This window comes from Lepisosteus platostomus, chromosome 4 (genome assembly GCF_059453375.1).
Source record: "Lepisosteus platostomus isolate fLepPlt1 chromosome 4, fLepPlt1.hap1, whole genome shotgun sequence".
Taxonomy (NCBI): domain Eukaryota; kingdom Metazoa; phylum Chordata; class Actinopteri; order Semionotiformes; family Lepisosteidae; genus Lepisosteus; species Lepisosteus platostomus.
Genome location: NC_142614.1, coordinates 2,909,949 through 3,198,306, shown reverse-complemented (window position 1 = coordinate 3,198,306; position 288,358 = coordinate 2,909,949). Strand labels below are relative to the sequence as shown.

At 44.0% G+C, this 288,358-nt stretch overlaps 1 protein-coding gene and 6 long non-coding RNA genes across 10 annotated transcripts; 5 read left to right on the top strand and 2 right to left on the bottom strand.

Annotated features, from left to right (window-relative positions):
• Window positions 1-41,878: 41,878 nt before the first annotated feature.
• LOC148672146 (uncharacterized) lies at window positions 41,879-53,511 on the bottom strand. Of its 2 annotated transcripts, none has more exons than XR_015935679.1 (3): window positions 53,284-53,511; window positions 52,550-52,737; window positions 41,879-43,538 (listed from the first exon to the last, which is right to left on the bottom strand). It is a non-coding gene; the product is annotated as an uncharacterized LOC148672146 (long non-coding RNA). The 2 variants fall into 2 exon arrangements; XR_015935680.1 differs by having other exon boundaries at window positions 52,550-52,619.
• Window positions 52,874-71,519, top strand: LOC148672145 (uncharacterized). The gene is made up of 2 exons (XR_015935678.1): window positions 52,874-53,132; window positions 70,794-71,519. It is a non-coding gene; the product is annotated as an uncharacterized LOC148672145 (long non-coding RNA).
• A 37,044-nt stretch (window positions 71,520-108,563) lies between these two features.
• Window positions 108,564-118,719, top strand: LOC148672144 (uncharacterized). The gene is made up of 2 exons (XR_015935677.1): window positions 108,564-109,051; window positions 112,541-118,719. It is a non-coding gene; the product is annotated as an uncharacterized LOC148672144 (long non-coding RNA).
• Window positions 118,720-125,454: 6,735 nt separating this feature from the next.
• On the bottom strand, window positions 125,455-201,641 carry LOC148672142 (leucine-rich repeat and fibronectin type III domain-containing protein 1-like protein). Of its 3 annotated transcripts, none has more exons than XR_015935674.1 (7): window positions 200,147-201,641; window positions 169,693-169,895; window positions 151,617-153,014; window positions 132,878-133,551; window positions 130,917-131,029; window positions 129,857-130,184; window positions 125,455-125,766 (listed from the first exon to the last, which is right to left on the bottom strand). XR_015935674.1 is itself a non-coding variant. In XM_088627596.1 (6 exons), the coding sequence occupies exons 3-5, from the start codon at window positions 152,993-152,995 to the stop codon at window positions 130,962-130,964; spliced, it is 2,121 nt and encodes a 706-aa protein (XP_088483722.1). In that variant the 5' UTR covers window positions 152,996-153,014; window positions 169,693-169,895; window positions 200,147-201,641; the 3' UTR covers window positions 125,455-125,766; window positions 130,917-130,961. The 3 variants fall into 3 exon arrangements, 1 of the variants encoding a protein (XP_088483722.1); XR_015935675.1 differs by lacking the exon at window positions 200,147-201,641 and adding an exon at window positions 199,502-200,044; XM_088627596.1 differs by lacking the exon at window positions 129,857-130,184.
• On the top strand, window positions 155,447-159,843 carry LOC148672143 (uncharacterized). Its single transcript, XR_015935676.1, has 3 exons — window positions 155,447-156,015; window positions 157,897-157,998; window positions 159,344-159,843. It is a non-coding gene; the product is annotated as an uncharacterized LOC148672143 (long non-coding RNA).
• Window positions 201,642-202,478: 837 nt separating the features above from the next.
• Window positions 202,479-239,014, top strand: LOC148672141 (uncharacterized). The gene is made up of 4 exons (XR_015935673.1): window positions 202,479-202,642; window positions 205,226-205,369; window positions 234,654-234,814; window positions 236,239-239,014. It is a non-coding gene; the product is annotated as an uncharacterized LOC148672141 (long non-coding RNA).
• A 9,682-nt stretch (window positions 239,015-248,696) lies between these two features.
• LOC148672140 (uncharacterized) lies at window positions 248,697-257,028 on the top strand. Its single transcript, XR_015935672.1, has 3 exons — window positions 248,697-254,298; window positions 254,458-254,532; window positions 256,424-257,028. It is a non-coding gene; the product is annotated as an uncharacterized LOC148672140 (long non-coding RNA).
• Window positions 257,029-288,358: the final 31,330 nt, after the last annotated feature.

Below are 288,358 nucleotides of genomic sequence, written 5' to 3'. Positions count from 1 at the left end.
CTGTGTATCTCCCTGCAGCTGGTCCAGCTTCTGAAGTTCTGATCTAGCTGTGGCCTTGGTTCAAGAACACTCCTTCAACATCACTGCCAAAGGGAGAGGATTGCTGATGTCTTGGGTCATTAGGCTGTCAAATTATGTAACCACTATGTTATATATCCTTGCTCTACATTACTTACAGTAAGTGGTCCGGGTGATGCCCAGAAAAGACAACATTCTGGCTTGAGCCTGTTTCTGAGTGAGGCTGGAACTGCCCAGGAGCTGAGGAGCAGGTGATGGAGTGTAGTCAGGGCAGGGCTGGAATTACGTGGCCTGGCTGTTCTTGACTTTCTGGCTGAAATACACTCTTGGGTCTTCTTGGACATCTTCGGGCATGCAGTGGCATGGCTCAGATATGCACCGATGAGCTCTCCCATCAGTTCTCCTCTGTCCTTGCAGCTAGTCAGATTACATAGTGTAATCTCCCCTGGAGTGCCAAGCCTTAAAACATTTGGCAAATCCAAGATGAGTGAGTGTATAATTCATATAGAAATAGCCCAGATACATGTCTCATGCTGTCTGGTTGCAGACTTTCATGAAAGGGCTCGTAACAGAAATTGGAGAGCTGTGTATCGTCAGGCAAGACCTGCTTGGTTGGCCACGGTGTGCACACAGACTGACACGCACACACCTATGCATGCATGTACCCCAGCTCTGGAGATACGATAATGGCTTATACAGCACTATCTTCAGATGTGCTCTGCAGGCATAAATCAAGCACAGCGAGAGGCGCTCATCGCCGGAATTTCAATTAGCGATAATTCCATCGCAATAGAACGAGCCAAATCAAAAATGGCAGACGTGGATGACGCTCTGCGTTTAGAAAGACGGGCCCCACAAATCAAAGAGACAGCTTTATGGTATTGCAGAACATCAGTAGCCCTTTAAAGGAAGTGAAAATTGATTCACTCCACGTGACGAATTGCATGATAATCTTCAGTGGGTTGTGGAGACCTTGGTATTAAAAATGATCCACTTAGCTGTTAGACTCCCTGTAGACTTCTCTCTTTCTGCTTGTGTTCCTCCTCAGCTGGGCTGAAGAATTTTTCCACTGACTAGAAACCCCAGAGAAGTGGTGCAGGCTTTTGTGCTTGGCTTGATTGCTTTAAAGTGACAGTTGACTCTTTTTGTTTCAGTATTTTTGGAATATTTACAGCCGTCACTGAAAAGCAATTGAAGACCAATGGACGAGAGAGACGGCATGTTTTAGTTTATACTGTACTCGAAGTAGGTTCCATTGCAAGTACTGTAGGTGACTGATTCAAAAAACTCTGATGCACTGCGGCAGTTTATATTGTGAGCATGTGCAGTTCTCTCTCCTCTTAACATCAGTACACCAATCTAATCTTTATGTTCATTTCAACCAAGCCAGACCTTTTTATGTTTTTCCATTTACACTTTTAATTAAATGCAATTAAATGTGAGTTTGGTTTTGGGGTGCCTAGCAGTAAAAAAAGATGTTCAGGAGCTTTTGATGTGCAGGGTTTACATCGTAAATGGAGACATCACAGGCAAAGCTGGGTACTTCCAGCCTGCAAGTCAACAAAAGGCCAGCTAAATCTGCAATTATGGTTTGTGGGATTCACACATAACAGGGACGGATGGAGACTAGATAAGTAAGCACACAGGAAAAGTAGGAGGACTCTGCCGATAATCTGGATTACTCCCAGTGTCTGCTGTTGCAGAAACCCTGGGCCCTGAGTCAGCAGCTGGGATCAGTGTGGTTGACAGACACAGCTGCAGTGTTGCCTGCATCCTGAGCAGGAGCTCACAAAGCTAGATTTTTCCCTTTATCTCTAACAAAAGAGCAACAGAAACAGAATTGCTGTGACAAAACCTTGTCGTTGAAATGTCAGCCTGTTTCACGGATTTCTTTCAGTCTGTTTATGCTTTCTCAGTGAGAACTTCTTTTTAATGCATATTTTACTTTCTTCCATGAAAGCATCCATGCTTTAATTTTTTTTTTGTAAGGTGTATTAAGAAGTTGTACCATAAACAATATGTAATTGTAAATCACTGATTGATTGATAGAGGTACTGTTCATTTCCAGTCATCATGACTAAACAAGTGAAAATGTTACTATACACATAATCACATCAATATGGTGTGGTAGTAATATGGCATGGCATTAAAATCGATATGCAATTGCACTGCTTTTTTTCGGTAGTATAGCCTTAATAGTAAACCAATGGTAATGGTTATCATAAGAAACAGTGCTGTGCAGATCAAGGTTACTTGTAAAGAGCGTGCTATCCTGAAAATTCAGAATGTTATTTATGAATTGATTTTATTTTGGCATAACCCAGGGAGTCTAACCTAGAATAATCACATTCCAGACCGCCTTGTTTGGAGCTCAGAGACAGGCCCAGCTGACAGTGTTCCTGATATCTTTCTGTCAGCAGACTGTGCCTTATTCTTCACACTGCTTTTGGATGCGCAGTATAAGCCCATCTTCAGCATTTGACTCTCCAAGCCAAACAGACCTCTCCCCATGACTATATATTGCAGTGGGGGAGGATGAGTGACATCTCCAAGCCTTGTTAAAGCTGAATGAGCTGCTGCAAGGAGGAGGCAGATACAGACTGTGTGTTTCTCAGCCTTTTTTCCATCAATTACGGGCTTTAGTGTTATCTTCATTCACGATGAAGAATACAACTTGCTTCTCTATGCTTATTAATAGCATGAAACATGGAAAGATCAAGAAATGTTTCATGAAGTTATGGGATATTAGTGTGATTATATCAGATTATAACATTCTGATTTAAGCAAGCAAACTCCCAAGAGATTTTTTAGAGCCTCCCAAGAGATTTTTTTAGATTTTAAAAAAAAGCTTGCATGTACTGTAGCAGAAGCATGAACTGTAAATGTATTATAGGGAAACACCAAGCTTTAAGCTATAAAAAAGACACTGCAGGAAAAAAATAAAAATGAAAGTCAGAATGTCAAAGAACATACCAAAATGGCAGGTCAATTAAAATTCAGATAATCAATCAAGGCATGCCATGTTCAAGTTGTTTCAATATACTTGTAGACCTCATATAGAATATTGAGTATGATTTTGGTCCACAAAAACAATATTGTTGCACTGAAGTAAGACTGGAGCCCTGGTGTAGTTTCTAAATGGTTGATCTGGACTCTGGAAGAAGTAAATCGAAATTATGGATCCTATTTCAAATTTTCTGTGGACTTTCTTCAGGTTCAAGATTGAAACACAAACCCGAGGACACTAGGGACTGATACCCTATCCTCTCTCAAGAAATCGCAGGACGAGGCCCTGGAATCAAAACCAGACAAGCTGAATATATCAAGCGGCCTCTCGTTTGCAAATATTACTGTATGTCCTCATGCTCTTGTGTGTGTGGATTTACAAAATATTTATTCTTTTTACAACACATTCTCTTATAACTCAGTCCCTTTGAAAAACAAGTACAGTTTACTTAAGTATCCTACGTTTTGTGCCAATATGTGTGGTTTCCTTTATGTCTTGAGCATCCTGCATTTTATGTCTTTTTGCTGCTCAGGGGATAAAATAAAAGGCAGGAGCTGAAAGTGTGGTTTTAGATTTGTTCTGAAACATGCAAATTTTGGGCTTGAAAAACCATATAATTCCAGGAGTGATGCAGTCTCGTAACAAAAGATGAAACACCAGCAGAGAATAGCTGTGATAAAGCGCTTTTGCTTGTGTTGGTGATGATGAGAATCTGCAAAAGACAGAGAACCTGGTGACTAGGGCCAGGGCGGCAATAAACCAAACTAAGACAGAGCAATTGAAACCTGGCGGCGATAAAGAGATTTCAGATGAATGAAATCGGCGGCCCTATACATATTCAGGCAGGGCCGAGGCGCAGAGGGGTTTGGGAAGTGGAAAGAGGAAGTGAATTGAGAAGCTTGCCCAGCCCGTTTTACTTTCCAGAGAGAAGGAAGGATGGAAACTGTCACTGTGAGCATACTGTAGCTGAGTGCAGCCTCCATGCCCAGGGCCCGGGGTTGGAGAGTTGTGTGACCTCCAATGAAAATACACCCATGTGAGGAGGAGGAGCCTAAAGCGCTCGTTGGCAGATTCTCCTGAGCACACGTTCGGCTCCTGTCTGGCTGCCGTACTGTTCGCTAGGAAGCATGCACACGGTCACAGCTCCAGGCCCACAGGCTGCTGCACGAGCTGTGCCACAGCCACCTCATACCTCAGAGAAAACACACACACCAGGGCTTGGCATCTCAGCTAAGGTGCCATCTGGCATTCAAATACTGGAGTCCCGTCTCCGGTAGGTGGATGCTGTCACAGGAGGATGCTTGTGTTTAATTAGGCGATCGTGGTCCAGGAGGGCCAGTGTTTCTGCAGGATTTCTTCTATTCTCTTAACAGCCCATTATTGACTAAATGGGACCAATTCAGCTACTTCTCACAGCTCTGCAGGTGCTTCTGATTTAAAGAGACCTAAAAATCCTGTAAGCACAACCTTACCTTCCAGGACCTGGATTGTCTACCCCTGAGATAACACAACAGAAAACGTCCAAGAATTAACACTGCCGACATTTCCTTTATAGCTATAAGTGTACAGAGGCTATAGCATATGCTTTCATTGGCCATCCACCTTTCTGGGGGTGTGAAATGTGCTGTGGAATGGCCAAAAGTTCGGAAAAAGAGTTTAACTTTCACCTTTTCAGAAACTCTGAAATGCACTGAAAAGCCTTGCCACTAGAGGGCCTGGGTAGCCTGTTTCAGAATTCCTGTAGGGGGTTTGCTGCCCTTGCACATGAATGCTTTTCCAACGTCTGTATCTGTAGCTCCCCTCTAAAACCAGCCAGGTCTAATAAATTATTAAGAGTGGCATACCTAAACTACCACTTCTCTTGTCCTGGTGCATGTTTCCTGGGAATATAAATATTTCAGGTATTTATTTTTTCTTCTTTCATCCCAGATTGTCTATAGTATTTGCTTCATAATCAGTTGGTGCTCACAGTTTGGTTGCCTCTGTATGCATGGTCTCATATGAAACAAATGATTTTGTTTGCATTTCGTCCTTCAATGTGCTTTTCTCTGCTGAAGCAGAATGGAGCCTCTGTCACACTGCCAGGAACACACACAAACTGGATCTGGAATTGTAAAATAATCTATAACTTTGAAACCTAAAAGAATTTTGTAATATGCAAAATGCCGTACACTGCAGAAAAGCACAATGCTGTGGTGATGCCTGTGTCTCCTCTAAAAGAGACTTGATTAAAGTTATAATAATAATAATAATAATAATAATAATAATAATAATAATCAAGCTGTTAGGGTTTCTACCCATACAGTACGTGCATGAAACCACATTAATACCTTCTATTTGGTTTGGCACAGCTATATAAATATAGTTTATTTTTGTATTTAGATTGTATAAAAATAAGAATTGCAGTATCCTTACAGTATACTTACAATAGTTATTCTGACTTCTGAATTCTGACTGATTTATCCAGAGTGATTTGCAAAGACACCTCCTGAGTCACTTAAACAGCACCATGGTTTTCTGTCTGATCCAGAGGTCAGAGCTCAAGGCGATCGCAGAACAGCCTGAAGTCTGATACTCCGCGGTCAGGTCAGGCACTTTATTGTTCGGCCTCCTAGATGATTTTAACAAGCACCTCATCACCCTTCGCACTGTGGGCAGAGATTAGGGTCCTCAACAAAGATAAATTCCTGACAAGAGTGTAATAACCTGTGTGTAAGTTCTGATTGTAGAAATCTGGAGGTCAGAAAGTCAGCTGAGATAAATTAATACATTTTCAGATTTATATGGGGCATGGCAGCCATAGTTCTAGTTTAGGATGTGTGTAACTACAAAACCACTAACCGCCTGTGTTTGGGCAGATAGATATTGTGTGAGTCCCTGAGTTCGGACCTCAGTCTCAGTGCCCTGCAGGACGGTGTTGGTGTGGATGTTGGGAACTGTGAAAAGGCTGGTATGGGACAGTAGCATGGTGGAGATGCCACTCAGCTGTTTTTCTTTTAGGGAAAACATAAAAACTCACACACACACACACACACACACACACACACACACACACACACACACACACACACACACTTATCTTGATAACAATGGGAAATAAAACATTACTGTTCATCTCTGACATCTACGGTACTTATTTCATGCTTGTGTCCTTAGAGCATCAGAAATGAGAAATGGCAAATGCAGTCAGTATTTTAACAGGAAAGGGCATCTTGACACAGATGACACAGAAGTCTGTACAAAACAAGAAAATACAGAGCCAGAGTTTACTTCCTCAGCTGATCATTTCCATTCTTGTAGCGTGGGCTTTTGTTGGGAGAGACAGGAGGGGTTTCAACTCCTTCTGAGTGTAAAACGGATGCAGGACTAAAGATCTTTTGGAACTAATGGCTTTCTGAGTGCCGCTGATGGTGAATGAGTCTGAAATTGGGCTCAGTGGGGGTTTCTGGTACAATGACATGGCTCTCCTGCTGTATGCGACCCTCTGTGACTGGTGCGCTTCATTTTGATCAGATGTATTGACTGAGATTCTGTCTGAGGCGTCAGTCTCTTACAATTGGTCACCTTGAAACCCGAAATGTAATGAGATGCCACAGAAAGACCCCCAAAGTAATGTGAAAAAAGGAAAAATCCATGCCCATTGATCTTTCGCCTGTTTCCTTTGTTATTGTGTAAGGCTGAATTCAAATGAGAGATCAATATGTAATACATGTAAGCTGTCACATTGGGTAAGAGTTTTAACTTCAGTTGCATTGGTTGTGCCACTGCATTAACCTCTGGAAGAGGCCGTTTCCCTGCTCTTCTGTCAATTACAACGTTGTGTGGTTGTTTCTTACCAGTGGGAGACTGTGGAGCCAGGCGAGATTTGATGATGAATGGGTTTGGATATAAATATAAATTCCAAGAGGGGCAAATTGAAACGCAACGAGATGAGTCTGATTTATCAAATAAAATGCAGTCATTCCAGCTGTGCCTGTAAAAGAATACCTCACTCATGATGAAAAGGGTACCAAAATGTAGATATATTTTTTTTGGGGTAGGGTACAGTATGTTTGTGGTCCTTAAAAACTCCAGTTCAGAAGGAAGTGCATGACAAATTGATCATTTGACCATGCTAATTCACAGTGTTTGAAGCTCGATAGTACAGTAATTCACAGCTTTTCTAATCACCATGAATGTGGAGCTATTGCCTTATTGCGTGTAAAGAGCATAAGGCTCTACTTATTCTACTTTAATTATTCAAAATATGTTGACTCTAGTAGAAGAAACATGCTGCTAATTAAGGCTGAGACCATAAAGGGTAGTTTTACTGTACGTGGGCATTCGGAAACAGAACTGTGAATTTCAGTTTCAGCGAGTTTTGATTCATAGGAGCTCGACTTGTTGCAGAGGAATCCCTGAGAGCTTCACACAGCACTTCTCCGTGCCAGAGTGCCAGGTTTTGTGTTGGGCACAGCGTCTCGAGAACTGGGCACGACTGGCACGTGTGCTTGAGAAGTTCTGGGAGCAGTGCTGAAGCTGTGCGATTGGATAATAGCCTCTTAAGCTAGAAGATAACAGTAGAGTACTAGTAAATGTCTCAAAAGTAACTGTGGAAAGGTCAGATTTAATTAACAGGACTTTAGTTTGCAGAATGGTTTTTTTAGAAAGTACTTCTCTGCTTCCCAATCTCATTTTGTTAATCCCTGGTATTAGTCTCTGTATTATCTGCTTTGTTGGTGTACAACCTTGAGGTCACATTTGTTTAGAAAGCTCCTTGAGGTCATGTTTGTTTCATATTGCGTTGGTTTGTATTTATAACCTGAGACAGACTCTGCACAGCGGTGTGACAATGAACCCTGATTATCATCAGCGGATCCAAAGCAAAGCGGCTGTGATCTGAATATACGATGGTTCATGGCGGCCCGCCAGCTTGGAGGCATTTCAACGCACGAGCTGAAGAACAGCGACTTTACGTTTGTATTGATTGTGCTGTCATGGAACGAAAAGGAACGGAAAGGCAACACCTGTCAAAAACGGCCTGGGTATTTTTATCCCTGCATAAAAATCCAAACCTGTCGTTTGCTTCTAAATCGTTTATCAAAAGCCTGTGTTGCCACCTCCCCCCCAAAAAAAAACATCGTAATTATCTAAATTGCCAATTCTCCTATTGAGTGGGAATTTTACCAGCAGTATTTAATTAAATTCCACACCTTGCTCTTTAATTAAATATGTGAATAATTTGCATGACTGAGAATGCTGAGAGATGTCTGAATGGCTGGGTGGTGGGGGGAGCTCAAATTGTATTTTGTTTTTAGGTTTTCTGGGAGTGCCGAAAAACTCATCATAGGTGTTAATCAATTAACCTTCCTCTGTAAACATCAGGAACACCATTGTTTACGAAACACAAATAAAAGAGGGTGTAGGAACATGCTGGCATCAAAACAAGACTTAAGAGGACAAGGAAACGATCAATACTGTATTGTCTGGCACATACAGTATGTAACGTCTTTGGTATTTAATTAATTCCATTCATATCTCAAAAGTAACACATTTATGATTCTGTTTTAGGACTTTTAATGTTGGTGATTTAAAATACACTTGTTTCCAGGTTTAATTACCCACACAGCTCCATGAGGCCTGCAGAGAAGCCCTGCATTAAATTGCATAGGAGCCCAATTTATCAAACAATATAACAAGTAATTGAGGAGGAGACAGTGAGGTACAGTACAAACCGGAAGTTCGAGCGGTGTTCCAGGAACTGCATTGTGCAGTGAGTGCCTGCGTGCAAGACATCAAAGCAAAAGGTCCACAACAAGAGGCCTTTTCAGTTCCTCCTGCACTAACATTAGTATTTAATTATTTCCATTAATGTCTCAAAAGTAACACACATGGTTCTGTTTTAGGTCATATAAAGTTGGTGATTTAAAATACAGGTTCAATTACCCATATAACATACAGTATAAGAGTATTCAGTGACAAAGTAATCAAAACTCCTGCTTAGTAATACCATTCCTCGTGCGTGGTTTGAGTCAATAGTGGTACAGTATATCAGGAACATACTGACATCTGTCCGTCAGCTGCTGATCTGTGGCTCAACTATTCCTTCACATGTTGAGACCGAAAGCTCTGTTGCCTGTCCTGCAGCAGCCTCTTCAACTTCAGCATCTCCACTGGCAGATACTTCCTGAGACGCCACCTTTTGCTTTTCCTGGCTTGGCCCCGCTTAAAAGAATGACGTTTCTTTCAGAGCAAACACCAGCCTTTAGCCACCCCCAATATCTTTCAGTCCCAGTTCCCCGTGTTTCCCAGATTTATCCATGCCAGAGCTCCCCTGAATCAGACATGTGACTCCTCATGTTTGCATTCCAGCAGATAAGGTTAGGAGAACGTGTTTTGATGGATGATGGGTTCTCAAATTTTGACCAGTAGTGCACCTTTATTTATTTAAGTAAAAAAAAACGTATGAAAGCGTTAATAATCTTTGTGCCTCAAAGATAAAAACAGAAGCAGTCCATCTTTGCACCAGGAGAAGCTATTGCCACAGAAAGTTAAGTCCAAATCGATGTCATGAAAAAGCAGAGAGTCCACGCAGGGAGCAGTAAGACATGATAAGCAAGCACCACTGGCTGTGCTGTGCATAGAGGGAAATCTAGAGCTCTAATACACCTGAACAGTAGCATACCATTCCCCAGGGGGGTTTTCAGCAAAGGGGCTTTTTATCAATTTCATTCTCACAGTACCCACGTTTCCAGCTGTTTAACACCAGTAAGATATTGTAGTCTTTGTATCTGTTGTGCAGTCCCCTGACTAGAATGAACCAAACTCCCTGTAGCTTCTCTGCTGTCTCCGGGACAAGGAAACAATTGGACTGAGGAAACAGCCATTGTACAGTGGGGAGCACTTCCTTTCATAGTGCAATGGTAGACGAGCATCTGAATCCGTTACAAACGCAGGGTGCTTGTGCCAGCAAGAAGTGAGTGAGTTTTTGGGCATTGTGTACCTCAGTGTGGTTGAACCCACGGAGACATTGCAGAATCTTGTCCTAGGCCTGGTTAGTATTTGGATGTGTGTTACATCCAAATTTGAAATCAGGATTGTGTTGGATGTGGTGCTAGGAATTCACAGCTAAAAAGTCAGCTGTACACTGTTGAGTGTAGAGCCTCCTAGGTTTCAAGGGGAACCTCTTTCAAGGTTTAGCAAACCCATATATTGAAAAATCTAATTAAGAACTTCATATCCCATCAGCCCTCAGGAGAGTAACAAGAAAACCAGATGAGACTGAGATCACATCACAGAGGGAGATGTAATTCAATCAGTCATCAGTGAGCTTTCAGTCTTTCAATTAATTGTGTTTCCCCATTCATCACCTTGTGGTGATTATATTTCTCCTCCTAAAAAATAGGGGTATTCAATAAAGTTAAAATGAATATATCAGTAAGCACTTTTATATGCAATTGTACATGACAATCTAGCCCTCGGTAAAAATGGGATTTGTCATGGCAATGCAGAACAAATGTTTCATTTTGTGCTATATGAGTCACGCCTGCTTGAGTCAAGTTATCTTGGTCATTGATAGTGACAATTCACGCTATCAGTAAAGTCATGTGCTGATTCTTAATTAGAGATTCCCATTTTTATTTTATTTTTATTTAATCAAATTTGATTGCTTTAATCAGCCTGTGTGTGTGTTTGTTGGAGTCGTAAAGGGCTCTCCCTCTCTCTGCAGTGTGTTTTTTCTCACTGGAGCGGAGCTGTTTTGTGCCATCCACAATCTGACTTCAATCCGATGTCATTATGAATCTGGCAGTTCTTATGACTGTGCTTTTGTCACTTTGGCCCTTCAGAGATGGTGTAATTCTTTTAATTATCGCATGTGGAATACTGTGTCTGCCTTGTCCCACAACCAGAGCCAGTCATAAGCCAGAAAGATGCAGCAAAGCCTCTCAGCTCACAAACAACCAATGGGATAGGGAGACCTGTTGCCTTCCTCCTGGGATCAAGCCCTGGGGGTCAGTTTAGAGTAACGTCTCTGGGAGCTGGGAGGACACCTGGTCGCTCAGTAAGTATCCCCACGAACAGGGATGTGCCAGTTCCACACAGGCCAGCACTGAAGCTCGGAATCAAACTCTGGATCATGGAGCTGTGCTAAGCAAAAAAAAAAACAGGTGGAACAAAAGTGTTCAAGTTATCCATGTAGCATACTGTATGTCTCTTGGTACAAAATGGTCACTTTCCTGCCCAGGAAATTCGATGTCTTGTAGATAGTTTCTCATCTGTACAAACTGTACAACAGATAGCCAACACAGAGATACAGTATTAATAGAATTTTTTTGGAGGCCATTGGCTTTACTTTTATATTGTAAACAGTGCCTTGTACAGGATTTAAATACCTGTGCTCATGATTGTGTCACTGTTAAAAGACAAAGATTTAAGGGTATTATGGACATGGTACTGGACAAATAAATTTATCAGTCATTTAAAACCTTTCTCTTTTGCAAGATACTGGGAGCCAGTACAGTCTCTGTGCTTTTTCCCAAGTGGTTTGTGCTATTACCCAGAATGAAGAGTTTCCATCTGCTGTGCTTTTTTTATGTAACTCCAAATTCTGTGAACTGCATCCAACCGTATTATCAAAACGTATAAGCATGTTAATCATTGCACTTCAAAAATTCCCTGGCTACCTATGTATGCTTGATTCCCAGTTCCAGTGTATCGAGACAGAGTCTGAAGCCTGATCTTTGGTCAAGTATTAAAGCCAGCAAAGAGGCAAAAAATTCCTTTCCAGCTCTATCTCATTAACATTATCTGGAACAGCATGCAATGCATTATTTATTTTGATGTTCATATTAAAGTTAAATTGTTAATTGTTAAATAGAAGAAGGCTAAGAGTTTGAATACCTTCTTGACTTGAAGGTGGCATATAAACATACTTGTTTTATGCTGTAGTAGAGAAGGACTAAGCTCGTGAGTGGGACTAATTTGTGAGAGGATCATCTCATGGTGTTGCATACTGTACAAGTTCTGGACGTAAGACTCATCTTGCACCGCACTGTAATGCACACCATACTGTTATATACAGCATACAGTGGTAGACCACTGTATTAAGAGTAATGATTCTTGAACCTGTCCATACATCTGATCAATTGAGTGCATTTAGTATAACAAATTCTACAGCAGGAATCTTTTGTACTTAAGATGGTTAAGGCACCCCCTTCCATATACAAGCTTTTGTTTGACCCTGGCGTGACGTTAACATACAGTACAATACGTGATGGATACGGTCTTGTTAAGATATGGCAGTTAATTACTAGAACAGGAAGACTCTACTCTGGGAGTGTTAGTGATAATTTTTTTTAAAAATCCAGCTTTCCAGTGAACTGCATTGTGATTTGAGTGCCTGCGTGCAAGACTTCAAAGCAAAAGGTCCACAACAAGAGGCATTTTCAGTTGAGTACAGTTCAGTTGTAGGAAAGCAGTAGAATGATGTCACGCATTGCAAAAAGTACTTCACTTATCCCATCCCCTTATTATTTTGTAATACATTCAGCAGAACGCAAAAGAAGACCTATCATCATGCATCTGGCCAAGAAATGTGACAAGACAATATCATGGTTTCCATTAAGAGTAAGACTTGGTAGAAGGATTTTTACCACACTGTTGTCTAAAATGCAAATGAGAGAAAAAAAAATTAAAAATGTAAACAGTTTCCGTCTTTTCTTTTGGATGTCCTCTGCCAGCTACTGTAGGTGGCCAGGGATTCCTGGGCTCTCCTAGCAGGGATCGTTATGCCTTAACAGCTAATTATCCTCCTGAACTGCCCAGGGAGTGCAGTCATGACCGCAGCACAGCGCCACAGAGGCTGACGCCACCTCTCGCTCTCTCCCCTCTCTCAGCTCCGAGCAACGGGCCCGTTCTGTGTGTGCACCGCGCCCGTTTGCACCTTACCTGGAGCTGCTTTTCTTACTTAAAGGCTTAAGTCGCAATCCTGCATTAATGCTTGGTATCTTTGCTGTTTCCCACATTGTAATCTTCGCTACAACCCAGAAACACATCTACATTAATCCGCCGTGAAACCAGTTTGCTCGCATAGGCTGTTTGTGCAGCTCTGTAAAACAATTAGTTTATTTTGGCTTCTAGTGAGCAAGTGTCTTGCAATCCTAGTAGTTATTTATAAATATAATGACTCATGAGGTGTAGGCTCTGCTGCTCTTAAGACAAGTGTTTAACAACCTCACGACTTCTTACTCTCATCCAGGCGAGAAAGGACATTTCTCCTCACTGCAGCACTGATAATGTGGACGACCAAGTAAATGTGAAAAATTGAATTCATTTTTTTGGTGTCTTTTTTCTTTATTTATTTTTTTCTTTTTTTTTTACAAAAACAACATAAAAGGCTTTTTCACATAAACACATTAACAGACCTAAGCATCTCAAAAAAGAAAAAAAAAACATCCTCCTCTCAGGACCTCTGGTCTTGCGATACCCTCCTCCCTCTGTGAGGCAGGACAGGTCACCCGCTCTCTGTGTTCAGAGTCTCTCATGCTGAATCATGCTGATTTCATGCCACTGTACTCTTTTTCTTAAAATTGAGAAAATGTTTTTTTTTCTTTCCACAGAGTGCCTAAGAAAAAATGAGATGTGTTGCAAAGACTAAAGAGCCAAGGGCTGTGTCCTTTTTCTAAAGTTAATGACATTAATGATGGGAACAGCAAACACTTCATTTTTTAGTGTGCCATTAGGCAGGTTTAAATATAAAGCAATGCATAAAGCAGTGCGTTCATCAGTTTTATTGTGGTGAGATTATTAGATAGCGACACTGGTGCTATGTCCCTGCAGAAAGGTATTTCATAAATGTCACCTTTAATTAGGCAACTTTTCAATTAAGGAGTGTAAACGACAGGTTTACTGGCTGCCAGAAGGCACTGGGTTGCAGTGTTTTCAATTTATGAGAAGCACAGAAAAAAGCAGATTTGAAACGTTGCCTAAAGCAGAAGGCCTGTCTGTTCCATCCCAGTAAAGATTTTCTCAGGTTTGTCTGTCCATCTATCCCCCCGAGAATCATTCATTCATCCATCTATTGTTTTAAGCGGATTTATCTTATGTGGCTTTATTATTGTACTCATTTTCTTTCTGCACCCAGTTCTCTTCGAATTATTTCCTCATGTGCTGCTGCCGTGCAATGTTTTTTGTTCACGTGTTGTGTATACAGTATCTTGTGATGACAGTCAAGAACCTCAAAACGCTATATTATGTGAATGTTTCAGTCATGCAGTTTGTGTTAAGTTCGTCACTCCTCTGTGGTCCCGTGTCAATGTTCTATTAGTTACAGCCTGCAGCACAGGCCTCTGTGTCACAATATATCTGATTAGCTTTGTGAGGAGTCCTGGGCTCTGGCTCATACTAATGGAATTTCATGCCTACTCCAAGAGGCAGCATTGGGGTCACAGGAGTCATCAGCTGGGGAAGCCCGGGGCCTCTGTCAGAGCTGTCTCATTGAGGGTGCTGTCCCCGTGTTGAGACATGCTATGGCACTGCTCCAAAGCACTGTAATACACACACACGTACACCTGCGCACACACACACATATGCTGCAGGAAAGCTGTGGGCTTCTGAGACCAAGCCAGAAGAAGGGTGATTTAAATTCAGCATGTGATGGGTGGCTCTGAAGTAAAAGAGAGAACAGCTTTATGGTGGGGGGCTTGTCATGATACAGCTGGCAGTTTGCAGTGCATTTGGGTGATTGTTAATCGAGACTTACAGAACCATGCGGAATCAATCCGTTTTTATTTGTTGTAGAGCCCTTCCCAGCACAGGTTTGGGACAAAGTGGAGAGAAACTCCCAAAACACTGTAAAGCTTAGCTTTGGGAATGCCATCACTACTTAGAGCAGAGGGGTTAGTTCTAAAAAGATTGCTCTGTTTATTGGCTTGGCTTGGAATCTGTTCTTTTTAGGAAGTGGAAAGATCCCTTCTTAGGAAGAGGGGTATGAAATCCACCTGGTCTTGAGCCAGGTTTTAGATCAAAGGAGAATATCAGTGGTGTTTTCAATGACGATCTCATTTGTTACAACTTCTTTGCCGGTCAAAAGCAGTGCAAACTGCTGGATCAGTATGAGATGATGGGGGCTTTGTTTTCTTTTTTGGACATATTTATGACTCATCATAGGGGGCAGCGTAGTGTAGTGGGTCCGCTTTGGGACTCCTGACTGGTGGGTTGGGGAATCCAGTGTGCGCACTGCTGTCCTTGAGGGAGGCACATTACCCCAGTCCACCCAGTAGGAATGGGGACCAGTTATTGGGATGATTCCTGAGATGGACTCTACCTCTGATCCAGGGCAGGAGTCCTCTGCCGTTTGTTCTCTTAACTCCATGGAAACCATAGTAAGTCCCACTGTACAGTAGCTTGAAGGTGGAAATTGCCTAACCCAAAGTTCAGATAGAGTACAGAAAGAGATGTGTCAGTGATATGTAGTATAATGAGAGATAATCTCTGAACTCCTCCGTGTTTACACTCTATTCAGTAGGCTCCGTTCAGTTGAGGCTGGACAAATTCCTTGTCTCTCTTTAAATCCGAACTCAAAACTCACCCTGTTTACCAGGGTCTACAGTATATATCTACAGTATATAAAGTTTTATAGTTTGTGCTTTTGTTAATATTTTTCATTTACTTTTTTATTGTAGTTTTAAGTGTCCTTGGGTTTTGGAAAGGCACTTATTATTATTAAATTATTATTATATTATTATTATGTACAGCAAAAACAATACAGCTGTACGTGCATTCAGTGCTACAGTTTGTTGCAGGCAATTACCACAGAATCTCATGATTGGTGGTTGTGTTCTCAGTTTCATTTAGCTAATTTGTTACAGCGCATTTATTATTTATGTTTCCTAAGTGCTTATTCTTTTTTTCTAATTTAATTTCTTCAGATGCGCTCCTGCCAAGTATAAAATGAATCAATATGTGAATAAGTTTAGGGAATGTTCAATTTATTAAAATGGGGTTTTAATCTTTGAAAATTACAGCATAAAATGAGCAATTTAAAAAGATGATTTTCACCTAATAATTTACTGCAGGTTAATAACTGTAAAAATATTCTGGGAGGCTTATGGAAATCCTTTTTTTCTTGTTTTGTAATTAACAGTTTATGATTATCGAGCATCCACACAGTTCTACTCAAGAGATCAGTTATTATATTTGAGCCTTATAAAATTCTGTGTTAATTCCAGGAAGGCCGTGGAAGAAAATCATTTGTACATACAGCATATAGAATTTTCCCACTCACCAAAAGCTATTCCCTAAGAAGTCATAAACAAAATACTGCGAATACTGTGACCATACGGCTCATTTCTGCTGGGGCGGTCCTATTATTCAAGATTGCACCCTTACACTGCGTCCACACAGAAACAGGTCAGCTGGAGACCACTGGATTTTCTTTCGTAAGAGCACTTAGCTTGCCTCATTGACTTCCTTTCCTAGCCGGAGTCTAAATAAAGCTGCCTTAAATAATTAAATAATCAGGGTCTTACTAATTCCTCGCCTCCCAGAGTTCATTAAAACAACAGTGTTCTCCAAAGTGTAACTACAAGTCATCTTGCTGCGTGCGTTTACCACAGAGGAGAATGTCCTTTCTTACTGAGAATTTCACAGGCAAGCAGGAAACCTGGGCCCAGGTTAACATATCATCACTTTATTGGCCATAAATGTTTTGCATTAGGAATTCGTCTTTTCACAGACCCCAGCTTGCTCTCCATGAGACACACAGACAGGGAGAGAAGCTGGGGGTCAGAGCGCAGGGTCAGCCATTTTACAACGGCACTGGAGCAGTTGGGGTTAAGGGCCTCGCTCAGGGGCCCAGTGGAGTAGGATTCCTTTGCCGGCTGCAGGATTTGAACGGGCAACCTTCCAGCCACAGGTGCAGATCCTGAGCCACAGAGCCACCACTCCGCCCTAAGCTGTACTAAGCAAAGGTCTCCTTATTTAATCATTTATATATTGATGAGCTGCACTGGCCTATAAGTAAAGCCCATCCTTTCATTCATCAAAATGTCTGATTTCCTTACGTTATCTGACAGTGACATACAGTAGCCCGAAAAAAAGGATGGTGCTTCTCTGACAAGCGCACAGTAACTGTATATTTATAGCTCGCAGGGAGTCCTCTGCCAGGATGAGCAACTGAGCCGGCAAGAACCCCTCCAGCAAGCGCCTTGAAGGTTGACTCGTACAGCAGATGAGGAGGTGTTGTGGGGAGCTATGGGATTCCAAGTCTGTGGTGAAAATGGTTACATATATTCAGATTTTTTCAGACCTGCATATATTATTCAAACCACTGTTTTAAATACTGCATTTTAACCCAATATGCCACCAAAGAGTCCCGCGCATTGATATCTCACTGGTTCTGCTCATCTCTTTGGAGCCAATTAGTGTCAGTTCAGTGCAGATCACAAGGAACACTCGAGGCAACAATTTAAAAATCTTTGATGAAAGCATTTAGAAAATGTATTAGGATTCCAATAAGAAAAGAAGTCAAATCATCCCTTAAATAACTACTTTACACTGATATTCTTGCTTTTGCCGCGTATCTCATTATGTGGTACAGTACCATGCATATATACGTTTTACTATTTACAGTATGTACTGAGCCTACTTTTATACATTTAAACATACAGTTCATAGGTTAAGAGCGAAGGCAAATTTTTATTCAAATTGCCCAGATGCTGTTTTAAAATAAAAAAGATATATATTTCCGGTGGCTCAGCCAGTAAAGGCGAAGGATCAGTCTTCCAGGTGTGGCGTTACGGGTTCAGGCCTGGGTCATGTCACTAACCTGCTGTGACCAGGACTCCCCAAGCGGGAAACACACAAGTGACCGAGCCCCACAGGGGGAAGACTGGGATTGAGCAGCCAGGGCTCCCTGCTGGGCGCTTGCAGGGTTGTGGGAACGTGCCTCATCCTGAATCGGAGCTATGATGCCTGTCAGGTGGGTCAGAGTCTGCCCACCCTGCCTTATTCACTCCTGTGTGTCTCAGGGCTTGTAGACCTGTGCCACGACTTCAAAAACACATGCCTGGTGAGTCTTAAAATATAGGGTGCCCTGATTTCATGCCCTGAATGTTCCTCCTGGTCTTAACTGAAGAGACATTAATTAACTCCAGTGCAGTCTGGAAAGCATTGAAATGAAATACGGCTCCTCAGTGCTTAATGGTCTAAAATGGTGCACTTAAATACACATCATCTTGAGAGCACAGTAGCTGGTCCGCAGATAATCTCACTTCATGACTAAGACAACTGAATTCCACACATGGAAGGGATGTTTCTTTTTTCCTTCGCCGCTTGTTCTCTGTCTTTTGGCAGTGTTGAGTAATGAGCACACCGTGAACCTCGTGCTCCGGGCCTGCGAGGAGCTCAGCTTGTACTGCGCAGGTGATGAATGTGTTTTCGGAGCGTGTCCTCACCGCGCCCAGAGAGACGTACCTTTCCGAAGAGCTGCGTGATGCATGACTCGGCCTTTGCTGACTTGAACCAAGAGGGAAAAAAGTATTTTGAGCAGTATTTCATGCCAGACTGCAGCAGATAAACTCCACTTCTGGAACGCGTGGCGGTGCAAGCGTGTGATACGCTGTACGATTCTTAACATCTTTCCACCTCATTTTACAATTACATTGTTTGCCAGATTTGACAGCCTTGACAGTGTTTGGTACACAGTGCTGCAGTAATCATAGAGTATATCTCAGACAGACAACACCTACCTGTATATAAGTTAGTGCCAAACAAAACATGTTACAAAATCCATTTCAAAGCCTCAAACATTGGCGCGCTTTATTTCAGATCACAATGTTTGCCTCTGACTTATTAAAAAGTAGATAAAAAACAGAATACATTCCAACCAGAAAAACACATTTAATTTATTTTACAGAAATTGAAGATTGCTCTATCTCTGATACACAGCTTGTGGACTTCAGGTCAACTGTATGGTTATTTTTGTGTTTTGGTTTCTGATTCTACATGAAATATTAGTTTTACTGTACATCTTGGACAGGCATTATTACCTCCTCATAGACTGGCAGGACCTGCTGTAGTTTGTGCAGGTTGTGAACTGAGTGAGAGGAGTGAGTCTGTGAGAGCAGTGGGCATTGTAGCAAAATGGAACAAGCCAGAAAAGGTGAAGAATATTGAGTTTAGATGTTGTAACTTGCTTTATAAGTGGCCTCTTAAACGTTTTCTGCATTCAGAATTGTTTTTGTCTGACTTTTCCTGTACAGCTGTTGCTATAAACACCTTGAGGCTTAAGCCTTATTAGAAAACCAATAATGAAAAGACACCTCTGGGTGAAGTGAGAGATCAGAGCGCAGAGGTGACAGCAGGTCAGATTTGAAACTCTCTTTTTAAGGGGGGGTGCATACCATTTTGCTACGAGACGCTCGATAGGCGATAACAAGAAATGACAGCCTTTCGTTTTGGAAACCCAGGTCTACTTGACAGTAATTTGAGCTTTCAGTTCCCTTGGGTGCAAAACCTCTGGGCCTTTTTCCTCCTGAGAGTTCAGTGTTTTAGTGTTTCTGTACTGCAGCTAGCTCTAATTTCTGTCTTGTGTGTGTACTTATACTGTACAAGTCCTGTGGCTTGTGCCTGTGTGGATGTGTGTGTAAATTTTTACGTGTCAGAAACAGTTGGTGACAACATGTAAGATAAAGTCCTCAAGGTGACCAGTTTTTGTAGCCCTATATCTCAGAGAGAATTAAATCAATATGTATTATCAGTGAGTAGTAAATCAATAGGCCATTCCAGGAGGCCATGAAATGTCTCTCCACATTAGTGGTAAAATCAGTTATTTTAACAGAAGTGTTTCATCAAAGGCAACTTTATTTCAGGCTAGAGAAGGAAAAAACTGCTTCTCTTCTGTAGTTGTCATGGTGTGTTTTTTAGATCTGAGGCTCCTTGTTTCCTTGATTTAATTTCACATGAAGATTTGAAGAAGTTTGAGAGTGTGCCTTTGCAATACTAAGAGGCATCAGTAAAACCTCACATTAAAAGTGTCAGCTGTGGCCATTTCCCAAAAGGGCACAGCATCAAGTCTCGTGACTTCTCTTCAGCTCTGGTGATAGATTGCGCATAATGTGAACTGAACAGCAAATGACAGAGCAAAGGGGAGAAAATTTAATTAACTAGCTCTTAGTTGAGTAGTGAAGATGAATACTTGACGAACAAAAAAGAGAATCTTAGTTTGAAGATCACAGACCCTAAAACATAAAAACATGTTCATTATCCCGGCATTGTGATGAATAGCTACCAGTTTTCCCCCTGTTAAAGATTAAAGATAAGGCTCTGGATCAGGTGTACTTGATGTTCCTGGGAACAAGGGATCGGAAGAATGTGTGCTGATGAAAAAGGGCTGTAATTAGTTTAAGTAAGTGCGCACTTGCTATGGTAAAGGTTTAACAATTCTGTTACTTAGATCTAGATCACTTTTTCACTCCTATTGCAGCACAAATCTTGCCAAAAAGGTATTGATCCTGCTGGTCTGTTCCATGCTCACAGCTGTGCTTTAAATACTTGCTTTGAAAATATTGAGTGCTGCTGCACTTCAATTCAGAAGTTAAAATTCTGTATCGATACTCTGTTATGTAACAACAACAAAACTGATAAACAGTTGCTTCTGAGGACTTTAGCTCATATTAAATATCATGAAAACATATCCCATAGGGCCACACAAAAGGAAACTTTTAAAAGCTACCTGTCTAGTTTTTTAAAAGTTTTTACATGCAACCGTTTTGCAAAGTTTTACACACAACCTTTAAAAAAGGTTTTAAAGATGAACATTTGAGTTTTTGCTGCAGTTAACTCTCCATTTGAAGTGCATTTTTTGTCTCAAGCTGATTCTGGGTTATGGGACTAAAAAGTTCACCTTCATTTCTCTCTGCAGAATGCAGAGGTGTGAGTACTGTAGGTGCTTGCAGAGAGGATTGAAGACTTCAGCTCTCTCTCCTTAAAGTATTAATCCAGGGCTGTTCAGGTAGGAAGGAAAGACACAGATGCATTCCTGGGTCTCATCTTCAACTCCGATATTTGATCTTTGGTGGTTTTGGAGAGTCTCCTGCACCTGGAGAATAAACAGAGAGCACTGCTGTGGCTGTGTATGCCACAGCTTTAAAAGATCTTGTTTCCTAATGAAAAAAGATAAGCTCAAAGGTACTGTAGGTGTTTGTGGGGGTCAGACCCTTCATCCCACTGCCACAAGGCGCGGCTCATACAACATGTCTACATGTCATGAGATGGCTTAGCAATAGAGGTCTGCAGAATCGCGAATAAGCCTCTGGTTGTGCTGCATCAATGCACAGGGATGGATTTATTTCTAGGCTTTTTTATATAAAGAGGTGGCCTGAGAAGAAAGTAGAGAAAGGACAGAAAGACTGAAGAAGGGGGTGTCCCTCGTATGAAATCACACCGGAAGAGCACGTTTTGAGTCTTTGTGTTGTAGAAACTTTCCAAGGATCTTGGGCCGTGCCGCTGAAGAGCTATCCTGTCTTCTCAAACTTCCCAAGGTCTGACAGGAACACACCAAGCGATCGCTACCCTCTGCGGTGTTGCAAGGCTATGAAAGTTTCCTTCTTTTCTGCCGACTCCTCAGCAGCTGTCAGCATCCCATCTCCAATTCATGGACCGCATTGTCTGTCTCCATTTGGAGTCCTCGCAGTGTGGGGATGTTCTGACTGACTTTCTATTGTCAGATTTTTTTCTCAAGGACGGCAGCAGCATTAAATACAACTCAATCGTTTTTCCTGTCACAGACATTTCTTTTTTCTCTCCTTCTCTGCCATTGTGATGTGTATTTATTTATATAGATGTGTACATACACCAGCACAAATGGTTTACTAGCAGATGTCCTTGCGGATTAAAAAGAAATACATGAATTGATCACAGTTGTTTTATGTTTTATATTTTTAGAATTATTACATTTCTTAAAAGCTTTCCCTTTTTTCTTTTTACATGCTGTAAATGAATAGTTACACAGTGCTTTACTGATAAAAGCCTTATATCCTGTGTTGCAGTTACTGTATGTGATTTGAATAGTAGCATTCACTTTCAGCTGAGTACCTATCCATTGTTTGGAGATGATGCTCAGTCTATTTCCATATGAAATCAATTAATTTCATCTCTGCTTTCTGCTTTATTGTGAATTTAGTTCAATCTAGCATGCTGCACAAATTGTGGATGCATTTTTACAAAATAACTTTGTAAATTGTTTCACATAGTGAACCACAGAAGTTCTGCAATCATGCTTTGAGCTTTTCATTTCAATGTATTCAGTAAATAACTCATTCTTTTATTTCAGTATTTAATAAAGCATGTCCAATTTCCCATTTAATCCACTCCTTTACATTGGATTTAGCAAGTCTGATCCAGTTGCTTGCCCTTTTCTGATTGATGGGTATCCTTTCGGTCTTTCTGGCCCGACCAGGTCCTCTTATTGTTTAACAAACCCAGTCACAGATATTTCTGAATCATCAAAGTCAAGGGATGAAATTGAATAGATTTCAGCCTAGGATTGTTAATGTAATGCCTAATCTTCATGTCGGTGGAACTGTGACACCAGGCAGCCTTTTCTTACTCATATGTGTCGTGGTAATGGTATATGTAATAGGTTTATTCCATGCTGATAAAAAGAAGAAAGAAAACACAATGTTTCGGCAGTGGAGCCTTCTTCAGGTGTCGAAGAAGGTAATGGTATATGCACACAGGCTGAAGGAACCACATCTTTTTATTCTTGAATAGAGGAGATCTCTCGGGGCCTTGATCCATACAGATTCACAAAAAGATAAAAACAGGTGAACAGAAAACATCAGGATCAGTGTAGAAACAAGTTCCTACTGTAGCTTAAATATAAATTAGAAAACTTGGGCATTTCAACACTCAAAGGGCTGCAGGTACAGTATGTGGAACAATCTAATCTACACAAACATGTTGTTTAATGTGATTCCTTGGAATTGTTCAAGACACAGCTGGAATAGACATTCCAAAGGGTCTCTGACTGTGTGTGTTTCAGTCTTGTTGCTGTTCTAACAGGGACCCCAGTTCCTGTCTGTCAGTCGGGTCTTTAGATCATAAACAATTTGTGAACCTGCCATACTGGTTTGTCAGCAGCTGAGCCCCCAAGCAGAAAGCTCCTGAGATGGCATTCAAGGACACTGGAGTAGAAGGAGTACCAGTAGTGTGCATTAGACCAGCCGTTTTCCTAATGGGGTTGCGTGAGGTAGTGTGAGGCCACCATCTTGGCTTAAATCTCAGGCCCAGTGGAGGCCTCCTGTTAATTAGAAGAAAAAACTACAAATTGAGCCACAGCTGGTCTGACTGAGTGATTAGCACTCGAGGAAGTGGAAATCCACGAGAGGGAAGGAAGCTGTCTGGATAGGGTCTGAGTGGAATTAGCCACTCCTCTGGGTTAATTAAGAGGCTCATAAGGACGGCTGTGAGGAAAAGGGATTCACACTGTGTCCAGGTTCTGTCTAGCCTCTCCTTCCTAATGGGAACAAGAGAGAGGGGAGCTCTCATCAGCTAACAGTTGGGCTGGTTTCCAGGCAGGTGGACTCCACAAGCTAGGGATCCTTGAGAAAATACAGCTTAGTCTGTATACTGAAGGGTATCACAGCTGCTGGACAGGTGGGCTTCATGGTGGCTTGCTTGCCACGCTTGATGGGGCTGAAGTGTGCTGCTGAGGAACGCAGGGAGACAGGGACAGGGAGAGGTGTACCCTCTCCCCGCAGCTGAGATGGGGTGAAAGGAGCTGGGGTGAGTCCTGAGTACTCCCTGGGTCTTACCATCAGCAGACAGAAGGGTGGTCTCTGCATATGAATTGAGAGAGAAAAGAGCTGACTGGCTGCTTCTGTGTCAGGAACACAAGTACTGGTAACAGAGAGAGTCTTTATTATCCCCGAGGGGGCAGTTTGTTTTACAGCAGCAGTGTTGGTGTACAGACAGAAAAAAAACACAACAGCAGCAGCAGCAATAACAATATACTGTACATACATATTTGCATAGAAAATCAAGTGTTAAAAATCAAGTGTCAAGTTAGAACATGGCTACAGCTATGAATGAGAACTTAGATCTATTGGTCGGTAACTGCATTCAGATGGGAGAATTGGAATTCAAGATGAGATGAGATTGGAATTAAAGAGAAATGTCCCTGGCCACACTTGATCAGCTGGGAAAGCTAGTGAGCAGAAGAGTTAGTGGTTGTTAGCAAGTATCTGGTGCTTGGAGATAATCTAATTGAAGTCTCAAGTGCCTGTCTGTGTTCATATGAATGGACGCTGCAGAGTCAATCAGGTTGAATACAGATCAAAGAAGACAGAGTGAAGAGTTGATGAGAGCATCTAGTGTCATGACATGTGCAGAGCTTAGTGATTGATGAAGACTATGTGAGAAGAGTTAGTGAGAAGATCTTCTTTGCGTGTAGTGCTGAAAATTGCTTGCATGTCTTCACGCTTGTAAATAGAGCAGCATTCCCCGGAATATTATTGTGGGGTTTAAATTTCTACCTAAAATGAGCAAAAAAGTCATTTTTAAGGAAAATATAAACCATGTCACTTGTCTTTTCTAATACTGCATTCCATTTCCCCCAAAATGAAGCCAGGTGTGCGGGTTGACAGAGGTGTATAATTTGAGCAGCTGACACACAATCAGATGCCAGGCAATTCTGGGTGATTTAATAACATCTGAGTTTCTGTTCTCCAGGAGACAGCAAGGAATATGCTCAGGAGCAGCAGATAACAGACTGTAAAGTATGGATGGTGCCAGTCAGTTAGCATTGGAAAAAACTGCACATCACTCTGTTTCTGATGAAGGGCACTTAAGGACATTGGAAATGTTCAGCCCCAATGGGGAATCTAGGCATTAACTACATTATTGTGCCTAATCCTTTGCTGAAGCTTTTCAACAGTGCTTGATTGCTTAACTGGAATTTATTTTCTGTATTTAGAGAGCTCAGCACTTATTGCAATGTTAATTTACGTACTTGCTTATATAATTTATGCTTCCATCGCTTCTGTACTGTAACCACCCCCTTAAATGTATATGATCATCTTGGAGCCCCACTTCTACCCATCCTCAAGTATTAATTATCGATTAGTTAATTGAGTGTTTGCAGGGGGTCTAACAGACTCAACTAGCTGACTGAGCAAGTGCATAGGCTTTTATCGAAAACTGCATTGACTTTAATTTGAAGTGATAATTACAGCCTTCACCAGGGGGAACCATCTGTGAGCTGTCATGGCTGTTGAGTTAATAAGAACTCTGCAAATTAATATTTGAAATTCTCTGTCTTTGTGAGATTTGAAACCTATCCCTTTACAATAACTTTGGAGCATGGCAGTCCTTATCTAGGTTTACACTGGACCTTCCTGAAGTCTCAGAAGCTGCAGTCCCTTAAGGCATAAGAATATACTGCCTCTAAGGGAAATTAACCTGTCTTAATAGTACATATGATTGTCTGGCAGGAAATTGCTTCTGACTATGCAGTAATTGCACCTCCCCCCCTGGCCTACTGCTTCCTTAGTCACTAAGAGGATATTACTCTGGTTTAATTTACCTTACAGAATGTTTTGTTGTTTAAAAGATTCTTTCAACTATTAGTTACAGAAATCGACAATATGGTTTGAAACATTCCAACCAGTTCACCTACAGTAGTTTATAGCTTGTATTTTGTGGGGATGTACAGTATATAAAGAACACAGTTCCCTCTTCTCACTCACATGGGTCTTTAGAACATTAGGGGTGGTATTCTGGTGATTTTGTGGTGCGAACTGCCCCATGGAGCAATGTCATTTGATACAGACCGAGATAGGGCCATGGGGAACACCTTCCAGCGGGCTCGACTGCAGATCTTAGGGGTACCTTGTGCACCCCCTGGCCACCCTGGCAAAGTTAGTGCCTCCTTGCGAACACTGACGAAACTCATTGCTTCCCAAACTACAGCCTTTCCAGTTTGCTCCACTGATGTACTTCAGTGCACCTAGAGTTCTGTATACAGTATATGCATACTGAATGTGATGAAGCCACCTGTTGTGATTCCATGAAAACTACAGAAATCGGTCAACAAAAATACAGAAAATACACATATTACTTTCCCATTGCACAGTGCCTTATTTAATAATGTTAAGAATGTTGAGTTTTTTTTAAGAGGAAGGTCTGTTCAGTGTTTTTCCCCGCAAGCAGGATTCTCTGCAAAATCCCACTGCAGCCTTTTAAACCGTCTTTTACAATCCATGCAGAGGAACAAGGCTATTTACAAGCCTGAGGTGGAAGATTGTACTGTTGAAATGTACTGCAGTGCCCTCACGTTGACTTTGGTGTTTGCCTTTCTGAAGAACAAGACAATACAACATAATTGAGCCAAAAAGTTGCATAATGCCAAGCTTATTGTGAAACTGCGGTTTACATAACTGTGGTACATGTATTTTCGCTCTCTTTCAAGCACATTAACAACTCAGCTAAGCGAGCTTACTGAAGGAGGCTGTTCTATTAAACTTTTGCCCAACTTAATAAATGAAATCATTGTGGGATTCTGTTTTTGTTTTACCATTTTCATTTCACATATTTGTTTACAAAGATGGTAAGAAATCCTCTTCTGCCAGTCTTAATAAATCACTTCTCTCTTTGTTTTAGGTGGGTTTTCGTGATGATCAGGGCCGAAGCTGGTGAAGTCATGAAGACAGTAAGGAGTGTTGCATTACATTACTCTCAGTAGCCGCTTGTCTACAGCCAGCAGTCCATCTGAGGGGACACACAGGCACAGACACGGACACTCACACCGGGGCCGGCTTGCAGAAGCTCACCTAGTGTAACCTAGTTAACCTAGTGTACCAGGAAGCACCTGTGGGAATCCCTGTGAAAGCAGGGAGAACATGCAAACTCCACACAGATGGATCCTGGAATTGACCCCAGTGCTGCAAGGCAGCAATATGATCCACTGTGCCACTGTGTCACCAAGTATTTAATAGAACTTTGTTGAAATATATATATATAACTTGCTTACCTGCTACAGTATAACTGTTATCCATTACTGTGCAGTTAAGAAAAGCTATTCTCATACAGAGCTCGGAAATAAAAAAACTTATCTTCAATAAAACCATTTTGGCACTGTTTTGTCACTGCTCTTTTAGAATGATGGGCACCAACGAATTGACTAATTTTGTTTTAAGAACTCTGCAGTTTTCATGGTGGTGTTTGAAGAGCCACAAACTGTGAAGATAGTGTTTTTAGGGTGGTACAGTATGTGAAGGTGTGTTGTATGGACGCTGTCTATTATTGGCTTGAGTGTATTTTTTATTGGTTGTATTGACTATTGGTTGTGTATTTGTATTGTGGGTTTTAATGGTATGAGCTCACCATACCAAATTCCATGCTACTAGTTGTTATGGGAATGGAGTATTGAGCTTGAACTTGAGCTATGTCCGGTGTCTCATCTGGAGATGTGTGTGTTTTATCCTGGCAGGGCATTCTTTATTATATGAATCGTTTTGCACTTGGTTGTGAGAGTAATGGCTAAATCAACGCAGAATGTATTGAGATTGGTTTCGCTTTGTGACACCTCTGACAAAGATCTCTCATTTTGACGGAATAGTAATCTGTAAATCTTAGAATAAACAAAAGCCATATGATGGTAAAAAGATGGATGTGGCGCAAGTGGGTGAGAGCAGATTGATTTTTTTCAGGATTACAGCACTCGGATGCGTGGGCATGAGTCATTCCCTTGGCACCAAATACATATTCCAATATAATCAGCTGTCAAATCCAAGGGGAGGAGGGTGAGATGGAATCTCTCATCTCTGCTTAAAGCACTGGGAGAGATTGAGAGTCGCCAGGCTGCAAAACGGGGAGTCTGAAAATTCTTGCTGCGTACTTGGGTTCCACATTCTGCAGGGCTGTGTTTTAAAGCACAGGTTTTTATGCATGCAAGATGTGGCACAGCTCATTCAGTTCTTTTTCACTCGGAAGACATTTAATGAGATGGTCACCTTAAAAAAGTTTTTGTTTTTAGATTAAAATCTTGCCTGTGCCAGTTATTGGCAGAGGTAGAGGAAATGCATGCAGTTTTCTTGTTCATGCCCAAAAGGCCACCCCATTGGCATATTTCTCATTTTGCTTTTGTTCATCAAAGGAAAGCTGCTTGCTTCAGCATACATTCACAAAAAAATGGGGGGTTTGCTGCATCTGCCGCACGCCTGTGAATATAACCATCATTTGGAGCAAGCAATTAAAAATAATCAATCACAAAATGAATGGCTGTTGACAAATAATTTGCTTTTTTTCTCTCTCTATGTGCACAGCTTGTAAAATATGGTAATGAAAGCCAATTGGTTGTAGAAGGCCTAATTGCAATTCTATTGGAATTGATTAATGATTTTTTTTTACAAAGCCCAAATAAATTACTACATGATGACAAACAGCTTTCTGAAGCAACCTGTTTCTTTCACGGTGCCGGGGGCAGCAGAAGCAAAGATACGTCTTCCCCGTTCATAGGAGTCCACAGAGGATCTGTATAAGGCAACACAGAATTGTGTTTACAAAGCAGGCTGGTCCTGTGATGTACTGGGTATTGGTTTAATATTTTAAAATGCAGACATGCTGCTGGGTATTTACGCTGGCTGTATGTTCTGCAGCAGTCATGTTGCACTAAACCTGGCTTGACACCTTTGGACTGAGCGAGGGGTTTTACCCTAATTGTCATTTTATTGACACCCTGGAGCTTGTGTGATGTTCAAAACACTGGGCTCTATCCATCTGAAGAAGCAGAGTCGGAGTGGTCCTTTGTCCTCTGAGAGCTTCCGTTTGTACTTCAAGGGTGAGACATACTGTCCAGTACGCGCAGTCTCAAGGCTCTGCTGCAGCAGGCAGCTCTGATGAAGACAAGTGTTGGAGTGCTCACAATGAATTCTGAGGAGGTGATTCCAGGGGCTCAAACCATAAAGCTTTTTCTATGCAGCATGGGACATGATAAAAATCTTAGATTACATAAAGCAAGCTTTTTTTGTACTGTTGTTCACTGGGCACCTTATCATCTCTGGCTTTTTTGTTTTGTTTTGTTTTTCTACACATCAGCGTTAGCTACCTCAGCTGTCAGCAGTGGCTTGTTCCCAGGCAAGTTGATGTTTTGACAGGTGACGTCAAGCCTGAGTGACACCCTACTCCCTTAACTTTTTTGGCTTTCTCTCCCTTCTTTTGGTGACAATCACTTAAAGATCACCAGTTCACACTGTCTTTGCTCAGATCTGTGCTTCCACACTACTGCTCCAAATAGGATTTCCCCTGAAAAGTGAAGATCTGAGTCCTCCTCTTTCAGGAGCTTCAGTGCCAAACAGTCTGGTTTGTTACATAAGTCTTCTTTCAAAAATGTTTTTATGCGCTAATTACATGTGGTTGAACAAAACTGATATATGACATTTTATCTTCTTTCACTTTCCAGTGGGACATTTGTTGCTACTCTAAACAGCCCAAAAAGTAAATGCCTTTGTGCTTCGTCTTTCTGCAGGCTGCCCTCCTGAGACAAAGGCCGGGTTTTTGAGGTGTTTAGCATGGAGAAAAGAGGGGCACGTCTGACTATGCCTCCATTGGCAGCACCTCTGGTGCTTATTAGGATTCTGAACATGAAGTGGTCTCATCTTAGCATCGTGTGGATCTCATCTCCTGTCGTTCTGGTCGTCTCGGGGCTGGTGTGGAGATGACTGGTCGGCTTGTAGCACTGATAAATCATTATGCCAAATGTGACCATGATTTGCATGGTTTGTAGACGAGTACATCAAAAGGTAATAGCTCTATTAGTGGAACTAATGAAGACGTAGAAAATCCCATATAAAGATTGTTCCACATCGCAGGTTTCATAGCAGAGTGTGTATATAGTAGAGCTGAATGTCTTTTTTTAGGTTGATGAAAAAGTGAAATAAGTCTCTTTCTTTAAAAAAGCCTTATTCGGTTACAGGCATCACAGGGAAATGGTATCCCAGAGTCTTATTTGATTCAAAGTTTACTGTGAAATTCCCATGAAATAGAATGAAGCCAGCCTATAGGAACCTGAGGAAATTCAGTGAAATTCCTTTTCTTTTCCTGTGGTGTGCTGTATCTAACCACATCACAGCCAAGGGGAGAATAGCTTTCTCATTTTATGCAGAACTACACTGTGATTAATTAGGTTTTCAATTCTGTTTTAATTAGGCTTTTGGTTTCATTTGCTGCTCTTCCTAAATTTACTGAGAGAGTTTGAAATTCTTGACTCAGCATAATATGAAAAAACATACATTTTTCATACATTGTAATAAAACAGCAACATTATAAATCTTAATTCCCCCTGAACATCACTTCTTCCAACCAAACACACTCATGAGCATGTGTTGTTTATTTTCTGTTCTCATAAATGTGTTACTGTATGTTTCCTTAATAGTTTGAAACATATGCATTTCTTTATATGAGACTGATGATATTAATGTTATTTTCTTAGTAACCTTGGCTGGACTTTATCTGTATGTTGAAAGTCCTAAAAAAGCCCTAAAACTGTAATGGGTTAATGCTCTTCATCTTGTCTGGCATCTGTACCGGATCCTACTGAAGGAACGCCCTGTATTTTCCATGCACTGTCTTCAAATCAGGCCCCCCGAGAGCTCAGATGAGGCCCGGGCCATTTCACATTGTGAGGCCCCCTCATTGTTTGGGAAGAGGGGTATAAAATATTTGAATGTAAAGAATGGCATGATGGAAAGATTAAGGCGGCTATTTTGAAACTCCTAAAGAATGGTAGATTCAGCACTGAAAGGGGGACGTTTTTTTAAAAGCAATGGACTTTAGTCCAGAATCACAGTAGGTGGTAAAAGTTCCACATTCGACTCAAGTCGAGAAACACAGCCAGAGGGTTGAAGTGGGGGACCACGCACCCTTGGCTGAGGTGAGGCTCCCCTGTGAGGTGAGGCCCTGCTGCCCCCCTCTCGTAGGGCCTGATTCAAATACAAACCCAACCAGGGAAGCAGTCAAAGTCACTGCATGGCTTGCTTTGCCATGTGTGCCCAGTTTGGGGTCTAAACCAGAGCTGTCTCTCCTCTTAGTCCCGCAGGGCTACAGTCCAGCAGGTTTCCCAAAGTCTCGTTAAAACATTATCAGCTTAAGGACTGCTCAACTGGATGCGTTTTGCCACTAATTAGCGGAATCGGCAGTTCAGAACTCCGTCAGATTGAAAAACTGCAGACACCCGCTGCAGGTGCTGAGCCTTGCTTGATAATGCACCTTTCATCCAGGTCTCTGCTCCTCTCCTGTCCTCCTCTTGAGCTGCAAGCCCATAGCACCGTGTGGGGAGGCCCCCGGCCCAGCACTGGCAGGTCTCATTAGAAATGCTGAGCCTGTCTCTGGTGCTGATTAGTGTGACTCTCGGTTTAAGAAGGTGCGCTGACCTGCACCCATGAAATATTCATAAGCTTTAGGAATACGACATCTGCCTGAGCATGGAGTCTAGGAGGAACGGGCCTTAAGAGGTGCCGTTCAAGCTGGGCAGGAAATTAATGCACCACTGGCGACGAGACCAGCACGTCACTGCAGAAGTGCTCCAGCAGTATCAAGTTTTATTTGAGATCCTGGTAATAGACAGGTAAAAGCTTTTCACTCTGGTTTTCTTCTCACTTGTTGCTAACAACAACAGCCTCTGGATTTCTTGATCAGACACTATCTCAAACAAGAACAGCCTGAGGCAGTGATCTTTTGTCTTTAGGAGCCACTGTAAAGTGTGTACGTACCTCACATACTCCACTGTGTTTGAGGGAATTCTGAATAATTCATGGATTTCAGTGCTGGCAAGGCACTATTCTCTTTGTCATGTCAACCTAGGGCCAGGCATTCCATGATTGGTTAATTAGACTGGTTCCCAAGCAATGCTACAGTAGCTTCACAAAAATGAAAAACAAGAAAGCTTTTGTAAAACAGACTAGGTATTTCTTTTTTTGTGTATAGTAAAAATGCTGAGCCTTCCATTTATTCACATTCTAGTGCAGTCTACCTTTTAACTTGTTGCTGCTTGAATACTAAATCTTCCACATATTAAAGGTTAATAGAATATTAACATTTTAAGGGATTCCACATTCTCATTATATTTTTTTTCCCTGCATGGTTCATCCTTTGGCAAAACATCTATCTTCCTCATTTCTGGGAAGAATAAAAACTGCTTTCAAATAGAGTCCAGAATACAGAAACAAGGATCATGAATTGAAAACTTTCATTTGAATAGTTTCTTAGTGCATGCTGACTAGTTTAGAAATAATATGTGTTCTGACCCCCTTTACTTGCTAATTTAACTAAAAACATTTGCAGATCTGCTTATTGTTAAGAAATAAGTGTCAAGTATAATTTTTGCCATTTGTCCGTGCCTGAGATACTGTATGTGATTTCTGCTGCACACTTTCAAGATATTTTATTTTGCAATGAAAACATGGCTGATGGATGATAACCTTGGAGACAGCAACTAGGGTACAGGGGTGAGAGGCTATTGACAAATCCCGAGCGATCAATTGCTGATACAGAATTCCTCATTTTGTTCCGCTCTGTTCCTGGCAGGCATGGACCAATTTGTTTTCAGCAAATTAAATAAGACGTGTATGATTTATTGCCCCACTTCACAAATCAATGGATATGATTCCCAATAAGTTGTTTGCTATCAATCATTTTCTAAAATGCTCTCTTTCTATAACAAATCTTGCAAAAACGGATTGAGAGCTGGGGAAGCCAGGCTCCTGATATTAAAAAGGAGAGATCTCTCTGCATTGACTTTGGTAGCCCCCTTCTTTGCACTCCATGGGATGAAACTGATGGATCAGACAGGTTTTGGCACCTCATTCCCCTCAATCAAGTTTCAGAAATATATCATTCACTGAGGGGAAAGCCTAAAGGGAATGATGGTGGATCTGGGCAGGTTTCCTTCAAATGCTGGTCTGATCACAAGGATGTCAGGAGAAGCTGCTTCTCATTTATTTACTGCTGTTTGAGACATTCGTGATCGCTGCTGTTTCCTTCTTTCATGGAGCTTGGCTGGTGTTTTTTACGAATTCCTGACAACTGTCGAACTGAGTTAAGACATCCGCCTCTTGGCCCCAGTGAAGTGTTATATACTGTAGATGTAGTGCTACTACAGGGTTTTTCGAAAGGCACGTTATGCTGTGGTTATTAAATGGTCACATTTGAAAGCCGCAGTAGAAATGTCAAGTGTCATCTGCAGGTAGTCATGAAATTCTGAAATCTGAGTCCTAAATCTGGCCCTTATTATAATATATAAAGAACGCTCCTGAAATCATAAGCCAGTAATGCTAGTTCTTAAATTGTGGTTTTGCATAAAGAACTTTAAGCAAAATATTTAGGCTGTACAGTAGGTAGATATTAATTGGAGTATAAGAGAGAAGTTTTGAGGGAAACAGTTGTTTGCAGTTGTATGTACTCTTTATCACTTGAGTTAATTTGTTCCCTATTGTTCCATCTGTATTGTTTTTCCCTAGATGGTTTAACCTTCTACCTTCATTCTTCACCGTATGAGACACTATGCAGATCAGTGCTGTCTGTGGGATCTCAGTATACAGGGATACAAGATCTGCCATTTTTCCCCTTTCTTGCTGCAACATCACTATATACAGTATAGTATGCACTATTTCCATAGGAACATTTTTTTAAAAAAGGTGGTTAAAAACTATAACTTTCAACAGGTAAACTGACAGAAAAGCTGAATGCATAGACTGATGGAAACGAATGGTTGTTCTTAAAATTAAGGATTGCTTCTTGGGTCCTCAGATTTTCAATTTTCTGAAAATGAATAATAGACCTAATGTTCACATTAAGGTGATTTTGGATATTGAATTTCATGAATGGTTTGCAAAGAATATAATAGTCAGAGAGCAAAAAAGAACATTTGGACCAGTAATTGTGTCTGAGTGATACAGTAGCTTGAAGAGTTAGGTTTTAGTTGCATTTCAGACAGCATTAGAAGTTACTTCTCCATAGCTGTGTAGTTAAAAACTAGTACTGGCTTCTATTTGTGTTATTTATGTGTAAAAAGAACATTGAACATCACTTTCATGAAACGGCTGCATTACTTTCATGAAACTAGCTAGATCAGCTAGTCTTCCTCTTGTTTGTATCCTTTTTCATCTTCTAGCTGGCAAAGCTGTTGAAGTCTAGTTAAATAACCAGATGCAAACAGCTAAGGAATGCTGAGCTTATGTATATACTGTGTATGCATTTCACAGAGTACAGTACAGTATAGAATATCATTTTTCAAATGGACTTTTGTCCTGTCTGGAATTTGTCCTGTCTCCTTCCTTACCGGTGCTGTTGTCTTTTGCATTTGCAGTAACCTCCTGGAGATTTTAGATCTTTTGTGACATTGAATCGCCAGTAGGTGCAGACTGCGTCATGTTTTTTGGTGCCGCGGTGTTGATGAAACACTCTGAAGGGTTTTTTTATTAGCCTGCATCTCACCCCGGTCATCCATCATGTCCTGTTGGCTTGACAGGCCTGTAATCGTGGTTCAAACAGTGAGCTTCCCGTCTGTTAAAGCAGTGCTGTACCTCCGCAGTGCTCCACTCTCAAGCAGCTTGAGAAGCAGTGCCTGCAAGGCCATTGCTGGTGGGGCCACAGGTTTCTGTTCCCTCTCTGCTGCCACTTCATAAAAATGATTGATCCTGTCAATACTGTGGAGTGGATTTCTTCTTTCTGGCATCCATCTTTTCTCTCCGGTCTTTGTGGAAATGGCTTCGATAGCTCTGGCTTTTCTGTGATAACGAACCCCCACTGCCTCCTCTTTTCACTTTATGCTAGAGAATGAAATTGATGTTTGAGAAGGGATGTTTCCTAGGCTGACAGCTGTAATGCTGAGTTTGAGACCTCGTCAGTCAATGAAAATATTTAGCGCTGATCGCAGCCTGCATTTATAGCACCGTCCAAAGCAAGAGAGAATAGGGGTGGAAAGAAGAGAGACAAAACAAATATTGTCCCCGTTTGTGAGTCATAATTTTAAAGAGGTGAAATTGCGGAAAATACACTCTGTGGATCAAAGGAGTTGTGCGTTCAAGTGTTAGCCAGCAGCCATATCACCCTGCAACTCACAACTGGCAACCCACTGAAGCTAAGCAGGTGTGAGCTTGGTCAGTACCTGGATGGGAGACCTCCTGGGAAAAACTAAGGTTGCTGCTGGAAGAGGTGTTAGTGGGGCCAGCAGGGGGCGCTCACCCTGCAGTCCATGTGGGTCCTAATTCCCCAGTATAGTGACGGGGACACTATACTGTAAACAGGTGCCGTCCTTCGGATGAGACGTAAAACCGAGGTCCTGACTCTGTGGTCATTAAAAATCCCAGGGTGTTTCTCGTAAAGAGTAGGGGTGTAACCCCGGCGTCCTGGCCAAATTTCCCCTTGGCCCTTATCAATCATGGCATCCTAATAATCCCCCTCTACGAATTGGCTTTATTACTCTTTATTGCTCTCCTTCCCACTGATAGCTGATGTGTAGGGAGCGTTCTGGCGCACTATGGCTGCCGTCGCATCATCCAGGTGGGGCTGCATATTGATGGTGGAGGGGAGTCCCCATTACCTGTAAAGCGCTTTGAGTGGAGTGTCCAGAAAAGCACTATATAAGTGTAAGCAATTATTATTATTATTAAGTGTTGTGTTTAATTGAATTCTTGTCTTAAACTGAGCAGTTACAGTAGTTATTTTCTGCTGCGGAGGTGCGGAAGAGCGCGCACCAGTGAGCTCAACTCCAGGCTGCTGGGAGCCAGTCTGACAGGCGCAGGCAGGTCTCCAGTTCGGATCAGATGGGCTCGGCTTTGCGCCGCGAGCTGCCTGAAGCACACGGAGGGAGATAGGAACCTGCAGGAGGCTGATAACTACGCCTCGCCAGGGACTTTCTTCACACAGTGCTCTCTGTGACGTCATTAGGACGCTTAGCCCCAAATCAAGCCAGAGAAGTGAACAAACACACAATACCTGCTCTATCTGCAAATTCTGATGAGGTGGTATTTCTTAGTGTTAGCCATGGTAAAAGGTGTAGTAGTGGTAATATCAGCAGAAGCTACCTTAACTGCAGTTACAGTAGTATTTATAGCAGTACCTTTAGTAACAATATTAGAGATAGCAGTTCCTGCAGTAACATTAGAGTATTGATAGCAGTACCTTCAGTGCCAGTATTAGCTTAACGATAGCTAATAGTAATAGTAGCTACAGAAATAGTACAGTACTTACAGCAATAATATCAGTAGGTACAGTATAGTAATTACAATTAATAAGCAATTGTTGTAGATGAAGTACTCCTGATAATAATCAGATGTATATACTGTATATATAGTAAGATTAACCAGGTGTGATTTACAGTATAAATTAACTTTTATTTATTTGTATGTGCTTGTTTGGTTATTATAGAAAGATAGAACTACTTCTGCTGAGGTATGATCTGCAAGTCCCCCCAGAGCTTGCTTGAGCTTTAAATGCCATGTCAAACGTTTTTAAAATTTGAATATGGCTTTCACAGGACAGATTGAAAACCTGGAGTATGAGGGTGTCACTGGGAGTTGCGGGTTTACAGAAACCCTTTTGGCAGGAAACTGAACTTCTGACCGCATAATGACAGGGGAAGTGAATGTAGTTAAAGATTCCTGTAGCAATTGAATATGATCAAGTGCATAAGAGATAGAACAAATATTAACTTGCAGTGAGAGAGCGCCCTGGTTATTACAAAATCAATGGCTCAGCAGCTGTAACCCAAGCAGACATCAATCTGCTTTGCATTTGTCTTAACGGGAATTCAGATAAAGTCATTTGCAAGTAAATTGCTAGGAGATTCATTAAAGTCCTTATCTGTAGCCTGGCCTGACAGCCTTAAGATTTAAGTAGCCACAGACAGGGGCGATGCTCTAGGAAGATGAAGGTGTGTGCAGAAGGGGGAGTGCAGATTCATTTATCTTAATTATATACATCAGCAAGAACTGGATTCACGAGGCCCAGAAGCAATTAAAGGCATTCAGACTGGTGTTCAGAGATTGTGTTTCCCTAGGTGTTGCGCTGCCTGTCTATGTACAGTACTTACTCACAAAGCCTGCAGCACAGCAGTTGTGTCATGGAAGCTTTACTGATGGAGATATTTTCTTCTGGATTTACATTACACTGCTATATGCAGTAAAAGAAGCAAACTTTTCTTTTAATAACATAGTTTCTCGGCCCTGCTGTGCACATGGTTTTTCTAGCGTTTTGGGTCTGACTCAATGCAACTAATGGCAGTGGCTGAAAAGATTTATTTGGAGTTCCTTTACAAGGGGGGCACGATTAATATAGTCAGAGCAAAAACAACATCTATATACTGAACACCAGGGTTCCTCAGTTCCAGGTCTGCTCCTCTAAGGCAGCAGTGTGGCAGGGTTTTTACTGTAATTCTCCATAAATTACCAGCCGGACCCCTTTAAACCTCCTGCACTGCTCTAAAGCCGCTGTTGATAAAGGGTGACCTGGCTGGACAGTTGCCCTTGAGGATTGAATTACAGGAGGGCTGCTGCAGTTCAGTGCAGGCCCTGACAATACTAAAACAAGCACCCTCTGAAATAATGGAACTGTTTGGGGTGCTCACAATGCTTCTGCTCCGCAGGTTAAAATAATTATCCTTCCACATGAGTGCCTGTGTGAAACCAAGCAGTCAGCTTCTGCCTTCTTTGTGTCTGCTCTCTTTTGTGGAAATGGTGGCATCTAGATTATTTGTCGGGGCTGCTGAAAAATAAATAAATGCATATTTACTGAGAGGCATATTTACTGTGTATGTCTGCCTGCTAGTTTAAAAATGTTGCTGGGCTTCTGTAAATGTTTTCCTGATGTGGGATTCTGTTATTCCTGTAGCTTTTCTTTATGCTCCAAATAGATGGTTTGCTGATACGGTACTTTGTGATTCCGAGAGCTCTCCATTGTGAAGTACAGAAAACGAGCAGACATCTCTCACAATCAGTCTCTCTGACAGACAGGGCTGTGCTGCAGTGCTGACTGAAAGGACGTTCCTTGTCTCCACCCCAGCTGTGTCTTTACACACCACCTCGACTTGTCTTGCTATGAAAGCGAACCTACACTTCATTCCTCCCACTTAAATCACTCCCCTTCAGAGCAGTGTCTTCTAGCGTACACCTACCTCAGTACTCCAACACAGCTCTCCTCACTCTCCTCTCTGAGGTTCTCAAAAACAGTATTGCCTTAGATGGACTCAGGGATAGCGCAGCTTCCAGCTGGCGAGAAGAGAACTCATTCACCTGCCACATGCCCTGTCAGCTCAAGGGAAACTGCATGTTCGCTCCGAAATAAACCCCAAGCAGGAACCTTTAATTCCACTGTTTCTGGGCTCCGGTTTGGAGCAAGAAATCTGGAGCACAGCTTGCTAACAAATTTGACTCGACTCATTTGAGAAAAGAATTAACCACGGCTACACTCTGGAGATATTACTGATAAACAGTAAAAACATGTCCTACATATCCTACACCCCCACCCACTCCCTTAGATTCCATTAGGAAAAACAAGCAGCGGAGAGAGGAGATGAAATCGAACACATTCTTAAAGTGTTTCTTTTTAACACAGCACTTTCTTTCAGGAAAATGAATGAATTAAAAGGGTGGTAGCACCTGTTTTTAAGTATGATTTGCTTTGGAATTGTTCTGTACTTTAAAATACACATAAGGCATTCTATACAATGCATCACGTGTCATGATAAAGCCTGATAGGTCACCCCGGATATCACCCACAGTTATATTGTATACTGTCATGAAATCTGTATACGCAGTGGTGAACATTGTTATTTCTATTGATGACACTCATTCATTTATACTTTTTCATGTCTCTCACTTCACTTTCATGAAAGTCATAATTTCAAAGTTAAAGAAAACCTTTTACTTCCTTTTAGCCTTTTAGAGCCTAAAACCTAACATATCCTAACATTTAGTTGTACATGTGCTCTATTGAGTGTCAAAGACGCTCGGTACTTCTTTACTCTCTCTACAAAGCACCTATGAAACAGGAGATTTCTAATGTGCTTTGGACCCCACTAAAACAGCGAATGCCAGCAGGGTTTAATCTATTCTTTGGTGGGTTCATCAGTCCTTGGGCTTGTCCCCTCTGCAGATGCCTCTGTTTGGGCCTTTGAGCATTGCGACAACCCCCAGCTCTCCCAGTCCACCCACGTACAGTACAGTTCTCCGCTTCGGCCTCTAGCCACGAGCTTGCTTTGTTTGGACAGAGAGATGCCTCATCGACTAACACCTCCAAATGTCTGCAAGTAACAGCTGCACTTCAAACAAAGACAGCAAGAATGATGGGAAATATTAAGGACCATGGGAAGTGAGGCATTCCCAGTCTTTATTTTCACAGTTTTTATAACTCTAATTTGCTGCTGGCAGATAACAGTGCTGGTTTTACTCAAAATGCACCAGAAAATGTGAAAGATGACTTCAAAGGGCCTTTCTAACCAAATATCCCAGTTGTTTGTTTTGGAGTTCAAAGGAATCTCAGCTGCTTTTTGAAGCAATCTGTCCAGAAGACTATAATTGTAAACGGGTTTGAGAGCCCTGCTATGCCCACCAAAGTAGGGGCAAGCCCCCACAAACACAGCTGTGGAAGCCCCCAAAAACACAGTGTGATTCCATTTTATCTCTCATCCAGTCAGACTTCAGTTGGTCCGTTTTTTCAATGAGGCAAATAACAGAAGCTTAATGCCGTTTGCTGGGTGTCTGAAGTGGTGTGAGAAAGATGTGCTCCCTGCCTTTAACACCGATGTAAATCCTCTTAGCTCCGGGCGTCTCCAGCATCCGAATGGCCAGTGTGTTTGTTAAAGTATTTGCAGAGTACTGCTCAATTGCTGTTAAAGTGTTAAAGTGCTGTTTAAGTGCTTGTTTACCTTTCTGCCTCTTTCTTACTTTAATCATCAATAGGATCGAGGATTATTACTATTGAAAATCTCATTACAGCTGGTAGCTTGGGTGACTCCCCCCGCCCCCTCCTTGTCTGGAAAAGAGCAGTTACACTTATCTCTAACCACCACCACCTCTGTTGGGATTAATTTTGTCTGAGAGATTTCTTTTTGTCCTTCAAAAAGATGCCCCCTGGCGCTGTTAATGGGACCTCATAACCACCCCAGCTGCTCCGCTCCCTTCCAAACAGCTGGAAGGGAAGGCCCCCTTGCCTCAGCCTCAGTCAGTAGCGATTGGGAGCCTCTCCAGCTCATTGGGTGTCTTTTTCACTTGGGCTGTGCACGACCCCGTCAGAGCGTCCCTCACAGCTGCTGCCGCCCAACAGGCCCAACATTCTCGGGTTTCGGTCTGCACTTCACACAGCCCGGCAGATTCTGTCCGACATCGCCTTGTTCCCCCGACTTCTGCGCCAAGTGCCTCCTCTGAGCTCGATTCCCGATTCCCTTCCTGTGAGAACAGGGGCTGAGCCAAGTTTGGTGCAGTTCACAACATTCACTGTTGTGGTTATCTTAGCACGCTTAGTTCCAAACCATCAACTGTTAAACACAAAATGGAGTACACTGAAGGCTGGGAAGTACAGTTTAATTTCATCCTAACTTATTATATTACATTAGACATCCCCATCTTAATGGTGATAAAGCCATTGTTTTTGCATCTGGGTAGCATTGCCAGGATGGGCCTTAATCTGTATGGGTGATTAGTAGAATAGATGGTTCATGGCTGTGTGTTTTTTCCAGGTTTGATTATGGTAATTGTCTACTTGCAGACATCTACAAGAGCATGTTAAAATATTTTCACAACTCGCCAGCTTGGATCTGTGATCCTGTGCAAATGATCACATCACTCCACTGACTTTCCAACAGATCTCAAGCTGATTCGAAAATCTTACTGCTGACATTCAAGGATCTGCATAGCACGGCTCCTCAGTCTCCAGCTGTCTCCAGCGTTATATCTAATCCCCTGTTAACTCCTCTCCATGTGACCTTGGCTCAGCTCATTCTGGTTTGTTGTGTGCTCCCTCAGGACATGTAAAGTCTGTGGGTGACTGGGCCTTTTGTAGATATTCCCCAGAGCTCTGGAGCACCTTGCCAGCAGAAGTCAGAGAGTCAGCCAGATGTGGTGCTTTTAAACCTAGTTTGAATACTTAATTTTTCTCTAATGTTTTTTTGTGATTGCTTTACCTACTGTATCAACACGTTTTCTTGTCTTTTAAAAGAGCTCTAAGGTGTATAAAATTCCCCTTTCTTATAATTAGATATCGGGAAATGAACAAAAGGAATCAAGGATTGGGAACATGTGGCTTGCTTGTCCCTAGTATTTGATTAATTTGGCTAACCCTGCCAACAGACTTCAGATGATTTGGCCTTCATGCTGAGTAATGCATCTTTTTAAGGGGTAGAATATTGAATCTGTCCAAAGAGGACTTCATCCTACTTTGTTTAGATAATTGAGTTTCTGCGGCAGTAAGTATTATGAATTTTCCTTAACCCGGGGTTAAGGATGGCCTGTGAGAATGCTTGCCTGAATTTCCCCTCCAGTACCAGCGCCTGAACATTTCACGGAGAAATGCAGGTGCACTGTTAAACCCAGCCTTCTGTCACTGCTTTTGATGTTTCCAAAGGATAAGCCTCATATGAAAAATTCAGCAGGAAAAAAGACTGTTCTGTTAATTATTCCACTGAGCCCTTTTCTGTGGAGCAGCACGATTCCTTGCCTTGCCTTTATTAAAGTGTGTGTGTGGGAGAGAGGATCTTTTCCTCAGTTCAGCAGTCTGAAGTCCATCCGGAGCAATGTGAAACAGGCATATACTGTACATAAACAGTCCTCCCTGGCTTTTTATTTTTAACTATTTTCAATATTTATAACAGTGAGTAGAACATAAAATGGCATTAAATCACAATTACGTGCAATGTGAACGGTGTATTATTATTTGAAGATACGAGCATACGTCAGCAAATCAAAACTTTGTTATATACAGTACATGTATTTTTAGGACGTTAGACTCCATTTAAGGGCATTTTTCACCTTGAAGCATGTGTACAATGAAGAAAACTTGAATGAACTGTAATTAACTGTAACAAAATGAAACCAGGAGGGCATTTTTAATTCAAGTGAGGTGAATGTTAAGGAAGATGGTTATTCCATGATCCATCTTGGGGTCTGATGTACTGTACAGCACAATGCTGCATTTCAGCCTTCAATCTGTATAGATTGCTTTCTGTGTGGAGGGGTTTGTAAGTGGAAGATTCAGTCAAATGTTTTTAGGAACCCATTTTCAGCTTCTCTCTGCCACCCCCCTTAAATTGACCAAACTGAGCAATGTTGTTGTTTTTTTCATATAATCAGAAGTGATGTAAATGGCAGAGATGTCAGGGCTTACTTACACGCAAAGGTTTCACTGTGAAACAGCAGACTGCGATTACAGGAATTGCTAGCTGTTGTTCTTGGTTATTCTTATTGTTTTGTCTTTACAAATAATGCATTATCATTATGCCAGATATTGTCAGCCTAACGACCCATTTCACACAAGGCCTGTAGTTACACTGAAAGAGAAGCCAATTAGCTAACTTAATTGCAAAATTCAACGCTAGGTTGCTCCAGCTACACAGGTTTAATTGACGATAGGTTTTTGAGTGCGGCTTTCTGCTAAATAAGAACTGACTCCAGGAGTAACGTGTGACTTCTGCTGCGGAATTCCTTTTCACTTAGTTTTTTAACCAGATATATGCACTTACTGTAGGTTGCAAACACCTTAAAGTAAACGTTATGCCCAGAGAAGGATCTTGAATTGGATAGGGAGCTGATTTACTCCCTAGTAAAGTTACTATCAGGATAACATACACAGCATTTTAACAGCCCCCAAGAAACAAGCCTCTGTCCCTCTCTGTGCACAGAACACAAGAACCATGAGACGATGACTACTTCTTGACTCAAAGAGAAATAACAATGATAATGATGGTAAAGATATAATTGTAGTAGTATAATTAATGTTTCGCCCTTGGAGTTGTATACCAGAAGGTGTTGTTTGTGAGGAAAGAGGTTGGTTACCATGCTGTGTGCAACATGCCATCATCTGTGAGCTCAACCAGTTTACTACCTGGAACAGAATCTAGGCCACTGATGTCAATTAATTAGGAAGAACAGTGCTTCTGACACACTGACCCCCTATAATGAATAACTGCTCCATGAACTTCCTAAAGACAATTAACAGTCAATAAGAGTAGTTTCATAGAGGGTATTTACAGTACAAGTGTCCAACTGAATGAAAGACGCTGACTTGTTGACAGTGATGATGAGTATTTTGAGTCCACCAAACTTTCCTTTTTTCATGAACTCTTTGATGAGGAATGCCTTCTCCTCCAGAATTAAATGAGACAAACTAACAGCACCCTGCTGAATTATCCTTTTGGCTGTGTGTGGTACAGGGAGGACAACAGTTACAGAGCTCCATATCGCTTCCTTCCATCTGGATTTTCCACATGATCCAGTGTTCACAGCTCTGTGCTCCCAGGTTCAGAGGAAGGCCAGAGATTGCATTACTATTAAAAGAAGAAAAGAGTTTTAGCATTGTTTGAAGATCAGGAGAAAAGGACACTGCTCAATTTCTCAGTTATTATTTTTCCTTTATTGGTGTTAAAAATACTGCTGGATTATTGCTCCTGGCCCTCAGATAGCCAGGCTGCTCCAATAACAGCCATGCTCCACAGCAGGGAATCTGACAAAGAATAAATCTGTGATACACCAGCTACTCTGAATTATTTAAATTCATTTTCAGAAGGTGCTGGGGCTGGGCAGTGGGGAGAGTTTATTTCATCTTCTACAAAAAGGAAAATCAGCTGGGCCACACTGGACCGCTGTAGGCAATTCTTGTTCACTGTAATGCTGTTGCTGGCTTTACTTTCTGCAGGTCTTAATTGGACTGAATTCCAAAGGAATTCACTTGTTGATTATGTAGAGTAGCTATAAAACCTGCAGGATTGGGGCTCGTGGGGATGAGAGTTGTACAACAGAGCTCTAGGTGCTTCATTAGCAGGAGCAACATCAACCTCTAGACTCATGGGACAGCACAGAGGAATAGTTACAAGACAGAGGTAAGTTCAAGCCCCCAGTGTGAATGCAGGTGTTATACTCCTGAGGAGTGATATTTCATTTTTTTATTACAATAACCCTCCTCTCTGCAAGAGCAGGGTCAATGCTGACCTCTGTGCCAAGCCCTCATCTAACCGGATCCCAACTCCGGCCCTGAGCACTTCTTCCAAACAACACCATTCCCATCAATCAACCAACCACCACACTCCACCTGTCACCACGCCTTCCTCCTCCACCACCTCGGCCGCTACTTCGGAGCCCCTACCTCGCCGTCTTTTCAAAGTATTCAAGCCTTTTCGGATAAGAATTTCTGAACCCGTCTTTGACCAGGTCTCTGGCCTAGCCCTTTCGGATTGGAAACTGATAGTCTTTTTCAAATACGAACTTCGGATCTCGCTCTGGACCAGGTCTCTCGCCTAGCCCTCTCTTGGATCGGGAACTACTGGATCTTTTATCCTTTGTCCCCTTACCTCTGAGGCTCCGCATAGGGTCCAACCTATGCACCCGGTTGGGCTATTCTTGACACTCTGTTGTGGGGGTGTCAAGATGAATCTGCGATTGGGCTAGCCACTGTGTGCCTGCAACCCACGCTGTGCTTCAGAAACCATGATGAGCTCCAGCCAGCCAGATGAGCTAATGCAGCTGGTCGCCGTGTTTGGATTGCATGTTCAGAAATCAGTTTCAGGTGTATTAATTTACTGTAGTTATTCCTTTAGCTACCAGGTAGGTCAACTGAGATCAAACTCTCATTTTACCATGATGACCTGGAAAGGCGTGTGCAGAGCAGGGCATGCCCTGGTGCACTGGAGAGAGGTATCTGGCTCAGCAGTAGAGCAGCAGGGCCCCACCCGAGGACTGAAGCCACGAGCCTTCAGCCCAGAGCTCGGAGACCTGCTCCAACACATGCTGCCGCCTTCTGCAGCAGTTCACCGACAGCACAAAGGCACCAGCAGTGGAGAACATACATCTAGATATTAATTGGCATTATTTCCTTACACTAAATGTGCACACACGCACCCAGAGAGCCGATAATTTCCGTCAATAGCGGCGTTGTTAGACAGCTGAGGGCTTGATTTACTAATGCTTGGAGAGCCAGGGTTACTCCCACACACAGGGGGGATTCCGCACAGAAGCAGCTTGAGCCATCGGGGGGATTTGCACCAGAATGAAAAATTAAAGGCGCAGGAGGTCTTTGCTTTGCAATCAAACAACTTCTTTGCCTCCCCTGTCCCTTCGCAGTGGGGGCTGCCGGAGAGCAAACCTGAATCTGAAATATCGTCACCTCTGGAAAACAAAATATTAAAACACAGAGAGAGGCTTTCCAGTCTGCTGAATGTAGGAGGATTGAAAAAAAATTAAACTGATCGCTCTGCTCATTCCAAGGGCCACAGCGGGGACCTGATTGCAGGTTGTTTTGCTACATTCAGATAAGTGTTCTCTTGCCTGCGTGATAGAAACTAATACTGATTGTAGAAAGGATTTACCTACTGCGTCTGTTTCACTCTGCCCAAAAATAAAATTAATGAGCATTGGAATGAAAGACCTACAGCCTGGATACTGCTGCAATCTGTTTTGCAATTTCAAATGTTGTCTTAGTAAAATAGACCAGTGTTGTCAGTTCGTGAGATCAATATTAGAATTTGGTGTTTAAAATGTCGACAGGCTGCAAATTGCTCATGGTTTTCTCCTATGGTTGTTTGTGCCAACAAGCAAACACCATGAAACTTAAAAGGCACAGGTTTTTGGCCATAGCTTGTTTTTGATTGTGTGTTGTACCGTATCTCTGTGTGTGGCATTTGCTGTGTGTTGCTGTACACAAAACAAAGTTATGTGTGATTGACTTAATGTACAATTACCTAGGATCCTCTTACAGTTTTACAGTGCAAATTACTACCCTTGGAGTGTCAGGCAAACAGAGTTAGAAATTTCTGAGACCTTTTCTGTGACAGCAGGCTCGAACCTTCTATATACAACTTACTCGACCTAAAAAAATAATAAAGTTATAATATCTTTGCATGAAAATTCCACTGCTTGCAGGCGTACCAGAAACTCCCTTAAGATCTAATTGCATTGTTGTTGTGGCTCGCATAAGAGAAATGAGGGAACGGCAGTTAATTTCACTTGTGCTTCGCATTCATCATTACCTTCATAAGGAAAAGCACAGTGCATTAATTCCTTCCAAAAAAACCTCTCCCTTCCTTGAATGCTTCCTTAATAGCTAGCTCTTTGCTTTAGCCTTGGTGCAGGGCTGTCTTCGCTTCTGAAGATAAATCTCGCACTGTGCTCTTCTCTCCCTGCTCCCCATGGCTCCTCAATGTGGGTCATATTAAACAGCCAGGGAGGGAGACTGCCGGAGACGAAACTGTGCAGTATGTTCGTTAGAGCCAAGCTAGAAATCTCGAATATGTTGGTGAGCCGTTGAAATTGAGCTGCTTCACATGTAGCATCTGCTTAATCAGTTGTCTCTGGCCTTGTCACTGTCACATCCTTGTACCTTGTGCGAGACAATCGCAGGTTACAATTTCAAGCAAACCAAAGCTTACCAAACCAAAAATACTGTTTTCTAATATGTTTTTTAAAATGAATTATTCTGATTCACATAGAGACTCCTTTTTTTTTTTACCTTTCCCCCTTTGACCTGTCAGAGGACGTGCTCTCAGAATGCCATTCGGTAGAGGCTAGAGACAGTATTTAACAAATGTGTCAGATTGAATTGCGGCGGCACAGTGGCGCAGTGGTTAGCATCGCTGAATCTCAGTGCTGGGGCCCTGGGATCAATTCCTGGGGTGCTATCTGCATGGAGTTTGTATGTTCTTCCCAAGTTCATGTGGGTTTCCTCCAGGTATTCCAGTTTCCTCCCACAGTCCAAAGACATGCTGGTGTGAATGTGTGTATATCTGTGTCTGTGGGTTTGCCAGCGTATATCCGGCCTTAAACCCATTGCTTGCCGGGATAGGCTCTGGTTCTCCTGCGACGCTGTTTTGGATAAAGAGGTTAGAAACTCAATTCTAAATCAAGTGGGTTTGAGAGAAAAATGAAAAGCAGTGTCTGCAAGCCTGCCTGCCTGCCGTGAAGAAATTGTGCAATTTAAAATGCTGTGGGGGCGTGGTACCTCTGCCCTCACACTTGAAGGGAGACGTCTGGGTTACTGTGTGCCGACCATGTGTCACTAAGACAGATACTGTACATTGTCTTTGCAGTTTAATTCTTTGGGGAGCTCTGCTGGCCTGCGGGACTCCTGTTTGGGTTTCTCCTGGAGTCTGGGGGATGCTACAGCCCGGCAGCTCCCTCATTGTCTGGCATCTCTCTGGATGTGCTCTCCTAGCATGGAGGTCTTTTGATCCCTGTTCCTCAGACCCTTTGCAATACCCTGGGAAATGAATGAACTGAACACGCTCTCTCCAGGGCTTGTGTAGGGAGGCTGATTTCACACCTACAGTACCTGTCTGTATTTTTGTTTTTTATGCAGTCGTTTTTTCAGGATTAAATCCCTAGATGTTTACAGTATGTGCTCTTGGATGCAGACAGTTTAAAACAAAAAACAGATTGCCTTAGTGGGCCACGGCGGGGTGCTCCGTTTTGGATTATCGGATCTAAAATACGAGAAGTGCCTCTGTGATGTAGCATCCTTTTCCACTGTAGGCAGTTTGGGTGACATGGTATCTTCAACATGTACTAAGCCCTCATTGCAAAAGTTGGCATTTCCTTTATTATTTATTGTGTTTATCATCAGCGACAGGATAATGTGAGGTCACCCAAGAAGGCTGAGCTACTGGAGCTGTCTCTAGTCTTTTAATAATTACAGATAAATCACACCTTCAAACGAGCAAAACCAATAAAGTTACTCTGCCCCAGAGCATGAATAAAGATGATGTATGGGTCACTGTGAACCTGTAGTTGGCTTGCAGAAAAGAAGCTCATATGTGTGTATAAATAAAAAGAAAGTGCTTTAGGAATGACAGACTGGGGAAGTAGACTTGGCAATATTGAGAAAGCACCTGAAGAGATAAGGAAAGGGGAAGTGAGCTGGTCTTTCATCCTCCTCTTTCCCACTATCCATTCCAGTGTGCTCATGCATACATTAAAATAAATATAAGAAATATCACATCCAGGTGGAATTCTCTTTCAGCCCTCGGAAGGTAGCCGACAGGGGTCTTCAGTGGAGAGACAGGGCAGACACGCTTTATGGTCTGAGTGGGTTTTTGACTTTTTCTTCCTTTTTTGTTCAATTGATTTTCAGCTTGTTTTAGAGCGTTGGTTGTGTGAGAGGTCATGCACGGGAAGTAGACGTGGAATAAGGCTGAGTGGGAACCTTCGAGAGGGGTGATTTCTAACAGGAGTCAAAAATGTTTATTTCATTTTTTAATGGAAGTGCATAGAGGGTTTTCACATGTTTCACTTTTTGCAGTTTTGTCTCAGTGGCTCATAGTTGTAAATATATATATATATTTCCCTATATGTACAGTAAAGATAGATAAGACTTTATTGATCCCGAAGGGAAATTGATGTGTTACAGCAGCCCAAGACAAGCAAAAAGAGACATCAGAATAGACTAAATTCTATTCCAACTATAGACATTGCTAATACCTTTTATTTAGTGTGCTGCTTGCTTCTACTACAGTACATCTGCTGTAGTCCCAGCCACCACACTGGCCACTGTAGAGATCTCTGGAACTTCTCCTTGTAGACGTGCCCTTGTCACAAGTCCGTCTACCAGTGTACTGAGCCCAATGAGCATTCTTCACTAAAAAGAAAAGGCTTATCGTGTTTGTTTGTCTTAAACCATCCCATAATCTTATTCTCAATTTGGTTTTGTCGTTATAAGCATTCTAAATAGCAGAGTGCCCCTGTTTCCATCAGATCTAGGACTTACTTTTTGTACAATCCTTTAAAATCCTTTATAATGCTTCACAGAGGCACCCCTGCGCTTTAGTCCTGTCACTGCACTGCGCCGATCGAGAGACGCAGTTTCTCGACGTTTTGGGGTGACTTTTACAGGAGAAGGGTGGGGAGCTGCTGCCCCAGAGCCTCCTTTGGGACCTGTGTCCCATCTAAGAGCAAGCAAGAAAATGCTGACGCACTGCAGTCCTGTGGCTTGGTGCTGAGGACTCATTTGTTTAGGTCTTGCTGTAATTTCTGCTGGATTACCTTAGACAAAAATGCATGGAATCAACCTAATTAGCTGGCTATTAAAAAATAAGGAAAAATAGTGTGTGCACTGCTTAATAACCTCACCCGATGGCACTAATTTTAAAAAATTGTACACTGATTATTTAATCAATTTGAGATTAAGCTTCTTTGACGAGGTTTAATAATCTTCACAGTGTGGATATTCACGTTTTTGCTGCAGCTGCTGGGCCACTGCCATAGGACTTTATATAAACAGACAACACCTGTCAGCAAAACACTCCATTCGCTGAGCATGAAATCTTATTAACTGCCTTACAAAAAAGACCGAGGGGGATAATAATAAGATCTTTTATTGGGGGGGAAAAAAATCAAAAGGAAAAGAAAAACGAAATATTCAGCCTGACAAGCGTCATCGAGCCAGCCAGGCTGTGGGGAAGTGCTTGGCTCGGACTGTCCTCAGCAGGTGCCCAGGGCGCAGTAGGCACGGTTCAGCGCCAGCAGGAGCTTTTCCACACGGCTGGAGCCGTGGTGTGCCTGTGTCCGCCCCTCGGAGATCCAGGAGCGGGCGTCTTTATCTTCTTCTCCGGAGGCCGGGGCTCAGCAGCAGGCAGCGTCTCAAAGCAGCTGGGCCCTTGGGGAAGGGCTGAGGGCACTGGGGTTGGGCTGCAGTTTTTGCAGACCTGGTCTGGTCTTCCCTGCTGTTACCAGAGGCCCAGTATGATCTGTTGGTGGGTATACTGTACTGTATGTCACCGCTTCTGTCATCTTTAGCCTTTGCCCACCTCATTGGGCCCTCACAGCATTCCTGCTATCATTTCTGACTTCCTGTCCCCCTCCAGTTTTATCTTGCTGGCTTGCTGGCGTCATCTGGCCTTCTTACAGGAAGGTCTTTTGCTAGGCCATCTTTTTCGCCTTTGAAGCTCCGTTCCAGTATTTCCTCGGCTCCGTAAGGACCTGCGCCTGTTTGGGCCCTCTTCCATTCGTTGCCCTCCGGTTTCTCCCAGTTATTTCCAAGCATGCATCTTCCCATTCCTCTCTGCGTCCGCTGTCGATTCTGTGTCAGTCTGCTCTCCAGGTGTTACAGTGAGCAGCACATGTACTGTATATTTACTTTACAGATAAAGAGTTTCTGGTGTCTCTGCAGGTTTCGACTGCTAAAATGTTTGTATATGTCAATGTTGAAGCATAAGATCTTACTGTACACACTTCGGGAAGACACATGATTTTTATTTACTTTTCAGGCAAACAGAAATATGTAAGATACAGATGAAATGACAAATTATTTAATGCAACTGCTGCTTCAGTTCCATCCTGTGGCCAGTGTATAGTGTTTAATTGACTTGCCTTTTTACTTAAAAAGATGCTGCAATGCTATTTTTGGAGTTGTAATGAATTGGCAGTGATGAGTGCATTTAAAATAATGAAACTACCTAGGACACAGTAACGTTTACAACCTCCAATTTACATAAAAAAAAGTTTCAACATATGCGCTGAGCCATTTTGCTGTCATTGTCAGCAATTCAGAACGAGGCAGCAAATTTTCTGATGATGCAAAAAGCAGCCCTATTACATTGTAAAATGCTTTAGACCAAGCACATTTTGCAACTATATTAATATATTATTAATAACTATATAAAATGATTAAAGCAACACATACAAGGCAACATGTTGTTTAGATACTTTTAAAGTATTGCAAAAAAGAGCAACCTGCCAACCAACTAAAACCCCTAATAATTAACGTTGTTAGGAGACCGTTTTTCTCATTTGCTCACAGTGACTAGTGAGCAGGAAGGGCTGTTTTCAAAGCGGATTCTCATCTGCCTGCGACAACCTGGTGAACATACTGTACAGTTCTTTTACAAAGTTTCACGATTGAACACGTAATTCGAAATTGGTAAAATTGTGAGATGCCGTCAATTAATTAGTTTGGTACGGAGATTTACTAACCGGTCTGAGAAATGGGGACAGCAGTTCCCCTATAAGGGGCACATTTAGGCCTCAGGCTTTATCTGTGCTTTCTACCCGCACTGTGCCCGCAGTGAATTGCACACCACCTTGATTTCCAAGGGCACGCTGGCGGGAGCTGCCTGCCACGTGCTCTGCCTGTCTTTCCTGTGAAAGTGCAGCTGCTGTGAGGCGGAGCTGTCCTGTTCGCCTTTCTGGCAACTTGATGGAGCAGCTCCCGCCCTGCACTGCTCTGCTGGCTGAGACGTGTCACGCGGAACAGTCCCTCGTCGCACTGTTGTGTCCTTTCAAGTGCGTGTATTTTGGACTATACAGTATTCGATCTAAAAATATTTATAGAAACATTTCCTTACAATCACTGCATCTTACGGCCTCTAATCCTCCAGAGTACATTGCCCAGAGGTATGGCCTCATACTGTATAACGAACAGTGTGTCTGCAAAGTCACAATGTCACCCACGGGGTAAGATGTATGGTTTTTTACTAAATAGACAGCTGTAGGTTCTTTAAACGAAAGAAGTTGATTCTGTCTTTTCATAGAAAGCATTTCCTTAGAGTCGGTCTGATACCCATCTTTTATCACACGTACTGTACAAAATCCAATTCCTCTTTTCTGCCGCGGGATTCCCCCCCCTCCTGTTTCAGTAGCGGGGCATCGGGGAGCCAGCCATTAAACTACAGGAACTGCAAAGGATCGCCTAGATGTACACCTCTTGAGAGCCACTCGAGATGTTGCTGATCTCTTCATGAAAAATGAATCTCATTGTTCACGACGAAAGGAGGAAGTCATTTGTGCAGCTCTGTCCGCGTTAAATCCATCAGCCCTGCATCGTACAGTATTTCACTCAGGCGGTGTCTGTCCTGCCCCGCTTAATCATTATGGACACCCTTAGTTTTTTTATGATTATCACGTTTTGTCATCACGTTTTATCTGGAGATAAATATTTTTAAGAGCCAGCAGAAGTCGCAATCTATATTGCGTGAATATTAATTAGCCATGGTAATTTCACTAGAACCGCTCTAAGGATACTTTTAATTCTGCTTTGCGTACATGAAGACAAAGCCGCCACAGACAGCTGATTCACCATTATGAGCGTGGTATAGATCAGTGGTTCCTAGCCCCGGCCCTGAGGGATCACTGTGTCTGCTGGGTTTCATTCCAGCTGACTTCTCAATCACTCACGATGCTAATTGCTGCCTTTAATTGATCTGCTTGCTTGTTTGGACTTCCAGTTGACTTGTTTCTCATTCTGTCCCGAGTTTCAATATCCCCTGCTGTCGCTGTTGTGTTTTAAGCACCTGCAGCATAAATAACTTTAAGCAGCTCAACTCATTTACACGCACGTTTCTGCCCGAACAGCTCTTACCAGGTGATGTATTCGTGATGAACAAGGTCTCGGTCACTCCCAGCTCCGAAGACCATCATCTGTTTTTCTTCTGCAGAGGAGCAGACGGTTACAGTTCGGGCAGCTCTGAGTCTCACAAATCGGAATGGGGTTGATAACTATGACTTTCCCATTCAGCGTTTTTGAGAGCTTAATGCAAACCTAGAAATCTGCACCAAATCAAACGATTTTAATCAGTTGGTGGGCTGGAGCCACAATTCTGGTATAGATTTACATATTTCCAGTGACTAATATGATTAAGGGTTAATGTTATCCTCATGAGAAAAAAAAGTGTATTCACAAACAAGCAGCACTTGCTACGAAGTATGAAAGCACAATTTGAAGTCTTTAGAAACTATTATAACACTATGACACAATTATTTAGTGTAATGAAACAGACATGGATAATTAATAGGCACGTATCCCATGAGCCATTGCAACTTCTGCGGCCGTTCCAATTGGTCCTAAAATATGACAGCAGCTCCCTTTTTACAACAGGGTGGACCCAGGAGAGCTCAGTTTTGCATCAGGTGCAATGACCTGTCTTCGGTAAACAGCATGAAAGGTACAGTAAGAAGCATCGTGTGTTAAACAGAACGGATTCGACACCTGTTACGAAATATCTTGTCCATAAGTGCTATACAGTACATGCATATTCAATGAGGTCAGGTTTTCTGGGGGATATACTGTACATCACGATGCTTTTAATTACTCACTTCTTCTTTCAAATCTTCATTACTGGTGTCCGTTGCGACAGCCCACACAGCAGCAGCACACACAAGACAGCATATTCTGCCGGCAGCAGCAACTATGCACGTGGATGTGCAGGTGGTCAGGGGGGTCTCGCTTTGCCTGAGCCCCCTCGCCCCCCGGGGGGAAAGGGCCGGTCTTTAACCCAGCCGCCTCCCTCCGTCACAAAGCGCCGGGCCCGGTCCTCCGCCGGATTGCCTGGCGTCTGAGACCCGCGATTACCAAAGCGTCCACTGGGGAAGGACAAACGGTGCAGGGAGGGATTGCGAGGTGAAAGGGGCAGCGCGAAGCAATTTCATTTTTATTAAAACTGCTTCTGCAGCTTGCGCTTGGTGTGCACAGGGCCTCTTCCATTTAGAAACACGTCAGCACAGCAAGGTTTTCGATTCGTTGTGAGGGTTTTATTTATTTTCCTGCCGTTTTGAAGCCCGGCTGCACCTGAAGTTTGCAGAAGGGGGGGGAGAATACGGCTGCTCTTGCGGTTAGCAGGACTGGTGGTTTGCTGTTTCACCTCTGAAAAAAGACTAGCCGTGCGGCTTGTGCAGAAATGTGAAATAGTTCTAAAGGTAGCGGCAAATACGTCTGGAAACAAACGGGACCAGAATTATCTGATGTTGTTTTGGACTGCTGGTCTCTTTCCCTCCTGAAACCCGCTGGTTTTTACGCGAACCGTCTGCTTTATGCATTTGTTTATCTCATTGTTGAACCTGAGACACTTCATCATGTTTTCAGAACAACAACAACGTCATTTACTAACGTACATGTAGTGTACTCTCACAAAACCGAGGACCTTTGGAACACTACTTTCCTGTACATGCAGTGTCTGGATAAATCCATGTTTGCAGCAGTAATGAAGAATTGTGGCCGAGCCCCTTTACTTGGAGCATGTCAGAAAAATTAAATAACTGTCAGCAGAAGAAACCTTCATTATTTAGCATTCTGCTCACCTCTCCTCTCCTGATTAAGACTCAGTATCTCTCCCATGTACACTATGTAGCACACAGTAGTGTGAAAAGGCATTTTATTAATGTTCTGCAGAATATTCTTAATTAAATGATTGAGGATCATGATGTTTCTGTCCTGCAGTGTCCATGGTTAAAAGCTGCCTGTTGTGTTTTTTAGTTATATCTAGCTAAGCACAGGTGATGTGTAGGTAGTGTTTTGTATGAATCAGTCCTTAGACTCTAAAACTGAATTATTTTGTCTGGCAATTTTTAGTTGTTGTTCAAGTCTGTGGAGTTTTACTATACACAGATAATGAGTTAATTTTATTTGATCTACTTAGGAGCAACTTGTGAACATGCACTCAGCTATTCATTGAGTTACCTTCTTATAGGTACAGTACCATGTATATAAGTTCTATCCTGTACATGCATGAACCTAACCAATAGCCTTTAAGGCAAATTTTTATTTTTCACAGATTTTGTGGAAATATTATTGGATGCATGTAAAGATGACTGACTCCATTTGATGATTTGGTAGCTGGTGAGCTTTTCAGGCCGCTTGACAAAAACAATTAGAAGGGTGTTGAATACTGTTTTGTTTAATATTAACCCTCAAGTGAGTTTAGCTAAATTAGAATGCAGACGGCCAGATAGAAACATGATTTTGTGGCTCCTCAGAAAAGTAATTTTGATCACTGTTATTCTGTACATAATGATTCAATGCCCCTTGACTTAAAGCAAGGCTGTTTATTTTACTTTATTTTTTGTTAGCCACCCTCACTAAATTCCACTCAATCTGTAAAATATTCTGCCGCTGAGACTGAATCACTCCCCCGCACTTGGCTGTACAGTTATGAACGGCGTGCAGCACCGAAGAAAACAGTCATGTTCCAAATGAATAGCAGGCCATGAATTCTAAGGAATATAAGGTCTCTGAATTACTTTATTCATTTGTGTAGTTTTCCAGGACGTGAATAGGCTCAGCCTACTCTTGTTGAAGCCCCTTCAAAAAGCCTTTGCCTTTCAGAAGCTCAGCTTCAGACTCAAGGTCAGCAGCATTTCAAATGGCTTTTAATAGACAGGGCTTTGCTGTATGTGTGTTGGTGAACACGTTTCATTTTTAGTTTTGATTTCCACCCTCCCTGCAGGAAGATAACACTGATTTAGAAGTTTGTGATTTTTCTGACAGGTGCCCATCCACCCAGCATGATCAAGCTCTGATGTCTCTGGTGGTTGTAAAGGTACCTTATTACAAGGTTAGGCCTGTGAAACTATAAATCACCCTTAGGATTTGAATACTGTTCACTACACCCCACATGGAAAAAAATATCATTGATTTATTTTTGCATGTATTGTTTGACAAAAGGGAGGCATGGTGGCACATTGATTAGCATTGCTGCCTCTCTATGATGGGACCCTGGGTTCAGTTCTAAATCTGGGGTGCTATCTACAGTACATGGAGTTTGTATGTTCTCACTGTGTTTGTGCTTTGTGGGTTTCCTCCAGGTGCTCCAGCCCCACAGTCCAAAGACACCCTGGTAGGTTCATTGGCTTCTGGGAAAAATTGGCCCTGTTTGAGCGTGTGTCTGTGAAGGACTGGAATCCCATTCCCACTAGTATATCCTGCCTTGCGCCTGTTGCTTGCTGCGACAGGCTCCGACTCCCCTGAAACTCTGTGCTGGGTAGAGCAGTTAGAAACGCAGTTACTGTAGGATGGATGTTTTAGAAAAATAAAGTATACAGATTATAGGTAATGAACAACATCCCACCAGATAACATACTGTCATATCTGATCAATGAGATTTGTGATTTTGTTGCTGTTAGAACAAAAGGTTTATTTGGATGTGCTGTGTATTTACAGGATATATACTGTATAATGATAAATTACTGCATTGAAATGTATCATATGGGAAGTACTATTAATTCAGTAAAATGTAAATGCAATGTTTACAATGAGTGTGAAGGTGGGTTCTCATAGGACAAAGAGGGGGGTCTTATATTTTGTTTATTATAGTGAGCATTTTTTGGAGGGACCGATGGTACAGTGATTAGCATTGCTGCCTGGCAGCGCTGGGACACTGGGATCACTTCCTGTCCTGGGTTGCTGTCTGCGTGGAGTTTGTATGCTCACCCCATGTCTGAGTGGGTTTCCCCTGGGTGCTCCAGTTTCCTCCCACAGTCCAAAGACATACTGGTAGGTTAATTGACTTCTGGGATGTAAGTGAGTATGTCCTGCAATGGACTGGCACCTCTTTCAAGGCTGATGACCTGGAGTTGGATGATAGTGTGCATTTGCCCAGAAGAAGATGGAAATCATAGACATCAGACCTGCTATTCACATGCTTTAACAAAACAGTTATCATAAAGTCCTGCTGCTTTTCATGAGTCTCCAAAGAAATAGAATCATGTTTTTTTCATGAAGTGCTTGATGAGTATATGAAGAAAAATAACTTCTGCCATGTTGTAGTGATTCCATATGTTTTGAATATACTTTTGTGTACCTGCTGATTTCAGAAGAGTCACGTATCACCCCTGGGGCTTTCACACCAGGATGTTATAAATCTTCCTTTCTGTGCTTGCTGTTGACAGGTCTGCTTGTGCATTATATAGGCATAGACCACATCAGGTCCCAGACATAATACAATGCATTGTGCTCTAAAGTATTATAATTTAGAAATATTTTGCCAGGAGCCATGGGGATAATCAAATCACCTCCTCTTCCAGTAGTTGACTAAACAGGTTTGTGGAAAAGGGTAATTGCATTCAAATGGTCTTCACAAACAACTCCAGTGAGGCCAGTGCACATTTGTAGACATTTCCACTTTATTATTCAGAGCTGAAGTCTCTTCTGCTTTTGCAGCCTTGTTTCTCTGCAACACGTTTTGCATTTGAGAGATTGGCTTTCCCTCGAACTTGAACTTGAACTTTATTGCCATATGTAACCGGTACTGGTACAATGGAATTCTTACTTACAAAAAGTCTCTCGATTGTAAAACAAGACAAAGTGCAAACAGTGCATCAAGACAATGTACAAACAAACAATATACAATGTGCAAGTAAACATGTAGACAGTTTGAATGTAAACAATACAGACGTGTAAACAATGACTGGAGATGTGCAATAGATAAGAAATCATTAAGAGGTAGATGGTGATGGTGTAGGTGTGGTCCGAGGGGGATGGCTCAATGTGTTCGCCAGTCTCACTGCTTGTGGATAGAAGCTATTGAAGAATCTAGTGGTAAGTGTCCGTATGCTCTTATATCTCTTGTCTGAGGGCAACCTCCTTTTGTTTGCTGAGAATACGGATGTGGGGCTGCTGCTGACTTATTGTTTCCGCTCCAGGGTGGGAGATACTCCATTTAGCCTGTATGATGTAACTCAGTGCCTTGTCCTAGAGACACTGACCGCCCCTATCTGATCTTCTGAGGTGAATCTGACAGCCCTCTGAAGTGTATGGAGAGCCAGCACAATGCACAACAAAAATACACAAATCAAATACAGTAACAATTAATAAGAGTTGAAGTAGGCAGCTGCGTCAACTTGTTCCTGTGCAACAATTAATAAAATATGCAGTTTGACGTCTTATGAAGCTGAGGCTGTTGGAAAAGGTTTCAGTGCCTATCTCCATACATACCTGCTGCAGTGGCAGGTCGATTTTCCAGTGATGTTAGAGTTCATCATTCTGGTTCACAATATACGGTTGAGTTCTTCAAACTGGGTCACAGAGTTAGGAGATGAACTATACCTGTTGGTCTTTCTCTAACATCTAGAGATCTGCAACTTGATGAAGATGTAGGCTTACAAAAACAACATTGTCTTTACTTTCTGCTTTGGAAAAATGTAACCCTCAATAGGAATGAAAAATATGCTGTATATTTGAAAAAAGAGCACATAGCCTGTGAATTATTTTTATGCTTGTGAATTCATGATCATGAATGGGGGGTGAAATGCTTACAGTAGCTCATTCTAGAATCTTTCTCTATTTGTCAGACAGAGCACGGTTGCTTGGAAACTGGTCAGCTGTCCGTTGTGATGTCATCTCTGCCATTCTTATGGTGGTGTGGTGGGGTCATGAACTCCGTTTTGTTTGGACAACTATTTGTTTTCACCTCAGATGTCTGCAAACAACCATTTCTTCTCCCAAGCAGTATTCGGAAAAGTTTTTTTTTTTTAACTGATGAGTCTTGCATGCTCTGTGCCACCCATACATTAATTCAGAAGTATCCTATAAAGGATTTTGATTAATGATGTCATTGCCCTAGAGTCCGATAGGCAACTTTTTAAGTGATTTTTTCTTTTTATGGTCTCGGATAGTTATCGTTCATGTGTCCCATTCATATTGTACTTCGCAGCCCTCTGTGTATAAAAGTCTAGAGCTTGCTGTCTGACAAATAACAGCTGACCTAGATTCCAGCCATATACAATACATCACAGCCCAATGGAAGCTGACTGAAGAGTCTGCCACCCAGAATTATAAAGGGACTTGCACAGAGGAAAAAGAACATGATCATCCAAGCATCAGTTTAGCCTGACATAAATAATTCATTGTAAGCTGTGCTGTACCTCAAAAACGCAAACAGCCAGCCAGTCAGTCATTTGTAGACGTATAAAGCTGTCTTTACTGGCCGTTTTTGTTTTTCTGCAGCTATTGAAGAGTCGGTCTGGGAGATGTAATAGAATAATCCCTCTTTTACGGTTTCAAGGCAAAGACTTGTGGAAGTCTGACGAAATTATCTGGACTCACAGCTGCACTGCTGAAGAGGTCAAATAAAAGATGAGCAATGAATCAAGGAGAGAGAGCTATATGCTGGTATTCTTTGCCCCAGTGCGTTCATTGTAGCAGAGACTTGTGACAGTTCATTGTGCTGTCTTGTGTCTGTCAGGCTGTTAAGCTCCTCTGGTACAGTATGTGGAGTATTTTTGAATCTATTTTCACACTTTGTCTCGCAGTCCACAAGAGAAGCCACATGTCTCTTCTCATTCCTCATTTCTGCTGATATCTTCTCACACAGAGCGGAGTGTACCGTTGCCTAACTTTCAGCACTGTTTTTCCCAGATGTGCAGACTTAACAGCTCCAGTAAGCCATTTGCTCCTCCTGTTTGGCTGACGGTAGACAATCTGTTCTTACAAATCATCTGATGCAAGTGGCCCAGGGTTTGACAGGAGATCTAGTGTCAAATCAGACCAGAATAAGTTTTGTCAACCTGCTTGTTTAGTGCTAAGGAAAGATAAGGCAGCTCAGTCATAACTTTCCAAAGATTCTCTAACATCAGATGGTAAAGTATGAAATACATGAACAGTTGGGGTTAGTGGCAGAACCAAAGTCTGCAACAGAGACTGAGATCACAGGAGACATGGGAAGACTACTGTACTGTACATATCCCCCGAAATGAGCTCATCAGGCCATCTGTTGAGATTCACACTGCTAACCACACCCCCCAGTAACTGCAGGAAAGCCTCACTCTTCATGAATGTCTTTCACATTTGGCAATGTGCTTAGAAACATCTTGCTTGAAAAATTCACACTTGCTTTTTTCCCCCAAAGAAACTTTTTACTTTTTAATTTGAAAGGAAAACGTGTTACTCCCATGAGGCTTAACGATATACAGTAGGCAATCTGGATGTGGACTTGGCTTTGTTAATCAGTTGCCTGTTATGAACAAGCTATGTCAGGGTTATCCTGTGTAAGGTAATAGCTTAAAAAAAGCCTTAATTAGTGTTGACTGAGCTCAGCATGAATAAAACATGAGGTGCTGGCGAGTTTGACTTATTCCTGGTGACACTGAGCAAGTCTCCAAACGATTTCTTCACATGCTTACCAAACCTGATTAATAATGCTGAAAGGCAGCAAAACACATCTACTCATTCTGCAAGTGGTGTGTAATTGATTCCTTTTTTTAAGAACCCGAATTGCATGTGTAAAAACATTTTTTGTGTGTTCTTATTGGTCAGTATATTTATGTATTCATTCTTTTATATAAAAGTTTGGGCAGCTATACCGTTAATGATATCCACCACATTTATAGATCATAGGTGAATAATAAGAATTCCTTACACTTATTGTTTATTACACTATTCTGTACAACTTCACTCAAAGGGCTTTACAGGTAATAAGAACTCACTTTCACCAATGTGCAGCCCCACCTGGATGATACAATGGCTACCAGAGAGCACACAGTACACTCACTGTACATCATCTATCAGGTGGGAGGAGAACAGAGTGATGAAGTCAGTTCATAATTGGGGATTATTAGGAGGCCATGATTGGTAAAAACCATGAAAGAAAGTCGGCCAGGACACCAGAGTAACACCCCTACTCTTTTCGAGAAACACCCTGGGATTTTTAATGACCACAGTGAGTCGGGACCTCGGTTTTACATCTCATCTGAAGGACGGTGCCACTTTACAGCAGAGTGTCCCTGTCACTCTACTGAGGCATTAGGACCCACATGGACCACAGGGTGAGCGCCCCCTGCTGGCCCCACTAATGCCACTTCCAGCAGCAACGTTAGTTTTTCCCAAAAGGTCTCCCATTCAGGCCCACACCTGCTGAGCTTCAGTGGGCTGTCAGTTGTGCCTTGCAGGGTGATATGGCTGTTGTCTTTATTGGGCATTAGTTAATTAATTGGCTTTAGGCCGCCTGTGTAGGAGGCTGCAGTGAGGACTGATACTGACATGTCAAACAAGGCAAACGGCAGCAGTGAAACTGTTTCAGACCAAAAAGATTACTTCATATGACTTTTAGGTTAAATTTAACTGAGAACGGTATTGTTCTTTTTCAATTGTATGCAATGAAATAGCAGGTGATGCATTACATTTTCTTGTTGCATTGACCTCAAAGTAAGGGAGTGACAGCTGAAGAGTTAAACTGCACTCCTAAAATCGAAGAAGCACAGGTGACTGCAGGTCACCTTGTAATGCTCTAGATTTTGTTTGCTTTTCGGACAGATCGTGTGAGCTGCATTAGAAATGTCTTTCATTCTACTGCAGGTTTTGCAATTTAGATCAGAGGGAATGAAATGTATGGAGATGTTTATAACCATGTGTATTAACTCAGCACTGGAATCGGCATCTAAAAGCAACCGGCAATTCTTCCATTTGTGCAGAGGTGCATTAAATATGAATTGAGCAGTGTTTATATACTACGTGTCATTTTCTTTAGGGGCAAACCAAACGTAATGTTTGAGTTGATATATTGCCGTCCATTTCAAGCATTCTTATTTTAGAGAAAGGTACTATTACTATTATACAGAAATGTTCAAATGCTGCAGTTAGCCAGCAGATTCATTTTGATGATTTAAAATCTAATGCTTTCCCATTTTTATCGTAACTTAAGTTAGCATGTCTCCAATAAATACCCTTAGTGAGAAGAATAGGAGCACAATATCATTTTTCCTTATGTGCTGTAGAAGTCCTGTGGCACACTGCACAGAATATGAAAATGAAATCCTGTATCACACAGTTTTGTGTTTTAGCTGAACATTGATCATTTGCTACTTTATTCTCAGAGGGTGTCGTTTCATGCTAATGAAATAATGCTGTAAGGCACATACATGCGTGCAATTCTTTACTAGCACATGGATACAAAACAAGTCCCAAGGTGTATCTCGTTTATTTTGACATGTGTGTTCTTTTTCACTAAAGCTTTGCTTTAGATTATATATTTAGAGCTTAGGTAAAGGAGTCCTTGCTATTATTTCAATGTATCTTTTTGGTATTCAGGTATTTGATTTAATACATTAACTCATGCACTGTGAGTTATTCCTTCTGTAGACTTTCAAGCGCATCGCCACACACACATGCTGGGAAAACAAATAAATGCAGGCAGATCATACAGTATTTATGCATTTATTTTTGGAGTAACCATCATTAAAATTTGACATTGAACCATTCATTAGTCATAGGCTATAGAATAAAATGTGCATTTGAAAACTTGAAGTTAGTACATATAATTTTATATAACATAAAACCTTAAGCTTTCCATGATGATGGGTTACAGAATTTGTTATAGCACTGTCTTTGTTTTACAAACAAAGCTGTACAAACGAAAGATACAAATGTAGAACTTACAAAACATGGTTGCAGTTCCCTTCTAAATCTCAAAAGCAAATCTTGCAGTATAATTATTTGTTTCTTGCCTATAGCTGAATCTACATGCTGTAACTACTTAAAACGAGTCATACAGTAGATAAACAATGGGCCTGATTAGCTTACAGGTAACACGAGCTACTCAGCGACAAAGACTAAATGCCCACTACTAATAAACAAGAAGTACTCCTACTGTATGTATGTACATACACATGAGTCAGCCCCAGGTGCTATAGTAGATGATAACAACTTTCTGAAAAAGAGGAGAGTATTTCTGTACTGTTAAAACAGGCTTAAAAGCAGACACATTAATTTCAAGTGAACAAATACTTGTGCATAAACAAAACGGGGTCATCTGGATCATGAGAGAAAACGTTTTTCTTCAACTCAGAATGTAAATTGTTTTAATGAGCAAATTACTACTTGTTATTTAGGTAACTATCATTAACAGATAAGACGACGAAACGGGTACTGGGGGATTAATATCACATAAAATTATTGGCTTGAATGAATTGATATTACCAGATTAACCAATGAATCAAAATGAGAAATTGAATTCCTGTTTGATTATTACAGTGTTTTGTCAACATACCACTAATTTATCGACATGTAAATGGGTATCTATGATCAAGGGGCTTTCATTACAGTATTTCAGCTGCTCTCACCTCAAGCAATAACTGTGGCAATTGATCTGTTGCTGTGAAATGCAGATCAATTACTTTCTCCATGTGTTGTTTATTTTCTCAGTCTAGGTTATTATAATAATAAAATGGAGCGCTTTTGTATAATTCTGGATGTTAATTTTGAGAGTATAATTTTTAATCGAACCCTCTCCCCCTTATCTCCCTAGCAAGTTGACATACTGTATTTGCAGTTGGAAAACCCTGCCTCGTTTGAAGCTATGTTATCAGAAGCCAGGCACGCACAGCGACAGAACAACTTGAAACAAAACTGCAAGGATTAGCAAAATGGGTTCCTTTATTCAGATGAGACAATATTTGTTCTCTTTCTCTTTCTCTCTCTCCTGTCCTCTCTTTCTGTGTTTAACTTGAAACTTGGGTAATTGCAAAAAGAGAAGCCTCTTTCCTAAAATATTTATGATTTTCTAAATCAAGTCTTGTTAATTATTCAGAATTTACATAAGACACAGCTCTGGAAGGCTTTGTGAGGATCCTGGAGTCTGCTTTGAGAGTACAGCCACCTCAATGTTAGAAATGTCCATGAGTCTTATTGTTATGTTGGCACAGAACTGCACTGTGTATGTGGGGAGAGTAGAGCGATTACAAGTGCATAATCCTGTACTGTTTATTTATTCAGTTTTTAATACAAGGACTGTGTATTTTAAGGGTTTTTTTTCCTCTATCATCATTTAATCAAAAGCTTGAAGTTTAATACCGCAGCTATTTGTGACATGCTCTTAAAATACGTTATCCTTACCTGCAGACAGAGTAAGATGGGAGTGAGAGAAAATATCCATTACAGCTGGCATAGAAAATTTTAGAAACATACAGAAAGTCTTCAGGAAAGCTTGTCGCCAAGAAAGGCACTCATCTTAGAGCCATGTTTAATGCGTCTTGGCCTTCTTTCCTGCTAGTAGGGTACAATTTTCAAAACCTCTGGGAATTTTTTCTGTACTGTATTTCATTACCTTAATTCAGTGTCTTTAAATTGCCGGTATCCCATGCCATCTTGAAATGCCGGGTTGCACATTGTTTGCAAATATGAACCTCATATTGTGGTTCAGTCACTTGGTCCTTTTCCACTCGTTTATACAGTATAGGTTTGCGTGTGCAGTTAAACACTGTTACCACTTGAGGACTTAGTGATATGCATACTATATACTGTACATGCACACAACACACAGTTTAAAGCAGTGCACCCCTTCAGTGCCTCATTCCTTTTAAAGCGGACTGCCTCAAAAAAGCAAAGGAGGCAGTGTGTTTTCTGGGATCGTGCGGATCTTTCCTTCTTTGTGTCAAGGATCTCCTTCTTGTTTCTCACGTTATTGGATGTGGGTTACATGCTGGATTTGCTGCGAGCTAGGTCCCAAAGAGATCAGGTGGGGGGTGTCTTGTGCTCACTTATTAGTGCTCGAGAGCTCAGTAGTCTCTCTCGGAGGAGGACAGATGAGCAGGTGAAGGCGGATGCAGTGCAGCAGTAGCTTGAGTGAATGGACAGAGTGATTGTGATAACAGGCAATTAGGTTTATTAGGTGGTGTGTAAATACGGAACAGTCGATTAAACTGAAAGATTTATCCCTGTTCCAATGAGTCTTAGCCACTCATTTAGATCTGTGCCTGATGCGTAGTTGTTATTTTAGTATGTCTCAGCTTCAAAGTCACATTTGTTAATGAGCATGCTTAACAACAACAAATTTGTGTAAATGCCCCCATCAGTGAGATGGAAGCAAACATCATGTGGCTGTGAAACTGTGGCAACCCATTAGGACTAATGGCGTTTGCCTCTTCTGCGATAGCGAGGCTGCAGCAAGAATCTGCCTTTCGACAAAAATAACTAAATGCGTTACGCCCAACAACCTCATCAACAGCTGCTGCAAAAGCAAATGTCCAGCTTGTTAGGGATTTGGAAAGCTCTTCATATTGCCTGCCATGCAGAGTGTAGTTAGTGGAGGTTATAGAATTTTGTAGTGTTGGAGTACATTTTGGTCCAAAACTAAAGTAATATTCGGTGCATGTGTGCTCACAACAGCACGGTAAATACTCCTGGACTGAAACATTGAGGTCTCAGTGAGCTGTGACTTCCTTAGCTAGGTATGATTTTCTGTGGATATTTCTATTTCTGTTTTTCCATTTATTGGATAGACTGTGCCATTCACTTTTATATGATCCCAAGATGAATTTCACTAGTTTCTGTAAAGTGTAAGATCTCATTTAGAAAGTTATCGGTTGGCTTGTCTGCACAATGCATGTACAGTAAGAAGAGAGCATTGACTTTATTTCACGTGCATCTGCCTCTGCAGCTATGGAATCTGTGACATGGTGAAATCTAATTAACTCTGCCATTTCTGCTTTCTTAATCCTTATACTCAGGTTACTGTAGATCAGATCTGGGGAAATCCAAATGTTGGTACTGTCCGTTCAAGTGCAGGGGTGCCTAGTTTTGGTCTTAGAACGGTTGCTGTGTCTGCAGATTTTCTGTGGTGCTTCAAAGCACCAACAACTGAAGTGTTGGGAGAAGCTGTCAAAACTATTCCCATTAATCCTGTAATTAACTAATTAAGATCATTAGAATGAAAACAAGCAGACACACTGGATCTCCATAAGACCTCAAGAAAGGTTACAAGACTATTAGGACAAAAAAGGTTCAGTTGTTTCAGCATTAGTTCCTCCAATTCCTCCTCTCCAATTCGAGAGCAAGGGTTTTTCAGCAAGATTCCAGACTGCAGAACCAGGATTTTGGACCCTATGTCCTTCTCTTCACAAGATCTTACTTTTCTGTGGCCTGTAAGTCATTTTCATAACAGTCATGTTTCAGAAGATACATTTTCCTTCTCCCCAAACACCTGACGGATAAGACATAGGGGTTTTAGTCATTTCTGTCTGAGAAAGACGGTGTATCCCTATTTAAGTGCTGAACACAAACCATAGCTCATGGATGTGTAAGAAAACAGTCTAGTCATTACTTGGGTGATGTGATACTAACTGTATATAATATTTTATATTAATATTTATATTGCTGTCCTCTAAATAAATTATCCAACCTTCTCAGTTATTCTAAAGGAACAATTTATGGTCCACACAGAAAATCTGATCATCATACCATCAACATTATTCCCAACTGTACTGTACAGTGTAAGTAATGACAGTGAAGCAAGCTCTGTCAGCTTGTCTGATCCAATAGCAATAAATGCTCTGTACCGTGTTTTTGTGAATTCACTGTTTGGCATCCTTCTGATGTGCAAACAGCCGTACATAACCGAGTGAGAGTTATTAAAATAAATGGTCTCAGTTGAATTGCAAGGTTACTATCTCTCCTAACGACACACGTGGTCGTTTTGCCTCAGTTCAGGTATTGATTTCAGTGCTGTTGGCTGTGGTGATCCTGTGTGAATCTTGTAATGTGTAGGTCTAATTTATTAGTTCAGTTAGTGTCAGCAGCTTTTGGATGTACTCGGCTTCCTCTAAAGTTTGTTTCTGTGTTTTCTTTTCTGCAACGTAAGTAGTTTATCGGTGTTGTTCTTTTTGCCTGTTTAACGAAATTCAATGTGTGACAACATTATTTTCTTTTTAATTGTTGGTGATACATTTCTTTTTCATTTTCTGGATGTTTCTTTACTCTTTTCGTTTGAATAAATGTCTTGCCATACTTCAAACATACTGTACTTCCCGAAAGTAATTTTTTTATTTTGCCCCTTGATGACTTTCCTTTCCCACCATTACTACAGCCACGTACCGTACATGTATGTAGTGCCTGTTGAATGGCATACATTTAGAAAAAGCTGGGGCTTTCAGCGGTATGTTGCAAAAAAATGTGTAACATGTAAAAGAATGAATAAATCACTAAAACGCTGAGGAAAGGAATAAGGTGCCATTGTAGTCGTTATCAAATTATTTCTTTGACAATCCACTTAGTGAAATCCCATATGTTCTTGTAAACTGAGTGGTGTACTATTGAGACATACAGTACCACTAAGATTAATTGTGCACTATCAGTGTCAAATTCTAATGTTCATAGCATAATGTTTTATTATTTTTCTCCTCCTTGGCATTGATGTAATGATCAGATATCTCCGTGAAATCCGTCCAAAGAGCCGCTACATTAATCCCAATGAAAACAGCAGTCTTGTGCAGTGAGATAATGCCACGTCACGCAGGACGCATTCAAATACAGTGTAACTGTGCTGAAGATATGTTAAAGCACCCCTTTGATCATCTCACTCTTCAGATAAAAATAGTCGGATCGTGCGATTTCTTTGAGGATAAATGGCTGCTTTGAAGTTTTAAAAGCAGCTGCCGACAGTTTCCTTGACAAATTTAACCGTTTTGAAACTTGCCACAGAAGTGGGAGCATGAAGAAGAATCCGATCGCTTCCTGTGCCTTCAGGTTAACCTCACAGCACTGCTGCCCAGCGCCAAGGCTCAGTGCCCTGTGCTCCAGTGTCTCTGAAACGGCAGAGAGCAGAGATAAGATCAACCGTCTTGTCTGGGATTCCCGGTCTCGGGGCCTTGGGCAGGTGGTCGAGGTGTCTGAGACACGTGCGAATGGGGAATTGCTCCAAGTAAGCCTCATCTGAAATGGATTAACCCCTGTTCTCAGGTTTAAAGTTGTACATGGTTGAAAATACCCAGCAATCCCTTGTGATCCCTTGTTGATCCCTCGAGAGGCAGAGCCGGGGTCCTAGATAATGTCTTGGACCCTTTAGACCCTTTAAATGAGTGGGGTTATCGGTCCCCTGTTTCTCTGCAGTATCACTCCCCTCTTTCCTTGTAACAATTTTGGAAAAGGCTTTATGGGTTTCATTATTTTTAGTTTCTTATTTTTGCTTTTTTATTTAGTTTTACATTGCCCACAAGCTGTAAAAGGTTTACCCCTCGTTTAAATAGCATGCATCGAAGTTAATTTCACAGTAAGTTAAACAAAGCAAGCATCTAAAATTCCACTCATAAATGTGGCAGCCTTCTGTGCACCCATCACATTGCAGCCTGCAAGCAGCCTGGGGGTGGAAATGACAGTAATGTGTTGACATTGTCTCTTGGTTCTGCTTTGGCCAGAACAGAGCAGTGGAATTTCTAGCATCAGTTTATGGTTTCCTGGTTCACAGGCTTGGGCTACAAGCTTACACACTGTCCACCCTATGTTACTGTTGGAGGCTATTTTAAAGCTGCTTATTGGAATCGTTAAGGTATTGATAAAGAATGACACATGGTTTCTGCAAAGGCACTCTTCCCTGATAAGAGAAGGTCATTTTGCTGTATAGTATAGTAGAGCATATATGAAGTTAAAAACCATCAGTACCTGTTTACTGTCTTTACAAATGGACAAAATATTATTTATTAGAATAACTACTGTATTTGGCTGATACTTTTATCCAATCACCATACTGTACAATAGCACCGATTTATACAGCTGTGTATTCTTTGGGTAAATTACTTTGTTCAAGGGTCCAGAACCCCAAACGCTGCTCCACACTGCTGCCCTGAATCACGTCCGTCTCTCTCCTTGAGAAAGTGCATGTTGAGTTTGCGTATAGCAGTGGACTGATTTCATTATCACTCTCCACTCGAATCTCTCCACAGAAGAACAAGGATATTGCTGAAGCACTGAAAAAACAGTGACTGTGGTCCAGAAAGATGAGCAATACTTTGCTTTCTTTCTTCTGACATGTCCTTTTGCATATTTGAGTCCTGGGATCCTTTCCCTGAAATTAGTCTTGTTTTCTAAGTGATACAGTCCATTTTCTAATTTATTGAACACTCAGTTGCTCTTGGAAGTGGAGCGTTATTCATTCAAGCGTTCACGTTAACATTCGGGATAGCATGCATGCGTTTCTCAACATCCTTTCTTTAGTATGCTCCCCTCCCTTTCGTCACTGGCCTTGCAGCAGCTAGGATGCCTTGTCCTTATGGCCAGGCTGCCAGAACTGTGTCTCACATCCTTTGTATCAACCTGTGCTTAGGACAGACTGAAGCTATTGAATGTCAGCATGTTGTCATCTCAAAGCACAGGGTGGGAATGTAAAGAGTTTGTGTCCTTCCTATTTGGTAAGTAGCTCTAGGTCATTTGTGTAGTATTTAACAAACAGCAGAGCCCTGTTTCTTCATTGCGCTGATAGATGTCTCCTTGGACAGCAGTTACCTTGGCAGGGAGTCTAGGAGTCTCTGTGCACAAAACAGCCCAGACTCCAGCCATAATTGTCATGATTAATCCTTTCAGTGTCTGACATCTGTCTGTACATGAGTCTGAATCTATATCTAACCTGTCTTTCGGCGCTCATTCATCTACATATCAGTGTATCAGTGTTTCTCTTTGTCTTGTTGTTTTTGCAGTTTGAGCTCATTAAGTCTGTAGTAGTGATCAATCCTCATCGCTCTCCCAGGCTTCCTGTATGCCTTTTAGTCTGTAGCTTTTTTTTAAAAGATAATGGTACATAGTCTTACATTGACCATATTTATAATTTTGAATTGCTTTCTTCTGGTGTCACAGACATAGTCTTAATAAAAAGAGGTAATTTGTTGCTTTTGTTGACATCATCTCACCCCCAATTAGCTAAATGACTTTATTTTTCGTTTAGCGCCGCTGCCATTAAGTTGCTTTTATTTTAATTCTGAAGTGTGATTATACACAGGGAAGAGGAAAGCCATTAAACATTTTAATTGAACAGATTTTGTTTTTTCCCCATTTTGTAGCGTGCATCTGTCATTAAATTCTTTTCAATGAAATATGCACAAAGAACAGGGTGTGCTGTTCATAAAGAGTAAAAAAAAAACACTGGAAAAAATGCACACTCTGAAAATGTCAAAGAATGTCTTCTTCATTTCCCTTGTAACTTATGGCTAGTCAGAATGTGTTTGTGTGCGTTTGCTATTTGTTGTGGGACTTACAACACTACTGATCACCAATGTTAAAACGCACAGCCCAGAGCCCTGTTTCTAGACTCTTGTCCCTACAGTTATGTAGCTAAGACCTAGCCAGTTACTGCAGAAATTCACTTTTGGATGCTGCATTGTAAATATTTACCTCACTGCACAGGTTTGCTATACTGTATATGTTTACACAATAATGTATTATTGAGGTTTTCTTGACTTTTGCGGTGACCTTTTATTGTTTTAACAGTGCTATTACCCTAGGCTGTAGGTATATCAGGGTAATAGCAACATGGTAAGCTTCAATCATAACTGATTGACAGTAGGAATATTGCTCTGCAGCAATTACGAACAAAAAAACCTGAAGACCTCCCAGAGCACACCACTGAAGGCAAGCGTGCAGGACAAGAGAAAAGAGTTCTCGCGGGTGTAGAACATTATCAGCTTGTAATCAATCCGCTCCAGACAGACACAGGAGCTGCTGCCATTAGATAGACCAGCTTTTGACTTGCAAGATTAACTGGGAACGCTAAAAAGCACGAGAGCATGTCAACACAAAAGGTCACCGACCGTGCGGCGCTCTGGCGGGCTTCTAACTGCTCAGGCAGAACAAAAATAAAAAGGCTGCAATTACATGAAATTATTCTTTTTTTTTTTTTCGCTGCAGCAGGCAGCAGTAGCTGGTAAGGCACAGCTACATGGCTACCTGGGCTCCGGCTGCCATTGCCAACATGCTCCCCTGTAAAACGACTTGAAATTCAAATTGACAGGTTGGGGCTCAGAAAGGGCTGTGGATTGCAAGTAATGAGTTTGTTTAAAGCTCAGCTGAGATCAAGCAGGCTCTGAGTGAGCCTGCTTTTTCCAGTGCTAACCTTGTTGTCGTTTGTGCTCTATTCCAGGACTGGGCCCACATGTCTTTCTCAAACCCTCAGATTCAGGCTTTTAGAAATCCGGTCCAGTGGTTCCCTTTTGAATCTCTCCCAGTGAATGCCCCTTCTCTTCTGGAGTGTTCAGCAAAGCTGGGCAGGCAGTGAGCTGGGCTAGCTTCTGAATGGAAAGGAAACTCTTCCTGGCTCATGGCTTGGACCAGCCAGACGATTTCGGCATGGACGGCTCAGGAATACCAAGAGACCACCCACCTTGAAGACTCTGGTTGGTATTCCTGCCACGCTTCTGGGGAAAAGTGATTTGATGGCTGTGCGGGGACCTGTTACAGAGGTGGCTGTCGGATCACGAAGAGCAGTGTAGTCATTGCGCTTTTATGGCGATTTTACTCTCCTCCATTGTACGCTGTCCTCCTGACACCTCCTAATTTATCACACCGGCCTCGTTCCTCTCAGTCCCACAAGACCAATTTCTCCTTGTCGGCTTTCGTCCTTTCGTCTGCACACATCGGGTTACATCTTGTTTTATCTTTAGACTATGTTCTTACTTGTTATTTAATCAGAGCAATTTATTCCACACTCCGTACACCCCCCACCAACTTCGCAGAGATGTGAAGACTGGAGCACCTCAGTGATGGAAGTCTCCGGCTACTAACTGGTTGTGAAGCTGTCGCTGTGATAAATTTCTGAATTACTGTAACCGTCACAATGCTGAAAAGATTAATTAAATAATTTCCAGGATTCTATATCTTGATTTTTGACAGAACCCTGTCACCTGTTAACGTAATGGATCATTTTCCATCCGTTCCATGTTCTGTTAGTGCAGAGGTGTGCTGCCTGGTATCTAGCTATAGTCTATATACTGTACAGGTACTCGTTGAGGTTTGACACGGCAGGTGAACAGATGTCTTTTACAAGTAGGGAGCTGCGTCAGTATGCGTAGGTTGTAAAGGAACAAGAAAAGGTTTATTCCATGCTGAAAAGAAAAGAAACACAATATTTTGGCTGTGGAGCCTTCTTTGGGTGTCAAGATGTCTTTTACCGTACCAAAATCCAGCTAAAAGATATGCCAACTGTTTTCAAGATGATTATACGTTCAGTGGTTACGTCTATAAATCATGTTTATTTACAAGCAGCAATGATTTTGCTGTGTTTTGCAATGCTTTTCCTTTTAGCCCTGCTTTCTTGTAACCAGTATTGTTCTGGCAGAACAGTTATTGTTCTGGCAATGTAACCAGAACAGATTACCCGCTCCTGTCTAGGAGCTGAGATGAATACTTGTACTGAAACAGTATTTTATTTTCCTGACTGACGAAAATGTGACTTTAGTTTCATCATTCATATTTTTTGTCTGAAATGAAACATTTGTCCAGTATTTTTTCAGTTTGTGTTCTGGAATACCCTATCTGAGAGTTTTGCTGCATGCATTACTTTAAATAAGGAAGATAAAAAAGAGCTTTGATGCTAATTGCTTAGTATAAAATGTGCTTTAAACAGACAAATCTGCACTTTCCACGCCATCTGTGACAGCAGGGCTGTAGAAAATGCAGCATCGTTTGCTTGACTTTTGAAATCTTTTAGTATCACCACTCCTTTCTACTGAGTTTAATGTGTTGAGATAAAGGGTTTTGAAGATTTAGGCAACGCTGATCCCCTCCTCATCCCACCAAGGGGGGCAAAATTAGAGCCATTCTGAAGTTAATATGTTTTCAAAACATCTAAATGAAAGAAAATAATTGCACCTTTTTTACTGTCACTTTCCAGGCTGTTGGGTCTTCTGCAAAGCCCCCACACGATGTCAGGGGACCCACTGGAGATCCAGCCCCCTGACCCTATACACATCAGCAAAGCCTGCTCCCCTCAGATGCTAACATGTCATCTTCTGGTCAGAGGTACAGAGTGTTTCTCTGTGTTCCCCATCACACCTTCGGTAACAAGACAGCCATCGCTCCCTCTGACCGCTCCTCCTGAACAGTAAACCCAGCCCGCCGGCTGTCAGAGGCACCCCTGAGGGCTCGCATGTAGAATTGCAGCCTGTCTGTTTGACTGAGACTGATACTATGATTTGCTGTACATTTATTGTATGATTCGTGGTGTCAATCAGCCCGTGTCAATCAAACTTTCAAAATTGCTGTGGTTGTTCTCGGCAAAAGGTGGTAGATGACATGACAGCTGCTGTAAACTGCCCTGTTGCTTTCCCTTTAACGACTAGCAGCCCGACCTCCCAAGGTTTTCCACTGATGCCAAGTATTTTTTTTCTATCAGATGTGAATCGAGTTTCCAAAACGGTGAAAGAAAGTGAAGGAAAAAAAAAACAGTGATTTCCTCCTTGTCTTGAACTGATTCCTCACTCTTTAGCCTGTATACTGTCTGTGTCTTTTAGACTGGCTGATGCAAATTCAGAGCGATAAAGACAGAACGCATAAGCAGTAGATTCCTCAGCTCAAAAGGACAGGGTAGGGTTAAAACATCACCCGGTATAGTCAAGCTCACAGCTTTGACTTCAGACGAGGTTTGAGCTAACACTTCTCTGCATCTGTGTCAATACCCTCTGCAGTTCGTGTACTCCTCACCCCCTGCCAGTTTTTAAAACAAGATCAAGTGTTGTTAAACAGAAGTTTATGTTTTTGGTGGGTTTCATTAATCGCATTACAAGAAGTTGGACATGAATGCTTTACTTGCCAAAGGAAGCCTTGAAAATTGCAAGAAGGGGAATTGAAATGATATTTGTTCAGCAGGAACAACATTTGAGATATGAAATGTTACCCTGTATACTGTATGCACTTGGCTTCATCACTTACTAAGTTGTGTTTTCACACTCAGACAGAGGTGAGAACCTAATTAATAAAGAATTTATGACTTTTGTAAGTTTTAATGAGCTCATTGTGGCTCAGCTGTCAGTGTTCCTGCTGCTGTCTTTGGAATATTGAGCTCTGCGCTGTCACCATTGTGTTGTTTTTAATGGCATAACCCAGCAAAAAATATTCCCCGTATCAGAATTCAGGTTTTTCCCCAAATGTCTGCTGTCACACCATCAGCATCAGCAATGTCCTCAGTAGTAAGTCATTCAAATCTGGACATACACGCTCACTGTGACTGTGACTAAACCAGTGGACTGACTATCCGAATTGCATGTTAAATCCTTTAAGCTCTGCCTCCAGTTAAGTCAAACAAAGCTCTTTCCTTTGCTGTACTTGGATTGCCTTTAGATTATGTGTGGCTTCTGATTTGTGTTCCCCTCACTGCAGCCTAGATGCTATGATTTTAATTGGGTTTTTTCTACATCTGAAACTTCTACAGTGCACAGCAGTAATTTTCCAGGGTCTAGTAATTCCCATAATTAATGCAGAAGGTAAACAAGATATCAGTTTGCAGGATGACTCTTATTTAGAAGGAATAAGCAAAGGGGTTTGATGATTTCTGTGCTGCGTCAGTCCCAATGTGACCTGGCAAATCAGCAGGAAAGCAATTTATAAAAAGAGAGGAAGAAATATCTCTTGGTCTTTGTGCGGTGACTACAGTATGCTCAAAGCAAACATAAAGGCCTCGTAGTCTCGTAGCAAACTAGACAAATTCTTAACAGCAGATATGTACAGGGTTTGGAGAGGGAAGATGCAGTAACATATTGGTTGAAAGTTCTTTGTTAAAGGTGAGCAGTGCAGTCAATGACCAAGCTTAACAACTTAGGTTACAGCTGAGCACCTCTGCAGAAATGTGAAGTGAAGGAATCTGGATTTGAGATTTCAAAACTCTTATTATTTCAAGAACATTCCTCAAAGGCATAACAGTCACTCTGGCAGTGGGTTAACATGGAGAAGTTCATATTGCTACAGCCTGTTTTTACTGGCCTTTTTCACGTTTTGTGTAGAGCACACTTTCCACAGTACTGGTCTTGCACAAATAAATCAACCCCTCGAGTTTGAGAAATATACAGTAACCCATACCTTTCATTGTTCGTGTGAAATCATCTGTACTTTGAAAATGGTCATTTTTGTGAAAGAACATATTTGGTTCCATCAGAGCTGTCTTGGCCTCTTACCAGGCTGTTTCCTAACTCGGGCTGAATGGTGGGTTTGTTTTCCTTTTAATTTGGCTAATGGCTCAAATTTGCTGTGTGTGATGTTTTTATTTCCGTGAAGTACTGTACATGTCTCCCGGCTACAGTCACTTTCCTCTTAATCTGACAGTGATCTGACAGGAAATTTGAACTTGGAAGGTGTCTGACAGTGTGAGCTGCATCCAGAGCTTGAAAATAATAAAAAAAAGACGATCTCAAGCAACAATGACAGTGGCAGCACAGTAAATAAACATGATGTATTGGAGCAGTTCACGGAAAACCAGAGACCATTCAGATCTCTTCTGGGGACGTGCAAATGAGGATTTTCATTTGTAAACAGAAATCATCAGCCATGGGCATTGGATTCCCCGATTTTTAATGTCTTTATTGCAGTAAGTAATATAACAGATTAACAGCAAGAAATAAACCTACAGTAGCAGTCGTGCTTCTGTAGTAGATACCGCGACGTACTGGTGACAAATATTAAAACAGTAGCGATATTTTCATTTATTTCCCTGATCTTATGGAAATCATTTTACCATAGAGAGAGAGTGAGAGGGAGACAGAGATGGGCAAGTATGCATTTTCTGGTTTAGTCAATGTTCTGGGTCAGTCAGTGTCAACGTTGCCGTAAAATGTAAAAAGAATTATTGATTTGCTGTGGTACAGTAGAAGGGAACCTAGTATAAGCTTCAGCTTGAATGTCTGTTCTTTCCTCTTGGGCATTTGATACCTAGCTTTATGCATGAGAACAAAAGCATTAAAAGAAAACGCCAAACAAATTGTGACACAGTACCTTATTCCAGCGTAACCCCTGGGACCGGGCTTCTGTGGTGAAACAGTGTGTTTGCAGCATTGTTAGTCTGTTTTATGCTTTGGTCTCTCTCAGTCCTGGAAAACACTGCCTTAAGGAAGCAAAGGACAGCCAGCAACGCAGTTCAACCCAACGGGATACAGACCCCTGCGTGAGAAAAGAGTCAAGAGGAGAGAGTACTTGTCGGAGTGAAAGCTCTCTCTCTCTCACTCACATTTGTGTTCCTGGCCTGACAGGGGAGGCAGGGGCTCGGGCTGCAGTCAGGCTGCCGCACTGTCACTCTGGTCCAGGATTAAGGTCCTTTAAGAGATAATGGGCTGTTGGAAAATAGATGAAACGTCCCCCGCAGTGGAATTCTCAGCAAGCAGATTTCAATTTACAATATCATGACATTTCCAAAATTTATGCAAAATAAAAATTGCTTGGGAAAAGAAAAGTCCCTCTGAGCACCATCATGAAACGTGCCTCTCATGGCATTTCAAAAGCATGGAATCTCTTTCCAGAATATCACCAGGAAATGGAGGTTTATTTCAAAGTAGCTTATTTTAATTGGGAAAGTTTCCACGTTTTCAATCATTGTCTCCATACTTTAAGACTTAACATCTAATGCTGTGTTGCATATTTCAATCACTTCATTACCCTAGATTGCTATTTTCCAGGGAACTGTCGTTTTTTGTAAAGTTGATGTCTGTGTATGTCTACTGTGTTTATGCTGTAATGACTTCTATAAGTGAATCTATACAGACATGTTTAAAGAATGTTGTGCCTTTTCACACTGTAGCCAAAGGCTGTAAGACATTATATCAAACAAATCACAAGCATGTTAGAATTAACTGTTCTTTAGAAAGTACTTTCGGGAATGCACAATCCCTTTAATGAGATGGATTAAATAACGTTCTGTAGAATACTGTATGTCCCTCCACAAGGGGATTTTAGGAAGTTTTTTCACTAGTGATCCTAGAACAGTCGCTGTTTCCAACAATTCACTGTGCAGTCAGTGTCTTTTGTATTGTCCTGTGAGCATCAGAAACAGATGTGAGTAGGTTCCTGCCATATTCTTTCACTGGCTATGGTTTTGAGAACTCTGCTATAAAATAGTCTGTTATTTCTGTCTTATTATCACTATGGTGTTATTATAGAGACCATAGTGACAGAGACAGAGACATTGCCAAGATACTGATTGGAGTGGTAGCTCTGTGGCTGGGGATCTGTGCTTGTGGCTGGAAGGTTGCCGGTTCAAATCCCGCAGCTGGCAGAGGCATCCTACTCTGTTGGGCCCCTGAGCAAGGCTCTTAACCCCAGCTTCTCCAGGGGTGCTGTATAAATGGCTGACCCTGCATTCTGACCCCCAGCTTCTCTCCCTGTCTGTGTGTCTGTGTCTCATGGAGAGCAAGCTGGGGTATGCGAAAAGTTGAATTCCTAATGCAAGAAATTGTATAGATAATAAAGTGATGTACAGTATGTATGTACTGCCAGCCTTTCACTGGAGACAAAATTTTAAAAAGCAGAGCATTCAGACTTGCCATTGAAAAACAAGACTGTACTGGTGTTGTTCCTTCTGTGTAGAGTTTGCACGTTTGCTTGGGTTCTTTTCTAGGAGAGTCCATTTCCTCCCACCTCCCGAAGATAATTAGATAATTGGTTAATTGGCCCTAAATGTTCTCTGTGTGTCCTTGATGTCCCAGGGTTTTGCCCAGACCTTCTGGGAAAGCTTCAAGCCTGCTGTGACCGTATTCAGGGTCACATATCACAGATCAGACATCCTGACAATGGGTAGAACCGAGTGAAACCGTCCGATTGGAGTGTGAAATCTTCCACTTTGTGATCTCCTCACCTCCTGTCCAGTGTCTCAACAGGGACAGGGGTCCCTGGATCCTTTGCTGGAAACCAAAGATGTTAGTGACCCTCATCTGCCAGAGTCAGTGTGATTGTCCTCTTGCAGAACGAGACATATGTTCTGATTTACATTTCTATGAAGTGGCTTGACTTGGGAAACATTTGAAAACATTGGAAGAGACATGCACATTTTCTTATCTTGGCATTTCCTCTAAAGAACAGACAGGTCCGACAGAATACATCAGGAAAATCCTGCGATTGATTAAGCTTCTTTTTTTAACAACACAGACGTTATCCATGGACTTCGTTTTTGATCACAATGCCCTGGCCATGACAAAGAAAAAGACCTTTTCATTTTGTTGGCAGTGAGCAAATGAAAACAGGAGGAAAGTGACATAGCCTGTAATGTCTTGGTCAGTGTCTTGGTTTTTATTTACTGTATATTAACATTAGCAGCACATAACATCATCAACAGAGCCATGAAATAAGAATCGTAAACTACACAAAAACACTGACCCAGTAAGAGACCTTTCCTGAATTAATCATTAAAGAAAGAGTTAATTATTTTGTTGTTTTGATGAATAAAGCCTAACATCTGTGTACTGGGTTTGAGCTGCATGGAATTCAACCTGATAGAACAAAACCTAACAATGCCAAATTCATTATGCCTTATAATCAGGAAATGTGGATGGGGAAATGCTTTAGAAAACAAGAGATTGTATATTAATGTATTTAGATTTTTTAAATAATATTTTAGAGGCCAAGTTAAACTGTTGATTTCTCTCAAGCTCTTTATTCTGTATAGACCTTTGTTTTCCTGTTTTGAAGTTTTGCACGCAAAAGCGTCAGAATGAATTAGGCAGTCTCCAATTACTGTTAATAATGTTGCTTTTGTACAGTAGCTTCAAAATTTGCCGTGATCATTATGTTTCTAGTGTGAAATGTGAAATATTTTTGCAGTACAATTAGGTTACCATAATTTCAGTCTTACAAAAGTATATTTTACAAGAGCAGTTTAATATTTTTGTAGCAGACACCCCTGATGTGACATTATATAAAATTGCTAAATAACTATTTCTTATTGTGCGTGGTGTGCAGAAGTCTTCTGTTGCACGTGGTGTTTTTCAACTGGGAGTTAGTCCCATGATTCCTGAAGCCTTTGAATAAGTAGCAGTTCGGCCTTTGCCTCACTGTGTTGTGCTGTAGGAAAGGAGACTGGGATTTATGTCCTCACATGGTGATCATGCATCTGCTGCATTACTGAATTTTATGCAGAGCTGTATAATATCTCCAGAAACATCTGTGTACATGGGGCACAGGGCCTCCTAACACAGATACTCAGAATCTCACAGTCTCACAGTACTAATCGTTTACAATCATTCCTTTGTTGTTTGATATTATCTTTGGACCAGTCATATTTAATTATTTTTTGGAGCAAATAAACAAAACAATTAAAAGGTATAATTAGTTGAATGGTTAATTCAGTTAGGGACTCAATTAAGCAACTAGGAGCCCGGCTGGATTAAAAACGGCAGTGCACTGACCCCAACATTAGGGATGTTCTATAATAATTTGATAGGGTGGTATGATATCCAACAACTCATGACTTTCTCATTTGGGTAAAAGGGAAAATGAGCCAGTACATAAAGACAGAAGGTAGCACGGAATTGGGGTGTATTTTAATCTTCTGTCCTCCTTAAAATTGGCAGGATCACACATGCCCGGACTCCTTGGATTAGGAGTGATGGCTGTGGTGTACTATATCCCTACCTGCAGAGGATCAGACCAAAAGGCCAATTACTTTGGCCTTAATCAAACTGACAGGCAAAATCCTTCTTTTTCTTTTTTATCTCACTCTGTTTTTCTTATTTCCTTGCAAAGGGCTTCAGCCCAAACCTCTCCCCGCGCTGGACAGGAATCAGTCATTCCTCAGTGTCAAAAAAGCAGCAGGCTGACAGTCAGTACACTGAAATAAATAGGTGGGAGGAACTTGTTTGCTTGCTGTGCTGTTATTTTTTCACTGATAGTATTCAGACTGACGGCTGCACTCTCCCAGCATATTGGATTAGAGTCCGTGTGCCTTGTTTCCTGTGGTGACTGGCTTTGTCATGAAGGGGAGGTCTACAACAACATGTCTGCTTTCATAGGACTCAACTCTGCCATTTGCCTCTACATGTTTGCCACCTCTCGTTCAACAAAAGTTGTTTTGAATTTAGGATAAATCTTTCCTTTTTAACTTGACAAAGCCTCTTTTTTTCATCTGACTTCATGCTTGGTAATTACCCTGTTTCTGATTTCAGAATTTCCAATCTGCTTTAGCACCTCTGGTAAGGCTGAGGGGAACATACTGTATCTATAACTCAGTAATTACAGTATAAGAGTGGCCTTGAAAATCCTTGGGGAGATTGTTTGCAGCGATATAAGGTCATCCTAAAGAAAGGCTGATGATATGAGGCACTGTGACATTTTTTGCCTCCAATCTAATGTCGCACTGTCACTGTTTGAAACACTTTGTCGTGAACAAAAGGTATTTTAGTAGTTTTGTTTTTCTGTAGCCCTAGGTTTTCCAACTGTGAAAGCATGACCGGAAGTATGGCACAAGCCCTGAGAACCATTCAATTCAGACGAATCCCTCTTGCCATCATGGGTCAACTACAAAAGTACCATATTTACCACGGTAAATCATTAGGGTCTAAAGCAACCAGACTGGACTGCAAATGCCAAAGTCCTGGCAAGAAAGGAGTGTGGTGAGTCCTGTCTCAGGGTTTACTTTACCTGGAGACCAGTTTTGGTTTAGCAGACTGAAGGTTCTGTACAATTGCACACACAGTTGACTTCTTTCTAAACTATTGATGAATTAGAAAGCAGTCTATTTAATTAAAAGAACTCTTGTCATTGAGGGCTGAGGAGTACTTATATATTAGTTTTCAATTATCTCAAATCACCTTAATTGGATCAAACCCATCTCTGTAGCTTTAATAGAACTGATAGGCAAAATCCTTCTTTTCTCTTTTTACTTCTCTCTGTTTTTCTTATTTCGTTGCAAAGAGTTTCAGCCCAAACCTCTCTCTGCGCCGGACGGGGAGCAGTCAGTAGTAGAGTAGTTTATTGCCATATGTACACATACAATGGAATTTAATTGCGATGATCTCTCGGGACATACACAGTACAACAGACAACACCAATACAATGTAGACATCAAGGACAATAAATAAGTTGTGGAAAAATAAATTAATATGTAGTAGTGAGGCCAAAACTGGTAGACTGTGTAAAAAATAGTGCAGAGGTGTATTAAGGCACTGCAGTTAGCTGTTGAAGATGTGTACTGCAGTGGGATAGAAGCTGTTCTTGAGTCTGGCGGTCCTTGCTTTAATAGTGCGGTACTGATTGCTAGAGGGTAGGAGTAGGGTGTCTAAAAGCAGAGGGCTGACTGTTGTTCACACCATTGACTTTGTAAAGGTAAGAGTGTGTCGTGGATTTGGGTGATGAGCTCTACAGACTGGTTTCAGGGCCAGTTCTTCGGTAATTTTAGAAAGGCTGAATTAGCAGACCTTAGGACTGTGCTCACCAGATACGTCTTTAATTAAGTCTGAAGTTGGATCATTCTGTGTTTTATATGTGAGCAGGAGAACAGTAAAGTCCTCTTTAAATGTCATTCCCAGTTCAATTTACAGAATTCTGGACATAGTGAGGCTAATGTAGTACTTGTGACAAACTGTATTAGGAAAACAATAGTTTGATATTTCCGCTGACCTGCCACTAGAAGCCACTGCAAAGCCTAGAATGCTTGTAAATAGCCACAGTGGGGATTAATTGCATAATTATTAGTTAATTGGTGAAGGGGGTAGGATTTGACATTTTCACCTGAGTATAATTAAGTCAAATTGGTATATAAAATGTTTCATGGGGGCGGTGGTGGTAGGGTTCTTGAAGAATAAGACAAATATATGTGTGGATATGTGAGTATTTTGCCTGAATAAAGACTCTGGTTCTTCATTCTTTTTGCGATTGTGAGTTTTAATGTGCTCAGGCCCTCTGAGCCACCTTATTTAGATTGAGTCCTGTCACATAGTACCATTGAAGATACAGTACCTCCTGTGCAGTGAATCCATTAGGTGGGTTATTGATGACTTCATTCTTCCTGTTTGAGTACTAATGTCTTCACTGTAGTGATTCCAAATTAGGTATTGAATGAAAATTCCAAGTTAGGTGGACATATTTTATTTTATAGAAAAAAGAAGATGCATGGCTGCAATATATCAATGGCTGAAGCTGAATACCTATGTCTTCTGCTGTCCCTGAGCTCTGCAGCATGGAATACTCTGTGTGAAGCCAAGACTTGCAGTGTTTATATAAGGGCATTCAATCTTCCTCTCTCCCTGTCTCTTTTAATTTGGTTATGGCACAGCCCTGTATTAAGCATGTGGGCAGAGGTGAAAGTAATGTTCTGTAACTCTCATCTAATTCCAAAAAATGCCATTTCAACATGCTGCCAATGAAAGCAATACATCACTCTAATTGTTGGATATTAAAGCATTCTTTAGAAAATAGAAAGGTTCTTTTGTAAGCATTGTTGAAACCCAGTGGGGGAAGAAGGTATAGAAGAAAAGAAAAACTGCTTTCTAGTGTTGCCAGCTTCCAGGCTCTTGAGAATTGCTGCCAGCTGAGCTCCTGAAAAGCTGATGTCAACAGAAAATGGTGGTTCACTCCTAACAGCCTGGGTAAACAGCACTACCAGCAGAACATCTTGGCACAATGCAATCATTTCTGTGATCATGGACTCCCATGCTGGATGTTAGATGGCATACTGTGTGATAAGATACACTAGCACGTCAGATTGTGTTTTAGCAGTCTACTTTGTGATGTAGGTAGGCCATGGACGTCCATGGATATATTGTCTGTCTGATCCAATTAAGGTGATTAGAGATCATTGAAGACTAATATATAAGTACTCTTCAGTCATCAATGACCAGTTTTCTATTTACTTAATAGATTGCTTGCTAAGTCAGCCAGCAGCTATATCACCCTTAAACTCACTACTGGCAACTCAGGAAAGCTCAGCAGGCGTGAGCCTGGTCAGTACCTGGATGGGAGACCTCCTCGGAAAGCTGAGGCTGCTGCTGGAAGAGGTATTAGAGGGGCCAGCAGGGGGCGCTCACCCTGCAGTCTGTGTGGGTCCTAATGCCCCAGTATAGTGACGGGGACACTATACTGTAAAAGGGCCCCATTTTTCAGATGAGACGTAAAACTGAGGTCCTAAATCTCTGTGGTCATTAAAAATGCCAGGCCAAATACCTTACCTGGCCAAATTTCCCATTGGCCCTTACCAATCATGGCCTCCTAATAATCCCCCTCTCTGAACTGGCTTCATCACTCTGTTCTCCTCCCCACTCAGAGCTGGTGTGTGGGGAGAAGACTGGTGCATCATCCAGGTGGAGCTGCACACTGGTGGTGGTGGAGGGGATCCCCATGACCTGTAAAGCACTTCGAGTTTCCAGAAATGCACAACAAAGGTATAATTATTAAGTCATCAATAGTTTAAAAATGGCTATAAGATGACCTACTGTATACGAGACCAACTGGAATGGAGCTCTAAATTTGGAAATCTCTGGATTAGACTATAGACTAGAAACTAGAAACACCCTAGAATAAGAGAAGATAGGAATAATGTATTTAACAGTAATAATCCACTAAACAATGACTAACCAGTGTTCATTTTAAAAGAAATGTGTGTCATGAGAAGTATGAGCTGTGGTACACAGTGGTGATTGTGGGTCCAAAACAAAAGTTGTCTTGGAAAACATGTCATAAACAAGTCAGGGCTTAATTGCTATTCTTTCTGAAGTTACAATGAAGAACACAATCTTTTTGTCTGATATGATAAGAAGCAGAAAGCTCCTTTCGAACACCTTCTGTAGCTTATTCTTAAAACCTGATTGCCAGTGAGGAATCCGAACACAGTGCTTGTAGGCACCATTAGATGACAAACTGCTGTCACAATCATCTGTCATCTGTCATCAGAATCATCTGTCACAATGTCTTTGCAGATGATTCAGCATCTTGTGTTCTCTGTTAGAGTTTACACAGTATTTTCTGTCTGTAACATTTTTAATCAGAAGCTGGGGAGAGATTAGACTAAGGCCTGGATAAAATCAGAAATTCAGCCCACCTAACTGTCACATTTTACAGAACACAGGTCCGCATTCACATTTGATTCAAGACTTAAATGTGAGTTATACTGTATATCTTCCAAGAAGGCAATTATTCTGATAAAAACAAGTAAGAAGCTGTCACATACAGATATTCACAGTAACTGGAGAACATAACTTATAACTGGATTTAAGGATTTGTGTGTTTCCCATTGACTAGCAATGGTCTTTTTAAGTGTGTATAAATTATAGCATGAGATTCAAAAGTTAGATGTAGTGTTTCACTTTTACACTGATTTTGCCACTGAGAACATTAGATTCAAGCTGTGACATGTTATATGATAAAGATGCCACAAGCGCTTGTGTAATGGTCAGCTCAGAGGTCACTCCGAGAAGATAAACACATGATAAGGCCACAGGAGGAATTCTGCTGTCAGCACATTTGTCAGAGCTGTGGAATAAAGAATGGAGAGAGAACTCCTAGAAGACAGCACCGTCTCAGGTTATTTGAAAGACTAGGGCAGCCAACCTTTTGTACTGGGAGTCAGATGGAACTTGAGCATGAAGTTTAAAAAGTATATAAGAACCTGAAAGAAACAGAAGTGTTCTTTACTTCCAGAATGCTACTGATCATATCCGTTTTTGGCCATTTTGCATTGTATCTGGGTGGCACAGACACATAAATAGTAGTACTGTATAATCAGAAGTTGTATATACATGGTCGAAATGTTCCATATAGCACAGAGTGGGCCTTAGTGTGGTGCTCACGAATCCCAAAAGTTAAATCCCAGGCCTAGTATGTGAAGAGTTTCAAACAAGGAGCTTTTTTTATACATGGCATGACCATTGCCACACAGAAGGAACTGGCAGGCAGAGCAATTAGCAGAAAAGAGCTGCCAGATTGCGATCTGGTTCACAGAATAACTCCTCCTTGTCTCCTGGAACATCCCTCACACTACCAGAAATCCAATTAAAATATTGCACTGTGACCCCTGCTGGTCCCTCCACCGTGCTGAGCTGAGCGCTTGGGCAGTTACACCAAGTAAAACCTGCGGAAGAGTACAGGGCTGCTGATACAGCTGGCTTTCTATACTATGCAACTGCAGCTCATCTGGGATTTGGAAAAGCCCCTTATCTTAAGGCGGCAACTGTACAGTCCAGAAATGAAGTAGATTGGAAACAGAGGCACAACACCGATACTGTTCTTGTTCAAGTGGTTCTGTCTTGCCACCATTGTGTTTTAACAATACTTCATTAAGAGCCATTTGTTCCAATAAAGCGATTACAAAACGATTCCTTCCACGCTTCTTTCTGTCAAGCCGGAATACTCCTTTGTTAAAGTCTTAAAACTGGGATCTGTGAGTCGGGGAATGTGCGGAGAGGCGCGGTCTTATGGATTTGCCCGACGGTGTTTGTGAGCAGCTGGAATCCTGTTCAATGTTGTACTTGTCACGTTAAGCAATGTTATGTGTTTATATTCAGCACAAGGGTGGAAAAGCAATTTTCATTCATGGAGCCGGATATCATTTCCTCTGGTTCAACTTGTCTTTCGGCATTACTTTGCAGCGCCGAGCCATCCTGCAAATAGTCTTTTATCTTATTGAGTTTCCGCAGTGACCTGTTCCCTCACCTGACCTGCTGGGAACAGAATAAAAATCAAATGAGACCTTTGATAGCAAAACAAAAGAATATTGAAAGTTGGCACCCAGAAAACATAAATATATCCTGTCTTATGAGCACAGTACTCCTGTTTTCTCACAAACCCAATTATAACAGTATAATAGAAAAAGTGTAGTATATTCCTGCTTATGAGCTGGAGTACAAGACATATTTCAGACGAGGTGCTTGCTGCGACTCCAAGATTAAAGTTTCTATTTGCATTGAACTGAATGGTGGCCATTCTGGTATACAGATAAACTATCTCCAGTTAACTTGAATTTTTACTAAGAGGGGTTGTGGCTGTTCAGATAACTCTTCTGTGCTATCGTTCTACATTGAATAAGAGCTTACTGTTTTGTGCACAGCTCAAGGAATAAATTGAATACCCATCCTTATTTAATTTAACTTACTTTCTCTCTTTCACTCCCTGCAAGGAATTGCTTTGTATTTTCAGGATGCAAGCTCTGTGTGTGGGGCAGTGTAGTGTAGTGGGTCAGCCTCTGGACTCTTAAATGGTGGGTTCTGGGGTCCAGGCCCTGCTGGTGGCACTACTGTTGTGTTCTTGAGAGAGGCACTTTATGCCAGCTGCTACAATTTGCCCAGCTGTAGAAATGGTCCTGTGATGGACTGGCGTCCTACTCTGGGAGGGAGTCAAGTGCTCTCTCTCCACTTAAAGCTACCGAAATCACAATAAATTCAGGCCTGATGAGCCATTGTGCCTCTGTTCTGGGCTTTTTTTGACTGTACAGGTTGATACCAGATCCCCTCACGGATGTACTTGAACCTGAGCTGGTACTCTTGATAACACACTTCAGTTCAGTTTTGAGAAGAGAAGAAAGAGAGCTATTTTTTTTTACAATATTAAGCTCCTGATGAATTAAGTCAAGGCTGGAAGTAGCTCCAAGGTTCATCCATAGCCAATTTCAATCAAAGTTCTTCTTAATCATATTATTTACTGCATTTGTGTTTTGTGGTGAAGATTAATGTATAAATTGGCTCATCAGGGTTATTTTTGTAAGATTCTTCCTTCCTGTTTGTTTAAAATATCTTCCTTCTGTTGTCATACAACAGCACCATCCGGGAGAAAAGCTAAAAATAAAATAACTGTTAAGCCAAATAATTGCTTCATATAGATATTCAACTAAGAAGAATGCAGTTTTAATTATTGCACATCAAAGTACGGGGTTGTTTACAAAGTATGTAATAGAGAAAAACATCTCCCAATTAGAAAAACACTCTTAGACAGTAATCCTTGGATTCAGTGTATGCTGGCTGGAACAGTATCTTGCTTGAGACTTAAGTGGAGTGTGGAGCTGTCCAACCTGTGGTGCTGAAACAGTTTGTAAGGGATCTGGTTTAGGGCTTTTTGAGAAGAACCAGACTTCTCCCCAGATGTTTGGATCTTGGTGGGATTTTCATGCAGCATGTAAAGGCTGCAGTTTCCCTGGAAATAATTAGATTAAAAAATGGAGGCTCTCTTTTACACAAAGAGATACAGGGTCTGGAGAAAGCTAGCATTGAGCCCTTCGTTTAGGAATTCTGCAGATATTATTTTGGAAACAGTGAGCTATATGCAATCAAGCACTCAAAATGACCTAATGACTCTAGTTTTGAACCCTTGCCTCGCTCTTTTGTTTTCAGCCTGCCTCCTATAAAATGCCGCTACCATGGGTTTGTCAGCCATGTCTTTGACTTTCACTAACTTTAGAAATATGAAATTGAATTTTTTAAGCTCGCTATAATGGAGCTGGAGCACTAGATGGTGGAGAGCCTCTGCAATGTGATGCATCTTCCAAATTCAATTTCGCGGTGTAACAGCAAGGTGAGGGAGTGATAAATATCCTCCGTTATAAATATTTCAATTTGTTGAGTGCCGATGTGAATTCTGAATGAATTTAATCAACTTGTTCTAACAGCATTTTACCACATCTTCAGCGTGGGACAGCTAGTATGAGTGGCATAGTCACACATTCACCAGTCATGGGTTCAAATGCATTTGCAGATGCTGTTCTCTTTTTGGTGATTATTTTTTTAATTTGGAAAAAAATAAACATAATACAATATCAGAACATAAAAAATAGTTCACCCAAGGTTGGTAATTTTTTGATCCTCTTGAAGATGTTTAAAGATTGTCTTCCCCCCAGTCATCAAGGTGAGTCACATTCTTCTGAACAACTACAAAGATCATCTGAGTTTGAGAAGATCACAAATGACTAAATACAGGTTTGACCCCACTGAAAAGGCAGAAAGGAATACAATCTTCCTACCTAAATTTGGACAGTGGTAGCAAATGCATTTGGAACTGAGCTTGCTGAACTCATACACTGTGTGTCACGCCCTGTACACCTAGAGGGCACTCTATTTCTGTCCTGTTCCTAGTTCCCTGTGATTATTCATGTCTTTCCAGTGTGTCTTGTTGTGTAGCCTATTTACTTCCTGTCTCTGCTCTGCTCCTGGCTCAGCATTGAGGTTCAGATGTCCAGAGACCCGCCTAGCACCAGGTCGCTCCTGTCCATGGCCTGAGGGCCTAGGTTTCTATATGGCAATTCCTGAACCCCCGTCTTGCCGCTACGCAGATCACTGAAGAGATTCTCTCTGAGGTCCTTTTTTGGTGGGTGAAGAGAATGTGAAATGTGCTGAGAGTTGTCCTGAGCTATTCTTGCTGTAGCAAAGGGGCGCTGTGGGTTGATTCTACTGCTTGTGCACTGCTGGAAAGGACAAATGGCATGAAGGCACTAAAGGCACTAAAGATTCGCTTCCAGTTGAGCTCCGTATCAGTCAATAACTTAATCTGCTGAATCCTGGCTGTTTGTTTCCAGTCAGGGCCTGTCGATGTCTGTCCAGGTTAGACTGCAGACCTGAGTGGATTCTGCAGTGCTTTAAGTACCCGTTAACCAAGAATTACTGCACACTGCTGGCAATTCCCAGGTGCTCAGTGAGAGACACTGGCTGTGGCAGGCCAGGCTGGAGTGCTCTTTGAAGGAATTTGTCGATAATTACCGTTTAATTACTGACGCAGTCCATTCCCCCAACAGGGAAGCGAGGAAAATCAAATCAAACGGGCTCTGCTAGATGTTGATATGTGTCAAATTAAGTCCTCAAGGTGACCAATTTGGAAAGCCTGAAAGCCTTTTGAAGAGGAGCTTCGGTCGATAGAGAGTATGAAAGTCACTACCTGCGTCAATAGGGCACCGAAACGGCTGCAGATCTCAAGGCTCAAAAGAGAGGAAGCAGGGCAGGGCAGAGATGTAATGAAATTACTCAATCCCTGTGATCTAACCTACCCACTGATGGCATAAAGATCGATGCTTTTCTTTTCTTCTTTGGCTGGGAATGGGTTTAAACTCCTAATACTTTTTTTCTTCTCTCTCTTCTCCTCTCCCCTTTCAAGAAGGAAATGTATGTAGTTAGCTCAAGAGCAGCTGTGTGCTTAAACTCGCAAAGACCTGAACTGCAAATGGCTTGTGAAACCAAAATACGGGCTCTTTCACACCATGGAAACACTCTTTAAGACAGCAATTAAGACAGATTGTTAGTGTGGAAGCCCCACCCACCATGAAGAATGATTAAGAGCAAACCACTTGTTTGTTAGAAATCCTTCTGAATGAAAATCAATTGAAATTGTGATTTGCATCTGCAAAAGAAAAAAACCTCCCACAACCTTTGTCCTTCTGTTTCATTTTCAATGTCTTTTTTCTTTTCTGCCAGCGTAAAGCAGATGTTGGAGGTACAATCCAGCTTTAATTAAAAATACATTTCTGTTATTGCCTTTACATGGAAAGTATTGTTTCAGGAGCGTTACCGCGCCAGCAGAAGAGGCAATTTGCTTCTCAGGTTCAAAGGTTCGAATGAAAAGGAAAAAATGTTGTTTTTTTTTCAGAAAATTTCCAGATCTCTTGCACATCTGCAGAGAACGTGGTGCTGAATAGAGGCTGTAAAGGGAAGTTCACTGCCCTCGCTCCTAGATGACCTTATCTGCCAGTTTCTCCTTTTCGAATTTCTGTTGTTGTTTGAAATTTACAATAACAGCAACAGCAATAATACTGTCCTCCTCAGCTTCTGGAAGCACCTCTTGTTCCATTCCATTCTCCTGCTTTCTTCTCATATAAATTGTTTGTTTGAGAACCCTTCCATTTGTCTTTGCAGGGCGCTGAAAATCTACTGCTTCGCAGGGCATTTCTTCCTGTGCCATGAGAAATCGTCCTGCCGCTGAGGCTGCCCGGGCGAGCTTGTTTTCACTCGGATTCCTGGAACCTCACAGCTGGTCTGCGTGCTAATCAGAGCCCCGATTCAAGTGTTCAGTGCGGATTTGTGAAGACAAAAGGCTTTCTTCAGGGCAGAGAGTGGCCCCTTGTCCAGAAATAGGCACTAGTATTCAGCTTCCTCGAGGAGGAGAGAGGAGGGGAATTATTCCTTTTTTTCTGCGCCAGGCAGTGATCGATTCTTTTCCTACTCTCTCAGTGCTGACACAGAAGAATGTCAGACACATGGCACTGGTCTGTAGTGACAAGTATTTTGAGAGCTGCACTCTATTATATACTTTTTTCTCGCTTTTATATTTTGTTTTCTTGCACAGGAGCTTGTTTGTCTCCTTGGTGTTTTGATTCTTCTTTTTTCCCCGGCTGTCTGTTTGTCCGTCGCTGACCAGTGTGGCTGTTTAAGACAGAGGAGCAGGCTCAGCAGTGTAGGATTCGGTGTTGCCCCAAAGCTCTCTCTTTAGCGTAGTCAACACAAGTTCCTGCCCCAGTATTTCCTGTGGCGAGGCCGTGTAAATGACCAAACACAATAACTTCAGCGGGAGACAACACTTTGTTTTTATCAAGAAGGCTTGAGCATAAAAAGAACATAAGAACATAAGAAAGGTTACAAATGAGAGGAGGCCATGCAGCCCATGTTGTCCGTGTAGAAGTTAGTAATTAATAGATACAAGTGTCTTCTCCAGCTGTTGCTTGAAGAAAATCAGGATACCTGCTTCAGCAACCTGGGCGAGTAGTTTGTTCCCCAATACCACAACCCCTTGTTTAATAAGGTGCCTGAGTTTTAAATGCACATCAAATGAGGCTTTTGAATACTTCTATCAGGTCATTCCATGGTATTGTCTGTCCGGGACTAAAGAGGTTCAGTTATGCATGAAGGAAATTTCTGGACTGATTCCATAGCAGCAAAAAAAATGTCTATGACATGGTGACAAAATTGTACGCAATATTCTTAGCAAGGCCTTACTAGTGCATTATACAGGTTTAATATACTGTAACATCCCTTCATTTAAGATCTTTTTAATGATATATCCTAAAATCTTAATAGCCTTTTCAATTGCTCCCCCACAAGCAAAAAAAAAGTGCAAGTTCTGTAACAAGTTTTCACACTGTATACATGCTTTCTGCTTAGATTGCTTTTTTTCTTTAGCTTACAGGTTGTAAATATGAAACAAATGAGCAATGCACAGAGCATTGGCTCTCCAGTGAAGTGACTTGATTTAGGAGGGTTTTTTTTATTTTTCTCTCTACAGTAGGAACATAAAATTTGAGAATTTCCAGCATCTTTTCATATAAACGCCTGTGGCACCCAGGGCATTGTTTCCAGCCTACCTGGGACTCTTGCAGGCAGTCATGATAGTCTTTGGCTTGTCAGCGTTCGTCCCCTTCAAATCAGATGATCCCATGAGGGGGACTGAAAAGCACAGTCGAAACATTGCAGGGCATATTACTGTCTGCCTTGACCTTTACTTGTGTTGATGGCTGTTAAGTCTAGGTCTTAACTGCATGTGACTCAATGGGACCGGAGAGCCCAGGTTGAAGGAGGGGAACACAGTTACACTGATGAGTGCCACACACTTTGGATCATGTGTCTGCTCTGCAGTGCCCTGTGAGTGGCCTGCGGCTGCTTTGTCCTCCTCATCTCTGCTACTGTCACAGAAGCAAATCACTGGAGTGTTCACGTCAAAATGAAGCTGACCGTACACGTACAGTAAACCAAATCTGCAACACATGAGTTTTTCAGGAAGAGCTATTGTATACTCTGTGTCATGCACACCCATCTTGGTAGCTGACACGAGCAGTAGAAGTCATCATTTTGATTCAGGGATGAATATTTTTAATGTTTTTGCAGCACCTACTGTAAGTTCAATTATAAAAAAAGTCAATGCTTTATTTGGATTGTTTTTTGAAACACCATAGTCTACAGACGTGAAGAATAAGGTGTTCAGTGGCAGAGAATGACTGCTGTCCTTTTATTTAGGAGGGGATATTTGTAATTATCGTTAAGATAAAAAACAGTGCGTCAAGCTTTGCACCTACACTGACAATCGGATAATAGGATAGCATTTGAATTGTGGCACTTCAGATTTAATTATAAAGATGGTCTCTTATTTCCTTACCATTAGGCAAGTGCCGTGACAGGAAACCCATTAATGGGTGTGAAGATTGCGATTATTTACTTTGGACAGTTTTTCAGATGGTTTCTGCTTTGTGCTTTGTAAGCTAATGTAGCTTGGCTATACTAGCACATGATAAACTGGAGTGTCACTGAGTGTTTAATTCACTAACCATATTTTTCACACTAACTGCTGTGTTCGTAAGCTTTTGTAATACTAAAGAAAGTCTGCCTTCCTGTCTGTCTACCTATGCGTCTTTATCCCTCACTGTCACTTTAGGTGTTTTTCCATTTCTACACATATAGTTTTCATCTAAGATGAGAAAGATGATAAAGGGATGGATGAAAAAATAAAGCCTGTGTTGGTTCATTGCATTAGCAAAGCACTGAAATATCATAGCAGGTAACCTTGCTCTTTATCAATTTTTTCCTCTCTATATCCCCAGAATACACACAAAGTGGCGTTTTAAAAAATTGATTCACCACATTTTCACTTTGCCCCTTAAATTGGAAGCTGGCCGTCCCCTGGCACATTCAGTGCTGTGTGTTCAGCAAGGAAGCCCGAAACCTCCCAATAACAAACTCTACTACAGCGTGGTGGTTTTGTTAAAATATTCAACATCTGCGAGACCACAAGCACACATCCAGCTGCCAGTGTGTCGTGATAAATAATGAAACAGCATGCTTCTGTTGCCCTGTTAACTTGCTCACTGTGTTCCTCCTTTTGAAGGTAACGTGCTCCAGTCTTTTTACCGCGGTTACTTAGCGGCTTGGTGTCTTCTGGGCAACAGGCCCAGCTGACAGACAACCCCTGAGGAAACAAATCTGTGTGTTTTTTTTTCTTATGGAAAAGGAAGCCTCCGTCTTTTCCCTCCTCCCTTTGTTGACCCCTCCCACCCACCCCAGCTCCCTGATGAAACTCTCCAGCACACTTTGTTTTGGCCCAAAAATGCAGAACAGAGCCAAGAAACCACTCTGAACACCTGAAGCAAAGTGAAATAATTGTATTGACATTTACCACAACAGGCTGTCCAGATACAGTGGCATTTAGCAGTAAATGAAAGAGGGCACGGAGACCAGCAAAGTACCTTGTTACCTCATTTTTTTTGTTAATGCAGCATATGAGACACGAGCTAGTACGATGACCTGCTCCATTAAGCAAATAGGTCTTTTTCAATCTAAGTCTCCTGTTAACTAAAGGAAGGAAAGCTGCTGTAAAGAACTGAGGCACAGGACCAGAAAAAGACCTGAAGGTGTCACACACATCACTCAAGAAAGAGATACTGTAGGAGTTGGGTTAAAAACAGATTGCTACAGAAGCATGAATGAGAAACATGACTGTTGTTTCAAGACAGGATTAAAATCAGGATGTGAAAAAAGAAAGAGGCTTTGATTGCGTGTCATTTGTGGTATTTTCACTGTTTTTGTCACAAAAGGCGCACAAAATAAATGGCTATAGCTCTTTTGGGTGGGAATTCGATGAACTCAGTGATGTGGTTGTGCCCGGAGGTCTTCCTGGTTAGTATTGTTCCAACAGAAAAGTCTCTTCCGTGCTGCAGTGTCTGACCACTCTCTCGTTTGTCACAGATCCTGTAATGAATGAGCCTGAAACCCAGTCACGAGTGCAGGCAATATCTTTTTTTGGATTAAGAGCAAAATCAATACCGAGCAAGATCTCTTGACGCCAAGAATCTCAAGGGACGAGTATGGTCTGGGGAGCTAAGCCTTGAGTGTCTGTTGAATCATTCACAGGTCCGAATGATGTAAATAATGACAAGCAAAACCTCAAAGGTTTTTTTTTCCCTGTGTTTTGTGTTGCATTCTTAAAGCCCTTCATATCATGCTCTTGCTGTGCAGCTTGTCGTGCCCTGTGAGTAGGTTCAGCTGGGGAGAGGAGGAAGCCTGATGTGTTTCACTTCAGACATGGGGAGATCGGCATCCCTCTTGTGTGGATAAACTGTACTAAGTGTTCTAAACCAGATTTTTTGAAGAGGACTAAGAAGACGCATTAAAAGGTAATTGTGTACTGCGAATTACCATCAGTGAGAGCTGTCAGTGAAAATGATTTCTCTGTAGCTTTTTTCAAGAAATTAGGCCATTATTCAACAGCCTTGTCCCAAGCTCCCCAGCCACCCCCCTCCATCCCAAAATAACTCTGCAGTTGTTGATCCACCAAAAGCCAAATCATGCATTCTAATATCTGTATTTCAGCACACAGAAAACAGTAAATATCCCTGTTTGTGTTGCATGTAACAGCAGTAAGTGCTACTTGAATTAAAAATCTGCACTATTGTGATTAAGCTTGCAGGTGGGTGCTGTGTTTTTATTAGGATTGGTCAAGTCTGACCTATATGAAAGCATTTTTCATACGGGTGAGACTTTTTGCTTTTATTTTTTGCATAGCAACTTTGCCTCTACAGTTTTCGGAGTCCCGTCAAGGAAACCGTGTCTTGATCGGATCGCAGTTCGGCATTTTCTTGCTTGTGAGGGGTGCCGGTGTGACTTCGGTCCGTTGAAGTGAATTCCAAAATCATTTACTTAAAAAAAAACTTTTTGGTATCATTCTTACATCGTTGCCTTCTTTAATAAAAAATCCTAAATTTCAGCTGATTTGCGAAGCGGCAGGGGCAGGTTGCCTTGGCAACCAGCGGCAGAGAGGAGAAGCCGTCCGCGCGATCGTGCAGATGAGTCGCGGGAATGTGTGGCTGTCAGTCTGCTGCGCGCAGCTTCTATGACAACCAAACTGTTCCATTTGGCTCTTGGGTGTGGATAGAGTGCTCTCTGTGCAGAAGGCTTTTGTAATTGACATCGACGCAGTGATGTCCCAGCTCTGAATGATTACGCCCATGTGCAATTCAGGAGTTTCGAGCTGCATGTTCATGAGGGGAGTTGGTGGGCAGCAGGCAGCACTGTGCCAGGGCTGAAGGCACCAGTAGCTAATAGCAGAGTTCAGTTGTCTTATCTGCGCTGATTGAACGAGCCTTTTCAGTGCATGGAAAATGGAAAATTGGCCATAAATGAGGTAATTGGGCCCCGTATTAAGCCAGCCTCATTGTGTGATTGCGTGAGTTTTATCGGTCGCAGCAGTGTTTAAATTAATTCGGCTTATTGAAACGCCAGAATTGCCAACAGATGAAAGGGCTGAATGAATCACAGGCGATGTCGTAAAAGCACACCTTGTGATTTTCTGTAGACCTAGCTGCACTACATATTCAGGAGTGGAAATGGCTTAGTCATCCTATGAAAGGAATGTGAGCCATCAGAATTAAAAAAATAAACATCCAGGAAGGGTGACAGCTGGGTTGGGTGGTTTGTATGTTTATAAGGCATTTTGTCTTTTTTTTGGGGGGGGTTCAAGACAAAGCCAGATTTAGGCCTGAGGGGGATATCCTATTACACTGACATTAGAGAAGGCTGATACTGTTATTCTGAATGTGAACAGCTTTCAAATCATCGTGTTCTTTCTTTGTCTGCCTGTACTTATGGGTACATCAGCTGTGTAGCTGCAGCTATTGAACAAAGTGGGATTTTCAGAGTGAAAGGTGAAGGTGGTGAGATAAAAGAAAATGAATTTTATGTGCCTGTTTTTTTTTTTGTTTTTCGGGAGCTTTAATGATGCCTCAGTACAAATAGATAGTCCCAGTCCTTGACACAACTCCCACTGTTCTCCACAGAGAGAAAAAGCTCTCCTGAACTCTAAAGAGACTGAAGGCAGAACAGGTTTAACTAACCCTTACTTCAAAGCACAGGCGCACGCTTAATCAGAAAGCCTTTTAATTCTGCCCCCTCCCATGTGCCTTCGATAATAGGCCTTCTGATTGTCGTGAGGAGCAAAAGAGGAGACTCTTTTCTTTTTTCATGAGGTGGAGCCTCTGCACGGCAGCACAGGGTTCACAGGCTGTTTTAATGTGTGGGAGAAGCAAAGTGGAAAAAATACTGGCCAGAAGCAGAGACTGGCTCAGTCATGGACCCTTCAGTCGTGCAACTGATGCACTGGTGTGTCCTGCGTCTTGGCTCATCTCAGAGACAGAGTCTCTCAGAGCATCGCATCATTCCAGCCATCCCAACCACCCTGGCCACAGGGTCAGGATCCCAACCCTCCCAGCCGCAAACTGTTCTCCCCCCTGAGCTCTGGCAAGCAGTACCGTGACATTAAAGCCCAGACCACTAGGCTTAAGAACAGCTTCCACGCCACTGCAGTGCCCCTCCGTAATTCAATTCAATTCAACTTTATTGTCATTAAACTTACACAGGTGCATAGTATAATGAAAACTGTTTCTCATTAGTCACTCAGGTGCAGTATATAAATAGGACAGAAGATAAGACAATAGACAGTAACACAATAGCAATAACAGTAACATGTTCAGGTGGGTAGTTGCGTCAGCGTGCGTAGGCTGCAAAGGAACAAGTAATAGGTTTATTCCATGCTGAAAAAAAGAAGAAAGAGAACACGTTTCGGCCGTGGAGCACACCTGAAGAAGGCTCCATGGCCGAAACGTTGTGTTCTCTTTCTTCTTTTTTTCAGCATGGAATAAACCTATTACTTGTTCCATAACAGTAACATGTACTGTTATTGCTATTGTGCGGGCAGTGCGGTGGCTCTGTGGCTCAGGATCTGCATTTGTGACTGGAAGGTTGCCGGTTCAAATCCCGCAGCTGGCAGAGGAATCCTACTCTGTTGGGCCCCTGAGCAAGACCCTTAACCCCAGCTGCTCCAGGGGTGCTGTACAATGGCTGACCCTGCACTCTGACCCCCAGCTTCTCTCCCTGTCTGTGTCTCCTTGGTGAAAAAGCTGGGGTATGCAAAAAGATGAATTCCTAATGCAAGAAATTGTATAGGGCTAATAACGAAATATTATTATCATTATGTAATAACATAACATAAATAACATGTAACATGTACAGTAACATGTAACACCTAACTGCAGTGCCTAGGACCTCAGTGCACCTCTGCACTATGCACTTTTCTCAGAGGCTACCATGTTTTTTTACAGTATCGCATATATATTGTTGTGATTGTTATAGTTTATTACGGTATGTTTGTAGCGTGCTGTCTACATAGTGTGGTATCGCCTGTACTGTGATTATCCCGAGAGATCTGCGCGAATTCAAATTCTAATGTGGCAATAAACTCCTCTACTCTACTTTCTAGAGCTGTGGAAGCGCTGGGTGCTGCACTACAATAAAGGCGGTGTCTGTTCGCTGAGAGCCTCCCTGTCACTGAAAGCCTGCTGCACTGAAATAGGTGCACTGTTCTCAAACCACAGGGAAAATAACATTTTTTTCTTTTTGGCTGTGTGTTGTCTTGGGCTTTCTGCTTTGCTTCATTCTGTTATCCCTGATCAGGGCGCTGAAAATCTACTGCTTCGCAGGGCATTTCTTCCTGTGCCATGAGAAATCGTCCTGCCGCTGAGGCTGCCCGGGCGAGCTTGTTTTCACTCGGATTCCTGGAACCTCACAGCTGGTCTGCGTGCTAATCAGAGCCCCGATTCAAGTGTTCAGTGCGGATTTGTGAAGACAAAAGGCTTTCTTCAGGGCAGAGAGTGGCCCCTTGTCCAGAAATAGGCACTAGTATTCAGCTTCCTCGAGGAGGAGAGAGGAGGGGAATTATTCCTTTTTTTCTGCGCCAGGCAGTGATCGATTCTTTTCCTACTCTCTCAGTGCTGACACAGAAGAATGTCAGACACATGGCACTGGTCTGTAGTGACAAGTATTTTGAGAGCTGCACTCTATTATATACTTTTTTCTCGCTTTTATATTTTGTTTTCTTGCACAGGAGCTTGTTTGTCTCCTTGGTGTTTTGATTCTTCTTTTTTCCCCGGCTGTCTGTTTGTCCGTCGCTGACCAGTGTGGCTGTTTAAGACAGAGGAGCAGGCTCAGCAGTGTAGGATTCGGTGTTGCCCCAAAGCTCTCTCTTTAGCGTAGTCAACACAAGTTCCTGCCCCAGTATTTCCTGTGGCGAGGCCGTGTAAATGACCAAACACAATAACTTCAGCGGGAGACAACACTTTGTTTTTATCAAGAAGGCTTGAGCATAAAAAGAACATAAGAACATAAGAAAGGTTACAAATGAGAGGAGGCCATGCAGCCCATGTTGTCCGTGTAGAAGTTAGTAATTAATAGATACAAGTGTCTTCTCCAGCTGTTGCTTGAAGAAAATCAGGATACCTGCTTCAGCAACCTGGGCGAGTAGTTTGTTCCCCAATACCACAACCCCTTGTTTAATAAGGTGCCTGAGTTTTAAATGCACATCAAATGAGGCTTTTGAATACTTCTATCAGGTCATTCCATGGTATTGTCTGTCCGGGACTAAAGAGGTTCAGTTATGCATGAAGGAAATTTCTGGACTGATTCCATAGCAGCAAAAAAAATGTCTATGACATGGTGACAAAATTGTACGCAATATTCTTAGCAAGGCCTTACTAGTGCATTATACAGGTTTAATATACTGTAACATCCCTTCATTTAAGATCTTTTTAATGATATATCCTAAAATCTTAATAGCCTTTTCAATTGCTCCCCCACAAGCAAAAAAAAAGTGCAAGTTCTGTAACAAGTTTTCACACTGTATACATGCTTTCTGCTTAGATTGCTTTTTTTCTTTAGCTTACAGGTTGTAAATATGAAACAAATGAGCAATGCACAGAGCATTGGCTCTCCAGTGAAGTGACTTGATTTAGGAGGGTTTTTTTTATTTTTCTCTCTACAGTAGGAACATAAAATTTGAGAATTTCCAGCATCTTTTCATATAAACGCCTGTGGCACCCAGGGCATTGTTTCCAGCCTACCTGGGACTCTTGCAGGCAGTCATGATAGTCTTTGGCTTGTCAGCGTTCGTCCCCTTCAAATCAGATGATCCCATGAGGGGGACTGAAAAGCACAGTCGAAACATTGCAGGGCATATTACTGTCTGCCTTGACCTTTACTTGTGTTGATGGCTGTTAAGTCTAGGTCTTAACTGCATGTGACTCAATGGGACCGGAGAGCCCAGGTTGAAGGAGGGGAACACAGTTACACTGATGAGTGCCACACACTTTGGATCATGTGTCTGCTCTGCAGTGCCCTGTGAGTGGCCTGCGGCTGCTTTGTCCTCCTCATCTCTGCTACTGTCACAGAAGCAAATCACTGGAGTGTTCACGTCAAAATGAAGCTGACCGTACACGTACAGTAAACCAAATCTGCAACACATGAGTTTTTCAGGAAGAGCTATTGTATACTCTGTGTCATGCACACCCATCTTGGTAGCTGACACGAGCAGTAGAAGTCATCATTTTGATTCAGGGATGAATATTTTTAATGTTTTTGCAGCACCTACTGTAAGTTCAATTATAAAAAAAGTCAATGCTTTATTTGGATTGTTTTTTGAAACACCATAGTCTACAGACGTGAAGAATAAGGTGTTCAGTGGCAGAGAATGACTGCTGTCCTTTTATTTAGGAGGGGATATTTGTAATTATCGTTAAGATAAAAAACAGTGCGTCAAGCTTTGCACCTACACTGACAATCGGATAATAGGATAGCATTTGAATTGTGGCACTTCAGATTTAATTATAAAGATGGTCTCTTATTTCCTTACCATTAGGCAAGTGCCGTGACAGGAAACCCATTAATGGGTGTGAAGATTGCGATTATTTACTTTGGACAGTTTTTCAGATGGTTTCTGCTTTGTGCTTTGTAAGCTAATGTAGCTTGGCTATACTAGCACATGATAAACTGGAGTGTCACTGAGTGTTTAATTCACTAACCATATTTTTCACACTAACTGCTGTGTTCGTAAGCTTTTGTAATACTAAAGAAAGTCTGCCTTCCTGTCTGTCTACCTATGCGTCTTTATCCCTCACTGTCACTTTAGGTGTTTTTCCATTTCTACACATATAGTTTTCATCTAAGATGAGAAAGATGATAAAGGGATGGATGAAAAAATAAAGCCTGTGTTGGTTCATTGCATTAGCAAAGCACTGAAATATCATAGCAGGTAACCTTGCTCTTTATCAATTTTTTCCTCTCTATATCCCCAGAATACACACAAAGTGGCGTTTTAAAAAATTGATTCACCACATTTTCACTTTGCCCCTTAAATTGGAAGCTGGCCGTCCCCTGGCACATTCAGTGCTGTGTGTTCAGCAAGGAAGCCCGAAACCTCCCAATAACAAACTCTACTACAGCGTGGTGGTTTTGTTAAAATATTCAACATCTGCGAGACCACAAGCACACATCCAGCTGCCAGTGTGTCGTGATAAATAATGAAACAGCATGCTTCTGTTGCCCTGTTAACTTGCTCACTGTGTTCCTCCTTTTGAAGGTAACGTGCTCCAGTCTTTTTACCGCGGTTACTTAGCGGCTTGGTGTCTTCTGGGCAACAGGCCCAGCTGACAGACAACCCCTGAGGAAACAAATCTGTGTGTTTTTTTTTCTTATGGAAAAGGAAGCCTCCGTCTTTTCCCTCCTCCCTTTGTTGACCCCTCCCACCCACCCCAGCTCCCTGATGAAACTCTCCAGCACACTTTGTTTTGGCCCAAAAATGCAGAACAGAGCCAAGAAACCACTCTGAACACCTGAAGCAAAGTGAAATAATTGTATTGACATTTACCACAACAGGCTGTCCAGATACAGTGGCATTTAGCAGTAAATGAAAGAGGGCACGGAGACCAGCAAAGTACCTTGTTACCTCATTTTTTTTGTTAATGCAGCATATGAGACACGAGCTAGTACGATGACCTGCTCCATTAAGCAAATAGGTCTTTTTCAATCTAAGTCTCCTGTTAACTAAAGGAAGGAAAGCTGCTGTAAAGAACTGAGGCACAGGACCAGAAAAAGACCTGAAGGTGTCACACACATCACTCAAGAAAGAGATACTGTAGGAGTTGGGTTAAAAACAGATTGCTACAGAAGCATGAATGAGAAACATGACTGTTGTTTCAAGACAGGATTAAAATCAGGATGTGAAAAAAGAAAGAGGCTTTGATTGCGTGTCATTTGTGGTATTTTCACTGTTTTTGTCACAAAAGGCGCACAAAATAAATGGCTATAGCTCTTTTGGGTGGGAATTCGATGAACTCAGTGATGTGGTTGTGCCCGGAGGTCTTCCTGGTTAGTATTGTTCCAACAGAAAAGTCTCTTCCGTGCTGCAGTGTCTGACCACTCTCTCGTTTGTCACAGATCCTGTAATGAATGAGCCTGAAACCCAGTCACGAGTGCAGGCAATATCTTTTTTTGGATTAAGAGCAAAATCAATACCGAGCAAGATCTCTTGACGCCAAGAATCTCAAGGGACGAGTATGGTCTGGGGAGCTAAGCCTTGAGTGTCTGTTGAATCATTCACAGGTCCGAATGATGTAAATAATGACAAGCAAAACCTCAAAGGTTTTTTTTTCCCTGTGTTTTGTGTTGCATTCTTAAAGCCCTTCATATCATGCTCTTGCTGTGCAGCTTGTCGTGCCCTGTGAGTAGGTTCAGCTGGGGAGAGGAGGAAGCCTGATGTGTTTCACTTCAGACATGGGGAGATCGGCATCCCTCTTGTGTGGATAAACTGTACTAAGTGTTCTAAACCAGATTTTTTGAAGAGGACTAAGAAGACGCATTAAAAGGTAATTGTGTACTGCGAATTACCATCAGTGAGAGCTGTCAGTGAAAATGATTTCTCTGTAGCTTTTTTCAAGAAATTAGGCCATTATTCAACAGCCTTGTCCCAAGCTCCCCAGCCACCCCCCTCCATCCCAAAATAACTCTGCAGTTGTTGATCCACCAAAAGCCAAATCATGCATTCTAATATCTGTATTTCAGCACACAGAAAACAGTAAATATCCCTGTTTGTGTTGCATGTAACAGCAGTAAGTGCTACTTGAATTAAAAATCTGCACTATTGTGATTAAGCTTGCAGGTGGGTGCTGTGTTTTTATTAGGATTGGTCAAGTCTGACCTATATGAAAGCATTTTTCATACGGGTGAGACTTTTTGCTTTTATTTTTTGCATAGCAACTTTGCCTCTACAGTTTTCGGAGTCCCGTCAAGGAAACCGTGTCTTGATCGGATCGCAGTTCGGCATTTTCTTGCTTGTGAGGGGTGCCGGTGTGACTTCGGTCCGTTGAAGTGAATTCCAAAATCATTTACTTAAAAAAAAACTTTTTGGTATCATTCTTACATCGTTGCCTTCTTTAATAAAAAATCCTAAATTTCAGCTGATTTGCGAAGCGGCAGGGGCAGGTTGCCTTGGCAACCAGCGGCAGAGAGGAGAAGCCGTCCGCGCGATCGTGCAGATGAGTCGCGGGAATGTGTGGCTGTCAGTCTGCTGCGCGCAGCTTCTATGACAACCAAACTGTTCCATTTGGCTCTTGGGTGTGGATAGAGTGCTCTCTGTGCAGAAGGCTTTTGTAATTGACATCGACGCAGTGATGTCCCAGCTCTGAATGATTACGCCCATGTGCAATTCAGGAGTTTCGAGCTGCATGTTCATGAGGGGAGTTGGTGGGCAGCAGGCAGCACTGTGCCAGGGCTGAAGGCACCAGTAGCTAATAGCAGAGTTCAGTTGTCTTATCTGCGCTGATTGAACGAGCCTTTTCAGTGCATGGAAAATGGAAAATTGGCCATAAATGAGGTAATTGGGCCCCGTATTAAGCCAGCCTCATTGTGTGATTGCGTGAGTTTTATCGGTCGCAGCAGTGTTTAAATTAATTCGGCTTATTGAAACGCCAGAATTGCCAACAGATGAAAGGGCTGAATGAATCACAGGCGATGTCGTAAAAGCACACCTTGTGATTTTCTGTAGACCTAGCTGCACTACATATTCAGGAGTGGAAATGGCTTAGTCATCCTATGAAAGGAATGTGAGCCATCAGAATTAAAAAAATAAACATCCAGGAAGGGTGACAGCTGGGTTGGGTGGTTTGTATGTTTATAAGGCATTTTGTCTTTTTTTTGGGGGGGGTTCAAGACAAAGCCAGATTTAGGCCTGAGGGGGATATCCTATTACACTGACATTAGAGAAGGCTGATACTGTTATTCTGAATGTGAACAGCTTTCAAATCATCGTGTTCTTTCTTTGTCTGCCTGTACTTATGGGTACATCAGCTGTGTAGCTGCAGCTATTGAACAAAGTGGGATTTTCAGAGTGAAAGGTGAAGGTGGTGAGATAAAAGAAAATGAATTTTATGTGCCTGTTTTTTTTTTTGTTTTTCGGGAGCTTTAATGATGCCTCAGTACAAATAGATAGTCCCAGTCCTTGACACAACTCCCACTGTTCTCCACAGAGAGAAAAAGCTCTCCTGAACTCTAAAGAGACTGAAGGCAGAACAGGTTTAACTAACCCTTACTTCAAAGCACAGGCGCACGCTTAATCAGAAAGCCTTTTAATTCTGCCCCCTCCCATGTGCCTTCGATAATAGGCCTTCTGATTGTCGTGAGGAGCAAAAGAGGAGACTCTTTTCTTTTTTCATGAGGTGGAGCCTCTGCACGGCAGCACAGGGTTCACAGGCTGTTTTAATGTGTGGGAGAAGCAAAGTGGAAAAAATACTGGCCAGAAGCAGAGACTGGCTCAGTCATGGACCCTTCAGTCGTGCAACTGATGCACTGGTGTGTCCTGCGTCTTGGCTCATCTCAGAGACAGAGTCTCTCAGAGCATCGCATCATTCCAGCCATCCCAACCACCCTGGCCACAGGGTCAGGATCCCAACCCTCCCAGCCGCAAACTGTTCTCCCCCCTGAGCTCTGGCAAGCAGTACCGTGACATTAAAGCCCAGACCACTAGGCTTAAGAACAGCTTCCACGCCACTGCAGTGCCCCTCCGTAATTCAATTCAATTCAACTTTATTGTCATTAAACTTACACAGGTGCATAGTATAATGAAAACTGTTTCTCATTAGTCACTCAGGTGCAGTATATAAATAGGACAGAAGATAAGACAATAGACAGTAACACAATAGCAATAACAGTAACATGTTCAGGTGGGTAGTTGCGTCAGCGTGCGTAGGCTGCAAAGGAACAAGTAATAGGTTTATTCCATGCTGAAAAAAAGAAGAAAGAGAACACGTTTCGGCCGTGGAGCACACCTGAAGAAGGCTCCATGGCCGAAACGTTGTGTTCTCTTTCTTCTTTTTTTCAGCATGGAATAAACCTATTACTTGTTCCATAACAGTAACATGTACTGTTATTGCTATTGTGCGGGCAGTGCGGTGGCTCTGTGGCTCAGGATCTGCATTTGTGACTGGAAGGTTGCCGGTTCAAATCCCGCAGCTGGCAGAGGAATCCTACTCTGTTGGGCCCCTGAGCAAGACCCTTAACCCCAGCTGCTCCAGGGGTGCTGTACAATGGCTGACCCTGCACTCTGACCCCCAGCTTCTCTCCCTGTCTGTGTCTCCTTGGTGAAAAAGCTGGGGTATGCAAAAAGATGAATTCCTAATGCAAGAAATTGTATAGGGCTAATAACGAAATATTATTATCATTATGTAATAACATAACATAAATAACATGTAACATGTACAGTAACATGTAACACCTAACTGCAGTGCCTAGGACCTCAGTGCACCTCTGCACTATGCACTTTTCTCAGAGGCTACCATGTTTTTTTACAGTATCGCATATATATTGTTGTGATTGTTATAGTTTATTACGGTATGTTTGTAGCGTGCTGTCTACATAGTGTGGTATCGCCTGTACTGTGATTATCCCGAGAGATCTGCGCGAATTCAAATTCTAATGTGGCAATAAACTCCTCTACTCTACTTTCTAGAGCTGTGGAAGCGCTGGGTGCTGCACTACAATAAAGGCGGTGTCTGTTCGCTGAGAGCCTCCCTGTCACTGAAAGCCTGCTGCACTGAAATAGGTGCACTGTTCTCAAACCACAGGGAAAATAACATTTTTTTCTTTTTGGCTGTGTGTTGTCTTGGGCTTTCTGCTTTGCTTCATTCTGTTATCCCTGATCCCTGGGATAGCCCCCTTGGGGTAACATGGTCTCTACCCACGGAGTTCCGGACACACTCGCTGTGGTAGGAAGGTGGGATTGCTACACGACGAGCTGCTGTAGTGGTGCTGATCCAAGTGACTGTGCACCAGGGTCGGAGCAACAATCCCACCGCGTGACCCAGCACAGAGCCCAGCCATGTTAATGAGTAGACTCTGAATATAGATCATTGGTGTGCAAGAGCAATGCAGTAGTGAAGCTTATGAGCATTTGTAAGGACAGCAGTATCTTGCAGACCTAGTGCTTTGCGGACATTCACCAATTTATAGCAGAACTGCTCTGGACACTTCCACTGGTCCGGGGTGATGATTTTTATGTCTCTGCAGAATGTGACTTGGCTCAAAACGGCATGCAGTAGGAGTTGGGACTTTTTTCGTGTGCTCCCTATGGCATGTGTTGAAAATGCTGGCAGCACTGCAGTAAGTAAACACCCCTCATTTTCTGCTGGCGTTAGCAATGGCTCCAGACATAATGAAACCGAGTGAATGAGTGAGGTAGAGGTTTCAGGCTTTCCCCAGCTAGCACTCTGGGTCATGGCAGACCTTTATAATGCATGGTGCAAAATCAGAAGAATTTGTACTTTCAAGCCCTCTTGTTTTGTGTTCTCGGCTCTGTCCTGGTCTTTTCATTATTGTGTCATAATGCCTGGCTTAGCTGGTATGTGGGTAGACTGTATGTGAATGCTATTAACAGGGGATTAGAGTCATGATTTTCTGCTGTTTTCTTTAATGGGATTATTTGAGTTTCATACTTAACGGCAAACGAGGTCTGTCAACCGGAACATAATTGCTGCCCAAAATCCTCTAATTCTACAAAGGATATCCAGAAGAGAAAAACAGTTCTGCTGCTTTAAGCGATTAAGGCTTCCTTAATCACAGTTATAATTAAGTGAACAGTGTGGAATTGAAATCGTGTTGTACAGTATAAAATTAAAATCTTAACCAAACAAAGAACTAGCGCAGATTTTCTCTTCATTTATTTATTTTGGTCCAGATTTGTTTTCAGATTCGGTTAGTCCTCTGTTGCAGTGACTCAGTGCAAGAAACAAAAACCTTTAGAAAACCCAGGTGAAAAAGCAAAAAGTGGTCTTCAGTGTTAATTGGGTGGGATCCACAGTCAGAGGTGTTCTGTAAAGTTAACGTGAGTGGGAAATGCATTTAAAACATGCATGTGCTACAGTATATTATCAAGAAGTAGAAGAAGCAAGAATGAAAGTAGATCCTCACCACTCACTGCTGCTTCAGAGATGAGGTTTCAGTTCAGAACTAAGAGCTTGTTGTCTTCACTCTTCAGAAGCAAAGTAAGAGCTCTGGAAAGGAGGCTGATTGCCCTGGACAACAACTAAGAACATCTGAAGAGTGTTAAGATTTATTTTGCACGTTTTGGCATGGACGTTCTCAGTTCGTCACACAAGCGTGCTCTGCTGGCATGGCAAATTATTTATTGATGGCTCCGACGTCACATTTCATGAGTGAGTTTCAGTGGACTTGATTTCCACTTAAGGGTGGACTTGATTTCCACTTAAGGAGTCAAGATATTTCTCTCCTTTCAGTCCCTGATTCCTAATTTCTGTCTCTGTCTCTAGTGTGCAGATTCCTTGGGGGCACTTTACCCCCATACAACATATACTATTGTGGATGTAGGCAGATTCTTTGAAAAAAGACGTATATCATTTCTGTCTGGTAAACGTCTGCCTGGTTTAGAATTTTGGAACTTAAAATAATGATGTGTATTGTAACAGATGACAGAACATTTACTCATTTCCCGGTGCCTAATTCTGCAAAGGTCTGTGAGACAGTGCAGTTCTATGTAACAACCTCTCTGCGCATCTGTATCAGCACATCTGCTTAGGTTTGGTCTGAATCTTTAAATCTGTGCTGTGCAAAACAACCTTTATAATATAATATAATAATAACCTTTACTGTCTGGAACACATTTGTTTAGATTGAAGACATGTATACTGTACTTCAGAGGACATGTTGTATATCAGTGTTTTCCTGGAAAATCTAAATGAAGGTAATTCTGCCAGGCAGAAGGGAGAACTAGTGCTGCTTCCCTTGATCACCACGATGGAGAGGTACAGCACACACATGCTGCTGCTGTGTAAATCTGCCCGCGTTCGGATCAGTTTTAACCACCTGTCATATAACAGCCGAAGGGTGCGTACATGCTGTTTGCTGAAGTACATGGGCAGATATAAAAATGTTACTGTAAAGCTGTCTGGCAATGACATTATTAGGTACTACCTCTTCTGTTGCACCAGGACAAGAGGGAATTGAGATTTCCACAGTGACCTAGTTTATCACGGCACATTATACCAGAGCTTTCCAGAAATTATGCTGCTTGTTTTTCATTCCTCTGAGCTTTTTGCAGGTTTTTCCCTTTATCAATTGACTAAAGTCTGTCAGTGCTTAACACAAAATACTCCAGTTTCCTACATTAATGTCCTTCCATCTGCTACAGCTGCAGGAAGTGTCTCTAAAATTAGATAAAGTGCGTAACACTTGGCTGTGTAAACATTTCCAGCTTTTAAAACACATCCATATATCCATCTAACCATTTCCCAGGGTTAAAGGGAGCCACTGTTGTGGAGTGGGTATTGGAGAAAACGTGCAAACTCCTCCCAGGAGGTGACCCATATTGAAACAGAACCCAAGATGGCAGTGCCGCCCACCAAAATAGTGTTTGACGGGGGAGAAAATGAAACCGATGATGTAAATATCCCTGGAAACGTCATTTTGGCCAAGTGGTTTTACTGTACAAAATTTGCATGATTGACATGGCTGTGCCATTGATTTTTAAAATGTTTTCACCAGATGTAACGTACCTGTAAGTGACCATTCATCAATGCCACCCACTGAAAACGCAATGATGCATTTCCCTTTGATAAAGATAATGCTGTAGTTCCAGCATGTGGGGATTGCTTGCGACAACTCTGCGGGTGTGAAGTCACATAGCTTGGTGACACGACTAGGCATGAACTCTTTGGTATTGTGCAAATGCCTCGGCAGCTGTGGAAATCACGCTTCCTTATAGTGCTCCCTGGACAAGGTGATCTTGTCTGGGTGTATGAGCCTGGGTATTAGCATGTGATATATAGAGCCTTTGAAAAGAACTGTGCCTGTGAAACTTAACAAGGCGTGAATGTCTTACACGGGTCTCTGTATCAGTTAAATAATATGCCAGCATACATCATTACTCCTCGGATTGCTGACTGTAAAAGCTTTAAAACATTTATAACCAGCCATTTTAAAGGCTTTCTGTTTCTGCTCCATACTGTAGGTGCAGGCATGAATCATGGCTTTGTAAGGCAATGCTCATATAATTTCAGCGACCAAGGAATGCCTATTGTCAGCTTTTTACTGTATACCACAAGAAACACAAATGAGTGTTAATACATTTTGAATCAAAGGTGTTTTCTATACAAGCACACAGTTCTAACACAGAGCAGGAGTCATCTCACCTTGAGCAGCACCTTTGCTGTTAAAGTCAAACCCACAAGTTTTTAAAGCATTCCTCCTCTTAACACTTGGGCATGTGAGAGTTGCTGCACATGAGGGCGATTCTCTTCTCAGGTTATCCTGACTGTCTCTTGTTACTTGTAACTGAGGCTTCGCTCTGTGTCTCTCTTGTACCTCATCATCACTCTTTGAGAACTCTTTAAGTGCTGTATTTTACCCTTTGACAGACAGAAATTAGTTTTTGTTTTAAGAAATGTCCAAGTCTTGAGGGCCTCACTTCAACTGTTGGGATGACAAAATGTGTTTCACTTCTTTAATGACTGGAAGCTGTGTTCAGTCCGCAAGCTCTCTGGCAAGATTTGGCTGCTTGTCGTGTCTCACATTCCTACTTGTGTTTTAGCAAGAAGGGGAGTCTTCCTTTTTGTTTGACTAATGAAGAAAGCAGACCCGTGTGAGGCTGTGTTGGTCTGTGGCAAGTTAACTACAGGTAGGAACATTCACATTGCAGCAGACGTTGGTGTTATAATTATTGTTTTGTTGTGGTGCTAATTGCTGCTTGTTCAGTTAGTCATAGATGTCAAGGGGATATACTGTAAGAGATTGCAAATGAGAGGAAGGCGTTGGGCCTGTTTAACTTATTTGGTTGCTAGTTGATCCAAGTATATCCAACTAATTGATCCAGGTACCTTGTCAGTGTGTTTCTTGAAAGGCCTGTTGGTGAGCGAAGGCTGTCTGGATGACGCAGCTGCTCTGTCCTCCTTTGCAGCTCTCTGTGAACAAACCCAGTCCCCTGATCTGTGTGTCCTGGGTTTGCAGGGTCCCTGATGGGTGACCTTGAGCGAATGGCACGAAGCCAGCTTGCCCTTTTCCTATTTTTCATTCCAGAGCACCGCAGACTGCCGGCCGAAGAACAGCAAACCCTGTAAGCTCTGAACCGCAAGGTGCTCAGGAAAGATTAATGAGCTCGGAGGTACAGTGGTGTGGATGTGATGGACTTTAAAAATGCATACAATTACACAAGAGGCAGCAGAGCAAGTGTTGCTCCAGGGTTTCATTTGCAGAAAAATTGAGCTGCCAGCTTTCAGCTACTCTTTTCAGTCTGCATGTAGGGCATTTGTCCCTGTATCTTTCATTGGTGTGATAACACACTGCTTAATCCTAGCACATATCAGTTATGCTGTATCAGTCCATCATGGAGTTGTTTGGTTTTCTTGTACATTTTGAAGCACGTTGAGGTTATTGTGATGTGGGGATGCATGACTTTGTGTTACTAGAGTTCTCTTCCTGATGTTGAGAGATTTGGAAAAGCTTGAAGTCAGTTAATCTAACAGGGTTTGGAGTTGGGTGGGACAGGGTTATGGTGGTTCTCGCTGCTACTGCTTTACATGGCTTGGCACCTCAATACCTGTCTGAACTTTTATCGCCCTACTCCCCACCTCGCAACCTCCGCTCTTCAAATTCTGCCCTCCTTACTGTCCCCCAAGCCCGTCTACATTGTATGGGCGACAGGGCCTTCTCCTGCTATGCCCCCAAGCTCTGGAACTCCTTGCCCAAGGATATTAGAGAGTCACCTTCTCTAAACTCCTTCAAATCCAGACTCAAAACCCTCCTTTTCAGAAAAGCCTTTACTTAACTGGTTCCATTCTTCACCCCTCTGCTCTTCTTAATACCATCTTCCACGGTCTCCTCTATTGTTATTGTTGTATTGTTGTAATTATAATTGTGTCCTGTCTTGTGAAATTTTCTTATTTATTGTTGTAGTCTTCTTATTTATTGTTATTGTCATCCTGTAAAGCGCTTTGAGAAGCCACCTTTAAAGGCGCTATATAAAATAAAGTTTATTATTATTATTATTACTGGAATCCTGGGTTTGACTCCAGTCTGGGTTTCCTTCGGGGTGGGGTTTGGATATTTTCCGCATGTGCTCTGGTTTCCTCCCACCTCCTAAAGGTAATCGTTGCTGGCTATGCTATTTTTTCCATTGTGCTGAATTATGTCTTTTGATTGTACCTGTGCTTGTTTACACTCTGAGCTGGCGTCCCATCCAGGGTGAAGCCCAGCCTTGCAGTCCCAGAATTCTGGGTTGATGCAGTTCCTGCCTGCTATAAGTGTCTTTCCGTTGATAGATGGGTTTGGAGTGAGACACAGGGGTGTGGTGCTCATATCAGTTCTATATTTTTAGATGTTTCACACTTTTAGAGTCCCGTCACAAAACATACACCTACTGTATCTTCCTACAGTACTTTAGAAAAACAAAAATACATTGCATAACTACTTTAATTTCACCTCTCCCTCTCTGCATGCACAAATAGTGTTGTAATTGTCATTTTCTTGTGTTTATTTAAGTGGATTCCTGTAGCTTGTGAATACTGTCTGCTTTTATTCATGACTCTTGGAACGACACACAAGTTGAAGGTTTGATGTAACCAAGGCTGTATCTTCTGTGCTGCTTCTCCTGTGCCTCTGTCTAGGTCCTGTCAGTGTCTTAGTCCTGCTCCTGGTGTGATAAAGCAGACCTCTCAAAGAGTCATGGAGAATCACTTGGAGGTATTGGAGGGGTTGGTGAGAGAGAGACAGAGAGGCGAAGTGTATTACCCACCCTCTTTCTCAGCCCACTCCTGAGAAATTCAGCATTTCTGGGATACCAGAATATTAGGAGAGTGGGTGCCTATTTTCCTCCAGATGACACTTGTTTTGCATTTTAAACAAGACTCGTACAGTACATTCATCGATTTCCAGGAATTTTTTTTTATCTACGTTCTCTTATCACCACATGGAAAGAGATCTGCAATCCCAGCGGGTGTCTTATTGTTAAGACATGTCAGTAAATGGATTTGTGCAAACATGATCAGAAAAGACCTCTGCTGTGTAAATAAAATACATTTGAAGATTTAGCCACTGTTTATAGGTACAGTATACAGTTCCAGGCGTATAGTGCTTGTTTTTCAGTTGTGTTGCTGGAGTAGGATTTATAACTGTAGTAATTGTACCCCTTGTAGTAGTACTGATAGTTAATCTGATTCTTTCCGCATCTGATTCCATGTGCTTGACTGACACTTTTGGACATACTGTACAGTACTGCATCAGTACAGTTTGTAGGTTTCGTTCATAAAATGAGGCTAAATCTTTTTGTTTAATTATCAGCAGTTAAAAGTGTTGCCCACAAGCACACAGCTCCCTGTGTCGACACAATGGTGCCATTTGTCTACTGAAATTACCTCTCGGAGAGGGATAATTAGTTTTTAGGCAACATCTTCATTATGTTGTTACCGTGCAATGTTCAGTGCAGGGAATAAAGTGAATATATTTGTTTCTCTTGCCGCCTAGGTGAGGTATTTGCAGGAATTTCCAACATGTAGTAACTCAGTGGTGGACACAATCTGGACAACTGCGTCTTTCCTGTCTGCAGCTGAAGCTGTGTTTAACGGCACACAGTCTCCTTGGCATCTGAGCGCAACAGCTGCCCTTTCCTCTGTACCTGGAGCTTAGGAGTCCATCCACACGGTGCGTGCTCTCAGCAAATGCCACAGGATGCCAGGTTCACAGGTCTTAAACGTGCCTAGTTCATAGTAAGAAATGCAGCTGAACGTGACTGGCCTAATGTCACGTCACTACAGCTTTCATTCACCTCAGACATTATCCACAGAATGAGAACCCGCTTTTGTTCCTGTTCAGACCAGCCCTGCTGGCGTGTGCTGTGTGCCGCAGCTGCCTCAGTGAGAGCTTTTAGATCCTCTGCCTTGTCCGTACAGTCCTCAGCGCACCACCCCGCCACCCCTCTCTCAGGAGTTCAGACAGCCTTTCAGAAGTCAGGGGGGCCTTGCACTTCTTCTTCTGATCTCGCTTCCGTTCACCAGGGAGCAGACGTACCCGGGACGCCTCTGACGAGCTGCGGCCTATCAGCTCCGTGTGGTCAGCGGTTGCCATGGTGCGGCCGCTTCAGGACGGGGAGCCAGCGCTGTGATTGGCGGCTCGGGAGGGAGACTCTAGACGGACGACTCCTGGTGCCCCTCTCTCCCTTTCATGATCAATAAATGGTCTCATTAAAAAAAGAACTGGATCCTCAGCAGCATTCTGACTGAGGATGCTGCTCCTCCGTCCCCAGACACCTGCCTTGTCCTGACCCCCAAGGGTAGATTTTTCCCAGAAGGCCATTCTGTACTGTTTATAGTCTCGTTTCCTGCAAGTATCTGTTGATGCTGTAGGGTGGGTCATTTCTTCCTGTACTATTATTAAGCTGCATTATGTTTTTTCTTTCTCAGTGTTAAACAACATGTTATAACAAGGCCTTTATCAAGCCGCTTTGCTTTAGAAGTAAAGTGTTTTCAGTCACACTGACGATCAGTCTTTGGGGTTTAGTTTCTTGAATTTCTTGAATTTCAGTTACCTGCAGTTGTCCTGATGGAGGGTGTTGCAAGCTGTCATGGCCCCTGCTCATGGACCCTTTTGTCTCATGCAGGACAGGAGACGAGAGGAGCGCTGTCTTTTAACCCACACCAGGAGGCAGGAAATACCAGGCTTACTCAGGCCACAGAAGCGAGAGGGACAAAGAGCACCTTGTCTCAGTGCCTCCTGCCCCTCTGCAGCAGCACTCCTACTGTACAACACGGATGTTTTCACTGCACAGAGGAGCAGCGCGGTGGAGCTAGACCTGGAGTCCCGCGTGTGCCGAGCGTGCCCATGTCGGGGCTGTGTTTCTTCACGGACCGCATACAGTGTGAGCATAGCAGCTGTACAATCGCAAACATGTCCGCGCAACATATTAATCTGAGCAGCCCGACTGTTCTAATTAATCAGTTCGCAAACGTGAAATCCGTTACTGCTGCCCGGGCGAGGATGATACGGACGATTGCTTGGCACAGTGTCAGTGTGCAATGTACCCCTTCCACACACATTAAAAAAAAAACCTCCAGTGCTAATGCCTTTCACTTAGTAAGAAAATCATTCCTATAAACACCGGTTAATAGAGCAATTAAATTGTCCATCTGTTGACTGTTTGAATCAAGCACAGATAAGCCTGGGCATACATAATAGGAAAGGGATGAGCTGGTGAAGGGAATCTGAAATTGAGACAGCCAGCAGAATGGAGGGGGTCTGCTGTTTTTCACTCCGAGTCTTCTGCCAGGAAACCTGCGGGAGTAAATTGATCTTGAGCTTTATGCAGGCAGTATGCAAACAGAAAGGCTGAGCTTCCCTTAGAATTTGGTCAAGCTTAAAACCTCTAAAGGCTGCAAGAAATCAGAAGGCTGGCTGGTTGCCCGGTTCCCACACCTTAGTTGACTGGTCCTTTGATTAGTGATGTGTGTAGAGAGTTAAGAAGTATCTCCATTTGTATCCCACTTGGAAGTCCAAGTAGTGTATGAAACACGGTGTTGTCAAGGGCTACAGAGGAAAATAAAGCACTGTGTTTCATTAGAAGGCACTGGCTTAAGTGTGGTGTTTAGCTTTTGTGTGCAACACTCTTAAACTCTGCAGGGAGGAGCACTGCCCTGAGCTCTGTGATTTGTACTGCACCCCACCTCCTCCAGGCACCCCGCCGAGGTTAGGCAGATCACCCAGTTTGAGCCCCGGGGACTGGCTGTCTGGAAACATCTGTGACTCGAGCCAGCTCAATAGAATGAATTCAGTCCTCATCGATGTGTGCCGTGCTGTTGGGAGGCTAACCTTCAAACGGTGCTATTAAAGTGCAAAGCGGGAAGGACAAACCAGTGGCGATGGGGAATTCGCGTGTGGTATTTGAGCTGTTCTAGACTCTGCTCCCTTCGTCTGTGCTTTTAGAAAGCAAAGAGTAAAAGCTTCACTAGTCCAGGAGATTTCCCAGGCTGAGTGAACCTGAGGCAGATTGTAAAATGTGCTAGAGACACCTGAAAAAAGGATGACAAGAAAGATTTCCGTAATAAATGAAATAATTAAATCTTAATACTTAAATTACAAAAAAGGCTTTAACTTGGTGGTCCATTTTAAATAAAAAAACAGAATTTCCTTGTCTATTGGAAATAAAACAATGCTGCAATGTGCAGTAAATGTAAAGGATTCTTTAACTGTAGCATCGGAAGGCTTGAAGCACTTTCCGCTGTCAACATTGGGGATATTGGGAAGATTCAGAGAGTTTTGCTTTTTTACAATTAAGCATGCAAAATGTGATTTACTTGTTCTTTTTCTTTACAAGTCATGTTAAAATAACACTTTAAGCAAATCTAATAGCTAACACCAAGGATAAAAAAAGTCGTCTTCTTGCTTCTTGCTTCTGTGGAGCAGTAATTAGAACTAATGAATAATCCCTAAAATAAGGCTGTTCCACTTCTGACGTGTTCGTCAGATCTATTTGGCCACTTAGGGCTTAATTAGGACTGGTATTGGGCTGATTACTGTTCGTTAACAGGAGCTACGAGTCTGTGGTACAAGGCATGCTGGGAGCTGAGGGTCAGAGTGTCCAGGGTGCAGGTGTACAGTCCCAGGGTGCACTTCCACATTCCGGGTGTGAGCTCACTTTTTATTGCTGACTGCCCTTTCCCAGATTCTCACACTGGGCATGTGTGAGGCAAAGGCTGGAAGTAACTCTGCTCTCTAGTGAAATTGTGCATTTTGTTGTTCATTTCGTTTTGTGAGGGTGCTCGTCAAGATTAATCGTACTGATTTCTTTAAGAACGTTCCCATTGAATGTTTGCTTTAGGAAGATGCGAGAATGAGCGGCCTGTTTCTTTCCACGATCACAAAATGTGAGTACAGCTGTGTTTTGGTATTCCAAGTGCATTTGCTTTTGGCATCGTAGCTGCTTGACACGGGCAGCTTCCTCTTTCTCTTCTGTCATATTTCACTGTTTAAATTTCCAGCAACACACAGATGATGGGAAATCTGACTGTTTTCATTTGGGTTTTTTTTCTTTGACTTTTACTCTCTGAAAAAAAAATGACACAATGACAGCTCTTTTCCAAAAATGCAGCAAATATTTTTGAATCCAAGTCAAAAGCCAAATGACCTGATCAAAAGCTTTGAATGGCAATGCTGTGCTGTAAAATTTCATTTTACATTCCTATGTAAAAGCAGTTTAATATATTTCTAGGCTGATATTTGATAGTCTTCTATATTTTGTTATAACAAAACATTTGTCTTCACCTTTATGGTTCTAGTGCTTTAGTACTTTTAGTACCATCCCTTATCGAACATCTCTTAATATGCTGATTTTCAACATGGGATCTGAAAAAAGAATTCCTTACACTTATACGGTATAGCACCCTTCTGCACAATCCAGTCAAAGCACTTTACAGGTAATGAGGATCCCCACCACACCACCACCAGTAGTGGAGCCCCACCTGGATGATGCACCAGTCCGCTCCCCACACACCAGCTCTCAGTGGGGAGGAGAGCAGGGTGATGAAGCCAGTTCAGAGATGGTGATCATTAGGATTTTAGCAAAAAATAAAGGCAAAATGGAAGAGTGTCATAAGGAAACCGTTTGTGTCTTACACAGTGCTAAGGAATCTACTTGTGCCTTACACAATGCTAAGAAACCCAGTAGTATCTACCACAGTGCTACAAAATCCAGTTGTGTCTTACACAGTGCTAATGAAGCAAACCTCACAACAGTAATTGCCAGCTATTTGGAAGAGATTTGTCTTTGTGGGCGGTAGTGTGGAGCAGTGGTCAGGGATCTGGACTCGTAAGCTACAACTGTACCTTTGAGCGAGGTGCTTTACCTGAATTTCGTTGCGTGAAGTACCAAGCCATACACAGTATAAGGATGCAGACGAAAGTCTGTTTGGATAAAAGTTGTGCCCTTCACAAGTGTATGAAAGTTTGCCACTTAGCTCTCAGACAGGTATTGAAAACCAAATAGACTGTCATGAGGCTGGGCATAAATGTGACCAATTGCAGGATGACTGTTTTCAGATGGAGCCGATGAGCCATGTCAGGGGTTTGCTGGTTAAGGTCTGACAGCTGTGATTCAGCATACATCTTCATCAGAGCTCAGCTAAGTGAATTTTGCCATGTGTATCTATTATATCAGCTACTGGTCTGTGACAGCCACAATGTCATTGCCAGCATATGTTTCCGTATTTGTCTTCATCCCTGAGAAAGACAGGTATGGAAATGTTTGCTGAGAGATGTTAATTCTGTCCTTAATTCTGTTTTTGACAATTTAACCATCTTTCTTTTTCTGTTTAAATTCAGCAACTACAGTATATATAGGAGATCAAAGCAAAACACTTTGTTCTCTGAACCCAAACAATCAGTTGATTGTTTAGTTTTGATTCTTTATGTGATGAATCTGGACTACAAGAGATTAAAGACTGAACATCCCTGATGAATGAAAGGGCCAAACTAGGTTTCTTGTACAGTATGTTTCTTCTGAGGGCAGAGTTAGGATCAGAGTGACAATATAATTATCGATAACCACGTATGTTTTTTCCCAGGCTGGTTTCAAAGATTTTCTGCCTTGAAAATATCCCAAGATGTAGGCAGTATTTTTTAAATTAGTCCGTTGACGTTCATTGTGCAGTTAATAGCTGCCTGAACAAATATATGTTCTTAATTTACCTGTCAATTCCAATAGTTTAAAATGAGTTTGACACAAGCCTGCTATTTGTATCGATTTACCATTTAAAAAGCTGCTGGATAAAATCCACTTTTTTTTTTAACTTCCAAAGCAGACAAAATATAAGCACCATTAAGGAGGAAAACAGTTTTGGTTTTGGGTTATAAATTGTTCCGCTGATCCCCGAGTGTATTATTTTTAATGTTAAAAGTTATCTGTTAACTTGTGTCGTCCCGCCTGCTGATTCTTCTGCTCATTCCTCATTCGGATGAATCAATACTGCAACACAGCAGCCAGACAGGCAGAGCGCTTTCCTGTAGCTTGCTCCCTTCCATGTGCGTTTGTGCATCTGGGGTCATCAGGAATACCCCCTGGCCACCCTGGCCCAGTTAACAGTGCTGGGGCACTTTGGAGTGTCCAGCATGCTCAGACGATGGTCTGATATTTCCCTGCTGAAATTCCACATTAAAAAACAATTGAGTTAAAAACATGGGGGGGGCGGCAAGGGTACATGGGATAGTATTGCAGCTGGGGTGCTGTCTGTGTGGAGTCTGTGTGTTCTCCCCGTGTCCGCGTGGGTAGGAAAGGGGCATGGGACGTACAGGTATGTTTTCTGGTCGAGCACACAGCTAGCGAATGGTGCAGTGGTGCTGTCCCCAACTGGCATTCTGGTGTCTGGGCTTGGCAGGAAGCTGACGGTCCTGTGTGCAGGGATTCGGAGGCAGAGGCAGCATCCTGGTCTCCGAGCTCCTCAGAACCTGTTGGCATAGTAACCACAGAGCGGAGCAGGTTCTGGGTCTTGAACACGGAAAACAGGAAATTTCACCACTGAAGCAGAATCGCACAGTAAATCTGTATCATTATGAATTTTATGCAGTGTTGTTTTTCCTTTTACATATATACAGTAATTACATTTTTCTCCCACACCTAAAGCTGTTATTCTGTTGCAGTCGATCATATATTTTTATTACTAACTGTAGTAGTTCTTACAATGCTAATACTAACTTCAGGATGTGGGGCGTTTGAGGAGAGCTCCTTTAATATTTCACCTCATTTTGTCATCTGCTTATTGCACCCGGCATTCCAGTTGATTCATTTAGTGTCATAAATGGATCTCACCGTGTGACTCAGGGGCATTGAAAATTAGATTTCTGTCACAAATTAGCACCAAGGTGCTGGCAAAGTTAGACGAAACTAAACCTTCTGCAACTATTTATTTCCTTGGTTCTTTTCTTGTTCGAAGAATGTTCTTGCATATTCTGTCTTCTGCTGATTTAAACTAAGTGAACTAAGGAGCCCGAAATATCCAGAACCTACTGTACTGTTGGCTTATCTGCAAGACTCTTGCCACTTGATCAAAGCTCCGTGTAAGAGGATTCTGTTTTGTTTTCCAGCATATCCCATGACTGAATCCTGTCACAATCTGAACTGGTCCATTTGGGGTTCTGATTTAATCAATAACGATTATCATTGGGGTCTTTGCCAGATATCCGCAGAGATATTGAGGAAGCGGGAACCCCAAAGAGGAAAGGGGGTACCTAGCTCCAAGGGGTAACCTGATGAGCCCCGAGTTAAAGGAAACACTGTTTCACTGCATTCCAGCTTTTCCTTACTCTCCCGCTGTTGTGTTGTGTGTTTGTACAGTAGGTGCGCCATGACTGTGGCTTTTTCCCTAAATCCTAAATATATCCCTATCTCCTGGAGCGATCGGAGCTCTCTTTCATGTTACAATGGGATTGGCTCTTTACGCTTTCTCTGAATCGCACTCGTCCCCTTATCAGTAATCTCCTTAAGCAAAGGATTTGCCTCAAACACGAGATGAAAACCGAGCAGAGGGTTTGGAAATAGTAAATAAAACTCTCAGCGTGTCATATTCTGTGAGGCTGGATCTTGGATCGCTAAAAAACTATTTCTGCCCATGTTCCTTATAAAAAGAAAATCAAATGACCTTTTTTCCCCAAAGTTAGATGCAACAAAGCCACAGCTGTTGGTGCAGAATACCAAACCTCTTGAGAGGTTTGAGCAAAGGCTCTTTGATGCAGACTAAAAAATGCCATCTGATCTGAGCAGTAAAATGAAAATAAAAAGTGTTGATCTTTGAATATTTTTTTTTTAATGAACCTAGAACAAAATACACTAAGACGCTAAGGTCTGTAATGGCATCAGCCTTCTCTCTAGGGCTTCGATCTGTGAAATGAAAGCGCTTGCCCCTCTTGCGGTCACCTGGAGGCGCTGTTGGACCCTGTGCAGGAATTCCTCTGAGCACAGCTAGGGGGTGGTAGGAGAGGTCCGGGTCGGGGTTCCGCAGGGTGGTCCGTACCCAGCGGAGGTGCCTAGGGCACAGAGTAGACAGAGGACTGGGTTCACACCAGGATATCCACAGGTCCTCAAGAGGGTAAGCAGGAGGCAAGGTCGGAGCATACTGGGAGACACAACAGGAAGTTCAAGCAGCGTCAGGGAGAACGAAGGAGCTCTGACAGAGGGATTCATGTTGATTAGAATGATTAGATCTTTGAGCCCGCGCAGGAATGTGTGGAGCGGCGGTCTGCGAGGCGGGGCCGTAACCGCCCCTGCAGAAAGAGTCCACACCGCCAGCTGCCTGGGGCGAGGGGCACTTTCAGGCTGCGGTGGAGTTTGCGTGGCATTCGGAACCTGGGAAAGTCTAAAAGCGCCTTGTCTGTTTCTCTCCTTGTCTGTTTCTCTTTTGCATCCAGGGACGGCAGCGAGAGGATGCACTAGAAAAGGTTTTAGGAAAGAACTGGCTGTGCAGCTCAGTCTTGCTCATTTGGTGGTCAGAATCTTATTTTTCCTGTGTAGGTCTGCTTTGACCTGGGCTTTAAGCTGCATTAGGCTGGGCAGTATTGTAACCCAGCGCACAGTGCAGCACACAGGATGCACTTGCCTCATGTGTATAAAGACAGATGCACAAGCCAGCTTTGTAAAAAAACAATTTCTTAAAAGACGAAACAGGGAAAAAAAAGAGACTTTAATATACCAATATATCTAAATATACCCATTGCACTCGTCTGATATTCATTTCTCAACCAGCAGGGCTTCCCAACATTCAGGATTGGAGACTCATGATTTTTGCTATAGGCTTAAGGTGACAAACTACAGGAGATGTATTTTAGTTAGGAAGCAGAGACAGTTCAGGATTGTCTTAAATGTGGAACCTTCTTGCTCCCTCTGTCTAACAAGCTGATCTAGCTTTGGAGGCTGACAGGAAAGTAGTTTGATGAGTTTACTAAACCCCAAGTCAGGCTCCCCAGATAATAGGAAAGTGAAACCCCCAACATAGATAAAACTCAATCAAGCAATGGGCTGTGAGATGAACTGTAATTGGCTGTTTGTTCTGTAGATAATTTGATTACTGACAGTTCCACTGAGCTCAAGTATGTATGGACGTCTTAATGAATACATCTCAAAACTCAGAACAATTACAATAATTGTTTTTTGTTTGTCAAGACAAAAAGAAAAAAAAAGAGATGCAAGTTTTTCTCGGTGTTGATTAGCCAGGTCATAGAGCATGAAGAAAAACTAATGAATACATCTGTGGGATGATGTTTTCTTTGCCAAAATACTGTCAGAGCGCCTGCAACCTCACAAAGCTCTCCCTGCATGCTGCATTTCACTGTCGCGCTCAGTGTGCTCACGGAAGCGTTGGACAGACACACGTGCTTGAAATTGGACTTTTTGGCTTTGGAAAAGGAGACTGGAGACTCGTGGACGCTAGGGACCTTCTAGACCCATGTGTTTCAGGATGCAACACACAGCAATAAATATTCAGTGGTTAAGTGACAGCTGTCCTCATGGCGATTGACAGAGCAAGAGGTAAGGGCTAGGGTTGTGTGCTGATCCACAATGATAGTCCCACTAGAGAGTGCAAAATGTGGAGTGTGCCATGAATTCTGTACTGTGAAACCAGCAAGCAATGTGACGTCAATACCGTATACTCACTGGCCGAAATATTAGGAACTCAACAGTCTCTCTCAGCAGGATGTGGTGCGTGCGTGTTTGTTTTGAGGAGCATGAAAAAGGTGGATGAGTAGAAGGTGCAGTTCAAGCCCACACACCATCACCCCCTATCTCCACCTCCACTGACGTCCTGCAGGAGGAACCATGGCAACCGCATGTTTCCAGCCGCTCTTGTGGTTTATGGAGGCTCAACATGACTTCCTGTGGTGGGGGGGGTCCTAATATTTTGGCCAGTGTGAACTGTAATACTGTAATCTCTCTAGCTTGTTTCTGTATTTTGCCGCTACGGGGAGGGAAGACTAGGGCTGGGAGGCTGACAAATATCCGAATGTTGCTGAAAAAATCATTCATGGAAACATGTAAATTCATGTCAAAACGTGTCACTTTCTAGCATGGGGCTTAGCTTTTTGAGGGCTAGGGTCTGACACTTTTTCTGGAGGGATCATGCGTTTGATTTTTCTTCACGGTGAATGCCTGAATATCCAAATGGATCCATTAAAAGGACATCTGTAAGAGAGCTCCAAAACACCAAATGTAGCTCATAGGGTACAGCAGTACGAGGATTTAATAGGGTGTAACGTGTAATTGATAGAGTGTCACTCTTGATGTATCGGCAGCTTGTTAATTCCATTTGAAATTGTGCGGCTGTGTAGCAGAGTCGCTCTGGATGAAATGTTTTGCGTAGTTTTTTTTTTTATTATAGATTTTCTTTCTGACATTTTCTCATGCTGAAGTGCAGGACACTTCGAATTGCCCATAAACCGCAAGTTGAGATTTCACCTTTTTGATCACAGGTCTGCGGCGTGTGGCGCAGTGCAGTCTAATTTGCAAGAAGCCCTTGTTCCTAAATGGCCCCCCCATCGGAGAGTGTGCATTGTATTTCAGACGATATTCAGGCAGTGCCCACCCTTTGCAGGGCTATTCATAATAATTAAATGATCTTATCTATTCTTTTCACTGTGAGCAGGAATGTTGTTCAGGATGAGGAACATTGAGAAGCCAGATGCCTGTCCTATTTCATTGCATATTTTTTTATCATGAGTAATTTATCAGTTCTCAGTTATTGATAATTGAATTGATTATCAATAATTGGTTTAAAAACGTAAGAACAGAAGAAGGGTTAAAGGGGAGAAGCTGAGATGCGTCCTGATTTGTTGGTGTGGCTCCTGATACAGTATGTGCTGTAATTGATTCCGAAGTGTCACCCAGTCGTTTCTTGAAGGATTCCTGGCTCAAAGCTTCAGTAGCTCGGCTGAGCTGGCGGTTCCTCCACCTGTGCCTGTACCTCCATGACTGTTTTTCTAAATAACCTCCTCCTTCCATCAGTCCTAAACCCATCTGATGTTAAAGCGCAGTTGTGATCTTGTGTCCTATTTGTTGAGCTTGGAGTACCCTGCTGATATATCTTCAAAATCTTTGAATCAAATCCCTTCCATAACCTCCAGTGTTTAAGACTAAAGAGGTTACGTTCTTTTAAAATTCCCTTGTATAATGCTCCTTTGAGATCAGGAATTAGTGTGTGCAGTCTCCTTCAATCTCTTCATAGATCAGCAGTATCCTTTTTGCAAAGCTGCGACCAAAACTGAATGTGTTCCTAATAGTGCTTTATATACTGTTTGCATTACTTTTCTCGGTTTGAACTCTGTGCTACATACAGTAAGCAGATATACTTTGTCTATATACTGTACTGTTCGATCACATCATCAAGCTCAGCGCACTGATGTTACACTTGTTTATTCTGCGTCAATCAGACATAGATTTTGAAGAGCTTGTTTTTGCTATCTCAAATGACTCCCATTTGAGGTTCAGCATTGTCAGGGTTTTTTAGATTGTACAGAAATTCTCGCACCGCCAACCAAAAAACTGCATCGTGTGACCTTTCTCTCTGATAGCGCCTGTCGGGCCCGGTGCTCTCGGAACAACACAGGAGATTTTTCCCAGATGTCTCCATGCAACTTAACCTGCAGAGCAAATCTGTTGGAAGGTCGTCTTTTACCAAGCAGGGGGGAAATTGTGTTCCGCGCCTGGATTCCAAGCACTGGGGAGCACAGCAGTTGAAAAAAAGAAACTCATTTCCCAGAGTCGCTGGGGGGGCACACAGACACTGTACACATCTCTGCTGTGTCAGAAACAGGTTCTCTGCAGAGCTGAGACAGAACAGGCAGGAGGCAGGAGTGCTGGTGAGTGGGCCTGCCTCCCGTTGTTTGCATCTGCACAAGAACCAAGCATGCAGAACCCGGTACCAGGCTCAACAGAGCCACACTCCTTACGGGCCATTCATCTGAACACAGAGCTGCACACATACAGGAACATGCATTTAAAATTGTGCAGACGCTACACAGAGAGCATACCGACAGGCTTTCTTCCAAAGTCCCAGGTCGCTGCCCCAGTCCCCAAGTTTTCAACCTGGGGTTGACGGCACGAGACTCAGAGGACAGGTGGAGTCTGTTGAATACCTTAGACCCATGGAAAGAATGTCTAAAATGTGCAAGAACAGGTATTAAAAATAAAGGTAAGAAATCTGTCGATTAAAAATCAGCCTTATAGAGGTTTAAAACTTTATAGATAAATTGATGTCTTTTTTGACCTAATAAATTCAATGTCTGAGCCCCTGAAAGGACTGCGTCCTGTCCTGAGCCTGCACTGCCGCCCTGGCCCCGCTGGAGCCGCGACTGGCCTGCCCTCTCGTCGGAGGCCCAGCGGAGCAGCTGCCTCGGCCCTTTCTCTTCCAGCCGGCCGGCTGGCGCCCGGCTGGGCTCCGCGGACGAAGACATAACCAGTCTCTCCTTGAGCTCTTCATCTGCACACCAGATTCCTGGGGTGAGCCGCCGGTCTTACACGGGCCGGGCTTTTCAAAGAGGGCAGCGTAGAAGCGCCCCCACGAAGCAAACAACACTGACATGAAAGAGGAAGGCAATCTGGTGTCCTTTTAATCCTGTTTGCCTTATTCTGGCTTCAGGGCCTCCCTGTTAGCTCTCCTGTAAGAAGACGTATGTAGATATTTAAGATGGCTTGAGTACAAGAGCAATGAGAATATTTGATAAAAGCCTCCTTTTACCAAAGTATCCCAGTGTATGTTTTTTTTAATCTCAAAATAATATGCTGTCTTCCCCAACGTGTGAAATCCTCCTCTTTATATGGATGTGGTTTTAAATCAAACTATTTGTTTTTTTCATTTTAAGTATTAACATTACACAGCAAATAGGACCTAATTGTTTTCAGTTGCCTTTAATTGCTCAGCTACAGTACATAAGGTAAGGGCTTTTCACAGAAGATTATCTAGTATTTGGGATTTGTCCTTTGGCATTTTTTTCATGCAAAATGCAAATGCAATGTTTAATTTCTCCCTCTTGTTTGGTGACTGCAAACAGCAGAGCAGCGTTCAAATTGACCATCGGTTCTTTAATGCCTTTCTGTGTTTAAACTCATGTCTTTTTTATTGTCAAGTTAGCTCTAGCTTAGTCTTTGCTTTGACCTTTGTCCTGCCCAGCCAGGCTCCTGTAAGTATGAGCAGAGAGGCCAATCTTACCCTCAGCACAGATAGAAATGCACAGATAAACATACTCTATTTATCATATTGATCACTGCTCGCTGCTTTCATACAGTCTGCAGCTGGAAAAACGTACAGTACACAGAATAAACTGCTGTGCCAGCCCCTATTCAAGCACCAGCAGAGCTCTCCTGGCTTTTGTGCAGCCCTGAGTCATCCCTGTGTCAAACTGGGACTTGTTTTATCACAGTCGGAAGGATTGCTTTTTCTCCCATAACTGGTGCTTTCTTACACCTCTTAATTTTTGTTTTCTTTTCAGCACACTTGCTATAAAACAGTTGTGTTTATTTAGCTTCCCAGCCACTTGTAATTGCCTGGTATTATTTTTTTTTCACCATACACCATTCATTTCCTCCATTCTTTACATGAGGTGCTGCGGTCACCCAGACAGACACCTGCTGTCTCTATACTCTGAGGAACATTTTGCACACCAGACCTTCTTTGGTTTAGACAAAATAAAGTCAGTGGGCTTGACTTGAAGTCTGAACAAGCTACCTTAGGCATGTGCATAAAACATACTCTGGCTTCTTTCAAAAAAAGAGCCGGGTGAGAACCTCAGATCCATTAGCTACTAACTACAGACTAGATGGATAGAATGGCCTCATCTTGTTTGTAACCACTCATATGTTTTTATCACTCATCATTAGCATTCTCCAAGATAACTCTGAGTTTTGTGGGTAAAGCTTCCATTGTTGTTGGGGTGGTGCATTTGATTAACTATCTTAGTATTTTCTTCAGGTGATACTTATGTAATATGTAATGTAATATATGTGCCGGTGATGAATTATTGTGTGTGTGGAATATGTGCACATCTTTAGAATGAGTCCCAATTAATTCAGCCTGTAAAATAGTGGTAAAGGCTCTTCCAGAAGAAGGAACGAAAAAAAAAAGATAACCGTTGTTTGGAGTTGTGCCAAAAAGAGAGATCTCTTACAGAGAGTTCTTTAAGTCTTCTCTGCACCGTATGACAAAACAATTCAATCAGGAATGAAAAGGATAGTGTGAAAAGCAAAATTAAGGTTTATTAAATGTGCTGTGGAGCAGCAGGGTCCTGCCACAGGACTGACTCTCATTGTACTGAATGACATTGGTAAATGATGCCTAATTTCTTACTCCTGGGGGTTTGCGAAGGTCTCTTTCATTGCCCTGAGCAAGCCTGTGTCCAGCAGCCACAGTGACCATCCAGCCTGTACTGCCGACCCTGACACAGGCGCTGAGAGATGGAGGTAAGAGTGAAGTCCCTTCTGTCTTATTTTTATTTTTTTTTAAGACTTAGGGTTAAGGTTTTTTTTAGGATACTGTGAAGCGAAGGCATTGTGAATTAACACACTTTTTATTATCAAAAAGATTAAACACCATAAAAAATTACATGTACAAAACTATAAGATTTGAAACACAAGTATGTACAGATACAAAAAAAAAAAGGTGAGGGGAAGAAGTGACACAGGGCGGCCAGTGTGTCGGGGAGGGGGGTCCGTGATGGGGCTGCGCGCTTTGTCGTTCTTAGCGGGGCAAAACAGACCAACAGAATCGAGAGCAGGGGCGATGCTTGCTGCAGCAGAAGTGGGAGCTTTGTGATCGTGAAGGTTTGGCACTCGGGGAGTCGGTGAAGCAAGAGGCATTCCTGCAAAGAAAACCAAAAGGCAGTGAGTACCGTACGCTGACGACCTGTTCTACTGACACACCGCGCCTCATACGCTCCTCCAGCTGTGCTTCAGAAGGACTCTCCTCAAACCTCAGGGGAAAAGCTCTAATCTGAAATCGTTCTTTTGAACAACACGCGGAGTCTTGGCTATTTAAAGGTGGTTTTTTTGTTTTGTTTGTTTGTTTCCGTATTGTAACACAACGAAAGTGAAGTAATAAAAGTATATAATGAACGTAATTTTGGAAAACATGTTTTGCATGGTTTAGTTGAAGTATTGCAACAGAAATACAAAGGCTGCCTCAAACCTTAATTCCTGCCGATGCGCAGAACTGGATTGTGACAAATAAATGAGTGTTTAATTAGTTAAAAAGTTTTAAAATAGCTTTGGTTTAATCGATTCTGGCTCTATGATTTCCAACAAAGAAGATGAATACATTGGAATTAAGAATCAGGATGAGATCAAACACAATGAGCTCAGTTCATTCCCTGAAGGCAGTCTTGAGAACCTATATTCTAATTAACTACAGTTTCATTAACATTTGTGGCTGTATGTATTATTTTCAAAAGGGTCACATCTTTAATATCACAAACGCTATTCGACGTACTGTAACTGGTACTCGGCTGGTAAGACAGGGATTGTTTTGAGTTCGTTATATAATGGTTTCAACACTCGTGGCAGTGGTTCAGCAAAGAGGGATACTTTCTTCCTCTGCGACAGGTTGCATGAGAGCCGAGAGGAGTTTTCATCTTCTGAAGGAGTACAAAAGCAACAACTCCAACAGAAAGCAAGGGGTCTAGGTCACACAAACCCTTCAAGCAACAGTACAGCACATTACAAAAGCTGTAGATGGGTTTTGGATGCCTCAAAAATTAAGAAAAAGCCTGACTTTCGAAGGTCCTTCAAGAAATGGACGAGGTTCTTTCTTGGGTTTGGATGTTCTTCATCCAGCCATACTGTTAAGGAATTGTCATTCAGTGTGTAACACAGCTAAAGAAGGATGAATGAGTAATTTTATAGGCAGGCTTTCTTATCAGGCAGTTATCCTGACAAATCAAATTACCTACTAAGAATTCAGTTAACTGACTTGACTCTAGAGACTCATCTTTATAGTGAAGGCAGCAGTGTGGTTTTCATGACAGAATGGAATAGTAGCCTGGAAAACAGATGTTTCACCATGGTTTGCTAGAACAGAGAGGGATGTAACGTCTGTTTTCTCTGTTTTATAAAATTGCACATCATTATGCAGCTGATAAATAATGAATGGGCTGACCTAAGTTTGTGCTTCTTTGCAAAAATAAAAACATTGAACAGCTGTTGTGACATAAAAGGGACATGTTTGGAGACCTCTGTCCAAACAGTCTTAGTGGTTTATAGCGCTTTTACTTAAAGTTTGTAAAACCCTGACATTTCAGGTTTCGCACAGAGACCAGGGGTACTTAGAAGACAAAGAACATAACTAGACAGGTCAAGTAAGGAGTCAGTGGGAGGGAAGCAAGATTTGTTTTCAAAGAGAGGTGTAGAAAGTATCTGGAAAAAAGCAGGGGTCATGGCACATTTTCAAGAGCTAATTGTCTGCCGGAAGGTACATCAGTAATCGGGCTTCTCAGAAACCTCATCTGCTTCAGAGACTTGAAGTGATTCATATTCAGTCATATTTCCAAGGATATCCCAGGGCTCGTGTAAAATCTATAGGCTGCAATTTCTACCCACTTTCTGACCAGCAAGAGAGAATTAATTGAATAATCAATACTGCAGATAAGGAACACGGGCACACAGATGAGATCTGGCTTTAGAGGCGCAATGTCAGGGGTCAAACGTGGTAATGAGTATGATTTTCATGGACACACCAGTGCAATCATGTAATTTCCTCTTTTTTGAGACTTTGCTTAGCCTCTGTTGGAAAATTCCACTCCGCTCTATAATTGTGCAACAAAGGCTTGCATGCGGGCTAGTGCTTGTGCACACAGCCCATTCACTCACAGACACAGAGGCAGCAACATACGTAGGAAAACACTGGCATCCTTTTCTTTTTTAGTGCGGAATAAACATTACATTCATTATTTTAATGAAAGGAGATTAGCAGCATAGAAAATCTTCTTCTGACATTTTGCCTGATGTTTCCAGTTAATTAAATTGGTAAGGCAGGACAATCGTTGGTTCTGCGGAGTGCTGGGTGGCTTTTGTGAGGCACTTATGCTCTTAACGAGGCTCCACAGAGCAAGGTTAATTAGTATCTGGTCAATAATAAGGTTGGTAAGGCTACGGAGAAAAAAACAACAGCTTTTAACATAATCATACCAAGACCAGTCATGTGTATGTAAACTTCCCACACCAAATTTTTTGCAGTGTGATTACAGTAAAAGTTCAGAAGAACAGAAGAAGGACTTACGATCCTTCTACCTGTTTTTGTAAGATAATTCTGAAATATAATCTCTGTCCCTGTTACTACAAAGTCTGGAGTTTATAGTTGACCTTTGGAGAGGATGAGAATTTTTTTTTTCTTGACACACTGTGTCATCTTTGCTGTTATGTTTAAACTCACCTTATCCCTTAGACTCTGTGGAACCAAGGTTTCTCGGGAGCCTACAGAATTGAGGGGCTGTTGTGACCCGTTGAAGGAAGAACAGAATCTAGCAATGCCACCCTTCAGGCAATACTTTGGACAGCCCATTCCAAAGAGAAAAGTCATCCTGATCTACACCTTCACTTTCCTTTTCTGAGCATTTGAATTTGGTTTTTAACATTAAACAAGGAATACATACTGCAGCCTACATTTCCAAATTCTACAGACCCAAGACAAGAACACACGAACAGTCTTCACCACAGATTGCTTGATATTGGTGGTGCTGGTGCTATGCGCATGATGTCCAATATGCATACTTGCCTGCACACATTCCAGTACACTTGTGTTCCTGTGAACTGACACCAAAACCCATGTACAGTATACCACACCAACCCAGGAGCAAGGGATGACTTGTGGATTAACAAGTCAAGAGTCAAGACGCCGAAAGGCTACCGAGAGGAGCAGCTCCTATAAGACGGCAAGATTGAATCAAGAAGTAGACAGGAGCACACTGGGTGAGGACAGCTGAAGACGGGAGTTTGTGGAAAAGATGATGATGATGATGATGATGCAGTCTGCGGTAAAGCCGTAAAAAGAGGTTTCTATCCACCTCGATGTGTGTTCAAGGGGGTAGACAGTACAATCAGATTTTATTTCCAAGGCTAATGTTTAGGGAGCTTTTCATCTGTCTGTAGCAGAAACACTTGGCCAACTTGCACCAGTCCTCTTAGCACTGCTGAGTCTTTATGTGTTTGAAGTGGGTAAAGCCAGTTAGTGGCATAAATTATATTTGAGACAAGCAATAGCCGTAATTATCCATTATTCATGGCTCTGTGGCTCTGTTTCAAAGCAGACGGCATGAGCAATGATGTCTAATAGCCTTGCATATCAAGCAAAATGCCGCTCTTTTCTATAATCGCGGGCCCAATCACCTTGTAATCACCTTGTTGTACAAACTGTTTTGGCATTCTTGGATTACGGCCACCAGAGGCTCTCTGGAAAATAGCACTGCTCTGCCTATAGCAACACACAGATTTACCACGGTAATCTTTCAGAAGGGAAAAATGTGAAGAATTTCATAGAGACCTACTAGGCCCCCTGTGTTTCTCTGTGTGTGTGTGTCTCTTTCTCTGCCCCTCTCCCTTTCCTAAATGCAGTTCCAGGCTTTATGAGCACGAGCATTGCCACCAAAGCTTAATGGTATTGAGCGTAACGTCTCTTGACATATCAAACAGCAAGGAAAAAAACAACAAATAACTTCTTAAACCAGGGCAAGGAGGACTCCATATTTGACGTACACTGTGACCCCTCACCCCGTGTCTCTGCCCGTCTCTCTCTCTCTCTCTCTCTCTCTCTCTCTCTCTCTCTCTCTCTCTCTCTCTCTCTCTCTCTCTCTCTCTCTCTCTCTCTCTCTCTCTCCAGCATGGCTTGTGGAGGTCGTGAGTATGGGTGCTGGGTTTGTGAGAGATACCCTGTGCCCCACAGCCTTGCCCCTCCCCTCTTACCTGCTGCAGAATCCCCTTCCAGCGGCGGGGCAGCCAGGCGGTTCGGGGGTGAGGGGGGTGAGGTGGGGCTGGAGAGGGCACACACACAGTCTGACCCAGAAGGAGCAGTAGAAAAGGCAGTAAGAGCTTAAAAGCCAGCGATGAGCAGGGGGTTAGGAGCGTTCACTGCAACAGCAATTGTTTGTCATGTCCTCAGTTCAGTCCCGGGGGAGGCAGGAAACTCCCGGATGTAGGGTAGAAAAATGAGAGAAAGAGAGTCCTGGTGGAGACAATAATCCCCGACTAATTGCCTCGCCGGTTCCAGTGGTAGAGCACGGCTTGGAATGTTCTGGAAAGGAAAAGGACAACAGAGGACAGAGTGGAGTTCATAATTATGTTGCGCTGGTGAAAGCTTTAGAAAAGCCTCCTGCTTTCCTTTTAAAACCCCTGTTTAGACACGATCAAAGACATGCTGGCGTGGGTCTCTGCGTGGAAGAGCACGGGGGCTGTACTGACCACCCCTCTCCTCATCAGGACCCATTCTGAGAGGCTCGCTGTGGGATGTGTACGCTCTGCTTCGGAAGCTGTATGTCATGAGGATACCCCTCCCAAGTTTCTTCAACAGTCGATTATCCCAGCAGGCGGTATGTTTCATACTAGTATTCACTCCCTTTGTCTTTTCCCAACGTGCTGTTTTTTTTCTCTCTCTGATAAACAGACTGGCATGTGTTTGCATGTTTAGCTCTCTGTATGTGGCTCAGCCTGGGGGAGTACTTCTTATTTATAAGGCGGTACTGTTTTCTTGTTCATTTGTCAGTAAGATGTGGAAGTGAGTCATAAGGCTTTTACCTTCAAAGGGCAAAAGGTGGAAGGTTCGACATACAGCTGAGTTGTGTATTATTTATTGCTGTCGGTACAGTGCAGTGCTGTGCTTCGAGAACTGAACCTGTGTGCTGATGTACAGAGCCCAGGAGAGTTAGAACAGATGTTCACCCGTCTATTTTTACTGCAGTTTTATCTTGGGGTCTCTTTACAAAAGCGGGTGTCTAGAACTGAAACAGAGGAAAACGGGAGCAATTACTCTTCAGAGTGATGGCTGTTTCCCTTGGAGCTGAGGAGGGAGTCATCAAATTTTAAAATCACTCCAGTCCCGTGTAGTCTTCCTCTCGTCCGTGAGCTGAGGCGTCTGTGTGTCTGCAAGAGAGAGATGAACGCAGGGTGAGAAACCAGTTTATAACAGCTGGCATCCCCGTGTCCTGGGCTACACACTGGAGAACACCAGCAGGCCACATGTGTGTCCCTTGTCATGGTTTTGATGCTACCGTGACAAACCCATAGTGCAGTGCAATGACATTCTGCCTGCAGCTCTGAAGGCCCTGTAGCGCAAAGCAGGAATCTCCCCGCAAGCTGTAAGCTCCACTTTTCACTCTCTGCAGAACTGCAGTGATTGCTGCAGACATATCACCAGGGACCGCAGCTTCGTAATTTGTTTCATGGAGGTTAAAATAAAATGATCTACAGTCTCCATGTCTTTGCCATGGATGATGTAGTTAAGGGGATCTTTTACACTACGCAGGCCTGAGAAAATTGCAGCCCCACACACTGTCTGGAAATGGAAGGGTATTATAAAGCTGCTGGCACAGGCTCCTTCTTAATGGCCTTTCTGAAAACAGAAGGAGTTACTGTATGTGTGCTCGGCAGCTGAGGTGAAGGAGATGAGCGAGGTAAAGAAAAAAGAGTGACGTTCTTTTAAACTTGCTGGGCTGATATTACAGGAGAATGGGAGAATTAAGACATAACTGAGTAATTTCACACCAAGGTAACTCAGGCTGAAAGGCCTGAAGTACCAACTGCACCTACAACATTGATCTTGATTTTCAATTTAAGAGTGGCTTCTATCTTTCTATATTTATTTGTCTAGACATTGTTTATGCTTTTTCTAGTGGATACTGTTCTCTCTTTGATACAGTTGCATCTTTGGATAGTAGTTTGGATCTCTTTATGATTATAATTGTATAAATTGTTCACAAATTCCAGTGACTGCACCAGAAGACCCTACCATTGAATATGGCTCAGCAGATAAAACAATAGTGTTTAGCTGACAGGGAAAACAACTTAATATATATACTCAGGCAGTATATATGTATATACTTATACAAATAATCTTTTCTGCAACATAATTAAGAAATCATTTTTTATTCAGCCTTCAGAAAATGTTGGGTTAAAGAGACAGCAATCATTTTTTTCAGCGTACAGTAGGCAGCTTGGAAAATCTGTCTTAGCTGTCATAGATCAAGCTCTGCTTTGTTTGTGTTAGAGCGAGCATTCCATTTCGCAGGGAAGCATGACACCCTCTCTTTCAGGGAGTCCTAACTTACAGCTCTTTGTTTCACAAAGAGGAAGGCACTACTGCACTTGTAACTGATTTGTTTCACTCTTCCAAAACCACTCAGTTCAAACCTTTCAGTTCCCAGCATTGTTTTGTTTTTGTCTTTCTGACAGTCTCCGAAGAAGAACCAGAAAGGAACCTTTAGAGGATAGTATTTTTACATCATCATTACATTCATCAGTTTTTCAGAGATTTCCCCTTTGAGATATTATCAAGAATGAACTTGTCTAAACTTAGAACATTTTAAGTATATTTCCTTGAAAACCCTGGTTTGAGAGAACAGGATACACACAGTGACATCATTTCTGATAGGACAGAAATATCATGAAACCAGTCCTTTTCCCCAGTGTGCTATGCTATGATAAAGGAGGGCAGTATAAGTATAGCAAACACCATGAGAGACATACTGATGCACCTGGCTAGTGGGTGTCTTCAGGTAACAATAGAAAGTGCACTGCAGGGCACAAGAAGCTAGTGTAACTACGGAATAGGTGAACCGCTAGAGGACATCTGTGAAGGACGACTGAGGTCGATGCGAAGACATGTTGTAGCTGTAATTATTGTTGAAGGTGAGCCAACATGGCACTTTTTTTCGGCAGTACACTGTATATTATCGGCAAGCCTTGTCGCATTTGACTAGCACAGCTGCTCACCTCCCAGTGCTTCTCCACTCCTTGCTTCCTTAGACGACAGTGAGGTCTGCCTCATGAGTTCTACACTAGTCCTGGATTTCCGTCTCTGCGCTGGCGACAAAATGTCCTCGGCGGTCATCTCGGAGATCTGCGGCACCTTCTCGCAGTCCACGACCAAGGCCGTGGTATTGGAGTCTCTGATGCCGGTGGCAGCTCCACCCACGCCAATGCTTCCACTGCTCACGCTCACAATCCCACTGCTGCCACCACCTGCTCCGGCCGCGCAGGCAAGGGGCTGCTCCTCCTGGCTTTCTGTCCCTTTGGAAGCAGACCGGGTGACTTGAGCGGCCTGGCCACCGTTGGTCTGGGAGCAGACGTTGCTGACCTTGGCCTTGCTGGGCTCCCCGTGGTTGCTGTAGACCTTGTAGCGGATCATGAGGATGATAATGAAGACCAGCACCGAGGCCACGATGATGCCCCCTATGATGATGATCATGGTGCCGCCCAGGAACTGCGTGTGCATGGACTGGCACTGGCTGTACTCTGGCTCCGTGGTGAACTGCAGGCAGCCCACCACACGCGTGGCCGTCAGCGTTGTGATCCCATCATCATAAATCGCTAGGACACACAGGTCGTACTTCCGCCCCGACACCAGGTCCTTCACCAGGAAGTCTTCGCTGGTGGAGGGGATCATTCTGCCAAAAGATAAAAGGGGAGTTAGGGGTCAGAGGTCAGTTAGATAGTAACAGGAGCTGTGGATAGTAACAGGGTCTCAGTATCAGTGAAGGGAGGAGCTTTGGCTCCATATATTAATGATTTTAGAAGTGGACACTTGATAGGAAAGCTCTTAATAGTGCAGTTTTTGTGGTTTTGTATCTTCTTCCCTGCTCAAAGCAGCCCAGTGTGTTGCGTGATCAGTGCACTAGTGAAATCACATGTGGACGAGTGGGTCAGGGAAGCACAGCAACAGATCTACACTTCTGATATCCCTCCAATATGGCACTGCAGATACTGGGGTTAGAAGGAGAGCAAAAAGGAAATATCACAGAATATCAATGAACATTAATTTGTTGCCAGACAATGTGCATATCAGGAAATTAATTTCCTTGCTGTAGTCTTCCTGTCTCTCATCTTTGTTCTAAAATCAATCTCTAGATTTCTGAGTGAAACACACGTTTGTCCAGTTTACATTTGTAGCATACACATATCAATAAAATCTGAGCCTCTATAAATTACAGTTTTGCACTTTGATCTGTAGATGTGAACTGTCACACAGAAGACTACTAATCCCACAATGCACAGTTCAGTATGACCCTTGGTGACATTTAGTGACTTATACTACACTCCTACTCCTTACACTCATACTACTGCAGGAAAAACATACTACTGCAGTTTTGGTCCAAGTTGAATACAGGAAAAAATGAGAGGTATTTAAAAATAACTATTCCTTAAAGTATTTATTAGACTGCCAGTACAATTTTCAGACTCCATTACTACCAAACTCCTCTTCATGGTATCCATCGAAACAAATTTAATTGAATAAGCTGCCATGCAACTACCGAAACCCCAGAGCATCTAAAACATATGACGTTAGGGCCCAGTATGGACTGTAACATGTTTGTGTCATGATCTGTGTCGGTGACAGTGTCTTTTGTTTAGAAAATACACAACCATTTCTCCAGGTTTCTGTGCTCCTCTTTGGGAGCACCAGTGTGCTGTTTAACACTGCAGTTTGTTGGAGATATCTTGGGGGGAGGGGGTAAATAAATGAATACAGTGATGTAAGGGTAAGGGTTCCTTTCAAAAAGACATTTTCTAGGTATTTGTCCACCTAAGGGCACTGTATTAAGTTCAGTGGCATGGGCATGGCAGAGTTCCTCATAAAAAGCTACAGGCAGAGCACTCTAATGTTGACTAACATATGGATTTCTGTGAATGTAAATTCTCTAGTAACCTTGTTTTCCACAGCACACGTTCCTAAGGGACTAATCTAATAGCCTCTTCTTTAAAAAAAAAACAACAGTTGATTTTATATTAGCACTGCCTTCCTGTTCAATTTCTGCATTTAGCATTCAAGATACGAGCCCTTGAGGTGTCTTGGGTTCCACATTATCATTCAAACCATCTCAAAAGAACATAAAATATGTGCAGAACAGGAAAAAAAATCAAAGAGTCATTTCTGAAATTCCTAAAAGACTTCATGACCAGAGTAAGGTGTTTGAAAAGGCTTATAGCTCTTTTGTCATTTAAACACTTTGTTATTTTGAATGCAAATAACAACATTTCTAAGGAGGTTGGATTGATGATTTCACTAGGAGTGGCCCAGTCACTCTTGAATATTTATTCTGTAACATGGATTAACAATATACAGTAACAGTGAAGTTAACCTGACCTAACCTAACCCAATCAAATTCTTAAGAATCCATCTGTTATCTGTTTTAGCAAATCAAGAATTTTATTTGCTAAATAAAGCAACAAAATGTCACATTGTTCCACACCTGCAGAGGTAAGGCAATCAAGCTCATAGTGCACAGTTGCTAATCTCTTCTGAAACTCAGCTGCCCTACAATATTAATAAGGAAAAAAACTGCTTCCTCGAAAATTGTCTCACAGTCATCCAGGAGTTTGGAAGAGGGTCTTGTTACTGAACAGTAAGGACCATGTATAATTTGAGAAATAAGGACAAGGTATAACATTTTGGACTAATTTTTCAAAATACATTACGGAGATTGAGATAAAATTGAGATTATTCACTGATTACCTGCCCAGCTGCTTGAAGGATTGTCTTCCTAAAGGTTTTAAAACAGGCTTTGAACAATCCTTTTACTGTTCTCATGATTATTTTTTTCCTGCTGAAGAAAATTGCAGGCATTTTAATAAGCCTGCAGGGCAAAAATGCTTCCAGAAAGTTAACTTTCTCAGTTTGATAAAAGCCTGTGGCTATACGAGTGCACTGAAAGGATGTAGCAGAATGAAAGTGCACTACCCTCATTTAGATATGCAAATGCCATTATTGCTTTTAACGCGAGGCAAAAGCAAAGAATATGGAATCAATTAGAGGTGGATAGAGTTTTCATTAATAAAGTGAAACCCGCCCTCTTCATCTCAAAAAGGAACGTGGTAAAATGAATTATGCTTAAGTGGGTTCAGAGGTAAACTTTGACCTCTCATTATGAGTAATGGGGTTTGAGAAGGAAGCTGCATTAGACAGTACAGACTGCACCTGGTTCGGATTGCAGTGCTCAGCTGACTTACTCTACAGTGGAGTAGTAGTGCTGTCTTTTAACTTCACCTAGTGTGAAACAGAAAGGGTTCTAGGGACGTCCACCTGCTTGCTTGGAATTGCCCTTTTTTTAAAGCTGACAACAGGGTGGTCAAGGTGGTAACCTTGAAGTCTGGTCAGAACTGGGAAGGTGGCGACGGAGCAGTAGTTGGTGCTATACTATGTAAACCTTTAGCACCAGCTGTATGTGAACACGATCCTGTTATGTAATGTCTTGTAATGTGTTGCCTGGGCCTCTATATGTGCTTTGCTGGTATCAATGGGTATTACTGAATTGGGCTTATTTTCCCATTTATGTAGTCACTTTCTTGCAGTGCTTGGTCACTTAACCTATTTTTAGAACTCTAAATGACTGTAACAGAATCAGAGAGACCTTCCAAACAGGTATTTTCTTTTTCACTTGAGCCCTGACTTTCAACCATCAGTATTCAGATCACTACTCTATGCAAAACACGCTGTGTGAAATATGCAGCTATCCTGAACTGTGCCAGCGTGCTGTGATTAAAGGGATGCCTTCTCTCTTTATGATTATAATTGTGATTACCCCAGTCTGTTTTCAATATGGGTGTTTCATCTGTACCGCCCTCTGCAAAATAAAAATTAGATTTCTTTTTAGATCTGTGGTAAAGAATCAGCTCTTATCGCTCAGATCCCACAAGACAGACGGTGTTTAATTCAAGTTTGCATGAAGCCATATAAGAGAAAACCCTTGGATTATCGACTACATTCATAACAAAAGTGCTTCTCTTTGGTTTGGTCAAAGAATCACTTTGCTACAATATAACATAGGTAAAACACTGCGCCATTTAATTGCATTTTACAGATTTGCTGGATCGGTTGTGCTATGAAAAAGTAAAATAGATTTTTTTTTTAATGGCTATTGAGGATGTGTCACTGCAATGCGTCTGCTGGCACATGGCTGCAACAATCACAGTGTCCTACATTCCATCGGCGTCCAGACGGGAGAAGGAGATGGCCAGAAAAGCCACAGCCAGTGTGTTTGAAAGCTTTCTTGGAAGTAATTTAATTTGGCCCATCTTCACCTGTTTATTTAAGTAACATGGAGAATCTGTCTTAGTTTCCCGTTATCAGAATGACATAAAGAATCTTCTATTACACAGATTTATTACTGCAACACTGCTGACAAAGGAGACCTGAGATACCACTCTCTCTGCTGGGCATGATGCCATTATCTGCTGTTTCCTCTTTCAGGTTATTAAGAGCATCTTTGCAGGGAGAGATTACTGTGGGCCTGCATCTAATGACAGGGAATTCTGAAAGCACACACTTGAAGGACCTCATGAGTGAAGAAAAAAACAAACTGCTATCATTTCAAATGGATTTAAGCCAACACAACCAGCACAGTTCATGCAAGCCTAAAGTGTGGATGCTATTTCAATTAATTAATTTTAATGAAATGTTTCCATGATTGCAAAAAGGGAAAAAAAGAGGATTAAATATCCAGGTGCAAAACAGCTCAGTCATTCTGGGAAGAAAAAGGCAGAAAAATAATTTTAAAAAGCCTCTTGATGTTAAAACAAAGCATCTAAATCTCTGTCTTTGAAATTTTCCAATTATTTGAAATGCTGGGTAAAACTGGAAGGCAGGGGTGTACCAGGTTCCAGAGGAAAATAAAATATTATTAGGTATATTGAGGAAACTGCTTCAAGAACGCCTTGTTATTAAAATCTATACTGTAGCTTAATCAACAACGTCTGCCACTAGTAGCATCACACAGCTGTTTGCAAAGACCGTTCAAGGGTTTGCACACCGAGCTCTAAACAGTCACTGCAGAAATAACCAGATAGCTGCAAGTCTCTGCCCCCTTACTTTACCAGTGTGAGTGAACTGCAAATAAACTAAATGGAAAGTAGAGTCATCCCTGTCACGTTTGCAGCTCTCCAGCCTATTAGCTCTCGAAAGGCAGCCAGTGGTACAGACTGCCTTTCCCCAAGCAGGCAATAACATGTGAGTATAAACAGCGTGGCATCAACATGTGAGGAGCAAGACTGAAACTGACAAGTTTCGATTCACTCAGTGTTGCAGTTCCTAAGACAGAGGCAAGAGCTATGTTCAGACAGCCACCGTGCTTTATAAATGAACTCCCATTTTGTACTTTATGAACTATATGGCCACTAAAATGAAAGTAGCTGGCCAAACAGTCCTTGAACAAAAGCGGTTTGCATGAGAGGCCAAGCAGGTGATGACCCAGAGGGACAGAAATATGGTCACAGCAGCTTTTGAGGTCTAAAGTAGAGGCTCCTTTGGTCACCCATGAAATCTTTCAGGTCTCAGCGATGTGGGGGATTCCAAATCAGGTAGACACACAGGCAGGTCATACATACAGGTCAGACAGGCATCCTTGTCTACATAGGAATACCACTGCATTAGATTTTAACTGTCTACAACGAAGCTTACTACTGTAAGTTCAGAGTTGGCCGAAAGTTGGGAAAGGGGAGTTAGTCAAGTATAAGAAAAGCCATCTTGGTTTATGTTACTACCTGATTTTCACTTACTGTAAATTCATTTTGTTGCTGCTTGAATTGTACCTAGAAAGCTAAGTCTGACCCAGGAGTTTTCTGAAGCATTTCTGAAAATAGTTAATGGTTAAGCATTTCAGTTGCAAACTCAAAGAAGCTTTGTTTTTTTTTATGAAAACTTGCAATTTTATCAGAAGAGCAGTTATTAAGAAGATATGGAAGATTTCTGACTCTGATGAGTCCAATTTACTCTTACCTTAACGGCCATTGCTTGGGGAGGTGACTGATGATCTCCCCCCGATTGTAGCATAGCTGAAAGATGTCTGGGCATGCAACTAAAGCAACCACTTCTCACCTGCTATGGGTTGCACACACTGGGTTTGCATTGCAGGCTAATTTTCTTCTCCTTGAGCTGGGTGCACATGACACATATCTGTGCTGATTAAATGCCCTATACAGATGTAAGCCAGCAGATTATCTGGAATAGTGCTGCCTTTGGTATCTGCTCCGGTTACTGGGTAATGAGGTCTACAGCAGTTTACCAATCATATCTCAGAAGAAATACTGGGGGAAATAGTCAAATATAAACACCTTGGAAAAGCCCTGGGAAGGTTGCGTGTAAAGCTTTTATTTCAATATCCTTCAGAACAGTCACAGAATGATTGCATTTTTTTTTGCATTATCTTTCTCCGAAATCTGCATTCTATTGTACAATTCCACTTGAAAATAGTCACACGTATAATACATAGAACTCACAACGTTTTTTGCTGGAATCAACAGTCTGCGTATACAGTAGCAACTAACGGGCAATTTAATAACTGGAACCAGCTGTGCTTAATCAGTTGCGATCGCTGTGAGACTCTTAAATGGAAATTCACAGATTATAGAGTTGCCTTAGGGTCTATCGAGTTGTCTCTTGAGGGTTTGTGGAGGAGGATGGGGCTTACTCTTCATCTTCAGGTGTATGAATACAATCAGCAGGCCTGTGGGGATGCCCTTAAGGCAGCCACATCTTGCTTATGTTCCATCTTTCTGAGAGGGATTGTGGCAATCCTGTAGTCCTTCCTCCATCAACAGCAAAATGCAACAGGCAGTTATTATGTTTACTTTTCTCCCCTCCACTGAACAGTGTAACACACCCATGTAATTCTTCCACAGCACAATACATAATACTGATAAGTATGTGGTGACTTCACCTGCAGTCATAAAACCACTCTCTCTCCTGTGTTCTAAGGTTCGAGTTGGTTTTCCTTGCCTGAACTCACACAAAACTCCAGAACATCTACAACAACACTGATGTAGACCTTATTGAGATAATGATTTAGCTGGTGCTACTGTAGGTGACAGGAGCTACTGTTTAAGTAGAGCTTTTGGTATCATTGATCCTACTGGATCACATGGAAAAAGAGAGATGGATGACTGTTTTTTTCCTTTTTTTGGCTCCTGTTTGGCTACCAGAACCCAATTTGTAGATTTTGAGTGTGTTAAATAGGATTGTTTTCCACTCATGCAGGACAGTCAAAATGGATTTAGAACAGGCATGAGCAGGAACAAACCAACAGAGCATATGATAGGGCAAGTTTAGGTTTTCAGAAGACTTAAGTTCTCATGTTGAAGGTAGACGGTATCCAAGGTAGTGCATGCAATTGGATTGGGAGATGGTTAGTAGAGAGAAAACTGACAACATGTAAGGGGAGAATACTCAAATTGGTTTGATGTAATTAGTGTAAACACACAGCCCTTCCTGATTTATGTCAATGATATAGATTCTTGTGTACCATTGTGAATTAGTCAAGTTCACAGATGATGCAAAAAGAGGAGAATTAGCAACTGGGCAAACACCTGGCAGATGCAAGTCAATGAAGACAACTGCTGAGTATTGCATGTGCAATGCAGAAAGACTGAGGCCACAGCAGCTAACTAGGGAAAAAACGCTTTTATGCTAATATCAATACCTCATTTTCCTTTTCTAGGCAATTTAGGGAAGCAATATTAATGTAAAAGAAAAAGTTGGGATATTCAGTTGAACATGTAGATCTTAAGGGATCTCAAAGTGAACATCCCAGGAGCAGCAGTCGCTTGTCCACTCATAGGGTATATGGGGGATTGCGCTTATTACAGGCCTCCTGTTGGCAACCTTATGTTTTTAAAGCATCATGCCTTCCCCATGCAAGCACAGTGTTGAGGTGGGTTGGAGATTTGTTTTTATTACTGATGGCAGTCAGCTTCACAGCTCCAGCAGGCTGGAAGGATGTGTGCGCTGAGCACACTTGAGGACTACACAGGCGCTGAGCATACCTGGGGACTACACAGGCGCTGAGCATACCTGGGGACTACACAAGCACTGAGCACACCTGAGGACTACACAGGTGCTGAGCACACCTGAGGACTACACAGGTGCTGAGCACACCTGGGGACTACACAGGTCCTCAGCACACCAGGGGACTACACAGGCACTGAGCACACCTGGGGACTATACAGGCACTGAGCACACCTGAGGACTACACAGGCACTGAGCACACCTGAGACAACACAGGCGCTGAGCACACCTGAGGACTACACAGGTCCTCAGCACACCTGGGGACTACAAAGGAACTGAGTACACCTGGGGACTACACAGGCGCTGAGCACACCTGGGCACTACACATGCGCTGAGCACACCTGAGGATCACACAGGCGCTGAGCACACCTGAGGACTACACAGGCGCTGAGCACACCCGGGGACTAGACAGGCGCTGAGCAAACCCGGGGACTAGACAGGCGATGAGCACACCTGGGGACTACACAGGCGAAAACCCTGGTTTTAAACTCAAACAGTACAAATGCATTTAGTACATTTTGTACTAAAACAAATGCATTTGTGGTCTTTGTGCCTTTAATTGAGCTGAAGGTCACTTGTGTGTTGTTGACAACATGGGATTCTCGGATTTCCAGACAGTCTGTTGGTTAGGTCTTATACCATAAAGTGCCTTTAAAGGGTGAAAAGTTATCCGCCTTCACAGGCAGACTTGCTACAAATGGGACCATAGGGAAACTACAGGAACAGCCTTGCAGGGAGAGCATGCAGATGGTTAACGACCAGGAGAAATTTGCAGGGTTCGTCTTTTCCGGTCGTAAATTCTTTCTGTACCTTTTTGATTGTAATTGCTTAAATTGCAGTTGGGACACTTTTGTGCCCAGAGCAGCCTTCGTTACTAGAAAATTGATTTTCTTAGCTGAAGGCTACTTTTCTTGCCCATTTAGTTGCTCCATATACAGTAAATGCACTGTTTCTAAGCTCTGTGTAATTTTTTAAAGAGGAAACGAGGGAATTAAAATAGTTTGCAAACTTGAGGCAGCAATACATTTGACATTAGACAACATTTTAAGCTGGGTAAGCACTACAGATTTGTTTACTGGACATTAATCTACAGTACATCGAGGTAAATCTTAATATGCCATTAATCAGTAATTGAATTTGTTTAAAACAAAATCACTCTAATGGAAATACTCCCCAGCACCCATCAGCAACCTCATGCTTTCAGATGAGCTGTGTGATTGGCTGGAATTACTCAAACATCCAGTCAGTGTGGGAGCATTTGAGTACCTCCTGATGTGTGCGTGAGAGCGTGTCAGAGTATAAGTGTGCGTCAGTGTGTATATGTCGGTGTCTGCGAATACCGGTCACTGTCTGAGTGTGTCAGCACGTGCTTCTGACTGTGACAGTCAAGCTTGAGCACTTGTGCATGTGGAAGCTGGAATTTCATGAAAAGTAAAGGAATATGCTCAATTTGCCAGCCAAGGGAACCATGTTCTGCCAGAACCGAGACAATACCACCAGGATCTGGGTGCAGCAGAGCTCCAGGTCCTCAGGAAGTGAATCCATGAGCTCAAACTGAGCTGTTGAGCAAGGGGGCCGAACAGTCCATTAATGAATTAGCATGTAATTGTCCGAACAAGCCTCTCATGTTTCTTTTTCTTTATGTTCGCTTAGGTTTATTCATCGAGACGATTAACTTCTTAAAAGCAGGAGCTCTTAACACAGGAGGTCTCCCTGGAACTGGCGAATCCATCGCTGTGCTAGCCTCAGGCGAATGTTGCACTGTTATTACTGTATGTTAAATGTTTTTACATTTGTAATAGGATTTGATACCTGAACCCCTCTTGTGTGTGAGCAGGTGTGTCCCTTCCAGAGCAATGCAGGAGTGAAATAAGACATTCACTGGTGCTTCGAAGTCTGCTAATGGGACAGACTATCGCAGGATGCCCTTTGACACTTCACTGCTGACTAGTTAAGACAAGAGAAGTCATACATTCACAGTCAAATGATTGCAAAATGGTGTCATAGATCTTGCACAGCAATATTACTGTGTCCCACGTGGGGTTGTGTTCGGATGACAGGATGTTTATAAAATGATAGCTAAGAATGCCAAAACAGGATAAAAAAGGTAAAACTTTTATACAGTACCTAATACAAAGGGAACAGGTGTCTTTGGAATAAAGACGGCATTCAGCTTGCCAGCAGAAATCCTCTTAACCATGAGGAAGGAGTGTTTTTTGTGAAGAGGTGTGTATATGAAGCGATCACACATTGGGCTCAAAAGCCCGAGTGTACCTGTGAGAGAAAGTTCCCTTCGTTAACTATCATGATTCCTGCACATCTCACTGGGGGGTCTGCTTCAACTGCCTGCACAGCCGAGAGAGGGACTCTCCTTTAATGAGCCCCTGTCCTGCCAGCCTCTTCCCAGCAAGGGATCTCTCTCTCTCCCAGCGCCACAGCCGACGAGTCCGCCTGCCTTCAGATTGTCAGCGGCGCAGTCGGGTAATGAGAGAGTGGATTCGGGGGCTGGGGCTGCGGTAATGACATTGAGCAGGGCTGAAATAATGTCACCTCTCAGCTTCTTTGCTGGGTGTGTTTTTTTGTGAAACATCGCCATTGAGAGTCCAACTAAGCAATCACTGTGTCCCTAAGCACCCAGGTGGGGATCTGAGTGGTGCTGAAGGGCTGAAGGAAAATCCTCTTTTCAACCACTGGTAAAAAAAAAAATGTGAACAGAGCAAATGTGATCACACCAGCCTTTAGCTGCTGTGCATTTGTACTTCAGAGCTTTCACTTCATTTAGGGCTGCAAAGGCCCGAATCATCTAGTCTGAAGGATCTTTTAGGAGAGCATGAGCAGCCCTTATACTGCCACTCTGCTTTTTGTTGCATTAGTAGGAGTTAAGGGAAGTTTACCATGATATACTGTATAGTATTTGCATCCCATTTTTCCAGCTTCCCTATTCCTGGATAATGCCTGGTTTTGCCTGGACTTTCCCATTTGTGCCAGGCTTTGACATGCCTCTGTCTGCCTGTTCTGTGTTATTGCATTTAGCATTTTGCTGCCCTGCTTTTGCGGTTTATCCAGTAATAAACAACAGAAAGGGGCATTCTGAATGAGTTGGTAGCAAACTCTCTCAAAGATAGAAGTGCATGCCTTCATAAGGGTAGGCATACAATAAAAACTGCTGTTGTCACTTTGGACACCCTTGTGCTACAGCACATAAACATTTGATGCTAAGCTCTTGAACAGAAGATCTTAACTGAGATTTCTAGACTCATCCTGCACCGCTGGGAGAGCATTGCACAGCATTTTTAATGACTTGTGTTTTTATTACTGTATGAATTGCTTATAATAACACAAGCCAAAGAGCTTCACACACACAAGGGGGCTGAAGGGCACTTCTGTGCCAACAGCCCCTCTACACAGCATGTCAGGGGGAGAAGTGAGAAACTGTTTCAGTTGAATTCAGGGGGCTGTGGTCAGGCCAGATTGCATTAGCCCATAGCGGCATTTAGCCAGGACAACAGGGTTAACACCTGCTCCTACAAACAGTGCCATGAAGTCTTTAACGACCGTGTTGTCAGGACCATAGGTTAATGTCTCATTCAAAGGATGCTTGTGCACTTGATTTTCATATTTCTGGATCTCAGAAGGGAAAGGACCTTCCAGGAACTCCGCCTGAACTGGTGTGATAATGTCAAGTGTGCACCTGATCTGCAGTAGTGCAATGGACGTGTCTGGGAGATGCACAGGAATGGCAATAACAGAATTGCACAACTTGGAATATTTCTCTTTTCTCGCTGCCATTACAAAAACTGTGGTTCCTGCTGTTCCCCTAGAAAAGATGCATAAATACAAAGTGATGCCACCATATTCTAGATAACATCAGGCATCAGGATAATACTTTCATGACAGCCCTTCTGAACCTCAGCCTTTCATCCCAGGTTTTTCGCTTGACTTGAGAAGCAGCGTGGACTATTTAACTGCGCCCCTGCGGACAAGGCCTCGCATGTGAAGCCCTGCTGGGCTGGCGTGCCCAGCGCTCTCCTGCAGAGCTGCCCTCTGGCCTGGAGGCCATCGCACAAGTCTCAGGGTGCAAATCCACTGAGCTGTGACCAAGCAGGAAAAGTAAAACAGCCTTTTTTTTTTAACTGGATGGAATCGTTGCGGCTCGGCAGACATAATCGCCCAAGGCTTCATTGGTCCCTTTAAATGATCTGGGAATAGCGTTCAAGTGGTGTAGTTGGGCAAATGATTAATTCAATGAAGTAATTAGGAGCTGGAGCGGACGAAGGCCCACAGGACCTGGCTGCACACCTCTGCCGTGCAGGGCTTGAGCGCGAGAGTGAGGGGGATCGAGGGGTCCAGCACCTGGAGGAGAACGCGAGGCCTGGAAGGGCTGGGAGCCCCTCTCCCCTGTGATTTTTTGCGTAGGGTCTTCAAGACCCCGCCAGGCGCTTCGAAGCAAATGGGATAATTAAGCTGGCTCACACACTGCAATCTTCAGAGGGCTTGAGTCATTAGAAAGCCGATTCTGCTTGGCAGGGGGACGCCAACACCCGCGACCGTGTTCCACATCCAAGAGCAATCCTCCGCAAACATCTGTCACACAAGCGCTCCCATCCCACAGGAGCGAAAGCGACAATCCAGGCGGCTTAAAAATAGCACGGGCAGGGAGAGATGGAGGGCTGGTGAAGCTCAGGCTCTGCTGCGGAAGCTGGTGTTTCTGATTTCAGCTCAGGGCCAGTGGAAGGGCGTTTCTGGACATGAGGGGTCAGCGTGCGTGGGGCTCCAGGGGGCTCTCCTGCGCTTGGATTGGAGTCAGTGGTCAACACCACACTGTTCAGCATGGGAAGAATGAAATCATGAAATGCCTCTGATCAACCCCCTAAAACTCAATTGTAACCTGAAAACTATTCCTCCTCTCACAGTTATTTAATTCGTATTTCTGGGTACAGAGTTCCGGTTCTTATTCCAATGCTGCCACTGTGCTTTGCCAAGTCAGGATGCGTAAATACTAAGATGAACAAGAGCCGAATGACCTTTTCTCCTCCAGCACCCTGCAAGAGCTCCAGCCCGCCGCTGCAGAGAAGCAGCCCATCGTCCCATACCTGCTGTGGCAAAGCAATGATATTAGGAACTAAGTATGCAAATCCCTTCTGATGTCTCTGTTTACCGTGTGCCCGTTTAATTAATCCTCTCATTTGTTAAAGGTGAAAAAAAATGCAAACTGAATTCATTAAAAATTGATATTCAAGAAAACGCGAAGACGGTGCAGTAAGTGGATAGAAGTAAATTGCATCTGACATCCCACTGACTGAAAGCACAGCCCTGCGGAAACAGATGTCAGCTACAGGACGGGCACAGACCAATCACACAGCCGTCAAAGGGGACTGTCTCTGCGGCACATCGTGCTTCACACGCAAACAGGAACATGCGAAAACAACTGCACTGCTTGATCTGTTGCGATCTTCACGAACACAAGAGTTTTGTACAGTACGTGTTCTCTCAATCAATTACATTTCTGATCTCTTATCTGACTTGACCCATGTATGTTATTAAGCAGCCGTGCTTAATATTAATAGACTGGGGAACTGCAGTTTGCTCTTTTATATCCTAGTTTGAAATGTATCATGTGCCGTGGAAGGAAAAGTAAATAATACCGTAATCAGGGGGCAGCAGTACTGCAGAAACGTCTGTTTAACACAGAAAACAGACTTTTATCTTCTAGCAGTATGTGATGAAATGCAACAGAAAATAACTACAGCAATAACAGAACCTTATTTTTTAATTATTTGTAATGAGGAGCCTGCTTCTGTCGTATTTGCATATTTTACATGTGTGTTGTAAAACAATATCCAAATTTAGATAGATAGTATTTATTACATTTATTCTTGATTTCATGTCCAGATCATTTGCCGTTCTTTAATGTCCCATTCTGGCTGTACTTGTTCTCTAACGGTACGGATCAGGCAGTGGATTCAGTCTCTAGCCTCTGCTGTCTGTCTGATGGCTCTGCGCCAGACCCTGGCTGTCACTCAGAGAGTGAGGCAGCACATAGCAAAGGCCCTGCAGCTGCTGGCGGGTCTCAGAGTTAAGACGGAGAGCTGGGAACATCATTCAGTCTACTTTTTAATTGTCCTCTTTCATTTTTATTGTTTCCTTTCAGGCCTGTTCCCTGTCTGCGCTGGATGTCTCTGTACATTTTAATTTTCAGGCAAGTTATTGTGCTGTCGCCTTCCATTTTCCTTCTATCTCAAGGGATCCTTTTTCAATCCATGGAATTTGAAAGACACCCTCAAATTTCATTCCCTTTTGCTTTATATGTTGTTTTAAGAAACTTACACTTAGAGGATAGACAACGCCAGTCCTGGAGAGCCAGAAGATTTCTGTGTTTCTTTCCATCTGAGTCCTTAATTACTTAATTGAACTTATTCTTTACTGCATAGGACAAGTTGAAACCTTTTCTTTTTTCGTAAGAAGCTGTGGTTTTAGACCAATAAACTTGCTGAACAGGGGTCCTTACGGACCAGGGTTCGACACCCCTGACTTAGAGTAATTCATCCTCCCTAAGCATTTAATGTTCTGCTCCACTTTCATTGCATTTTCTCCTGTGAATTACCTGAATGTTCCACACTGAGCAGTTTTCCCACTACGTAATTCCTAAAAATCACATGGCTAATAGCCTCATTCAAACATGGAGACAGTATTTTCTCTTAATAGTGAAAAACATTCATTGATACTAAACAAGAAAACTCAAATCAAATCAACTTAAAGGCTCTTAAGTGCAGTCAGTTTATTATCAGATGACAAAGGCATAAAGGTGCTTTTATTTTTTTCGTACCTTTTTCTGGAGATAAAAAATGACACTTGAGTAAAGTGCTTTTTACGAATTGACTGCTTCAGAAATGTGTTGGTCATTTCAGTCTTTTAAATATGGATGTTTGTCTCTAGTCAAAAGCGCTACTACTGTACTGTAGGCACTGCACGTCTTCTGTAAATGGCAGTGGTCTGTTTCTGCTCCACAGAAACTCAAAGAGAAAACAATAAAAGCGTTAATATTCCTGAAGCAGAAGGAGTGTTTAGGGCCCAAACCTCTGGGCTGCAGGGTCATGGGTTCGAATCCTGCTGTTGTGCCCTTCAGCCAGGGTACACAGACTGCTCCAGTAAATGCCCTGTTACATGTGTCTGCAGCTCTCTACTGTAAAAAGGCATTTCTTCTCAACCCCTTTACCCGATTAAATAGCTTTATTTCAGCAGACACAGCAGTTGAGGACAAATGCTGATTAAATTGAAAAGCTTGGTGTTGCTACACTCCTTCTAGTTCCTTCTACCCTGTGGCCACAGGGCTCACTGTTGTGTGGCTGAGAGCACTGAATCAGCTCTGCTGGCTACACAACACTGGGGGACCGCTGGCCACAGCTGGCTTTTGGCACAGCCTGGCTGTGTTGAGACGAGCACTAGATTGTGTGCTTTCTGAGCAAATTGCACTCCGTTCTGCACTCCACCCCCATTCATAACACCCCGCGTTAGTGGGGCCAGCAGGGGGCGCTCACCCTGCGGCTCATGTGGGTCCTAATGCCCCAGTGTAGTGACGGGGACACTATACTGTAAACAGGTGCCGTCCTTCGGATGAGACGTAAAACCAAGGTCCTGACTCTCTGTGGTCATTAAAAATCCCAGGGTGTTTCTCGAAAAGAGTAGGGGTGTAACCCCGGCATCCTGGCCAAATTTCCCCATTGGCTGTTATCAATCATGGCCTCCTAACAATCCCCCTCTGTGAATTGGCTTCATTACTCTGCTCTCCTCCCCACTGATAGCTGATGTGTGGTGAGCGTTCTGGCGCACTATGGCTGCCGTCGCATCATCCAGGTGGGGCTGCACATTGGTGGTGGTGGAGGGGAGTCCCCATTACCTGTAAAGCGCTTTGAGTGGAGTGTCCAGAAAAAGCGCTATATAAGTATAAGCAATTATTAATTATTATTATTATTTTAATTGTAATTTCCAGCTGTCTTCCTTGCTGAATATCACCTTGTTTCTCCAGCCCATACACTCACAGAAGCCACCTTATTGGAAATCTTCATTGACTTAAAAGGCACTGACCGCCGCTCTGGTCCAGGTTCCAGTTGCCCATCACAAACCCATATTGACACGCCGCCTGCCCACAGCTCAGCTGGCATGTGTGCATATTGCATAAGAACTGTTTGATGTGAGCTCTTCATCCTGCAGATGACATCTGACATGATGTGACATGGCAGTCATTTTAGGTTTTGAAAAGGGATGCCTCTTCACACATTTAAAAATGATTGATTAACCATGTGCTGAAAGCGTGATTATACCGACTGTTGAATTTAATGTGGGAGTAGTCATTACTTTACTATCACTGACATGCTATTATTGAGCATTCCTGTTATTAAAGGAACAAATGATAGGTTTATTACATGCTGAAAAGAGAAGAGAGAAAACGCAAGGTTTCAGCTGTGAACCCTGAAACGCTGTGGTTTCTCTCTGCTCTCTTCAGCATGGAAGAAACCTATTACTTGTTCCTTTGCAAAGGACGCATGCTGACGCAGCTTCCCACCTGAACTATTCCTGTTATTATCTCTGTGTCCTAAAAATCTCGGAATAATTTAAAAATTAAAAAGCATGCTTCCAAACTTTAAAAACAGAACATAGCAAAATAGCAGGTGCACCTACAGCATGTTAGATGTTAGTAGCATCTTAATTGTATCCTACTCTCTCTTGCCTTAGCAGGTATTTAAAAGAGCAGAAAGGAAATCACTCTTTCAAAGTCTGTAAGGTCTGTAAAGCTAACTCGGTTTTCTGCTATCTCAGATAAAATCCTACTGCCCAGGAAACTGGAGGCTGCAGAGAGAGCTTGTTTAACACCCCAGAGGTAATGTCACACCAGTAAGTGTGGCCATGAAATAAAATCCTGTGAGATTTCTGAGGCTCAGATCCTCATACATTCCTGCAAGTATTCTGCAAGATTCCTTCAGAATTGCCACAGAGACATTTCTGAAGAGCTGAAACAACTTTCAGACCAAAAAATGATTTGGCTCATAAGTTTAAATGCTTTTTTAGTTCTTATATTATCTAACGTAGATGTTGCCTGGGGAGCTGCAGTAAAGCTCTTATTGTCCCAGAGTCTCTTCATCCCATCAGTGATGTGCAGTAATAGATGAGGACCAAAGCAATGCTTTAATTCGGAGGCTCTGTCTCTGTCGCTTCAGGAGTGCGAATAGCTGGCGCCCATCAGAAATCGACTCGGGTGAAGGTCTTTTCGGATTATTAGCAGAAGAGGCTGCTAAAACGAGTGCTGGGATGGGCTGTGCTGGAGTGATTTAGTGCTTCAGGCAGAGAGAGTGCCTCAGCTGTACTGCATATCGATTGACCACCACTGGCTGCGCTCAGTGGAACAGGGCAAGCAGTGACAAGCTGGGTTCCTCTGCAAGCCTAGATCTTCTTATGATTTAGAAGAAAAACACCCAAATTGTTTGACTTGTAAACCTAGGCAACACTGATAATCATTGTAATGTATAGTGAGTTCTAGTAGATGTCTAGCAGGTGTCTTAGTAGATTAGAAACCTCCATGTCAGAATTTGTTATTTGTCTTTATTACAAACACATGCTTATCCCTAGGTCATTTTAAATCAAGTTTAGTTTAAACCTGTCTGAATTATTTAGAATGTGTTCTAAAGTCTCTTTCTGTTTACAAGGCATACAAGGCATACAGTATAATCTAAATTCCCTTTCCATTCCAGTAGAATAGTGGTAAAAGTTCCATAATGCTATGCTGAATAGACAGTGTTGAGAGCCAATCCCAAATCTGATTTATTAAAGGTGAAGGGAATGCTTTAAGGCATTTTTTCTTATTCTTTACTTCCATTTTTTGTTCCAGCTCTTTATAGAACCTCTTTCCCTCCTAGGAAAAGAGATAAAGGATTTCTTTTTAACCACTAACAAAAAGGCACTACATAAGCAGGTAATTAATTTAATTTGGAAAATATTATTCAGCATAGTTGAACATCATGTTTACTTATAAATATATTCATGTTCACGCAACTAATAAAGATTATTCATGATTGTATCCTGAAACAGTAAGTGAATTCTCCCTCTCTCCCCCGGTGATCGGGGCTGTAAAGCTGAGGCTGTTTCTTTCCACAGTGAAAGGAAGATTAATTCGCCCGAGATTTGCACGCCTTGCTTAGCACTTTACTGAGCAAATGTGCAAAAGCAGAGGTGCGAGCTATCCATTTACTCAGCAGAACAGCCTTTCTCTGCACAGCTTTCAGAGTGCACAAGGGCCCCGGGTATTTGCCAGATCCAATCCGGCAAGCTGTTTGGTGAAATTTTCTTTTCAGAATGTAAAGAATCCCAAGGTGACACCAGATTTTCAGTGAGTGATTTTTTTCACTTAAGGCATGTGCCCTGAAGCACATGATACAGCATAACCATAGGGAAGGATATTAATATTATTGGTCACAAAACCAAGAACAATATGAATAAGACATTTAATGCAGCCTGTAAATGACGTATACCTACTTTTTATGTTCTTTGAAGTCTTGTTAGGATGAAGATTAAAACTCAGGGCAACAGGTGGGCTATGTGTTAGATATTAAGAAATTGCAAATGCACTTTTGTACGAACTTGCATCTCGATCAAACCTCCAGAAGGCATGAGAACATGCCCTACCTGTAGACGAGGGGGTCTTCATTCGAGCTGTTGTACTGGACCTGGTACATTCTGATCCCGGGCACGTGGCGCTGCGAGGTCCACTTGATGAGAGCAGAGTTCATGGTGAGCTCCACCAGGGCCACCTTCTCCTGCGCCTTGGCGGTGTCGTTGCCGGATGGGGAGGTGGACTTGGCGGAGGTGAGGATGTCGGAGGGCCCCGGCTCCGGCTCCCGTAAGCGGCTGGTGCTGTTGGCCAGGTGAGGGAGCGGGTTGACGACCAGCTCCACCTGCGCCGTCGACTCCCCGGCAGCATTGGAGGCGATGCAGGTGAAGTTGCCCGTGTCCTTCACCGAGGTGATGTTGATCTCCAGGCTGCCGTTGCTGTACGGAGTCATCCGGGACGTGTTGGAGATCAGCCTCCCCGCAGGGGAGATCCAGTGGATGTCCGGCTCGGGGTCCCCGTTGGCTTTGCACTTCAGGCTGACGGGCTGTCCTTCCATGACGGAGGTCTGGGGCGATTTCCTGGTCATGACCGGAGGGTCACAGATGAACTCCTCCTCGGGGATGGTCCAGAAGTATTTGGCCGTGAGGTCAGATGGGGAGGCGCAGGTCTCCAGATCATCCTCCCTGGTGAGGCGCCGGAGCCAAAGTAGCTCACAGTTGCAGTGCAGAGGGTTCCCCCCAAAGCTGAGGACCAAGGAGGACAGGGGTGACCCTTTAGATTTGGCATAGACCGGGATCCTCAAAAAGAGAGGGTCAGGGGGGATGTTTTTGAGTTTGTTGGAGGTCATGTCCAGTCGGGCAAGCTTGTGCAGGTTAGCAAAAATCCCCAAAGGAACATGCTCGATCAGGTTGTGGTCCATATTTAAGGTGTTGACGTTAGTCAGCCTTGCTATTGTCTCCCAAGGGATGTGAACCAGGTTATTATAGGACAGGTCCAGGTCTTCCAGGGTGCCAAGGAAGTCATCAAAGGATCTGGGGGAGATCTCGTGCAGCTGGTTGTTGCTCAGGATCAAGTGCCTCAGGTTGGTCAGCCCCCGAAAGTGCTCATCCCCGATCACGGTCAGGCGGTTGCTGTCCAGGTGGAGAGCACGGAGACGGCTGAGGTCAGCAAAGGTGTAAGGCATAATCTGGCTGATGGTGTTCCTGGACAGGGTCAAGTGCAAGAGGCTGGTCATGTTGGCAAAGTCTTTCCTCCTCACCACCGTGATGAAGTTCTCCGTGAGCCTCAGCTCCACCGTCCTCCGGTCGATGACGGTGGGCACAAAGAGCAGACCGGTCTTGGCACAGAGGATGGCGAGGGATGGGGAGATGGTCTGGCACATGCACCGCTTTGGGCACAGCTGTGCCTTTACTGACATAGCCAGCACCAACAAGGAGAAGAGCAGCCTGTCCATGATGCAGCTGTCTGCAGAACTGAAGGAGAAAAAAAAAACAGCTTAAAACCAGCATCTCCCAGGTTTCTCTTGAGTAACGACTCACGACACACAGACCAAAACATTCTTCAAGCCTGAGTCTCTGTATTAAGTCAATGACCCTGGGGAAATTCTGTAACGGAAAACTTTCTAGGGGTTAGCGTTAATGTTTTATGTCTGTATATTCTGTCAGATAGTAAACTACAATAGCCTTAGTCAGGATATTCATAGAAAGGAAAGAAGTCCGGATCAAGAACAGAATGCTGAGAATTATCCTGGCTTCAGGAGAGCAGGCTGCTCACACCTGTGTTCTGCTGCAGAAGGAATAATGGCTAATCTCTTTGTCATTTAAGATGGTGTGTGGTCCTGCTTTCTTCTCAATCACGCTAATGACTCATCGGGGGAATGGTATTTGGTGTCAATGCATAGAGAAGACAAGGTTTACGGAATAATTCATCTGAAAATAACACTGTTAGTAATCAAGGCATTTTTTTGTTGCACTGCAAACATAGAAATAAAGGACCCTTTTTGTCGTTGTGATTCAGGCGTTTTGTTGGGGTTTTTTCTATCTCATAAAAGCTCTTTCCATGTCTGGATGGTGTCAGGCTGCCCGAGAGTCAGAGCTTGTGAAGGCAGCCTTCAGAGGGTCCCTAATGTACGAAGGAAAGAGAGGGGGCTTGGTTGAAAAGCCGACGGCACCTGTTAGAGCCACAAGTGCACAATATACAGTATATCCATATATTAATAAAAAGACTTGTTAACATTTGAAACACCTGTCAGCGCTGTGGCAGAGCTGATGCTGGAAGTGTTTAACACAGAAGGGTCTCAAGTCCGGCCCTCTGCAGAGCCTAAACCCAGCTATGCATCAAAACCACTTTCCCACAGGGCTGACTAGGCCAGCTTTTCTCTCCCTCTTCATTCTCCTTCTGCCTTTTCTTCTCTTTGCAGGCCAGCCAACCTTATTTACCGTAGCAAACAAAGTCAGTTTCCCCCATGCAGTCGGCCAGCACACAGTGCCCCATTGTCCAGCTAAATATCCTCCAAACAGCAAGCTCCAGGTTTCTGATATTTGTGTACTTTTTTTCAGTATCCTTCTCTCGTGGTAATATGAATTATCAATTAAATTGATGAACCAGCTTGTTTGCGCACAATGCTAGTCAGCGGCCATGAAAATAAGTATCTCTGTAAGTGTGTTTTAGCACATAAAGAGAGAAGGGGGTGGAGGCAGACGTGATTTCGTACATACAGTGCAATACAGCCCTGCAGTCTAAATCGGAGCTGGTGGCACCGATTTTGTTTTAGTTCATTATTATAGCTGACGGGTTTAGTCCCATCCAAGGGCCCCTCTGGGTATGGGAGCCCTGAAAATCATCATGAAACCATATTTACAGTGCAGTACAGACTAATTACCCCACAACGCTCTTGCCTATGTATATAATTTGTGGCATTCAAAAACAGCCCCATGTGGGCTTTGTTGGGCAAAATTGCTGCAGCATATGGTTGGGAGTTATGAAATTAGTTTGATATGCATTCTGTCTTTCAGGAAGTGGTAGATGAATGTTGAGTAGGATGGCGCTGTTAGCGGGCCCAGAATTTAAACTGTTTGTTTTTTTTAACGAGGATTATTATTAGATAATATCTCATGTACTGCCAGCTGGAAATACAAAAATCCAGTTAAATTAAGTTACCTCTATTTTTCCAAAAAGGTGGGAAACAAGTGCTGTTAAACTTGGAAAAAATGTATCTTTTCAGAGCTATAAGTGTGTAGTCAATTTCCAAGAAAATATGACAAATGACCACCTTTGTCCTCCAGCACCTAGAATGCTTGGGATTGAAAACTTTGGTTTCACTTTGGCCTTGAAGGTGAAGAGGCTGGCTGAGTCTGAAAGTGATGGCAAGGGGATCTTATTTCAACACGTGGCTGTGCCCACAGAACTAGTGGGTACTGACACCCCCTCATGTCTCCTGTTGGCTTCTGCAAGAAAAGCAGAGCTGTAGTGTTTCACCGACTGACCTGTCTCTCGCACTTCCTGTTCTTCAGCAGTGCATTGCTTCAAACACATTTTGTGGGGAGTAAATAATGCATCAGGGATAAGCAGTGCATTTGTTTTAAAACTTTGCAGTACACTGACATCGTTTTCTATTAAAATCATGCAGGATCACATGGGAGAGGAAGTCTTTTAGCATCCCTTTCTCATCAGTTTAGCAGATGTTCCTGGCTTCTTGTTTTTTCTGTAGCTCTGTGTAAATAGGAAATAGGATCACAAGCAAGTTGATAATAAAGAGCAGCCCAGTCTGCTCCTTTTACCCTCTTAATTTCTGCTTGTAGCCTCATGAGGTGCCTAGTCTGGGGAACTGTCTTTCTTTATAGTCACAGCCTCGGCCATTTTATTTCTTTATTCATTTATTCCAATTGTGCAACCAAGTGTAAACTGCTGTTACAGTCAAACTCGGCTCTTGCTCGAGACCACAATTATATGAAGAGCTCCCCCCTCCTTCTCTCTCTCTCTCTTTGTCTCTCTGTCTCGCCAGGTGAGTCAGTTTCTCTCATTTCCTGCTACAGAGCTCTGTTTAATCAGCCCAGAGGCCGGCAGCCATTCAGCACTTTTAATTGTGAACCACCCGCTCTCAGGTCCACCCTGAATCTCTCCAAAGAAAGCACCCCCTTCAGAATGATCAAATAGTAATGTGATTGAGCTCTGCTGCTTAGGTGCGTAGGAGTTATTATGATAAAGGTAGTGACGAATAAGTCTGTTCCACCAGTGCTTATATACTGTACACCCCCCCGATTGTTCTTCTGCTGTGTGACCCAAGGCCCCCCTGCCTCAGTAGCCTGTAATATTCCTCTGTTCTTTAAAGCTCCTATAAATAGCTCGTCTGTACTGACGTAAAGTCTTTCTCTTTTCTCCACCATGTGCAAGGGCGTCTTCCAGACCCTCCATTAACCACTGGCTCAGAGCGAATCCCCTGGCACCCCATTACCCGCTGTGTTCAGAGGGAAGGTGAGAAAACACATAAAAACTGCGGCGCTCCCAGACCAGGGCATTTATCAAGACATCTAATGTGCTACCTCGGCTCACCAAACACCCGCTAGCCAATAACAGAGGGGCCGGTCTCATAGCAACGGGTGCTGAAGACACGCACCACGTTAGGAGAATGATATTTGCCTCCTAATCTTGTAAATTGTAAATATGTGAGGCTGTTGCGATTTGTCTCCTGTCTGAAATTATTGCAGGAGGTTTGTCGTACAAATGTGTCGCAGTGCATCCTTTCTGATCTGCACTACTGTGTGGAAACACTGCCCGGTCAAAAGCGATCAGAGCGAAGCACAGAAATGTTGTGATTCAAGAAAACAATCTAGCAATTAATGCATTACGCACTAGTCTGGGTGTCTTTTGGTGTCTTCTGAAGGACCTGACTCAGAAATAGAAACAAAGAGTCACAGCACAATTACAGTAATGGAACCATGAATAATAATCTCAGTGCTGATAATGCTGATGGCAAGCTTTTTTGGTAAATTGTTTATCATCCCTCATGGGTCATTAATTAGTGCATGTGGACGTTAAAATAGTTATTCAGATGTGCCTGATCTCCACATATCCACCTGACCTAAAAGCAGATTTATCTGCATAGGCTTTGTGTGCGACAGTGTGATATACCACCAAATGCTGTCACATTTCAGTAGGGTAAGTGCTTCAGTAACCAATCCTCCTCAGTCCCAGCCGTACTCTCTGTTCAGTTAACAGCTGTCTTATTCTTGATTCCAAATCCCAGGTCCGAATTCAGCCATCAGCAGCTTAACCAGACAGAACCACATGTGAACGTGGCTGTTACTCGCTCTTGACCCTCCTCGTCTGAGGATCATTCACCCACTCCCTCGGCAGCACCGCTTTGGAAAGGCAAATGATCCGTGAACATGGAAAGATTTGCTTTTCCGATGAATAGTGATCCGCGGATCCTAATGAGCAAAGAGCACAAGGGCGGACACGTTCCGCACGACTGGAAACAACCTTGGAAGCTGGATTCATGCACGTCAGTGACGACATGGGGCTGAATTCAGATGCAGACTGTGAATGTGGGATTTGAATCCATTTTGTGAGGAACTCAGAAGGTTGGAATCACAAGGGCTGCTCCTGGTGCTGTATCATTCCGATCCGATCAGTGAGCTCTGTGAGACTTGGGGGATTTTATATCTGCACAGTCGCAAGCGCGTGTTGTTGTGTACTCTGAGAACAGGATCAGGCAGTGGCCAGGTGCATGAGCTGGGCGGGTTAGTCCTCCAGATCTCCCCACGAGATTGCTGTGGTATACAGTGTGCTTGTCTAGAGTGGTGGCCTGTACGAGCACAGAGCAATTCAGCTCCTCAACTGTACAGGCCCATTTCGTGTTCAATTCGGCAGCCTCTTTTCTGTAAGAAAATGCAATCTGTTTACTCACAGCAAGATCAAAGCTGCATAGATCCACATTCCTGGCCCTTACAGCAGAGAGACTAGCCTTTGCTAATAAAATAATAATAATAATAATTTGATCACTGTAGTCTGTGGATACAATTATCTTCCTTCTTAACAGCTCTATGTTCTTTGTTGGTGTGATTAGTACCCAGGAGGGACTTTTCCATGGAGCAAACAGTAAGAAGCAGCTTAGGGCTATATTGCCCTGCAAGTCCAATACGTTGCTCTCTCTGATCATTCACATTGACAGTGATCTCTCAGGGAGCGATGGATGTCAGATTTTCTGGTGGCATGGAGCAGGCTGGATGGCTCATGCATCTGCAGAATTAGTCAGGTGTTCCTGGTGTTACCGAATATGTCTGGCTGCCTTTTTGGACTTGGCTCTATCTTGGTGTGGCCTTACGATTCCTTTTTGTGTTGTGTAATTGGCAGGCGGTTTTAGAGGTGGAGTGCCGACTTTCCAGGAATGCTGAAAGCCTCTTGGTGGAGTGCCATGTTGCTGCTGTCACCGAGTCCACTGCTTGGCACAGCCTGGTGGGTGTCGCATCACTCATATGGTGCAAAACCGGCTCAAACGCAAACTGTGTTCCAGAAATAGAGATTGACAAAGAGTTTCTCACCATGACGCACGCTGTCTCTGCAATCTGGGTGCAGTTTTATATCAGGCATGCTATCATCAGTCCAAAACCTGAGCATGTGTTTTGCAGTACTTGGGTATCAGAGGAGGGCACAATGTGTCAGAGTGTTTGAATAAATCCACCTGTCCGTGCACTCATCCACACTGATCAATAGGGATTCGGGCTCTATGTTCTAAACTGCAGACATTCCAAATACGATGTAGTGGAATGTTAATTTCCTCTAAACTCTAGCACAAAACTTAGAATTTGTCATGCGTTCCCTTCTTAAACTCCAGGTGTCCCTGAATGTCTCGCTGCCCGCACTGAAGATGTCAGAGTGTGTTGGAGTGCACAGGCCGGGGATTATGTAAATCAGTTTACTGCCATTCCAGTCGGCCACAAAGAAATAGTGAAAACAAGCAGTTTGCTGATAAGAATAAGTTAACGGTGCGCCTCAGAGCCCGGCCTTCCGTCTCAGTGAAGAAGGGCGCTGGAGTGAGGTGTGATCATGTCTCTGCTGCAGAGCACAGAGGAGCACGCAGGAGCAAGTGGGAGCACTCCTCCTGTCCCAAGAGGAGGCAGAAAAACCACCGCCGATTGGCCTCTTGCATCCGGCAGCGCCTGGGACCGTAGGAACATGCAATATTGATGTTATTTTTTACAGAAACACTCCATCTTGGCCTCCCATGAAACTTAAGTCACGCACTTGTGCCAAATTCAATTGAACATGTCATTGTTACGAAACAGCAGGGTGGAAATAAAAGCTTTTAGTGCGCCCTGGCAGGGGAATCTTTCTGGTTTCATCAGCCAGCTGCTGAAGAAAGCTCATGTCAGTAAAACTGGCATCACACGTCTCTGAATGCTGCCATAGATCACTTCCATGCAGCTCCTATGCATTGTAGCCATGGGTGAGCAGAATGTTAGCAGGTGCTCCCAGGCGCTTGTGCACATTCTGGTCCAGGACAGACGCCTTCACAACTGTACATGGTTGCATCTCGGCAAGTGCCAGATTAATTTTGTGTTTTTTTCATATCGTACCAGTGCAAGGAATGAGTGGGTGGTTTGTACACTTGTATCGGGAGAAAGTCAATTTGTACAATTTTCTTAAAGTCAAGGCTTAGCGATTTCTAATTCGTTTTAAATTAATTAATTCTGCTGCCCTTGGTGACAGTTTGCATGTCCTCAGTTGCTTTTTCAAATCAAGATATGTTTTGCGGTTACTGTTTTGAGCCCTGAGCGATATCCTCTTCATTTGTTTTCAGACTTGAAGTCAGCCGTGAGGGCCTACAGATTCCTAGAAAGCAGCATCTTAAGGAGCCCAGGAAACAGTCATGAGATCTGAAGACTGTCAGATGGTGTTATTAAACTGGGTTTGGCCTGGGCTGTACTGACTATAGAACGGCTCTGAGTGGCTACAATTGATGCTCCCCTGGTAGCCTCTGTCACTGCAGTGAAAATCTTCCTTAGGCTGATTCTAGCGATATTAAGATGTGAGGTTTAAGAAAAACGTATATAAAAAAGGAAGTTATCTTAGGAAATGCACTGAAAAAACGTTACATAAAAGTCTTGTCAAAAATGGTTAGCCTAACCTAAACTGAGCTGATGTGACTCTCTCCAAAAATAAAAAAAACATGTGATACAGACTTGAGGAAATATACTTTTTTTTTCATTTTCTTGCAAATACTCCTGAGAGAACAGCGCGAGTAAGAATTCCATTGTACATGTACAAATGTCAAATAAACTCCTCCATCTTGTGTTATTTTACAAACTTAAATTGAAAACACTCAGGTTCCAGGACTGGTGAATGTTTGTTTGTTTCAAATTGCATGCAGTTAGTCATCAGGTGGTGATGGAGGCTGCTCTCAGCAGTGAATGGCGTCCAAGTTGGACCATCCCATTCCGAGTTCCAGCTCAATGTTTTTTTTGTATCACCATGAGTTTAAATTCTTAAATCTAATCAGTTTCTGTGATCCTTTCCTTCCCAGGTCTTAGGTAGGTTTTGAAATGAGTTTAACACCTCCATGTGTTGACCAAGTGGTCAGTATTACTACTCATTCCAGGTGACCTTTGCAGGTAACTGAAGGTTCACTGTTCCATTAGGAGGAACAGGAGGAACCATAAGGAGGCGCTCACCCTGGGGTCTGTGAGGGTCCTAATGCCCCAGTACATTTGCGTTTCATACAGTGTGTTTTGTATAAAGAGTTAACCCTGATGTCCCGGTGAGATTTCTCCCATATGGCCTCTAGACAATCCCCATCTGATGAACTGGTTTCATCACTCTGCTCTCCTCCCCACTGATAGCTGGTGAGTGGGGAGCGGACTGGTGCACTATGGCTGCCTTCGCATCATCCAGCTGGGGGCTGGACAGGAGGCCGGTGGTGATGGAGAGGATCCCCATTACCTATAAAGCACTTTGGGTGGAGTGTCCAGAAAAGAGCTGTACAAGTGTAAGGAATTATTATTAATATCTGGAATTTTAGACCAGAAATTCTAAGCTTCTCCATATGAGAAAATCTAAAAGCAGGCGTTTCCACTGTTTAGTTCTAAAAATCATATCTCTATGACTTTACACATGACTTTACACATGTTGTGTAAAGCATGTCACTGCTGTTTTACGTCTGCTGTTGCAGAAAGTACAGTAATTAATCTCCTTATACCTTGTTATGTCTTTAAAATTCAATATATTTTTCCCACAATGTCTAAATACCTCAGTGTTTAAAGCATGATTATCATTATTATTATTAAAACTACGCACAACTTGTTGAATGAGATTTACCATATACATATTATAATAATATATTCAATCATGTTTCCATCCTACTTATATTTTCCTTTTTGCTGGATCGGAAACATCTGTAATATCACTCCTTGCTGCAGCTGAGCTTCCCGTCACTCCGACTGATCCCTGTTCATGCCTTTTTATTGTTGGTAACAGCAGCGATGTCATGTTCAGGCCTGATTCCCCTGGATGAAAGCTGACCTGCCTAAATCCCTGTTTCCAGTTTCCAGCTCCGAGAAAATTCCCTTTTGTGCACTGCTCTCATTGCGAGCCAGGCCCCCAGAGACCAGGCCTGAAGAAGGCCATGGGGTTGTCCACCACAATGATTTCAAATGCTCTGGTCTCCTAGCGCTCTTTCAGTGTGTTACTGGCAGCCTACAACAGTGACGTGTATTGTAATAACTCCTGTTACCATCACCACCCTCGTAAGCCCCTTGTTCCCATTGTAGGTCTCTTTTATACAGGACAGCCAGGAGTCAGTTCGAACCTGGTCAGCAATCCCTCTCAATCATAACATGGTTGTAAAAACTAATTGAAATAAGCAGCTAAATGGTTCGATTTTGCAGGAAACAGACGAGACTGAAATTAGTCAGTGGCTCGGAAAGGCTCTTGATACGACACAACTCAATTTACTGGAGCGCAATTAACTGCTAAAAACGACACTCGTTCACACTCAAAACAAGCCCTGGGTTTTTGCAATGAGAGGCAATTTAAATAATCAAGAAAGATAAAATATCTTTGGAACGGAGTCATGCAGAAGCGAAAAGCAGCAAGCAACTGCGCCTTAAGTGTCTGATGTGATGAGGACAGGTTTGAGAACTGGGTAGGAAAGGAGAACATTAAAAGTTTAATCTTTTAGGAGAGGTTAATTATAAAGATCAGTGGCTAACAGTTTGTTAGCTGGTGCTGTACGCAGGCGGGTATCAACTGAGAAATAGAAGCCCCTTTCCTGAGCTTTGAAGCAGGATCACCAGGAAGACCAAGAAGCAGACTATTTCTGTCCATCTTTCTTCTCTGGTATGTATGCACAAGCTCTATACGAAACAATGAACTGCACTGCTCTTGTCCATAATTCCTGCTGCTGCCCATGCAGCATCCCAGCAACCTACTACCTGCACTGCTAATCTCTGCTGCTCTACACCAAGTCTGTGATCAAACCACTGCAAACTGGCACCCCGGCCTCCTCTTTAGAGCTCTCTGCTCCCGCAATTCAGTTTACTGACAGGAAAAAGAGGGATTCTCCTCTACCAGATGTAATAATAACTCCTTACACTTATATAGCGGTTTCTGGACACTCCACTCAAAGCGCTTTACAGGTAATGGGGACTCCCCTCCACCACCACCAATGTGCAGCCCCACCTGGATGATGTGACGGCAGCCATAGTGCACCAGTACGCTCTCCCTACACACCAGCTCTCAGTGGGGAAGAGAGCAGAGTGATGGAGCCAGTTCAGAGATGGGGATCATTAGGAGGCCATGATTGGTAAAGGCCAGGGGGAAATTTAGTGTGGACACCAGGGTAACAGCTCTAGTCATTTCAAGACACGCCCTGGGATTTTTGATGACCCCAGAGAGTCAGGACCTCCGTTTTACATCTCATCCAAAGGACGGCGCCTTTTTACAGTATAGTGTCCCTGTCACTACACTGGGGCATTAGGACCCACATAGACCACAGGGTGAGCGCCTCCTACTGGTCCCACTAACACCACTTCCAGCAGCAGCCTTAGCTTTCCCAGGATGAGCTTGGGTTGCCGGTTGTGAGCTGCAGGGTGATATAGCTGCTTGGTAAAGGATGTGGATGTGAAAACTGTCCAGTTGACATCACTGGACTCTGTATCCACAGCCTGAGCAAAGGAAGTGTCTGGGGCTCACACATGGGGCTCCCATCAGAGACAGACAATGAGAGAAACATAAAAAGGAAACAATGGACATGAGCAAATGGAATTTAATTTCTATAGAAAGTACACGGTAAAATCTAAAGGCAAAAAGGAAAAATTCAAAAACCTTTTAAAAAGGAATAATTTACAATATGGTGGCAAACTGTGAAATGCCTGTGGGCGAATTAAATATTTAATGACTGACTGAAGGAGTGGCTAATGCCTCTTGTTGCTTCTAAATGGTTTGCCAATCTGGTTTTCAATCACCAATGTTTTTTTTACCATTTTCTAATGTTTATGCTGAAAAGGTTTAATTGTGAAATCATTTGTATTATACAGACTTTGTATTTGTATTGTACAAATTCTCGCTTGACCAGTACAGATTTACAGTTGAACAAACACCACTGTCTCTAGATGTATAAATCACTGTTCGCCCCATGCATGTGGAACCTGCATTAGTTTTAATAGCTGCTATCACAGGAACAGTTAAGGAGCATTTCGGCAGTTTTAATACGTTTCTTTTGTGTTTGCAGGTGATCCTTCTTGCACTATAAAGGTGAAATAACAAAAGGGAATTCTTACAGTGTATGGATGATAGCATATTTTAAAATAAGAAATAAGTCAAGACTGTACATAGTTTTCTCCCTGCAAGTAAATGGTTTGGCTGCTGCGTTTTTGCACAAGAGCATCATAATGCAGACATCAAAGAACGAGCATCTGAAACCCAACATCTATTTATTCTGGCAAGATTGTTTTTTCTCTGCTCTGTACCAGCTGCTTAGGATTCATCGCTGCTGCCAACCTTAACCTAGGCAGGCAATGGGGAATAAAGAAGGCTTTCTGAGGATCTGCGATCGGCTCCGTGGTTGATAATATAAAGCACTATCTGTGACTTGGCAACATAATAATTCTAGTTGTAATAATGAGTGCTGCATTGGAATAGCACTTTTCATCCCAAAGGGTTCCAAAGCACTTCACACATGGGAGGGGACTACTGTCGGACTAGCACTGAATTGCAACTCTCACCTGTGCTAGACCAGAGGAGAATTTGACCAGGACATTGGGGTTAAAAGCTAGCCTTGCTCAGCCACTGAGGTCTGATGAGGTCAGGCTACACGGTGTCCACTTATTTCAATAGTCAGTCTGATCCCTGGGGATACGAGAGTCCGCTGGGCTGGATCATGGTAAAAGAGGAGTGATGTGCAGTAAAGCCTGGTGACCTTCTAGCAAAAGCCAAGTGATGTAAGGGATAGGGGAGTGGAGCAGAAGGATGCAAACCGTGGCCAACGGCGACTCAAGCATGGCAGAACTGCAAAGACGCTGCGCTGCTTCACGGTGGCAAACTTTCAAAAACCCCTGCAACACTTTAATGCTGCTACCCCACCGACACTTTAATTCTGCTACCGCACCATGTCCTACAGCTCTCAGGTTTGTCCTGAACCTCTGCAGCTGTTTGCTGTGCCACAGTGAGCTCTGAACTGCCAGACGGGCAGAAGTGGCACACCAGACGGAGGTTCACTGTTCTGACCTTGAAGTGCAGGACAGCGGGCCCGCTCTTCTGCCATGCCTTGCGGGTGCTTTTTGCAGCATGCCCTTGTTTGTCAGTGCAACCAGGAATCTGGCTGTTTCTTTTTATTGAGTTAGTTTTTTGCTCCCTGTGTGCTGATGCGAGGAACAAAAGATCAGCACAGGTGGAAAGCAGAACAATGTGGCCAAGTCCAGAAAAGGCACAGGAGGAGTGGGGAACCTGCCGCTAATTTCAGCTGGAGAGGGCCTAAAAATAAAACTTGCACACGGAAGGTAAAAAAAAGCAAACGGCAGGAACCGCATTCCACCTGGATCCCCGGGAGACTGGGAAAGACAGCAGAGTGGGAAGGACAAGACTGAGCCTTATCCTGTGGGCTGGCTTTCTTTAGCTTCATGTAAAACAAGGTCATCTGAGCCTGATTTCCATGAAATTTAGCGCAGTACGTTGGTGATGTTCCCAGTCGATACAGAAGGCATACTGTTAGAGCTGCGAGGATTCTGGGAAATTCTGGCACAGGCAGGATGTCACTGAGACTAAACAATATTAGTCAAATAACCAGTGAACAGTGAAATAAGTATCTCTTATTTTATTATGTCATCTTATTACCCGGAGGCTGACCAGGTAGGCAGTCTGAAGTAATCCAGATTTAAATACAAATACCACAGGAGAGTGTCATTGTTCTAAAAGGTTTTTGTTCTATTTTATAAGGCAAGCTGTCAATGTTTTACTTAGCTGTGAACAGGTGCTTCTTATTCTAGTTAGTTTTTAAAGAGAACATGTTGCCTATCTCTCGCTACTGTACCATCTCGAGTATGTACTAAACACCACTGCAAATATATTTTCTGGAGCTTTGATCTGGGTTGAAAAGAGTAATAAATGGTCAGAAATGAAATGGCAGAATTAGGTTATGGCAAGTGTGTGATCGGCAGGGCAGCTGGCTTTATGGATGGGGACGTCCAATAAGACTTCATCTGTGAATGCTGACTGCTGGTTGGGCATCTTGAGTCTGGGATCTGGGAATTTTGTGGAATCAGGAGAGGTAGTTAGCCCGCTCCTTAGGGAGACTGTGTGCACACAGGATGGGGGAAATTTCAGATCAGAGAGGCAGAGATACTGTAGCCAGGGGAAAAGTGCACACTCTGCACGTCCAGACACTGCAGTCCAGCACCCCTGGAGCAGTTGGGGTGAAGGGCCTTGCTCAGGAGCCCTACGGAGTAGGATTCCTCTGCCGGCCAAGGGATTTGAACTGGCAACCTTCCAGCCACAGGCGCAGATCCTGAGCCACAGAGCCACCACTCCGCCCAGTAAGACATGTTGTGTCTGAGCCAGAGGTGCACCAACAGGTAGGGGAAGCAAGTATGTGGCATAATCTAAGAGCAGGGAACTGGGTCTGGGAGCTCACTGAACACATCTAGGGTGATCAGGAATGCCTGGGTCAGCACTGAGATCCTGAAACACCATGCCCATGCGTAAAAGCCTTGTATTTTAATCCTAGAAGCACAGGGAATTCAATGCAAGATTAGAATGGATAAATATGAATTTGTTTTCATGGAAATAATTCGTTTCTTTTGGAAAGACAGGCTGGATAGGGGTGCTGGGGTAGAACTGGAAATGATCGATTTTCTGTATTCATATAGAATTATATATAATTTCCATCTAACAGGAAATTATATTTAACAGGTTTGATTCTGGGTCCTCTGTGGCGCAACACCCATCCCCCCACAGCCACACGCTCCCTAACCCTTCACAGCTGCAACTGCCCAACACCTCCTCCATCCCCCCACAAACATGGCCGCCTACAGCTACAACCCCCGACGGCTGCTCACCCACCCATCCCCCACAGCTGCCACTCTCCAACACCTCCGCCATTAACACCTCCGGCACTGAAAGCACTATGAGCATCATCCCCCGGGCCAGGCTGACCATCACAGCTGACCAGGTGAAGAAGGAGCTGAAGAGGCTGCACGGGGGTAAGGCCACAGGACCAGATAACATCTGTCCCAGAGTTCTGAGGGCCTGTGCTGATCAGCTGAGCGGAGTGCTCCAGCGACTGTTCAACCTGAGCCTGCGCTTGGAGAGAGTCCCGGTGCTCTGGAAGACATCATGCCTGGTCCCGGTACCAAAGAAAGGGCGCCCCTCTGTCCTCAACGACTACAGACCAGTTGCACTGACTTCTCACATCATGAAGACACTGGAGAGACTGGTCTTATCCCACCTGAGACCCATGGTCAGCTCATCACTGGACACCCTACAGTTTGCCTACCAGCCCAGTGTTGGTGTGGAGGATGCGATCATCTACATGCTGCAAAGGGCCTACTCACACCTGGACAGGGCTGGCAACACTGTAAGGATCATGTTTTTCGACTTCTCCAGTGCCTTCAATACCATCCAGCCCTTACTTCTAAGGAGGAAGCTGGAGGAGATGCAAGTCGATGCCTCCATGACCTCGTGGATCACTGACTACCTGACGGGCAGACCACAGTCTGTGAGACTTCAGAACTGCGTGTCTGAACTGGTAGTGAGTAACACAGGGGCACCTCAAGGGACAGTTCTTTCTCCATTCCTCTTCACCCTCTATACTTCGGACTTTAAGTACAACTCAAAGTCATGCCACCTGCAAAAGTTCTCAGATGACTCTGCGATTGTGGGATGTATCAAGGGTGAGCAGGAGGAGGAGTACAGAGGACTGGTCAGCAGCTTTGTGGAGTGGTGTGGGGTGAACCACTTGGAACTGAATGTTACAAAGACAAAGGAACTGGTGGTAGATTTCAGGAGGAAAAAGGTCAAACCTACTCCTGTCTACATCCATGGGAGTGGCGTGGAGATGGTGGACTCGTACAAGTACCTGGGAGTGCACATCGACGATAGACTGGAATGGTCTAAGAACATCGAGGCCATCTATAAGAACGGACAGAGCCGACTTTACTTCTTGAGGAGGCTCAGGTCCTTCAATGTGTGTAGTAAGATGCTACACATGTTTTATCAGTCGGTGGTAGCGAGTGCCATTTTCTACGCAGTGGTGTGCTGGGGCTCTGGGATTAGAGCAGTAGATTCCAAAAGGCTGAACAAGCTCATCAGGAGAGCGAGCTCTGTCATTGGGTCTGACCTGGACCCCTTGGAGGTAGTGGCTGAGAGGAGAATGATGTCCAAACTGGAGGCCATCATGGACAACTTCTCCCATCCCCTCTATGACAGGCTTGCAGGAATGAAGAGCACGTTCAGCAATAGACTGATTCACCCACGGTGCGACAGGGAGCGCTACAGGAGGTCATTCTTGCCGTCTGCCATAAGACTGTACAACGCATCCACCTTGCGTCTTGGCAGAGGCAACAGCGACAGTGACCTGTTTCTGGACTAAACGCATATACACATATACTGCTACATCTGTTCTCTTTCTTTTTCTTTTTCTTTTTCCCGTTTACAACCACTTTTGTGCAATATATGCCAGGGACCTGTGCAATACATTTATATTTATATGTATATCTATGGTTACATCTATATTTATATTCATACGTGTGATACGATTTTCTGTGTACTGTTCTGTTCTATTTTCCTCTTGTGTGTCCGGACTGTGAGTAACTCTTGTATTGTATTGTATGTATTGTACTATTAGTATATAATTCGTTACACTGTGGCTGTGTTGTGTGTGTTAAGCTGCTGTTGCACTGCAATTTCCCTCACGGGATCAATAAAGTATCTATCTATCTAATACCAGAAGGTACAGTACATGTTAGAGACCTGGTTTAATGGTGTATGTGATCCCTTTCATTTCTCACATTTTATGGATTGTGTAGTTACATTTTTAAACAGTATCCAGCAAATCATTTTACAAAATAATTTGCATGTTCATGATGTACTGTGCATTATTCCGCCACTTGGCATTTAGCGAGTGTGTCTGGGATAAGAGATGCTCCCTCTTGTGTTGTAGTAATAATAATAAGGGAAATGGCAGAGCTATTTTTGAAAGCAAGTTGTTTGAACATTCTGCCAGCAGTTATTCCTTTTTGACAGTGCTAATTAAAATAAAACGTAGCTGTGTTTTGAGGATGAATTTGAGATCCCAAATGGAACTGTGCAAGACCGTGTCAGCAGGCTCACGAGGAGCAGAGACTAATCAGGCCACATTAGACACCAGTGTTCAACATTACTGTGACAAGACTGCAGTGCAGTTTCCACCCTCACCTTCTCTGACTTCAGCCAACTGCAAGGACAGAGCAGTCTTAAGGCATGAGGGCACAACCTTTTCTGCATCACAGGACCCACACGGCCCTGTACAGTAAAATGTGAGAACTGGAGATCACCCGTTACTTATCTGAGCAGGAATCTGAGGTGTGTCGAGACAGCAGAGTGCCAGCTGTTACAGGACAGTCCGTTTGTCAGAGAGATCTCCGCTGTCTGCTCTGCGCCACAGGAACTGCTCCACAGGAGATCTGCTCGTCTGTCCTTGCACGGTTCTTACATAATTCATCCGTCTGCTTTCTCTCTCTTTGCACATTATCGGTCTTAATCAAGTGCTTATGTTTCTGTCTATATCCATCTGTCTCCACTGTCTGTGTCAGAATATGTATTGATGCATGTTCTGTCTCGTCTTTGGAGAAGAATACTCTTGTCTTTCTGTCTGTTTATATAACTCTCTCCATTTTCTTTCTATCTACACTATCTGTACTCTTTTATAATTTGTTGCCTAGTGCCTATACTCCAGTCCTGAACCCTTGATTTTCGATCAAAAAGCCTGCATTTTTTTTCTTATCTCTTACACAAGTCATAAAGAAAGAAAAAAAAATCTATTTTCTTTTACTGATGACTTTTACATTTTAAAACATTTTAAATAATTCAAAAACGTGCCCACACAAATGGTCACAGCTCGATAAGCAACGCCCAGCCTCTTCATCACACCAGAAAGAATGCCAATTGGTCTCCAGGCTGCCATTGAAAATGCTTTCTTCAGACAGACAAAAACCAAGCAGGAATCATTACATTAGATTTTCAGTCACAGTCGAATGACAAATGGATGTACCGTATTCCTGTCTCCCCATCAGATGTATTTGTGAATTAATACCACACTGTGGAAAGCAGTGGGGAGGCTGAGGGAAAGCCTTTTCTGCAATACAACCAGTGGTTTGCCACGTACACAAGTATCTGCTTCAAATCTGTGCTTTCGTTTTACCCTGTGGCATGGGTGGAGGCTGGCAGTTTTGGGGTGAACACGTTTTAATTCATTTTAAGCACGTTTCCCTGAGCACGGCCGGGCAGGCCAGCTGTCTTTGGATGTGCACTGCTTTGCCCAGGTGTTTGGAAATGTGGCAGTCCTGTCCAGGTGTGACCCCTTGTGGCTGCCTGCAGCTCTGCGTGTCACTGGGGACCCTTGAGGCGGGCAGCTCCTCTCGGGAAAAGGAAGGGAAGAGAAGAGAGAGCTCCTGCTCTTACCTCTATCTGGTGAGCGCGGGTGGGACTGGGCACTTCATCAACACCGCGCTGGGTCTCAGAGGTGGGCACAGCAGGCAGAGGGAGGCCACCTGCATAGGGGCGGCGCGCGGAAGAGGGGCAGGTGGCGATGGCTTGTGGGCATCAGCACTGGCGCTGGGTGCGAAGTGTGACAGGACCGAGACTGTGAAGGACTTCCCAGTGGCCTGCAGAGGAGGAAGAAAAGCACACAGGAGTCAGGGGCTGGCATGGCAGAGGAAGTGACAGCAGCACCCATGGGGGTTGCATGGGTCAACCTGAAGCAGAACGACCTTCCAAAAAGTCCTTCCAAGGCCTTATGGAGAAAACATTTTTCACTACAGTCTGCTTTTCCCAAAGTAGAAATGTTGAACAAGAGTTGAGAAGCACTGTGCAAATCGTTAGGCCAATTAGAGAGTCACTAAAGGCTGTTTAAATAGTTCTGTCTTGATGCTCTGTTCATTTTACTTTTTTCCCCAAAAGTATGACCCTTAGCTAAGCATGGTGGGAAGTGATTTTTTAATCATGCTTTAAATATTGAGGTAATTAGACAATGAGGGAAAAATACATTCAATTTTAAAGGCACATTAAGGTATAAGGAGATTAATTACTGTACATTTTTCCAAAATGGCAGTCATAAAACAGCAGTGATCTGAAATTCTGCACAACACGTTCAAAGACATAGAGATATGATTTTTAGAACTATACAGTGGAAACACCTGCTTTTAGATTTTCTCATATGTGGAAGCGTAGCATTTCTGGTCTAAAATTCCAGATATTAATGATTGCTTACACTTCTATAGCACTTTTCTGGACACTCCACTCAAAGCGCTTTACAGGTCATGGGGATCCCCTCCACCCCCACCAGTGTGCAGCCCCACCTGGATGATGCTCCAGTACTCTCCCCACACACCAGCTCTGAGTGGGGAGGAGAGCAGATTGATGAAGCCAGTTCATAATGGGGGATTATTAGGAGGCCATGATTAATCAAGGCCAATGGGAAATTTGGCCAGGGCTCCTGGATAACAGTCATTCTCTTTTCAAGAAACACCCTGGAATTTTTATTGACCACAGAGAGTCAGGACCTCAGTTTACATCTCATCTGAAGGACGGTGCCTTTGTTACAGTATCGTTTCCCCATCACTATTCTGGGGCACTAGGACCCACACAGGCTCCAGGTGAGCCCCACAAACACCTCTTGCAGCAGCAGCCTTAGCTTTCCCTGGAGTCTCCCATCCAGGTACTGACCAGGCTCACACTGCTGAGCTTCTGTGGGCTGCCAGCAGTGAGTTGCAGGGTGATATGGCTCCTTGTATCTTGTCCTGACTTATTTGTGATTTGTAGGTGTGGATGTAGGTGTCCTGGCTTTTTGTTTCAAGCAAATCGCAGAGAGATGTTTCTGTGTGCTTGAAGAATGTCAGCACACAGTCTCCCTTGCCTTGCCCGCCCGAGCAACTATACGTGACACCGCGGAGTGTGGATCTCCTACAGACACAAAGACTTTCACGCTGTTCATTAATTTGTGTCCAGTCCCTTCCTGCAGCAGTGCACCATGAACGCAGTGTCGACAAAACTTGAATTTAATGTAATATCTCTCCATAGGAGGCTGATTAATCCCACCATGTTCAAGCCCGGGGGACCATTTATCAATCAGAGAAATGAGTAAAACAGATGAATCACACATACTTGGAATGTGTCACATGAAATCCTAATCAGTCAGACTTGTGAGGCTGGAGTGGGATCATTTGTCAGTACTGATTTATGACTGCTGTGTATACAGCATACATTTATTTATTATTATTATTTTGAGCCATGAAAAAGAACAGAATCACCCAGGCAAATGCGACACAGGGTGTTGAGCTGTCTTGTCCAATTTTATTTTCCTAAAGGCCAAAGCTGTCTGAACACAAATAATACAAATTCTCACCCCTGAAACAGATAAAACCCTTAGTGTTGTTTTCAGGAGGCTAAAAAGGCATTGTAGAACAGCACAATGCACTGGATTCACGTTTTAATCTTGTTAAATAGATGGTGTTAAGACGGATTTGAAGACAAACCAGCTGGTTAAGTAGAGTCCTGTCCTTTACTGTGCACTGGGAGAATAACGGTTCTCTTGAGAATGCAAGTGATTAGCTAGTCTCGTGAGATGACCTTTCAAATGCTTCAAGAAAGCATTTCAGAAACAATGAGGTTTATGAATTCTTTCCAACCTGGAACACATTAAGAGCATACTAAGAGAGTGTCATTCACTGGCTAGCAACTAACCTCTGCTGGTAATTAAGGCATGTCATTCACCAGCAATGCAAATGCGCCATTGTCATCATTCATAAGTTCTTTGTAAATGTGAAATTCTGCATTAGACATTTGCTTATTACACATTTCTAAAGCCCCTGCACTAATGCAACGCCTAACATTAAAATATGACAGGCGGCTATTTCAGGATCAGGGCATGATGGATAGTGAATGACTTCTCCCTGCCTGCGTTGGAGTGTTTGGCTTTCTCTGCCAGCTGCAGGATTACAGTCTGATATGTTGGCATTGAGGCGCTCGGATTCGTTCTGCAACAGAGACCGTGCTGTTTTTTAACAGCTAGCATTGTGTGGTGCTCTTCAGTCATCGAGAGCACAAAACACCATTTGCAGAATCCCCAGCTCAGTCATTTCTCTAGAGTGTTCTTTGAATTTAAATGTTACACAAAGCATATTAACTGATTTATACCTTGGTGAAGGGAAAAATGTGTCCGGCAGTGCCACATTTCTTGATCGTATTTAACAGAATCTGTTTTTAGTGTATTGTTTTTTACTACAGCGGTTTTAACTGGCCTCAGAGCTTGCATAACCTAAAGTGACTTGAATTCACTAATTACTATACACTGCCAATAGAGTAAGTCTGTTTGATAGTAAGAAAGGATTCATAAGGATTCACAACTTCATAGAGGTAGATAGAAGACTTCACGTCTGACAAATAAAAGAGGCTAAAATTTTTAATCCACAATGCCCTCAATTAGAGCTTGGGTCATTGTGGATAAACCCAGAGGCCTGGGTGAGAGAAGCCCAGCTGGGTTCAGTAAGACACCCAGTAATTAGATTACAGCATGGCTGGATCTGCAGAGCCGACCATTGCAAACAGCAGCAGGGTTATGAGTGTTGTAAGTGCAGAGCTCGGCTGAATGGGTAGTAGCAGGCAGGGAGGGCCGTTCTGTCAAAACATTCTGTCAGCCATTTTGCTTTTTAACACTTTTCTGAAATAAAGGCTCTGTTCCTGATCAGTGACCAGCAGTGCTCATTCTTCATAATGTTTTCATTAGCCATAATGTTTTTAATTGTTATTATCTGTGTTTGTGTGCAATCCGCCTTCTACTGTTAGTGCTCTGGCTATTGTCTTAGAGGACTTAACCATATGGACCTCCTTTGAACAAACGAAAGATCTATTTTCTGGAGGGGTTCCATGTAATTAGAATCATCAGCTGCTGTTGCTGCTGCAGTTACAAAAACACATTTCTCCAGGCTATGGAGCTGCATTGTTTTTTTATCTTTCATTGCTTGGGAATATTGGAAGCAAAACATGCATAAGAATTTAATAATCGTGGGGTTCTTTCTCCCTATATTTCACAACATTACCACAACCTGAATCTACATTCCAGCTGTCCCACCATAACACTGTATGCTGTTCTCAGCAGTGTAAACGGCTTAGAAACAGAAGTATGTCAATGACATGCATGGCTGGCTTTGTTCAGGGCAGAAATTGGCACAGGACATCACCCATGTAATCTGAATGTCAGGACATTTGGACTGTGGTGCTCACTTGGTTTAGTTTCTCTTTCATCCCATTGCAAGTATTGGTAGTACTAAGACTGATTAAATGACTATCTCAGTATGAAATAACATACATGTCTTAAGGAATAGAGAGAACAAGCAAAGTCCACACAGACAGGTGCCCAAACCTGGAGTTACATCCAGGACACCCTGGGTCTGTGAGGCAGAGAACGAGCCAAACAACATGAAAATAAGCAATGGCTTGTTCTTGTTAATCTTGCCACTGTCTGACAAGTATTTTCTTACCAAGACAGTAGTTTTATCAGTGAGTCACCATCACTGTCGGAGATGGAACATGTCCAATGCCAAATGTATACGTTAGATCAGGGCTGAGCACTTTCATTCATCCAGGCCTGGAGGGTTCTCTGATTATAATTACTTACTGTATTCAGACTAATTATTTGGATAAGAAGTCAAATCACCTTTTTCTTAACGAGTTGGGTCTTAATGAGTTGCTGAGTGAAAAGTTCTTGTACTGGCTGTAGGACTCTGGCCCTCAGTGAAAGCAGTTCAAAGTACATGGACGCCAGCCATGGCCCTACCAGGGCCGCCAGCTCTTCTGGAGCAGGTGGAGTGTATCACGCCTGAAGACCTAGGTTTGGGTCACACCTAGGACTCAAAGAAGCTGAATAGTTTTTACTCTCCAAAGCACCTTCAGTAATTTAAATCATGTTCAGATGTGGGTTCATTTCTGTGAGTGTCTGTGCAATAGGGATCACTGTTAAATAGAAGCCTGTTCCTGTGACATCACATTCCTAGAACTTGAGAACCTGAGGGCTGGCCTTTCAGCATAGGGGGTTTGATGCCCAGTTTGGCTGTGCAGCATGGGAGTGTGGCCCCCTGGGGGGTTGAAGTGTTAATCTGGGATCCAACTGCACATGCGGTACTTCTGCCAGAGTTCTGCTTTTCCGGGCCAGGTTGAGTGTACAGCACAGCACACAGGAGGACCATGCCAAGTCCCCAGCTAGTGTACATCATGCCAGCTGATTAAGTATGCACCATTAGCAGTTTAAAGATCCATAAAAGTGCAGCTGTCTTCAACAAACAGGCTCGGAGTTGACTTGGGCTTGTAATAACTGCAGTCAGCCTGATCACTGTAACTATGCTGAAGGTTCTCTGTGGCACTAAAACTGATCCAAAAAGAGGACAAAAAAATCAGAAATTACGTTTTGTGTAGCACAGAACCCAAGGACAGGAACTAAAACAGTCTCTCTCTAGTGCCAATTTAAATGCAATTGATGGAAATTTAAAACTGCACAGATAAGATGTAGATTAGTTTTTAATGGCTTATGTAAAATCATTGAACATATAAGAAGGTTAAAGACTTTCTTCAGTGGCTGAATGTTTCTGTATGTGAAAAAATATCTGATAGTGTTTTTATGGCTTTATCCACAATTAAGCAAGAACCTGCCCTCAGCAATGTAACTCAATTGGTGAGACCATACAGGTTTGATTGGAGAGCTGCTTCAGCATGCTCTGGCTGCATCGAAACAAGTAAAGGTTCATTCCATGCCAAAAAACAGAAAGAAGAAACGACGCTTCTGCTGTTGAGTCTTCTTCACCTGTCAGCATTGCGCTTCGGTTACATCAAACCTGGTGGATCAGAGCTATACTTAGCGACCAAAATATGAAGATCCTGTCTGAAGTTTGACCAGTGGGTTTAGTGATTCACACTGATTTTGTTGTTTCCCTCACTTTTTTGTCTCCGGCTTGATTGGCACTTTCCCAATCATGTCTCTACTTGTAGTAAATCACAAGCAAATTCTGCTCTGTGGCAAAGTGCATCCAGGGTGCCACGGTTAACATAGTGAAGGTGTACAGTAGGTACAGGTGGAGCGATAACAGGGAGTTCAGATATTAGAACCAGGTGAGGGGAGGATTTTTGTGCCTCTTTCTAAATATATATGTCAGAGCTCATTGTACAGTAATTTTTTATCTGACCTTGGTTGGGTTAATGACTGCAGCTTGACTTTGATCATAAACATTCAATCTGTGTGTAATTTATAACTGCCCACACATGTGACTGCGAGAGCTGAGCTCTCCAGTGGTGTGCTGCTGTCTGCATCTCTGGCCCGGCAGCCTGGAGAGGCCTCTTCCTCTCTGCAGCACTCTTATTACAGTCGAGGTCATTTCTACTGCACAGGCAGGGGGGGCAGAGGTTTATCCAGAAATCGATACGTGAATCTGGCTGCTGGAGAAAAAGGCTGTCACGTTTGAAAGGGTATAGGAGCATCTGTGAGGGTTTTTTTTCTGCAAACATCTTGAAAAACACAGAAAAGATAACATACCAGGGGCTGGCTACACAGCTAGCCTTCCCCTTTTAATTATTTTAAATGCTGTGCATCTCAGCTATACAATGAAATTTACCACCAAAATACTGAATATAGTGTCAAATCCTGGGTTCGCTTTAGGGTTTTAGGCATTCATATGAAGGAAAACAGAGCTTTCACTGGCCATACCACACTTTTCCCTAGGTCAGAGATTAAATAAAACTTCACTCACACTAAACAAATTATCACATACAAAATGCTGAATATGTTAACCCAAATACAGTATGTCTCACAATAGCATCAGCTACTAAATACCCTACATGTAGTCACTGGAGTTCAGGCTAGTAAGCCAGTTAGGTGACTACAGTCACATTCATTGCTACTTTGAAATGCATCAAGATTAAGCATTTTTACACACATCAGAAGGCAGGTAAATAGTCTGTCCTTTTTGTCAGATATTTACAGTTGTGCAACAGCTGCTTTGGCAGGTGAAATTAGACAGATGTTTAATACAGACATTGCAAATGAAATAAGAGTATCGGAGTACAGTATGCACTGTTCATGATCTGATTTATACAAAATAAGCATCCCTTAAGAGGCTGTAATTAAATCAAAACTAAAAAAGTTTGTGTATTAGATATGCAGAAGCTCCTTGGAGCACACTGCTGTATTCTTCCCCCATACAATGTTCATACTTTTGTTTGGTATTCATGTAATGAAATTTTTCCTTTCAGTTTTTTTTCCTTCCAAATCTAATTCACTTTCTCATATTCACAGTTACACATTCATTGCTATAGGAACCAGGCCAGAAAAGGCAACTAATGAAAATTGATCTTCCACAAAGAGAGTAAGCCCAGCTCAGTCAATTTCAACCTTGTACAGGGCACTTGACTCAGTTTGAACTTTCTTTCCTTATTTTCCCTCTTCCTCAAGTTTCCTTTTAAGGGGCTGATAAAAGTTTATGCGTTTCTGTTGAAAATATTGCCAACAGAAAAGGCTTGATGGCAGCTTTTACACAAACAGTGCTGGTAAAATACTGTACCAGAGAGCCATAGAGCACCCAAGTCATGTGCTGTAGGAGCCTCTGATGGTCCTCTGTTGGTCCCCTGAACTCACACTGTAATAGCTCACTTTACCGACCTATGTGGTGCGCATACAAACGGAGTCTGCTGCCTGGTCAACACAAGCAAGGAAAAGCAATAAACAAACTGCAAACAACAGCGTGACAATGAGCTGAAAATGGCCTCAGCTGGACGCATGCTGGCAGCGCTCAGTAGTGTGATGTTTACTGACGGCAAGCCGCTAGCAGAATCTCGTCCACTGTTTCATGTGGTCGCTTACTGTACATGGCCTGGGAGCAAGAGACCGAGAAACGAGATTCATGAGTGTTTCTGGCACTAGTGATAAAATGTGCACAAGTTTTACATCTGACTGCTTTGTTGGGTTCGTCTGAAACCAGCATTCGGGTTTAATTTCTAATGATCTGGTGCACTTCTCCACCTTATAGCAAGCGCTTGTGCTTTGCTGTAAACCCAGAGAGCAAATGGTCTGCCTAAATTCAGGACGTCTACTTCCCGTTTGCTTAGTGAAGGAGAAAAACGATCCCTGAGATAAATCCACAAACGGATTGCGACTAGTGCTGCTGCATGTGGGTTTCAAAGCAAGAAGAAAAGATATTTTAGTACTATAATATAGTATTTTACGTCATTTAGAATCAAGGTATTTTGGAAAAATACACCCTAAAGAATGTGAATCCAACAGAGGCAGCTGTAGATGCTCTGTCTTAAATGATGTTCAGAGTATTTACTGTTCTACCACATTTGGCTGCAGAGCAGATCCTTAGGTAAGACATTTGCAGCTACTGGTGAGGAATTAAGAGCTCTGCTGAGCTGTTTTTGTTTTTTTGTCCATCATAAGCTGATCTGCAATTAGAGGTAACCGTCATGGTAGTTAATGAATGCAATGTGTTAGTATCCCCACTGGTCCTCTGAGTGCATCTACGTGACTCTTTGAAGTGTTGCACAGTGTATTATAGTCTATGTGCTCTAACCAAACAGATCTATACAGTGGTCTGTGTTTTACAATGAAAGGTTTACCTTTAATAACTTCAGATACTGATGAATGCACAGAGCTTTTTTTCTTGCTAAATAACTTCACTATGAATCACCTGGGGAGCTGTATTCACAAACCATTTCTAACTATGTAGCACAGCCTGTGTTTTTAGCTGTGCATTCTTGTCAGAAAGACGGCAAGATGTGCTGGCTTTCCTTCTGAAGATGAGTTTTAATCTAGCCCGATCCCGGTGGTGCTGGAGCTACTCACTTCACGCAGAGCATCCCATCGTATCATGGCTTAGAAAGAAAGAAACTTGCAGCTCTAGTGTCCCTGTAGCAAGAGTTAGGAACGTGAGCGCTCATTGGATGGAAGAAATATTACCATTTCAGTACATGGAGACCTCAGGGGGTTCACTCAGAAAGTTCTTACGCCCACATCAGCTAGTTTCCGTTAGATTTTTTTTTCCTTTTGCAAGCTTTTAAAAATCACCAGCTCCTTTGAACAAACAGAGAGATCTCCAGACAACAACGGTGAATCGCAGCTTAATTATGAAACAGCACTGGCGCTCCACGATGTTTGGCTTTTCCAACCTGCTTTTTTAGTGATTACAGCACTAAAATATAAAACTGTTTTTTTGGCTTTGTTTTTTTTTTCCCTGCACTGCTAATGATTAGTTCTAAATATAGAACTTGCTCTCCTTCTGTTTGATGCTTTGCTCTGAGTGCTTGGTGCTCAGTAATTGCTATCTTCGATGCGTGAAAAAGGGAAAGGAAATAAAAACACAGTGATTGGGGGTTTTCTCAAAGTGTAGCAGGCCAGGAGGTGGTCGGTTGCTCCAGTTATAGGGAAGAATACGACAGGATCGTTCTTTTTAAGATACTCATTTAAACTGTTTGAAGAGGTTTTTTACTCCCTACCCCAGGAACGCCGGGAGTGGTGGAAAGTTCATTATGAAATACACACAAGGCCTGGAGAAGAGCTCCTGTCTTTCACTGCATGCTAGTTTATGCATTTAAAGTCTTCCACTGTAGCCTAAGGAGTCATGAGCCCTGGCAAATCCCCACACACAAACCAATCCCCTTTCTACTGACTTCACATCTGCTCCTAATTGGCAACTAAGTCTGCTCGCTGTAGTTACACAGGACATAAGTTGTAGACACACAGCACTGCACTCAGCACTGTGAATTTCAATATTTCTCTATTCGTTTCTTTGTTCCTTTCAGCATTATTTTTCTGATACGATAAGATCACTTTATTGGCCATATACAATTTCTTGCATTAGGAATTTGTCTTTTCACAGACCTCCAGCTCTCTCTCCATGAGACACACAGACACAAAGATGGGTGGAGAGAAGCTGGGGGTCAGAGCGCAGGGTCAGTCATTTATATGGTGCCCCCCTGGAGCAGTTGGGGTTAAGGGCCTTGCTCAGGGGCCCAATGGAGTAGGATTCCTCTGCCGACCAAGGGATTTGAACAAGCAGCCTTCCAGTCAGGACCTCGGTTTTACGTCTCATCTGAAGGACGGCGCCTGTTTACAGTATAGTGTCCCCGTCGCTATACTGGGGCATTAGGACCCACATGGACCGCAGGGTGAGCGCCCCCTGCTGGCCCCACTAACACCTCTTCCAGCAGCAACCCATCCAGGTACTGACCAGGCTCACACCTGCTGAGCTTCAGTGGGTTATGTTGTGTCATAGGAGAGTCTGTCATCTCCGGTGCTTGGTGTTTTTACTTTTAGGAAAAGCACAGCTGCTATGATGTAGAGGAACAAAATACCCCCTGCAAATTTTAGATATACAGGGTTGTAAGGTACAAAGCCTACTTGTACTGAGGCCCTATGGAGTCAGTCAGCACTCCAGTTTGTCACGTCCAGGGGTACACATGTGAATTACATGTGAAAGCACAGCAAATTTTTGCAATTCCTCCTTCCTACATATCTTACCTTGCCTTCCTGCGCGTCATCATTAAAAAATATTTTTTTCCTTAAACAATAGAGGCACCATCCCCCCCGTGTAATTTAGTTAATCAGTTTAATGAAGTCTGATAAGTATGCCACCATCCCCCTAGCCTGCTGCCCCTGCCACTGTGTGAACTGTGCAATTATCTTGTTAATAAGGCCTGTGACAGACTGACGACAGCAGCGTGCTTGTTGTGCATGGTGGAATTCAGCAGTCTGTTCCTGGTATTAAATGCAGCGCTTTGCCTTTGAACCCAGTCCTGCAGCAGTTGTACGTGTCTCCTCTGCATGGCACTCTGAGGTGGAATTTGAGGAGCTAATTTACAAATTATGCTGCTCAGAAAAAAAACTCTGCCCTTCATGGATTTTTAACTAAGGGATCCAACATTCTAAGGAAATCTCACCAGAGGACTGCATTTAGACATCTTTCATGACCATCACCGTGGTTTTAATACTTTTTTTCCACAAAAAATCATTAGCAAAATCGTGCTCTGAAAGATCAGAGGTAGTCTGAAGTACATCAGTGCAGAAGGAAGAAGGCACGAAAATCCTTATCCTTGGAGAAAAAAGATTTGGTTTCAAGGCACAGGGCTTTGAGTTAAAATGGTGAGATGATGTTTTTTTTCCAGATAGTCAGAGCTTGGCATACCTGTTTTTAATGTGGTATTATTGGATGGTAGTCTAAGATATACACATACTCTATACCTCAGTATGTAACAGTGAGCGGCCAGTCACAGGCTGATTCAGAAAATTAAATGCAAAGAGAGTGACTGGTATGGCTTCGTTCAGAAAACTTAAATTCACTTTAATGTGCAAAAGGTGCATTCTTCAGTCGAGATTGTAGTCAGTTAGGTTCCTATAGGGCTAAGACTACCTACTATAGGCCAGTGCCTACTTTCAGTTACCCCAGTGAAATGCTGGTACACATTACTACATGGTCCAGAGTACTAAGTGGTACCACAGCCTTGTTCACAGTGGACACTTGAACCCACAATTCTCCAGTTAGGAGGCCAGAGCCCCGAGCACAACTCTACACTGCTCAAGAACAGAAACAATCATGTATGAAAGAAATAGCGGTAACAATTTACTTGGATGAGGCTAAAAAACACCATTACAGCTCTATCATAAACAGTACAGTCAAGCTTTTAACAGCATGCATACCATCATTTGTGCAAATGACATAAACGGCTCATAATGAGACATGCTGTCAGTCAAAAGCTAAGAGCAGAACTCCCGTTAGAGAGAAGTCAGGGGCAAATGATGCAAGATACTACCCAGGAGATGACAAGGACTTTCTGCAGATGCAGCTCAGTGACAGTGGTCCTGGGATGTTTTTGTTACATTTCATCTAGTTATGTTTTCTGTGCTTGTTGTTTTATGAGGTTGTGTTATACTTATGAATTACTTAAGTTATTATCTCTTAAAAAGCACTGATATTACTGACTGTACTGTAATTGATGCACATAGCTGAGATCCCTTTTGTGGACTGCTTCTACTCTGCTTGCTTCATACACATGCACCAATAAATGGAGAATATCAGTTTAGTTTCTGAAGTCCTTCATTTGATGAGAAATAATTAAAACTCCATCTGCATGAGCAATTGAATCGACTTCAGGTTTTACACCTCAGCCTCCTGCCTAATATTTGGGCGTTTAGATTTAGTCTTGGGAACAGAAGGGTAAATTATGCAAATTGCAAACTATAGATTAATAGGTTCTGTGTAAAAATAAAATGTTACCTAATATAGTATTTACTGTAATACTGCAATATCATTGGTTGCCAGGCAGCCCATCACATCACCTCTCAATGGGTGAGTACAGTAGTTGCTCTGAAACATTTGTTTCCTCTCAAGAAGCTACAGTATCTATCTGTGCTTGCATAAAGGTCATTTGCAAACTTGCTACTGGCTTGTCACCCATTATGCAGACAGTATACCCTAAGTACTTTGACATCTGTCTGGGATAGTCTAGATTGTCTTCATCGGTCTGTCCAGTTGTCACCCAACCACTAGCAGATGCTCAAACCCCTTCAGAGCCTTACAGCATTGAGTGAAACATAAAGTCAGACTGCAGTCTGCCTATAAGCGATAGGAATCACCTTCATTAGCTACAACTGAGCTTTCTGTTCTATAGCCATTTGATATTTCCTTCCTAGGAGTTATAGTGTTCACACATATTATTCCACAAGGGTATCACTGCGTGTAGTAATCCTACAGTAGACTCCACAAGGCTTTCACTGCCTATAGTAATCTTATAGTAGACTCCACAAGGGGCATCACTGCCTATAGTAATCCTACAGTAGACTCAACAAGGGTATCACTGCCTATAGTAATCTCATAGTAGAATGCACAAGGGTATCACTGCCTATAGTAATCCTACAGTAGACTCAACAAGGGTATCACTGCCTATAGTAATCTCATAGTAGACTCCACAAGGGGCATCACTGCCTATAGTAATCTCATAGTAGAATCCACAAGGGTATCACTGCCTATAGTAATCTCAAAGTAGAATCCACAAGGGTATCACTGCCTATAGTAATCCTACAGTAGACTCAACAAGGGTATCACTTCCTATAGTGATCTCATAGTAGAATCCACAAGGGTATCACTGCCTATAGTAATCTCATAGTAGACTCCACAAGGGTATCACTGCCTATAGTAATCTCATAGTAGACTCCACAAGGGTATCACTGCCTATAGCAATCTCATAGTAGAATCCACAAGGGTATCACTGCCTATAGAAATCCTACAGTAGACTCCACAAGGGTATTGCTGCCTTTAGTAATCCCACGGTAAAGTAGTCCTTGAGGTGATGAGGTATTTTCTGACATGTTGCCTGACAGCTAATGACACTGTAGCATGTCAGAGTAATACTGGATGAGTTAACATTTCATTGATATACAGAATTTATTCTGTACTAATTTATTATATACCCCTTGCATTATAGCCCCCATTTCCTTTTGCTTTTCAAAATGATTACCTATACTGAGCATGGACACCAAATACACGATGGTCAGAGCCTTCGCCATTTCCCTACGACTAGAATAGCTGGTTTGACAAATAAATACAACACTGCACACAGGAAACAGACAAGATGACAATATTACAAGTCAAGCACAGTGTACTAATCAAGGCATACAAACCTCAGATAGACCACAAGAGGAATGCCAAGCTGAGCTTAAAGAAATGACAGTAATGGATCCATAATGATCCAAATCCTGGAATACATGACAGCTCCTGCCACAGGTATTTACAGAGATCACTGAAGGGATTATTGCTGCTGTTTGGCCAGCAAAGTAAGGAGCCAGACAGGCAGGGTCTGCAGATGTTGCATTTGATGAATAGAATGCATCATATAAGTGAGTGAGAGAAACCCTGAGACACTACCAAAGAGTACGGGTTTTATCTGCCCCAAACCGCCTGCGATGGCACTGAAGTCCCGGCTGCACCACAGTACTGCAGAGTGCTGGAGGAGTGAGAGATTGCCTCACTGGGACAGGCTGCAACGCTGTCCTTTCCAGTGGAGATGTGCCTTGATGAGAGGCGAGCAGACAGCTCTGATTAGCAGAAGGGCTTGCGGCTCCCTTGCCTGTGACACTGCTTCTCTGTGCTTGCTGTCCCTTTTCAATAATACGTTCCCTCCCCTGAGCCCCTCCCCCCTCTGCTGCCACCACACTCGTAATTCTTTTTACATTGATAAATCAGACAATGAGATGCACAGAAAACGGCGTTCCACCCAAGTGCGCCTCTCGCTCGGAAACGAATTGCTTCCCATTTTCCTGTTACATTTCAGATAGAAATAAATATGAGGAAAACAAATCTGCAGAGAAAATAACGGCAAAAATAAATGCGGCGGCAATACATAATAGATAGATGTGCACAATTGTCCCATTACAAATAGCCTTTCGGTTTTGTCTTGCAGCAACTGCTTCTGATATTTCTTGTGGGTTTGTGTATTGCATGCAATAAAGGCATTTTAGCATACGTGGTAGAATTAGAAGGAATCCTGATTAATTAAAACGGGGACAAGCTCTGAAGTCTAGGATGACACCTGTGTCGTGCACTGGTCGATCTCAAGGACCTGTCATCACTGGTGGAAAGCCACTGGTAGACTGGACTGACCCTATTTATTGCACGTAAGGCAAAAACAAAACAAGTGCATGAACACTTAGTGCATGAAAAAGGTGTGTGTGTGCCTGTCCCGGTGAAAATACGTGATGGGACAGGTGGAATGAAAAGAAAAAGAACGCCTTCCGCGGGTGCTATCCCCTCCGGGACTGTCGGTGTAAAACTCCCCCATTCTGGGGGTGTCCCTGCTCGTCCCGTCGGGGGTGTCCAGTGTGCCTTTATAGGACCTCCCCAGCTGGGGCTCATCATCTAGAAGCCGGGACAGCTGGGACTACCAGGGTTCTGCCTCCACACTGGGCACGCCCCCGCGCAATGCCACACATATTACTCTAAACCCTTCACAGACAAGACAAAGGAGCAAGCAGGAAGAAGAAACACAGGCAGCAAGAAGCACCAGTGGGGATGGATCCCAACTGCGACAGAACATGCATTGCATGTCATGAAAGCGTCTCTTCCTGTATAAGTGTGACAGGTGTGACAGACAATACCATCTATCCCAGAACAATTTAGCTGCAAATTGTCCTTCCATTAGCTTGTATTTAAAAGCCACTTGTATTTCAAGTTGCTTTCGCTTTGATCCCAGAAATCTCTCTTAAATACCAGCTGATTTACTAAAAAGAAGGAAATAAAGCTAGCACCTTTTGTTGGCTTACTTACAAGGAGCTGCAGAGCCCTGAAATAATTCAATCTGTTTTGCCTTGTGAGTCTTATTTCCGTCAAGAATAAGGCATAAACATATCTTTTCAGTCATTGTTTTCAAGCAGTATTCAAATTGAGTTTAGGATCTGCTATACCTTGGAAAGTGGAGATAATTGCTTTGACATTCTCTGCAGCCTACTCTTGCATACTGCCAGACACCCAGAACAAGGGCCTGCACACGCTTTCTGAAATATGTCTTGTTTGCAACCGAAACTGCTGCTGAGGGTCTCACCGTCGCTGGGGGGAGGTGGGGTCACAGTAGACAGAGGTTCTAAAACAAAAGCGGGAAATATTTCCACCAATAAATCTTCTCCTGACAGTCGGACAGATGTGAGATTCATGCATTATTCATCCAGAAAGAAAATGAACACCCTTAAAAATGTGCACTGCAATAAAAAAACACTCCTCACATACAGCATGCAGAGCTCCAGAGCTTCTCAATATCCACCGAATGACTAACAGAACCATAAGGCTTTGGCCTCTCACTTTTTCGGAAGAGTCAACACATCCACCCATTTTCCAGCCACTTTATCCAGCACAGGGTAGGCAGCCGGAGCCTGTCTCAGCGAGCAACAGCTGCAAGGCAGGATACACCCTGGATGGGATCCCAGTCCATCGCAGGAGACACAGACACAAGCACACACATTCACACCAGGTCCAATTTCCCTAGAAACCCATTAACCTACCGACCGGTATGTCTTTGGAGTGCGAGTAGAAACCGGAGCAACTCGGGGAGAACATGCAAACTCCACACACACAGCACCCCAGGGCCGGAATTGAAGCCAGGGCCCTGGCACTGCGAGGCAGCAAGGCCACCATGCCATCCCCACTGCAGTGTCGCTGGGCTGCTTTCGAGCTGCCGTGCAGACACAGGGATCCCGCTGGTGAGCTGCTCTGCTCTTCCGCGAGCGGCGCCTCACTGTGACGTGAGACACTTCACCGGGGGGGATCCTGATGTGGCTCAACCAGATGTGGCTCATTCAGACAGCAGATTAGACCAGACTGCTGGCTTGAATAGGGTGGTGTCATTAGCCAAATGGCAAACAGCACAGGCTGGATGAGCAGCAGGTACCCGGGTTCGGATGGATTCACAGACTTATCTAGCTTTTCCTTGGGCTTCGCAGTCAGAGGGATGTCAAGCCCTGTGTCTTCCTGGGCCGCCATGAGCAGGGGAGTGGCATGAAGCAGCAGCAGCTTCAATCTCCAGGACACATTGAAATTTGCAAAGGAGAGGAGGCCTATCTGCTGTGTTTGGTTGCTGAGCGATTCACAGCTCTCGTGCAACGGCTATTCAAAAGCAGCCACGGTGTCCACATCATGGGTTTGCAGCTTGTTCCAGACACCCACTACCCTTTGTGTAAAGCAGACCACCTCCTGTTCTCAGTTTTGAAACATCTCCACAGTTTTCCCTCGTGTCCTCTGGTTTGTGTTTCACTGTTAACCCCAGCCCTGTGTCTGTTGTCTGTGGGGCTCACGGTACGAAAGGAAGTGAAGTCTCTACAAGGCATCACACTAGTGTGTAGAGAAGCCTGGTTGTGAAACTACAGGCCAATTCAAATTAGGGGTTCTAGAAAGAAGGCAGCACAGGCTTCAAGTGAAGACATTCCGTTTTACAAACCCCACTAGCTTCTTATTCTAATTAACCACTCCAGCCTTGACATATCGGGTTTAGCAGTTCTAGGGAGAATAACTTCTCAACTTGCTAACAAGACACATTAAAATAATTTCCCAGGACACAGAACGGTACTCTCTTTTCCCCCCAAATGTCATAAATTAATATCCTTGTATGAAAAGAAAAGGAAAAATATGAATCTAAATTACATTATGTTAAGTTGAGTTATCATAAAGGGTTTCATTCATTATAAGCAAACATTATATGTAATAAAAACAGTAATAACACTAATTACTGCCACCTTCCATAAAACATGAGCAGCGATGTGCAAGTTAATCACTTCAGAAAACATTCGTATTGGGATTTCAGATTTATGGTGCGGCTATCATATCATCTTGTAATTATTGCGGTGAAACTGTCGGGCTATTTTTTTTTTTGTTTGTCTGGAAACAGGACCTTCGAGGTCTGACGAGTCTCAGCGTGCTGGTTGTTGGGGGAGGTTAAACAGTCGTTCCCCAGGCCTGTGCAGTTGCTGTTTTTGGGAGCCCTCTGTAACCCTCAGGTGAAGAATGGGATGAGGGCTGGGCAGGTGTTTGACACTGGAAATGTTCCTGCTAACGTTGGAGGGTTAAGCTGTGTCAGGGGTGTCGTGGTCTGTGCTGTCTCTCACTGAGGGTGGGGTTGGTGCTGGCAGATGGCAGTGCCAAGCGCCAGTAGGCAGCCAGTCTCATTCATGTGAGCGGTCCCCAAGAGCTTCGCAATTTTTTTCCTAATTCTTCAGCCTCGACTAAGAATGGTGACAGGAACTCCCCGGGGAAAAACCGCAGGTGTTTTTCAAAGAAGAGGGCCAGGTGACAGGAAGAGAGTTCATAGGGCTCGTGCAGCGGTAAGTAAGCACGCCACGCTGGGTCCGCTGTCTCTGTAGGTTTGCCCCCTCTCGCTCTCAGGGTAAGGGAGAGGGTGCTTCAGTCGGGGCAGACACTACCCCGGGGTGAAAGGCTTCAGAGGCCTGCCTGCACTCAGCCGATCGCCCCCTGCCAGACTGCCTGCTGCTGAGCTGGAAGCCAAGTTCCACCGATGTGGATTCAGAGCGTCAAATGACAATCAGGGCTGTCAAAGTTCGGTTCAGCATCCTACTAATCTGATAAGGGCCTGCCATTAAACACGAGCTGCGATGTGTAATTTTTGATTTATTTCAGATTGCAGATCCATTTTATTTGCATGCCTGAAGATCTAGTGTTCGGTGTTTTATGAATGATATTGCACTGAGGTCCAGCTGAATCCAGAGTTCAAGGTGGCTTTTTGTTTTGCAGGTTTACATTATTACCCAATGTTCTTATAAAGTTCTATGTCATGACACAGACCTTGGAATTGTACCATATTGATGGCAGTCTTTTATTTCCTCTCTGAAAGTCTGCATTATATTTATTTCGAGGGTTAAAGAGGTAGCTACAAGCTCTTTCACAGGGGTGCCATCACTTGTGTGAACACAGGCACCAGAAGGAAATCTAACCCCAGTTGGTGTTATCCTCTGTCCATCCATTACAGAAAAACTTCCTTATTCCTGGCTAATAACCCATGCCAACCCTGAGCATATTCCAGAAGCACAGGGTGCAAGGCAGTAGCGCACTTTGGACAGGATGCCAGACCATCACAGTGTGCACACACAATTTACAGACACCATGTTCCCTAGCCAGCATGGCTGTGGAAGGTCAGCAGGCATTGGTGCACCCAAAGACAACCCACAGGAAGAGCACGCAAACTCCACACAGAACCCCAGAACTATGAAGCAGCAGTGCAAACCACAACACCACATTTAAAGAGATCCTTAAACTAGATAATACAAATTAACATTTTTCTGGACTGCTTGAGTATTATTACTAGCAAGTGAGCTTGATTAAAAGAGAAGTTATATTTGAAAACGATCTGAGGCTGCTGTGTTTCAGGTGAATGGTTGAGTATGAGACATCTCTTCTCCCAGACTGACGTGGTCATTAGGAGGGCAGCACCGGTCCTACAGACCTGCAGTGCAACATCTTATAGCTTCACTAAAGAGGCTTAGAGAAGGAAAACAAGTTATCCTATACTAATGAAGCAGCTAATTAGCTTAATTAAGCCAGAGCTCAACCTGAAGAAAAAAACAAAGATACTGTAGGAATCGGCTGGCAGATGCCCTTAGGTTAGTGATATTGATGATGGGGGCAGGCTCACCCAGGCTGTGTGAAGTGATGCACTGTGAATGAAGTTGAGCAGCCCAGCCTAGCCAAGATCTGAGGACTGATGAGGGCAGGACTTTTACCAGGGGCCAAGCTGGCATCTAGAGTAGCGATTGTAACCACAACAAATTATTTCACATTGTTTCCCAAAGTGTCCCATTCTGAACACCACAGTACTGCTGTGTCAAGGAGCGCAACCTTATTGAGCACGGGGCTTCTGAAAACAACATTCCTCCAGTGGGATTCTAAGGTCCTTAAGACCCCATTGAACAGCCAAGAATGGCAGGGCAGTTGGACACTGGGGTCTCCCTGAAAGCAAGAGATTTGATCGACACACCCCATCCCAGTGTGAAAGCTGACGATCCCTGCAGTACACAACAAAAACAAATCACATCAAGACCAGTTTCTGGTTATTGGCGGAATCGTTTCTGAAAGCCACTCTGCACAACCAATACAACATTAGCAATAAAAGTTAAAAAGATGAGGAGCAAAGAAACAATTACTATATCATACAGGCATCTTCGGGAGTTTAAGGCTATGCTGATAACCACACATTTTTTACTACAGCTGCATTTGGATAGATATAACCACAATACTGCAGAGAGTTTATATGTAAAAAACAGATATCTATTGCTTCCCATGACATTAGAGCTTGCTCTGCTGCATCGCCATGTCTCTCAGGAGCAATAAGGCAAGCTTCTGGAGATGGAATTTCACTGCTAGCTCTTCAGCTTGACTGGAGTTCTACTGTTATATACTGGTTAATGCAGAATGAAGCAAGTACTACTATTAATTTGGCCCTGGAGCATGCAATAGGGAAAAAACCTAAGAGAAGTGCCCCCAGGGCATTTGGACAAAAGGACGAAATCTCATCGCCCTATATAAGTGTGTCCCTCCAAAGCCTGCTCACACTGAGCCTGGTGTTTGTTCAAGGTGTTAGCAGAGCACTGTGTTGTCTTCAGTGTGTTAAATGTGTGCAGCCAACAGCAGGGCTGTCAGACTCAGGTCCTGCTGAGTGGAAGTCTTCAGCTTTTCAGGCATGCTGAGTCCCGGCTAGAATTAATCCATCTAATTATTTATTATTAATCTGGAAAACGGCAACACTTAGTCCTGGTCCTGAAAAAGCTCTGCAGCTAATGTGCCTTGAATCTAGTGTCTTTACAGTTCCCCAGCTTTTAAAGACCTTAGAAAAGTATTAGGCTACATACTGTACAGGCAGTGCAGCTGATCCGGTAATGGGATCAATTAAACTGGCCGGCTCCGTGCGGGGGCCAGCGGGTTTCATAGGTAACCATCAAGTCGTCCAATTTCTAAACATTTTAAACCGTTCGTGATCAACTAAGCATGTAATTTGTTAAATCACTTGGAACAAAACTGCCCTTAAGCTCTCAAGGGGCAAGAATTCTCTGAACTGAACAAAGTACTGCTGACTTGATCAGTGGTGTAGAAGTACTCCCTACAGTATAGAAGACTGTAATGGGGCTCTCCAGGACCAGGGTAGAGGAACACTGAGCATAGAATGAATGCAGATAATTGCAGATGTCTTTAGAGCATTTTGCCAGTTGCAGGTCTAACTTCAGCTATTGATAAATTAATTGAATCGGGTGACATTGGCAATAAGTATAATTTGTTTTCCTTCCTTTAGTCATTGAGGTTGTTCCCTGCAGCTCTGTGGTTGTACAGTACGGGAGTAGGAGTGAGGATGACCGCTTTGTGTGCCTGTCCCAATTATATATACTGTATATGTATATATTTTCCCTATAGAGGAGCCCTCTGCCAGTCTTAGCTGGATCGTTGCAGCTGTGCAGTCTGCTCTCAGTCTCAGTCTCCCCATCACAGTGACAGCTAGCACTGGGCATGTGATGACCTGTTGCTGAATCTAAAATTTATGAAACTGATGAAAGAATATACCATATGTGAGAATCCACATAAAAAATAGTAGCGTGCAGTCATAGAATTGCTTGTTTTTTTTAAACACAAATACCTCACTCTGGGAGATCAATAATTGGAAGGATAGATTATATAATGATGGAGGTATGCTCTTTACTATTGTGAGTGAGCTGTGTTCTCAGTAAGCAGTAAGAATGTTTTTAGTTTTCCTGCCTTTGAATTTTTCCTGTTGGCTTTCTAACCTAGGTATATCCCACCTGCCTCGCAATTCATAATACTGGAGCTGTTTCAGAATGAACCCTCATATTTTTATTTGGGAACTTCCCCCATCACCTTCCAGTCCTTTAGCATTGCCACTGTTGACTGAGAAGCTTTAACTACATGTATACCTGTCCCTCTTGATCACACTTCCAGTGGTCTTTACTGTGATGGGAGACTCAAACGCGACCTGTTATTGAGTGAGCCTGGAAATCCCCAGCCACAAAGGTGAGTAAAACTGACAGGAGCTGTAAAATTGTAGCCCAGTCTCTGGCAATGAACCAGACGCCAATAAACCTCATTGTGATGACTGAAAGGGGGTTTCCTGTTGATTACCGATACTTCATTTACTACTTGACGTTGGAGAGACGAGAGATTTGGCAGCTCCTGTTATTGCAGAGTACTGTAGCTCCACCAGCTTTGCCCCAACTCCGATGGGAGTGTGACACTCTGAAGGCATCTCTGCAATTGGCATTAACCAGCCTTGTTGCTGGGTATACTGGGAACTCCTGTTTCCATTAAAAAAACATACTGGACACTGGCTAGCCACTCCTTTCCCAGAAAACAGTGCGATAAGAGGCAATTCAGCAAAATAAAATGTGTGGTCACAATAACCATATCGTTGCTATTACTGAATCGTGCCGATCCTGGAAAACACCAGTATTAGACTGTATTATGCTGCTCTACCACGGTGTGTGCACCATATAAATATAATTTCAGCTGAAAGTATTGGCAACCACATTGTAGACATGCAGCTCAAGACTTGGACTCAAGCACCTATTTTTTTTCCCCCACTCAAAACTTGAACAATTTGCCTGGAGACTTCATTTGGGTCATCATTGTTGAGTGTCGGGGCCTGTGGTGAGAATTGATCAAAAAGAATTGAAAGCCTTAAAAATTCCAGAGCTGTTAGCTTTACCTCCATTATTCACCTCCACCTCCATTATTGCTATCCCCTGCATTCACTCTCTATCCCACAATGCTACACCCTTTACCACTGTCTGGAAGCACATGGATAACCGAGCAACCATTGTCTATTTACAAGATCACACAGAAATTAAAGGGAGGACCAAAATATCACTCCAGCTGTATTTATTTGTAATTAATTGATGAACACATGTATTTCAGCACTATTTTTCATCTTAGAACTAGAAGAGTGCTTTTGGATTAAATTAAAGAGTGCGTTGAGAGGGCATTGATTTGGCTGCCGGGGTTGGCCTGAGCTAGGATTGTTGTACATTAAGGGCATGTGATGTTTATGTTGAGCTTTGCTTGAGGTTGCGGTGTGATCACATTCTGCAAGCCTGCACAAACATCAATGGTAAAGTATGACCAAAGTGACACATCAGATTTATTTTAGTCTAACATATGTATATACTTGTATTGGAGTGGTATTTTATATGCACCATTTTGACTTTAACTTGAAGCTTTGACTTGGGCTAATTTATTCCAAATACAAACTGACACCAAATGTCAAGCCAGCAGCAAACTTCCACTGAACACATGTCAATAAGACCTGGGTTTCTGAATGATGACTAGCGTCTCAGATCTTGGCATTTGGGGCTTGAGGCATGACTTGTCACTCAATAAAAATGACTTTAAAGCATTAGAAATTCAAGGGCTCTTCTTTCTGTAGCTCCTATTGCATTATTATTTTATTTTCTGTTGTGGTTTCTTGTAATTGATGCATGTTGATGGTATTGGCTGCAGGGCTGATATGTGCCCATGGCAACTCCACACCGCCCGTTTACTGTATTGGCTTTTAGCAGCATATTGATCCATGCATCTTCACCAGCTGTTTCTTGAAGGGTCCCAGGGAGATAGCGCCAACTACAGGACTGGGTTCTTAGCTCCAGCTCGCTCTCTGCTCCCCCTGTATAGAGACGCCTCCCGTTTCCAGCATGCACTTCCTTTCCACTTGATCCCCACTCCCCCTTTCATTGTGGAGCTTCCAGTGGTTGTCTGTGCAGCCTCAGGATTTGGAATCCATGAATCAGATTCCCTTCCAATCTTCTCCCTTCATGACCGTGGGGTCCTGATTACTGTGTAGGCTCAGGCGAAAATAAAGGGAGACCCCCTTAACTGCTCCCTGCCAGCGCCAGTCCTCCCCGCCTCTCGAGCCAGACAGGTGAGAAATGGATGGCAGGTGAAAGCACTCTGTCTGCAAGGCGGTGACCTCGCCCGGTCACGACAATCATCTAAGGACAAAAGCAAAGTTCTCCATCATAGCCAGTTTGCCTCTCTTTCTGCCAGGGCAGCCTTCTCAAAGGCACTAACAGAGCTGACTTTTTTTTTTTTAAGAAGCATTAAAACAGCCACATGCTCTGCCGCGTCAAACGCTTGCTGTGTTTCCTGAGCGAGCTGTAAAAATAAGTTATTATAGAAAAAGGGTTTCGCTTTTTTTTGGCACTGCCCTTTCTTAGTTTTTCTGAGTTTTGTTCACCATCCCTGCAGGCTGATCCTAATGGGAACAAATATGAAAAGATAATTTACAGCCACTGATCACAAAGAGAAGATACAGATACAGTTCTGCTCTAGTTCCCCAGGCACCGGGGTTCAGATCTGATACACGGCGCTGCTGGCCTGTTTCCCACTGAATAAATTGCATTGCAAAGCCACAGTGTGATTTTTCAGTGCAGCACTACAGGACAGCAGTCAGCTGGCGTGGAGATCGAAATAACCTCTTGCCTTCTAAGTGAAAAGCCACACATTAATGGGGCCAGCAGGGGGCGCTCACCCTGCGGTCCATGTGGGTTCTAATGCCCCAGTATAGCGACGGGGACACTATACTGTAAACAGGTGCCGTCCTTCAGATGAGATGTAAAACCGAGGTCCTGACTCTCTGTGGTCATTAAAAATCCCAAGGCGTTTCTCGAAAACAGTAGGGGTGTAACCCCAGCATCCTGGCCAAATTTCCCATTGGCCCTTACCAATCATGGCCTCCTAATAATCCCCATCTATGAATTGGCTACATTACTCTGCTCTCCTCCCCACTGAGAGCTGGTGTGTGGATTCCAACCATCCAGGTGGGGCTGCACACTGGTGGTGGTGGAGGGGATCCCCATTACCTGTAAAGCGCTTTGAGTGGAATGTCCAGAAAAGCGCTATATAAGTGTAAGCAATTATTATTATTACATTCATATATGAAGTGAACCTGGATTAGTCTATTCTGTTGCCAAATGTGCAGATATTTGACCTTTCAGTTCAAGGGAACATTGAATATCTGAAGTGCACTTACTGTACTCAGGACAGAATTTGCTCCATTTTTTAACATTTTCCATTGTTTCTCAGACAGAACAGGCAGCTGCAGAGCTGCACTTGAAAGAGAGCCATTTTAACGACAGTGCATTTTCCAGTACATAAAACAGATCCTTTGCCACTACTTACGTATTCGAGCATCATGTAAAAAGGTCAGTGGATACCACATCCTTTTAAACCACTGTAGTTCCAAACTTCAGTGTGCCAATCGGTGAAAAAGATGGCTAACAGAGATTAGTGTGGCAATCTGTACCAGTGTTCATGATACAAAGGAACAAATACAGTTTAAAGCCACATTTGAAACAGAACTAATTATCCAGGACAGGTCTAAGGTGTTATCTGAAAGAATGATGTCACTGGTCAAGGTACAGCTGTGTCACAAGTCGAGCCCTAATAAAGCGAGGGGCAGCTATCCAGGTCTGTTGGCTTTGACTACACACAAAGCTGAATCAAAACTCCCTTTAGATAGGTCTGCTCCTTAGTGCAGTGTAACAGTCAGAGCTCATTTCTTTATATCCCAGACTGGCAGAGAGACAGAACTATCAGTATGAAATGCCTAAAAGTACTTTTATGTTGGTTTCCCAACACGTGTTCTGGAGGGGAAATGTAACCCAACAGTGTTGACACAATGGGAACAGGGCTGGCGCCGTCTCAAGTGGCTCTGTACACTGCGCTGCAGAGCCATTCATTTTTAATGCATGTGTTTGTGCTGCGCAGTAAGGTCTAGCGTACGTAAAAGAATGCAGAGTTAAATAATGTCAACATGGCCATTAACATTGATTATTTATAAGTTCTAAACAGGATATGTAAAAACCATTCCCCCTAGCAGAAGGGAACTTTGTCTCTTGGTTTTATACACATTTAGTTTGTAGGTCTTCAACTTCCTCTGCAGATTCTGTGTCTGTGTCTGTGTGTACACATATGCGCTCATGCAGGTTATAATATCAATACAACGGCCCAATTTGGAAAAAGTGTCCCCACACCAACAGTAATCCTGGGTGTGAAGACCTCCTTAAAATATTTTTTTTTCTCAATTAGAATCTACAACATACTGTAGATTGAACATATTGTTCCTGTTTGTTTGTTTTTTGCACCATGAGATGTTTATCTTCGATGAAGTACCGAATGTCAAGTGATATCAGTAGGAGGGTCAGTGGAAGGTCCTCACAAATACCAGCATACCGTATGGGAAGCCTCCAGTTCAACGTTTCTGATCCAGCCAACCAACTGCTGTGTTTCCGGGAAGAAGACATCTTACACAGGAGACTTCCTTGATTAATGGCATTTTGAATAACAATGCATTCCTGTTTCTGTCTTCTTTTACTGTAAATAACTTAGGAGAAAATTTGATTATGATTAAAATGCAGGTGACTACCAGTATTGAAGCTTTTTAGACACCAATACAATGCATCTGAGTAAACATCTTGCAGTATTCCAACCCTAACATTATTACTGTCCGTGTATTTATTCAGAAGCATAACCAGATGGATTATTCTAGTGCTTTTCTGTGTCACTAGGAAACAAGCAGAGTGGAAGACTGAATCTCTGATCTCCCTGCTTTTTCATCAAGTATCAATGGACTTTACTACCAGCTGTGCTGCAGAGATAGGTACACCTTGAAAGAACAGAAAATGGCACTAGATCAGTGCAAAATGTAATTCTTTTTCTTCCAGGTCTTAGACCTGAAGGTAGAATAAGGGGACGGAAGACATTTGAGCAAGCTGTCCTCACATTCTTTGTGTGGCACAGCCTTTCACTGGCCAATATGCGCTACACGTTTACCATCCAGATCTTCCAGGTCAGGAAACGAGGGCTGCTTTCACAGATAGAAGGATTTCATAAACGGACCTACTGTAGAGCAGCTTCATGAGCAACCGGTTTTAGTGTCACCTCAGCAGATAGGAGAAGTCTGGTTAGGGAAGCAGCTGGTGTGCCTCAGTCCTCGCAATATGCTTTAAAAAAATTATTTTTAGATTATTCACTTGCAATCTGCCAGCAGGCCCAAGGGAGTTCGGGAGATTTGATTAGAGCACAATCTTCATTATTACAGATTTTCTTCCCGTGTTACACCTGAGGAACTGTGATTTTAAGAGAACTCACTTGGAAAACTGCTCTTTTTCTTCCTAATGAAAACCTCCTTATTCCACCTCGATGTCACTGCCTCAGCAGAAAGTCTCAGCTCTACTGTACATGCTCAACAGGGCAGAGCCAGAAAGTCTTGGTTCCTTTCTACCATCTCCTTCTTAAATTAAATTGGACACGATAAAGATTAAACTGAACAATTAACAGGACCCGTGGAACACAAAACACGGAACAAATTGATTTTAAAATGCCAAAAGTGCTCAGCACTACATATGGCCATCAGTTGTGTCAAGAGATCAAGAGGTGCTGAACACTAATCCACTCAACACAACACAAGGCTGAAGGAGCTTCTATCTGAGGACAGTGAAAGTTGCCCGTCAACACTACTGCATGTCACAGCAAGCCTAACCTGAAATGACTGGCCCTTCACTTTTGAGAGAGAGAGAAAGCCCTTGCTCTCCACTGTTTCAGAGCCGTTTCCCTCGTATCAAAGTCCACATGCTGTTTCAGCCACACGTAGGGGAAGTGTCACATACTGTATAATCAAAGTCCTACACTAGTATACTCTATATGCGTATTGAACCGTCCCGATTCCGGAAAAGAGAAATAGTCATAAATCGACACTGCATTTCCTGCACTTGTACATATTGGTACCAATTCTTTTTCAGATTGACGTGCACTGATTATTTCAGAGTTCCACATGACATTAATAATGCTGAGTAAGGAAAGCTACTCTCAGGATCCACAGAGGACAAAACTTAAAAGAATTTATTTTCCTGTTACTTAATCACACCAGGTTTCTACAGCTGAAAGCTGGGAAAAATAAAACAAGGAATATAAAGCCACACGAGAGCCAAGGAACGTGACTAATGTTTTTTCAGTTGATTGTCTGTGGCCTCGGTGTAGGAGTGCCCGATGTCCCGAACAGTCATTGTCTTAGTCACACCGAGTAGGTGACCACACTCCCATCAGATGTCTGCAGATTGCTTACATGCGACCTCCTCAAACCCAGAGAAGCCTCTGGAATTCACAATTGTTGCGACAGGACGACAGGAGCAAGAGTGCACCTGCAGCAGCTCTAGAGTGTGCAGCACACTGAACACACAGCAGCTGAGCTGTGGATCTGCATGGGTTACTGCAATACAGGTAGAGTCTGCTAGAAACCGCAGCGCTCATCAACCGTTCATGTGACCCGAGACCTTGCTGGAGTTAGTCAGAACCTTGGAGGCTTTAAGCAGAGAGAGAGAGAGAGATACCCACTGCAGTTCCAGAGGTAACTACTAAAGCGAAGCTCAAGAGTCCATTATCAAATCTAAAATGAGACGCACAAATTACCTCTGGGAGAATTCCACATATTCTGAGACAATCAGAAGACGTGAGTATGGCGCCATTAACCAGTTTCACTCAGTGCATTTAGAAACCATTTCTTGAAGTTATTCAGGAAGCAGGAACAGTGTTCGAAACAGGCAAAGGTGTAGAACTAATATGAGCAAAATCCTTCAGTTTAGAAACCTGCGATTCTTAAATCTGTCAGAATTTCAGATACATGCCAAGCACATCAAAGTCTCTCGGGTACCTCACGCTTACAAAAAGCCACACACTAAAACCCCCATACACTACACCAGCGCCCCAAATCACGTTCATCTGCACAGCAGAGTGCTTGTGCTGTAAGCCTGGACACAAGATTGTCCCCATGTGCTGTCCTATAGAGGCCTGCCACTGGGACTGTTTCTTTCTCGGCGACACAATCATAAGGTGCAAACAAGCTGATTTTACCCATGATACCCCTCGGCCCCGGGCACTGCTGCTCAAGTACCCAAAGGCCGCAGAAGGATTTCCCAGAGCGCCACGCTCCGTGCCTGTGCGTCGACCTTGACACCAGCACCAGAGCTCTGGAGCTTCCTCTCCGCTGCCTTCGTCTTTATCCGCAAGAGCAGGCACGAAAGAAAGATAATTGCATCTTCCAGGAGCGACAGTTTAGAGGGATTTTAAATCCGGAGACGCCCTACCTGCCTCACCACACAACCTCCCCCCCTGTAATCCAATAGATTATCGGTAGATTAGAAAAACAATAAGAACCGCTCTGAGGGCCACTGAAACGAGTGTGCACCTTCATACTCGGGGAGAGCAGCTTCCACCTCGGCCAGCGCGAAGAGGGCCCGCAGGTGGGCGTGAGAGAGCGCGAGGCCGCGGTGTCACACAGCCCCCTGCCTGCAGTGAAGGATAAAGCAGTGCCCTGGCGCACGCGTGCCACAGCAGAAGGGCTCGGGCACTTCAAGGATCAGAACGCGGGGAACGTGCCTTTACAGGCCCCGGGGCGCTCGGGTCCCGGGACGGAACGAGCCAGAGTGAGCTGTCGCGGGGGAAAAGCAGGCTGCAAAATGCCGATCAGATCAAATCACCGCGGTGCGCGGATTAGAAACATCTGCGTGCCAGTTGCAAAGTAAACCCCACCGTTTATTGATTGCGATGAAATATTGATTTCTGTCTCTGCAGCGAGAAGCAAAAATAAAAGTTAATTAGAATTAAATTGGAGAAATAATTCTGCTTCAGGGGAATATTGATGATCCAAACCTTCGTTCTGACCGGAGGCCGGCATTTCTTATCTTGACAGAACGCTTTTAAACCAGCACTGTGTGTGTTATGCTCTCTTTAGCTTTTTTGTTTGTTTGTTTTGGGACTGCAGAAGTAAAGCGTTATTTTCCCCCCCATCCATGACCCTGAAGCCGCGTGTTCGTGGCGAGAGTGGCGGTACGCCGGAGTGTGGGGCGCGAGGCAGGACTGCACCCTGCACGGTGCACAGTGCTGGGAGGGGAACTATCCGCTAACGGACACCGTTGACTGTGAAACCTCGACGACCTCGGGCTCCCCGCTCCCTGCATCACAGATGCAGCCGCCAGTAGAGCTGCTGGCTGTCACATCTTCGCAACAAGTTCTTCCTTGGCACGGTGCACGCTTGAATCCCAAGGCTGCGGGGCGTGCTTTTAAAGTAACGCAATGTTCCGAAGAGCGTTCTGAATTCTGATGCTAACGCAGCCACAAGCATCTGCTGTAGTTCATTACCAGCACTGAAATAACGGGTCACCGTACCCTATTTCCCTTGCAGGCACCCGCCTCTGGAGGGAGCGGGGCGAGAATAAATTGTGGCTCTGTACTAAAACGGGGACAATTCGCTTGTCATGCCCCACGAAACCTCCCCGCCGCCATCCCGGTGCGCCGATCTATCTATCCAGTTGCTCAGTAATGCAGTTGTCTCGGAAACCAACAACAAGCAGCGCGGGCAATCAGCACAATGGCCACACAGTGCCACGTTATTGTCCCTTCTGCTCCAGCCTCGCTGAAGGCGGCTTTGTTCCTGGACAGGTGAGAAGCACACTCGTCTGGCAAGCCCCTGGTATCCTCATGCAATCATCCACACACTTCCACTCCCCGTCATTGGGAAACCCGCAGTTTAAACCTCGGCTGGGCGCCGCGCACACAAGCCTCGGCCGAAGTTGATCCCCAGGACGCGACACTTGGCGAGATTTCTTGACAGGAAAGTCCGAGAGGCTACTTACCTCACTGCACGTCGGCGGTCTGGAGCAGCACGCACGGACTGTGAAGTCCAGGTTCTGGCTGGTTTAGCCCAACCAGAACCAAACCGGCTACAAGCTCCAAGTCCAGTATCGATTCGACAAAATGTAATAACATTCCTCGATATGCCGCGGTCGCCGGTGACCTCATTTATAAATAATGAACTGGGTAAATCCACTGATAACGCAGTTTAAGGTCCCGTTTTTCCCTTGCCTTTTTTTTTTAAATCCACCGATATTTAACCCCCCCACCCACCACCACCACCTCCCCGATACGCCCGAGTAAATGATGTACTGTACACCGTGAACTGCTGCCGGTTGCGGTTATTTCGAGGAGCGGTTTTGCTCCAGGCGGAGACCGGGGTTGGGCAGGGCTGCTTCACCCGAAAGCGCGTCGCTGCAGCCCGCTTGTGCGAACTCCTCTATCCGCCCCAGTGGTCCGCTTTACTCTTCTCGCTCCGCCTGCGCCTACCCTGCACAACCGCCCTGGGGCGACCGCACGATGAATAAAAAAAACACATCCTTCGATTCCCCATCGGGCGTGCGCAAGTGAAACTTCAAACGTTACGCAAAAACACCTCCAACTTGAACCCCCTTCTCCCCTCCGCCCCGGCTTCTCGGAAGCGTTACCTTTGCGGCGGTCCATTTAGAGACCGCGGACGAGTCTGGAGTGGGAAAGGTACAGTAGACGGCTACCTGTTCCTTCCTTCCTTCCCTCCTCTCCTCCCTTCCTTCCTTCACCCGCTGCCGCGCTCTCCGGCGGTCCTCGGCGAATGTGCGCTCCCGCGGCGGGAGCCTCCTCTCCGGCGCTGCCTGGCAGGCGGGGAGACGCGCATCAGAGCGCCGCCGCGGCTCAGCTCCCCGGTAGCGGCGTGGACGGGAGACAAATCACAGCCCGGCTTTCGCTTCGCGCTCCATATGCCGGGAACGGCGAGCCAGCAGCGCGCACGGGCGCGTCACGGAGCTGCACACGGGGCGGCGTGTTTAAAGTGCCCCCTCATCTCATCCTCGTCTCCGACTTGAGCCCTTTTAAATATTTTTTTTTTCTGTCGATAGTTTGTGGATTTCTCCTCTTTTCTTCCAGGAATCACAGGTGCGCTGCCGTAAGAGTTGCAGCCTTACCACAAAAGAAATCTCCCCTCAATCTCTGAAATCTCCCCTCAATAAAGGCTGAAATCCCTCGGAGATGAAGTATCCGCACTTTTGTTTTTGTTATTCTTTGTTTCAAAACAATAAATTAAATTGTTTTGTTTTATTTTTAAAAGAAATCATCCAGGGGTAAAACGTCCTTCTTGAACTTCAAGAAATCGCCTCCTGTACTGCGGCAGCCTGCTCTTAAACTCCACAGGGCGGAATGATGGACTTGATTTTCAGAAGAAAGGTTAACGCCGGGTTGCGTTTCCCTCGCTCCCTCTCTCTCCAGCCGTCAATGGTGTCCGAATTCGATCCATAACTTTTAGAACCGATCTTTATTTCAAACACACACACCCCCCCAAAAAAAAACACGCCACCCAGTCGAGGCGAGCTGTGGAGAAAACCGGGCGTTAGCGCTCTCGAAGATAACGGATAATTGAGCGCTGGCAGAGAAGCCGCTGTAACACGATCACATCTACAGTCCTGGAGCCGAGAGGCATTTTTCCTTCAACGAGTCGCGGACAAGACGGCCAGGCAGATGGATTCGCCTCTCAGATTAAAAAAAACAAAAACAAACTCGGACAGCAGTGCAAGGCTTCTCCAGCATCTTCGACTGATTATTTCTTCCGCTTTGGCAACAGAACAGATTTTTATTGAGGCGGACGCGCCGGTGTTCACCAACTTTCGGTTCTCTGATGAACTTGACTTCCCGGCTTGTGATTCCGCAGACGCTGCTCTGAAACCGGGCGGATGGTTGCCCGGGCTGCAGGCGCGGCTGGCGCTGAGGCAGAACGTAGGTGTGGAGACTCACCGTGAAACGCCGCGCTCTGCAGGAGGAAAATAAAAAAAAAGCTAATTTGGGGATCGTTTGTTAACCTCCTAATTAGTAAATATATGAAAAAAACATGACACCGACATAATACGTTGTCATTTTAATCCTTACAGGTGTATCAGAGAGAGAGCTGTGACGCGCATTCATCCATCTTAATCACGTAATTAAATGAGGGGCAGTCCTCTTTACAGCCTTCAAGTTCAACAAAGGCTGCGGGCACAGGCTGTTTAAATGATTAATTAATTTAAGTAAACAACGTGTGCGGTTTGTGGCCTAATGCGACGTAATCGAGGATGCGCTCCAATAGAAACCCCGAAAATCTGGCGAGGTTCACTTCTGCCTCCTTAGCGCCGGGACACCCAGGTCGGACCGAACGCCGGCTTAATCCACAGCCGGAAATCCCGATAGAAAAGGTTATCCTGCTCCTTTAACGCGAGAAACACGTTTACGAAAGTGTTGTTGAAAACTTTTTTTATATATATACTGTATACGAACAGTGCTTCGCGCTGTCTCCTTATGGGAGGAATGGGGCTCGGAGATCAGGGGGAACTCGACAGGTTTGGGGGCCGAGAAACCCCACCATAGCCCGTTCTTAACACGGGGCTCGGAGGAGGACTCATCTTTAATACAGTGCATTGCCACTTCTACCGCTAACAGAAACGCCCCCAACAACAATGTTTGAAAACCTTTCGGAAGTTTCCGCACTCTAGACAATAAAAGCACAATACAGAAAATACCCCCCGCGGCAAAGAAAAGTAAACGGGGCTGTTCTGTCTCTGCCGTGAGCTACCGGGTCTGTGGCTCTCTGAGGGAGGCTGGAGTGGTGGGCTTGTGGCCCTCTGTGTCGGTTTTTATGGGTTCAGTTGTCGCCCGGTCGCGTCGACCCGCGGGCGCTCAGGTGGGGCTCAGCGCGCCTTCGCACGTGGAGGTCAGGGGTGAGGTGAAGGATGGGGGGTCGCCTCAGAGCGGGGAGGGGATCACTGTTTTTTTAACCCCTGCTTTCGGAATAAAATACAAACTTAGTAATTGTTCATTTAAAAAAAAAACGTTACACCATACATCATTAACCCAGGTGGGGCTCCACACTGGTGGTGGTGGAGGGGATCCCCATTACCTGTAAAGCGCTTTGAGCGGCGTGTCCAGAAAAGCGCTATATAAATGTAAGCAATTATTATTATTATTTTATTATTATTATGTCTGCTGTCCATCCGTACCCGTGTCTCTCTGCCGGCCCGTTAGCTGTCTCTACCTGTGCTAATGTTATCGCACGTTCTTCTGCCTTTCCGCTGAGAAGACAGAATAAAAAGATGGACCTGAAGTCGGATGGGGTGGGGAACGCTACCTTTTTAGCTTTCCTTTTTCTGTTTTTTTCTGTTGTTGTTACTGGTTGTAAATAATGCGTGCAATAAAAAAAACACCACTTGGGAAACTCGTGTTCTAGCGCCGGATCGTTAGCGTGCAGGTCGCAAAGCTGAATTAAGAATGGCGTCTACGGTCGTGTTTTCGCTGGGAGCACCTAATACCGGGAGTAATTTGCAGTCTGGGTCGTACCGCACATGATCATCGTAAAACGAGACGAGCACCTGGCGGCGCCGCGCCCAGCTCCTGTTGGGAAAGCAGAGCTTTGAAACGTACAGTAAACACGTTTTCCCTCTATATTCGTGCGCATGTTCGTGAGTAACCGGGGAGGTACAATTGCAAAGTTGACCGACCATAACTGGGGCGGAGCAGCGAGGTGCTTAACAATGAAAAACAGAAGCCGCTGTCCGCCTGGCTTTGTCATCACACACGAGCGATCGCTCAGTCAAAACCAGCTGTTTCATCTGAAGGCGAACCGACTTCAAAGACGCTGCAGTTGAGGACAAGAGTACTTAACAGTACTGAACAGAAACTTGGTTATAGGCAAATTGGAAAGTTCCACTGTTGCTGAATGGACAGACTACAGCCCTCTATTCTCTCCCCTCTCCATAGCAGGTGTGTAGCGCTACGACATAGCGGTCTCCCTCTGAGCAACAGTGTGGCTGTGCCTTGCTTCAAGGCCATGGCCCATGAAAACCCACCTGCAGTGCAGTAATTACAAGTTTATTACACACCATTGCTGTTCGAGCAAAGTCTGTGCACCTGTCCTGCTGGCAGCTCCACCTAGGTGCCCCACTGAGGACTCCTGTTGCCCCAGAGGTCACTGGCCTGTCCCCTCCCCTGTGCGATGCCTTTGACCTCATCTGCCCTCGAACCCAGTACCTCCTCTACCTGCCATCTCCTGCACACACCTTGCCATACCATTTAGTTGGTCAAATCGTGCTCGAGACTGCCTGGAACAGCTCGTCCTGTGAGTTACAGGTGTAGCTTTTCCACAGCAGTATAGCTGCTGATGACACCCAGAGCAATAACACATGAATTGATGATGTTGAATTGGGTTAATGTACTCTTTTCCCATTTAGATTGTGCTGTTTTTTCCTGTTGCATTCATAAATCATTAGACAGTAGAAATGACTAAAAGAACACAGGTCCTACTAAGAATGACATTTACCATTAAGCCCCCCCCAAGCCATAATTTCCTTTCCATCTTGCTGCCTTGCTCTGCAAAGGACTTGTTGACAATGCTAGCCTCTGCAGCATTGCAGGGCAATGCAGGCTTTAGTAATTCACTCTGTGAAAACCCAAGGTTATCTCTAAATGCAGTTTGCCTTAAAGCCTGAATACTGTAGCACATTTCCTCTTCTGAGGAGAAAGGAAAATATTTCAGTTTGATAACACATTGTAGATTAAAAAAGAAGTGCACAGCAGACTTTTGTTGTGCTATTTCGGTAGTTATCCTCCAACATGCAATCGTATTATTTTTATGAGGCTTGCTTTTATTTATTACAGTCTTATACACATTCTCTTCCTCAAGGGTGTGAGGATGTATTTCAGCAGGCGTGAGTGTGCGCTGCTCTTGCCCGTGCTTTTCTCCGGAAGGCTTTTCGTTCGAGATCCAGGCTTGTGGGCGCAGGAGTGGGGAGCTGAGCTGTCTGTGTTTGGGCAGAGCCCGGCTCTCCCGACGCTCTGCCCGTGGCACAGCTCTGGCATGGGCAAGCACCGAGAGAATGACCCATCCGGGGTGAAATCTCAGGAGCACCAGAAAATAAAATGGCAAACCACAGAGGTTTCTGGGCTAACCTCATCAGCTGCACAGGGAGTGCAGCAAACGTTCTGAGGTCCACAGGCAGCTTAGATATTGGTTTTTTCTTTCTCATCGTACATGTACTGTACCGTACTGTATGTGTCTGATTTGCTAATGGGTTTGTGTTGTGTTAAATGTATCGTGAATTATGTGATGACTCTTACCTGCCTGCAACACAAACTCCCTGTCTGGGACAAGAAAGTAAGGAAGAATCCGTTTCCGACAAGACTGGCTGGGGGTTATACTGCCGGTGGGTTTCGTGGGGGACGTGGTTCGTCGTGCAGGGTGTTTAGATCACACAGGCGGGCGAGGGGTAACTGGTGCATCAGTGTGCTTGGCAGTGCTCCGCTGCTAGGAACGCCAACATGAGCGCTCTGATTGTACTGAATCCCTGGCCAGCCTTGTAATTAAAACCCGGGGGAAGGAGCTGAGCTTTCTTCTTGGTTTAAATGAAGGGCAAAAACAGACTGTTGACTCAGCCCGCTGCTGCAACACCAACTGCTTAAGAAAAGACCGCAGAAGTTTTGTTTTTTATTAACTGTGATGAACTTTCCATTCTTGATTTCTTTGTGACTTGCAGGTCGTTTTTGCAGAAGGCACTGGAACTGCAGGGACACACAGGCCAGCTCACGGCCAGCTGTGAGACAGTCATCCTGGGTATCGCCAGCCAGCAAGCCCACCGTCTCTCCCCATCAGTGCTGTGGCCCAGAGGACTGCAGACATGGTAGGTGTGGATGAGAGCCTTTTCTGTCTGATTTCTGGGTTTCATCACAGTCAGCCCCAAGATGGCTTCTGTAAAGATAGAACAGTCCTTCAGTGGTGGTAACTAAGGCTACCTGTTCTGCTGTAATATGGCTGTAGTCCCCCCCCCACCAAAGCTGACAGAGTTTGAAAAGTGTGTGTGAGTCAGTCTAGGTTGAGGGTTTGTTGTGGCTCGAGCTGTTTTTTGTGTGGTGTCAGTGAGCACTTGTTTCGAAACAATTGCAGCGCTGTAGGAGTCAGGCAGAGGGGAAACGGCATTACTGGATGTCAAAAGGTCCTGTTGAAAGAGGTTGATTTGCTGGGTTTGAAAAGGATTAATGTATCACCTGTTCGATTATGAAGATTACCACAGCGGAAAGGGGGAAGATTGTGTTTCTCCTGGAATTGGTGGCCTGTCTTGTGATGGATGCCTGCTGTGTGTTTCTTCTTGTCTCACAGAAGTGGCAGTGATAAAGCAGAAGAGGAAAAAGAATGATTTTAATTCCACATGGCTGTCTATGCAAATGTGCTCAAAATAGTGTAACAAGCTTGTAACATCCAGCCCCTGCTGATGGAGTTATTTTCAAGGCCCAGCATTTTGTAAAAATCAGAAAGGATCGATATGCTTTGCAGCAGGAGTCCATATTGAGGTACCTTAAAGAAAACACTGAAAAGCTTCAGTATGTCATTTCATTCTTTGTTAGCTGTACAGTCTCATAACCTGAGCAAGGCCTTGATGAATCACTGGGCTCAGTTTACTTGTTTCTTAAAGTAGAACTGTCGGGGAGTTGTTTAATTTTAGATATTTTTTTGATAGCAGGATGGACATAGAGAATGCAGCATCCAAAAGTGAGATGGACTGTAGCGGACATTTCTCTGGGAAGCACCTTGTTTTTGTGCAAGTGGAGTGTTGGTTAAAGTGAAGAAGAAAAATTCTCAACCCTGTTGATGTTGATGTGTGCGAAAGGCACAAAGCACCTCTTCACGATGTTTATTTCAGTTGCCATTTCAGTGTTTAACAGTGGGGAGCTCCTGTCTCCCTTCACAGATGAAAAACAACTAAACCAAATACGTTGTCTACTACAGCCTTTCATTTGAAAGCAAGACTTCTTGTAGCACGCTTGGATACTTGAAATAACCTTGCAGGCCTCTCCTAGCTCTCGCAAGAAGGTGCTGCATTTCACCCCGGGTGGCAGAGGAGCAGGTCAACGTCTCCAAATCACAGACATTTCGCTCCACTGTTCCTGGCTAAGTTATGATTTCAACCGTTGTTATTTTCTCTGGTGTCATTAGGGATACTTCACAGCAGCACCCAGGGAGCTTGTTAAACGCAGATGCACCGCAGGACGCTGCAGAGTTTTCAGTGTCTGAACAGTGGTTTCTGATCTGTGACCGTTTGGTTTCACGTTGGGTTTTGGCTAAGCTTTGGGCCGAACAATGCTGTCTGCATCTCGATCCATTAGAAAAGAAAAGGATGAATTTTCAATGCCTTTTCATTGTAGGCATGCGTCGCTTATTAATGAATGCTGAATAAAGAAATAATAACATATGTTCGTTCCCCGCTGGCAGATCGTGACCCAACAACATTGACTACGTGAAATTATATCAGTGAGGAGACCAGACTGAAGGAAATCAGTCATCTCATATAGGAGTCCCGGACGTGCAGTCCTTCTAATAAAACTTTGCAGCTCTTTTTTACCACCTCTGGCTTTGTAGAACTGGCTCATTATCAAGTTAAATAATTAAGGAGCTGCTAGGAGCAGATATCTGCATTGGAGTGGATTGGAAGAGCTGTAAACTGACTAATCCTGACTGGAAGGGTGATGTGTGTTCTCACTCTGCACACCTGTGTACTGCGAGCACGCTCACGGCATGCTTCGGATCAGAAGGAATCAGGGCTCTCTGTTTGAAGGGCAGAGGTTTGTAGTCCAGTGTTCTGTAAAGTGCGACGATGCTTCTTTCCTTGTATTAACATTCATCATGGAGGACATGGTCATGTGTCTGTGCTGGATTGTAGAAAGAAACAAACTATTTCGAAGCATGAGGAGAAGGAACAAGTAAAGGTTTATTCCATGCTGAAAAGAGAAGAAAAGAAACACAACATTTCAGTGGCTGGAGCCTTCTTTGGGTGTGGTTCAGATGTGTGGTTCACATCCAAAGAAGACTCCACAGCTGAAACGTTCTATTTCTTTTCTTCTCTTCTCAGCATGGAATAAACCTTTACTTGTTCCTTTGCAGCCTACGCATGCTGACGCTGCTACCTACTTGAACTAAATGAGGAGAAGACACTGTATTACCTTTTAGACCTTTCTCCAAGTCCGAAGGCATAAGTTCACACATTTTCTGAAAGAAGATCTGCTGATTTTTATACTAAGAGATGCCAGATTAGTTCTCGATATGAAAAGTAACCAAGTGTCTGGAATTGGCAAATGACCTCATGCATGCTGTGGCTTTTCTTGTTGGCCTTCTAGCAGCACGTGTGGGATCTGAGACAGATTTGAACTCGGCACAGCTAAACAGATTACTGTCCCTTTTCATTTGAAGTCACAAGAGACACCAGAAGACAGGTGTTTATGTTTGCAAAATATAAAAAAAGACTGCCTGAAGCATCAGCAGAGCTCTCTAGCTACAGATCAATAAAATAACAGCCCATCTCTTTTCATTCTGCAATGATGGTGTGGAGAAGAGTTAAGATTACGGACCATTCATGCGTAGATTTTCCTGTTGATCACAGCGGTTATGCCATTGATTTTAAAATGACTATCTCAATTAAAAAAAAACAGTTTTGTGTTTCATTAGGACTGGCAATGAAACACCTGAAATTATGGGTAGGCGAGAAGAGTTCTTCCCTTCTCTCTCCAGACTGCCGCGGGAGGTGTCTTCTGTTTTAATTATCTCAGTCAGTGTCATTATGACCCCACCCCACTCCATAAAAGCGCAGTCTGAATAAGTTGATAAATCAATAGTCAGATAATTGTTTTCTCCTACCAAGCCACACAGATTGCTGATCTCTATTTCCTGGCATGTGCTCCTCTGTGCCCTGCCTGCTACCTGCACTTCGTATGGAGAGTGTGACCTGGGTCACTGGAGGTCCTCACAAAGCTGTCAAAGCAGCGATTGATGGCACATTTCATCGCACGAGCTATTGTGTCTGCTTTCAATTAGCTCTGCAGCTTTGTCACCCAGAGGTCAAAGCACCTTTGTGTCCCGGACTGTATTATCATTAATTATGCTTTACTTTGCAGAAATCGTCTCACTGGCATAAACTGGCCCACTGATCCTAGATATGCACACGGAGGCATACGCACTGAAATATGCAAATACACTCTCCTGTCACAGCCAAGCCTGTCTAAATGGACTCCTGTAGCAGGAATTGCTGTACTTCTACATAGCCTAGGAAATGATGCTCTCTTAAAAAAAAAATACCTCTCTTAATTTCCAGCATCAGGACTGTGAGTCGCAGCACAGATGAAGGTGATTCCAGAATGACTTAGCTCCCCACAACTCCTCCTGCCACCCCCCCCCCATCCTCCACGGCCACCACTGCTTTCCAGATAGGTCATGGAAAAAAGGCAGGTTAAGGAGCTATGATCTGCCACCGCCAGCAAGGGCACACCGTGTTGTTTCCAAAGCAGAACCTTCAGCACAGGGCAGTGGAGAGGTGCAGCAGCGGAGAACGAGAACAAAAATGGATTTTCACCGCCTGTGCTCGGTGACGACCAGGCGCAAACACAACCGAGAAGGGGCCATAGAGAGAGAACAGTGTTCCTAGCTGCTCCTCACTTCTTTATGTTGCAGTATATGATACTTACCGTGCAGTGAGTTAAGCAAACAAGCTTTGGAACTATACCTTTTCCTCTGATCCCAGCAGAATGAACAAGAGGAAGACTTTGGCTCTGAGGTGAATCGTTTTCTGCACTGTGTAGAGGTCATTTCTAGGAGTGGTTGGACATATATTTGACGTGAATGGGGGTTTAGAGTTGTACACACGTTCCAGCTGTCTTCTGCCTGTGCTTGACAGGTCTTGTGTGTGTGGTGGATATGCAGGAGTAGTGGGCTCAGGAAAATGTAGCATGATGGCATATTGTAGTAGAACTGACAGATGGTTTGGAAGCACGTAGAAAGCTAAACATGGTGCCCTGCAGGTGTTCAAGTGAGGAATATTTGCAGTAGCTTGTGCCACGTGTGGATCTGTTGCTCTGGTGTTCTCTTGACTCGAGTTGGCTGTATGCATGCAATGGCCGGCGCTTAGTACAATGGATTACTGTAGCCCAGTGCAGATTGCAAGAGGCCTTCGTGTATCCTGCTACCAGAGAAGTTCATGTCTGCATGTGCTCTGAGCCCATCTGTGGCAAGAACTGTCTTTGCATTTCGACAGCATGGCGAAGATCTCGCAATGTCTTGTTTGCCCTGAATCAGCAATCGTCAGGCCACATGAGCAGTGCATCAGAGTCTCAGGTAAATGGCTTTTTATGACAGGAGGAGGTCTGTGGCTCCAGCTTGACTGTGCATCACCCTGAGTGAGTTGCGTTCCCTCCTCAAACTCTGTTCTTGTGTTGAAATCTTGAACCAAAGTGCTCTGCTCCCTAAGTTTGGAAAAGTGTTGTTGCTGCAGAACCCCCATGCAAAACTCATTGGATAGATGAGCCAGCTGTATTGCCCTGAATTGACTTGAGCCTCTGGACATGAAAACTTCAGCTGAGCAGCAATCCTATTCTAGACGAAGTCTGTAAGCATTTCACTGCACTTGTGCATATAACAAATAAACTGAAGTGGAACTTCAGTTCACACTGGAACTGAAGTCTTTCAGGGACCTTGATGTAATGACACGATTAGTAGGATAAGTAGGCTTTCACATAGCAGATAAAAAATGCTCTAATGTTAATGAAATCATGTATCATCTTCCGAGGAGAACTTTGAATTTTGAGCCTCAGTAAATGATTGGAGTGAAGGGAGACACAGAACTAGCTAAATAGTGCCAGCGTGAGCGATCTGACAGATTTGTTAACATCCATCCTCCTTTCCCATGGTCTTGTTCTTTTTGTAATGAAATTAGAGTCTGGGATCTCTAACTGTGCACTGCTCTTGGATTCATTGTGCTCTCTGGACTCCCAGGGCCAAGCAGAGCTGAGCTAATAATTTAATCTTTGTGAGAGAGGGAAGAGAAGCAATGTATGCTCATAGCATTCAGTCTTCAAGTCAAGGCTGTATTAATATAGCGCATTTGCACCTGATACACTGATGTTGCAAAGCGCCAGGCGTTTCCAGGCGTGGAAATTGAAATTATATAGTTGCCTCATTGTGATTTATCATAGTCTGCGTTTTCCTGAGGTTGTCAGAAACATTCCTAGCTTGCCTTTCAAGGTAGCTTACACTGATTTGCTAATATTTGTCCCTTATTTGGCTCGGCAGGATTTGATGCTGCTCAGAAAAATGCCATAGTAAAACACTGGCCTTTTAATCTAAAGCAGTAGTGATCATTTTCTTTTTTCCACCTGTTTGACTTTTCGCAACGCGTGAGCACTCACCAGTTAAAAGGCATGTTCTTCACCTTTTAAAGCTCATATCACAGCAGCAGCACGTTAAGGCTGGCTAATTAAGCAATAGTGCTGGCATGCAATTACCCCCTTTTTTTCCCAAAGGCTAAAAAGATGCGTCTCTCCTACTGTGACGAAATGAAATTATTCTGTGGCAGCTTTAATTTGATGCTTAATCCACAGACACACACAAACTAAACATCTAGTTCACAGACAGTTATCACTCTAAACACAGAATGTACCCAGGTCGGATGAAAGAAAACTCATCAGCAACAGGTGAGAGTTCTGTTGTTGAATTTTGTGCTTGGTCAAAAAAAATTGAATACTAACAATCCTACTCAAAGTGGACTCGTAGGGAGGTCACATATTCATTTTCTTTTCAGTTTCTTTTCAGCTACTCAGCTGGCTTTTTTATAAAACTATAAGGACTGGGGAGTATGACAGTAACACAGCCACACATGAATATGAACAGGTGATGTTGAAATTGAACAGTTTGGCATAGATATCAGGACGTTGAGTAATTATTTGCTAAAAAGACCACCGAGAGTTGTTTTTATTCCTTATTTATCTTCTTGGCACGAATAGCTTTGGCACGGCTGGCCCTCACCTGCTCCCATAAAGAGGTAGAAAGGGGCGGTGTTTGTCCGTAGAGTGGGAGGAGAAAGACGTGAGGAATTAATGAGCGAATTGCTGGGAATGAGCCAGGGCCCTTGTGCCTCCAGGCTGCCTCGGGAATGGTCCTGTGCCCGGCTCTGCCAGGACAGGTCCAGCGTTGCCTCTGGAGAGGGAGCTCCAACTTTGTCTTACAATGATGTTATCGGCTCTGGTAGCAGCCCGGTGGCTTTGAGACAGTGATTAATAGATAACATTAAAATTCCATTAAACGTTCAAAGACCCTGGAAAGGGCCCAGAAGTCAACTTGCCAGAGTTTGCCAACGATGATGTGATCCAACAATGCCGATATGAGCCTTCTGAATTATTTTGCTGTGGCGCATTAATTATCCCCTGAAGAGGGCATTTGCATAAACACGGTGGCCAATGATTTATAGACTTGTGAGCAAGATAAACAGAGTAGCATTTACCAAGTTAACCGTACAAGACAATAAAGTGTATCTGCTGATGGAAACTGAACAGCGCTAATGTACAAGAATAGAAATGAAGACATTGTACAGTCAATTAAATCACAAGTGAAGAGATTTGTATTCCCTCAATTGCAAGAAATAAAGATCTGGTTAGGGGAACTGGAGAAATTTGACAGTGTCTTGCTGGAAAGTCTTCCAAGGCTCATTGTAAAAAAAAAAGAGACCAATCTCTTCTCGCGAAGTATAATAGCAATCTTACCATCTTACAGTCCATTATATTTTATGGCAAACTTTAAATAACCACCTGCTTCCTGAATAGAGAAGAGAGGTAATTATTCCAATGAATTTAATGAAGTTAAGTTATTCATAGCAGACATTAGTTTAAAAAAAAACGAAACCGTTTTAGATGTTAGGAGGAGATTTACTGTATCTGGGAACAAATTGTTATCCATTTCTTAATCGTCACTGTTGACCTTGAAGGTGATACAACTGATTCCTCTGGGGGATGTGGAGTTTTTACTCCATCCATCAGTGCAGATACTGCACATCAATGCAGCACAGCACACTGCACATTTAAGACCACAACCCCAAGAGCGCTGCCCTACCTGACACCCCAGATTCTGTCTGATACCCCCAGTGGTGACAGAAATCTGACCTAGTTTTCTACCCTAGAATAGTTTGTCAGCAGGTATATCACCCTGCCACTCCCAGCTGGCAGCACACTGGAGCTCAGGTGTGAGCCTGGCCAGTACCTGGATGGGAGACTTCCTGAGAAAGCTAAGGCTGCTGCTGGAAGAGGTGTTAGTGGGACCAGTAGGGGGCGCTCACCCTGCAGTCTGCGTAGGTCTTAATGCCCTAGTATAGCAATGGGGACACTATACTGTAAAAATGGCATCATCCTTTGAATGAGAAGTAAAGGTCCTAACTCTCTGTGGTCATTAAAAATCCCTGGGTGTTTCCCGAAAAGAGTTGAGGTGTTTCCTGGTGTCTGGGCCAATTTTCCCACTGGCCTTTACCAATCATGGTCTCCTAATAATCCCCATCTCTGAACTGGCTTCATCACTCTCCACTGAGAGTGGTGTGTGGGGAGCGTACTGGTGCTCTACAGCTGCTATCGCATCATCTAGATGTGATTATTCTTATTCTTGTTCTTGTGTCCATGTCCTTGTCCAGCTTTCAAACCAGCTTCTAGGATCACAAACCCCTAAACCCTAAACCCTCATGTAGAAATCCAGGTCCAAGCCATTCCCTTTTATGCAGCCTGTCCTTATTTCTTTGTGAATGGCCAGTGCTTTCAGTGAACTTTTTTACCAAGCAAAGCCTGATCCGCATTTAGTGTCTTGTCCCCAGCATTCCCTGACAGCCCTGCGCTCGGTACGTTAATTGCTTTTTCACACATGGCCAGCACAGGTGTTACTCCTATTTCAACAGCTTACTCTCCTTCTTTATATGATAGAAAAGCCTATGGACTATTAAGGGCCCTCTTGACAGACAGACAGGCAGACAAAACCACACAGATACAGACAGAGACAGACAGGCAGACAAAAACACACAAACATATAGACAGACAGGCAAAAGCACACAGACTGAGGGAGACAGGCACACAGATGCACACAGACTGACTGAGGGAGACAGGCACACAAACACACAGACTGACTGAGGGAGACAGGCACACAGACAGACTGAGGGAGACAGGCACACAAACACACAGACTGACTGAGGGAGACAGGCACACAGATGCACACAGACAGACTGAGGGAGACAGGCACACAGATGCACACAGACAGACTGAGGGAGACAGACACACAGATGCACACAGACAGACTGAGGGAGACAGGCACACAGATGCACACAGACAGACTGAGGGAGACAGGCACACAGATGCACACAGACAGACTGAGGGAGACAGACACACAGATGCACACAGACAGACTGAGGGAGACAGGCACACAGATGCACACAGCTCTTGTGGATGCAGCCTGGAGCCCTGCTCTCTCCTGCCATGCAGTGGATTTGAATGGAAGAGGGTTCTGGGGCTGTAGTCCCACTAGGCTCTTGCAGGCGGTGGTCTCGCGGGGAAATGCAGTATGTGAGGGCTCGGCCGAGGTCAGGGCATGCCCATGGGCGCATCGCCGCCGAGGGGGGGGAGTGTAGGGGGCTTGGCGGGTCAGAGAGAGGTGAGCCACAGAGACCTCTCCCGGGAGCTGGCCGTGCTTTGATCCAGACAGGCCAGGGCTGCCCCCTGCGACAAGCACGGTGTGTGTTGCATAACAGATTGCCTCCTTCATTTGGTTCTTTGCAGATGCTGGCAAAGGAAAAGGCCATTTAACAGGGAAAGATGATTTGGAGCACAGCCTGCTTGTAATCCCGTCTCATGGCTTTGAGCCCATGAATTGATTATTCTGCGTGATGTCCTGGGACCCTTGGCCAGATGTTGGCTGTGTTTGTGTCTAACACGAGCATTTATCTTTCCAGAAGCAAATATGCAAGAACCAAATTTGCATGTCTCAGGTTTCTGGAGAAGTTTCTTTGTGGTTTTATTAAGGAATTGGTCTTATTATTTATGGTAAGGTGAAAAACTCATGAGCTGTCTGTTCATTTTCAAGCAGGGTTTAAGAAAAGAAGGCTGCATATGGATGACCTTGCCTAGGCTTTAGAAAAAAATACACAGTAAAAAGTTCAGTATTAGTCTCATATTATTTAGAGCCTTGTGATCTTCTTCATTCCTGTGTCCTCCCCATGTGTATTGATGTTGCCTTAAAGTTAGATCTTTATTGGGATTAGGTTTTTTTGAACGTTAGTTCTAGGACTGAAAACATTGAGATAGTAAGAGGAGGTAATCTTGTGCCAGTCTGGTTTCTAGTCACTCAATAATCCGGGACTCATTCAGCCATTTCTTGAAGGTCCTCAGGGAATCTGGGCCATAAATGAGACTGGGCATGTTGCTGTAGGCTCCTACCACTCTTGGTGTCAAAAACTTACGTCCTGAAATTTTTTAATCAAATTAAGCACATGCATGCCATCTCTCCTGGACTGTCCTTTCCAGTATTCAACAGTTTCAGACTGAGTTTCTGTCACCTCTCTAATGCTGCTTTGTCAAGGGAGGGACTAGTGTGCTTCGGCACATGTTTCTTCATGCATTGATGCAGAAGGTAAGAAAACACGATGAGAAGGAACCATTGAGACCTTTAGAGGGTCCAGTTTCTTCTTGTATCAGGTGCTTCTATCACTGTTCAAGGCTCCAGGAAGGCAGAGTGTTTTGGTCTCCACAGTGTTCTATTCCATGCATTATTCTCTGTGAAGTAAAACTATGTTATTTTTATACATTTTTTTAAAATTATATTGAGAAATTTCTTTCAGCAGTTCTCTGTGGGTCTCTTTATTTTTTTGTTTTGTATGGCATGTGTGCTGCACTGTTTGAAATTCCGATATGAAGTGAATTTTTCAGAAAGTCAACTTTCTTTTGAGCTGGCTTGTTCAAGGGTTTCTGTCCTGGAGGGGCTGGAGGTGGTGTGTTGTTTTCCTAATATGCTTCTTGTCCTCTCTCAGTCATGCATTGCCTTCTCCTGTCTTTTTTTATTCCTGACTGCACGAGCAGACTCCTGGCCAAACTGTTGCATTCATATTCTCATAGATTTCCTCTCTGTCCGCGGGTTGATAGCGGAATGGAAAAGGCGTCATGCCTTTGGTTTGCTAGCACAAAACCGGGTCTGTTGATATGCTAATGCTTTTCAGTCATGCTTTTTTATATATATGACAAAAACATCCACCACAGAGGAAGCAGAACTGCACTGCCAATTACCACACCAAGTAGAAATCACACATGCAGGCCCACTGGGCTGTCTGCCTTCAGAGACTGCTGAAAGTCATGCTGTGCCCCTGTCTTTTTTCATTCTCCTAATGTCAGCATTAGTTATCACTTTGCTTTTATTTATTTCATTCTCTGTTAAATTATTTCTTCTCATTTTTTTTAAAGTAAGAACAAACTCGAGCTTATTAAACGATGCTCTATTCACTACTACAGTCTGCAGCGGTAGTTCATGTTGACTGTCAGTTTGTTTGTGCAGAGGAAGACAGATGATGAAAGAACGGCTGTCTGCCTCGCTTTGTTGCTCAGTGCCAATATGCTATCCCCCTGTTGAAATAAAATGTGTTGAGGACGGAGCTCAACTCAGGCGATCTAATCCTGGTAAAGATCCAGCATAGGATCCAAACTTACCTCCACTCCCATGTGCCCTGAAGCTTGCCACAGCACAGCCAGGCCTCAGTGCCTGCTGATTCCTTAGGTCTGGGCTGTCCAGTCCTGGTTCCCAGTGTGCTTGCATTCTAAAACACATCCATCTGTTTTCTAACTGCTTCATCTAATTTAGTGGTATAGGGGCACCAGAGCCTTTCCTGGCAAGCAATGGGCACAAGGCAGGATAGAACCTGGACAGGACACCAGTCCATCGCAGGACACACACATACACTAGGACCAATTTTCCTAGAAGCCAATTAATCCACCAGCATGTCTTTGGACAGTGGGAGGAAACTGGAGCACCTGGAGGAAACCCACACGAACACAGTGAGAACATGCAAACTCCACACAGATAGACCCTCAGGTCTGGAATTGAACCCAGGGCCCCAGCACTGCAAGGCAGCAACGCTAACTACTGTACCAGCAAGCCTCCCCTTTGTAAAGGGTCCCAATCTTGGCTAACGGTTCCAAGCTCTGTTCCAGGGTGACCGATGTGTCTTCTGACACTTTCTCCTGTCAAGTTCAAAGGTCGAACTTGATTTACAATTGTTATTGACCTGTTTAGACACAAGGAAGTGTGAGCAGGTGGATGAGAAGTAGTTTATTGCTCTGTAGGCTTAAACTGTTGGAAAGATTTTGCATGAAGTGCACAGAGAAGTTACCCAAAAGTGAAAAGAAAATAAGCATGCAGATCAATTAAAGCTATCAATTAGCACTGGAGACTGAGAGCTCAGTCGGAATGACAACCAGCGGACAGACTGTTCCCCCAGCAGTGGCACCGGCAGTACTGGGAGCAGTGGTTGGACGGAGTTAGTCAAGCCAACAACAAGCAGAATAAGGTAATTACGAGCTGAGCAGGACAGCTGGATTGGATAGTGCAAGCAAAAGGGCACTGTCCCTGTACAAGCGTTTAACGCAACAATGTGACTCCAAAAAGTTGTTGTTCTTTGTTTTTAAAGCCCTTAAAAAAGGGAGAAAAAATCCCTGAGCTGAGCTTGAGGCACTGCAGTTAGCCGAAGCCTGTCTGTTTTTAGACAACAGCGGTCTGTAAGAATCTGATTTAAAACCAAAGGCTTGTTCTCGCAGCTTTATTGACCTAGCCAAATCCTGCTTTTCCGTTTTAATCAATAATTTAAAATTCTCGCCCGTTAGCGTTATGCACAGGCTGTCGTACAGAATGCAGAAGTGCCCAGTTCACAGTCAGGCTGTGCTCGCTGCAGTCAGAGCTAGATCTGACACAGTTGACTAACTTAGTTCTTAAACACTGGTGAGAATGTACACTGAGATACCTTATGCCTTACTGGGCTCACAGTGGCACAGTTTTTTCAGAGAAATTCCTTTTTCTTAATAATGTTGCACCTTCCTGCCTCTTTGTAAAGGGGGTTTCTCTGCCTATCGCTTACAGTTCTGAATCACGGCCAGAATCTTCTTCAGGTGTCCCTCTAAGCGCACTGGACCGAGGAACCTCTCTTTCTCTCATTTCACTTATTATTTCCACAGGAAATCGTAGATCAACATTTGATTAGATCAACATTAGATCAGCATTTGATCTACATTAGAACAACAATACAACAATAGATCAACATTTGACTGAGAAAAAGGAATGTTTCACAGTTGCCACGGTCACTTCAGCAAACTTTTTTTGCTTATCATAACTGGAGGGTCTATGTGATTATTTCAGTGTTAAAGAAAGAAAAAAAATGAAAGAGCACCACACAGAAGTTCACAATTTTCCCAGTTTCACTTGGCCCATCCTTTGCGTTTGCTCAATTTGACCATTTTCTGATAGGTTATGCTTTTCTGTCTCACTTTGCTTAGTTCTGCTGTGAAGACGTGACAGTACAGTATATAAACGATTGGATCACACAGAAGTAAGAGCTTTTAAACGTGCAAGAGGTAAGGCAAGGCACTGGGATGCCTGCAGCCATGCCCAGGGGTGTGTCTTCGGGACTCTGGCTGGGCGTGTCAGTCCGGCTCAGACAGCAAGGACCTGTCACAGTTGCGGGAGTTAAAATAGATTCCTGTGCCTTCGCCCAACCTTGTCTGTGCTCTGCGTTCCTGCCGCGCGCGTGGAAGGGATAGTGGCATTAGCTTTGGTGCTGGTTAGTCAGTGCTGGCATTTAACTGGCATTTTCATCTCCACATCCAGACAGATATTGTGCCATTGCAGATTTATGATCGCCATTGAAACTTTCTTAAGAAAACCGAAATGGTAGTATTTGGGTCGGAAAAGTCAGGGTTTTTGCTTTTTTTTCCTCTTGCAGACTAACCCTTTGTGTGAATATGTGACGCATACCTGTACATTGAATGTACTTTATATCTGCAGTTATTTCTGTTGATCAGAATGCTGCACTTGCTTTACTGGGAAACAGAATAAATTCCTATTTGTTTTCGGGAGTCTTGAACATGACACCCAGGATTTCTAAAAATTTCGAAGTATATAAGTAATTCCATGAAATCTCTGATTACATATTGATGGGCTTTCATGTTCTTAATGTAATATTTATAAGCCAACACCTGGTGTCAGATGATCGATGACAAGATGGTTATCTTATTGAGTAATTGAGCTATTGAGTAATTATGCAAAAGTGGATAATATTGTTTAAAAGTACTTTAAAATGTGCAATTTTTAGAAACTGCTAATGTTTTTTCTGATTCATCAGTGCAGGATGACTGTGCAGTATGGATACTTCGGCTATGGATGAGATCCTTGGATCTGTGAAATCCTAATTATGAAACAGGTCAGACAGGCTGAGTGTTCTCCTCTAATTTGTAACCGTTCTTATGTTCTTAAGACTTGTGAGACCAAAAATACTTCAAAGTCTTGTGCCGTGATCGTGTTACTGGTTTAAATAATTGGGAGCCTTATTAAAAAACACATCTGGGATGTTTTTGATAAGAGAACAAGTTTTCAGCTCATTGCCTTCCTAAGGACTGGATAATTGAAAGTAATAAATAATCTAAAAAAACACAAAGAAAATGCGGGTTTTTTGCATACATGAACATAAATCAGGCCTGGGGGTCTCTCTTGTGAAGGAGATATTGGTTTAGCCCTATTAGTCAGCAAATGACAGAATAAGGATGCAGGCAGTGAAGCTGATTCATCAGATTCTTTTCTCTGAGCACGTGGTGTTTTTAAAACGTCTGTGCCACATAATGGCAAAGTGACAGAAAAACGCAGAAAAACTCCAAGCCTATTGGACTGTATTTATTCTGAAAAAAGCTGTATCCAGCATCTACCCATGTGGTACATGTTTTCACTGCACACAAGACCTGTGGGAATGTTGTGGTTCATGTTCTGCGAGGGCACTTCGTCTTGCCAGCTCAGACTAAGCCACTTGTGAGTGATACAATGTACATTCCTTACTATATGGTGGCCGGAGTGGTGGCACTGTGACTTAGGATCTGCGCCTGTGGCTGGAAGGTTGCTGGTCCAAATCCCACAGTTGGCAGAGAGATCCTACGCTGTTGGGCCCCTCAGCAAGGCCCTTAACCCCAGCTGCTCCAGGGGCGCTGTACATTGGCTGACCCTGCGCTCTGACCCCAAGCTTCTCTCCGTGTCTGTGTGTCTCATGGAGAGCAAGCTGGGGTATACGAAAAGATGAATTCCTAATGCAAGAAATTGTATATGGCCAATAAAGTGATCTTATACATACAGCCATATTTTCAAAAACATAATATTTCCTTCTGTCTCCTCTTTTGTTAAATGTAATGTCATCAAAATTCAAATAAGATATTTCTGTGAAAATTCAGCTGTGGAAGTCAGCATGCATTCATAACTCCTCCTTCGATTGTCAAGATCCATTGTCAAAAATAAAAGTTTTTTTTTCAAGCCACAACTGCTGCTTTGCCACTTCATTGATAATTCTTTCCAAAAAGAGAACGTTGCCCAAAAATATCTCCTACAGCACTCTGCGAAACAGCACTGTTGTGAATGTGAGGTACTGTATGGTTTCTGATTTTTGAAAGCTTCGAGAGATTGGAAAGGGTATGGTTCTGAAATTCCTTGGTCGCCTTCAGTGCTCTGACTGTAAGACTGTAAGGGGTGCCCAACCTTTTTCATGTAAGATCTACTTTTTCATTTGCCAGTCCAGCGTGATCTACCAGTGTGAATGTGAAGCTCTGATATAGGAAAAACAGACTGTGGGCACAACGGTACAATAACGATACCCATCACTAAAATGACAATACATAAAAGCAAGTGACTCATGCTACAGTGAACCAGTAATGTTCCCCATTTTAGAAAAAAAGAATATCCTACCTTAATGTGAGCATTGGCACTGAGAAGCTCACTTGAGAACACTTGTAATTTTTTTTTTGAACGTGTTGACACTGCTGATCATGTCGATAACATTTTTATTGTGTCCTTGCAGCTCGACATTCAGCTCATTCAGCAGTTCAGTCAGGTCTGTGAGGACTGCTAAATCCAGAAGCCACTGGGTGGGCATATTCACCGTGTTTAGACGACTTGAGAAACTCTTTGATTTTAGGCAACAGCTGTCTGAACCTTTCCAAAAATGTTTGTTTTTGAAATCTCCAAACAGCAAGTCAGCAGCCTTAGCAAACGCTTTTTTTATTACTGTGTTTAGCCAGGACGTGGCTCACAAGGAACGATGCGATGATTGCCACTTTCCCTCTTGTGTTTAGGCCTCGTGAAAACTGACTGCTGCTAGTAGATATTTTATTTTTTCTACTTAGCGGGAAAGTGAGCGTCATACGTTTTGTGGGCAGTTTTGAAATGTTGTTCTATATTTCTCTTGTTCGCGTAGACGCTAGCATTGCAGATTTGGATGCGAAAGTACAAAAAAATCATCATGCTCCCATTCCTTGTGGTAATGGTAAGTAACCCTTTGCTTCATCATTTTCGCTCAAACACAATCAGACTTATCAAACTGTTGGCAAATTTGTTGCAGCCAGTCTGTTTCGCTCCACTACGCGCTGTAGCGAATGAGGGGTGCGTGTGGCAATAACCAAGGGACCGTTCTTGGGTAGCACACACAACACTATTTACAGAGCTCCTGTAGCCTTTTTTCCAGTGTCAGCCAGCACTCAGGGAAGAGACTTTTACTACCCATTCGACAAGGGTTAAACACACACAAGGCCAGTAAAACATATGACGTTACATGCACAGATCTGAATGAATTTTTACGCTATCGAAAAAAAGTAAATAGTCAAAAAGCCCATTTATTTTTTGCCAAACATTCTTGCGATCGATCGACTGGTTGGGCACCCCTGCTGTAAGAGGTCTCTAGTCCTGTCTGGTTATCGGATGATTGTTTGTTCTCTGGACAGTGACAAGCTCAAGGGATGCTGATTGCAAAGTGTCATGATGTTATTTCCATCACACAGTTACCTTTTCTTGAAGAAGTTCGTGTTGTGGTAAATGGCCAGTTACGGAATGACACCAGTAAACACTCTCACTGTGAGCCCAGGCCTCACACGGTCCATCATGTCACTAGCTGATTGTGCACAGCAGGGGTAGAGCAGGGATACGTTGCACAGTGTTGATGCCCCTGTCTTCGAAAAGCAATGACTCTTGTAAGTTCCCTGACGCAGGCTTGCAGAGACATCAGGGAGAGAAATGCCACTCCCCAAGTCGGCACTAACTGACAGAGCCAGGCTCTGTTCCTCACATGTAGGTGAGCAGGACAGAGAAGGAAGCACTTTCTCATTCTCCTCATGCAGTACAGCTGCTGTGTCCAAACTGGACAAAAAAATACAAAATGATGGTAAAGAAAAGGGTTGATTCAGTTGATTCACATAGTTCCCTCTTGCATATCAAGAAATCAAAGGCTACTAATCTGGATCTTGTCTTAGCAGCACTAATGTGACTGCATCAAGGTTGTTGATTAACAAACCTGAACTTTAACATTTAAATGAGCAGTTAAAACATTGAGGAGCTCAGCCAATGTGAAGAAATAGGAAAGTTTCATTTCACAGGTAAGGACAGCCTGGCTGTTTGACATTTGGGATGGAACAGGAGAACAGTTACTACCTGCTTATTACTGTCTTGTGCTTCATTGGGTTTTCAGAGTTTTGTAAGTGTTAAGGAGTGCCTTCAAGCGATCTTCCATAAATGTTCGATAAACAGAACATTTATATTATATGACCTTTGTTTTTTTAAATAACCTTCCCTTTGATTTAATGTCAGAGCCCCAGCTTATTAATAGCTTTGCTGGTAATGGAGGAATGCAGGCCCTGGCTCTATGCTGTCTCCGCTGATAAATGAATTATGTCTTTCAGGTTGATGGAATAGGAATGTTTCGGGTTCTTTATTCGAGTGCCTCTGTTAGCTTTGTCTCCATGCCAAGTGGAATTTTTTCATAGATGTGGGCATTTATTTGGAAAACGATCCATCTCTCTTTGTAATGTCTGCTTTAGTCTTTGAGGGTGGCACTCTGCCACCCAAAGATGCTTGAGAACGTTTAAGTTTTGTGACTGGTTTGATGTTTCACCAACTCTTAAAACCATAGCATTCTGTCTTTATTCCATTAATTGGGTTGTTGCATGCAAGAAGAGTTACTCTTGCAGAGCCAGGTTTTGCAGCCTTGATTGCATCTGTGTCTGGTGTGTAAAGGTAGATTGGTAGCCATATTCATTTTTTAATGCACCAAGCAGTTTGTCTTAATTTCGTTTCGCGGCTCTGACCGACCCTGGAGGTAGATCTTTTCTTAATCAGTGGGCCAGAATAATAGGAACCCCCCAGTCACATGACTAGAGAGACTGGGCTCATGGAGCTGGAACCTTGCCTGGCTGAAACAGTGCTCAGTGCCCGGGTTGAAAAGCAGTGGAACGTGCAGGTACAGTAAGTAGCTGTCAGCAGCAAACAATCCTTTTATAGGAGTGAGATTGTGTCTCTGATACTTCAGAATCATATCCTATGCAATGCTACTATCCTGTTCCGGTCACCCCCACTGCTTACATACTGAAGACCCAAGGTCTTATTTGTGTGGGGCTCTCAATAGAGAAGTGGGGCCGGCCCCTTTGTGCTGTCGCAGGAGTGCCGTGCGCTGCCTCGCCCCTGGGGTGTAGCAGGCCTGCAGCCACGGAGGTCACCAGCACGAGGCTCACACTGCGGGGCAGAAGGGGGGTGAGCATGGCAGTCCCCCCTCTCCTGGGGCACTGCATCCTATTTCAAGCGTTTTAGAGGGAAAACACCAGTGAATAATGAATGAAGAGAGAGCCTTTGCATAATAGAACACAGCAGCAGCCCGTCCACATTGTGTGGATATGTAAATAATGCAGGAGCACATTGCTGTTCCCCAACGCTAGGCTGCAGAGGAGGTCGCAGTGCCGAGGGAGGAGGGGGGCTGCAGCGGGGAGTGCTGAGCCCATCGTGGGCCCCCTGAGGCACCCCAATGAATTGCCCCTTTGCCCCCGCCCACTCCCAGAGCCAAACAGCACTCCTCTGAGATCAATCAGCCCTTCCACTAGAACTTTTCCTTTCCCACTTGTTTCTGGATCAGTTGTCCCAGTGCCTCACTTCTGCTGCTTCACTTAGAAATACGCCTGGTGGGGGCCGGGGGCGGGGCGCTGTCAGTTTCGGTTTTGCAGCCGGGAGAGCCTGCGCAGAGCCTCATGGTCCTGCTCATGGCAGCACAACAGGCCGTTCTCCACCTCAAGCAAGCTGATCCTGCAGAGCTGAGCACAGTTTGTGCAGACTCCCCTGTTAATAAACCCTTCAGTATTTGACACCTGACGTGCCTCCAGAATGTTTTTAATTAACTGATTTCTGGTTTTCTCAACCACCCCACAGGATTACATAGAGATCTGCACAAAATCCGTCAGGGTCTGAAGGGAGGTTTTCTTTTTTCTGACCTGTACATGATTTCCTGCCCGAATCCTGCTGATTTCTCTCTTAGTCCTGCCTTATGGTTCCATATAATGTGTGGAGGTGTGACCATCGCAGTTCCGCGCGGGCTCGTGCCCTCGCCGCTCCACCCCGCCGGTTCGTCCCGCAACACCTGGGCGCGAACCCGGGTCTCTGGCGGAACCCAACAGGGAACCAGCCGAGTGAGCTAAAGGAGACCTCCCTCACTCAGCGCAGGAGGCTGAGGTCCCTGCTACGCGCAGGGAGGGCGATGACGTCACCGTGTCTGAACGAGCTCTGCTGGAGGTGCACAGGGCTGTTATGCTTTCAGGTGCAGTGTGATGAGCTGGGGGGAGGCTCAGGCAGAGAGAGCTTCCTTCCCCACTGCTGAATGTCCTCTGGCATTCCCACGAGGTTGACAGCTGGACGGATGACGAATGGCTTCCTCTTCTCTGTTTTGATTTGATGCACAGGTTGCAAGCTATACACATTATCTTATACACTAAGCTGTCCTATTGAGATCACATTGTGAGAGCTGTGTTAAAACTGGGACACAGCAGTGGGATCATGGGGGCGTGTTCCCCCAGACAGTGACAGAGCAGCCTGAACAGCACTCTGCAGCTGTGTCCTGACCTTCCATACGTGCAACCACTCTGGATGGCCACCCGAGAACCGATCTGGTGTGCTTGAGTGTGCACTGCGGTCTGTGGTGATGGTTTTACTCCCCGTCGATATATGCATCCAGGTATGTGTGTCCGTGCTGTTTGTGTGACAGTCGCCTGAAGGATAAATAGGGATAGACACCCTGCATACAGAAATTGATATCCTTTACATGTAAATTGGATCCAGGGTGTGGTGCTGGGTAACCGTTAACTCACTCTATGAAAATGGAGGCTGAGAGGCTGATACATTGTTTCAAACTGTCATTATCTGAAGAGAGGAAAGGAAAAGCAAGCTTGAATGTATGTGATCTTCTGCCCATGTTTCCAGAAATCTGACAGCCAGTGTTGGCGACTGCCAGGATGACTGAAAGTAAGACTGGACTCAAAGACAAAGCAGAATAGGAAGCCACAGCTGATCAGAATTCAGAACTGTAAGATATATGTATTGCTCACGAGAGGTTAAGGAATGCTTTTCAAAAGCCTTCATTTTGCCTTTTGGACTTCATGGTGTGTTGCTCTCCAGCACACAGCTGTAACACATGGCTGCAGCCCATATCAGAGCGGTGCTCCATGTAATATGCATCAAAGATAGTGTCATAACTGGACATGAATCGCTAGCTCTGCAGCAGCCACCCGTATAGATAAGAGAGGCTTTTTAAGAGCTTTAACTCTTTCATCAATCAAGGGATTGAATTATTTCTCCTGTGGTAAAAACAGACAAAGTGCCCTCAAAAACGCAGTTACTGTAGCTACAGTACTGTAGACTCACAGTTAATTACATAACTAAATTTACAGGGCCGATTTTGCAGAGAGAGACCTACTTTCAAGGTCATTCTGAAAAACTAGATTAGCAGTGTAACAAATGACTTTCCCAACCGCGTGCTCTCTCTCGCACCTGGGACCAGGTGTCCTGATGGCTTGCTGTGCTGTTGCCATGGTGGCTCTCTTAGCTGAGTGCCAGAAGAAAGGTGTGCAGCTCTCTGTATCACGGGGACAGTCTCCACATGCACTCTTCTCTCAGGGCACTGGACACACTGGGACTGGGACTCAGACTGCAAGATAAGAACTAGGTGTTGAGAAGCAGGGTGAGAAGCAAATAAGGAAAGATGGATTCATTTACCGATAGATGAGCGAGTGGCTGGGCGGACAGTTCATTACACAAACGAATGGATGACCAGAGGAGAGAAAGATGAACAGGTGGACAGACAAACGGCTTGATGGATGAATGTTTGAGTTTGATACAGATCTGGAACACAATCCAGCCACCCGAAATATACTGATGAGCATTAAGATGAACCTACTGTATCTTGACTAACATTTACCACACAAAGATGCATGATGTTTCTTCTCAAACTTGCCCGTTTATGGAAGAAGGAACTACATCATTCCCTTGACATGTATTCCAGCAGAATGAGTGCTCTCTCCGTGCTGAGCCAAGCAGGATCAGTTGCACTGGCATTCCTGTATGTGAGTGTGATGTTGTGCAACAGTAGATGTGTTTTTTTAAAAAAAGGAGTTTTCAGTGCCTGTAATGTTGTAAGGGACTTCCATATAATGCAAAAAAATGTGTCTTGGTACAAAATCCCTTAGATTGCAAAGGACAGGAGGCCATTCATAATTAGTAGTTTTGCAGTTAGTTTATTGACCCCAGCAGTTTTTTTGTGAATGAAGCCAAAGTATCCTGTTCACAGACGTGGCTGGGCAGCTTCCACACATTCCCACCATCCTTTGAGTAAAGGAGTCCCTCCTGTTCGCAGTTTTTAATGCACTTCCCCACAGGTTCCGTATTTGACTGTTCATTCTGAAGAAGCCCACCCAGCTGACCTTGACAGTGGTTCTGAGGGTTTTTAAGACTAAAATGATTCAGTTCCTGGTGTCTGTCAGAGCAAGACACTCCTTTAAGCCGGGGAATGTGTTGGTGGCTCCTCTCTGGACTGGACTGATTCCAGATCAGCAATACCTTTTTGTCCTCAGGTAGTGCATATACAGCACACACATAAAACTACTGTCAGAAGCCTGATTCAAAACCAATACGACAGAATTTTGGTAGAGCCGTAAGAAAACCAACACATCTCTAACATTTTGAGAAAGTGAGACCAAAAGCAAAACCTGGCCGAATCTGCACAGCTCGTGTGGAGCACATCCTGTCTGTGCGTGGCGTGGCAAGACGTATTCAGTAGGCTCTGTTTGTGTTTTACGTTGTCTTCTGCGTCACGATTTGGAAGGCTGTGCAGTTTTTGATCCCAGGCTAGAAGAACCCCACACGGACGTGCCGGCGAGTTCAGAGCTCAGAATAGCTGCCTCTGCAGTGAGTAAGAGTGAAGTGTTATTCACAGGCTTCCCTTTTCCAGATCTTTAGCAGTGCTGGTGCTCGGCGTGTTTCTGTATCTGTATTTCCCCAGGGAGCTGCCCGTTCCTAATTAGGACGCATCAGATGAGTAGCCTGCGGTTTCTTAAGAAGCTGCTTGCTAAGAATATCTGCAAACAAGCTCTCAAGACAAGGGGAGCATGATTTCTATTTAACAGCAAGGGGAGATAAAACTCCAGGTTTGATAAATATGAAGGCAATCAGCTCTGTTTCCCTGGAATCACACGATGCTATTTTCAAATCAATTTTCCATATCGTGTAGTTCAGTGGCCGGATGAAAGACAAGCGTTTCCATTGTGTTTTGGAAATCTCTTTAAATTTGCTGTGGTCTGTGTGATTGATGGGCGCGACAGCTTGTGGAGATTGAAGGTTTTGACAGAGCATGCCGGAGATCCTACTGGGATTTCAGCTACCAAATCCTGCGCATTTGAAACTGGAATTGCTGCTTGACTATAAAATAGATAACTTGAGACAAAGGTTCTACGTTAGGGATCACAACGTCTGGATTTTCTCTTCTAATAGTTTCCACAAGCATCTTGTAGTCAGGGGATCCCACCTAGTTCATTTTATAAATGCATCTGTCAAGATGCCAGATTCTTCTCTGTTCACATTGCATAGCCAAGTATTGTTTCATTGGAAGTCAATCCCAAGATCTTTCTGCTATGCCTGGTAACATTTCTTCTACATTTTCTCTTGAAAGAGACAGAGTGGGATGTTTAATGAGTGCTGAGCTCATGCAATGGCTAATTAGCACATAAATAAGTCCCTTGAAGAGGTCCACAAAATGTCTTCACTCTTTGTACCACACACCCACACTTCTTGGTGTAAAGTGTCTCCTGTTCTCAGGCCAAGAATCTCTTCACTTTCATTTGGTTTTTGTTTCGTCTAGTACGTGAGCTGAATATTACTAAACAAAGAAAAATGTTAGAAAGGGTATTTCACTTATTATTTTACCTTTTATCTTGAAGTAAATTCAACACAAAACATAGTCTCAGGCTGCTGTAAATCCCCTGCAGGCACAGTTGGCCTCAATAATGTGACAGGTGGTAATAGATTGTGCTTTTATTTATTGCTTATGCTATAAATTCATAGGCACAGTCCTTAAATGCCATGAGTGTGTTTGCATGCTGTGGTCGGCTTTGAGTACAATTCCAGATTTTCTGCAGAATGTCCCCTCTGAGCTGAAACAAGATGTTGCTCTGCCTGCTCTAGAATATTGCAAGCACTGCCTGCTCTGGACTGAAGCACGCACTCCTTGCTTTACTCCAGCACAGGGAGTGAGTCACTCCTTGCTCTGGAATAAATCACTCACTCCCTGTGATGGAGTAAAGCACTCATTCATCCCCTGTGCTGGAGTAAATCACTCACTCCCTGTGCTGGAGTAAAGCACTCACTCCCTGTGCTGGAGTAAAGCACTCACTCCCTGTGCTGGAGTAAATCACTCACTCCCTGTGCTGGAGTAAAGCTCTCACTCCCTGCTCTGGAGTAAACCTCTCACCCCCTGCGCTGGAGTAAATCACTCACTCCCTGTGCTGGAGTAAAGCACTCACTCCCTGCTCTGGAGTAAATCACTCACCCCCTGTGCTGGAGTAAATCACTCACTCCCTGCTCTGGAGTAAATCACTCACCCTCTGTACTGGAGTAAAGCTCTCACTCCCTGCTCTGGAGTAAATCACTGACTCCCTGTGCTGGAGTAAAGCTCTCACCCTCTGTGCTGTAAAACACTCTGGGAGTAAAACACTCACCCAGATCTTTCATGTCGGCACCTTAGTAAAGTCAATCAGATTAAATCTTGGAAAGAGCATGAGCAGGCAGGGTTTCTTTAAATGGCTGAGATTGAATTAAGGTGCATTATTTTTCTTTCTGTCTGTGTGTATGTGCATGTGCGCTGAAATGCATGAGCTGGGTGTGGATTTTCTTTTTGGAAGAACCACATTGAATTTATATTGTAGCTGAAATCTTAGATGAGGATATGCATGTGCTGATGTATCAAATCGTTCATTTCTATTTTTATTTACTCTTGTTTCACGCACTTTCCTCTGCAGGGTTTGGGTTACATTGATGGAGTTTTAATGGATCTCTGCTGAGGTCGCAGGCGACTCATCGTGCTTCCTGTCTCTCTGTATTATGTAGTGGGCTGCTCGTTGGTTTCAGATAAGGAGAGCCTCTTCTCTCTGATCATTTATTAATAGGGTGCACGTGAACTAGTGCTGATCAGCGTGCCACATCCACTCCATGTACTGCACTTTGAAGGCCCTTGACAGATCTCCCCTCCCTCTTGCTGTGTCAGCCCCAGCCAGGCTGCGTGTTCTGTGCCTTCTGTGCACAGTTCTCCACCATGTCTGTCACATGCACGGAACTCAAAACAAAATGGGCTGAACACGCTATGCACACCTTATTGAGAAAAATGTGCAATTATTCTGATCAGACGTGTTCATCGGCATTTCTCATGGAGAGGGAGAATGGAGCTGACATGGCACACAGACAGTCCCACCTGGCATGACCTTTTTCCCAGCTCTCCCTGCTGTGGCTCTGGCATTTCTGATGCCGATAATTGGCATCAGCGAGAGGAAGCAATCAAGCCAGGGGTGCAGCTTCCTGATTGATCCTGCTTCTGTACAGTATTCCGTCCCGGAAGCACAGGGGTCGCAGCAGCACAGAGCTCTGGATGGGACAGCAGTGCTTTGCAGGGCGCAAGACAAACACTACAGTACACACACACCTTTTAAAAGGCAAGTAACCGAGGGAGCTGGTCTGACCTGTTAGAAGAACATTCCACCCCTAGCTCAGAGAGAATTGGCTTTGAATGTTTTTCTACCAGACACCAGCAGAACACTTAAATTGCACTGTTTGATATAATGGTAAAGTGCATTTTTTTAATTGCAATGGTGCACTGTATCAGTCAAACAGTGGCACACTGGGCTGTACGTTGGATGAGGTGACCTGATGGTCACAATCTACAGGTTTCTCCAAACGTGATGGTGGCAGGACAGAGACTTTTTGATTCAGTTTTTATTTAACAGGGCCTCTTCTGCTGCTGTAGGTATAGCTGACCTGCAGAGGTAAATGTGTGCTTTTGCAGCCCAGTTGGGTAAGGAGAATAGCTCAAAGGTGGGTGAGAGAATAGAAAAGGTCCAGGGCACAAATTACAAACTGTGTTTTTTAATGAGCTTATGTATTAAGCAAAAGCTCTGTTTGATGTGATGTTTGAATCACTCACTGGTGATGAGAGACCAGTGCCTCTGGTGAAAACAGATAGAGGTTAGGTGGCCCTCACCCAGCTTGACATGCAGTATAAAGGTCACCACGTTTGTAGCTACAGTATGTCATGGAAACCTGTTAATCGCTAGTTAACTAGTTAAAGGCTGTTGTCATGGCGACTAGTTGCCCTCAAGCACTGTCCTCGGGCCTAACCTGGTCTGAAGGCACTACCTGCTGCTCTCTTGGGGTTCTGTACTGCAGGTAATGTTCACTTCGAGCACCTATATAAAACTCATCGGGGTCCTTTGAGCGCTGAAGACTGTATAGAAGCTCTTTTCTCCATTTTCTCTCTTACTTTCCCAAGCTGTGTTTCATCTTCTCCAAGCTCTGTGTTCAAGCTGCCCCCCCCCACCACCCTTAACCACAGCGTCTCCGGGAAGGAGAGCCTGAGTCATAAAACCACTTTCAAAACGATTGTTTCATCCCTGCCCTGCCCTTTCCAACGGGGAAATAAAAGCCATTATTTCTGTTCATTCGTTGACGGTTACCACTCAGGATTTGCCCTTTTTTCCCCCCTTCAAATCCTCCCGTGTTTGTAATCCGTTTTCACAGTTTTCTCGCGGCCCGGCTCTGGCTGCAGACCGCTGAGCGCCCCCTAGAGGAAGCCCCCCGTAATGCGCCTTCCGCGGCCCCCACGCCCCCAGCCTCCACCGCGGCCGGCCGCGCCTGCTCATCAGGGGGCCCCGCCCGCTCACCGGCCCGCCGGCTTTAATGAAACGATTAAGTAATGAAGTCGCCGAGGCGTCGGAACCTGCCGCGTGGCCCTGTAGGGGGAACTCATTACTCGTTCGCACTTCCTCAAGCGACTCGTGCGGCCCGGCTCCCCGTCATCCGTCTCGGTCGCGACAGCCTTGACATTTCTTTTTTATAATTGGGCCCTCCGCCGTTGAGGTGGAGAAAATCGTTTCTGGGTTGTGTTTCCTTATCTCTTTCAACGAGGCAGGAGTTGGAGGACAGCGCGCACGTCGAAAGCAGGCGGGCTGGAGCAAATGTGGCGACGCATCCCTGGGAGGAACACAGAGCACTGCGGGTTTCCTTACCTGTCTAACGTCAGCTTTCCGTATGCTTGAAATTGTATTGCGGGGTCCATGGGAGGTTTTTTATCTAAATTAACTTGCAAACTGGCAAAGCGCTCACAAGAATGGGCAGCACATGCGGTCAAGAGCCTGTTTGGAGTAACGGTGGGCTCCTAGGTATTTCCAGGCAAGAAATGACTGAACCACTTTGTCACGCAGAGGCAGAAAGCTGTTCACCTGATGGCTACATCAAAACGCATTGAGGTATCCTTGCCTGAGCGAGCCCTACTGGCCTGTCTGTGCTCTGTGCTATATCTTGCTTGAGATCGGACAAGGCGCAGGTGGGAGTCCAGGGTCCTTCTGCCAACCTGGAGTATTTCGTTGCGTGCAGAACCCAGGGTGCGAGCACAGGCTGGAAAGTGAATCACGCGCTTGTGAAAGAGGTTGCTCACCGGCTCAGAGCGCAAGCTCCTCATGGGGGGGCCGACCGCCACCGTTCTCTCAGCCAGCCTCTGTCCGCAGGGCCGCCTGATTAGAACAGAGGCAGGGGTGAGGCTGGCAGGCGGAATGCCGACCTGTAGAGAACTGCAACTGCAGACAGGTGTTACAAATCTCCCAGGACTCCCAGGGCTCTGCAAACGCAGGGGAGAACAGACAGCCTGTCCCTACGAAGCTACGCTAGAATGCACTCATTCTGTTGTCCAACATGTCTAAATTTAAATGCAGCATCTAAGTTCTGTAATTTTTTTTTTGGGGGGGGGGGCGGGGGTTGTAGCTCTCCTGAGCATCACAGAGGAGTATTTCTTTTCCAAAACGTCCGCAAACATCCCATCAGGCAGTCCTGAGCGCAATGAAAATAAATACTTTGTAAAGACAAATGAAGTGAAGAACACAGGAGAGGGGCCTGCTGCTTTTCGGCATCTGTATCTTTCCTCTTGCTCGTTACTTGCTCTCCAGGGGTTTGCTCTCTGTAAGAGAGGAGAAGCACGCGATACCGATACTGCTTGCAGAAGGTAAAAGGAAAAGAGGGATTTAAGGAAATAGCCCCCGGCATGGATGGAAATGGGAAATGAATGGCTGCCCTACCTAGTCACAGGAAGATCATTGAGAGCAAGGCACGAAACAAGTAGAGAAACGAAGCTGTCACGCCTTGTTTTAAGCACAGGAAAGCTTTCGTCATTCAGAGAAACAGAGGTCACTCGAGTGAGCGGAGGTCACTCGGTCGATCTTGTTTGCCCGCTGATGCGCCACAGTTCAGGAACGGGCTTCAGCAACACGGCCCGGCGACGTCTTCCTGACACCCGCCACTGCTGCTCTTGGTGTAAAGACGCACTTCCTGTTCCCAGTCCCCTCTCTTTCCTCAGCCTTTCCACTGTATCATACATGTGGAATCACGCCTTGTTTTTGCTTTTTATTTTCCATAACACCCCTCCACCCTGCTGCCAGCCCTGCCCTGGTCCTGGAGCACCACGGTCCAGCACTATATGGGCCATCCTTAAATCATCATTTTTAACCATTTGAAATGAAAATACCAACACGCTATAGTTCTGAGGGGCCACAGTTGGCCATTCCTGACTAAATTGAGTTAAATTAATAAAATGATCTAAACTCACTGGTGATCTACAGTAAAAGACCTGCTGGACTGTGGCTCTCCAGCACCAGGTCTGGTCTTCATTTTTTTGTGGCTTTTATTAGGTGACATAAAGTGGAAATTGCTTTTTAAGGCTAATGGAGTAAATGTGAAGCAAATCTTAGATTAAAGATTAATCATCCTAATTAAGTTTGAAATGGAAAATTAATCAACAGGGCAAAGCATTTATTTCAATTTATCTCTGGAATTTATACTGGCTGTCAAAAACATAAATGCATGAAACCAGGATTTTTTTTTTCCTGCCTGCATTCAAATTGTTTTAACTGCTTCAAAACTAAGAAGGATTTTTTTTTTACCTCAGGATTAAATTATGCATAAAAAATAATCTCAATAGATGCAAAGCTTGATTTCAGAAATTGCTCTTAGTGGTTATCAGAGTGAAATGTGGATGCCATGGAAATTAACGTGACATGAAATATTCATTGAATATCTCTGAGATCCCTCATTTACAGGTTGGGAAGAGGAAGGGTATTGATTTGTGCTGACAAAGCCACAAAACAGGCAAAACGGCATCTGAGCTCAATGAATCAATAAAAGAAATCTTTATTCCTGCTGTCCCGGTGCCTCACAGATCACAGGTCTGAGAAGACGGAACCCAAGGTGTGCTGTGTGTTTGTGTAGCAATGCAGAGCCATCTCTCTCTCCTGTGCTCTACCCCAGTGCTACCCCTAGACCCTTATCAGTGATTGCACTCCATTAGTTTTACGTGCACTTGACCCATTGCCTGTTTACCATCTGATTAGCCATTCTGCATCTGATTAGCCATTCGCCTGTATATTAACAATTCAGCATCTGGTCAATAGCTCATCCTCCGACTTCATACCGTCACTGTGCCTTTCACAGTGCAAGAGTGAACATGTCTTTCTGTCTGTCCTTTAACACATTCACCTGTCCGTTCTGCTCCTACCTCTCCAGGTGGGTGTTTCTGGGTGTATTGGGCAGGACAGTTTTGCCAGGATCATGGCTGTCTTGGAACAGGTGTGCATAAAATGGACATATTCTACTTGTATTGTGTTGATGTATCACTGAAGAAGGTCTTCAGATCTTCCTCTAATATGGTCATAAGTTACTATTTTTTGTTGTTCTGTCCATTTCCGTTGTTTTAACTTTTGTATGGAATCGTGGGAGGCTTTGTCTTGTTTGCGCCTCGGGCCGAGCCTGCGGTTATTCGAACCCCTCTACCTCAGCGCGCTGGCATTAGATAAGGCCTGTGTGATAGAGTCGGATTCAATGGGGTGCTGCCTGAGCACCGGCAGGGTGCTTCTTATTCCTGTGCGGTGTGCCGGTGTGTAGTCGTCTGCAGAGGTGACTGTTCTGCGTTTGAGAGAATCCTTTTCGAACGAGGAGAATAAATCCTCTTGTACATGGGAGCAATCAGTTGCTTAGCCGGCTTGCGAACACATTCAGTTCTCAGCTTGAGCGCCGTCTGCGGGCGCGCGGGGATCTTAAAGCGCAGCCCTGATTAGCCTCAGGTGTGGAAGCTGCTCATTCCCACGCACGGAGTGGGGAGTGCAGTGGGAGGTGTGTTCCACTGTCACACCTGTGACTGGGCAGATGGCAACCTGTGTCGTTTCCTCAGTATTTCCCCTCAGCAGTTCAGCACGCGGGTCTTCGCAGCCCTGTTCTTTTCCGGTCACTTTCAGCTGAGCCTGCAACGCAGAAGGTCTTGGGACAGAAGTGCAGGTACACCTGTTCAGCCAGCCTCCTGAAGGAATGAGATCCGGGCATTGTTCTGGTCGTGGGCAGTGTTGGAAGCCTGCAGAGTGCTCTTCAGGTCAAGCTCACATTGTCTTCCACTGAGCAGGTGAGTCTATTCATTTCCCCAGGTGGCCCTCATATCAGTCAATCATTCTTCAAGGACTACTCCACCTAACAGATCCACAGAAATGGAGGCAGTCGAATTTGCTTTACAGCAGAAAACAAAGCTCTGTCCTGGCTGCTCCTGACAAAATTGCACACGCTGTTCTGCTTTTAATCTTTCCCCAGCCTAGAGCAGACACTTCAAGTTACCATAATGGGTAATAATAGGCAAACACTTTCACTCCTTAATTGTCAAAGATTATAACTACACAGTGACAAAAACATATGAAAAAAAGTATCCTTTTGTTGAAAACGTGCATCACATTTTTTATGAGTGATATGCTTTTGTTACCAAGTAACAAGCGTAGAATGAACAAAGAAATGACTGACAGACCTTACTGCATGTTTGCTTGGAAGGGGCACTCTTTAATTTTGAAAGGGACAGCAAAAAGCGAACTTGTTTGAAAAATTAACAAGATGCAGGTGTTCGGAAGGGCAAACATATTGGCTAAGACATTTTAGAAGCAGTAGTTGCTGGTGACAGTTAAAGAAAGAAAATGGTGTCACACGCCTAATATTGTCGCTCATTTCTCCCCAATTCAACAGGAACTCCAACACGCTGGAGCGAGCCTGCAAAAAGGGCAGAATTCCAGCTGGAGTCCGTATTAAGACTGTATGGAATAGTGATCTGTGTTCAGTGCTTTAATACATACAGATATTAAGAGATCTATATATTATCACTCTTAAATTATTTGGCAGTAGCTTGCAGAAAAAATAGAATAATTGTTATATTTAACATAAGGGACTGTGCGTTTAAGAGAGGAAGGCTTGCTTTCCTTTATTGATTTTAATTGCTCCCATTATTAATGGTATACTGTACCTCTGACAAGAGACTTCAGTAGTCTTGGGGAAAAAAAGCTGTTAACAGTGCTACAGAAAAAAAAGAGACATTACCCAGCCACAAGGGAAAAAAAGTTTGTATGCTTCAAGTTAAATTGCCTACAGACACTCATTCCAAAGACGCTCTCTTGTAAAGAATCTCTCTTTTCTTTTCAAATCTGGTACTTTGTCCCGGTGTGTTTGTGTATAGATGTAAACATACTGGATCAGAAGCCAATATTCAAGGTTCAGCCCAAAGGAGAGAGCGAGTGAGACCCCCTGCAGAAAGTGACACTTTCAGGAGAACGAAGTCAGTAATACTCTTGCTTTCAGCGTACTCAAAAGAACTGAATCTTTATACGATCCCTGAAGCTGTGCTTATGTATTGTCACGTACTGCATGGCGTATTGTAAGAATAGCATACAGTGAGAGCAGCATTTTGCAAGAGTGCATTCAGGAGTCAAATTTAAAGCTGGCAGCAATAAGCAACACTTCTAACTGGTTTGTTGCTGTTGTCGTTAACGGTGTTGCCATTTTTTGCCTCCGTAGGAATGGAGATCTTAGAAAACGCTCTGAAGAAGTAAAAGTTATTTGTCCCTGCTCGGCTGTTATTGGCTTATCGATCCCAGAACCTCATCAAGACAGTCCTTGAAGGATAGCTGGACACCCTCCTCTCCTGCAGTCACCCATCAGCCTCTTTCTGCTCAGACTGATGTGTTTTCATTGCCTTAATAGCGCTGGTGAAGGTCTTGGGCTGATGGAGTCTTTGTGCTTTTGCTTTGATCGTTACTACAAGGGCTTTTTTTCCCAGTGTTCTGTGTCAAGGCTCGGGATTGCATGCCTGCTGTACTCTTCAGCGCAGGTTGGAGTTCACAAACCTGTCTTTGGGATTTCATGGCCAAAGCCTTCAGCTGAGGATTGCTCGGTTGTTTGTTTTCTTCTTGTGAACAATTTGTTTTGTTTGTTTTCCCAAACAAAAATAAGCTGCAATACTAAAAACATTGTTTTAGAACAGGGCAGGCATTTTTGTGATTTTATTAATTAACTGTTAAATAAGTGCCATCCAGGCAAATTAGGGCAAGCAGATCAGGCTGTCATACTGAAATATTTATACGCATACACCCCTAGCACATGCATATCCCAAGAACTGCTCGATTGATTGATTTAAAATAACAATGAAAAGGTTCCTTTAACACCTGAGACATGGTATTTGCTCACATTCCACATATCTTCTTGCAGAGTGGTGGCTCTGTAGCTAAAGATCTGCGCCTGTGGCTGGAAGGTTGCCAGTTCAAATCCTGCAGCCAGGAGAGGAATCCTACTCCGGTGGGCCCCTGAGCAAGGCCCTAAACCCCAGCTGCTCCAGGGGCGCTGTACAATGACTGACCCTGCACTCTGACCCCAAGCTTCTCTCCCTGTCTGTGTGCCTCATGGAGAGCAAGCTGGGGTATGTGAAAGGATGAATTCCTAATACAAGAGATTGTACAGTATATGGCCAATAAAGTGATCTTATCTTCTCTGAGCAGCACAGCAGTGTCACTGATGCTGCGCAATGTATGGACTTTCCATGTTCTCCCGCCATCCGTCCTCAATTTTGAAATTGCTGAGGTAATGATATCTGTGCTTAATTTTCTGGCTCCATGGCTCCGGTTCAGAGCTCATTAGCTATTTTACCATCTCCAGATACAAATAATGAGTTTGCGGTAATTAATTTTCCTAGCGTGATCTTGCCTGGGTTCCCTGGCCTTGGCGTTGCAGTTGGAGTGCGCTGGTCCTCATTCCTCCAAAACAAAACTGGGAGAAGTCTTCCCCGCGTAGGCTTGGGGTCTAATCTTCCCTTCCTTTTCTCCGACCCCTGTCTGCGGTGGAACTGGGCCAGTGGGGAGTCGGTGGTGCCATTACTCATATAACTGGACTGTACGTGACAGGAGAAATATTTCTCTGAAACGGGTTCTCTGCTTCACCTGTGGGGACGAGGATCATCTGTTGATTAGCGCATCAGAATCAAACCACTGTCGCCATAATCTCACAGTCGGCCAGTCTGATCCCTCCCTGCTTAGATAGCAGAGGGTTGCCTGATGTGGTTCTGATAGTGTGTAACTGTACTCCTTTCGTCATGACGCATCACACAGACAAAGCACCAATCAGGCCGAGAGGATGAGCTGGACTGTAAACTGAGCTGATCAAGACCGATTGCTGAAACTCGTTTGTCACTGTATAATTCGGAGGAGGCTCAGGACGCTTGAGGAGTTATTGGGGATTCTGATTTCCGATTTCAACAGAAAGTGTTATGAAGGCTTTATTGTTGTTATGTGAACAATTAAATGTTGCTGCTAAAGGTTATATATTCTGAACATACTGTAATATATCACATTATATCATATCACCTTTTAAGTTTTGTCCTTTTGTTATTTTTATTATTATTGCACAAGACCGGATATTTTGTTTTAATAGAGGTCTGTTTCCCTACATCTGTAACATGTACTGTATCCACTTAATTGAAAAATGAAGGTTGCTATGTAATTTATTAATATCTGAATGCAATGTAAAGCTCTCCAAGTATATAATGGAACACCACATATGTACACTTATAAACCATACACAGTGCTCAGCAGGATTTTTTACTTTTCTGTAATCCTATTATACAAGATCTCGCAGCAGGATTCCAAATCAGGATTTGCAAAACTGAGGGCACTTGATTTGAGCATCACCTAGAAATAACATCAAAGAGCTGGGAGCTTCAGTTAAGATGCGGAGTGGTTTTTTTTTTAACACATTGAACTGCTTTAATTTTTCGTAATCCCATGCTCTTGATTAGAGCGCTGTGCGGTTTGCTAATGCTGTTAATTGCCCCGGCGCAGTGAGCCTGACGGCGGGGAGGGAAGGGCGGCTGTGAGAACAGATCAGACTGATGCACGTCGCGCTGCTTCCAGGAGGCCGTGGAAGTGGAGACCGAAGATTTACTTATTTATCTTCTGCGAGAATCAATTCTTTCATGATGGAGGTTATTTAAAACGCGGGCTGGTATCGATCCTGTCGAGCTCATGCAATCAGAAACCCAGCACTGCAAAACTGGAGCACAGAGTCGAGTAAAGTGATACAGGAAAGCAGGCCTGAATTCAAACGAAAATCACAAGAGCTCTCGGCCTTTGTGATCACAGTACTGCAGGCTGTTTGTAGCATTAGCATTGTGCCAATAGAGTCGGTGCCTTTCAAAATTCACCTTACAATCAGATTGGTCCTAATTTGTTAAATTACAAATGCTTCATTCGCATTTCTTTTTAAAGTAACTGTTTTTTTTTTCATTAAACCTTTAAATTTCAAACCTAAATTTTCTGTCTGGTTTTTGCCCAAAGCGTAAGTCTGCGCCTGTGAATTGAGAGTTTGTAGGCCCTTTGCAGTGACTGTGTATGATCCCTCTGTAACAAAGTGCCTCGGAGCAGGGATCTCCTACAGCAGCCTGAAGGGTGAGTGTGTGGGAGGATGGCTTCTGCCTCGCTGAGCTGTGCAGTTCCCCTTCTCTCCCAGCCCACTCCTTCTGCAAAGACAGTGGGGTTTGCAGGAGAGCTTCCATGCTTGTGCACGTCGTTCCCAGTGGGAAGTTAAGCCAGGCAGCGCAGATGAAACGTACAAGTACAGACGAAACGCCAGGCCCATGTGCTTTCCCTGTGCCACACACTACACGCCCAAGCCTCTTCAATGAAAAGAGGGGGCAGGAAGGGCACTGAAGTAAGTGTGCAAAATCCCGGGAAGTAGCAAATCTACACAAAAAACTGCTTCAGGCTGGAGAAAGGATCAGAGGACACAAGAGGAAGTTTCAAGGAGGTACTTTCAGGACTGAAATAGGAGATTCAGCTTCACACAAAGCGTGGAGGTTGTCTGGCACAAGGTTCTCAGCTGCAGCTAGATCTCCGGGACCTTTCTTTCAGGAGACAGCAGGATGCGATCAGATCCTCAGATCTGCAGGCCTGACCATTGTGCCCTCGCCGCTCCACTCCGCCAGCTCGTCCCGCATCACCTGGGCACGAACCCGGGTCTCTGGCGTAACGCAACAGGGAACCAGCCGAGTGAGCTAAAGGAGACCTCCCTCCCCCAGCCCAGGTGGCTGAGGTCCCTGCTACGCGCAGGGAGGGCGATGACGTCACCGTGCCCAAACGAGCTCCGCTACACCGGCTGCTGCCGTCTGTATCAGTGACACAGACAAATTGCTTTCTCTTATTTCGGAAAACGGATTTTCTACATTATCCATTCTCCCTCGTTTGGGAATCAACGGTGCCCATCGGTGCTTTTTCTCACACCATCTCCCCAGAGGTCACAAAGCAGGAACCCTGAGTTGGTATTTTTGAAAGCAGTGAAGCCTAGTTCAGATTAGAAGCTGATTGCAGTCTGTTTTTTTTATTTAATGATAGATAATTGCTCATTATTTGGGTATCCTATTCAACTAACATTTCCGTTCTTTTACACAGTAGGCAGCTTAAATGAATTGGCTTGCTCAAGTTTCACAGCACTGCCCCCCCTTGAGATGTGAACCCGCAACCTCTCAATTAGACATCCAGAGCTGGTTAGCAGACTCCATGGCTCCACAATGTTCTCTCTACATAACACCTGCTTTTTTTCAGTAAACTTAATAAAATAAGAAAGAAACTTGCTTCATTCTGTAAGAAAGAAGACGTGTTCTGAATTCTTAACTAGAGCTTTTGTTTCACTGCTGCTGTTCCTGGGCAGCAGGTTGAACTGTCTTTAAATGTTCGTTTTCTACTTAATTCTGAAACGCACCATTATGCTGATGTGATCCCATGAGGGGGTAACACATAAAAATTGGAGAGAGAGAGAAGTGTTTAGTCTCTAGTGTGACTGTGTGCTTGCAGTTTTCTGCAGTTTTTCTATTTAAGCAAACAAGGAAGTTCTTAGTGTTCGGGCTGTGTAAATCTGAAGGGCTCAAGCTGAGCTTAAAAGCAAAACGTTTTTTCTTTTCTTTTTATGACTATCACTTACTCCATTTTCCCAGCACAATTCTGAAATGTCAAAAATGCATAATTTAAACAAAATGTATTGCGTCTAAAAATACAACTGCAGGAAACAGGGGGCCCAAACAGCCTGCAGACAAGACATCGCAACGTTAAGTATCCTACTCAGAATAAGATCGAAAATGCTTTCGGAAAACAAATCCGTCTTTGAAAAGCAAGATAGCTAAGCTGCATCTGATTGCCAGGATCCAAACGATGAGGGTTTTCCTTTGATTTAGTTTTATTTGTGGGAGTTTGTCTCCTTCTTAGACAATTCCCTGGGTGTTGTTTGTGTTGCAGCTGCAAAAGCCCACAATTTAGTGGTGAAAACAGTTCCTACACATTTCCGAGTCTTGTGTCTTAAAGACCTTTTTTTTTTGTCTTTCCCTAAATCTTTTTCAAGGGTACGATGTGCGTCCGGTGCACGCTGCGGTGCCTTAAACATTTGTCCTGTTTCACACTGGGGTGGGTCTTGTTCCTGGAGTGATGTGCAGTGTCCTCAGTCAGTAACAGACACCAATTCGTCAGCAGTCTCAGATTTAGCCTACCCCACACTTTTCATTGAAACTGTATATTTGTATAATACATGCTCAGAGATTAATAAAACAGACTCAGAGGACTGCTGTACACGATTGTAATGCTTCATTCTTTTTTGTAACATTATCTGTCAGTTTGTTTTCTTTAAGCAAACAAGGGCGGTTGAAGTATAGGAGGTTTTGTTGTTCAAGTTTCAGATTAAATGTTTAAATACGGGCCAGATGCCAAAACAGGAATGAAACTAAATCAGTGTTGTGGGTTTTCTTTTTGATTTCCCTGCACGTTTGCTGACTTCGACATCTGCTAATTGCAGTCTGGACCTGCCAGGAGTCCCTGTGTTTTTAAAGCGATAACTGGTGAGAGCTGGAGAGATTTTCCCTGGGTTAGTTCTAAAGTAAAGCTACCTCCAGCTTTGTCATTCAGTTCCTGTGACACGTTTGCAAACTACAGTACATGTTTGGCGTAAAGGTGAGAGTGACCATGTGCTCTCACTTTCTGCAAAGGTTTAATTTCAGAAAATAAGAAAGGTTACAGACACAATAAGTCTGTTTGGCTGATTTGGAAGTACTGTAGCTAATTGATCCAAAGGGTCTCCTCCAGCTGTTTCTCAAAAGAAACAGGGATATGAGCTTCCACAGCAAGGCTGGACATCTTGTTCCACACTCCCACCACCCTTTGGGTAAAGAGGTGCCTTCAGTTCTGGGTGTTAAATGCAGTCCCACAGTTTCCACATGTGCCCTTTGATTTGTGTTTCACTGTTTATTCTGAAGAATTCTACATTGCATACAGGTCATCCTCTAGCACTAATACTTGTTTCCATTACCTTACATGTAATAAATGTTAGACTGATTGGTCCCTCTATACAGCATCGTAAAATCAGGGCCGGGTTGACTTTGTCAGTGCTTGAGAGTATTTTGAATACTTACATGAAGTTCCTAAAGGCCTGTCAGTGTGAGACATTTCCTTTGAGCTGAGGAATGTACCCCTTGCTCTTCTTTGGATGGATCCTGTAACACAGTGACTGATATTCTGATTGTTTTATTCATTTAGAATATTGCACACAATGTGTGTGTCTGTGTATGTACACAATATTGTAAATGAAGTCTTACTAGCGTGCTATACAGTCTTAACATAACATCCCTTGATTTGACTGACGGATAGGATGAGTAGTTACTGTATATATAAAGCTGTATACATATCGAGGAAGAAAATGTCTGTCAAAATGACAGCCCCATTTTACTCTTGCAGTGTAGCGTATATAAGTGCACACCTGCTCTCCCATTTACAAACATAGCATGCTCCATCAGTCATGACTGTGCCCGAGCAGAAACTAGCGGTACCGTTCCTTAGTATCCGGTTTGTAGCATGAAAGCAAACTCCTGGAGTCTAATTACAGCCATGTGACCAGAGGGAGAACCGTTTGTTAGCCCTGCCTCAGTAAATGCACCCAGAAATTCCAGCAAGAACTATACTGGCATTTAATGCATCTCTGTGTGAGTCTCTATGTTAAGTTCGATAAGGAAGGCACAGACACTGTAGCTAAGCAAGAGGATGACTTCAGAAAATGGGCATGTGGATCACTATGCCACATTTTTTATGGTTTTATTGTTTGGAGAGAAAATGGAGGAGAAGGTTGCACTGGAGCGACAGAAAGGCTTGGTCAGTCCCATATGTTTTGAAGTCTTTTGCAAGGGAAAGTAAATGCCTGTGCAGCTTCGCAGCCTGCTGTGGTGACTGATCGCGTCTGCAAAGGCCTTATGTGAGGGCGTTTCGCGTCCTGTCGGAGCTGAACTGTTTTTATGTCTTCAGGGCTGCCTTCAGAGCTGATAGCTGTGTGAACGCAGAACGGGCTCCTCCAGTGAGCTCAGGCAGTCGGGCTCACAGGCCTCTGAATCCCCCAGCAACACCCCACGCTGCACTTCTGCAGTGCTGTGTCAAGCTGCGGTCCTGTCAGTGCAGTGAACTTCATCCCCTGTAAGCATGCAGGCAGATCACACCAGGCCAGCCCGAACCTCACAAAGAACATTCTGATCTGTCCATTCTCTCCTGCTGGAATTTCAGGTAATTTGGTTTCTAAAGGCACTGATCTCCTCCGCCTAATGTCTGTCAGTGACCCTTTAGCCAAATGCGACTTCCTTAACAACAAAGCAGCCTACTAAGCAAGCAGTCCTGAAACAGCATGTGCATTTTGTTTCTTAGGTTTTGTTGTGTATTTAAAGCCAATTGAGTTCAATGTTTCTGACTATAAACGGATTTCTTTAAATTCTAGCTTCAGCAAGCTCTGCAATGTACTAACCCAGGAGATGCGGAGGTGTTTTCAGAGGCCGGCGAGTCGTACCTTGTGTTGTCATGATCTGTCAGGCCTGTGCCTTCCCTCCTTCACACCATCGCACTGCTGCATATTTGTAGTAACATTGGTAGAAGATACATGAAAGTTTTGTATAATGAGCATTTAATACTTCATGCTGTAGTTTAGGTCTGCATTATAAAGCTCTATAAGCAAGCTGTTAGTTTTATTAATGATGTTGTAAACTACAATGATTAGCATTAGGGATAAGGCTCTGACTCTGGCTGGGATTAGGGTTTTTTTTTACTAACATTTCCAAAGCAGCTCTAATAGAGTTTGGTCAGTAGCACTATATAATTACTTTAGAAATATACTGTAATTCATGTGTAAAACAGGGAATTTAAATTTAGAAATTAGATTTGCAATCCTTACTTTTTTATTCATGCAGGACTCATACCCGCTGGTACTCAAGCCAAACGCCGTTGTCTGGAAAATGTATTTATACACAGGGCAGGAGGGGAAATAAGTCAATTAATAAGAAATGAGGTTAATTAAACTAATCATGGATGGAGTGAGTAATGAAAGTAGAATGCGTGCAGTGCTTGAATAAAGGTTTAAAGAGAATAAAAACCGCTAGACTTCTGTCTGCCTTCCCATGACTCCACTGTGTCAGCAACCTGCACTCTGAAGGTAAAAGTCCATTGGCATTGAAAAACAGCTCCTGGACAGCTACACTGTTGCGATGAGTTGTAAATCAGAAGTGAGACCTTGCTTGTGACCTGTCTGTATGTTTTTCTTTTTTTCACACCAAGCTTTTGAATTTCTTGCCGGGTGCTCATATGGTGACTTGCAGTCACGCCTGTCTTGACATGGTCTTGCGATGCCTCTTTTCCCACTGGTCTGCTCTTTATTGCAGGCCGTCTGTCACAGAGAGGTGATAAAAGCGTCTCTGTGCTAAATGTCAAAGACTCAATATTGTGTAGCAGATTTTAATTGGACAAAGCATTCATAGAAAGTTTATCAGGCCAAACTTTCACAGATTTTGCCGGTTAGCAGCTACTGTATATCACCCTCCAGCTCACCGCCGGCAGCCCACTGGAGCTCAGCAGGTGTGAGCCTGGCCAGTTCCTGGATGGGAGACCTCCGGGGAAGGCAAAGGCTGCTGCTGGAAGAGGTGTGGGACCAGTAGGGGGCGCTCATCCTGCAGTCTGTGTGGATCCTAGAAACCTAGTATAATGACAGGGACACTATACTATAAAAAAGGTCTTCAGATGGTCTTCGTGGTCATTAGATATCAAGGGGTGTTTCTTGAAAAGAGTAGAGGTGTTACCCCAGTGTCCTGGCCAAATTTCCATCTGGCCTTTACCAATCATGGCCTCCTAATAATCCCGTCTGTGAATTGGCTCCATCACTGGTTCATCCTCACTGATAGCTGAATTTCCCAAATATACTGGTGGATCATCCAGTTGGGGTTACACACTGGTGGTGGAGGACGGGATCCCCATTACTCAAAGTGTCCAGGAAAGCGCTACAGTATATGTTGCTAAGTGTAAGCAATTATTAGAGATTTAAGATTTCCCTGATGAAGACAAGAGCATGCATAATGATGTTCACTTGCAGTCCAAAGACTTTTATTTGCAGTCAGAAATGGATGCATAGTTCTGATTTCAGTACTCGCTTGCCTGGTCTATTTAGGAGTCCTATGCGGGTGTCTTTGTAGGTAAGCAGTAGCTTTGATCCATGGTTTTCATAAGTGAGCACCTGTTGGATCTGCTGTGTGCCTGTAAAAGCATGGAGGTGAATGTTTGAGGAATTGTTACTTATTCCTTTTTGCAGGAAGGGGTCATCAGTCTCAGAGTGGTTCAGTATACACCAGTGATGCGTGCCACGCCTCACCTTGTTAAGCCCCAGTGCTTCAGCACATGTGATCCCATAATGAATTTGTGCCCCTGAATTTTTGTACACAGCCAGGCTGTTGCTATCATTAATTCATAATCCCTGCACATAAGATTAGTTCAAGGTCTTTCAAAAGAACCCTAGCCTTTTCACGTTTTTTAATTGTGATGCATCCACCCAGATATTGAGGTACAGTAGTGAATGCAGGGCTGAATGAGCTTGAACTGATTTGAAGGTGCAATTGTATTTTAATAATTCAAGTATATTGCAGTAATCAATTTAGAAAAACATTGCATTATCAGACTTGACATTCACTGCAAAGAAAATACATCTTAGCCTTCTGGAAAAACGTATTACTTGTTAGGTTTTCCTAATAAGCTGCTGAAAAACAGCGAAATGTGAGTAATAAATACAGCAAACGCAAAGTATTACTAAAACAAAACAAGAAGGAAACTGAGCTGCATATTATATCAAAGTAGACACAGGGGAGAGTGTAGGCTGTGTATTTTATTTCGTTTTGCTTAATAGGAATAGTGCTTCAAGGTTTCCATAAAGAACCAATAATAATTGCTCTAGATGCAATTAAAACTTAAACTCTGGAAGCAGACTCTGACAAATCCCCCTCCTGAGAACTCTACGAAACGTTAATCTGTGCATTCCCCAGGCTCACTTTTCTATTTTCACATTCGCTTCTCACATGGCAAACAGCATCAGCAACCGCCAAATCAACCAGGAAAACAGGACGGAAGAAATAGCTGCAAATCTTTCCTGGCTTATTCAATCCAATTATACACTTGTATCTGACGCGCTGACCTTTAAATGCTAAAAAAAGTAAATACATATGGTGTCACTGAAAACTAGAGGAGACTAAACCCTTCCAAAAGCATTTCAAGTAGTGTCACAACAAAATTCCACAGTGTGGTTTTTCTATCCAAGGTCATGCCCTTGGTATAACTAATCCGTCTTGTGTTCAGTGCTGTAGGAGTGTCCAAATCTGCTCAGAGCTCACTGCAAGTTAGATATTCTCCGCCTGTCTCCCAGAGTGCCTCTGTCCAGCACTGCACTGTATTGTACAGTGACTGGCCAGCTAATCAGCAGCTTCTGAAAGGCCCCCGCTAACACACGACTGCTAACCTGTGCAAAATGACTGTTATTGGGGTACCTAAAAAAAGGAACACGTGGAATAATTTTGGGGCACCAGGAGAAGCATCTTGTGTTGTATAGGATTAATAACCCCAGTTTCTAATAGAATAAAACCCCAGGATGGTGATGCAGTGTTTAACATCGCTGCCTCACAGCACCGGGGCCCTGGGTTCAATTCCGGACCTGGCGTGCTTTCTGTGTGGAGCTTGTATGTTCTCCTCCAGTTCGTGTGGGTTTCCTCCACATACTGAGCCTGAAAACATGCTGGCAAGCGGTCTTCTGGGAAAACTGGCGTGAGTGTGTGCATGGCAATGGACTGGCGTCCCTTCCAGGATGTACCCTGCCTTGCCTGCCGGAAATGAACTCCAGCTCCCCCCCCAAGAGGTTAGAAAGTGGACGGATGGATAAACAACCCACATTAGTACTGTGGGGAGATAAATACACTGTAGGTATTAAAGTGCGAAAACTATGCATGACTTTGTAAATCTGAAGTAGGATTTCGGAGTCTGTGCTGAACTCAGAAGAGAAGAAAACTGGAGGTGGCTGTTCCAGCATGAAATCCAGGCAGCTGGTCTGGCAGCACCACAGGCCTCGGGCCAGCGGAGACTTTTTGGAGTTATGGGAGTACGCAGAGGACCTGCCAGCCCACTTGTAACATCTAGCATCTCAATTACCGAAAACACGAGCCGCACCGTCACCTTGTACTCTTGTGTACTGGGGTTTGAAGTCGACTTCTTGGTGAGGCGCCCCGTGTGTCCTCACGGGTGCTGTTTAGCTACAGCGCGAATAATCAAGCCAATCGTAGCTCATCGATCCCTGCCTGCCCCGCGCCAGGGGGTACTTTCTCTCCTCAAAGAGCTCCTTCCGCAAGACGCTTGTTCTTTTTTTCCCGGAAAGCAGGGCTCACTCGCGCTTTTGAAAACGCGTTCTCAAGTTCTGATATTTATTTATTTCTGTTTTCGCAATGCGTTTCCGAAACTTCGCCTCCACGGCTGCGCTCGCTGCTCCGGCGGTTCCCTCTCCCTCGCTGGTGCCGCTCGGCTTCGCTGCGGCTGCTCTTATCTCGGGCCTCTCCGGGCCCAGCGTGCTGTCGGCGAGCGGGTGGGACTGTTTCGTTTTGCGCTCCGTGTTTCTCCCCCACACACACACACACTTCGCGTCCTTGCTGCGGCGGTGTCTGAGCTGGACCTTGCCTCAGGCCTTGACCGAAGCGTGGCGCGGCAGCCGCTGTCACGAAATGATTAAAAACCGCTGGCTGGAGAGCAGCCCCCGTTTCCCGAGCCTGCCGCTTATTTGAAGAAATTATTTTTTCCATCTGTTCTACCTTGGGCGCTGGATTTCCTGGGTTGTGCTGACTGTGTGACTTCTGTAACCCCCGCGGTACTTTCAAACACACTGAGAAGCATTTTGAACAGAGGCCACGGCGTGCGTGTAGCGGCTTGCGGTAAAAGACTTTGGACAGAGTGATGCTCATAACCACATTAAAGAGGAAAATCTCACGTTTTCACCCTGTACATAAGGTATTCAGTTTTAAGATGTTTTAAACATCCGGTACCAGTAATTAAAAGTAATGTGTAACTGCGTTTAATACAGCATGTGCACACAGACATTTTGCTTTGTACTGGTCTTTCTGCTTTGCTGTTTTCTGGTACAGTGAAGGCAGATCTAGAGCAGGCTGAAATTCTAGCCATTTTGTGGAGTTAACAGTTAATCCTGGCCGAGCCGTCAGATGTTTTTGTACACTTATTTGTATAGCAGCCCTTAGGCTTTGGAATAAGTGATGTCAGTGATCAAGCACACAAGGCAATGAGAAGTGAGATCTGTTGGGGAAACGTGATTTATAAGCGACTACAGCAGTTCACAATTGCTGTGAACCTGGTTTCTGCATCAGGTTCTGATCTGTTAAAGACTGTCAAAGGAGAGCTTCTCACCCAGTCTAAGCTGTATAAATAGTTGTTTTAACAGTAGAAAGCAGTCTTGGAATTTCTAAGTACGTTTTTGATGTTTATAACACACATATATTACACCTGCAGGTTATGTACAGTATACATTATATGGAGTGTAAGCGTTATATACTGCATCATCAGCTGTTTTTTTAGAGCTTGGACAGTAACTGCAAGCCCTCCATTACTCCATTCGCACGTGTGAGAATCTATAAGCTTCGGTGGTCTTATTTCGTATCCCGGGGCTGTAGTGTAGTGTGCAGCGGGCTAAGATCAGTGGCGAGATTAGAAGAGAAATTTAGATAATAAGATCATCGCAATTGTTTTAAGAAGCCTGGTGCCTGTAACTCAGTGGTTTACTAAACATCAAGCTTATCTTCTAAAATGCTTTAAGAAAGAACAAAAGAGAAGTTGAAGATGAAAATCATTCTATTTTGACTTTGATACTCACAGTGATACCAGAAATGCCTGAGGGTTTGTCTATCTGTTATTTTATTTATTGAAGAATTTTGATTAGCGGTGTGTTTTGATCGCATTCGTTCTTCAGAAATGCAGGTTTCGTCCTGGCCAGAGTGTGAACACAGCATATCTGCGTGCAGCTCAGGCTGTGATCAGCAGGGCTTTGTGGTGGTACAAAAGCAGGCTACAAATTCCAGTCACATTTCACTGTTGTACTGCGCCTCAAGATGCCCACATCAAAAGTTTGATAGAAATGTAAATCGCTTTTGCATTGTATCGCCTCGAGTGCCAGCCTGTGAAAATAAAGCTAAGTGACAATTATTTGCTATTCATACCTTAATGTGGGGTAGCTAATTCAAAGCGCCTGAAACTTGTGCACGGGAAGATAATGTTGGAAGCGGCGTTTCAGGATTTGAAAACGGCAATCACGTATGTCGGATGTATTCATTATGCCATAAGTGATAATACGTAATTAAATTATGCTAATTCATTTGCATAAACAAAACTAATTAGCGTGGGAAGGATAAATTGGAAATTAGAGATGTCAAATTGGAAGAACATGATTTTCCTGACATTTAAATGTAATTATCAGGATACATGTGTTTAGAATCATTAGTTGTATTATGGTTGTTGTTGTTGTTGTTGTTGTTGATCATACTTTTCTGTGTTATAGCGGTGGGGTTTTGTGTGCCGCGTTCAGGAGGCTCTTCTGATAAGAGGGTGGAATGTGATGCTGATCCGGAACGATCAACCCTGACTGTGTCCTCCAGAGTAACAACAGCCCCTTGCACCCCAGTGTGTTGTAATCCTTCAGCGCACCCCTGTTGTGCCTGGATATTAAAAACCCTACAGTTGTGTGTTTCCATTGATGCATTACTGCCGAAGGAAGTGGCTGGGACCACATGGAGAGAGCAGATTATGCGAAGATCTGGGAGGCCACACTGTACATACAGCTCAAACATTGGCTGGCCAGTGAAAGCGCTCATTATCGATGCAACCAGACAGCGCTGGGCGAACCCCTCGTTAATCTTTGTAAGAGCTGCTCTTCAGGAGCACAAATGAAGATGTAGAGACATCCATTACTGATGGAGACAGGCAGGGATTATCTCTTTGCTCTGGTCACCTACAGCAGGATGTCCAGGAGAGCCTGGGTTGGGTACGTGTATTACTCATTTTGTCTTCATTTGTGGGGGTGCGCTAGCACGCTGCTTTTGCAGTCATACCTCAACAAGTCAGAGAGCAGCCACCCAGTCTCTGAGGCTGTGCCCGTTTCACAGGCACGACAACTGGCTTAGCCCTCCAGCGTTTGAAGTTTGTCCTTCTTCTTTCAGACCCCTTCCCGGATCCCAGCTCTGACTTCAGGGAACTCTGCGCCCTTCTCTTCAATTCAGGATTGTGGCGATGCACACAAATCACTAGATTTTCTCACTAACTCTTCTCACTCTGTCTTCATTAGTCATTACTGTACATGCTCATCGCGTATAGGTCTTCTTACTTATTCTTTGTATCTCGGTCTTCCTTATTCCCTAGGCACTGGAGTACCCAACTTGCTAAACTTACCCAATTCTTAACATGCACTTGACTAATAACTATGCACTAACACAGCCAGACACTGTACCGTTATACTACTGTACTGTCTCTCAATCGGAATCATTATAATCTTCACTTCCACTCCAGTCTTCGCTCTTACTCTTTCAACTCCACTCTTCACTCTTACTCTTCACCAAGCCCCAGATCTTCACTAACAACCAGTAGGTCTGCCCTTCACTGACTATACCAGCTGATCCTGTTTGTCCAGAGACACCATCAAGCTCGGTGAAAGATGTGCCGCCTGTGGGTTGACCTCTGCCTGTTCCATGTGAATGGATGTCATTGCTTGGCTAAGCAGTCTGTCTTGGGGAGCCCGTGCCAGGCCCATTCTGGGAAGTGTAGAAGGGGGACCTGTGGCACCTCTAGATCTGCTGAGCCAGAAAGGTCCTAAGAAACAGAGCAGGTACAGACTGATGTGAAAGACCCGTTATATAGACTGGGAGTGTGCAAAGAAAAAAAAACAAGTTCTGTAGCATAGTCTTTACTCCACGTCACCACCTGTCGTTGTCACCTTTTCGTCTGAGAACGTGTCTTGTGGGTCTGAACCCCTTCGTTGGAGACGCGTGTGTCTGGTTTAGTCATCTGTCTGGAAGACAGCACGCAAGCCTCACGCAAGCACAGCAGCTGCAGAGAGAAACTTTTAGAAGCTGTGCATTTGTGATTTATTCCCATTCTTTGAACTGAAAAGATGATAAAGAGAAAAAAACACATTTACACAGTCTTGGTTATTTTTTTCCATAGCTGCTATGCAAATTAAAAAGGCTTGTTTTGCAAAGGAGAATATAGCACCGAAAAGGCCATTCCTTATCTCCTTAATCATCACAGCGTGATTCAGTCCTGCTTGCCCTTTGTGTGGTTTATTGGGGAAATGAAGGGCAGTTTTTTGAAAGGACACCACAAACAAACCCCCAGGGGAGCTTTTTTTTGTGAGGGATATAAATGCTATTCTGAAGATTCTGCAAAAGAGACAGAGTGAGAGAGAAATTATTTACAGTATTATATCTGTAGCTTTCTACTTGCAGATAAACACTATATGACAGTGACATAAGGTCCCCGAGACAGGGGCTCTTGAAGAAGCCGTGCGTATTGGCAGCCAGCAAGCCCAGGCTATTAAAGAGTTAGCAAACAGAGGGATCCCTGCTGGGTCAGGCACTCCTCTGTCAGCTTTCCATGAGAGTCCGCAGACATGCTGCATTTAATAAGCTGTTCTTCTGGGCAGCACGGACTGACCACTCCACTCTTGATCACGAATGCTCTGATCTCAGGCTTCAGGAGACTTGGGCATCCATGCTGTTTCCTGGTGATCAGTAGAAAGCAACAGTGCATCTGCTGACTGATGTTGAATCTCCTTTCAGAGAGTCCTCAATAGCCCAGGTCTGACATGGAGGAAGGGTCAGTAAAGTGTCAGTGGGGGAAAGTGCTGACCAGTCACCTGTCCTTACGAGCGCTCAAACCTGAGCACGCTTTCTCCCGTTTCCCCAGGGAACACTATAGGACCGGAGCCTACTCAGTTGTACATATCACAGAGCTGTTTGCTTCTTCTCAGAAAGTTCTTATTAACTGCCTGCTGTTCAGTGTTCAGGTCTCTGGAGAAACTAAAAGAAAGGCTTTGGGGAAGATGACAGTATACACTCTCTTCTCCACCCTGCTGTGCGGCTCTGAGGGGAGCGATCTGTAAAAGTGAGGTATGCTCACGCTGCCGCTGGTTAAAAGCCTAATAGCAAGCTAGATGGTAACTAGTTGAGTTTCGTCTTTTCCTGGGCTGCAATTATTGTGCACAGCTGGACTTCGCAGATTTCAGGATGCCTTCGAAGTCGGGGATGATCTCATTTTTCTCCGCTGCGTGGGGCGTAGAGTTGAATCTGAGGTTGAGGCTGTAATAGAATTTTTCTGTTTGCTAATTCTGCACCAGCACCTCTGGCCTCTGGGGCTGAAAATGATTCCTGGTGGTGCAGTGAGGAAGACGGCTCAAATACCGGGCGCTTGTCTCCTCTGTGCGGTACAAAATGCTCTTCGTCTGTAGTAAAATGATTGTTGTGATAAGAAGAGTAGTGGAATCCACCTGCCAACCTTGTTATTACTGTTCCATTTGAAGTGAAGGGGCCCCTGACCCTCATCTCTGTGATGTTTTACCTTCATTGGCCCCGAGCTCTTGGGCGACACACTGATCCAGTCGAGTGCTTCTTCTGTGCAACTGTGGGCAAAGGCTACCCTAGTCCACTATCATACGGGTCACATTTGCATTAAATCAAAGTACCCAGACAAGCTCAAAGGCTTTGCTTCTGTTCTCAGAGCTTGGAGTCCTCCACTCACTCAGTTCGGCGTTCGACATTCCCCGTCCTCGATATGCGGTTTGCAAATGACTGCTCGCCGTCAAAGGCCGCAGTAAAAAAACCAGCTGTCTCGTGCCTGCCAATGAGCTGTCAAATCAAGAGCCAGGCGCTAAACGCTCGCATTTCTCTCCCACTGGAAAACAAATCCTGGTCAATAAAAAGCAGGGCCTACTAGTCATTTTTGTGAGAGGAAATCTTTAGGTTCTCATTTAAACTGACTCCAAAGTACCTTTTGCAGCTGTTGAGTGTTAAACTGACTTCCACAAGTGCATACTTAAAGACATTCCCCTCTCATATATGAACAAGTAAGATTGTTTGTTTGGATTGGATTGTTTGTTTGATTTCTTGCAATATTTTGACAGTATTTTTGAATCATGCCTGTCACTGTTGTGTGTGCAAACTGCCTTCCTCTTGCTTCACAGAAAGCTGCACCTTTTTGTTGTTTTTCCCTGCCTGATTTATGGAGGCGGCTCATTTTGCATGTCGATAATTTATTTCTTGTCTGGCTGTTTTGACTGTGGTAATAGCGTTTTAATATTTATAACATCCTTTGGGTTCATGAATATCAGTTTGGTAATCTAAAGACCCCTGTGACACCAGGAGTGGTTTTGGAGACGAGGGATGATGATGAGGAGCGAGGATGGATAAGGACCCTGTTCAGTCCTGTCAATGTGGGCTGGGAGGATCCTGCGGTGATGTTTGGGAGAGTCGGAATTGTTGAGGAATTCCAGGGTTTGCCAGCAGTTAAATTCACTCCAGCAAATGCCATCTGTCATGCTCTCTACCTTGTTTTGAGGAACGATGCACAGAATTAAATATTCAGAATGCAGACACTGGCAATCAGATGATCTTATTCCTTCATTTTCTTAAGTGCAGTAAAGATTATAAAACCGCAGCATAATTATCAGTCTTCCTAGCAGGTGGCAGTGAAGGTGTTTTTGTTAATTAACTTGTTTAAGATACAAGGTATCTTGTCTCATTTATCACACTGAAGACGCTTAATGCAACTCAGCCCTGTAGATGCCACTTGGCATGAGTGTCTATCGCTTGATTACAAATCCAGCTTCAGCTTCCCGTGTACCCAGGCACCTCGCCCAGCTGTTGTCTCTTTCCCCTGACACTCACGTCAGAGAAGTGCTGTCCTGGAAGCAAAGATGGACTGATCCGCTTTCCACACTCAGCACCTTTTTTTAGCAGGAGGCTTGAGGGATTCATCCAACCTGCCAAATTCTCTTCCCGCTGGATCCACTCACTGCCGGGTCCTTGAAGCCCATGTTCGGACGGGCCTTGGCGCCGGGGGACACAAAGCAGATGAGGAGCTGCAGAGCCCGGCCGGCTGGGGGCTCTTGGCGCCAAACACCGTCTGTCATCCCCGAGTCCCGAGACAGAGCAAGTGCTGCCGCTCAAGGATTTGGGTGAGATTGACGAGGACGCAAAATTAAAATAAAACGTCCGGTTGCAGTTACGAATCAGATTCAACCGCCTGCTCCGTGTCTTTGACAGTGTGCTTTGGCCACAGCCCGCTACCGTCCCACCCCTGATTCAGCAGCTCCTGTGTTCTGCTTTTACTGCAGGCGTCTGGCTCCGCTTGGCACCCTGGATCAGCCAGTGTGTGGATGACTGAAGTGCGCATGGCCTTGTTAAACCGAGTACGTGTACAATTCTCCTATCATCTCATAGCATCACCTCCTCTGATTTTAGAAGCTAAGCGAGGCTTGGCTACGATGAAAGACCTCAAAGGAAAGTTGAGTTGCTGCTGTAAGTGGTGGAGATGGACCAGTAGGTGGCACTGTTCCCACTTTTCCCTCTGGAACAGAATTAAACCAGTACCACAGTATGGTGATAGAGCACACGGTGGAATAGGTGATGCTTTCCCTCTGATGAGATGTTAAGCAGCAGTCCTGCGTATCTGGTCGTTAAAGATCATACAGCACTGTCTATAAGACGAGGGGTATTTACCTCTGTTCCCTAGCTGAGTCACGCGCTGAGCTCAGCCTGGGTCCCCTTCAGCCAGTGCAGCAGTTTCTCGCTCTGCTGTGCAGTGGGGCGGCTGTGTGTCACCCTGGTGGGGGCTTCATCTCAGAAGTGAAGGACGTGGGTCCCTTTCTCTATGTAAAGCACTTTGGGATTCTATGCGAAGTGCTAGTAATATGCAATTAATTTTTAATTTGTGTTATTTCTCATTTTTTAAGACCTGATCTTATTTCATTCGCGCACGGCAGCTTACATCAATAAAATATGAGCCGTAAAATGTTATGAATACTTCATGATTGTGTGCGTTGAAAGATCTTAATAAAATCTTAATAAACGAGCCGTAAATGAGAGTGACCTGGTCATCCAAGCATTAGTAGTGTTTCCCAGATGTGTTCGTGAGGTTGATAAATCTAAATTATTGGCTGCTGGGCTACGTTTGTGCTTTTTGTAGCCAAAAGATGACAGAATCTTCCTGCACTGTGATTAAATAGATACTGCTGAAAAATTGATATTGATGAAAAAGGAGACTTGTGAACAGTAATTCTTGACTTGTGGATGAGGTTGCATGAAGAATGCCTTTGGTTGCTGTAGAACAAAAATGCCAGAATTAGCACTTCTGCAGAATTGCTACACTTCAGTCTTTACTGCATTGTAGTCATTTTCACCACAAGAGAAATGATACCATAATCAGTCAGTATTTCTAGACACCAATCCCAGGACAGAAAAGCATGAGCCTTAGGTGTGGAATGCAAACACAGACCTTTTCAAGCCTAGAACCAATTAACATGGGAGGATAGTGCAAATGATAGACTCTTCAGACTCAGCCTGGAGTTGAGGCTCAGTGTGGAGAATTGCGCTGAGGCAGAATGTGTCTGCACTGTGAGCGTTCCTCAGTGCACAGACCAGCACGGAGGGCCGGAGACAAGCTGGGATTGCTGGGATCTTTTGAGGAAAGGGCTCGAACCAGATTTCAGGGCCAAGGAGACAGCTGATTTGCCCTTCTTCCAGTGCCTGCTCCTGTTTTTCTTAGATCGTTGGTGTCTGGATTAGAGTCTTGGGGCAAAGCCTGGTGACATCTGAGTGTTACTGATGGCAGAGGTCCACGGCTAAAAACCAGGTGGCTGTTTATTTGAGGAAGCGAGTGTCTGTGATGAGTCTTGTTGTTAGTTTGCAATGATACAAACTTACTATAGCTATATCACCCTACAACTTGAAAAGAGTAGGGGTGTCAACCCAGTGTCCTGGCCAAATTCCTTCCTGGCCTTTACCAGTCATGCCCTCCTAATAATCCCCCTCTCTGAACTGGCATCATCACTCTGCTCTCCTCCCCACTGAGAGCTGCTGTGTGGGGAGTGTACTGGAGCATCATCCAGGTGGGGCTGCACACTGGTGGGGGTGGAGGGGATCCCCATGACCTGTAAAGCACTTTGAGCGGAGTGTCCAGAAAAGAGCTATAGAACTGTAAGGAATTGTTATTACAAAATATCATTTCAAATATCAGATATCAAAATACCACAGCTCTTAAAGTGTAAGGAATGATTGTCCAGTGTGTTCCTTTCCTGTTAGCTGACGTTGCACGCCTGCAGATTCCAGCCTTCCCTGTGTCCCTGTGTGGAACAGTACAAGTGGGAAGCAGCAGACCCAGAAGCAGGACCAAAGACATCAAAAGGAGCAGACCTTCTGCACAGCAGTGGCAGGGTGAGCGTTCGTCACAACGGGCTGTGGCCGGCGAGACGAGCAGCCCTGTGCTCCTCTCCCTGCGCGGCCAAGCCTTCTGAAGAGGACAAATCCAGCAGCGATATCACGTAACGGTCACCTAACCCGCAGAGAGTCATAGCCGCTTGTCCTGCTCCTCAGGCATTGTGCCACATCAGGGCCACAGAATTCACAGCGTGTTTACAATAAAAAAGGATTAATCTGCACTCCAGCCTCTCGCTGTCTTAACGGTTAAAAACAGTTAAGTGGTGTTGTAGTGCGTCTAGGGCCCGAGACCTCTATTTCTCTGCTTTCCATTATCGAAGAGCAGCGGGTCCCGCTCAGAGCCGGGAGGATGTGCACATGTTTATTGCAGGGCAAGACATTCTGCACTGGACAACTAGGACAGAAGACATCACGTCCCTCACTCCCCCTCTCCATTCAGTGGGTCACAACCGGCGTGAAAATGAATGTGCTCTTTATTTAGTATTTTATTTAGTATTTACCCTGGGTGACTGTTTTTCCCAAAAGGTGTCCGTAAATGTAAACTGCATTGTGATTTCATTTTGCAGTGACTTTGCTTTAGATGAATCACAAATAAAATTTTTGAAGCCACCGCAGTCGCCTCTCTAACATAACAAAATCAACCATTCTATCTTATTTTAAGTGCTGCCAGCAAAAACCATTAATTGAGTGTAATAGGTGCCATTCGTTTCCAGTGGCTGCGTCATGGCTGTTTTTACGGGGAACAGTCTTGGCCCACTAATTGGATAAAATCTCATTACTGATGTTATCTTTCCCGAGCTTTTCATCATCCTGACAAAATCTCATACGGTAAATCCCGATTAATCTTTTTTTTTCCCCGTTATGTACACTTGCGTGATGTAGACACGACTGTAATTTTAATTTGTTTTCCCTTAGCTGTCAGGGAACTTCAAGTTGTACTTCAAGTTTAACTTTGCCCTTTTTCTGCTTCCCAGGTCATGTATTAGGTGCTGTTCATTACATACAATATGTACAGTACACACATATATAGTGCATACAGCCATAAACCAAAGCACTGGCTCTTCTGTGGTTCGTTGCTTCACTTTGTTAGCTCAGTGGCTGATTGTAGTCCTGCCCCCTTTCGGTCTCAGTTAATTCATCTAGAACCTTTGCACACCTGCTGGCTAGGGTAGGTCAGTGTGCAAAAGGTCAAAAGCAACTGTTGTTTTGTAAGCACAGCATAGCCAGTGTAACACCCTGAGCACTGTAGTAGAGCACAGGTGCATTCCCAGTACAAAATAAAAGCAACTGGAACAGATGCAAGGCTCGAGACACAAAGAGTGGCAGGAGTGTGGAACAAGCTCCACAGCCTTGTTATTATTTGAGCCGATGCCCTGACAGCCAGCTGAGATCCTTGGATTAGTTAGCTACTAACTATCAAGCAGTTTGGATAAAAATAATAATAATAATAATAATAATAAAATTGCTTACACTTATATAGCGCGTTTCTGGACACTCCACTCAAAGTGCTTTACAGGTAATGGGGACTCCCCTCCATCACCACCAGTGTGTATCCCCCACCTGGATGATGCGACGGCCCACACATCAGCTCTCAGTGGGGAGGAGAACAGAATGATGAAGCCAGTCAGAGAGGGGGATTATTAGGAGGCCATGATTGGTAAAGACAATTGGGAAATTTGGCCAGGACACCGGGGGTAACACCCCTACTCTTTTCGAGAAACGCCCTGGAGTTTTTAATGACCACAGAGAGTCAGGACCTCGGTTTTACATCTCATCTGAAGGACGGTGCATTTTTACAGTATAGTGTCCCCGTCACTATACTGGGGCATTAGGACCCACACAGACCACAGGGTGAGCGCCCCCTGCTGGCCCCACTAACGCCTCTTCTAGCAGCAACCTTAGTTTTACCCCGGGAGTCTCCCCTTCAGGTACTGGCCAGGTTCAGACCTGCTGAGCTCCAGTGGGCTGCCAACTGGGAGCTGGGAGCTGCAGGGTGACATGGCTGCTGTCCGGATGGGGAGAAAGGCCTCCTCTCGGTTGCAGACATGCCCATTCTGACTGTATGTTCTTGTTCTTCCACTGGGTGGAAGAGATGCAGTTGTTCCCTGTTATAAATAGACCTGTTCAGTGCGGAATGAGTTCTCCTGGTCCCCCCTAATGAAGTTTGAATGAAAAGACCAAAACGTTCTCCGTTAAAAGGTAACTCGGATTCTTATGTTCTAAAGTATTTTTTCTGCTCTCGTAAGTTGTTTTGCTGGTGAAGAAAGCCTAGAGGAAGATGCCCAGAAAATCCACCCAGTCCCCCAGGATTTACAGCACCTACAGTACGTGATCCATCAGATTGCTGGGCTTCACAGGAGAGGTGACATCTTTTTATCTGCACCTGCATGTGCTCACAGTGCCCCACGCCTCGTGCGGATCGCTGCCCCATGCTGAATCGAAGGCAGGCAAAAAACATCTGAAACAAGCTGCGTTTGCACGGTAGCTGAACTACAGAAAAGGAGAAAAGTCTTATCACTGGCAGACAAATAACTTCTCTGACTCACCTAATAATCTTGCGCAATAAATCAAACACAAAGAGTTTGGATCTTTCCTGAAACAGTGTTCAGCACAGCCACGCAGGCGAGAGCTTAAATGCATTATGTGTCTGAGGTGGATGTTAAGCAATATTGTTCAGCTCTCACACAGCTCGGATATGAAATTATTGTATATAGCATCTTATTAAACCAGAATTGAAATGAAATTGACTTGAGACGCTGTCACATTTCTGCCTGAAATGTGTGAACAGACGAAAAGCGTGCTGCTGCTTTAAGGCATTGTTCCTCAAAGTTGGTGTTGTTTTTGTCTGTTTTGATGTATTAGCTTTGAAACAGAGCAATATTTTTGGTCTGATTGTTTTTTTGTTTCTGAGGGGGCGGGGGAATGTCTTTATAAAAAGGGTATAAAACAAATGTTCTTTCTTATTACAGTTCTTGGATTTTTTAGGTGTTATTTCGTATCACTGCAGAGCTTCCTGGGGAAGCTGAAACATTACTAGGTTCACAAAACAATCATATTAAAGCCTGAGATTGCCTTTTACAACTGGCGACCTTATACAATACTCTATAAAAGTATTTGAAAACTGCCTGGAACATTTCCCATTTGGTCCAGCTCCATGCAGCACTGTTTGCACAACCTTTTAAGATTTACTGCGCATTTTCTCTGTTCAAGGTTCCCTGTTGAGCAGCTCAATTGCACAGCTCTGCAGAGTATGGGAAGAGGGCAGGGCTTGCTAGAACTCTGACTTCAGCAAGAATGTCTTGAGAGAATACTTACAGTACCTGAGCACTTCAAGCTATTTGGGGCTCGACTGTGGAACTTTCTCTTTCTTAGGCTTGTAGATACGGGCTTATAAAGTCAGGCTTTCTTCACAAACAGAGCTGCGGGTGTCATGAACACACTCCCCAGCCGAGTGCATCGAAGCAGGGGGACACTGGTGATGAGAGGGTCTTTGTGAACTTTGTACATACTTTTTCTGCTGATGCTGCAGTATTTCATAAGGTGGCCATACAGCACTGGCTTGGACCAGAATGGAAGAATGCTGGACACAAGGGCTACTACAGCTATGTAATTCTATACTGTGTTATATAGGAACGTGTGCTACAAAACTAAGTAACCGATTGTGTTAAAAGAAGTCATCTTCGGCAAACAGGGAAGAGGAAGATGAATGTTACCCATCTGATCAGCACAGGGGAGCGTGATACATAACAGAAAAATATTACTAGTTTAAACTAGGACTAGTTTAATCACTTTGAGAAAAATACACCGAGCATCTCTGTGTGTTTGCGCATTAAATAAATCCTCTTTTAACTTCTGAGACTGGCTGTCTTTCAAGGGGAAGCGGGAAAATTTCTCCGACACTGGAAGTGGGATTTTGTGCAGCAGCGATGTGAGCGTTTCCTCGTGATCCCGGAATTGTAGTGCTGGGAGGGAGCCACACAGAGAGCCGGGCCTGGGGCCTCGGTCGGAGGAAGGCCATCATTGTTACTCTGACCAGGGCTCAGCTTGGCACGTCTCGGCCTCAACTCTCAGGAGGAAGAATGCGTGGGCACCAGCAGGTTCCTCGTCAGTGGGACCCACACCTCTTCTTTCTTCCCAGTTGGGGTGCCTCACACTGTCATTTCGTACTTGGTGGAACCTGGGCAAAGACAGATCCTTTGATCCAGGACATGGTGGCTTGTCCAACGGATATTCCCATTGTCCCTGCAAAGCAGCTTTGTCCTCTCCGCGCTTTCCTGGGAAGGAGAGAACTCTGTGGGATGACATGATGACATGAGTGGGAATGAACTCCTTGGGCTTTTCGGACAACGGCCCTCAGAGGCCCACTGGTTTGTGTGCTGTCTGGCTGGCAGCGTGCTCTTCGCAGCTCAAACAATACTGCAGTAGCAAGGCGGAAAGCCAAATTTATAACAGTATTTTATTTTTAGGGCTCCTTCCCTGCATGAGGAGTTGAGCGTTTAGGTTCACGCTGCAAAAATGTGCTGAGTTCTTTTATGGCGTTGTTATACTGCAGAAGGAGAAGTAAGGAGGCGCTGGAGAGACTCCTTTTTTATGCTCAGCCCCTGGCTAGCCTTGTAATGGCACTGTCACCAGAGCAATACAAACATAATTAAATGCCGGCAATATAATCATTTCTTTTTTACTTTTCAATTTTTTTTTTAAATTTCTAGTGAGGCCGGTTGTGGTGTTAAGAAATGTGAGCCTGAGGCTCCTCAGCAGAGACAAATTAGTAAAGATCTCCTTCCCTCACAGTTTCCAGGGGCAGAGGCTGGGTGTGAAATATGACAGTACTTTAGATGTCATGGAGGGGGGGAGAAAATAGAACTCAGAAGTTCGGAAGGAACTTTTTGATGAATATGAGCTTCTGGGATCCTCACCTCAAGGCTGTTTAGTCAACTCTGCTATTAAAAGCAGTGTTTTTCCCTGAGTGTCTTTTCCTCTCGTTCATTCGAAGAGCAGGCTGGGTGCGGTAGAGGTCTGCCAGTCCACAACAGACTGAGGGCAGCCTGCAAGAGCGCCCCCTGTGGCTCTCTGGGCACCCGTGAGGGAGCTGGCAGCATTGCGGGTTGGAGTTCATCACGGAAGAGAGAGCTGCGAGTGAAAAGTTGATTGATTAACTTATTTACCCCTCAAATGGATGCTGTTGTGCGAATTGTGTTATTTGAGAAATGTCACTGTCTGGCTCGGCGGTCGGCACAAGCCCCGACCATTGACTGCCCAGCCCACCAAAACTAGCAATTAAAAAAGCCGGTTTAACTGCAGGCGCAGGATTACCGAGGACGGCCGTAATAAGGCAGCATTAAAATGGAATTTGCTGGCTCTCTGCTCTTTCTCGGTGACATTTGAAGAGCGATGTGTACTGTCTCCTTCCTGAAGGCGCCCGCCCTCCTCCTCTGGTTTCTCTCCCTCACCTCCTCGCTAAAGAGCAATTATTTATCTTGGAAATGTCAATGAGCACATTATCTGTTGTCTATTAGATCTGAAGATGCTGTTGTTAATGCCAGTCAACAACTCGCCAAGCCCCGTGTCCAGGGGAATCCGACGGCAGTCCTCATTTCCTGCGCGGAGACGTCTTACGGTACAAGTACACGCGATCTTCACCCGTAGAGAGAGGAGACGGTAGAAACGTGCTTCCTGAGAAAAGTTGCTTTTGCTTTATTTTGGGTTTTTTTGTTGTTGTTTTCGGTCGCGCACACTAATCGTACTTCCTGTTCCATGCCTCCCTGCCGGCATGAAAAAACGACGAGCCTTCAGCGATTGTGAAACGTGGTTATGGAGTCGGTCCTGCACTGCGGTGCGGCTCGTTTTTTTTAATAGGAAAACATTTGGCTCGCCTTAAAAAATTAAACACCAGTCTGCACACGGTTTAAAACGTCTCATCTGTTTGGCATTAATTCACCTCCCCGATCGTTAAGAGAAACCCCTTATCCCCGGCTAATTAGTTGCTTTGTAGGGCGAGGAACACATTCATCTGCCGATGTACTCCGAGCTCCTGCGAGCTGCGAGCTGGGAGCTGCTGCTCATTTGCGTCGAGGGTCTTAAGTGGTTAATTGCTCCTTTCATTCCCCTTGCACGTCTCTTTCTGCTTCTCCGTCTCTCTACGCGGCCGCCCTGCCCGCAGCCCTCCCCTCGGCTGCGCCCCGCGCCCCGAATTCACGCCTTCCTCCAGGGTGACCCCGGCGACACGTCTCCCTCGCCATCTTCCTTCCTTCATCCTCCCGTTTCTCGAACGCCTCCCTCTCTTGGCCTTTTTTTTTTTTAAGACCAGCTCCTGGACGGAGCACCTAAACCCCAGAGTGATGGAGTGACGCAGGCTCTGCTTGTGGGGGAGAGGGAGGGATCCCCGTTTTCCTGAAACGCAAAAGCGAGCTGTCCTGTAGTAGCGACACCGCCTGCAGCAGGAAGGGTTTCTTTTCGAGAGAGAGGCCACAAGCCCACGTGTCTCACCATTGGCTCACTGTCGAGCACCGTTAGTGTCCTTATGCTTATCTGTGGACACGCTTCACGATATCCAGCTCTATTACAGAGCGTTGATCTTACTGTCTTTGGCCGGTGCGGCCTGGGCTTCCTTTCTCCTGTGACACAGCAGTAAATGCAGTAACAGTTAAAAGCACCAGCAATCCTATCAAGCGTTTCACACCCGCGTGCGCTTTCACCTGGGTCTCCTTCGCCGGGAAAGCGCGCACCTGAGCCAGGATGGCACGTCACAGTCGCAACAGGCGCTCTGAAGAGCGGAGTGTGTGTGTGTGTTTAATTAAATTAATCTAGCAGAGTTTCTCAAATTACCGCGGCCGCCTGAGAGAAGTCGTGCGAAAGGTCAGAGGCTCAGGTTGGGAAGAAAGGTCACGGGCGTCCGTCGGGGATTTCCACAGGCAGGAAACAGGCGGGAGAGACGTGGACACGCGAGAGCGAGACGACTGGTGGGGCTCTTTCAAGACACGGGGGCTTCATTGCTGCCGTGCTGTTGTAACGCGTCACTGTGTGCGCTCTTGGGAAAGCGAAGCGTGCGGGTCGTGACGGTTACGCCGCGGATTGAATCTGAGGGGCATGAGCTGGGAGGTCTAGTGCCCATCCCCTGCGGTCAGGCAGGTGTCTTTCGAGAGGAGTGGGACACAGTGTCACAAGGCGGCAACATGGTGCGACGTGTGAGTCGTTTCAGATGTGGCCGCACACGGCAGACCCCTGTCAATGCACACGGTGAATTTACCCGTCCTGTCAGCGGGATACAATGGCAGCAGCCCAGCTACAAAAATATAATTTTCCTAGTGTTTCTTTCGCTGCTCAGTGCCTCGCCCAGGAAGTGATTTTGCCAGTATTACTGTAGATTCTGCATTGCACAGAAAACTCAGGGCGCTCCCTGGATGACTTAATTCCAGCACAATTCCGAAATGCACTCCTTCCAATTAGAAATGCCTCTGTCTTTCTTTCCCTGGGATATTTACCACATGCTACGTTTGTTAAGGATGAATGGCTTTGAAATGAAACAGGCCTGCCTGCTTGTATCCCAGATCCTCAGTGGAATAACTGATTGCATTTGCAAAAAAAAAAGGCAGGAAATTACAAGTTAGACTTTTTCCATTTTTTCCTGCACTTTGCTGTTCTCTGTGGCAGGTGATATATTAAAACTCTCGTCCTAATGTTGTCTTGCTTTGATTTCACATGCTCTGAAGTTAAATATTAATGTTTAAGAAGTTGAAAGAAGGGGGGTAGAAAGAACAGTTCTGTTAGTACATTTCTGCACAGACAAAAATATAATTAAGCTGGGGACCGAGGAGTTGGAGAATAAAATGTACAAAAGCTGTGCAAATGGAATGTACTTTATGAGCAGAATAATTATGTCTGTGTTTGATCAAGAGCACTGTTAATGGTCAGCAATACCAGCAGAACATTGTATTAAGGGACATTTGTTTGGATGACAAGAGGCTGTATCCTGGTGGCAAAATACAGATTCTCCATAGGCTGCCTGAGACACCTAATTGTGACTGAAGAACTGATTCATTTTTCAGAGGCGTTTAGTAATAGTACAATTGGCCCTTTATTAAAAATGGATCTTTCATTTACACCTGGTAAATGGTGCGGTGGCTCTGTGGCTCAGGATCTGCGCCTGTGGCTGGAAGGTTGCCGGTTTGTATCCTGCAGCCGGCAGAGGAATCCTACTCCACTGGGTCCCTGAGCAAGGCCCTTCACCCCAGCTGCTACAGTGGCGCAGTATAAATGGCTGACCCTGCGCTCTGACCCCCAGCTTCTCTCCCTGTCTGTGTGTCTCATGGAGAGAGAGCTGGGGTATGTGAAATGACAAATTCCTAATACAAGAAATTGTATAGGGCCAATTAAGTCATCTTATCTATCTTACCTCTTAAGCAGAGGAAGGGGTCACTGCACTGCATTTTACCATGCTGGTCCACCTACTCCAGTCCATTGACATACAGTACAACCATCTCGGGTCAGTGTTCAAGGATGGGCTGCCAGCTGACTGGGATTTAAGCCATGAGTACCAGAGCAGAACAGAAGAACAGATCTAAGGGGATCAGATATCACGAGGCATTAAAGGAGTGTCACGCCCTCCACAGCCAGAGGGCGCTCCTGCTCTGTCCTGTTCCTAGTTTCCCTGTGCTTCCCTTCTACTTCCGGTGTGTCTTGTGTCTGGGGCTTTATATTTCCGGGTCTCTCCGTCCTCCTTGCTCAGCATTGGGATCGGTTGTCGAGAGGCTCGCCTCACCAGGTCGCCCCCCATCCGCTACCTCAGGGCTCATTCCGACTCCACCCGACTCCTTGAGCCTGGACGAACCCTCTCGTTCGTGACAAGGATAACGGCAGTCCCAGTTTCTCAGACCGGTCATTAAATCTTGGTAACAGAATAAATTAATTGATATTTGTAGAAAAAACGACGAATTGTTAAACACAAAATCATTAACTTTGTGAAGCAGCCCTTCCTGCTCACTAGTCACTGCAATGACTAATGTGATGTGATGTACCAGTGAGTAGGTGCAGGTTGTGCAAAAGACATTTCACCGCAGAAATGTTCCCGTATGATCTGCATGCACAGCTAACAAGTAGGTAGTAATTGTTGGCAAAACCATCTCCAGGTCGAGAACAATATTTCTGTGGGATTAAAAGAGACGTGTAGAAGCCTGCTTGTTTACAGTGTCACAGGGCCACTTCCCCTCACTGGAAGTTGTGTTGCCTCGACCTGAATCGCAGGATTCAGAAATTGAAGGTTTTACAAGTGACTGTGGATTTTTAACTTTTATTGTGGTTTGAAAGTCCTCGATACCGATTCTTTCTAACCCGGAAATATGAAAATAGCATTGCAGTTCCCCTGTAAATCCCAGAAGGTTTGCGTTGATGTGGGAAGTGGTGGTCAGGCACTACGATGGAAGGCTCTTGCCCTCGATTCTCAGTGCAGCTGCAGTCCTGGACAGCTTGTTGTTGGGGCGGTTGAAGAGCGAAAGAAACGAGAGGAGACCGTTTGCCCCATCTTGCTCGTTAGGCAGCCATTAGCTAATCAAACACAGACTCTCTTCTGGCTCTTCTATTCGAATGTGAAAGAGCAGGCCATGCTGTGTTCTTGACACTCTGGTTTCTGTGTGATGTAGCACCTCCTTTTTTCAGTATTATCTCTGCCGACTCCTCATTTCATTTAGTGTGAATGTCTACTTTTTTGGTTCTTTGTCCAGACATTTGCAGATTTTGGATATGTGCGCCAACGACTGCTGTAAGTGGCGTTGGTGGAACAGTATGTGGCACTTTTTTCTCTGGACCAGACTTTCCTATCCATTGTCCAATCCACCAATCCAGTATGGTGACCAGGGACACTGCTATAGGAGTTGCCATCATACAGCTGAGACATTACACCAAGGTCCTGTCTACTTGGTCTTTAAAGATCCTTTGACACAGATTGTACAGCCTGGCCTTCCTGACCCACAGCTCCTCCTTATTCTAGTTAGAGAAGTAAATTCTGGATTCACCTGACCTGCTGTGTATTGGGGCTGCTGGCCCACTGTGTGAGTGTAGCAATGCCTGTATAGTAGTATTAAGTATTAGTATTAGTATTCTTCATTAGTATTAAGTATGTAAAACCTTCCTGTATCTTTTGGTATGCAAAGCAACGAAAGCACACAATTTCTAAATGCTTAAATGTTTTGATGTACTTGGAAGCTGAGTTTCTGATGAAGACATATCACTGGTAAAGCTTACAAAAATCATGTCAGAATTGAGATCGGCACTCAACTGTTTTTTGCATCTGCATGCATTTGTCTATTTTGTCTGTCGCCCCGTATTTAGAGAGTCAATGAGCCCATGTCATTGCAGGAGCTGGTGGCTGGTTTTGCCTTTAAACATATTAATGGAAATGGAGTGAATGGTGATTATTTATGTTGTTTTTTTCATGTGTCCTCTGGTTACTGGTGCGCAGGGGCCGGGAGGGAGGGATTTCATCACAAAAGATGTTTTTATTTTCGCTAATGGCTTATAATTACAAAAGACTTGGAATACAAACGCATTAGCTGTTAGCAGTTTTTCAGCAGCCCCTGTGGCCACTCAGGAGATGCGGACACGCCCACCTGCAGGGGCATGTGTCACTTGGCACATCGTACACCCCGTGGCGCCCTCACAGGAGGGACTGCAGGCTGCCCACAACTTGCAGGAGTCTCCTTGAGATCCCGACTCCACTGCTTGGGGAATCGAAGCACGGCTGGCTTGTACCCCACTCAAGGCCAGAGAGCTCAGCCTGCCCGTATCACCGGAGTATTATTAGGTTTAGTTTTCCCTAATTAGGAACCACATGCAGTGTGCACATGGGAATATGAGTGCTTTTCCCATTGCCTTATCCCTGTTTGTTCCAGGACAAACAGCATTCAGGGGTGGTTTTTTTCCATATTTTATCCATCAGTCCGGAGCAGGAGCCCCGCTTCGGTTCCCACTTCGCGGGATTGGTGTCTCGTACTGCTCGGCTGTTTACAATGTCCTCATGCCTGGTGTAATGACAGCTTCTCTGCCAGTCCTAATTCCCAGGCATAATTAGACCCCGAAGCGCAGCCGGCTTCATTAGTTCAGTAAGTGTTGTGAAGCCTGATGCTGGGGGCAGGGGGCTGGAGGGCGAGGGGCCGGGGTGGATGCACAGTCCCCAGGTGACCATTCCCCTGTCTGGGATGGTGCAGACTTTACGGCTTGCTCTGCCTCTTCATGCTTCCATGGAAGTGGAATGAGCTGAGGGTTACATACTGCCCACCCAGGACTCTGCCACTCGGAATGTCACAGTAAAAACAAGAGCTTCTGAAAAGGGGCCATTCCATCCCTCCAGCCCCTTTGATAGTAGCTATTTGATCCAAGGATCTCACCCACTCGTACCTAGAAAGACACCAGGGTATCGGCTCGGAACACTTGGCTGAGTAACTTGTTCCCATGCTCCCACAACCCTTTGTGTCATCACGAACCTCCAATTCTCTATTTTAAGAGCGCTTTCACGGAGCTTGCACTTGTGTCATGCGATTCGTGTTTCGCTGTTCTTTCTGAAGGAGTCCTCCGGGTTGACATGCTCAACGCCTTTGGGAATTTTGAGTGCTCATATCAGGTCCCCTAAGCCATCTGTAGTTGTGTGTCTGCACATAGTAAGTAATACTGTGGTAATAATACTACACCACATTCATCAGTGTTGTCTTTCAGAGACTGCATGCCATAAACATAAACACAAACATGTGATTCTGACAGCACCTTCACCACTTACAGCATCTGCTTTTCAGTCATTATGGACTCGTTGTCATTAGTGCTTCGTTAATAGGGAGCTGAATATTTCTCAGTTTAACAATGCTTTTTTTCCCCTTGCTTTCTATCATTGCTAGACGCCATCTTTTCTTCTGAAATCGATGATTAAATAAAGAAAATGATTCATGGTGGGATTTTTTTTTCTAAAATAAGCAGAGCTTGAAAATGGAGTTAATGTGTTGTAGTTAAGCAGCTCAGATGCTATCAGAATCTCGGCTGCTGTTTGTCACAGGCAGTGAAAGTCAGTGAGCGTGACCGGCGCCCCTGAGGGCTGCTGGGATTCCGGGATTGGCCTCAGTAATTGGCGCGCGTGTGCTCGGGCTGCGCATGCAGATAAGGGTCTGCTTGCTTCTCCTGATAGCCGGATCGCCACACTGGCAGCACCTCTTAGCTTTTGATCAGCTCTGTACCCACCTCTTCTGGGCCGTTTCTCCACCAGCAGCTCACTGCTCGCTGCGCTGACCCCATTCCTGGATCACGATCGGCAGATATTTGCTAATGTAATGACCTTGTGAGCAAGGGGCATGACAAAAAAGCCATGTGTTATTTCAGATGATCAGACACAGGACGTCCCAGAACACTATATACTGTACATAATGTGAACATTTATTGATCCATCCTTCCATTTTCTAACCACTTCTTCCGATTCTGGGTCATGGGGAAGCCAGAGCCTATTCTGGCAACAAGGGGCGCAAGGCAGGATACATCCTGGACGGGACTAACCCTGGGCACCCCGATCCATAGACACACGCTCACACAAAGGATCAGTTTTCTATATACATAATGTGAACATTTATAATGTGAACATTATGTATATGTATAATACATAATGTGAACATGTGAACGCTGCCCTAGGCTAGGACTGATAGCCCTTCATTTGCTCGTCTATGGACAGCATGTTTGCTCCATTGTACTTTTTGGACAATCAGTCTGTATAAACCTTTGCACATTTTGCACATATTTTATTGTTTTTACAGTGACTATGATCGTCACATTTTGCACACACCTATGTATTTATTTATTTTTATTTATTTTGTTGTCTTTTGTTTTATAACTATTCTGATGTCTGTTTTTGCTTGTCTTGGGCTGGACTGCTGTAACACATCAGTTTCCTTATGGGATTAATAAAGTATTATCTATCTGTCTGTCTTTTCCCAGCAGCCATTTAACCTGCCATTATGTCTTTGGACTGTAGGAGGAAACCAGAGAACCTGGAGGAAACCACCTCAAACATGGGGAGAACATGCAAACTCCACACATATAGCAACCCAGATCTGGAATTGAACCCAAAGCACCAGTGTTGTGAGGCAGCAGAGCTGACCACTGTGCCTCTGTTCCGCCAGTGAACAATTATAATGATGCTACTGAAAATATGAACCCCTAGTGGCCTAGCTAAGTGATGAGTGCATATTTGCCCCTTGATGTTTAAGTATTATGAACATAATAACAGTTACAATCAAGGCCAATCAGCCCATCCAGCCCACTAGTTACATAGTATATAATTCATCTGAGGATCTTATCCAGCCATTTCTTGCAAGAACATATCGGCTTCAACAGCATGGCTGGGAAGCTTGTTCCACACTCCTACAGCCCTTTGGTTACAGAAGTGCCTCCAGTTCTCTTTTTTAAATGCTCTTCCATGCAACTTCCACAGTCCTCTGTGGTTGGTGTTTCACTGTTATTTATGAAGATGTCCATATTATTTCCAAACAGGTGATGCTCCAGTTCTTATAGTATATTTCCATTATCTTACATGTAACGAGTCAGAGTTCTTGGTCCGTTATATATGGTATCACAGAATTGTGGCCTTGTTGCATAAAAACCTTACATTTTAGACACTGGAAGTTTTAACTATGAATCCTTTTCTATAATTTAAAGCACCTTCTCCCATCCGTTACATGCAATGCTGTCAAAATAAAGGAGCTGCTCAGAATGAAAGTGAGAGAGAATTTAAGTTGAGGTGGCGGAGGTTTTGTCTCCCTGATCACGTTAGGCCCAGTGCGTGTGTCACCGGGGTCGGGCTGTGCGCTCGTGTTGAATGGCGCTCGTGGAGGGGAGCGGAGAATCTCAGTTGATGTCGGGGTAGGAGAGGTGCTTCCCCGGCTTCAGGGATAGGGGCTCGACTCTGTGCCGCCCCACCTCATCCGACAGTGAGCGCAGTGGGCCCGGGGGCAGGCGAGGCACTGCACAGTTCAGCTTTTTAGGAGTCTCTGTAGGGCTCCAGTGCTTTAATTGTAGGTGGATTAAGCTTGTTGTTGCTAAGCCTATAAGAGATGCTTTGTTGCAGGGCTGTAAATTTGTGTAATTAAAATAATGGCATTAAAACCCCGTTTTCCCACGGGGTCAGTCTCTTAAGAGCTGCTGAAAAGCCTCTTAATCCATTACTCACCAGTGTTATACAGTGCTTCTCAGCAGGTGGATGCAATGTTACAAATCCTCTTTCTTTTGTTCTGCTTGTTTGTTTGCCCAAAATTTGATCGGCTGTTAGGAAGTTGATCAAACACTGAGTGAGGACTGGTGTCTTGAACCTCTAGCTCTTCCGCTCTGCCCAGTCAGTCACGAGACATTTCCAGGCTCCTCCACAGGGGAGAAAGGTTCCTGGTTTGTCTGGACTCTTACCTGACATCCCTGACTCAGCAGGAGCTCCTTGCAGCCGTTATTCACCAGAGCATCATCTATCCATGACTCAGCAGCAACTCCAGGCACCCATGATTAAGCAGAAGAATATCAACCTCCTATTTCCACTCTTAACAATGGTTTAAATCTCACTTTTCGTTGCAGTGATGTACACCTGGCGTGAAATACTGTTTAGTTTTAGAGTAGGATAACATCTGGATGTCATCCGGACCCTTAATAAGAGTTTATGTATTTGGGACTGAAAATAGGAGAGACCTCTTTACCCAAAGAGTACCAGGTGTCTGCAACATAATGTCAGGCTAAGCTTTTGAAACTGAAACTGCAGTAGTTTTCAAGAATGGAAATGGACAACATTGTGATGAAGAAAGAAGCCCTTAAGTCCAGGGCCCTAGTTAGGAGCCATGCGGATACTCCGGTCAACCCATGGGGCATCCTCAAGGACAGCGAGGAAGTAAAGGAGTGACCTTTGTCCTCAGCGAGAAAAGCTTTAAACAATTTGGTGGCTTGAAGAGACTCAGCACTCGATGGAGCACCATTTCTCCAGGCCGTTAATTCACTCGCTAAGCTCAGGCATCGCATTGATAGATTACCCATAACTCAGAGCACTCTGTCATAAAAGGGAATAATTCAATATCCCGAGTAATTTAGTGTGGTAGTGCGTTTCAGCATTTGCTTTGCCCAGCACTATATTGCTGGGAAGAGAAGAAAAAGTTGTTGTTAATATAGCACTTTCTTTTGATTCACGGAAGGAGAGAGCCTGCACCTTGTGCGTTATTTTCTCCTCACGGGGGTGGCTCTGATGTGTGCAGCAAGGTGCTCTGTGTGCGCTGAGTTCTCCAAGAAGAGGCAGTGATGGCTATGGGTTCTGTTTAGGTCCTTGCTTTTGCTGTGGGAAAACCTTGAATTCCATTCGGAGCACACTTCCCACTCCAGTAGCTGTCTACAACTGGTGTTTTACTTATCTGGCCACCTCTTCTTCTGTGCATCTGGTGCAGTTAATCACAGGCTTGAGTCCCACTAAAGCGGACTCACTCAGTCAGCAGAATAAATACGAATTCTTTTGGTTCTGTGGCATTGCGCGGGGGCGTGCCCAGTGTGGAGGCGGAGCCCTGGTAGTCCCAGCTGTCCCGGCTTCTAGATGATGAGCCCCAGCTGGGCAGGTCCAATAAAGGCACACTGGACACCCCCGACGGGACGAGCAGGGACACCCCCAGAATGGGGGAGTTTTACACCGACAGTCCCGGAGGGGATAGCACCCGCGGAAGGCGTTCTTTTTCTTTTTCTTTTTTCACCTGTCCCACTGTGCCGTACTATCTAGGCAGGCTGTTTTTTATCCACAGGTTTTGTTTTTACTTTTAGCGTAGCCCTGCTCTGCCAGACCGGGCCCTGATAAACAGGTTCAGTCCAGTCTGGTTGCCGCTGTGCTGGCAGTTCCTTTTTCCCAGACTGGACCCCGATAAATAGAGTAAGCCCAGTACCTGTCCCCTCCCCCGCCACACTGTCACGGTTCCTATCGCGCTTTTCTCCCTAACAGGCAGCAGCGGGGAAGAGGGTTCGGGCCAGCGCACAACGTCCTCCTAAACCAATTTCCCTGCCGCTAATTACGCAGCGCTTGCGAATGCACTAACACCAGAAACAGCCTGGTCTCCTGGCCCGGGGTTCGAGCCCAGATCATGTGACTGGAAGCACTGTGGGTGTTGTGCTGAATCTTCTGCAGCCTACTGGGTGTCTGCAGGCTTGCAGTGGCATGAGAGAGCGGTGCCCCTCGTCTGGTTGGTGCTCACTGTGGGGCACTGGGGAGGGCCTGCCGTGTGTCAGGAGGCAGCTGGCCCTGACAGGTGGGTGTGTCTGCTGGTTCTCATTCTCCCCATGGGCCGCAGGTGTTGCCAGGAAGCTGAGCCTTGAACAGTGGGTGAGTGCGAACTGGCATCTGTACATCGCCTGAGTAATTGGCCAATCCCAGAGCAGTGTTGCTGCTTACAGTGCCGAATATCCTTCTGCAAGAAGATGAGGGTGCCCAGGCACCTAGTTAGTTGTGCGCCCCCACATCAGGAATGCAGCGCCGCCTGGACTGTGGGGCTAATCTTGCTCTCTAAACAAGTGTCTCTACAGGCTGAATCACTCAGGAGCCCCCACTATATTAATTCCTGACTGACCTGGGCAACCCCTGCCTTGCTCACAATGAAGTAAGCAGTTTGGATAGTGCCTTTTTTATAAGATTAAGGACCTTAAGTACAAAGATAGCAATCAGATTTAAAAAAAAGTAGAAAAGATACATTTAAATTGATCTATTCGTCCGTTAATAAATGGAAAGAAGGTTCTGCTGCAGACCAAGCCGAGTGAGAAATTCCTTGTGAATGCAGACCTTTGCCTTGTTACTGAAGGCTGATGAAATAATTCTTTGGCAATTATTCTGGCAGTTTTGCATATCTGAGAGCACGGCTATGAATACCACTGCAGCAATCAGATAGCATTGTCAGCCTAGGCAATAATGAAACAGATGCAGTCCCAGGTCATCTAAAAAAAATAATAATCAATAAGAATTTGATTTACCATAATAGAGAAATGGCCACTCTTAGCATAACCTTATCAGCTATCTAAATCAGCCCTTCCTTCCAGGAGAAATGTGATATGCTAATAATTCCAGGACTCTGTATTCTGCGGAGATTCATACACAGTCCCTTAATTAAAAGTGAAACCTTTTATATTGTATTGTATTACTCATTATGCTTGCGTGCCAAAAAACAAAACGGCAGTCTGAGATCTCTGTCTTTCCTGCATGCAGAAGGACTTAATCACAAATGATAATGGCAACCGTGACACAACACCAAGCACAAAGCAGAGCAGGAAATAACCCTTGTTAACAGTAGTTTAACTGGTGATGTAGAAGGCTGGTATTTTTTGTTTTTTGTTAATTATGTTTGCAGAAATTAGAACATTTGGGTGGGTGTTCATGTAGGGAAATTCAAACAGACACATCTTTTATATTTCACCAGTGCTTATTGACAGCAGCATTGCCACCTAGTAATTTGAGCTGATCAGATCTCAGAGGTCTGGTGGGGTTGGTCCTGGTCAGTACTGGGACCTCCAGGACAAGGTGGACAGTGTAAGTAGTGTTGCTGCACCAGTATATGTCATTGATCATCAGTATGGTGACTACAGATACTGTGCTGTAGCTTTGGCTAGGTCCCGTGGAAGTGTTAATAAGAGCACAGGCATTCACTACAGCATCCTGGCTAAATTTCACCATGGACTCGTACAATCTGGCCTTCCTAAAGGGTTGTTTCACCCTAATTCACATGGCGAAATAACCTCTCACATCTCCACTGAATCGGCTGCTTGTGTGTGTCTCTTGAGTCAAGCAAGGACTGTTTAATAACTATGCATGGTGCTGTTTGGAGTTGTGCAGTTTTCTGGTTGTGGTGTTAGACTCCAGGTGCAGAAAGGGTTAATTTCTCAGTCTTCACTGGAGACATCTCGTTTTATTTTGGCAGGGCTTTGCGCCGTCGTATTGTTCTTTTCTTGGGTTTGCATGCGTTTGCTTTATTTTGTTTTACTGCGTTGCTTTATTTTCCGGAATCTGACTGCAGCAGTGTCCACGAACTCCCCCTGATCTGTATTCATGAGTTTATCACCCACACGCTTGGAGCCAGGTCTCCTCGGACCTGTCCGATCTGGCTTCCTCTCCGCTCCGGGTGATGGCGGTTCTCTCTCTGCCCGGGCCCTCTGCGTGTGTTTGTGCTGGAGCTGCGACTTGTGGCACAGGCAGGCTGGAGCTAGAGCAGGGCTGTGGTCTGGCAGAGCGCTTCTGAAAGGAAGCTCCATTTAGGTAAGTGAGCCTTTCAGAATGATGTGGTGGGTAGTTCTCACCCAGAAGCTTTAATTACACAGGAGTCGTCCTGTAAGATCAGAGGAGGAGCTGGCGCAGCGCCAGAGCTCATCAGCGCTGCGGCAGGAGTTCAGGAGTTTCGTAAGGCCCCGGGAAGCTGCCTACTCGGGGGGCGCAGAGACCGAGCCGGGCCCCTCTGCAGTGTTCCAGCTGAAGTGAGTCCCCTTCCTGGCCTCAGACAGAGGGGAAAGGGCAGATGATCTGTCCTCGGCCTCTCCTCTGAAGAGCCAGTGGCGCGTGTCCTCGGCTGTGAGGATCTTGACAGAGTCATCAGCTGCGGGGCAATCTCTCCCTCTGCCTCGCTGGTCTGGCAAGCCCCGAGCGCCAGGCCCGCTCGGGAGCTTAACTCCTTCCTCGGCTGCTCACTGAAGCGTCCGCTCTCCGATCTTCGAGGTGGAGCCCCGAGGTGCCTCAGCGCCTGAGTGTTTCTTTCTTTCTCCCTCCCCCCTCTCCTGAAGCCGTAGAAGGCCGGACACGTGTTCTGCTCTTGCTTGCCTCCCCAGTCACGTCAAGGTGTCGTTCAGGGGACCTCAACCAGCTATTTTCAGCACAGTGAAATGCTCACTGGCTCGTTTGCCCAAGTCCTCTTCTGTGGCCTCCCTGCCACTTAACCCGATAACCAATCTGCACATAATGTTCTATTACGCCTGCCTGTTCTCTCCTCTGCGGCACTTGGCTGGGCAGGAAAAATGCGTCGGCTCATTTCAAGCCTCCTGCTTCGACAATCAGGGCGATTTGGGATGGGGCGCGGGGGGGAGGCCGGCGGCATGCCTGAGTGAAGGAAGTCAGCCCCCCACTCTCCCCCCTGCGCTCGGCAGTCTTAGCGTTTCATTGTAAAGCTTCGCATGGTCGCGAAAGGCCTCTGTCCGCGATTCACGATGGCTGACAGGAGCGACAGGGAATATGGCTGTCAAGCCGCAGAGAGAGAGAGAGACCAGAGGGACGCTATCTGAACACAGCCCCACAGAGACGGGAAGAGAGAGACAGGAGGGGCACCAAGCCCTCTCCCAGCTCTGACTGCAGTCGAGCCCCTGAAATCCCAGAATAACAGTATAGTTATTCAAGAGAACAAGGTAAAGGTTTATTCCATACCGAAAAGGGAAAAGAGAAGAAAGGAAACACAACGTTTCGGCTGTGGAGCCTTCTTCAGGTGTGAGCCGAAACGTTGTGTTTCCTTTCTTCTCTCTTCTGTTTTCAGCAGGGAATAAACCTTTATCCTGTTCCTTTGCAGCCTATGCATGCTGACGCAGCTGCCTACTTGGACTAGTTGTTCGGGAGAAGATGATAACGCAGGCTAACGCAGGAGATGGACACTGGAGCGCCTGTGCGTTCCCGTTCTGTCTCGGCGCTCTTTGCGAAGAACGGCCCGGTCCGAAGCCGCTCCAGCAGCTGGGCCACAGCGGCGCTGAGCCTGTCCGGTTCCTGACAGCGGTGTGGCCGCTGCTGAAAGTGGGAAATGGACGTATCAGAAGCACCCTGTTAAAATAACAGAATCATCGCTGACAACGAGAGACACCGTTGATGCTGCTGTGTGAATCAGACGTTTCCCCTTGTCTTTTGTACAGGACTTGAACAGTAATGTTGTCTAACTGAGCTGGACGCTGTGTCCCGAGGAGACAGTGCTTTTCTTACAATGTTCACTGTAGCCTGGTACCTCAGGGCGATTTAGAATGTGGGATTTAGGATTTTCACCTGTAGTGACAAAGCAGGCGTTAACAAGCTGGGACACTGCAGAAATTAAACTCTAGGTTTCTTTAGGATCTTGCGCATTTGCAAGAAACCATGACAATAAAAAAAAAACTCTTTCAATTTCATGTCATCATTAAACAAGTATTTTATGATGGAGCAACTGATGTACTGTAGCTGTAGTGGTAGTGATGGTATCTCATCTAGGCTGGTGTAAAATACAAAACAGCGCTGGCTTCTCAAAAACCAGAGTAGTTTTTGTGCATCTTTGAAACTGTACTTTGAAAATGTACTGTACAACTTTTATCCAGGTGTTTTCAGCAAATTAAAGCAATTAAGGTAAAGATGAGTCCGACATTAATTGTTTGACCTCTGGCTGAGAAGGAGCTGTACAGCTTTTCTTTCGCAACTTTAGTGCTTGAAATTAAAACAGTAGCGTGTGCCATGTACTGTACAAGCAAAAAAGCAAGCTTGCAGCAGTACACCTAAACCGGTGGCATTCTCCAACTTCCCAGTTTTCCTCAAAAAGTGACTATTATTACATCTGGGTTATTCAAAAGGAGCTTGATCTGTGTCAGCGTAACTCTCACTCAGCATTCCTGTCCAATAACTACCTTTCGTCTGCCCTCATATTAAAGTCGCTCTGTATTGACTCTTCTCCGGCATATGGGCCAGAGACAGCCAGGCGGGACTGAGCCTCGATGATCCGTGGAATAAAAAAACAGATAATCTCTGCTGCAGAGACACTGTAAAACCCCTTTAGCGTTTCAGAACAGTGTTTATGGGTGTTTTAAAAGGTATTAGTCCTGGAAAAAAGTCTGCCGAGAAGCAGGATAGATATTGAGAGTGAGTTTCACCTTTCAGCAAAAGACCTGCGTTGCTACTGGCTTAAGTCCCTGGGCATTCCCCAATCGTTGTTAAACGAGTACCTCCTGATAGCTCGAAGGAGGAAGAATAAAATTTACCTTTCTAGATTGAAATTTACTCCTCTCTGCCAAAGAGCGATTGTTGAAAGTGCTCTTCTGTATCAGCGGTCTGTTCTCTCCTACCGGTGGCAATAATTTCTCTAAAGCTGGAGCCCCAGAGCCGGCGTGGGGTGCACTCAAGTTGAAGCGACCAGATGCCGCTCAAGCGAGCAGAATACGACCTGCCGGCTGTCCAGGGGCTAGACTGCTCCGCAGCTGTGTGAAGCTGTGGGACAGCTCTGCGAAGCTCCTGCAGCAGCTGTCGCTGAAGCTCCTGTGTGTCAGGAACAGAACAAACCACCTCCTGGGAACAATAACTCCGGTGTCACTAATTCAGTGTCGCTGCTGCAGATTTGCAGTCTCACTGCGCTGGTTCAGCACAGCAACGTCTCTGAAGGGCCGCGCTGTGCTCAGACACTGACTGGCTCTGGGCTCTGCCCTTCATACACCTGAGCTTCCTTTACAGGAGACAGATCGCACTGCTGCAGCAGAGACGCTCCAGAGCTTCCGGCTGCTGGAATAACATCCTAGTAAACAGTGTGAAAGGCTTATTTTCTTCTCCCCTTTTTATTCACATGTTTCATTGCATTGTTTCTCTGACGGCCACAGAAATGAGGCTCACTGTGTGAAGCAGTCCGGGCTTAGCTCTGAGAGAAGAAGGGTGCTTTATGAATGTAAAACAAAACGTTAATGCAGCTTAATAGTGAAGGATTTTTACAAACCTGTTAAGAGATTGCCTGCGACTCGCTCATTGATTGATTGTGTTGACAGGACTGTATATTTAGAGAACGTGCTCTGCCTTATTGATGCATCAGCTTTGTGATTGTTAATTATATCTGCAGCATGATTTAAAGACGAAGCAACAGTATAGTAATCAGGTGACACACAAATGCATATTTGCATGATTTATACTAAATACTCCTATACTAAACTAATTTTCTAGGCTGGTTTACCATGCTGAGCTGAAACATACCATCTCTAGCCAGCTTTGCTATCGTCCAGGCCATTGCTCTCTGTGATCAGGGTCCTGTCCTTCGCTGTCAGAGTTAAGAACCAACATCGGGCAAGCTTCCACAAACACGGCATTGATTGTGTCTGTGTTGGTTTATCCTTCACTCGGGCTGGAATCATTCAAAACGTCTCCCCATCCTCCAGTCCGCAGATACAAACCCCGGTGCTCGAGGCCTTGCGCTGCTGAGCACTGAGGATGGGGATTTCCAGCCAGCCGGAGGATCCATCTCAAGATCTAATCCAGGGGAAGATTTGTTGTGTTTGTCGTCTTTAATATTTCATGAAGTCCGCTCAGCACTGAGATCAGAACAAACCTGCAGCCTCTATGTATGGGCGTCCGCTGTCAGAGCGAGGGGGGGCCGGATTGAGGGCACTGCTCTGCTGGGGGTGGGTCCCGGCGGTGCTGGGGGCGGTGTGGGGGCCGACTCTGAAAGGGACACATGGGAACATTAGAGCCGGCCAGGCTGGAGGAAGCCTCTGCTCTGTTAGTGCCAGTGGCGGTACAAGCGCTGCCACGCACAATCCTTCCTGAGCCCTTCAGCTGGCACACTCAGGATGGCACTGCCGCCTCCTTGCAGCATTAAAGTGCAGATTAGTCCTCTGAGGTGGCATCAGCATGCCCTGGAGCTGCCTGGTCAGCTCTCCTGGTTAAGGACAATCGCCGTCGTCAGCCCCTGTGGCCCTGGCTGAGCCCGTTCCCCTGTTCGTCTGTGGTTGAAAGTCAGTGAGCCCCAGCACAGCAGCCTCCAGTGCTGTAAATGTCAAAATCAGCTCAGCTCATTTGTTTCATTGAGCGGTGTTTCCCTTTGGAAGCCTGTATTAGATTCTCTTGAATGCGATATGAATAATAACAGCAAGAAGGAGAAGAAACATTTCAGTGATGGTATTACCTTACAATGCCACCTGAATTTTATTGGAAAGTATTTTTTTTTTGTGCCAGCATAGTACATTTGCTGGGTGGCATATAGTGTTTGTGTCCACGGCAAAATGAGGTGGAAGTGTTTCTTGTGGCCTCAGGCCAGGCCTGGCAGAGACCCTGAGTCCCGTGAAGGTTCAGTCTAGCAGTTTTCTGGGCCAGTAGGCAGAAGAAAGTGTTGTTCTCCTTCTGGGCATGGCAGGTCGCTCTGTGAGTTAAACTGCTGCTTGCACATCTCTCCCGGTTTTCCTACAGGGGTCACAGCTGTAATGTTTTCTTGATTTAATGCAGTCAGGCACTTGAGAGCAGCAGACAGCAGCCTGCCTCTTTCTCTTGAGAAAGGCAGTGTAATAAAGACACAAGGCAGGAGGCAGTCTGGGCTTTCGGGATTTCTGAAAAAAAGGGTGCTATATAAGTGTGAAGTGTGGATAAGCTGAAGTCTCTGACAGAGAGGCTGATGCTGCTGTAACACTTGCAGGTGTATTGGACTGGTATGACCTCACGTTTTTAAAGAGGAAGAAGTGTATTTAAAACTCAGAACAGGAAGCACTGCTTTACCCAAAGAGTTGTGGGAGTACAGAACAAGTTACCCAACCATGCTGTTGAAGCCGATACCCTGGTGTCTTTTAGGAAACAAGTGGACGAAATCAATTACCTACTAACAATGGGTAAAAAAGGTCCCCATGTCCTTGTGTAACAGCCTCCTACACCCCCTCTCCTGATTAACAAGCCATACGGGGTGCCCACAGTTCCTGACTGGCACTAAGCAAGGCCTCGCTCAGGGAGCAGGCTGAGACAGGCTGCAGTGGGTCAGTTGGTCAGTGGGAGATCTGGCTCAGTTAATTTGTGCCTTGGTACCTGCTGCCTGGCGATGGAGCAGAAGTCTGTCTCACACACACGCAGGTCACACAAACCTGCCCTTTGCTGGTGTCTGAATGTCCTACTCAGGTATCCGGCAGAGTCTGCAGAGTCGGATTGTGAACTGATGAAGCGTTTTTAAGCCTGGCTGGCTTGTAGTATTATCAGACGTCCTGTGCAGAACCCAGAACCAAGGAGGGCAAAAGGATTTTTTGTGGCTTGCAGTTTGCATGTTCAATTTCATAAGCATATGCATGTAAAATCTTCTATGTATAGCCTGTGCCACAGGGAGTCTCAGCATGTGTTCTGTGTCTCTATGTTTATTTGTATTTGAAATGTACTGTTTGATTTTTGTCCCTCTCTTAAATGTTGGTAAGTGGATGAGAAAACAAGCACAGCGAAGAAAAGAATGAGAAGATAAGTCTGAACAGCCTGTGTACTTAAAGGAAAATGTTCTGTAATAGCTTAGAAACCTCTAAAGGGACAGTTTAGTAGAGGTGCAGTGTAGTCCATTATCCACTGTGCATTGAGTTTGTAAAAATAGCTGTAATTATATTTTTCCCTTGCTTGAGCAGCATTATTCACAGAACAGTTTTCCTCCACTGAAATGGCTCTTTAGGAAAGTTCTTAAATGTGTTTGGTTTTTTTCAAAAGGCAATAGGATGCCATTGTGAACACAAAGCTGAAGTCTTTGCAGCAGAGTGCATGTCAGTACTGTAATATTGCAGACAATACGACACATTCATTCCAACTGCTCTGGCAGCAAATGCACAGGAACAGCCTCTTCGCTTTGCCTGGAAAGAGGAAAGCTGTTCTTTAACTCTTTTTGTTTGCACTGCTAATAAAATAATAGCTTCAAATACACTGTACACCCTGTTGCAGCAGTTTGCTTAAGAAGCATTGTTGAGTGGCAGAAGCAGTGTGGGTAAATGATGCAGTGTGCTCCTCTTCATTAAGGAGGAGTGATGGATGGCTCGTGCCGATAAAGCGCATTTTGTCTTAAGAGAAATCATGCTTGCGAAGATTTGATAGTGAGGTAGGTGTAATTTTTGCAGGAATTTTAAAATCTAGACCAAGGCGGTTTTCAATGCATGAGAAGATAGAATTTGCTCGTTACCCAGAAGCAAAGAGCTCACGGAATGTACTTACAAGCATTAGCGGCAGCTCGGGCTGGATACTGTGTTCTCCTCCAGCTCAGGCCCAGTCCAGTGGATGTGCATGTTGTCTCATCAGTGTCATTGCTGCAGAAAGCTTGGACTTGCCTCCCTCCTCTGCAGTCAATTCTAGCCTCTTACAAGAAAATTGTTTTGTTTTCAGGCAATCTAGGATTGTAGTTGGATCTCTAAAACCATAGCCTTGTCTCGGGAGCGTTATAATAGCTCTTTTCACTTCCAAGCCTGTTGTTAGATCTGCGAAGGTAGTGTTTTGCAACTTAAGTGCGTAAACCTGCATTTAAACCTTTAACAATCAGAGATGTTTTGTGTAGGATGTGAGGCACTGTGTGGAAGAAGTGGGAGTGTCTCTGTTGAAACAAGGTCTTCCTTGCTTTGCAATCAAGCCTCGTGTCTGGCTCTTGACTCTTGAGACCTTTCATTGTGACACTGGGCGCATTTAAAACCAAGAACAGGAGGCACTTCTTTACACAAAGGGCTGTGGGAGTAGGGAACAAGCTAGCCAGCCTTCCTTGACCCTGATCACAGAGAGCAATGGCCTGGACAATAGCACAGCTGGCTAGCGATGGTATGTTTCAGCTCAGCATGGTAAACCAGCCTAGAAAATGTTTAGTACAGGGGGGGCTGTTAAATTATGCAAAAATGCATTTGTGTGTCACCTGATTACTATACTGTTGCTTTGTCTTTGTCACCAATACCCTGGTGAGATCCTCAGATCAATTAGCTACTAATTACCAAACGATCGGGTACCTGGAGGGGCTGTGGCTTGACTGAGCTGGAGGCGTGACCCCATGCGCAGTTCTAATGGAGATTGCTGCCCCTGCTGGCTTTTCAACGCCAAGCCGCAGTAGGAGGAAGCACTCCAGCGCCTCACTTTCATCTGACGCGTCTGGGAGAACAGGTCGGGTGAAACAGTGGATTGCCGTTGGACCAAATTAGTTTTACTGTGGCTGGTGGGTAACAGCTACTTTTGATTGATGAAAGATGAGGAAGGTCTGGCAAAATGTGAAAAGAGCAAGACAGGGAAGGGGGATGAGCGAGAGGGAGGAGGGGAGGCTACCTCTATTGTAACGGAGTGAAAAAAAAGATGGAAAAGGAGAAGGAGCGAGAGAGAACTGAGCCACAATTCCTCGCAGTGCCTGCTTCGGCACAGCGGGAGCACGCTTAATGTTTGAACAAGCATTTTATTGCGCTTTTCATTAACAAATTAGGAAGCGAGGGATAAGGCGCAGTGACATAAAGACTGAATGCTTGCTCCCAGGGCTGTCTTAGCCTAATATCTTAGCCTTTTCTGGCAAGCGCTGGGATAATCTGCCTTTTCCAATCGGGAGACTTTCCTCCTCAAGAAAAGAAAAAAGATTATAATGCCTCTCTGTACACCTTTTCTTTTTAAAGACATTAAAAAGCCAAATCTCCATAGCGGAAAAAATGGTTTGTTTCTTTCTTTCAATGGGTGATATGAGGCTTTTGCAGAATTGCCCTGTTAAAGCGCCCTGCCAGCAGCGGAGTTTGTTGTGAGGTTTCTCTCTTCAGTTCCATTGTAGACAGCATGATTTGCACTCTGTATCCTAAATCTGTTATTCTGGCTTCCCAGTAACTGTTGAACATGGGCACTTTATTTCACTTATCAAATAAGCAAATTGCCATATTTCAGTTAAACATTTAATTTAATCATGTTCTTAAGATACAGTATAAATTAGATCCTTCAGACTGTGATTTCCTATGCTGCACTTTATTGTGCAGCAATGATAAAAATAGGTTTAGCTTTGGCCAAGGTCTGGCATCTGGGGAGATGTGTGACAATTATAGCTGCTACTGCAAACAGGTAGCTCTGTGGTAAGCGCATACAGTGCAGCTCCCTTCAGGCTCATTTAGCTGAGAGGGGCTCAGCGGTCTGCGCATACAGTGCAGCTCCCTTCAGGCTCATTTAGCTGAGAGGGGCTCAGCGGTCTGCGCATACAGTGCAGCTCCCTTCAGGCTCATTTAGCTGAGAGGGGCTCAGTGGTCTGCGCATACAGTGCAGCTCTTTTCAGGCTCATTTAGCTGAGAGGGGCCCTGTGGTCTGCGCATACAGTGCAGATCTCTTCAGGCTTGAACTTGAGAGCAGGAGTTAGCAAGTGTGCTGATCTTACAGCCAATGTAATTGTTATTTGATGTTATTTTAATTCAGCCGTGGCAAGATAGATCAATTTTTATGAAGAGCAGCATTGGATGAAGTTGATTTCAGGAAAGAGTACAGTTAAAGGCCTGTTGTCCTGCAGCTCATTGTCCAAAGCCCACAGTTTCGCCGAATCACAGTAGGTATGTCTGCAGACAAGACAATACTGAGCTAAGCTGCTGTCCAGTGTGTCCAGCTTTGCATGTCAGCCGACAAGGAGATGATCTGTACTTTGAGATTAAACCAGAACAGTAAAGAATGTGGAAGGGTTGATTTGTTTTTTTTATCCAGTTGAGTAATGTTGCTGTGGGCTGGATATTTCCTTGGTTAAAGATTGAATTCAGTGAACTGTGCCGCTGTGCAGCTGACTGGTGTTCAGACTGAACTCGCAGACACCTGCACACTTTACAGTAATATTCTGCTGATGTGTTCATGGTCTCAATCCCAGCTGTCAATTAGTCTGTCGGGAGCTCAGTGTGCAGCTGGGGTTAGTTTGACTACAGGGGGAAAAATATGCAAGGTTTCGCCGAACTTTTGTCTGGATCTTTTATTAATTTCAATCTTCTCCTCTCATTAAAAAATGCGCCTGCACATTCCAGATTGCCCTTTGTGTTTCCACGGATTCATATCCTTGCGAACAAATCTTAAAGAGAGAAAGCAATTTAAGATCTGTAGGAACACTTCTTTGGGGTATTATCCCATTTAATGCCATCTCCTCCCAGCGCTGTCTGCTTCTCACATTCTTGTTCGTTCTCTGTTAACAGCAGAGGCGACGTCCACGATGTCCCCTTAATCTTCGGATCTCACAATATTCCACAGCGATTCCTCTTCCTTTGTCTGCAGTTTCCGCTCGAGACGAACAGATGACATGACATGACTTTAATTGCTGCCACTGTCACATCCCTCGGATCAGCCGACAGAGTTATTTTTTTTTTAATATTTGAGAATTCTTTTTTCACCCCGTCTGACTCCCAGCGTGTAGAGAAGGGGATTTGGCCTCACGCCTCTCGAGATGTGGTGTGATGACCTTATTCTCCTCCGGGACACAGAGAGCCAAGTCCGTGATGCTGAAGGCAGTGTCCCGAGCCGGGGTGCCCCTGCGGTGGCAGGGTCCCAGGTGAGCCACGAGCCGCAGCAGGACAGTGTCCCGAAGAGCATGCTGCATTGGGGAACCAGGAACCCTCCAAAACCGGAGCTGCCTGCTCATCAGGCATCAGTCTCTCATAACCAGAGACACACCTCCACCTCAACCAATCCGAGAAGGCGCAAACCCTTGGGATAGTTATCCAATCCGCTTCTCCGTTTTCCACCATGTTCCCAGTGATAGCAGACTTCAGGGCAGCCCACAGAGGAGTCAGCACTCAGTATTGAGTTTTTCCCTGGCGAGCTGCATTTCCACGTCTGGCGTAAACTTGACTTCTGTGGCAGGAATCTCGGTTACCAGACAACTGCTGTATCTTCGACCTAGTCTTCTGGATTTCGTGTTTGGCTTTTCGTCATGAGAACTTCTTGGCAACCGAACCTTTGGACTGCTTTACAACCTAGACTTCTGCATCTCCCCTTGGGTGACATATGACTTGACCTCTCTGACCTCTCTCTGACCTCTCTGACTTGACCAGCCCGCCTGCCTGAACACTAATGCCCACAGCAGCACTGTGGGGCAGCGGCAGAGCTGGAGATGGGGTGGAATGAATGCCAGGGAGAGAAGGGGCGTACATACTGTATAGTATTTATACTGTTTAAGTGAGGAAATGGCGTCAGGATTGATTACGAATTAGAGACAGCTGCAGCTGATTGAACTTTCAAACTTTCGTTATAAACCCCGTTAAAGCCTGCAGTCTGTCACCGTCATTCACGTTTCTACTGCAAGATCTTCAGTTGTTGTGACTCTTGTGTTTTTACTTTTTGCCTTGATCACCTTATCTTGCTCGGTGTTTGATTACTTATCCTGTGCCACGTAGCTTTCCGGTATCTCTTATTTTAGCAGGCTGTGGCATCAGCTTTAGGATATCACTGTTCTTGTCTCACTATGGGATTTTAGTCAGAGCTAACAATGAAATTGTTGTACCCTACTGAGCGATCTGGGGGCAGCGTGACTGTAAGCTTTGATAAAGGCGTGTGCTAAATAAAGTAGTAAGAAAAATTAAAAAGTCTGAAACGAACGTGTGAAACAGCACACAAGAGCTTCGAACCTTCGATGTGCTGTAGAAGCTGATACATTAGCAATGACATTTAAATCATGAAATCTTTCAGGGGGATGTGAGAAAACTCACTTCATAGGTGGGCAGCTGGCCAGTGCAGCCCCCCCCCCTTCCATGTTAAAGACCAAAGTCCATCCTTCAAACACTTTGTGTTGAGCCCAAAACCTTTGCTTTGTAATTTAAGGATTTTTTTTGGTGTCGCCTCATTTTGTACAGCTTTTGTGTCCCCAGAGAAAGTGGGGTAACTGAGTCCGCTTCTCTGCCTCTTTTGAATTTGCAGAGCTTCTCTGTGAAGGGGGAAGCCCATCACTGACCAGCCTTTGGTCCAGCTGTCTGGAAACATCACAGGTCAAACCTTCAGAACTGTAGTGTGCATTTGCCTAGGAGAAAGACACTATAAAAGCTGTGGGACCTGCGGCTTGTTATTGAGAGAGGGGTCTCCATTCCAGGAACCTGGGGGAGCAGTGACCTCACCTTCTCTGCGTCCTCAAAGGGTTCCCTCCTGAAGTGTCAGAGCAGGGGACAATGTGTGGATTGGCTCGCTCGGTATGCTACAATCGAGGTCCCCCAAGTGTCCTGTTACCACTCTGGTTTCACAGATGCATATACTGGAAATGCTCCCAACTGGTGACCATTTAGGGGTCTTGCAGTCCGTCTGGTTCTGACAGCAGCCAAGCCTCAACTACCAATTATTATTATTATTATTATTCCTTACACTTATATAGCGCTTTTCTGGACACTCAACACAAAGCGATTTACAGGTCATGGGGATCCCCTCTACCACCACCAGTGTGTAGCCCCACCTGGGTGATGTGCGAATACTCTCCCCACACACCAGCTCTCAGTGGGGAGGAGAACAGAGTGATGGAGCCAGTTCAGAGATGGGGATTATTAGGAGGCCATGATTGGTAAAGGCCTGGGGGAAATTTGGCCAGGACACTGGGATTTTTAATGATCATGGAGAGTCAGGACCTAATTTGTAAGTCTCATCAGAAGGAAAGCCCCTTTTTACAGTATAGTGTCCCCATTACTATACTGGGGCATTAGGGTCAACATAGACCGCAAGCTGAACCCTACTGGCCCACTAACACCTCTTCCAGCAGCAACCTCAGCTTTCCCAGGAGGGCTCCCATCCAGGTGCTGGCCTGGCTCACCCTGCTGAGCTTCAGTGGGCTGCCAGCTGTGAGGGTCATATAGCCGCTGGATATATCGATGGTGCTTACGTTGCGGTGTGACCTCTGGAGACCAAATCGTTTTCCTGTCGGCTCAGCAGAAGACCCAGTGCAGTGCAGTTAGCTCCGCGCAGACTCCAGTAGCTCCAGGATCCTGAGCTCCAGAAAGGTGGTCCCGTGAGCTGGGATCTTTTTTCATCCTTCCCACTCTTTTCCAGTTCTCCCTTTGGAAATTGAGAGGGGCCTTTGGCAGTGTCTGTGCACCCTGAGGAGACTCTGGGACGCCTGTGAGTCATGGTTTTCTCCAGCACTAAAATTCATGCTGGAATTTCTTGGCCTAGAAGAAGGGCCCTTTCTAAATCCTGAGAGGCCATTGTTTGAAATCAATTCCTTTTTTGATTGGGAATGGCAGCAGAACAGTTCAATTTTGTAAATCTAATCGTCAGACGTACAGTACTTGTTCCAGCTGACATGCATCAAATTCCTTATGCCAGCGGATACAGGAACATTATGCAAGCTGGGAAACTATGCTGCACAAGCCCTTGTCTAAGAGAAAACCCCTACAATATTGTGCACTCTTAATCTTTTAGCATTTTTATTTAATAAATAGAGTGTATCTGCTGCTCAGTGAAAACTGAAAATGACCTGTCCTGCTAGATCTGATTGAACTTCTACAACTGCTTATTAAACAGAGAAGAGCATGGGCTGATTTGATTGGTGTCTTCAAAACCTGATGGGGAGAGACAGAGGCAATAGAAGGTTTGTCCTGTTTAACCAAGGAGAGATGGGTGTGTGGTCATTCATTTTCAGTTCCTTTTTAATCTTGTGTATATTGTTGGTCCAGAGCACTAGAACACTTCCTCCCAGTCTTGTTCTGTGGCAAAAGGAGAGTTTTAGATAGCTCAGTGAAATTGTGTGCCAGACAGGGCTGGTAGAGTGTGGTATCAGGTTTAGGACAGTGTTTCTGGTTGCTGACTGCTTCTGTGTGGGTCAAACTGTCTGCCGGGCTTTTTCCTCCCTCAGCAATCTGAATTCTGTCCACGTTTTTGAAAATGATTTGATTGACTAACGAGCGGCCGTCAGATTGCATGCATTCTTAATTCTCTGAGAGGAAATGGCCATACCGCATGCAAGACCATGAGCGTGTTGATCACACTGTGGCGAAAGTGATCGTTCTGGGTGAGACGCTAGGAGGGAGGTACTGCACCCCTACCCTTGCAACCACCAGGCACCTCGGAGCCCCACAAAGGTGCCTTTCATCATGAAATCCTTGTGCCAGTGTGACCCCCAGTTTCCCACCCAGCGCTGCTCTGCTCCAGATTGGCCTCCTGGG

Excerpts from the sequence above, each read along its gene's own strand:
- LOC148672142 (XM_088627596.1), bottom strand. The coding sequence starts at position 152,995 with ATGGACAGGCTGCTCTTCTCCTTGTTGGTGCTGGCTATGTCAGTAAAG. Across the intron at positions 133,552-151,616 it reads GAAGACCCCCTCGTCTACAG|AATGATCCCCTCCACCAGCG; the intron begins GTAGGGCATGTT and ends ATCTTTTGGCAG. Across the intron at positions 131,030-132,877 it reads GAGTGGAGAAGCACTGGGAG|ACACACAGACGCCTCAGCTC; the intron begins GTGAGCAGCTGT and ends TCTCTCTTGCAG.